The sequence below is a fragment of the Dermacentor variabilis genome, chromosome 4 (assembly GCF_050947875.1).
Source record: "Dermacentor variabilis isolate Ectoservices chromosome 4, ASM5094787v1, whole genome shotgun sequence".
NCBI classification, from domain to species: domain Eukaryota; kingdom Metazoa; phylum Arthropoda; class Arachnida; order Ixodida; family Ixodidae; genus Dermacentor; species Dermacentor variabilis.
In genome coordinates this window covers 145,533,608-145,805,029 of record NC_134571.1, presented here as the reverse complement: position 1 = coordinate 145,805,029, position 271,422 = coordinate 145,533,608, and the positions used below count along the sequence as shown (strand labels likewise).

Sequence of the window (271,422 nt, the reverse complement as noted above, 5' to 3'; positions counted from 1 at the left end):
ACAGCGAATTGTCGCGTGGTGAAAGTTCGATTTTGTTACTTCTTTTGCGGAAAGTAATGGGCCACGGGACGCTTCAGTTGCCGGGTACTATTGTAATATTGCGATAGCAGCTATATGAAGACTCCAGTCGCATTCCTGCCGTTGCCCTCATGTTCCGAATAAATAAAGGCCAAGGGCGATAACATCCTGACCGCGCGCCGCATGCTCTATGTGCGAGTGAAAGCGTGGGGGGGGGGGGGGGAGGGGGCGAGCCGACGATGGTGGCTCAGTCTTGCGTGCGCAAGGGACAAAAGCGGAGAGGAACCGCGCCGGCTTCCGTCGCGCGCGGTACATTTTGGGAGTGGAGGGAGGGGGGGTGCTATGATCTGTGAATCTGTGGTTGCGCAACCTGTTTATTTGCCTTGTTTGACGCATTATATATAGTGACTTTTTCTTAGGTACGTAGATTTATTGGAGACTTATACGTATATTTAAATATCTTGTTGCGAGGTGTTGTGTGTATGCGCAGTGAACTTTGTTTCCAGTGACAATTTTTTGCCCTTTATCAAGCTGTATCATCACATTTGTGTATTCCATTGTATCTTCGCATTTACAATGTACGAAGGCGAGTCAAATGAAAGTGAGGCAACCCGCCCCGCGAGATATGGTTCGGTTCAATATTTTTGAGGCATGCGCGTAGCACATACGCATCTCATTTACAAGTGACATGCAGAGATGAGGTTAAATGTTCTTTAATGCTCTCATACACTAGGTTGAACATGGTTACGTGACATAATGGACACTCCGAAAGTTGAATAGCTTGGTGTCGTGAGGTTTAAGACAAATGAAGATATTTCCCAAAAAGAAATTATTCGCCGCATGGCTGCCGTATGCGTTGAACATTGCGTTTCATTGGCCACTGTGAAGCGTTGTAGCAAACTGTTTAAAGAAGGACATGAAAGTTACAAAGATGATCCATGGCCGGGCCAAAGCCACCGTGCAATCACCCCCAACACAATTGAAAAGGAAGTGGTTGCTCAGTGGCTTAGGTGTTGGGATGCTGAGCACGAGGTCGCGGGATCGAATCCCAGTCGCGGCGGCTGCATTTCTATGAAGGCGAAAAGCGAAAACACCCGTGTACTGAGATTTAAGTGCACGTCAGAAAACCGCAGGTGGTACAAATTTCCGGAGTCTCCACAACAGCATCCCTCATAATCAGAAAGTGGTTTTGGCACGTACAACCCCATAAATTATATTTCTTTAAACAAATGCAAAGACTGATTAGACAAGAACTGAGGATAAGCGTCGATGGAGCGGCAGGGCCTGTGAACATCACTCACGGCTCAAGTCACACCATAATTCATGAACATCTCGCTTATCGACTCGTGGGTGCGCAATGGATGCCCAAGATTTTGAACCATCGCCAGAAGAGGGAGAAGCTCGGCGCTGCCTTGACTCATCTAATCCGTTATCACGATGAGGGTGACGACTTTTTGTCTGCAATTGTGACTGGGGATGACTCATGGTGCCGCTACTACTAGCCTGAAACACTACGGCAAATATTACTGTGGAAACATTTGAATTCACCATTCCCAAGGAAAACAAAAGCCGCCATTTCTGCCGGAAAAGTGTTGACTTCTTTTTAGATCTTCAGGGGCCATTATTGATCGAATTTTCTAAACCTGGAGAGATTCTAAATTGTTTCAGATATTGTGGAAGGTCGGATCGGCTGCGTGTCGCAATCAAGAACAGACGACGTGGAAAATTGAGCATTGGGAACATCTTGCTTCACGACATTGCCCGTCCCCACGTCGCTGATGTGGTTAATACAAAACTGGCAAAGTTCAAGTGGGAAACGCTTCAACATCCCTCATGCAGCCGAGACCTGTCGCCTTGCGTCTTTCACCATTTTGTAAAATTTGAAAAAAAGAACTGCTCAAGGGAACCAGATTCGTGTCGGAAGATGACGTGTAGTCATTTACAGATTTTGGAGGCATCAACCCAAGGAGTTTTATGAGACGGGAATCACGCGACTCGTTATTAGGACAAGTGTCTAAATACTCATGGTGACTACTTTTAGATAAAGTACCACGTTTGTCATATATTCGCAGTGGCTCACTTTCATTTGACTTTCCGTCGTATATTTTGCAGAACTCCTGCTTTTTATATGTGCTCTCTGTTGCGACTATAATTTCGGAGAAATTACTCGCAATGCACAACCGGTGACAGCTGCTCCTGCGCAATACATTCTAACAAAGGACAGCGTAATTGAGATTTTGCCCTGGTCGTTGCATATGTACGAAAGTGTAAACAAGGTTGTGGAATGACAGATATATATATATATATATATATATATATATATATATATATTTGCTCCCTCGACTAATTCTATAAGGACGAGGCCGAGCTGCAAAGTGAGCCCCCACGAACGAAATTTCTGGCTACGCCACTGGGAGGGCAGGTAGGTTAATGGCCTCGAAGTCCACGCAGAAACAGAAATATAGGGATGTCAGGGGCCGCCGCGCCTTTCTACAAACCGGTGAATGTTGAAGAGTCCGACAATGACTAACTGAAAATAATTTTAAGAAGGGAAGTGGGGTGATGGATACAAGGAGGGGAAACTTGGAGAATGCTGGACGCGCATGAAAGGCGTCACGAATGAAGTTCACGGAAAATTATGGACATAAGGAGAGCGTGTCGTCACTGCCTTATCGCTCAACCCATGACGCCCATGGCCAGTTGGCTCACCTGCCCCATCGTAACACGTGCCGCTTGCTGCTATAACTAAACATCGCGGCAACGCTCAGAATACACGGGTGTCACGAGGCACGACACTTTGAAATCTCACGGAGCTACTGGCCCTTATCTTACGGCGAGCAATGGACGCCGCGATTTTCACAAAGGCTTCTAAACTGGAAGCAGCCCTGTTTCAGACTGTTTGCCTCATCAATTCGCAAGTGGGATCAAATAACAATATGCGTCGCGTGATGACAACAATACGATGATCGCAAGTTGCTTGCAAAAACCTTTTCAAACAAGTTGGACAGGAAGTCTCCGGTAGTGAGTGAGACGTGTATCATATGACACTGTCGAAGCGCGAGCGCAAAGCGTCGTTTGTGTATTTTAAAATCTAGGTTAATGGCGCATGCCCACATGCCGAAAGCGCGATTCAGTGATAGGCAACTTGCAAAATTGTGCCCGCCCTCTGCCGTACGTAGCCGTACGTACCACTCACTAGAAGATCTGGCTGGAAAACAACGGTTACCTAAACTCCTTAGCACTCCTTAGCAATGAAACACATTTATCAGAATTAGGCAAAACGTTGTTTTGGTAGCGCAAGAACGTGAAGCCTCGTTGTCGAAGTATTCTTTTCCTGGGAGTGCTTGGAGTTTGCCTATGCGTGGTGTCCAACCTCCCTATACGCACAGGGTGTCCCACGTAACTTGAGCCAAACATTAAAGATATGCAAATGTTACGTAGCTGGACGGAACCATTGTAATCTTGTTTGCCGTGGCTTAGAGATACTAACATAATTTTCCTTTTCATTCCGCCTAATCAGATAATTAGCTCAAAAAGTAGAATTTCCCTGCATGTCGCGGACACCCTCTGACGGGCACCCAATGAACGGTACATGAGCGTTTTCGCATTCCTCCCCTAAGGATTGCTGTCCCCGCAGCCGGGATCCAGCCCTCGACCTCGAGCTCAGTGAAGCAACGCCACAGCCGCAGAGCTACCGAGGCATGTCTCATGTATATACGAAATGCACCTCTAGTTGCTTTAATTTCTTTATCTGTCGGCGTTCATTTAATTTTGTGTGCCTGCAGCCTTATAAAGTCTGTGCCTCGCTGGTAGGTGGGTCGGGTTTGTACTCTACAGTGATTTTCTTTATGCAATAGCGTCAAAAGTCCCATTGAGCGAGAAAGCCGGCGCCGTCGGTATACCAGCGAAACGGCACCTAATTTCCCATTGGCTGCGAGTCACGAGCGTGCCTCGTGCGTTCGTGACGCTGGCTCGCGTTTGCTGGCTCGGGCCTCGACAGAGCAGAGCAGGCTAAAGGGAACACCAGCTGCCGCGGTATTGCGTCAGGGGAGAGGGCGTCGCCATGACGCCACGTCACCCTTGCTCGCGCTCTCAGAAGCCCCTTTTATCCACACGTTCGTTGTCCGCGCAAGCTGCTTCGAACTACGCCTCGGCAATGCCAAAACAAAACGCGTCAAGCGTCTCAACGCATCCACTCAGTGGCGTTCTATTGGACATTAATGCTTTCGCATTCACAATTCATAAGTGCTGAGGTGCCCTCAGATTGTCTTTCTCTTTGTTTTATATTCATGAGGCATGCAGAAGAAAGCGTTGATTTCTTATCACAGTCTGAAGGTAGAAGGCCATCAAGGAGACACTCCTGTTTCCGCTTCTTTCACCCTCCCAGCCACTCACGAGGTAGCTTAGTGCATGGATGGCGTTACACTGCTGAGCACAAGGTCGCAGCTTCAAACCCGGCTACAGCGGCCGCATTTCGATTGGTCCGAAAAGAAAGGACGCTGCCGTACTTAGATTTAGGTGCACGTTAAAGAACTTCTGTAAATCAGAACAATCTGGAGTCCCCACGACGTGACTCATAATCACATCGTCGGTTTGACACGTAAAGCCACACTTTAATTCATTTTTAACTCTCCCAACTCTCTTCACACGTGTAGGACTGCAAACTGGACAAGGTCTAGTGTACCTCCTTGCATGTTTTGCCTTCCCTCGCTCTCGCAATAACAACAACATAATGGTGGCTAGAACAATGGAAATTAATTAGCAACTGTGACAGCTGAAATAATTGTCTCGAATCGTTCTTTACAAAAGCATACAGCTACGCCAATGAATCGAAAGAGACTTTAAAAAATGAAAAGAGGATAGAAAACTGGCACATTGCAATGGCAGCCCGACTGGAACGGCGGGCTTATAGTAGCTTCTCAGGAAAGGAGACGCGAAATAGTGCGCCACAGGCCGCAAGAAGGGTTTTTCCTGATTGCGGGCCTATTTACCCGCTACGTACGCATATTCTGGAAAAAGAACGTCCACGCGAAATTCATATTTACCCTTGAAAAACGCTAACAGTGCAGCGCGGGACCCTGTAGAAAACATCCTCGTGCGTCTGTTAAATGGAAAAGCAGTCACGAGTATGCGCGGCCTGGATAACAAAATTTATCGTAATAAGTCTCAAGTTGCCAATGATGACATCAAAATGCAGGCTAATAAGTCTGAAAAATTTACTGAGCACGCGTACATCAAGAGCCACGAAAAGTGCGCTTTATAACACTGTAACTATTTGAGGACAGCGGTTATCGTCGGGCGCTACTAACGAACATAATGTTTTCTTTATTAGTATAATATATTTGTGCCGTCGCTTTGTATGTTACGCGACATTGTTGTTTATTTAGTATTGTTACTTTGAGAGCTTCATCGTGCAGTCGCTGTGTTCTTTTGATTGTTGTGTTGTTGCGTGTACATTGCGTGTTCTTCTACTCATTCTTCTACCCAAAAGTGCACAGCACTATATTGTAACTGTGGCAGCAGTTCGAGAGAAAAAGAGAAACACAGCCATAAATCCAACAAGGAATGCAAAAACCAGAAAGGGTAATGGCGCCGCTCCCCCTCGCCAAATCGATATTGTGGTTTTCTTTGTCGCTGAATATACGGGCGCTTTAAGAAGTCACTGCCCCCACAGCGCGTCATCTTCCTTTGAGATCAAAGAAGCGTACAGGACGTTTGTCCTCCTTACGTAATGTTGCTCTGGTACGCTGGGGATCTCTGCCTTGCCGCGATTCTCACAGCGTTTTCTGCGTTACAATAAATTCTGAGCAAGCAGAGATAACCGTAAGAGATAAGGAGGGGACAAAGACGATTTTGAGCTCACCTTCCTTTTCTGTGTCAGCCTTGAACTGTGGTGAACCGTGGTGAGCATAGCAGGGTGGGCAGCAGGCGCTTGCATAATCTGGCAATGTATGTATGTATGTATGTATGTATGTATGTATGTATGTATGTATGTATGTATGTATGTATGTATGTATGTATGTATGTATGTATGTATGTATGTATGTTTACGTGTGTGTATTACGAGTTTCACCTCTTTTTTGGAAGGTGCTACAATCTAATGGTAATCCCTCGAAGAAGTAATTAGTCATCGGTTTTCTATCCCAAAGTGTTAATTTATTTATTTGCTGATTTATTTATTTGATGATATTCGACCCATTCGCAACTTCCGTCGTCCGCCATTACACTATTGATTGTCATGTCAAATGAACCTAAAAAATTTCGTCGAAGATTACGATACCCCCTAATGCGAAATTTGAGCGCAGCTGTTTTGAATTTGCGATATACTGAGGCAAATAATTTGAATCCGAACGGCAGGATCTTCTCTGCGGGGGCGCTGAGCCTCTGCTCGGGCAGTTCGTTTAGAAGCAGCGGTAGACGAAACACTTCTGCTGGTTGCTTCACTCAATGTTCAGAAAGAAAGCCTAAACACGCGAACAAGTGGCTCGCGTGGAGCGCATTCTCTATAGCGGTGGTGGCGCAGGCCAAGTAGCGCATGCGCTGTGGGTTCGAAGCCCACACCGGTGCTTTCTTTTGATATGTGGTATCGGTGGACGCGCTCGCCGCATGCCTTAGTATTGACGTCACCGGCGACCACGACACGGTTCATGCTACGACGGCGCCATCTCGTGGCGGGTCGCCGCCGGCGAACACGTCTAGCGCGGCACTCCGCTTTCCTTCACACCTTTTCGCCATACTCACCTCCTCCGCTTACCTCCTCGAGCTCTCTTCGCAATCTTCGTCTTCCATCCTTCGCTGCGCTGTGCGTTCGCTCTCCTTTTTTCATCCTTCGGTGGGCTCGTCCGATTTGCCGGTTACGCCGACGCCGAGGGCGACGCTAAACGCAGGAACGGGTGCCTAAGCGCTGCGCTCTAAAAACAAAACATACATTCCACCCTACCTCTTCCCTTATTCCTTTTTCACCTCCCTTTATTAAGCAATAAAGTATTTCCCCCCTTCCATACCTACCATATCTGTAGCCCCCTGCCGCGTACTGATCACGGACTGCAGCTATTAAAGCATAATGCTGCCTCATACTCAGAAAATGGTTTTGGCACGTCATTATCAGCCTGGTTAGGCCCACTCCAGGGCAAAGGCATCTCCCATACTTCTCCAACTACCACGGTCATGTACTAATTGTGGTCATGTTGTCCCTGCAAAATTCTTAATGTCATCCACCCCCCTAACTTTCTGCCGCCCCCTGCTACGCTTCCCTTCCCTTGGAATCCAGTCCGTAACCCTGAATGACCATCGGTTATCTTCCCTCCTCATTACATGTCCTGCCCATGCCCATTTCTTTTTCTTGATTTCAACTAAGATGCCATTAACTCGAGTTTGTTCCGTCACCCGATCTGCTCATTTCTTATCCCTTAACGTTACACCCATCATTCTTCTTTCCATAGCTCGTTGCGTCGCCCTCAATTTAAGCAGAACCCTTTTCGTAGGCCTCGAGGTTTCTGCCCCATACGTTAGTACTGGTAAGACACAGCTGTTATATACTTTTCTCTTGAGGGATAGTGGCAACCTGCTGTTCATGATTTGAGAATGCCTGCTAAACGCAACCCGGCCCATTCTTATTCTTTTGGTTATTTCAGTCTCATGATCGGGATCCGTGGTCACTACCTGCCCTAAGTAGATGTCTTCCCTTACCACTTCCAGTGCCTCGCTACCTATCGTAAACTACTGTTCTCTTCCGAGAATGTTAAACATTACTTTAGTTTTCTACAGATTAATTTCTAGACCCACCCTTCTGCTCTGACTCTCCAGGTCAGTGAGCATGCATTGCAATTGGTCTCCTGAGTTACTAAGCAAGGCAATAGCATCAGCGAATCGCAAGTTACTAAGGTATTCTCCACTAACTCTTATCCCCAATTCTTCCCACTCCAGGTCTCTGAATACTTCCTGTAAACACGCTGTGAATGGCATTGGAGAGATCGTATCTCCCTGCCTGACGCCTTTCTTTATTGGGATTTTGTTGCTTTCTTTATGGAGGACTACGGTGGCTGTGGAGCCGCTATAGATATCTTTCAGTATTTTTACATATGGCTCGTCTACACCCTCATTCCGTAGTGCCTCCATGACTGCTGAGGTTTCGACCGAATCAAGCGCTTTTTCGTAATCAATGAAATCTATATATAAGGGTTGGTTATATTCCGCACATTTCTCTATCACCTGATTGATAGTGTGAATATGGTCAATTGTTCAGTAGCCTTTACGGAATCCTGCCTGGTCCTTTGCTTGACAGAAGTCTAAGGTGTTCCTGATTCTATTTGCGATTACCTTAGTAAATAGTTTGTAGGCAACTGACAGTAAGCTGATCGGTCTATGATATTGAGCGCTAGGTGTAGTAATGGTGCACCAACATGCCCAAACTTACGTGGCGCTTGTCTTCGTCGGTTTTCACTCTGTCCTTGTGTTGCGCGCTATAGATGCAGTAATGGAACTCCAACATGCCCAAACTAACGTTATTTAAGGTTATATTACACTCCCAGTTTTGTTCGGAGATCGCTCTGCATAGCCGTAAGGCGTAATAAGCTATACTTCCTTTCTAAGCGCAATGAATTTAGGAAAATTTGCCTATTTGTTAGAGAGCATGCCTCTAGCTTGTCTTTCTTTTTCTCCTGTACGACTTGTTATACTTCATTCTTAAAGGCGAGGGAACATTTTTACAGCGAAGTTGTAAAGCCCTACTTACTGGTGGGTCTGTCGTCTCCGCAGGCAAACACAGCGGTAGTGTTCCTGTGTATGCTCCCGCAGGGAGCAGAGTGGCGGATAGGTCCGGTTTATGATGCACCTCTGCAGTGGAGCCACCCCTCGCGCTCGCAGGAGGCAAATGCAGCGCGGTGTTCCATTTGCTTTTTTGTCTGCTGGTCGCGAGCTACATGCGCCAATTGTACGCATGCGCTGAGCAAGATTACACTTTTTAATGCAGGCTACGCTCGAACGATTGGCGTAGCCGGAGAGGAGCCAACCCCCTCAAATTTTTAGTTTGTGTGACATACACAAACTCACGCACGAATGTACATATAAAGAATACGACCCCCTCGACCTCTCGAAATCAAATCCTGACTACGTCCGTGGCTCGAACAGCTCAAAAGTTCGCGTGCAAAGGCTCATTACCTTGCAAGAAAAAGCGGTGCAATGTTTTTCAGCATGCATATGAAGTTTCCTCGAGGAGGCGGAAGGCAAATAAATGTTTTAAAGGGTGTTTAAGGAAAACTTCACACACGTGTGGTAGACAATTATGTGAGCACATTTTGGCTGCCGAAGTGCGACGAATAATGAATGTCGCCAACAGAACTATTGTTCCTGCATTTATGCCAGTGACCGTTGACCGTCATTCATCACTGAATGTCGTTCACAGCAGCTGCACGTTTTTATATGTATGCGGTGCAGACACATAAATTTAAACGCATTTCAAATGTTCACGTGCGCGCATCTTATTCAAAGCTTACTTTTACGATTCATACCGCGAACTTAACAGCTTCTTCGTAGCAGCAAATCCGCAAGTGGAAAAAGATTCAATATGCGCGAGCTTCTATATCAAATTTATTTCGTAGAATGGATGAGCAATGGCTGGTGGCAGCAGGGGATGAGTGCTGGTTCTTGGAGCCTTGGGGGGGGGGGGGGGCAGAATTAAGAGCCACTCGAAAGGCAACAAGTTATTAAGAGTAACAACAGGTTATTTTTATTGGACTAATCACATAAGATGACAAACTGGCGAAGTAATTATTCACACATTGCAGACTGCAATATGACAGCACATTTTTCTTTTTCTCTTCATACTACTCAGGTTAATTTACTATAGCATAGCGCTTATTAAACGTACGGAAATAATTTCACGTCCCTCACGTCGACTAAGGCTGATCGAACAAGCAACATATTGCGGGCGGTAAATGCTGAAGCTATCCCAGCTGTCTCACTATAGCATGAGCGCACGGTGTTTGCGCTTACTACAAAACAATGAATGCCAGCACTTCAATCGACTTGACACGAAAAGTCTGAACGCGGACAAAAAATTAAAGGAAAAACGGAGAAGCGAAAAGCCAGGGTACAGCAGGCAAATTGTACCTGCTAGTATTTACTCTGTTCTGAACACACTTTTCTGGAGCCACATAGTAAGAACAATCGTACAAGCGACCAAAGCGAATTGAGCGAGTTGGTAAGTTAACACAGCGCGACACAGACGTGTCGTTCTTTCTTTGTACCGCGTCTGTGTCGCGCTGCATATATACACCAAAAAATGCACAAGTGAACAACCTCTCACGCCAGGCGTATGCAGTTCAGCGTGCACAGGAGTGTTATTCGAGATAAATGCCGTTTTAGTGTAAGCAAGCCGAACTCACCTTCGTAAACAGGGCGAAAGGACCTCGCATATCCTGGTCCCTGGACCTCGCATATCCTGGTGCGGACGGACGATCTCGCCCGTCCGCACGGTACCGCGTAAAAAGCTTTGCCACCTTGCGTACGATTTGCGCAGTTTGGTGCGCTGCAACCCGTCATACTGGAATATAAGTCTCAAAATGATCTGCTTCGCAGCACTTCACCAAAGTCATTAACTTGATATCCTCGAATACCGTACCTGCAACTCGGAGCCGATCGTTATTGCGCACGGTCGACGGTCCGCTGATTGCTATGTCGATGGCACTGACAGAAAAGAGTCGGCGCCGTCTCCGTAAAATTGGCTTCGGAGCGCGCAGTTGATCTTTTGACATCATTTCGCACCACGTGATCGCGCTCGGCGAATAGCGGTGCGAGCGGCGCCGGAAAGGTTATGCGCAACTCTGCTCCCTGCGGGAGCATATACAGGAACACTACACAGCGGGAGGCACGCGCGCCGCATCCCCCGCTCGGTTCCTTGCGGCATCACCAGATGGCGCTCGCATCCGCGACCACGCCGACCGTGCGGAAGGAGAAAAAAAATTAACCAGAAAGCTCGCCTTCGTGCATAGAGTCCGCCGCGAGTGTTTCCCGGTAAGTATGGTTGCATAAGCTGCACTTGCCGGGAAGCGTCAACTGTAGCATATACGAAGCAGGGAGTGACGTAAGCACACTTTCCTATGTAAAAGAAGAACCCGCTTAGCAAGTGATCTGTTTTGTGACAGTGCTATGGGAAGGCCACGAATAGTCAGGACTTCTGAAGAGCATCGTGCATACGAGGCGGGGCGAATTTCTCTTCTCTCTGGTCTACTCTTTGTGGGTGCACGAAGTAGCGGCACAAGCCAAGTCGCAGGCCGTTGAAGCGTCTTAGGCTAATAATTAGATAAAGTGTACGTGAATGCTACCGTATGAGTAATTTCAAGCTACGTCGCAACGGCTAATCGTTCTAGTTGTCATTTACTGCTTCACTGTCCTATCACCTTCGTAGCATGGATTAAGCGACCAATTCTTTTTACAGTAATACTGAGCAGATGTATTTTCTTCGTTTTTTTTTATTGGATAGCTGTTGACCACAGTAATTACGTTATGGAGCCTCAATTCCTGGGCAGCGCAACAAATAATTAATTACGTTACCGTTCAATGCAACCAACCCAAGAACGTGCGCCGGATGCAGCGCGACTTCGGATGTTCTGAGAACGGCCACGGCGGCCGCATTTCGATGGGGGCGAAATGCGCGTCTTAGATTTAGGTGCACGTTGAAGAACCCCAGGTGGTCGAAATTTCCGGAGTCCCCCAATACGGCGTGCCTCAATCAGATCGTGGTTTAGCACGTAAAACCCCATAATTTAATTAATTAATTTGATTAATATGAGAACGGTGACTATATTTTCACGCTGCTGAAAACTGGTGTCACGGTCGCGTGGTGATTGTCAGATGGGAAGAAGTCTTCGCACCCGCAGGCACCGCGTCCCAGAACCTACATGTAGTCATAAACACAACATCATTCGGTACACTGACCCCGGCATAACCCCCTTCCCCCTCCCCCCATACCCGAGTTGTCTAATTGGGGGGCTTTGGTTCGGGCCAGCGGTCTTTCCCGGGCAAGAGGGCCGCTGTGGAGCAACAGGAACTCAGTTTCTGCGCGGTACCAGACACCACTGACGCGTATGCGTCCATAAGGGCCCCTACTGCCTAAATCTAATTTAGCCCACGACAGGACAAGTGAGGACAGCGGGACCCCTGCGTTTCCAAGAGTAGCGCACAATCGCGAGGGCCACTTTGACAGCTTTCGTGGACACGGCCAATTAAAGCCCCTCCATACCACAGATCTACCGCTTCTGTCAGTTAAACGCGCCAGCTGATGGATGGGTTTTACGGTCAATGTCCGGCTTTTGACCCCCGCGTCCGGCCGACCGGCGCCCTGTTGAGTCGTTTGTGGCACCACGTGACCCCCCCCCCCCCCCCCCCTTCGCAGCCGCACAGCACTTCTCGCGCGTTTGCAACGACTCACGTAAAATGTGTTGCATATACTTATTTGTGGCTGTTTTGAGACATTCAAGGCTTTCCACCGTAATTACGGCGTCCACAGCTACCTAAAAAATATAAGCAAGGTAAGGCGAATATGCAAAATTTCGCAACAATGCTCTTTTCAACTCGGCCAGTTCAAGCGTGCAGCGCAGCTTCGTGCCGAAAGCGACAGCGGGGCAAGCGTCGCAAAGCCACCCACGCGGTCGCCGCTGAGCCCGGTGTATACATAGTGGATTCGCGCAGGCAACGGCGTCACCGTTCCTCCGAGTGCATTCGACACGGGATAAGAGGAGCCACCGAGGCGGGGGCGAACAGAATAGGCGATGAATCCCACAGAAGAGACAACACTGTACCTTCTCGAAAGTGGAAGGAGCAGAAGCGCCGACTGGTACGAAAGGACGCCATTATGGCCCCCGAGATTCCACGCGCTGGCAGGTGCCAGCGCATGCAATTTCGGTGGTCATGATGGCTCGGTGATGGCTAGGCGGCTATTCCTTACGCCCTTCTTTTGAGTACACACCTCATTTAAAATATAAGGGTACTACTAACATGACGTCTCCGACACTTTTTCTTTTTTTTTTTTTTGCTGTAAATGAAGGTCTTGGGCGTCGAAATTTTAAAACAGACACTAGCAAGCCTCGGAGTCCCGCAAGTAATTTGATATAATATTTTTTTTTCTACGACCCTGTTGCGGTGTTCTTTCGGTGTGCATGACAAGTGGGGTGAAGTTATAACGTGGAAGTTCGTCACGTGGGAGGGAGGAAGCCGCAGCAATTTGGCACTTGCTCGGGCTGGCTTCATCGTCCGCTATGCCGCTGGTCATAGCACCACCCGGTGTAACGGCAGCACAAAGCAGTCCGGAGCCAGTGCTGAGACGTCGCGATTTTCCTGCTCGGACGTCAGCACCTTCTGCGTCATGCCATCACGACATATGACATCTATCTCACGTGCGAAAGAAAACCAAAGACTGGGGTCGAATTCAGAAGGCTTTTCGTTCGTAAGTGCTCTTCGCCATTGGCCGATCGCTTTCACCAATACCATGTCCAGTGGCACGATTGGCTGGAATTGCCTCTCCCGAAGATGTCTAGCATCAAACGTTTCCGTGAATACAGGCCCTGGTTTATAGAAAAGCTATTATAGTAAATTGTTACTGGTAATATTTCACTAGAATTTCAAGGTCTAGGAGCTTCACTTACCGCATGTAGGTAAAAAGTCCGAAGAGTCATGTCACTGCTCCCACCTGTATCGAGGCGTCCTTTCACCGCTGACGCAACGTCGGTCACGGACAAGTGGAACAAGTTTAGTCCAAGGACGGAACTTTGTTGCCCAGATCGCAATTGGGCGCAACGTGCTATAGTGCTTTGGCCGTTCGCGCTACCATCTGAGGTGGTGTGCAAGGTCACAATAAATAGTGACAATACATGCACAAAAAATAAACAGTCACGATAGACTGGCAGTAATGTCATTTAAACCAAGCTAAGGTGAAAGGACACCTTGTAAAAATAAAAAAAGTTGAATAAGTTTAGAAATTTTTATGACTCTATATACGTCAATTTCCCGGTAAGAAGCCTTTATATTTCCTCTCTACTCCCCAGCGCCGTTAAGTCCGTATGACGTCATGTATTACGAGGTATTTTGTCGTATTCGGGCACATGTTGCGCGTTAAAGGTACTGAAAATTAGCTAACTTCAATATTTGGCTCGTTTAGAATACAATATAGCCCATCTTTAACGATCAAAAATTACCTAGGCTTGAGAAGATGCTGTCAGCAAGCATAACGTCACTGTGAAAGGGTTCGGTCGCATTAAGATGGCGGGATGACTAGGTGAATAATATATTCCAAGGGGCTGAATTTTTTTTTTTTCGATTACTGCCACGACACCCTAGAAAGTGAAGGGGGAAATAACTTACTCGTTTATTCGAAATATTGAAAGGATAAGGAAAACTAAAATTGTACGAAAAGATAACTTGCCGCAGGCGGAAGCAGTACCAAGATTTGGCGCATTACGCACGCAGTGTTTTGTCCATTACCACGGCGCCATTACTATACCTGGACTGCATTGCATTTCATGTGGATGTAAACCACCTTTTACAGAGATGAGCATTGTGTCGAAATTGTCATTATGAACGTTCACGACGGACGTCTAAAAGCCTTGCACATCCAGAAACGCGGCGATGCATGCGTAACCGACCCATCCATTTCACTCCTTCTAAATGAGATGTCACTTCAATCGACGAGATTTCGTCCCATCGCTTCCACAGATGCTGCTGTTTCATCTTTTTTTGTTAGGCTGACCCACTATTCGATTAAGACTGCATTACCTGAACTAGTTCCAGCCAGTTCAGCGCCAGTTCTTGCTCGTGCGGAACCGGCACGGCACCTCTGCACGAACGAGGAGTGCTGCGAATTCATCCTGCATAAGGACGCTCCAACCGCCCGCCACCGTGGTCAGCGAAAACGTGTATGGAGGCGCTCCAGTCCTGCACGATGCCTGCATTGAATAAAACGATGGGCGACGTGCAGACACCGCTATGTTGAACAGGTGAAACGAATAGCGGAGTGCAGCACTTTGTGCAGCAACTAGTGCAGAAAATACAGGTGAATCGAATGGACCTTATATTTTCTGCTTGAAGGCATAAAAATTCGCTCGTTGTTCAGAGCCGTTGTCTCTACGTTCCTTTGGTGCTGTTCTTACGAAGTGTTTATTATTCCTCTGCTCAAGTCACGGACCAACCAGTACAAATGCCTTCGCTCCTGCAGTAGTAGCAATTGGTTGTTTATTATAAGGAAAATGAAGAAAAGTAAAGTAAGGAAGGTTACTGGTGACCGCACTGTAACTGTCTGCTGACACCTCAACGGCGGTGAGCATTGGAGGTTTGGTTCAGGGGCAGGGCCAAAGGGACAGGGAGAGAGGATAGACTAAGACAAAGGAAACTATTTATGTAATGTACAATGTGGTATACATAAATAAATAAGTAAATAGATAAATAAATAAATAAATAAATAAATAAATAAAAGCTTTTTGAGGAAGATGGAGCTTCGCATTAATTAACGTTCGTCGCGCAAGGGAATGTCGCTCGAGCCTTTCAACAAGGCGATTAGGCTTTTTTAGGGTGTTTCAACTGCTTTTTAGGTGTGCCCACTGTTAATCGGTAAACAGCGCCCCGTAGTAGCATCAATGAGAGTTAACTGCCTGTTTCACGAGTCTCAAACAAACTAGCCGCCAAGTGGCAGACGTAGTTAAAACGCCAGCCCCAACAACCTCGTTGACGCGCGTTACGCCGCATAAATTTCGAGATGTGCGAGAGAGAGAGAGAGACTAAAACATCTTCATTAATAATATTTGAATGGCGAGAGCAGTGTGGGATGAACCCTCAGTCCAGGGTCCCTAAGATGATTCCGGCGATGAACGCGCGCTTCTACACGCGTGCCCACGTGTGGTTAGTGCCCGGGCTGGTCAACGGCTAAAAGCACCGCGCGCAGTCGATCGCTTCACACCTGCGGCAAGCGCCGGCTTGCCCATCCGGCCTCGAGGGGTGGGGCCGGCAGCCGTCGTACAACCGTCGGCATCCGTCACCCTCGCGCCCCCTTCGGAATTCCTTACTCCCCCTGTTCCTGCAGTGCTTCACGATCGCGCGTCAAGTTTGCTCGTTCGCGTGGCCCCAGTAGCAGCGCTGTTTGGCCTTCGACGTCTCTGTGACCTCCACGACCCCGACCCAAGCGAGAGTGGCGGAGAGTTCACCGAAACTGGCGACCGTGTCGACTTCTCCTTTTTAGCCTTTTCCTCTGTGCTGCACTCTCTTCTTCCTATTCTATACTCTCTTAATACTCTTCATTCTGACAGGCACCTCTCTGTTAGCTTTGTCGACCGTTCACTCACCTTGCGGCTATTCTCTTTTTCGTTTTTGAAACATTTCTTGTAATTCTTAGTTTTCGCCCCCTTCCCGAGCGTTCAAGCCGAAGTGACGCGACCTCCCGTTGTGCACTTTCTCTCTCTTTTCTTGTTTGCAGACTTGTCTGCGCAGGTGTTTGTGCTTCTGGATGCGCGTAAGCGTATTCGACCCTGACAGGATTATCGAGTGTTCGCGGTACGTGTGGATTCGCTAAAAGTCTTTCTCCTCGCCGTATTATTATTGGCAGAGGCAGCCGCTGCGAGCTTTCGCATTTCAGCGTGGCGTACCCTCCTGGCGCCCTCTCAACAATGGAGACGCTCCCTGACCATGTTCGCTAATGCTTCATCGAGAAACTCGAGAAAGCAGCGCGCATATTGAGTGCAGCTCGCCCGAGCACTGCCACAGCAGGCGGTTAGAAGCCTCGGCTTCCAGAGTGGTTCGGAGCGAGTAGAAAGTCAGGCACGAACGCAAGAGATTCAGGTGAGCCCTACACGTTTGTAATAGCATGGTACTGTCCAACGCCACGGTTCCCTTGATGTGATTGGTTTTCTTCCTTAGAGCCTGCGTTTAATTACATTGCCTAGTTACATTACATTATTACATTACATTACCTAATTACATTGCATTATTCTAGCGAAATTACACTACCGGGCGTTCAAACGCGGGTGCAAGTATTATCCAATCAGATCTAGCACGCTGTCCCGAAGAAAAACAACAAAACACGGCGGTTTTGCTGATAGCAAGTTAGATTTTATTTGTTTGTCTTTGCACTGCCGTCCTTGGGACAACTAGCAAGGCTGTGGAAAGCATCTCTGTTAGCGTCTGTCTACATTTGTAGAGTGAGTAGGCACTGCGTTTTTTCCCTTCGGTGCGCGGCCATTTTCTCTAAGATCGAGGGTATCTATACATTTCCCGATCAGGTCAGACATGCCTCGTGCTTCCTTCGCTATCTTTCAAAAGTTATTGGTTGTGTGTGACAGATATATGCGCCGAGACTCATTCAGGGCTAGTGGAATACAAGGGCGTTGCATTAACACGGCTATTTTTTCGTTAGTGATCTCTACTTAGCCTGCCGCCTTCGCTAATAATATGTCTGACAGCGCGATTGGTTCACAACTGCTTTTACAAACTGTTGTAGCGTATTGAAAAAAAAATTTTAATACAGGAAAAGGTTGCTTCTCGACGATAAGGCTAACGCGCTTTCGTTTTCGCTAACTTTCTTGTTAACGACAGTTTTAGTACGTGTACTCTTCATTAGAACTTTGGGAAGCCTAAAGTAGGAATCTTTTTTTTTTTTTTAGTATTACGGCTTATCTTGCTGGTTTATTACACGGCCATTATCTACGAATAAACGGCGGAATGCTGGACGCAAAAGTATCATACGATCGTAGTTCGAACAGAAACTACATACACTTTCACGGCTGACTCGCAATTCATTGCTTTCGGTGGCGCCCATATACTTTAAGCACCAGATACACGATCCGTGCTGCTACTTTGAGCTCACAGCCTTGCATTCATTTTTATAGCAATATAAATAAACAACTACGTAAGTAAATAAATAGATAGATAAATAAATAAATTAATTAATCAAATCTCGCCAGAGCAGGACCAGGAAAGTGCATCCCGCCTCAAATCTGTGGCGCATATCGCAGGACATCTTTCCTCAGTTCACATAGTGTGGTGCAATGTCGTGTTTCTCTCTCTTTCTTTTTTTTATGTGTGTGTCTACTCCTCCTTTTCATTACTGTTTTTTTGTCCTGCTGATAGTGTTGATTTGGATTTAGTAAATCTGACACTTGTCCCCTCTATGAGCTCGCGTGATAATATGTTCTTCGTTTACAGTTTTTACTGCCACATGTTAGTTGCCTGCCCTGCTACCCCCCCCCCTTTCTTTTTTACATAACACGTTATTTCTTCTGGCGAATTACTGCGCTACCCCCTGTAATGTCTCGGTGACTGAAGCTATGTAAGGAAACAAATAAATAAATACGCACGTGATCTAGAACATAATTCACCAAGAAAAAAAGACTATGGACATACTCATTTCCTTCAACATCTGCGATACTTGGAAACATGAAATCATTCCATTCAAACAAAGAAACCCCTCCTCCTTTATGCTAACCTATATTTGCATCTCATTGGGATCGCGATTGGGTGTTAAACTCTCATCAGTTAGTCGTTTATTCGTGGGCCTTTATTATCGTGCCATGTAATAAGTCAGAGCGACAGCACAATGTTTCGAGCTTCTTCTCCTAGATGGCGCTTCCGCCCTTTCAGACGGCCGTATCGGCTGTTGTTTCCTAGCGCGTGCTTCAAGCAGGCAGTTTCTGCTGTTGCCTACTTCCCCCCTTGCCCCTTTCGTTGCAGCAGCAACAGCCGCAAAATAAAAAAAAAAAAGAGCGTGTGGCAAGAATGGCAATCCCCTCGACTCACCTTCCGCAGCCCACCCGTTTCTGCGAAGAGTGTCCGAGGAAATCCAACAGTGAATGCGCCAGCCAGCACTTTCACTTTTCGCTCCTCCTCGCACGCCGAAAAGGCGAAGACAAAGGTGAGCCCCTGGAGAAAGCCGACGGGCGAGGAGGAGGGGAACTCCTTTGGTCCGGCAAGGAAGGCATCAGCGCGGCCGCGGTTCCTCACTGCCACCGCCGCGCTTGGCGTTTCGAAGGGGGGGAGCCGCGACGTCTGCACGGGCGAGGGCTGCCCTAGTTCGCCGCAGGTACCCCTCCTCCACTCGCCAAATGGGTCAAGCGACGCCATTGGCGGGCAGTATAAATACTGCCAGAAGCCTGCAGCCATCCACCGGCCCCAAGCCTGAGCGTTTCCTTCCCCCGTGGTCCTCCTCGCCGCGGGTAGCCGTCTCTCCGGAGCGGCTCACACTGGTCAGCCACTATAAAAGATAGAGTTCAATTCACAGCAGTCGTCACTGGTCTTTGGGATAACCGAGGCACACGAGGTGAGTAGCGCGGCGCCGGGCGACCGGAGAGTCGCCGCTGCCGACGAGCAGTGGCGGCGTGCAAGGGGGTGAAGCAGGCGGTGCTGTGTCCTAGAGCACATCCGAAGAAGCTGGGGGAAGGGGTGGGGGAGGAACAAGGGGGGAAGCGGGCGCTTTCCGGAAGCTAGTTCCGTCGCATGGGGGCAGCGGCCATCTCTTAATTAATGCCTGTATCTCTATAAGAACGGAATCGTGTGCCGTTTTGTTTCCGCTCCTGCTCGCAGGTTACCAGTACCGGGATGAAAGTGTTTCTCTGCGTCGCTGCCCTGCTCTTGGGCAGCGCCTTCGGAGACCCGGGTCACTTCGGGGGCTTCGGTGGCGGCGGCTACGGAGGTGGTGGCGGCGGCTACGGAGGCGGTGGCGGCTATGGAGGCGGTGGCGGCCACGGAGGTCACGGCTGGTACGAGCCGCACCTGACTCTCGTCGTCAAGAAAATCCACAAACCTGTGCCCGTTCCGCACCATGTTCCGGTTCCGGTGCCATACCCGGTGCACAAGTCCGTGCCCGTGTACAAGCAGGTGCCTGTGCCGAAGCCCTACCCAGTTCCGCACATCATTCACCAGTACTACCCCGTGCCCAAAGTGATCCACATCCCCAAGCCCGTGCCTGTGCCCCACAAGGTGACCATCCACAAGCCCTACCCAGTCCCCTACCCGGTCAAGGTGCCCAAGCCCTACGTGGTCCACGTGCCCAAGCCCTTCATTGTGCACAAGCCCTTCCCCGTGCCGGTGACCGTCCACGTGCCCAAGCCATACCCAGTGCACATCCACAAGCACGTGCCCGTTCCCTTCACCAAGCACATCCCAGTTGAGGTGCCCGTTGTCAAGGAGCATCCTGTCATCATCAAGAAGCCCGTCCCCATCATGTGAGTGCTCTTTCTTCATCACACGTATGACACTTTGGTTCGATCTAATCTAGAGTAATTCGAGCGCTAACTGCTACTTTCGAAATTATCTCCCGATTTACTTTCCATATCGCGGGTGCAGCAAAATCGATAAAAAGCGCGATAAGTTTCTCCTCGTCCTTACCGCGTCACCGAAAATTACATTTCGAAAACGCCGCGCCAAGCTAGCTCGTCGTGCCCTTCTCCAGTTCGCGCACTCCGCTGGGTGCAACGGCCGCCCGGACAAAAGAGAGCCGCTGCCCGAGTCACTGTCAAGGAGAGCCGGCCCACTTCTGTCCGGTGGCCGTCAAGCCAACTGGCCACGCGGCTACTCGCCAAGGGAACGGGGGCTGCGCTTACGCCGCAGCGAAGCACGAAAGAAACCGAGGCCAGCGTCGGGAGCAGTCACTGCGACCTTCCAAAGGCCGCGGGCAACCCCTCTCTTCGCAGACCGCGCGCTCTCGCGAAGCTCATTTTGCTTGTCCTTGATGCGTGTCTCTCGCGACCGCGTTGTCAGCGTCGCTGCCGCCGCCGTTGCGCGAGCGCTGTCTCCGCGTGTTGTGTCATCCGATTACGGTGCGTTTTGCCCTCTCTCTCACGCACCTATGACGCCTCGCGCTACGTCGTCGCGCTGTGCCCTTACACCTTGTTTTCCGTTTTGTCTGTGCAGCTTGGAGTCCAAGGGATGGCATTGAGCGATCCTCCCAAGAAGCCCGGCCGCATCTGCGACCACGCTCTGGCGTCGAAAGACCCTTCCTCGCAAAAGCGCGGCGAGGAGGAAGCGTTGAAGACGTCCACGAGACGTCCCAGAGCGGCCGGCTGAACCCCGGGAGGAGTCGACGACACGAGGAACGGACGAAAACAAGACACCAGGACAACAACGACACCACTGCGGTCGTCCAGCCGCCGGAAGCGTTCGAACCGCTTCCTGCGCGCTCGGAGCCTTTCCTACAGAGTGAGAGACCAACCACGTCACCACAATGACCACTGCTAGAGCGGCGGCGCCACGTTTACCAAGAAACCTGGAAACGGCAGAGCACGCCAGACAACACGCGCACAAACCCCTACACACAGATTACAGACACAAGCACACATACCAAGCGCTAAACACGGACACACAGACACACACACCAAGAGCCAGATTCTTCCCTCTGCCGGAGTTTGGCTGTTCGAGTTACGCGTAGGGCTTCTTCCTATCGGCTCTCGCGCACATTCCGAGAGTAGCCTAGCACTCCTCTTCCCGAGTTTCGAGCAGAGCGGAATCGCCAAGTGTCTTTGTACAGCTCAAGTCACGCGTGATCTGTATTTTTGCTTCCTCTGTAAATGCCAAGTGGCAGGAGCAGCTTTTTGTTAGTTACTTCACAGACCAACCTTATAGGATCTTCTGACGATAATCCTTCATCCTATTAGCAGCTTAGTTCTTCACATCCTGTCTAATTAATGTCTGGTTTGCCACCTTTACGTTCTTTTTTCTGAAGGAACTTGTTTGACACTTTCATCGTGTCTTGTTATTGCTTTTATATTTTTTTGACTCAGTGTGAATATTGTTGTATATAGCAAATTGGGTGCGTGGGATCATAGGCGGCTGAACGACTGGGGCGCAGCGCCGTTAAGGACGACGACACGGAAAACGACCACCAGCGAAGAAAAATATGTGAGAAAAGGACAAAAGAAGAATGAGACGCTTTCCTTGAAACTGCCTACTGTAATTATATGTTGTATAATAAATCTTGTCAAGTTTTCACTTTTTTCACATTTGTCGTTTTTTTACTTCTTCCCCCGTTCATGCAATTCCGTTTCCGATCAGCACAAGACAAGAGCGCGCAAAGACTACCAGCCAGCGTGTCTGGGTTGGAATGCGCTTTCTTTTTCAAGCAGACGAGAACACGAGGTGGAGGAAGGTCGCACTACAGATAAACAGCAGGCAACCGATACGCCGCTGAGGGCGCGACTTTCCCTTCTAACTTGACCTGCGATGTAAACATTACCTCAGTCCCTTGGAGCCTTGAGCTCGCAAAACCGCGACAGCAGGTCGCGATGAGCTAACACTGGATTGAGGACTCGGCGTTGAAAGAACGACCTCAAATGATCGGGTTGCGTCTGCAGCCGCGTTCCGGCACTTCTTGCACTGCACACCTTCCTGTATTTTCTTCCGAACAGCTGAGATTCTCGGGAATGAGGAAGCACGGAGGTTTGCATGAGCGAAAGGAGAGCCCCTTTCGGAGCTATTGTTTGCGTGGTGATCCCATGCTGGACAGCGTAGAATGGTTCGCTGGGGGCATTGTTTCGAGAAGCTATAGAGCTGCAAGGACACCTTTTGTCTGGTTCGTTTGGTCCGAGCTGCTCGCTCGCGTCCGTCATGCCTGTGCCTTGCGACGAGGAACTGCACCAGAGTTCCTCGTACTTGCTAGAGAACGAGAAAAAAAAATAACGCATATATACGGTGTCTCGAGAAAACAAAAACGAAAAGGAAGGTGTCGCGGGCGACGGGGTTGTTGCATCTGGAAATTCCATGACCGTATCGAGCAATAGGGGAAAGCAGGCCGGGCGTGGGTGCACCGGCCGAATGCGGCCGATACGCTTGGGCAATCGCAGCCGCGTTGCCGTGTAGAACAGGCGATGGCGACTGTGAAGGGAGGGGGGGGGGGAGAGGAACTTTCGTTTCGCGCCGAAAGTGCTTTTTCTTTCACGCGAGAAGAGAGAAAAGCGGGAAGTATAAGAACGAGCAGCGCTTCTTACGGCGCTGCACGAGCTACTCAAAGAGCTTCCACGCGGCCGGAGAGTGCATAACTAATTCTTTTGAGGCAGAGGCCGGCAGCGGATGCGATTCCTTTCCGCGGGCGAACGAGATCGCCCGTTGTCGCAGTGTGCGTGTGTGTGCGCGCGCCTCTGTCGCCGCTTGTAGCGGCGGGAATAGAGCGCGCGCACTCGAGGCTCTCTGTAACCGTCGTTCCGATGGCCGTGCCGCCGAGCAGCAAACACTACACGCGCGCCGTTCCAGCCGGCAGCTATAGCTCGCCGCCGGTTCCCATAGGCGCGCCAGCGCATTCGCTTGCTCGCCAGTATTCGGCGTCGGGCCCTTCCCTGTTCCTTCTACGGGGCAGATTCTAGCGGGGCTGCCGTCCGCCATGTAGGTCAGTCTCTCGCCGCCGTCGGAGCAGCTAGGTCGGTCGGCGCGATGGGACGGTGCAGCTGGCCCGGCCAGCGAGACTAAACAGCAACAGCTCGCCGAGAATCGTGAACTGTACAAAGGAGCAAACAAAGTAAGCATCGACAAAGAAAAAAACGAAGGTGCAATACGGACTTAGCTAGCTCACTCGTTGCGCGAGTGGCGGCGGCGGCAGCCAGAGCGACGGACAACCCTGCAAAATGCGCCTCTGCCAGTAGTGTGGCGAGGAAGGTGGAAGGGGGGGTCCTGAAGACAAAATCGCTCATCTGGTATTCATTTTGCGCGCAACCCTGCGCGCGTCGCTGTTCCTCGCTCTCGCGACTGCCGCTGCCGAGTTTCTCTTCGGCGGCGACGGTCTCGGCTTCGGGCTGCGTGCTAAACACACGCTCGGTGCACTCCGACCTCCCGAATGTTGCCTGCTCGCGGCTAAAGGCTGCGCGCGCCCGCGCTAGGAACGGGAAGTGTGCGTGTGTGCCCGTGGCGACGCGGCTTGGCTTCCCTCCCGCTTCTGCCTTCTTCTTCTTCTCCTGTGTCTTTTATTGTTTCGCTTTCGCTACAAACCAGCACAAGAGGCCACGGCACGCGATCGAGATGCCAAAGAGGATCGGCAAACGCAGACCGAAACTCAAAGTGGCCAATTTCGGGCGCTGGTGGCGGCGGCCCGCCGAGTCAGTTTCGCTCGCTACCTTTCATACACAGCATGTCCTACGTGAGGCTGGTGGCTTGAAAGCGGAGTGTTCCCTCTCCCACCGCCTCCATCTTTGTTGATCCGCAAGCTGTTGTCGTTTCTGTGTATCAGCCACGAGCATCTTCCAGTCCTTCACAGCACTCACGAGGAGGGGGTCTTTCCCGAGACAAGGACAGATGGGGTTGTGAATCACGCGGAATGGCCGAGCTAACGCGAGCGCGGAGGCTCTGCTGCAGACAAGGCCAGACCATGTTGCTGTTTTCTTATCTTTTCTAAATTCTACCTATCTTGCTTTTTTTTGTATTTCATTACTTTTCTTTCTGCTGTCTTTCTTTTTAGCCTGACACTTTCACCCGCGTCGCTGACCCTGTTGATACTTACTGCTATTCTCCTGCAGCTTGGAGGGAGCGCCGCCCGGTAGATTACGCATGTGTAATCATCTTCGCGTGTGAGATTCCGTTCATTGATTCCCTGCTAGGAGTACTATCCGATGAAACGTTTGTTTGTTAAAACTGCTATACTGTCAGCGAAACCTGCTTTGGCGTTTGATACACGCAAGGTGCTCCAAACAATTATGTGCCTTCTTGTTGGAGAATGGCCTCATGTCGGTAAAAGAAGGCGATGATGTACAGCTTTATGAGTAGAGGTGCGAGGGTGGTGAAAGCTCTCGGTAAATGTATAATGATGGATTACTCTACGCAGCCAGATACACGGAGAGCGAACCTTGGGATACGGGACCTGGACGTTTTCTCGTAAAGGGGTGATAGTGAGTGAACAAGCGCAGCTGTTGATTTCACGATATTTTAACGACTCTAGGGCAAACTAGACATTTTTATGCGGCAACCACGCTATGTCCACCTTTCTCCCACGCTGCGCTGGCGTTATGGCGAGTGTTGGCTTTAATATTCGCTAAACTGTTCCATTGGGTCATTAACGAACGCGGTGTTACACGTGCGAGCAAGGGATGACATTCTCGCCGCCTCGTTTCCTCCAAGCTATTATCTTATCTAAGGGCTCACAATGTGAGAAGCACGGTCACTACAATGCTCAATCACTGTAATTTCCGGGATAATTGCATACATTCGCAGAGGCGGTGCGTCCCGATTGCCCCGCGACAACCATACCTATATGGTTAACCTCCCTGCCGTTCGTTCTTGTCTCCCTCTCTGCAGTTGCTGCAGTATGCATTTGCCAGAGGTTGTCGCTATACGGCATGTACATTGCAAAGTGAAGTTAGCGCTTTGTACCAGACTGTTATTCGAGCTCGTGGGTGAATGCCGTAGAACACGGGGCACTGAAAGGAAGGACAACAAACCGAGGAAAAACGCACAGGAAAGTGCTTTGGCTAGCGATTGCGGCAAGATTTAAACTCAGATTAAAGTGAACACGATGCATGACACAAGAGAGAGTGAACCTGTCGGGACCTCGAAAAGGTGCACGTCCAGTTTGCTTTGCTACACAGAAGAAAGGGGGCAGGGGAGGGGCTATAAAAAAGCAAGACAAAATGTTTGCGCCTCGGGAGCTGCTCGTTAAGTACGTAGATATGCGGGCGGTCGCTCGGTTCAGTCTACTTCACGACTCAGGATGAGTTGCAGGACAAAATTAAAGAAAGCAGAACAACGTTGACCCCACAGTTTACTCGCAATTCACTGACAGACTTGTGCACATGGCGCCTGCGGCGCAATATTTATCAGGCGCCCACACGAAAAAAGGAAAATAGTCAAGTGAGGGGGAGGAAAACTTCGTAGTGCGCGCTAATTGCCCAAGTGATTAGTCGTCAATCTCTGCGTACACGAGGAGATTGTCGAGTCGTATAGTTGGTCTGACTGCCATCCTCCGTTGCGCGAGAGATTCACTCTCTGCGATATTCATACACGGTACGACAATTTTTCATTCCGCTTATCTTACACTGCTTCGAAGTACGTGAACGTCACACGGAGCCTTGCTCATATGTGCTAAATGTCCCATTAGCTCATGCTGATCTAATGACGCCACAGAGAGTAAACGAATAGGGATACAGGCAAAAAAAGAAAAAAGAAATCACAAGCGCTTGTATCCTATATACTTGTATGCATCCGCTTTCTCTTACCTTATGTGGCGCCACATAACTAGAATGAACCTATACCAGACAGGCCAATCTTTCAGTCCTTTCGCCCTGTATTGTCCTTTAAATGCTTTCGCCCCTTGAAGTATGGCATATGAATATGGTTTCCAGGCGTCGAGGATAACTGCTGCGAGGCTATGTCATTGGTGATGCAATAATTCATCGCGGCTATATTTCAAACTCTTGTAACGAGGCAAAGACCTAAGCAAGTCCAAGGTCCATTCGAATGAAACGCTTCACAATAGAGGAAATTCGAAAAAAAGAGCGATGATTGAAAGGAAAGAAAAAAAACACGACGGAAGTTCCAAGTAAGGTTAAATCACTCATAATCGGTATATCATTTTCTAAATGTGTTCCTCTGTACTCGGTCTATACTTATTCGATGCTAAATTCCCGTGTTCCAATGTGGCCATGACTATACTGACTTCTTAAATAGTAAACAAAGAGAGGTGATCACATTCACGGAAAGAACGTTATACACAGTGCAGCCGCCACACCACTGACGCTATACAGGGTGTCGCAGCTAACTTAAGCCAGAGTTTTAAGATATGCAAACGCCACGTAGCTGGACAGAACAAAGGCAATGTTGTTTGCCGTCGGTTGGAGATACTCAAACAATTTTTTTTCATTCCACGGAATTAGATAATTAGTCTTAATTAATTACGACTTTTCTAATATCATAATTAGATGAAGAGTGTCAATGACAAAATTGTAGAGCGACATGAAAAACTCCCGATACAGCTTTCTGTTGCTCAAGGCGTGCTACATCAAAGTGTTTTTCCGAGCGTGGAAGTAGCCCGAGAATACACGCAAAAGTGCCTCGAGCGACCAGTTGCACAGCAATATTGCGTGCATTTGTGGGCTGCTTTCACGCTCGGAAAAACACTTTTATGTAGTACGTATCGAGCAACAGAAAGCTATATCGGGAGTTTTTCATGTCGCTCTACAAGTTTTAATTACTTAAATAATAATTAATTAATACTATTTGTCTAATTCAGCGGAATGAAAAAGAAAGTTTTGAGTATTTCCAAGCGACGGCGAACAACATTACCTTTGTTCTGTCCAGCTACGTGGAATTTGCTAATTTTTTTTACTCTGGCTAAAGTTGGCTGGGACTACCTGTATACTGTGTGACTACATATGCGAAGCGCTTCCCGGAACAAAGCGAAAACAATCAAATGTCGCAGACGACAGCGTGGGGCAGCAAAAAGGTGACAGGAGTAAAATTTTTCTCTCTTTAAACGTACGCTTAAGCCAGATTTAAGGATAAATATTGAGGTGAATGCATTTTGTAGACGGAAAAAAAGAGACCATGTTTCGAGCGTCACATATACAAAAACTTCGTAATGCACGGATACATGGTCTCATTATGGACGTATCATTACTGCCAAATTCTTCTTTGGAACAAATTAGATGTTACGTTTCACCGGAACGTTGCTTAGGATCCCGCAGGCAGCACCGTGGTTAGTGTGGGAGGATCACGGCACTATATATATATATATATATATATATATATATATATATATACATATGCTCGTAAGGCAAGACACACCAAACACATTGAGCAAGAGCACATGTCTACCCGATTATTCAGTGGAAGATTATCAAATTAACAACAAAATTGATTTGTTTACTGCATAATTACAAGATAGCTATATTTCTGTGTATAGCTAGTTCTTCAAATTTGGGCGCTCTTTGCAACATTACAATCACTTACACTAAAAAGCAATAAAGCAGAGGCATTCTCCTTGATCCACATTAGCAAAAAAGAACATTGCCGTTGGACCTGAATATGCGCTTTCAAGCCGCTGACACGCATTATGCAAAACAACAAAAATTCTCAAAGCGCAAGGCTTTAAGAAATTGTGCACCAAACGTATTGACACGCATTGCCTGCAGTACGACGTTAACACAATAGTTTACTGTCGGTTGAGCTGCAGGGCGTTGGCGGGTCGCTGAACTATTTGCAGAGCACGTACGTAATCTAACACATAACTACATACATTATTGCAAACAACTCGCACGTATAGAAAAGGACAAGCGTCCAACTTAAAGTAAACGGCAACCTTATCGAACAAGACTGCGATCGCACCACCAACAAAGTGTAGCTAAACGAATGTCAACGCAGAATATTGAGCGCGTAAATCGAGATGGCGGAAACAACGAGTTGATCGGGAGGAAGAATATTACTGAAGGATAATAACGACCAAAAAAATTATTAGCTCGCAATGATAACGTATCTGCGCAGCGTACGTTCCTATTGGTTCGTGCAGCTTCTGTCTGTCTCTGTCTTCGTTTGGATTGTGCGTAGCGCAGTAAGCGTGCGCACGTAAAGTATTTGCCGCACCAATTTTTTTTCGCGTTTGTTGCGGTCTTCGTGCCAGTGAAATGTTAAAAATGACTGTATTTTAATGGATGAATGCTCTGTACAGTGACGCTACGCAGTTAGCGTGCTATATTGCAAGTGGTGCATGGATACGGTGCCATACAGTTCGAGAGGATGGTGGCCGGGGCACCTTGATGTTGAATGTGTACCAGCGCAGCAAATAGATTGGAACAAATACAAGGGCTAACTGTCATCTGCTCTTTATTTCACGCGTGCGAACAATTTACACAGTGATTTATCACGATAGTTGGCCTCACCTATATTCATGACCAAAAATAACATGAATCACGAATCGCACAAGTAACACTTGACGAAGTGGTTATAATGATTATCCTGAAGTGAAGTAATACCGCCCTATACCGGGTGTTTCAGCGAACACCTTAAAAAATGTTGTAAGATTGCCTGTGGCACATAGCATAATTCTAGTCCACGGGCTAGTCTACTAGAAGAGGCGCACATTACTTGCACAAGAGATTGGAATGCATAATCGACTAATCAACAAAAATTCACAAATTAATCTTTAACTAATTACCTTATGGTACACGTGGCAATTTAAAAATTGTAGGCGGGGAGTTCGCAAGGCGGATCCACTTGGAACGAATTATCAGGATGACACCAGTTTCGTGATATTAATTCCCGAATTCTGCGGAGAAAAGCATTGGCCTTCCAGTTACTTTTGCGCTTCAATGCATAAAACGACGTTTTCTTAAGGAAGTAAGCGGAACGACAGTGCATTTTGCCGCAAGTTTGACGGCGCATATCTCGGAAATTGCGTCATCCACACAATTATGTTCAAGTGGATATTCCTTGCAGTCTTACCCGCTTGGATTTGTAAATTTCAACGTGTTCCCTACGGCAACTAGTTAAAAACATAATTAGTGATTTTTGTTAATTAGTGGACATGTATTTCAATTTCTTCTGCAAGTAATATCCGCCTCTTCGAGCAGACCGGCCCGTGGATTGGCATTGTGCTATCTGCCCCACGTCATTTTTGAAAAACATTGAAAGTCTTCGCTGAAACACGCTGTATACGCCAAGGAGTATGTTCGGCCTAACAAGCCAGCTTGAGGCTATGCCCTGAGGTCCCGCTACTCATAAAAAAAAAATTATTTTCCTATTTCAAAATTCAAATATTACTTCTCTTTATTCTGCACCCATATCTCGACACCCATCCGGGTTTTGTGTTTTCGTTTTTGTTTTTTTCTCTCATTATACAAGGTCGACTGCTTGCTACCGGGAAAAGAACGATCGACGTCGCACTCCACACCGAGATTCCAGAACCGCTAACTCACCGCAGCCAGTGCTTGTCAGACTACTACTTAGCGATTGCGTTGCTCCTGACCTTTCCCTTCTTTTTTTGCCTTAAAAACAGAATAAACAACAGTGACAACTTGTTACCCAGCTAATCGCCAAGAAGATTAGTCTTCGTCCGGGCAACAACCTTGACGTTATTGCCCCGACGTACTACCCTGAACGTTGTGAAATTACGCCATACTGTCGAATTCACCATATTGTAATCTCCGATTGGCCCAGAGGATTGCTACAGCCTCTCTGATTGGCTGGAAATTCCGCCCCTACAGAATTCGACAACATGGCGGAAATTGTCGACGTCCACAATTGCACCACCCAGCCAATGAAGCCCCTTTCTCGAAATGTTAGCTCCAGGTTCAGGGTTCTATTGTTCATACACTGTCGATCCCTTCGCTTGCATTTCTCGTGCTAACCGCTTGCCTAAACGCCAAGAGTGATAACAACGGGTGCGTGTTTAAGCGAACAGATTCGAATGCCACAAGTATGGTGGCGGTGGATTGTCGCTTCAGGTGGATTCAAGCTGTAGCAATCGATGCCGGCAATAGATACACCTGAACGTCTCATACATTGTCACTAGCGAATGATACCGTACGCTCACAAAATTCCTGTCTCTTATAACTCTGATAAGAAAGCGCGGGAAGTCTCTTTGTGGACCATACATGCAGCGGGTCATTCTGGAAGGGCAAGTTGCTTTCTGCTTATGTTCTGAAGGCGAGCGTCCCTTTAACTGCGGTAGCTTGCGCACGACCAAAGAAAATATTAAATGTCTCCTGTCTGTTCACACGACGCACAAAGCGTAGAATATGTATGTGTCCCGCCTGGAAACACCGTGCTATATCTGCTTCTACCACAAATGTAAATGCGAAGAACAGAGCGCGTAAGCAACGTATTCTTGTTTTGGTTCCTCAAGATTCCTTACAGGTGTCACTTGGCCTCTTGAGGGCGAGCGACACCGATTCTAACATTATAATAGCCCCTTCACGGAAGATTTACAGACAGTGGCATAGCAACAGGAGGGGCCGGGGGGCCGTGGGCCCCGGGTGCAAGGGGCCAGTGGAGGGGGGGGGGGGGGGAGTGTCATATACGTCTGAAGACACCCCTCTTTCTGGTGGCTACACCCGGGGAGGGGGGGGGGGGGTGACAGAAGACCTATGGGCCCCGGGTGCCACACGGCCTAGCTACGCCACTGGACACAGATTAGGAATTCCTAGCATGCGCTGCCAAGTCGCCCATTTGTGCGCGCGCACAGATAACGACTCGGCACAGCGTGTCGTCGCGCCTGTTTACCATATACCTTGTCGGAGTTGCCTTTGAAGCTGCGCACTCTGCGGGGGGCTCGGCCACAACGAGGTGCGTAAATACAGCGCCCACAACTTCCTCGGTTTACGGCATTATAGAAACGTTCAAGAAAGTGTTCAAAAATTCTGCAGGCATTTTTTTTTTTTTTTTAGTGTGACGGCAGTCCCGATATGAATCGTAACACGTTGGCCTGATCGAGGCAGATGCCGCGGCTAATGCCGGCTTGCTTCTTTCTGGCTTACTGTTTCAAAAAAAAAATATGCTTATAAGAGAAACACATTGACTTATCCGTGTGTAAGTTCAAGATGGACACATTTCTCTTTTTTGATGTGTGGTAAAGTGAAAGTAAAGAGAAAAATAACTTAAGCTTTATGAGTAAGTTAACCTGCTACAGTACCAAAAAGAATGGGCAGCATATTTCACTCCTGGTAATTCGTGAACGCGAAAGCCTGCTGCGCACGTGGTAATGCATTAGGTTTTCCGGTCGGAAGAGTCAGACGTTTTTCACGGCATGACAAGCTGCAGTGTGAAGTAAACGTATTGCGCTGTAGTTCGATTTCGTCACCGACACGTCCGAACATCTAATACCCTCTCTAAACGTTCTTTTGTTCTTTCTTTCGCTCTTTCTTTCCTTGTGCTTTCGTTCGTCCTTTATTTTGTTCCTTCTTTCATTCTTTCTTTTTTCCTCGTTTCTTCTTTCACATTCAACCATTACATCTTTGCTTGCTTACGGGGTATGAGCCACTCGTGATGTTGATGTTTCCTTTCTTTCTTTCCTTCGTTCTCTTTTTTTCTTTCGTGTCGTCATTCATATTCAGCCATTGCTTCTTTTCTTGCTTACGGGGGTATGAGCCATTTCCGATTATGCAATTTTTTTCGGGTATGAGCCATTGATGCTGATGATATTTTTTGTACAGCTCATTCATTCATTCAAATAACTTTATTAAGTGCCCTGCGATTCCGTGGGGCGGGCCTAGGTTTCGGCCAAGGGTTGTTGGCCCTTGGCAGCTTCCTCGCGTAGCTGGGCGGCCCAGAATTGGTGCTGCAGGTCCGAGCTGAACAACGCAGACTCCCAGCGTGCGTGGAGGCGGTCGCTGTTTGAGGCAGCATCATCAATATTGTGCACTATACCCGTGCATTCCCATAGCATATGATGTAGGGTGGCTCTAGAGTTTCAATGTCTGCACTTGTGAGTCATCTATAACTCTGAGTGTGTAGTACCTGCACTCGGATAGGATCTGTTTTGCAACTGTCGCCATTCGGCGTACTGATCCTTGCCTAATTTTGGTTGCGGCGGTGGGAATGTGCGCCTCTGCAATCTATGGTGTTATGTAATATCGTGAAATCTGGTCACTAGATCCCACTCCCGATAGTCGGTAGTCGGTGAGGCGGGGCTAACCGAGGCTCGGTCCGTAAGCTCTCGAGCCATGCGGTGCGCCGCCTCGTTGATCCCACCTGGTAGTGTGCGAGTGGGTGTCCAGATGAGATGGACACCGTTATCGCGGTTATTACCTAATTTTAGGACTCGTAGTGCCTCTGCGGACATTCGACCGTTGGTGAAGTTTCGTATCGCCGTCTGGGAATCACTGATGATTATGAACGCTTGTGTTTGTGCTATGCCTGACGCGATAGCTATTTCCTCTGAGGTTTCTACGTGTGGCGTGTTGACTGTAGCGCCCGTCGTGCATTTTTCCCTCGTAATTTATTACCCCTACTGTGTAGGCCGCTTGTGTCTGTATCTAGTTGCATCTACAAAAATGGTGCTCTTGGTGCTACCGAATTCCTTCTGTATACCGCATGCTCTGCTTTCCCGCCTACCTTGATGGTAGGTGCGATGCATATACTTGGGTATTGGAAGGACGGTTATCACGTCTCTGATGTGTCTGGTATATATACTTTGACGCCGTGTTAGGTATACCTAGGCGTTCTAATATTTGCCTACCTTAGTTTTGGGCAGGCGTTCGTATTGGGCTATGCGTTGTGCCTCGATTAGCTCATCCAGTGCATTGTGTAGACCATACTGCAGTAGTCTATCGTTGCTGGTTGTGATGAAGAGTCCGATTACTCACTTGTAGATTTTTCTGATTAAGCAGTCTCATTTGTATCCATGATAGAGTGTATAAGCGCTACTGAACGAGGACGTAGAAAGAAACATATACACAGAGATGGCAGGTCTCTGTGTATCTGTTTCTTTCTACGTCCTCGTTCAGCCGCGCTTGTGCACTCCATCATGGATTCTAATCACCTAGCCCGCCAACGTGTTTTAACTAATTTGTATCTTTCTGACGAGTACTATCGTAGGTACGATGCCACGAATACTATTCTGCTTATTGTGAACGCTTGGACTAGTCTAAGCAGATCGCCTTCAGTCATTCCGCTATGTTTGTTGGCTATTCGTTTAAGTAGCCGCGCAATTTGAAAAGTTATATTGTCTAATTTGCGTATGGTCTCTCCATTGGGGCCGTTACTTTCAATGATGCGGCCCAATACTCTGATATTGTCAACCTTGGGTATGGGCGTACCATCCGCCATAGTTAGGTGAATTTCCGGATTGTTTCGTTCCTCGTAGTTGGCTGGTTTTCGGCCACGTCGCGATGATATATAAACGAGGAGCTCAAATTTCTTTGCCAACACGCTAGTGCGGTTTCTGCTAGGTATAGTTGAGCTGCCCTACTTGTGACACCTGCGGCTGCGAGGAGACGATTCAACACCTCCTATGTGACTGTCCCCGTTACGCAGTGCGAAGAAAAGTGCTCGTGACCGCTCTCGCAAAACTGGACAATCGCCCCTTTACAGAGGAAAAAGCTCTAGGACATTGGTCCAGACGGGCTTCGGCACTCAAGGCCTTAAGGGCTTTGTTGAAGTTTTTAGGGAACTGCGAATTGTGCGACCGCCTTTGAACGTTGTAGCGCGTAGTTTCGCGTTACTGTGTGAATTTTCTATTTTTTTTCCATTTTTTTTCCCTCTTCTTCTTTCTCCTTTTATTCCCTTTACCCCTTTCCCCAGCACAGGGTAGCCAGCCGGTACTTACACTGGCTAACCTCCCTGTCTTTCCTCTCCTTTGTCTCCTCCTCCTCCTTCTATTGCACGTTGTAATGTGTTTTCAACCTATCCATCGTTGCCATCGCCCACCCAGAGGGTGATATCGTCAGCGTAGATGGTATGATTGAGGCCATCGATTTCCTTTAGCTTTGCTGGTAATCCGATCAGAGCCAGATTAAACAGCGTCAGTGATATTACTGAACCTTAGGGCGTACCTGCGCTTCCGATCTGTAGTTCTTCGGAGTTAAGCTCTCCTATCTTAATGCGTGCTTTTCTGTTAGTAAGGAAGTCTCGTATATAATTGTATAGTCGCTGGCCTAGGCCTAACTGATTTATTCTGTTTAATATTGTTTCGTGGGTAACACTGTCAAAAGATTTCTTTAGGTCTAATCCTAGGATAGCTTTAGTATTCGGAATTGTGTTATCTATAATTTGATGCTTAATTTGGAGCATGGCATCCTGTTGAGACAAATTTCTCCGGAAGCCCAACATCGTAGGCGGGTGGACGTTGTCCTCTAGATAGTTGGTCAATCACGTTAGGACAACCTGCTCTATGAGTTTGTCCCCATAGAACGGGAGTGAAATGAGTCTCAGGTTTTCCAACTGTAGCCACTTGCCTGGTTTAGGTGTTAGAATAATCGGGACCGTTTTCGACTTTGCGGTATTGTACCGGATTGCCAGCATTCGTTTATATACATGGCAAGTTGTTCTAGAGAGGCACCATATAGATTTCGGATCGTCTTGTTTGTTAGTCCGTCTACTCTCGGCGCGGATGTAGTGTTAAGCTTTTGTAGAGCTGCTCTGAATTCCGCTTCGCTAATCTCCTCGTCTAATTGTTCTTTGTGTCTGTGTAATTTGTGTGAGTTGTTGGCCTAGCCCGAGATAAACACCTTGTGTCTATCTCATCGATAAAAACTTCTTCAGTTTTGTCATATGCATGTAAGATTTTCTTTATGTTTTGCCTTTACGTGACTTTACTTTCCTAAGGATTCAAAAGGTGCCTGAGGAAGGTCCACGTTCTTGATATTCCTAATTGAATATCCATTTGGTGCATGTTGCTTCTCATTGTTGGTTGCAGAGCTGCTGTGCGTATGCTTCTATATCTCTATTAAGCCGCGCTAACCTGCGTCGGAGCATCCTGTTGTGTCTCTGTATTTTCCATCTCCTCAGGAGACCTTCCTTAGGCTTCCCACATATGTAGGAGTTTACTATCTGCCTGTTCCATTTGCGCGTCCTGGGGGATTACCTGTGTGGCTTTGTTAACATCCTGCTTAAGCTGCGTGCTCCATTCCACGATGTTTGTGATAGTATTATCCTTTCTCTTGTGAAGTTGTCTGAGTTTGTTCCAGTCTACAATTTTGAGTTGTTTGCCCTTAGATATGCGTGGCCCTGCTTTGACAGTGATTTCGAGGATATTGCGATCGCTGCGTAGATTCTGTTGGGGGTTAAGTCATTTCGCATCCCTAATGTTCTTCGTAAAGGTAAGATTTGGTGAAGTGTCCGCACTAACACTAGACCCCGTCTCGTAGGTGTCGACGGGTCTGTGATAAGGGTAAGGCCTTCTTGTTGCGCGTCTAGCCATAGGTGTCTACCTTTGGGGTTTTCAAATTTGTATTCACATGCTGTGCGTTGAGCGTTGAAATGCGCCGCAATCACTAAGGCTCGGAAGAAGTGATCGGAAATTCGGAAGTTTGTTTCTTGGGTTACTATAAACATTGAGGACCAATAGCCTTTGATTATATTTTCTAGTAGGTATTCACTCGATTGATATATTGTCTACATCCGCAATGCCGGTATCATACTGAACGACCGTGACTGGAGTGGTGACAGCTCTCGTCTCCCCGTGGGCGCTACAGAATGACCTGTACCAGATAACTTGGCTTTGCAGTGCGGCTCCTGTAGCATTATGAGGTCAGGATGTTCCTTATTGATTAGACGTTGATGTAAGTTGGATCTTTTTCTACTGCACTGCTCGTCAACTTTTTAAACCACTAGACTTGATGACAATTTTTGAACCACTCGACAAGACGCCGCTTTTGATCGCGCCATTGCTACGAGCCCCTTAAGGCATGGAGTTTCATACTACTCTATATAAAGAGAAATCTGGGAATTACGGGGAGTACAAGCTACGGATTGGTAGTCTGTTGATCGGCGAACTAGTCTACATGATTTTTTTTTTTGCAATTTTGGTTTCGCTTCAAGCGCAGTTGATATGTAACCCGTAGTGGGGCAGTGTGGCGCAAAGCTCTCTGCCTTTGTTCTGTTGCTCGAAGTGGCGACAGCGCGCTACGATGGCGGCTGGGCCGACGTTTGTGTCGCGGTGTGGCGACGAAGTCCCGACGAGAAAGCGACGGCATCGTAAATGTTGAGAGGACGTGTTGTGACTGTTTTGACCTTGGTTTGTTAAGTGTGTTAGGTTGGCGCTGTAGCGGTGAAGAAGAAGAAGAATTTCATTTATTCACTCACGAAAATAAAAGCGCAGTAACAAGATATAAAGAAGGAGGCCCCGAAGCTCAAGGCTGTAATGGCACCTCCTGTTCTAGTTAGAAATAACAAAACAAATTGGGTTAGAGCAGATGCAGCAAAGTTGTAAAGTCGTCTTCAAATAATTACACTCGACAGCAAAAGAACTGAATCATTATACAATAGTATGCAGAATTGCGTTTTGAACAAATAAAAAGTAACAAAATAATTCAGGTTAAGGCAAATACAGCAAAGTGGTAGAATTGTTAACATGTATTAATGCAAGAAAACGAGTAAACTGAAGACATGGCATAACGCTGGGCAGAATTACATCTTGTACTGAATTAAAAACAAAACAAATCAGGCGAAGTGAAATGTAGCCAAGAGGCAGAGTTTTAACGAGTACTGACACAAGAAAACAAGTGGACTGATATATGGTGAAATGTTAAAGAGATATAATAGTTTACACACATGGTTAGCTGCTTTATGAAACAACAGAAGAGTAAAAAGGAGGTACTACTGATATGAGCACGATACTACGTACATCTTCTATGCTTATAACCTTTAAAGCACGCAGAAGACAAGGCGTGCCTACTAATAAGCTTAATTGGGGCTTCCATTAAGTTGCACTCCGATTCTGCTTCTACTGATGCTTTCTTGTGGCATATCTGATCGGGCCGGCGTTTACCGGTCCACCGGTTATATGTCCTACGCATTACATTTCCTGCCCAGCTTGATTATTTTCTTTTAATGTCAAATAGAATATTGGCTTTCCCCGTTTGCCCTCTGATCCGCACTGCTCTCTTCCTGTCTCTTACCTTTGCATGTAACATCTTTCGTTCAGTCGCTATTGTGTGGTCAGTATATAAATATATGTAGATGCAAGTGCCGTTTGGCTTCTTGTGCGTGCTTATATTTGCAATTTGCAACGCCTTAAAACTGTAAAGTTTAGCTACAAACATGTGCTGGGTTTTTAATAACCTGCCAGTAACTTTTTTCTATACTAGTGATGGAGAGTGCAATGGGAAGGCGGCTGACTGCTTGCGTAACGCATTTTGTGTACTACACAGAAAGTTATACTTCTAACGTGGCTTGAAAATCAAATTTGATTGAGGATTTCATTCCGCATTGCTCGTTTATGTGCTGCTCATTGAAATGTGTGTTTCAGGACATAGGAGAACACAAACTTACTTGTGGTATGAAAGCTTGCTGCTCCCTGGCTGTATAGTATGCTGTAGGTAAACGGGTAAGCGCAAAGCCACGCCATACCAGCTGCTGGCTTGTGCTTCAGAAGAAGCGATACGTCAACATAAAATATAATCAAGCGTACTCGTAGGAGGCCGCAAGCGCCGCAGGTAGTACTGCAGCGGATGGGCTTAAAAGTATTTTAAGACGCCCAGCAATCATGACAGCCGACGCAGCCCTTCGAAAGAGAGCTAAAGTTCGCAAGTGCCTATCGTCTTCGAGAAAAGTGTCGCGTTCGCAGCGAGCAGGAGGCATTGTAGCAGACGACACTTGTAGCATTTCTCTGAAGTGCGCAACACTTTTTTCGCAAAACAAAATTTTTATTTCCATAAATATTTGATGAGTATATAAGCACATGCACGGTTGTTATTGCTGTCATAAAAATAAACAAATAATTGTTCACTGGCCCTAAATCGCGAACAGAATTTCAGAACAATGCAAGGCATACCCTCGTGTGCTCTGGTGGTAAACCGTGCTTCAATCTCAAAGTCATACAAACTTTATGTAATGTATTGCGCATTATATAAAATACTGCAGAAATGAAATTAGATTTTAAGCAAGAATATTTTAATGTAGCTTCGTTTACTGGGCCGCAAGCAAGCGCCACAAGTTTAAAGATCGAACTCAGTCCGAAGCCTGTACTTCCCATCATTCCCATCATGCAGGAAATAAAAATATAGGAGGGAGCATTACGTCAAGCAGCCAGCCTTGGCAAGCGAACGCTCCGTGAAGTCACTGTGGGGGCCCAACACGTGACCTATTGCGTCGAGATCACGGAGCAAGAATCGAGACTTACTGAGACGTTTGGTTCCCAGTAGCTATGTCAGTAGATTTTATTTGGTGCGCGCTTGTTCAGCCGCCCTGCTGTGGCTCTGCCTGCAGAACGGGAACACTAAAACCAACCGTACACCCTCACATGCGATCACATGTTGGGCCACCACTAGCCCAGCAGATTGCAGCTTCAATCGCGTTGCGGTATGCTCCCTCCTCTCGTTTCCTTCCTCCATGATTCCCATGTACGTTGAAGCAACGCTCAGGAGAGCCCCCATAGACACTAGCGCCACATTTTCCTCTAGGGTAATTTGTTTAGAAAATGTATGCGCTAAAGCTTTCGTCTTAAAAAGCCACTATTATCGTCAGAAAAGCTTTGGTAAGTTGGAAAATACACAAAAGCTAAAGCTAGGTGGCTACGCCACCGTGACGTCACGCACCAACTCACCATGACGTCATGGATGTTGACGGTGTCTGCTCTGGCCTCGTTAATATGTCATTGGCGAAGATAGACAATGGGCCCTATAACGTAAAACTATTCCTGTATGTTTTTATTCCAATCTCCTGACGTCAAAATTGCGTAACCGCCGACGCAAGCATCGGGCGGTCACCTGCACGGTTGTCTGAACAGACCAATCAAACGCTCTCCTCGTTCATAGGAGGTCACTTTTGTTTGCTTGAAAAACGAATAACATTGCCTACACTGAGCGGCTTGTCTGATCTAATTGGCTCACAAGAGGCGAGGAGCACGCTCAAGTGGAGAGGGATTCGATAGGGCCGAGCCACTGCACTAAAGATCGATAAACGGATGAAGAGAGAGGTGCCGGCGTCTGCGATTGGTCCGCTTCCCCTTACTTTGCTTGCGGTCGCTCGTCGACAATCGCGGCGGCAGCAACGGAAACTTAAGAATGACGCTAAAACGGATCCTCAGCAAAGAAGAGTTGGCAGAACGAGGTCGTAAACGTGCTGAAAGTGCTCGAAAACGTTGCACGGCCACGCAAAAAGTCTTATTACACGCAAATAAATCCATGCTCACCGACAGGAGCGAGTAGCCAGTGCGTGAGCGATCGGCGGCATCTATCTTTTATTCCTTTCGGAACGGGGCAGCCAGCGGCTATTCAGAAGAAAATTCAGTTTTGTTCGGCATATTAATGCATCTTTATCGCGTATACGTCACTTTGAATCGGTGAGTTCTTGCGGTTTTGTGACGTCGCGGGAGAGGCAGGTGAAGTGGGCGCAGCCCGTGAACTTTTGACCAATAGCCGAGGGCTAATGGCGAAGAGGCGTCGAATCAGAAATAGCTATTTTTCTTTTGTTCGGTCAAATCATGCATAATCCGTGTGTGCAAGTTATATCAGATGGGGAGCTATCGCGGTTTTCGTGACGTCGCGTGACAGACAGGTGAAATGGAGGTGGTTCAAAAAAGTTTTTGACCAATGGCGAAGGGCTGAGTGCAGAATTGGAATAGAAATGTTTGGAATAGTGTTACGTTATAGCGCCTTATGTTACACTCTGGAAAGAGTCCAGTACTAGAGTTAGCAAGTTTCGAGGATTTAACTGTGCCATCAAGAGCCCAAATAAGGAAAGGGTAGTTGAAATCCGTGACGTCACACTCACGCGCTTGCAATGTGGCACATTCGCTAAATAAAAAAAAAATAAAAGGCCGAAACAAGAACAAGCAAAACAACACCATTGAACATTGAATTAATCGGCTTTTCACCAGGAAGTCAATGAAAACACAATTATGAAGCAATGCGTGGTCAGTTTACTATGGTATGGTATTTCTCGTTAGTGTATATTTGACTATACGCGTATATTCCAGCGAGTGTCGGCTTGCAGGTGTACCATCGGAGTGGCTAAACTAGGCACAATTGGAAATTATTCCACGAAAATAAGGAAAAAATTTGTGGCAGCACGTGAGAGTTATTTCTCCACTAGCGCTTGCTCTACACGGTGATCATTGTTAAGTTTTACGGAAATTTTAAAAATAACCTGTGGCAGAGAACACCATTCTCGTCCTTGAGCTGAGTTATTCGAAGAGGCTGACGTTACTAGCACGAGAAATCGAAACACACATTCAACTAATTAACAAAAGTTTATTACTTCACTTCTTAATGAATTGCTTACAGCACATACGGCATTTTACGAATGGCCGCCTGCGAGTTCGCAAAACGTATCCACTCGAATTTCTAGGATGACACCGCTTGCGACATGTTATTTCCCAAAGTGTGGGACTAAATACACGGGTGCTCCTGTTATTTTTGTGCTTCAATGCACAAAAGAACATTTTGTTAAAAAAAAAAAGAGGGACAACAGTGCAGTTTCACGGCGACTTTGATGAAGCATATCTTCAAACCAGCCTTATTCTGAGAATTCGTTCCAAGTGGATGCGCCGTGCAAACTAACCTGCTAGAATTATTAATTTGCAATCTGGTCCGTAAAGTAATTAATTAATTTGTTAATTAGCGAATTTCCTTTAGTTGGTTGAACGTGTGATTCGATTTCTCGGACAAGTGATGTCCGCCTCTTCAAGTAATACAGCTCAACGGCAAGAACTATGTTGTCTGTTTTTGCAAAATCGAGCATTTTGCATTCTGCCCCCACAAACAAATACGACAGGCGCGGCCGGGATCGAAGCCGCGACTTCGGGCACAGCAGCTCTACAGCAGCAGGAAAGCTGTACATTGTAAACAGATTAAATCAACGGGAGGGAAACTATGCAATAAAAAAAAAGATGTTGCCACGTGTCTACGTAACTTCTAGCATACATTTTCTTGGGTTTAAAGGCACGAATTTGCGCGCGCCTCGCGGAAGGCGTCGTTGCACCTAGCGGAGAATGCCCGATTCCGTGGCAAAGGCGAACAGCCGTGCACAAGGCTTCGTATACTGGTACTGCCCTTACGCCGGATGTACTTGCCCGCTGGCATGCACACAAGGAAAGAAGACGTCTTCCGGGGCAACGCCGCGGAAGAGCTACCACTGAAACACCCAGGGTGCCTAGCGCGCAAACCAGCAGCTGCATGAGCCAACCATCGGCTACTTGCTGTGGAAGTGCCCCAAGTATGCAGTCTTGCGGCGAAAGCGCGGGAGGGCAAGTGGCCGCATAGAACACATAATTGGCGCGACGCGTTAACAGCGTTCAAGCCACATCGAAGATCCTCGTGCCCTTCATATCTGCGCCACACCCCGCTCCGGCGACCTCGTTGTGCTCCGTTCCTCGCAGTAGTAGCGGCACGTGGTCATGCCCATGGCGCATGCTCGTGCGCGCCTACCCCCCCCCCCCCCCCGTCTCCATCTGCTTTTCGTTATTTCCCCTTTTCTCGCATGGTTCCGTGTTTACGCTTCCTGGTTGTTTATTGCTGCCCTCCAGAAAAGAAGCAACTTGGCCGTCACGTCCGCGATTAGATACCGCGGCCCGCGGTGTAGGGTCGGACCGCGCTTGGCCTTGCTATGCATCGCAGGTCATGTGGTTTTTCCGCCATTTCTCTTTCTTTTCTATATTTGCATTCCAGATAAAATGCCGCACCTAAAGTTGTAGCCCTATGGAGAAATCAGTGGACACTTAGCTATGCTACGCGCAGAGGCTGTCTTGATCAACAGCCTCGTATAGCTCCCGCTTGGGTTCCTGGCCGAGTGTACTTTTCCCAAGCGTAAGAGCCATTAACAAACGGTCTTGACAGATGGGAACAATAAATTATTCAATCAAGTTGTAGATGTTCTGCTCTGACGTCATCGGGGCCGCCACTTTGGGCGTACTAGCATGTCAAGAAGCTGTGCGAACAAGAAACGTGACAACACTACAGGCTTGTCTTGCAGAGAGCGACACGTGTTGATCCGGTGAAAGACGGTCACCGTTCTAAAGCAAAGCAATGTGTGCGTGATAATGCGGCACGCTGGCGTCCTCGTGGCTGCCATGTTCGGGTTCTGGCTCGGTGAGAAGCTGCGTCCATGAGGTCACGTGAAAACTATATTTTAGCCTTTGAAGCAATACGCATTCGGAACAATGTTCAGTTTCGATGGAAATCATTACGTGACCAGCAGTTATACACACTTAACGTCGGCGTGCAACGCGCCTCACTAATACGCGCACTCTGCGTGCTGCACCGCTGCAATAATAATAATAATAATAATATTTGGGGTTTTACGTGCCAAAACCACTTTCTGATTATGAGGCACGCCGTAGTGGAGGACTCCGGAAATTTTGACCACCTGGGGTTCTTTAACGTGCACCTAAATCTAAGCACACGGGTGTTTTCGCATTTCGCCCCCATCGAGAGAGAGAGATAAAACTTTGTTATGTCCTTGATGGGGTTCAGGGGTGGCGGGGGTCGGGAGACTAACCCCCAATCCCCCCTTCCTCAGACGGCGGCCAGTCCTTGCTTTCTGGCGGCGTCTTCGGCCATCCGGACGGCCCAGAGCTGCTCCTCTGGGTCCAAGCTGAGCAGCAATGTCTCCCACTGCTCGGCCGTAGTTATGCGTGTGTTAGTGTGGGAGGTGTTGGTGGGTGAGGCTTTGGGGCATTGCCAGATAATATGATCGAGGTCAGCGCGGGCCTCGCACGCTTTGCAGAGTGGGGAGTATGCATCGGGGTACATGCGGTTATAAAGCACGGGGTTCGGAAAGGTTCGTGTCTGAAGGAGTCGCCAAGTGGTAGATTGAGACTTATTCAGTGTTTTGTGTGCTGGGGGGTAGCGTAACCGCTCCCTGCGGTAGTGAAGGAGAATTTCTCTCAACGTGACCATTCGGTCCCGCGCGTGACCGCGATGCAGAACAGAGGGCTGGTCGGGATCGGAAGACGCAGGAGAAGGATGATGCGCCCGGTGTGCGAGAGCTCGGGCGGCATCGTGGGCGGCTTCGTTTCCAGCCAGACCCGAGTGACCAGGGGCCCAGATGATCTGCACGCGGCGTTGCCTTGAGGGAGGAGTGCCAGAGAGAATGTTCTGTGCTTGGGGTGCTATCAGTCCTCTTGTGTAGTTACGAATGGCCGTTTTTGAATCGCTTATGATGCAGTGTGCATTGGTAGCCGCGTAAGCCAAAGCGATGGCCGTTTCTTCTCCTACTTCGGGTTGCGTGGTGAATATTGATGCGGCCGCGGCGAGGCGGTACTGCGAACCCGCTACTGCGACGACCGCCATGGCATTTTGGTTGGGGTATTCTGCTGCGTCGACGTAGGTTACGTCAGCGGCTTGGTCGTAGCGCTTTTGTAGTCGTTTAGCTCGTTCTGCACGTCGCTCCGGATTGTGTTCAGGGTGCATATTGCGAGGTATGGGTGGGATAACTAGTTGAGCACGAATGTTTGGAGGGATGGGTACTTTTGGTCCGAATTGGGTGGTGTAGGTTATGCCTAGGGTGCCTAGAATGTGCCTGCCCGTGGTGGAATTGGCGAGTCGTTCGTATTGGCTAATACGCTGCGCTTCAATAAGCTCGTCTATGGTGTTATGGATGCCGAGGGCGTCCAGTTTCTCGTTAGAAGTGGTGATGGGAAGATGTAGGGCTTGTTTATAGGCCCTCTTGATCATGGTGTTGAGTTTGAGCTTGTCAGTTGCATTGAGGCTAAGGTACGGGGCGACATAGGTGATCCTGCTCAGGGCGTAGGCGGTTACCAGGCGTATAAGGTTGCTTTCTTTCATCCCGTGATGTCGATTTCCGATGCGTGCAATGAGGCGAGTGGTTTGGTGTACATGATTATCTAATTGCTTGAGTATCTCCGTGTTTCTTCCGTTATGTTGGATGCGTAAGCCAAGGATACGAATGCTAGGTACAGTAGGTATGCGTTGCTGGTGCACGTGGAGTTCTATCTCGGGCGGGTGAGGGTCTGGGCGTCGACCTCCCCAAGTAGGCTTGTACAGAAGGAGCTCCGATTTCTGTGGGGAGCACGCCAGGCCGCGCGGTTCTACGTATGCAACGACCTCGTTGATGGCTTGCTGCAGCGTGTTTTGGATGTCCCCGTCGCTGCCCCCGGTGACCCACAGGGTAATATCGTCTGCGTAGAGGCTATGCTTGAGGTTGGGGATGCTAGCTAATGCAGGCGGTAGTCCGAGCAAGGCCACGTTGAACAGAAAAGGGGATAGAACCGATCCTTGCGGCGTGCCTTTGCTGCCGAAGTGAATAATTGGCGACTGCAACCCTCCGATGGTAATGGTGGCCGTGCGACCTGTAAGAAAATTCTTCACGTAGTTATATGCTCGATGACCAACCTGAAGTTGTGCTAGTTGGTTCAGTATGGCCTCATGCGTGACGTTATCGAATGCCTTGGTTAGGTCTAGTCCCAAGATGGCTTTGGTGTCCAGCCTGGAGCTTTTGTCGCCATCGATAATTTGGTGCTTGAGCTGAATCATGATATCTTGAGGAGAAAGTTTCGAGCGGAAGCCAATCATGGTATTGGGGAAGAGGTCGTTGTCGTTCATATGTCTGTGTAAGCGTGTGAGGATGACGTGTTCGAGGACCTTTCCGACACATGAAGTGAGGGAGATAGGGCGGAGGTTTTCGAGTAGGAGGCGCTTCCCGGGTTTGGGAATCATAATAATTTTGGCTTCTTTCCATTGTGAGGGGAGGTTTCCAGTTTCCCAGTATGCGTTGAAATAAGCTGTGAGGGCTAGTATAGAATCCTCATCTAGGTTGCGAAGCATTTTATTAGTAATGCCATCAGGTCCCGGGGCCGAGTTAGGGCGGAGTGCGAGGATGGCTTCCCGCACTTCTGCTGCTTGTATGGGCGCGTCCAGGTGGTCGTTAGCGGTGCCTGTGTATGCTGGAGCGGGTGTAGTAGGTTGAGGTCCTATGTATCGGTCTATCAGCTCTTGAAGAACTTGTGCGTCCGTGCCCGGATGGGTGTGAATAATTTTTTGCAAGTTGTGCTGTTGTGTGTTCTTGCTGTTGGCCGGATCGAGGAGGTAACGGAGGATATTCCACGTTTTGGGCAGGTTTGGTTGCCGCTCCATGCTGTCGCATGTGCTGTGCCAATTTTGACGAGTAAGTTGTCGTGCGTAGTCTTCGATGTGAAGGGTGAGAGTACTAATATGTTTCCTGAGCGTTCGGTTGAGCTTGTTGTGTTTGTATCTGCGTTGCAGACTGGCGAGGGCTTCCCACATATGCAGTAACTTGCTATCTGCCTCCTGCAGATTAGCTTCCTCAGGCACCAATTTAGTGGCTTCGCTCGCGTCTTGCAGCAAGGATGCGACCCAATCTTCGAAAGGGGGTTGGGTACCCGAGAAAGAGGTGAGGGCTCTGGCCTGCCGGAAAGCGTCCCAGTTCGTTATGCGGAGTTGACGGCCCTTTGGCTTTCGCGGGCCCGCTGGAACTTTTGTTTGGATTAAATAGTGATCGCTGCCCAAGTTGTCTTGTGTGTTGATCCAGTCTGCTTGTGGAATTCGTTTTGCGAATGTTAAGTCCGGAGTAGTGTCTCTGCTAACGCTGTTTCCCATACGGGTGGGACAAGTTGGATCCGTGACAAGAGTAAGACCTAGATTCTGTCCGTCAAGCCATAGTTGTCTTCCCTTTCGGCGGTCCATTGGGTATCCCCATGCAACCGCAGGGGCGTTTAGGTCCCCTACGATGAGCAGGGGGGCTCCCCTAGCTACTTGATCTGCTTTGGTGAAAAGTCGTAGAAACCTATGTTGTTGTTTGGGGCTGCTGTACACATTGAGGATGAAGAGACTCTGCTGCTTGCGCCTTGCAGACGGGATGATCTCCAGGAAAATGTGGGCTGCTGTATCAATGCCTGTGTGATGCTGTATAACCGGAATGTTTCGCTTAACTAGTGTGGTTACTTGGGGCCTGCGGTTGTCATCGCAAACTGCGGTGTATGCCGCGTATCCCGACAGCTTAGCCGCTACTCCGGTCTCTTGTAATGCGATAACATCGGGGGAAGTATGTGGTGCGAGAGAGGTAATATATTGCTCTAAGTGTGCTCGTTTTCGCCGGAAGCCCCGGCAGTTCCACTGCCAAATGCAGTAGGTAGCACGTTCTGGATTACTCGCAGCCATCTTTGTCGGGACGCGAGTACGGCTTCTTTAGGGGACCTGCTCTGGGACGGAGTAGGGTGTTTTCCAATTCTGTCAAACGGGTGTTGTGATTTTGAGCCAGAGTCGCGACCATGTCTTGAAACACTTTGCGCGTGTCGTCCATGTTTTCCTGTCGCTGTTGTTCTCTTGCCGCAAAGGCTTGCTCAATTCTGGGCAGTAGTAGCGTTTCTAGTTTCGCAGTAAGGAGGTTGTCCATTGCGCGTTCGAGAGCATTTGCAATGGAGGCGTCGAGCAACGTGGCAAGCTTACAGTCTATTGCTTCGTTCAGGTTGCGTTCTATCCGCTGTTGCAGCTCAGTGAGGGCCTCACAGTTGACATTTCCTTCTGAAGTGTATGCTGGTGGTGCCGCTGTTGAGATTGGTTCGAGAGCTTTGCGCTTGTGCGGGGTTGGTTGTTGGGTGGTGTGCGGGCAATCTATTGCAGGGACAGGAAGGATGTCTGCATTTGATGGTAAGTGTTTGGGTTGTGTGTCTGCAAGTTGTGATTTGAGCTTAGCGTTTTCTGTCTTGAGGTCTTGTATCTCAGCACGTAAGGATCGGAGCTCATGCATGAAGCTGTGCATGGTACCGTCGCTAACTGTGTTCACTGGGGTTGCTATAGGTTGTGAGGTGTGACCTGTGTGGGAGACAATGCTGGCCCAGCTTACCTTGGGGGGTGTGTCTTGCACTTTAACTGTTGTCGTTCGAAGGCTTGCGTTTCCTTGCTGCTGCGGTGGTGTTGAATCCGGTCCGCTCCGGGAGTGACTGCGTCCTTGTGACTGACTGCGACCTCGGGAGCGGCTGCGTCCACGAGACCGACTGCGTCCGCGTGAGTTGCTGCGTTCGGGAGCCTGCGGTTGTGGTGTCGGCTTCGGTGTTGGCAGAGCTGAGTCTCCATTTGCTGAAGTCGATGACCCCGTCTCCTGGTCCGCTCCTTGCTGTCCCAGTCGTAGGCGTTGCCATCGTCGTTGGAGTAGGAGGTGTGGTGTCTGGAAGCGGCGATGGCAGGACTTATCGCCAGTCGGGTGGCCTTTGCCGCAGAGCGCGCAGCAAGGGTGACAGGGGTGACCATCCGGTGGATTTACTGTGTCACAGCTCTTGCATTTCTTCTGGGTTGGAGTGGGGCATACATCGGCCCTGTGGCCGACGGTCCCGCAGATGTCGCAGACCTCGATGCGCTTCTTATGTAGATAGCATTTGTATTCTGCTCCGCGGTAGTAGACATGGTACGGTACTTGCTTTCCGTCGAATACGATGAGCACTGAATTAGTACTGCCCATTCTTCGGGCCTGCAGAATTGTAGGGTTCTTCTTGTAAACGAGACTGTTGGTAATGTCTTCTTCTGTGTCATATGCAGGGATGTTATGTATGACTCCTTTGGCTGTGTCCTCCGGCGGTGTGACGTATGCTGTGGCTGCGTAGCGGACTGCTCCGATGGGGAGGCTGCGGATGCGGCAGTATTTTTCGGCGTTAGACATGATTGGCGTGCTAACTACAATGACGTTATTATCCGTGCATGAGCGGTAAATGTCGTCCTCTGCTTCTTTGGTTGTAATGCCCGTGATCTGTAGTATTGAGTCGCGTATCTGGGCGTCTCCTAGTTTGGACACGTTGAAACCGTCTCTTGGGCGTATGACGATCTTGATATCGTTCTTCGGAAGTCGTGGTTGCCGTGGTGCGCGTGGGCGTAGTGCGGACTGCTGGGTACTCTTGGTGCGTGCGCTTGCTGTTGCACGGAGGGAGCCATGTATGGGTAGGGATGATGCCTGCGTAGTCTGTCGTTGCTTACGGTGGCTGACAAGCCACCCTGCCTCAACGGTAACTTCTTCGGGGGCTATTTCCGTGCCCTCAACCTCTACTACCTCCATAATGAGGGCAGGGGCTGCGCTTACTTGATCTCACGGGGATGCGAGTCGTTGGGCGAAGTCCTCGGGAGCCGGGACTGCGGCAGCGACGCCGCGCACCTTCGTAGCTGCGGCGCACCTGTTTCTCGGCCAGACGGAGCAGCTGAAGATCTTGTTAGGGTTAGCAATCTTGTGGTCGTAGAAACCCTTGTCCTGGGTCCCTGGCGTCGGGACTGGTCTTGATCGGTAGCGGATCACTTCCGGAAGCTGGTTCCGACGTTAGTTTGGCTCCAGCGGTGATTGTTTTGCCACAAGAGTTTGAAATATACGGAGCCCATACGAGGCGCATGCACTCCGTCAGCGTCGTCGTCGTCGTCCTCCCCTCGCCCCCATCGAAATGCGCCCGCCGTGGCCGGGATTCGATCCCGCGACCTCGTGCTCAGCAGCTGCTGCACCGCTGCAACACAAGTGAGCATGCGTGTCGACTCAATTGACCGAGGAATTGGCTATAATTTTAGCTGCGTCACAAGCATGCGGTGAAGGCCCTTAATTGCCATGTGCAGTCCACGGTTCACTGACGTGCCATCGCCGATCCCGACAGCCTGGAGTCATCGTTTTGACAAGGGGACTCGACGAAAAGAAACGCCCTTGTCAATGCTGGAAACACTTCCTTCATAACTATTACACACGACGCGCCCTAAAAACACGGACGAAGAATAGACAAACACGAGCGCTGACGCGTTCATCATTACTGTGATACATTTGTCATGAATGGACTGTGCACGTCATAAAGCGTTCTGTAGAAAACCACTTCCATTTCACTCGTGTTTTTTTTTGTTTGTTTATTCGACCGCATAGGTTTTAGGTCTTCAAAGGTACAACTTCACGCACATTGAGCTACCATTGTTGCATTTAATGACAACGCGGTCTATAGTGGCCGACATATTCTCTCGTGTCAGCTTGATGTCCCTCCTATAGATCCTGAACGGGCACTTGGACTTTAAGCAGTATTTTTGTTCTCTGTACTTCGATGGGGGCGAAATGCGAAAACACCCGTGTACTTAGGTTTAGGTGCACGTTAAAGAACCCCAGGTGGTCAAAATTTCCGGAGTCCTCCACTACGGCGGTCCTCATAATCAGAAAGTGGTTTTGGCACGTAAAACTCCATGATTTATTTTTTTTTCGTTCTCTGTACATGGTGAAACAGGTGCCAGCTTCGCTCGCATTAGGTGCGTACTCTGCCTGGTTTACCATGATATACGCGGAGTTTCTTTAGACATTTTAGTAGACCAGCGACTATAGGCACCTGGCTTTATTAATACGAATGGGGATAATCCGGCAAGTGAGAAGGAAGAAAAAGACGTTAACTAGGGATCAATAATGTGGTTGTTTAGCCGCGTTGGTACATAAGACATGACAAAAGCTTTTAAGCGCACAACCAGATGAGGATAGCGCTCGTGTGTCTTCTTTCACCGTCCTCGTCTGATTGTGCGCTGAAAAGTTTTTATTACTACAGAATGATCACGGCAGTTGGCCATAGGGGCAATAGTGCAGTGAAATGAAGAAATTATGAAGATGGTGCAATGGCCATCATGCAGTGATGTTCCAACCGGGGCCTTTGTGTTTTACGGTAATTTACGGTTTTACGGTGTAGTCAGCATCGCATTGCTGACTACACCTGATACTCAATTACTCAACGCCGGTCATTCTGCCCATAGCCAGACCGTAGTGCCAGAAGCTGGTAACTGTTAACTGGTACCATTATGTAAGAGCTCACCGTGCTTATACTTCATGCATACCGCTGTTTCGTATCGACGAACAAACTCCCAAACCTACGCTAAACTTAAATAATCGCCTTATCATTTCAACGCGATCTACGCGATGAAGCGTATATAGAACACGATGGTTATGTGAGCGACGCATTCCGTGTCGTAAAAAGACTGGCAAAAAATAATATTAAAATGACACGATACAAGTATGCATTTTAGTAGAGGGTCATTGAACGGTTTTCATCCCTCACCGAACGGACTTATTTTACAGGCTGTGTTGCCAATGCCACAAAATCAGCAGCTGTTTTAGTCTATTACTCAGAAAGAACACAGCAAGACACGACAGTGCAGTGCCATGCTGGGAAGCATGAGCTCAAAAACGGAAAGCCGAGATTAGAGGACAAGCAGGGTGTGAGGATTGCAGAATATTGGAAGTTTCAAATGCTACACACTAAATATTCCTATTCGAAAAAGAAAAAAATAAATTATGGGGTTTTACGTGCCAAAACCACTTTCTGATTATGAGGCATGTCGTATAGTGGAGGACTCCGGAAATTTAGACTACCTGGGGTTCTTTAGCGGGCACATAAATCTAAGTACATGGGTGTTTTCGCATTTCGCCCCCATCGAAATGCGGCCGCACTGCCGGGATTCGATCCTGCGACCTTGTGCTCAGCAGCCCAACACCATAGTCAAAAAAGAGCGATTCAGCATTTTAGAATATTGGAAACGAACCAAATGTTTAGCAACAGACCATCTCGTAACGTCTCCTCGTTCACTAAAGAAAGTATCGCAATTTATCAGAAGTCAGACAATGAGAAAAGTTTTTGAAACCCTTTAGAAACAAAATGAGTCACGCAAACCTTTTTTTCTGCTTTTATTGACTGATTTATTTATTTATTATACCTCACAGGCCCCGAAGAGCATTGGGTGAGGGGGCCATATCAATAGAAATATCGTACAGAAATAATACACCAGAATAACGGTACAACAGACGCGGTACAAGGCAAATATGCGCAACAGGAATACAGAGTTGGTTCATAAAGGGTGTAAAAGCACCGTATTAACACGAAAATTAAAAACAAAACAAACTCTAATATGTCAAAAAGTGATAACCAAGTAAGTACAAGTGAAACACTAGTACAAAATAAAACAACATTTAGAGCGACTGAAAAAGTAGTACAACAGAAAACAACAATTAGAACAATACTCAAGCGATAAATGCAGGCAGAGGAGGTTTTTGAACTCTACAGGGTCAGAAAAAGAGGTTAAATTATCAGGAAGATCATTTCAGAGCTTAATTGGTCTAGGTAATCCAGCTGAATTGTATGATTGAGTTTTTCCATATATGCGGTTAAAGTAGAGATGACTATGCATGTGCCGTGAAGATCGAGGAGGTGATTCCAGAGGCAATAGTCAAGTGCGGGTGTGAACGTATTTGGGAAGTAAACACAAAAGTTAAATAGAAAGACGATTTTCAGGTATGTGCACAACATCAGGGTTCTTAAGCTGGGAGACACTGGCGAGGGGACTATAACATTTGGAAATTAGCCGGGCAGCTCAGTTTTGAATGGACTCCAGCATTTAAATAAGGTATTTTCGATGGGGAGACCAAATAGATGAGACGAATTCCAACTGAGGACGAATAAATGTTAGATACGCTAGTTTTCGAACGGAGCAGGCGAGTTTCCCAGGTTTCGGCTATGAAAGCTAATGTATTCGATGTTTGGTTGCATTTTGTTGAAATGTGACAAGACCATGGAAGATTTGCTGTGGTCCGAGATATCTGCACGACATAGCTTCGGACAGGAAGGTGTTATTAATATAGTAATGGAATTTATAAATAAGCTTGCGGCTAAAAGTCATACGTTTACGATGTGTAGGGTTTAGAATCATGTGCCAGTTTTTTTACACAAATCAACAATAGTGTTAAGGTCATTCTGAAGGTCCAGGTGGTCAGTGTCTGAAGTGGTCTTTTGGTAAACAACATCATCATCTGCGAAAAGACGTAAACAGGATGAAATGTTATTGGGAAGGTCGTTAATGAAAATCAGAAAAAGTAAAGGTCCAAGCACGCTTTCCTGTGGTACATAAGAGGGGACGTCACATAGCGGTCAGGAAAAGCCGTTGACAACTGTGAATTGTTGACGGAAGGAGAGAAAGTTACGAAGCCAAGATAGTGTGGGATAATCAAGAAAGGGCTTGCCATGTGTAACTATGTGAAATGCTTTTGGGAAATCTAAGAAAAAAGAAGACAATTTGTTTGTTGGTTTTCATCCGTGCTAAAATACAGGTGGTCGTAAATTCATATAACTGGGTATCATATGAGTAGCATTTCCTAAAGCCATGTTGATTTCAAAAGAAAAAGTCATTTCGTTCCAGATGGTTGTAGATAACTAATATGTATATCATAACTTTGCCAAAGGTGTAGCTGTTCATTCTTGTTTCTTATTTTTTTTTGGGAAACTTGTAAGGTGCACAGAATCTAAACTGATTCGCGTCCCAGCGGAGATGTCTGTAGTTGTTCATTTACTTGCTTTTTGTTGTCATACTGTATCCTTGTATGTGTTTGTATCTTCCATTCCTATAATGGCTCTTCATGGGCTCACAGTATTCTTAAATAAAATAAATAAATAATAAATGTGAGAAGCGATAACATGTTCAAGTAATTTACAGCGTATGCATGTTAAAAAAGTGGGTCGGTAGTTTTCAGGTGAGTTTTTGTTACCCGTTTTGAAGACAGGAATGACCTTGGCTGTTTTGCAGTCGGTAAGAAGCTCTCCGGATGATAATGGTTGCTCAGAGGTATGACACAAAATCTGGCTGGAAATTGAAACGGTGTTTTTAAGAATTTTCGAATTTATATTGTCCACTCCGGCAGATGCGGAAGCCATCATAATGTAGGCTTCGCTTTGCAGCGGAAGCCAACATGACAACCTGTGAATTTTGCTTGTTGTCTTTCACGTAGTGTTTTTGACAGTCTTCTCATGTAGCATGTTTATATCTTACACTACAACCTGTGCTGTATTTCTTGAAACATGCCTTTTTAGATGTGCCTGCGGCACAATGCCCTTCAGTAGCTTTCCCCCTCGGAACATTTGATCTTCTTTCGATAAGCAGTTTTAGGAAAGCTGGTCATACAGCAACCATTCTCTAAACTGGTTGAGAGGCTATTTCTGCAAATTGTTTAAAATCGGTTAGTCATATTAGTAATGTTGTGTTTATAATTAATATATATATATATATATATATATATATATATATATATATATATATATATATATATATATATATATATATATATATATATATATATATACATGGCGCAATAGTAACTGAATGTCAAAGATCCAGGCATGCGCATGACCTATACAGATGCGTACTTCGGCGCCTCTTGCCCGCGTGTCACTTCTACATTATGATTATACACTTATGACGAGGACCTCCAGTGCACCGTCCTGTCTTGTGTTCTTGCGCTGCGTGGAATTAGGTGACCAGGCCGTTCACGCGGACATTGAAGTCATATCTAGGAATACAGAATACTTCTTTTTCTTTTTCATTTTTGCATTGCTCTAATGTTTGCTTATTACGTCGGGTGCATAATATTATATTGCATTTTATCATGCGTGTATATTACATGTTGCTCCGTCTCCATTTATTCTTTTACTGTGACGCCCCCTTGCTCCATGCCTCATACGAGGCCTGTAAATAAATAAATAAATAAATAAATAAATAAATAAATAAATAAATAAAGTGCCCCTAATTGATTTAGATACTGATATAAGTCCAGGCCACACATATTACTCATTTAGCGATTTCAAATTGCGGCGCACGGTCAGCCTCACGCATTGATTACTAAATCAGGCGCATATTTCGCGCCTTAGAAATGCAGGCAGTTTACGTTTAAATTCGCGCAAACTTGAGCTAGTGCGCAAAACACAGCTTTGTAAGCTCGGTGGTGGCTCAGTAGCTATGGCCTGTATGGTACAGCTATAACAGTCTGCCACGGCAACATAGTTCGTATCGGAAATTTTTTTAATGAATTTCGTTTGTGTGCGTGTGTGTGCCTGTGCGTGCGTGCGTGCGTGCGTGCGTGCGTGTGTGTGTGTGTGTGTGTGTGTGCGTGTGCGTGTGCGTGTGCGTGTGCGTGTGTGTGTGTGTGTGTGTGTGTGTGTGTGTGTGTGTGTGTGTGTGTGTGTGTGTGTGTGTGTGTGTGTGTGTGTGTGTGTGTGTGTGTGTGTGTGTGTGTGTGTGTGTGTGTGTGTGTGTGTGTGGCGCCGGGCTTTGCACTCCCCTACATGAACGCAGCATACTATGCACAAAAGGACCACGACTAATTTCACTTGGCCATGCGTGTAATCTTTCGTTGTCATAGTGATTTGACGCGCAGAAATCTGCCGGACAAGGCGTTGGGTGCCCGACACACCTGCAAAGCGCCCGCAAGATCATCGTCGACTGCGAAGCCGAAAATATTCTTTCGCTTCCGAGGTGTCACGAAACTTCGCGAATCCTCTGTGGCGCACGTGCTCTTCTTGTAGGCGCAGTCATTTGCCGTTCCACAGAGTCCTCCTTCATACTTTCTTTCTGGACCGGCAAACGCAAGTCACGGCTGCTTGAGCTAGTGAAACCGAGCCTGGGCCGCCTTGTCTGACCTACTGAAAATAAAAAACAATAACAAAAAATAAGTAAACATGCTCAATGAACAAAGCAGTTCACCAATGTGGCACCCAGTTCGGCGCACTCCGCCATACGGGAGCTCTCCGCGCTTGCCAGTGCAACGTACGCGTGAAACCAACCAAGAAAAAAAAAAAGCACCGAGACGCCAGGAGGCGGCAGAAAAAAAGAATAAACAGAAAAAAAAAACACGGCCATAGAGCGCGTCTGGCCCGATGCAGGAGGTGCGTCGAGCATCACAAGGAAGACCATTTGGAGCTCTATCCAGCGCAGCTCTGAAGACGCCGCGCCAGCCGAGGCCTTGAAAAGGAGAAAGTTCTTCCTAGACCCTGGGGCACAGTGTGGCTCGAGCACGGATCGGTTCCTTTCTTTTACGTTTTAGAGCGGGCGATCTTCCGGCCCGAATAATAAAAAAAAGCGAAAGCTAGCTGCCGGCTATGGCGCTACAAGCATTGCTTTCGCATCCTTGTAGGAGTCCTTGAAAAAACAAAGGAAAACGTCTGTCGAAAGAGCACTTCGAGGTAAGCCATAACCTAAGGCGTATTTTCTTTTCCCGTGATCCATGCGCATTCCCCTCGTTTGTTTGGGCCTTTGTATAGCGAAGAATGAGCGTAATTGCTCGTGTGTTACTAGGACATCTCGAAGCGCGAAAGAAGCCGCGTTAGTACAGGCTGCGCTTTATCTCCATTTGCCGGTGATGTAGACCACGAGAGACAGCGACGCTTACTCAGCGTCCTAGCATCGTGCGTGCCGATCATACAGAAGTGTAGCATAAGTATGTGAAGAGTGCCGCTTAAACTTTGCATTTGGAGGACAACACGCCACTAAATTGAGCACTCCCGCGTCATCGCATATATATATATATATATATATATATATATATATATATATATATATATATATATATATGACGTGGGATTGTTCCCCACCTGCGGCAAGTTGTTTTTCCATCCACTTACAGTTCCATTAATTTAAGATTTCTTTATTTGAACTAACTAGCAAGTGTAAGTAATTTCCCCTGTGTTGTCCTTGGTGTGTTAGTTTGTTGGCTTCTTATGACATGACTGACTAAGATCGGGCCCGTCGCTTAACCCCCTTTCTTCTGGTTCATTACATAACGAGGGTCTCGAATACGGGAATATTGATGTCTTCAGGTAGCCCGTATGGGTCTGTTGACCATTCTTATTCACCGTAATATATCGCGTACTAGGGACGCCTGCTGCAGAAAGGTTGTTACACATCCCCCGCCAAGGTTTGCGGGTGGAGGCGCTGGCTAACATTCCCAGGGTTAGTTCTAGTAGTAACGCATAAGTACCTCAGAAAGTGGATGGGAAGACGGTGCCGGCGGCAGCTCGATTTGTAAGAGTGTCACACGCGTATTGCGAAGACATGGGATCGTGCCCCACCTGCGGCAAGTTGTTTATTGAACCACTTTCACTTCCATTAATTTATAATTTACAATGTCTTTTTTTTTTTCAATTAGTTGGTAAGTGCAAGTCGGGGCCCCTCTGTTAGCCCCCGTTCTTCTCGTTCGCACATATATATATATATATATATATGAAGCCAACAAACTGTGACACCAAACACTGACGCTCCCAGGTTCTACTAGGACACATAAATAGCCAAGAAAGTGGACGGGAAAACGGCGCCGCGGTAGCTCACTTGGTAGAGCATCGCACGATAAATGAGAAGGTTGTGCGTTCGGTTGCCACCTGCGGCAAGTTATTTCTTCCACTTTAATTTCCCCTAATTTATCGTTGCTTTATTTCATTTATTAAGCACAAGTAATTTCCCCTATGTTGTCCTTGGTGTCAGTATTGGTTGGCTTCCTATGATATGACTAATATATATACAGTGTCCCGGAGAACTTGGACCAAGACTTTTAAAATACCCAAGTGCTCTAGAAAATCATGCCGACTGCATAGTAGTCGTAGGTAGTTACAGCCATCATTTTTTTCATTATGAGGTATTACTTACTTATATTTAATTAGCGAACTTTTTATAATGCTTGAATCGCAAACATGTCACTTACAAAGTTGTAGGGCACCTCAAATTACCTCCGAATCAAGCATTTGTTTAGTGCTCAGCTTTGCCTTGTTGGTGTGTCCGAAAAAAAAAAAAAGCGCGCGAAACATCCAAACTCCGAAAGTAGCCGCTCGCGCTCTGCTACTCAAGCGCTCCCAAGCGAATAGCCACGGATACACGGCTTTACTAGAGGCGGCAATTCGATGCAGGGCTTCACGCTATGTTATGGTCACGGCATCAAGAGAACACGCCGCTGACGCATTGATAAGCGTAGCGGACCTTTGTACGATTCGGCGATAAGAGAATACAGCCGTATATCTTTCAATGGTTGCTTGTAGGCGCTTGAGTAGCGGCGTGTGAGTGCGCATCTATTTCGTATTTCACGTACTTCGCGGGCTTTTGTTTTTCTCGTGGAAAAAACAACCAGGAGCAATTGAGCACGAGAGAAATACTTGATTCAGAGGTTATTTAAGGTGCCCTACAACTTTGTAATTGATATACTTGCGATTCAAGCAATAATTAAAAAGAGCGTAGGTTAGGGCGTGTTGGTTCATAACTCAGGTTTTTTAGCGCACGAAAAGGGACGAAGGACAGTGGCAAGACGCGGACACAGCGCTAACTTCCAACAATTGTTTTATTCCACGAAGCGATACACATATATATAATGAACAGACACCAACGTACGCATGCGCATATGTACTGATCTTTAGTAAGATGAGACAGCAACGAGACACGTTGAGATACAAAAAAAAAATTTTTTTTGGCTATGCATGGTCGTTTTTCATCTTCGATATCATCCTACACGTGTCTCGTTGCTGTCTCATCTTACTAAAAATCAGTACATATGCGCATGCGTACGGTGGTGTGTGTTCCCTATATAGATGTGTACCGCTTCGTGGAATGAAACAATTGTTGGAAGTTAGCGCTGTGTCCACGCCTTGCCACTGTCCTTCGTCCCTTTTCGTGCGCTAAAAAACGTGAATAATTAAAAGCTCACTAATTAAAAGTAATTAATTGAGCAATACTTCGTGATGAAAGAAATGAAGCCGTAAGTACATACGACTACGGCTACTATGCAGTCGGTACGATTTCTCTAGAGCTCCTGGCTATCTTTAATGTCTTGGTCCAAGTTAGCTGGGACACCCTCTATATATGAACCGCCGAAAGTAAGTGCCGCTCGAGGCACGTTCGTCCGCGCGTTCCCACCCCTTCCCCCTTTCCTTGTCCCTCCAGGAATAATTACGGGAAATGTATTTCATACTATGTATATAGAAAGAAACAACATATTTACAGAAACGCAGAGAGGTCGGCCTGAGCTATAGGTCGTTTTCGCCTGCTACTCTACTCGGGAGAAAAGGGACGTGGAGGAAAAAGACTGATGAATGACAATGATGATAAGAGAAGGGGGTGCATATGTGCAAGGACACAACGGTGCAACATCTCTAAAACCGTGCGTCTATCCCCTAACCTCAGAAGCTCGGACACAAAGCTGCGCACTGCAATTAACAGGGTTGAAACAATTAAAAAGTTGTATTCAATGTTTTCTAACTTTTCGCGTTTCTTCGCTGAATACAGCTGTACAACGTTTTACTTCGTGGGCATAACTATCATCTAGACGTTTTACTAGCATGCCACATTAATATTTACTATCGCTTCTATCGCTCTGGATGACGCTATAGTTCCGCAAGGTGGCAGAAATCAGTATCAAAGCATCCTTGAGGCTGCTAAATCAGTCCTGATGTGATGCTGCAACGGTAAATAACTTTTCAGCATCTGTTTACTTAAATGCCAACTTTAATCTTAACTGACTGTTTGCTCAAACTTGGGGAAAGCAACACTTCTCCAATCATCATCCAAACAAGGCTGATTTCGGGCGACATAGTGCGACTTCTGGCCATCGCTGACTGCACTCTTTATTCTTAAAGCTTATTAAAAATTGCAATAATTTTCACACTGACATCGGTAAAAACAACTATCTGGGGTTGGGCATCGGTCTCGTTGCTTGCCGCAACCGGAAATCAGCTTGCCTTTGACAATGCAGCAGTGCAAAAGGGAATCAAAATTCAGGGCAGCGAGCGGAAGTATGATAGGCCGCCGTTCGCTCGGCAAAACAATTTTCTTGCACGACGCAGCGAGTAAGCCGTTGTCTAATCACGAAACCGATCGAAACGAACGTCAGAAATCTCTCGCCTTCATTAGGCGAGAGGCGAACCAGGGAGACCAAGCGCCGGTGCCAGCAAAGACCAGCGAGAAAGAGCCTAAGCAAAACATAAAAACAGGGTCCTTACGTGGCCGTTCCACATAATCGGGAACAAAGAAGGGTATCGGCGCAATAAGGAGCTCGCTTCGAAAGTCGATAGCACGCCTCGATAAGGGTGTCGCCGATGTGCAGACACGGCGACGCAGCGCAGTCTCTGGCACCGAGGCGGGCCCCTGCGGGCATGCAGCTAAGTGTGCGTGTCCCGGTGGCCGGGCAAGATAGAGCGCGCTGCATACCCGGCACTCGCTTTTCTTCAGTTGCGTGCATCAAAGGATAGAGTGGAAAGCCGTTTTGCGGCTATATAGTGGCTATAGCGTCACTGCTCCACCCAGGACTGGTAGAACGCGAACGGTGTCGCTCGTGACGTCAGCAAAGGCACGCGCAAACAAGCAGCCTGGAGCGCTTTCTGAACGGGCCGCTATTCTATGTAGGCGCGCAGCTCACGAGCGGCGTGCGCCTCTTAGCGCCAGTAATGGAGGACGCCAAACTTATGCGCCTCTTACTCGGGAAAGAAACATCACGTTTGGGACAAATTCATTTCGTTCAAGTGTCGCAGCTCCACTCAAGAACCTGCTTTGGAACGTGTATTGGGGGAGGGTCTCAAGTCTCGCGCGCTTTTATTACCGCGGTTCGACAAAGATCGCACGGACGGGGCCCTTAGTACTCCGGGCACGCCGTCTTGGTGAGCAATACTGTGCCAATAATGTAGACGCGTACGGGGTTTTATACGCGCTGAGCTGCGGCTGTCCTGCACAGAACTGGGTGGTGTTAAGTGCGCGAATCAAAATTTACGATTACAGCAGGCTCGCGGCGTAAGGGTCAACTGTTATAAGCACCACCAGCGTTCAGCGCGGGGCCATTGATCGGTGGCATCTCAGCGGTGGTCGTTCACTAGGCGGTCGCTGACAATGATACAGTTCGCGAAGCTTTGTTCTATAGCTGTGTTTACTTGCTTACCTGCTTTAGGTATACCTTTTCGCTTATTAAGACGGTTTATCTCGAAGAATTCTGGCTTTGCAGCCAGCTGTCCTGAAACAAGGCAGATATGTTCCCTGTTTCACTCGCATTCTTGCTCCGTTTGCGCAGTGTCCCTAGGGTACTTCTCTCACACTGCCTACAGATAAACAGGTTTGAACCACTCGTGAATTGTGTATTATATATTGACTTGTGCAGTATGGCATGCAGTGAAGTATGTGGAACCACAAACAATGCTCGTCCCGTGCTCATTGAGTGCGTGAGCAAATATGTTTAAACAGTTTAAGTATACAGCGCTGCCGCTTATCACTATACGCGGTTATATGCAGACCAGTACACGTGCCAGCTTTATGTCTGCTATATGTTTCGCCAGCTGGCACAGCTTAGCTACTAAGTGCAAGTATTGCAGGTGCCCGAAGCAGCAATGGTAACATTATACAGTACAGCTTTAGCGCCATGCCAAAGCCCTGTTTAGAGCTTAGAATAGGACGCGCGCGCAATTCGTAAAACGTACTGTCATTTGTAAAATGCCATGATACACGAGACGTAGGCGTGAGCGGCAATCGTAGCGCCCCCTCGTGAGGTTGAGTTGAAGCACGGTGTAAAAAATAATATTTCAACGCACGGGCTATGTCATGCATTTGGTGACCTCGGTAACAGCAGGGTAATGATTCGATAATGCCCCCGCCCCCTTTTTTTTTTTCTTTCGATGAGTAGTTTGTGAAACATCAGGTGACGGCAATGCGTCATGTGGCATTCCAAAGCACCGGTTAAGTGGGGATGTCCTCGGATTGGCATGGGTTCATATTTTGTAAAATTCCCTTGTAGGTTCATTTCTTTTGCTATGGCAGAAGGCAGACTTCTGAGGCAGATTTCTGGTTACTTACACGTGCTTGTTTCGTTTCAGAGTGCCGGCAAGTTGGGAATGAACGCGGATGCTTTCAAACTGCTCCGTGAAGGCAAGCTGTGTTAGTGTGAACTCGTAAAAAAAAAAACAGGCAGGTGCGTTAGCTTCTAAAGGTGCCGGCAGCACCAGCAACAGAGAAGAGAAACAGACATTGACAGCCCAGCGTTCCCGAGTATGCGGTGTCCATCGACCGAAACGCATAAACTGGCTCGGGCGCATAACTGCATAGCGCACTCCGTCTGCTCATTAGAACGGCGCGGCCACGGCCGTTCTGCGAGAAAAGAAAATGAGCTCAAGACCGGAGTATGGCGTCTTATACGCTCATATAGCCCAGATACAGATTCGCGAGCCTCTCGCTTTACTTTCGGTTCGTTACGGCTGAACTTTTACGCGCCGCGTGTATAACGTTGCCAGGAAGTGGCGGCTTTCCTCGGCAGATCGCGGCCACGGATTACGCGACTGCATGCGAAGTTGGCGCTCCGAAACATCGACTCCCATCCACACGTGCAAGCTTTGCGCCCCCCCCCCCCCCCCCTTTGGGCATATATATATACGTATGCGTGTACGAGCAGAGCCCGTGTGTAATGACCATGACAGCCAGAGACGCTTCCTGCCGATTTCCCAAAATGGTGCGCCCGGGAAGGAAGCCGCGGTGGAAGCAACCATGACTTCTTTCTCGCCCTGGCGCGGCGCCGGAAAGAAACCGAACCAATCTTTATAGGCACGCAGACGGGGCGGAACGGCAGCGCTGCCGCAGAAATCGGACTTGTCTGCAAGGGGGATCGGCGTGGAGGAAAAAATTATCGCAACCTATAGGTGTGTTTTTCCCAACAGGCTGATTCTCGCCTTCTTTCGCTATTCGGTGTGTCTGCTTTTTCTTTTTCTTCGTTTTTAGTGTTCGCTGTGTTTGCGCAATGACGCTAGGACGTTCTTTCCGTTTCCAGGGGGTGGGGGGCGGGGGGGGGGGGGGGAGCCGAAAGCTAAGTTGTAGTCTCCGTTCTCGCTCCACCCAGGAGGCAGGAAGCTTTTGGCTCATAGGGGCGCACTTACCTTGGCTGATACAGTATGAGCCAGCCGGACACGCTTGTTTGGCGGTTGCTTAGAGTGCTGGGAAGCTGTTACATGGCACCGCTTGCGTTCTCTGTAGTCCATGCATATAAGAATAATTGCTTGAAAAATATGCGCGTAATGCTTTTGTTTAAAGTTTTCTTGCCCTAGTTTGAATTTTTTGTGTCTCTGTTTCGGGCCACCAGGAATGAGCTTCCTGTGTATAGGGCTCGTTGCTAAAGTCATGTGGGACGTCACACATTTTAAGATTTGTTATTTGCTGGTAACTATTATGGTTTGATATGAACGATACGTCAGTAATTACGCACTCCATAGTAAGACGATATTACCCCAAAGTGCATCCATCTTGGACGAGGTAACCTCATCTATGGATGTTGACAACTGCCGATTTTTATCAATTGGTAACTTCGTTCACAGTCAGTGTGCTGAAATACACGAGGAGAACCTGGAATCGCTTTGTCTACCTCTCTTAACAGTGTTAGGTATAAGGGACACGCTTGCGCCACAGTTAACAGTGCGACACATTTGCCCATGACAAGGCCAAGCGAGACGCTCTGGTGGATTAGTTGTTGGCAACCCTTTACAAGGCAAGATCCGCGCGCAGCAAGCAACACTCTTCCTCCCCCTCCTCATCCTCCGTACAATCATGCTAGTATGGATCCATACATCAGCAACACTAACTCTGCATATGTAGACAAAAAGGGCAGAATAACTTTCTACATTCTTTCTACCAAAACATGAGACGCCTCTATCGAATATTACATTTCAGCTTAAAGATACGACTTTTGAGGATTGTGTGAAACTATTATATTCATAATGTCTCAACATAAGAAGAAAGGCTTGACGGTGTTTTACCTGAACAGGAACATTGTTCAAGGAAGTGCAACCAATACTTACGTAGCCGTGTTCTCCTACATTTTTTATTCTTCTTTTTGCATAAGTGGCTGGAAGAAGTTACCAGCTTCATAGTATCGTGTTCTGGGCTGAAAAGACGTAAAAAAGAACTTAAGAGTGAAGTTGATATTCAAAAACCATAGCTGCCAGAAAATTACAAGGTAGACAATGTGCATGTTTTGATGCCATTTAAACCGCTCACTACTAAGCTGTCATCAAACTTGAGCTGTTTAAGACATGCCCGCCCACTTCAGTGACCTCCTGCTAACCATCCGATTGTTGCGCTTATGTCACTAGAGTAATCGTGAGTTCCGACATGGAACTGACGATCAGCTGACGTGCGAAATCGTGGAACTTATCCATTACTTGAGAGAAAAAGGCCATCATGTATATTTTCAATGAATACCAGGCCATCATTGCGATATCATTGGAAATGACGACGCAGATAAAGTAGCTCGGACGTCAAACCAAAAAGCCCAGTGTGTTCCCATTTCCTATCTCAAGGACCGACGCTGCAAGACAGCTTCGCCTTCTAGCACGCACACTCTCGTTAGCTGAGTGGAATATCGCACACACCAATGTGCATTATACTGCACAGACTAAATAAACCCTTCGCTGCAACTCGGACCTCTGTCCGGACTGCACCGACGCGAAGCGTCCCTTCTGTGTCGGTTGTGGTTGGGAGTTGCCTTCACGAAAGCTTACTCTGCACTAATTGGAATGGCTGACAGTCCTACATCTCATGTCTGCGGATGCGAGGAGAATATCGACCACTTATTGTGCCGCTGTCCTCAATTTCAAGCACAAAGACAATTTATGTCCGACACATAAAGAAAACTAGATGACTGATCATACGCTCAGAAGGCAGTGAAGGCACTTTTGTGCTTTCTGAGAACGTATGGTTTGTACAAGCGCTTTCGACTCTGTAGTACTGCCCGTTCACGTCTCTATAACTCCCCTCTCTCTGCCTTCTTTTTCTTCTCCTTCTCCCTTTCCCCCAGCGTAGGGTTGCCAGCCGAACTCTTGACTGGTTAACATCCCCACCCTCCTTATATCCCCCCCCCCTTTCTTTCTCTTGGAGGATGTCTTTCCAACAGCAGTCACTAAATTTTTGTTATTGAAAGAAAAATAAACAGAGGAACTGTTGTCGCCGTTTGCTGGGGACGGCTGACCCGTTTCAGTTCATTCGTCATGGGGGATAAAAAACAACGTAAATATACATGCTTGCAATAATTAGGTAATACATAAAGAAAAATAGATGTCCAACACACTAACAGTGAAAGTCTCTTTCGATAAGTTTTCATTTGCTGCGAAATCCGCGGATGTCTGGCCGGCCCACACATATTTTAAATGCACGGGTGAGACCATTTCTGATGACGCAGTAGAGTCGATATTCTTCACAAATCGCGGCGTCCTTAAAAAAGCGTTGTGCTTTCTTCACAACGTCCGTGTCTTTCGTACAGTGCATAGATCTGTGTCAAGCTACCCTGTACATATGCAAGTGAGGCTCACTTGGTCCAGCTGCAATTAAGCAGCTTTATCACGCCGCCCCCTTTCTCTTCTTGAGATGAATAGAATTACAACTCATTGATGGATAGCTTTGTGATGCACTCTTGAAGACCACACCTTGGCAAGTGAGAAAGTCCTATGTGAGTCAATTAAACGCAGTCCTTGTTCATGACGCTGTCTATGTGTGGTGTGCTTGGAACAGTTGTCTATGTGTGGTGCACTTGGTGGGTGTACAACATCCTCGCCGACGAGGATGCTGTACATCCTCGTCTTCCTGACCACACGGACATGCCGGGGAGGTCACAGGCTTTATTCGGAATAAGTGCTTGGTGTAAGCAGTTTCGGGGCGAAGTGGATGTAAGGGGGTGTCGATGCGTCGTGGAAGATTAGGGTCTACCTGGTGCTCAAGATGTGGGTCAACTGCGTATAAGAATTCCTTTGAGCTCTCTGTAAACCAGTTCGACACGCACCGCTCTCACTTGAGACCTCGTAAGATGCGCCGGCCCTCGGACTGGAATATTGGAATAAGGCGGGTTTCCGAATTTTTATGAGTCGCTTTTGTCGACACATTCGTCATTTCACGTCCTTTCATTCCGCAGCGACTTGGAACCTGCGGGAATGCCGCAGGTAAGCTAAAGTAAGTTATTTTAGGAGAGCGTAGGTTACACGCCCCATGTCTGTTCGTCCTGGAATGATATCTTCAATGAATGCAAGAACCGCCAATGAATCAGTGATGATGACCCAATTTCTTCGCATCTTTCACATTTTGGTGGAGTCGATGACTAGTAAAAAAGGCTACACGCTCCGACGTCGTTGAAGAAGGATGACCCAATCGAAAGGCATAGTTTTCTTCGTGCAGCTCTTTCAAATAAAAAAATCACTGCTGATTAGCTGGCTCGGTTTCCTTATCTATTCGTCAGGAATATCAAGAGTGCGAAGGAAAGGAAGTCATGCACAGAGTTATCTGATTATCGTATAATTGTGTGACCACTGTTTCGTCAGCAATGGGGTTGCCAAAACGGTTCCACGAAAGAAAACAGTAAAGCGCGAGACGCATATGACAAATGCTGAAACTGCAGAAGTATGCAGGACAGCCTGGACCAAGGAGACACGATTTAGGTGTGTCTTTGCGAAAAACGCAGTGATTGCGAAAGCAGATCTACGCTTCGCTTTACGCGAGGCTTGTCCTCGGTCGAATTGTCGGCGGCTAATGACGCCAGGCTCTGAGCTTGTCAGCTCGAGGCCCTCCCAAATAACGCGGGCGAATGGTAGTTGGCCATGATTTGGTTTGGATTAGGTGAAGTTTCGAAACCGCAACCCAACTTGCGTGACGGGGCCCACTGTGCTTTCGCAGAGGACGTAGCTTTTCCGCGTGGCGCAAGGACTACCCCCATGGCTACGGTACCTTCGAGGAAGGCTATTCCATCTTTGAGGTGCTTGCGGATAAGTCGTCCTTGTTTTTTCCCCACGTCTATCTAGCTGTCGAGATATTATCGCTTGTGTCGAAACCGCACTTCACAGCCGAGACGGGTTCGTTTCCTTCGACAATCAAATTTGGGTTGGTGTGTTTCTAGGCGACGTGGCTCGGCCGTCACTGCTGCTTGCGCCATATTTAATTGATTTCGGCGCGGACTGCTGTCCCCTCGCGTGCGTGCTTTACAGCTGGCCTTCCTGTAACTAGGCGCCGATACCAACTCGCGCACCTAGCAAAATCTACGTAACGTTAGCTGTAGGATTGCTGAAAGCCACCTTAAAGCAGTGATTAACCCAAATGCAATCTGGTTCGTTACAAAACGTGGCGAGGCTAGATTAAACGAAAGCTCATATGGTAATTTCGAATAATTTTTTGAGCGTCGAATGAACGTGCTGTATGCCTTGAAACCCCAGAAGTGTATTAGTAACGCTCAGAGTCTCCCAAATAATCTACCATAATAGCTTTTATGAACCACTTTCGTTGTCATCGTCGATGGCACAGAAGGCCACGAAAGGTTTGTTGAAATACCTCAAGTCGACAGGTCTTGCCAACCGTGTGTAGATTTGGCGCGAACCTTCAAATGTGCGCGAAACTGCGCTCTCTCTCTCTTCACCCCCATACCCCTTCCCCTGTGCAGGGTAGCAAACCGGACGTGCGTCTGGTTAACCTCCCTTCCTTACCTGTCGTCTATTTCTCTCTCTCCCTCTCTCTCTTTCGTTCTCATTTTCAAGGAGTTATCTGTGTCGCGATGTCATGACACTGGAAGTAGTGCAGTGTATAAACGAAAATATTGTGTGAAATTGAAGCTGTTACCTTATTCTTTTATATAATTATAAAGATTACATGAGGCTACACATCGCATAGGATTAAAGTGAGCAAAATAAATTGTACACATCTCCGTTATTTCAAAATAGGATTTAATACACACCGCTTGACGGAAGCTTCGCTTCACACGAATTCCAGCGGGTGCGTTGGACCTGTATTTCTTTTATCTTTAACTTGACAATACAAGCGTTTCTGGTATCGTGACTCTGTGCCTAGCACAATTCGTAGCCGTTTCTCCCTTTTACAGCTATATGCTCCCTGTTGACCTTTGGAGGCGTTCTTATTAACCTCTAGCTCGTTCAGTGCGTTGAAATAAATCCAGCTGGGAAGAGACGAATGAAGGTCGCTGTTAAATTGGAGCGTCTGCTCAAGATATAAGCCCCTGCTAACCTGCAACGTCCTCCGCGCACCTTTCCTCTCGGCCTGCTCCTTCGGAAAAAATTGCACGGCGATGCAATGAAAAACCTCGTTCGCGGTAAAATTATATATATATATATATATATATATATATATATATATATATATATATATATATATATATATATATATATATTGAAAAATGAAAAGCCAGGTGAAAGTGCGGTGATCGAGGAACCACGTCGAAATACGGCAGATCGGGGTCACCCGGCGGCCGGCGTGGAAGAAGCCGCTTCTGGCCGCCTCTGCTGCCCGCGCGCGAGGGCCGCAGCTATAGCCGCCGATTCCGGCGCTCTTAATTGTCGGCCAAGACAGATCGGCGCCAGGGAAGCCCAGCCGCTGCTGCTGCGGCGGCGACGACCATGTCGGCGGTGCAACGCGCCAGCCGCCGCCTTCCGCCTGCGGCTGAGCATCGCGTTCGCGCCCGCTTCCGGCTTCCTCTGCACGATCCCATGACGACCGGTCGGGTCTGCGGACGGCGGCGCGACCGAGCTTTCATTACGTGCACCGGTCTCTCTTCTTTCTTTCTTTATTTGCTTCTTTCTCTCTTCCTTTCTTTCCCGTTATTTTTTTTTTACGATCTCTCTTTCTTTTACATCAGATGTGTCGCACGTGATCTTGACTGTCTTAAATCTGTATAGGAATAGTATGAGTTGGGTGAGTTGGTCTATATACGATTGCATACTATACGGAACGAGCCCACATGCAACACACGCAGACGCAGGGTCGTGTGTTTCTTCTCTTGCTCCGTGTAGTGCGTGAGCTGATCAATTGTACTGCCGCCCGCCCAGGTTTATCAGTTTAGGAACGGCACGCTGAGGCGTTAAAATCCCGAGGAGCACTGACTGAAGCCTATAATCCAATGCCATCCTCTTGCACTTTTCGCTGTCACCTAAACGTGGGTGATTTAATGCGCTTGCACTGCACGCAAGCTGCGTTTAATGACCCCCGAAGCCTTAAGGGAAAGGCGCCCGGTATTTGAGCAGGGCCAAGAGATAAACGGGCAACTCGGCATGCTGAAAACGAACAACAGCGTGCGCAAACCTGCCCACATATTTGTTTAGTCTTCTTCGAGACCTTGTTCACTTGCTGATATTCGAAAGAAACTGTACCACTTGCGCCCACTGTTCGCTTTTCATTGACACGAGAGAGCATCATGGTATAATAAAACACCCCCGGGGCCCAGGTGACTATTCGAAAGAAAGCACAGATCGGGGCTGGTCCAATGTAACGATTCTATTTCAACGTTTCGCACTTTGTCCTTGGTTTGAGCGGCGCTCCGCGTGCGTCATCACCGAGATGGTTGTGCCGTCCGCGAATGCTGCAGATGATAAAAAAGGAGTACAAGAGATCCAAAGCAATCCTAAAATTATACACTCTTAAAAACGTTTGCGTCCTTTGGGGCTTATATCGTCCCACAACGGTAATCGTCATCTGTCTTGCCCACATTTACAGTATTTTCGCGATTCTAAGCGCCCCCCTCTCCTTTCGCGAAAGAATTTGGAAAAAAAGTTTGCATGCGAATCTAAGCACCCCCCTATTTGTTAGGAAGAGCGCGCAGCCGAGACCGCCAAGCGCGTTTGCTCGCTCTGTCATCGAGCCGGAGCCGTCGGAGTCCCGAGGTGGAACGGCGTCCGCGGCGCGATCTTGCCGCACAGCCGGACTGCAGAGCCGCGCGGACTCGTGAGTGGCAGTGATAGTGACAAAGCATCAGACACAAGCGGTGGGCTCACTGTCTGCACCGATTTTCCTTTTGGATGTTTGCAAAATGAAATGTTATTTCTCGCACCCGTCTCGTCGTGATGTCGCAGCAAAAAGGGGGAGGGGAGGGGTCATTCCAGATTTTTCGAATCTAAGCAACGCCCCTCACTTTGGGCATCGCGATCATGAAAAATAAGGAGGTGCTTAGAATCGGGTAAATACGGTACTTTCTTTAACGCTGCGAGCCCGGTACTCCCAAGTCACGAATGGCGTGCGCGTTATCAGCGTGAAATACCATTCTCGACTGGAAAGTAGCGAGCGCAGAGTTCTTAAAAAAGGAAACGGAAAGCAAATTACGATCATTAGACAGTTTTAGTTGGGCGCCCGCAGCATCTCTGCGTTCGCAGCAAACACGTGGAGGTGACAGTGCGCATGCGCGGTACGCAGGAGCACGCACGGTACCTTGCGTGCGCCCGCAGCTTTTCAAAAGCTGCGTAGCGTCCGCTGCGAGCTCAGCGGCCTTTGCGGGCCTTTCTCGCGTGTTCTCGCTTGTCTACGAGAGCGAATTTTTCGATATCGCTCTTGCCGAAGATATGGCTCCGGCTTCTGGCTCGACTACGTGGCGGCTGATATTGGCTACAATGTTTCAGAAGGTGGCGTACGGCGGCGCTGAGTAGCACACTACTGGTTTCTGCGCGTGCAAGTCCGCAATCCCCTTCTCAACTTTTGCGTCCGGCTAACTATTGGCGTATCGTGTGTGCACAGTTCATTACGCACTCACAACCTCGCACGCTAAGTACGTGGTTGGTTGCGGACGCCCAACTAAAGCTGAATGTTTTCGTGGGACAAATATGCACCACAAACAAAGGGTGCAACCGTTTTAAGAGCGCATGAGGGGCGCCCTTGCAAGATTTATCTATTGCCACACATAGACTGCCCGTCCCTTCCCCCCATCTGTATTAGGTATAGTGTCCGAACCCCCGTCCCAGCGACGGCTGTCTCTCTCGGCAGCAAAATCAGATGTCGAAGGGCCCTCGTTAGCTGAATGCATGCTCCGGAAGCGACTGCAGAACCGGAAACACGTCATTACCGCCCTGTTCTTGGACGCCACCCGTTGACCACTGAACCGCGCGAGAGCGCGGAATGTCGAGCCGTCCTCGCTTTCTCGCCCCTCTGCCCCTTATTTTGTTTTTTTCTCCCTCCGCCTCGGCCCACCGAAGCGAGCGCCGAGCGCGAGGCCTAATACACGAGTGGCTTCGCACACCTGATTGCGGGTTGAGCGTGCTTCCGAACGTGACTGACGGCACCTGCTCCTCGACGAGCCGCGCGAACGGGCCCACCGCGAGCGCCCGGTTCGTCTCGTGCATGCCGGCGACTCGGGCAAGACGCGTGCCACGATGCGCGCCACGCGTTGACCTCCCAAGTGGGGCTCCCGCCTTTCTCCGGTGCTCGTCCCGGCGGAGGTGAAAGCTGACCTGAGCGCTAGCACGCGTGTTGCGCCACATCTTTCTCTCTCAACCCAATCTCCCTCCGCGATTTATTTTTCTCGTTTCTTTTTTTCTATATCATTTGTTCGTTTCTCCGCCATCTGCATAGGCACTGAGGTGCCTCACCCCGTTCCTGATGCCAAGACACTGTTCCCCGGCGCCGCGTTTTCTTCCGGCTTATCTGCGCATTGCAGCGTCGGGTGCGCACGACCGCGTTGGAAGCGCGGAAAGACTCGACTGTACAGTGTTTCTTTTTCTCCAGAGGTCGCTAAGTGCCTGCGTTTCGAGAGTCACTTTTTTTTTTTTCGGTGCAGTCGTATTTTTGCTGAATAATATGAAAGGTCGTCGCACTTTGCATCGCCGAGAAGGACACCTTAGGACCCGTCCGTCGCGTAGCACGCGACCTCAAACTTGTGCCGCCGCGTCTCCTGCAGAGCTGAGCGTCCTTTACAAAACTGGCAGCGTGACGCAGCGCAGGCGATTTCCTGTAATATATATTCGCCGTTTCCTGGGTTGCATATTTGCTATTGAACTTCGCACCCCCGCTCCCTCGCTCGCAAGCACCATCCTTTCAACGCGGTTGCCCGGGAGACGCAAAATCGGGTCACCATTACACCCTAATCCACAGAATAAACTTCGACCTCATGTATTACTCGAGTAACTCATGTCATACTGACGAGACTTGCAGCTGACTGCCTTACGTGCAGTGTAAAGCTTGTTTTACGTTTTCCTTTTTAAGCGAAAGGCGACTCATATTGCCGATCACCATGGACTAACCCAGCAATTCGAAATGGTGGGAAAGGCGGTCCATTCGAGAACATCGTACATGTTTTATTTTGGCTCGTTAGTTAACCACATAACCACTGACACTTATCGGATTAGCGCAAGTTGAAGATTACATAATATACTCGTTCTCAGTGGCAGGTAACAAATCAGTCAACGAGCCTGCACAATGTTAGAAACAGTAATATGTTATGCCAGAAAGCAAACGTTGCAATATACATAGCGAGATGTGTTGTATCACAGTCTAAGTTTAAAACGTCAGAGCAGCGAAGCGTGTCCAGGAGATTCTATATGGTTGTACAGCTATGACAATCATTTTGTATATATACATGGACGTAAATACAGCAAGAAAATATAGACTGAGACGCTTGGACAGCATGTTCGTGTACATGCTGCTGATTGCTAGTATTTCGCATTGATTTTTATTGCCGTGTTGTCGCTCGCGGCAAAGCCGGAACGCCGGAGACAACTGAGGGCTGTGTGAAAAGGACCTCGGCGCAGTGTGCTCTGAACTCGCCTAAAGGAATTCAATGGTACGACGCTGGAATCGTAGCAGTGGAACTAAGCACGTCGTAGCATTTGCCTAAAAAAGGGCGCGTTTATTATTTTTTTTATCCAAATAGGACCATTTCTGGACGTTGCCTATAGCTGGCATACATTCTGAACTGACGGCTGAAGTACCAACACGGAAACTTTTAGCCGATTTGTGCTTTGCAAGACAGAATTTCCTTGCATGCATACGCAGGTGGTTGTTGTTCTTGGAATATTTTTTTTTGCTCGATGATTTCACTGGCCGGAGCTCTCTCTATCCCATGGATGGAGCTTGCGAAATCACGGTGGTGTCCGTGTTCTTGTATAACGGTAAGTTTGCGCCGACGAGCTCTCAGATATCTCAACGTTGAAATTCTCGCCCTTTGGAAAAAGCCGAGAAAACAAAATGGAGATGGATATGGAAGATGGCGAATGAAGCAGAATAGTTGGATAAATATGCATCAGAAAGCGAATTGAAGACCGCTGCTGAAGATGGCGAAGAACACAGGTCACGCGAAGCGCGAGAGGGAGAGAGAGAAACAATAAGGAGAAGAAAGGCAGGGATGTCAACCAGGCGAGCACATGGTTTGCTGCCTTGCACCAGGGGTAAGGATAATGGGGAATCGAAAAAGTGAAAGAGGAGGAGAGGGAACGCTGCGTGCACGCGAGAGGATGCGCGAGGGAAAGCAGTGAAACGCTACAGTGAAGTGAACGGTCGTTCAAGAGGCCCACCCATCTTCGCGGAGGCTCCGATCTGCTGATATTGAATTCGCACGAGCGCTCAGCTCAAACCACAGTCTTGCGCGCGTGCGTGCGAACGAACGGTACCCGCGTGCACCACTTAGACCGCGGCCGCGTGAAGAGGAGAGCTCCAGCCGGGATCGACGCTGCCGCGAACTCAAACATACCCGCACGCACACATCGCGTGTACGCCCCACCAGCGTCAATTCCGCGCGCAGCTTCACCATCCGTTCATCTCCGACGAGCGTCCTCCTCGAGGCGACGCGGCGTGGTCGGTGAAGCGGCGACCATCAGGCCCAGCAGTTTCGACACGATTTACCGCCTCGTACGTCGCAGGGCGCGGACTGCCGAGCGAGAGGACACTTTGGCGACGCAGTGAGGCGTGCTCGGCGGCTGATAGAATTCCCAGGGCCTCGGCGCTGCACACCTGGCAGGCAGTGCTTCACACCGCGAGGCACCCAGAACGAGGACGAGGCAGCGGGCAAGGCAGATGGTTACAGGTGCAATGGCACATCGCGTAGCGGTACGCGGCGGCAACGGCAGAGGCGTGTGCGCTTATGTACGCGCGCATGGTATGCACGTCTTTGCCCGAGTCATTCTTCCACGATGCCTGTTTCGGCGCGTTTTATCTACTGCCGAGCGTTTCGACCTCGCAGATGCACCAGTTGGACACCAAGAAAAAAAAAAATACGGGTGCAAAGAACGCGTGCGAACAGGGCACGCACACTCCCGTTTCGGGGGGTTGGGGCGGGGCGACGAAAAGACAGTTGTAGTTGTGAAGGTGGCGAAGGGTACGTGTCCGTAAAGAAAGGGAAACCTTGCTCGCGCTCATGAAGCACTGTGGGTTAGAGGCGTGGTGGGCAAGCGTTACGACGTGACGTATTAGTTTGTTGAAGGTCGCTGCGGAGGTGCGGAAAGTTATCGTATCTCCATATGGGTGTTGACACATTCTCAGCCTTAGTGCAGTCTTGGTGTACGGCCTAGCTGTCTTTTATAGTGTTAGTAGCTATAATAATGCATCAACTAAGGACGAATGAGTTTCACTTCGCACTAAGCAAAAGTCTGATAATTTCACGGTAACTTCCTGCTGAATTATAGAGGTTGGATTGTGCAAAATTTTGACGAGACACACAGAAGAGAAACACACACCACAGAGCGCTCGCGTGTCTCGTCTCGTCAAAATGTTGCGCAGTCCAACCTCTAATATGCTATATACCAACACGCCCAGTCTTCGACCTTGGCAAGCCCCTGCTGAAGCAACCAACCTAGTTACGTCAGCTTGCTGTTCGGCCCCTTCCTAATGTCTCATCTCGTAACGCTGTCGCTGTCTTACTTTATACTGCTAAGCGCGCTTGTGCTCGTAATTACATGCGCAGGCTACGGGAACGTAATGCAAGGAGTTCCTGTGATTCAAAATGCGGCCATTTGCTTCCTCGGCAGATGCGGATACGCGGCTGAAATTTCGCTAGCTGCTCACGCCCACTTCCGAGAAGAGCGTTCACATCTCACCCTGAGTCATCGCATAGCGCAAGGAGGCGGCAACGGTTAAGGTCGCTCTCTCTGCCGTCGAACCTAGATACATAATGTGTGACCTCGCGAGGTGTTTTTTCTATTCTTTTCTTTTTAGTTGATAACTTATTTACGAGTGGTCTCTGTGATAACCGCCTCTTCTGTTTTGGCAGATAAGGCACCGAATGCCAATGTCAAGGTGCCCTTTTTTGTATCACATTCGTGACAGTCCACCTTGACACAAAGCATGGCCGTAAGCCAGCCGTCACATCTAGGCACTTCAAGTGAAGCGCGAAGTTTTCTTGCTGAGTAGCGCAAGGTACGAGTACTCGATACCTTCTTAGGCGGGAGCTAAAACCGAAAGTGAGAGAAAATATGAAGAGAGGAAAATAAAGAGTAGTTGACTGGAAAAGTGTCCGGTTGCCTAACTGTCTGTTCTACACATGCTAAGGGGAAAGAGCAAATAGAAGGTGGGAGCATATATAGGTATAACGTAGCCTCAACCCTTGCGTTCAAAAGAAATGGGCCACGTCGTTGAAGGTCATAAAAAAAAAAAAACGGGCTTATTGATTGACTAGAGTGCAACAGCGCCTTCAGAGCCTTGTAGGAGTGGGAACAGCGGGCTCTGTGAGTTGTGAACGGAAACAGTTGCTAAGAGTTAAATAGCCCCTCAAAGAGGCAAAATTTTCCAATTAGCTCATTCCCATTGGTCACCTACATTTTAATTTGTTGCCGGAAGTGAACCAAACAGTCCTCTGTCATGGCGTAACCCTGCCCGCCCTCCCGAAAAGAGTGAGAGAGAGAGAGACTGTAAGGAGGGAATAGGTGAGCGGCGATTTCTTTAGAGTGTTTGTTTCTCCGCTAACACAGATAGATTATAACTCAACAAAGCCCAAGAAGTCCCGAGTATCGTGAGGGATTTCATTCTAGAAAGGTGCTCAGGCACGTTAGAGCGTGACGAGCCGCTATTAACAACGTTTTCAAAACCGCCCTAGCAGGTGGAGCTTGGCAACCGTTACAGAAACGATAACGAGAACAGGCACAGCGAACGGCAAGGAAGTGCGCCTCTGCAAGCAGGAAAGGAAAGAAAAAGAAATCAATCAAGAGAGTGACAGAACAGTCTTCGTTTTCAAAACTTCATCGGTAGTTAGAGGCGTTAATTTCAATGTCCCAGAGCAGAACTAGCTGAGCGTAACGAAACGGCCTCTACGGGTGCGTGGCGTCGCTGATAGCCCGTTACGCGGGCGCGCTACCGAAGCCATAAACGAAAACGCTCCGAAGCGGACACGAGAACTGTAAACGCCATCTAAATTTCTAGCACGGCTGCTGCTGCTTTCCACGCAAACTGTCCGTAAAACATCTGCGGAAGTACGTTGCCGCATGAGTGCATGTTTCACGTTTTGTTCGTTCCTTTTTTTTTTCCCTTCTCGTATGTTGCTGCTCGCATTTCTAGCAGAAAGCAAAAACCTCGTTGCGTTTAACGCAAAATTTCAAGTCTCGCTTTTCGAAGAAAATTAATTATAGACTATCGGTCCTACCGGTTTAAAGAGAAGCCATTTAGTTGGCCAGTGTGCTTGAACGAGCAGCATTTTACAGCCGAGGGTGCTCAATAACATTGGACTGACTACGAAAAGGCAAACACAGCTAGGTTTTCTTGGCTCTCTGCACACCTATTGTGTTGCGCGTGGTCTACCGCGGAGAGAGTGAGGTAGCCAGTACTACGGCTACTCAGTTTCTCGATGTTATGCAGCCCGCAAATGAAGAAGTAAATGATAGTTCTAAAATACCCAAGCGTACAAGAGCAGCTTCGAAGAGCAGTGTTGCATTTCTACTTCGGGCTTCAGCGGGCCCTGTAAGCACAGGCTGAAGAAAAGCAAAACTAATGACATTCGCATGTCATGGTTTGAGCATTTTTTTTATGTTGGTAATGTTAGGCTTAAAAAATTACGTTGCAGACGAATATCTTTATTACATGATTTCATTTCATTTCACTTATTTATTCACAATGCCTTTCGACGTTACGTATAGGAGTGGGTAGAAATAAAAAAAGAAAGGTAGTGGTTATAACAGATGTTCACATAGTGATGATCTGAACAATGAATAGTCTGTGATGGAGGATGGCACCTAGTTCCATTCCAGACTGTCTCCTTGCTGATTTGGTTCGTTTTACCATGATGGAAAATAATGATAACACATTCTGGTCGATGGCGCGTGGTTGACCAGAATTTCTGACCATCCACTTGCAAATCGTAATTAGACCCGCCTCTTCGTTGCACCCTTTATGTCATTGCTCTTTGTAATTGATGTGTGGCTGCTCTACAAGCCAAAATGATATTGAAAGCTTATACATGAATTTACCAAATTTCGTCCTTCTGGCTTCGAATGACCTGGCTTTTTATGCCACTATGTTCGAGGTTGATTTTTTTTATTTCTAATTTGCTCCATGGAAATGCATATGAGCTTATTTCCTTTTAGTTCTTACAATTTTTTTACTGTCTAGAACACTCTGAAATATACAATTGCTCCGTATATAAAAATAATTACCCGAAGTATTGCCAAAAATCATCATTACTAAGCGACCCACGCATTCAAGATTGCCGCGACATACTTACGGGCGGCAAACTTAATTAGGGGTTCTACACATGTGTCTTCGTAAAACTCTTAATGACTCCTTGTAAATGTTAGGAAGCTAGCACGGAAGCAAAATTATTTGCATAGAACGTTAAATGTGTTGTAATGTGCTACCTCAAACCCTCCGTGCTTGCTTAGTGCATGTGGTGCTGGGCTGCTAAGCACGATGTCGCGGGATCGAAACCCGGGCACGGCGGCCGCATTTCGATGGGGGCGAAATGCGAAAACACCCGTGTGCTTAGATTTAGGTCCATGTTAAGGAACCCCAGGTGGGTCTAAATTATTCGGTCTCCCCCACTAAGGCATGTTATGAGGTCGTGGTGCTGGCACGTAAAAGTTCATAATTTAATATGCTACCTGAAAGAGTCCATGCAACATCGTAGAAAAGTACGAATTCTCGTGGTCGCTGAACTACTCCTGCTGTAGCTGATGATGATAATAACCCTTCATCAGCAGTAGTAGCAACAGCCTATTTTTTATGTCCTCTGCAGAACGAAGGCCTCTCCCTGCGTTTTCCAATTACCCCTGTCTTGCGCTAGCTGACTCCAGCTTGTGCGTGCAAATTTCCTAATTTCATTACCCAATGCACCTAGTATTCTGCCGTCCTCTATTGTGCTCCCCTTCTTTTGGCACTCATTCTGTAACTCTGATGGTGCGCCGGTTATTTACCTTACGCATTACATGCCCTGCCCAACTCCATTCTTTCCACCTAATGTTTACTAGAATATCGGCTACCCAATTTGCTCTCTGATCCACACCGCTCTCTTCCCATCTTTTAAGTTACGCCTAACATTTTTCATTCCATCGCTGTTCGCGCGGTCCTTAACTTGTTCTCGAGCTTCTTTGTTAATCTCAAAGTTTGTGCCCCGTATGTGTGCACCGGTAGAATGCAATGATTGCGCACTATTCTTTTCAAGGAAAGTGCCAAGCTCCCCGTCACGATATGGTAATGCCTACCGTATGCACTATAACCCATTGTTATTTTTCTAGAAATTTCATTTTCATGATAAGAGATTCATGTGAGTAATTCACCTAGACCAGCGTACTCCTGTGGAGACTCTAGAGGCTGACTGGCGATGCTGAATTCTTGTTCCCCTTGCAAGGCTATTAATGTTCAACCCCACTGTTAGACTTGCATGATTAAAGTCATCAATGGTTTGTTGCAATTCATCTCCAGTGCTGCTGAACAGGACAATGTCATCTGCCAACCGAAGGTTGCTGAAATATTCGCCGTCGATCCTCACTCTTACGCCTTCCAAGTTTATCACTTAAATACTTCTTCAAGGCATGCAGAGAATACACTGAATATCATTGGAAAGATTGTGTCTCCTTGCTTGACCCTTTTCTTTATAGGTAACTTTCTACTTTTCTTGTCAAGAACCAAGGTAGCCATGGCATTTTTGTAGATATTTCCCATGATATTCACATATGCCTCCGGCACTCCTTGATTACACAATGCCTCTATGACTGCTGGTATTTCTACTGAATCAAATGCCAATTTTTATAAGCCATGAATACCATATAGAAAGGTTGATTGTACTCTGCAGATTTCTCGATTACCTGATTGATGACATGGATATGATCCATTCTAGAATATCGCTTCCTGAAGCCAGCCAGTTCTCTTGGTTTATTAAAGTCAAGTGTTGCCGTGATTCTATTGGAAATTATCTTGGTGAACATTTTACACAGTACTGAAAGCAAGCCAATGGGCCTATAGTTCTTCAATTCCTTAACGTCTCCCTTTTTATGGATTAGTATAATGCTGGCATTCTTCCAGCCCTCTGGTGCACTAGAAGTGGTGAGAGATTGCGTACAAAGGGCCGCAAGCTTATCAAGCATAATATCTCCTCCATACTTTACTAAATCGACTGTTGTTCCCTCTTATCCTGCTGATTTTCTCCGGGTCATGTCTTCCAAGGCTCTCCTAACTTCATCGTGAGTTATAGAATGAGCCCTTGCACCCTCAATTCAAAATAAGGCCGCCAGGTTTATTTCGCGTAACTACACCTACAATTCAAGCATCTCACAAATAAAACATGATATTTCACTTCAGCCACTACGTACTCGACGCGATTTTGCACTCATATCATTATTTCACAAGTACGTTCATGCGGATAAGAAATCTTCTTTACGGCTTGAAGTCGCACCTTTCACACCTCGCAGATTATATAATCACCTCAGCTTCACACGCATCTACGGGAACACACATGCATTCATTCCTCGTGCCATTCGATTGTGGAACGCTCTTCCTGATTTCATCGTCTCCGAACCTAATCCCGATAAATTCCGCCAGCTCATCAATTCATATTCCACCGCCCAACTTCAATAAAGTGCACGATGCTTTTTTTCCAATTATGTGCTCTCTTGTTTTGAGCTCATCATTTCGCTTATTATTCTTGTATTTTTTTAGTATTGTTTAGTATTTGTACTGGAGTACATTTTTTTCTCATGTGTACATTCGGGACCCTGTTATTTTGTACAATGCTTTAATACTTGTAAAAGATGTGTATACATTTTTCCACTGTCTATTAATAATGTATGTGTCGTGCTTTGTTATATGCTCTATATACTCTTTTAATCCTACTCTAACGCCTTCTTACCCAATGCCTCATACGAGGCATGCAAGTACATTGTTAAATAAATAAATAAATAAATAAATAAATAAATAAATAAATAAATAAATAAATAAATAAATAAATACTGTTCATCACTACTTAGAATGAAGGGAGGGTGGCTGCTCTGGGTACTGTAGAGGTCAGTATAGAATTCTTCTGTTGCTTTTACTATATCATCGAAATTGCTGATGACATTACCCTGCTTATCCTTCAGTGCATACATCTTGCTATGTCCCATTCAAATAGATATGTCCCTTGTACTGTCATAGATATCCTTCTCGAATTCTCAGTGCAAGCTCTAGCCTGCAGTTTTGTCGGATACGGCCTATTACTAGAATATTTCTCCTCGTGCGACATTTTGCAGCTGTCGTAAACAACAACAACAACAACAACAACAACAACAACAACAACAACAACAACAACAACCACTCGAAGTTTTAAACTCTAGCTGAGGCTGCACCCTAGTTTTGATATGTAAATACAAACAATAAAACCTTGGAGTCTATCGAAGACTGTCCCTCGGGTCAAAGACGATGCTCCGCTGTTTCCAATTGCAGAATGCCAGGAGCCACCATTTTAGTAGCAAGATGGGAGACGACAGCCTATAAGGTTTCCCAGTGGCAAGGTTTCATCTAAGGTTTCCCAGCGAAAACGAATGATGGCAGAATAAAACTTGTTTTATTTAAATCTGATAGTTTCTCTCTTTTTTTTTTTTTGAATCAGCAAGGAAAACGTGTCAGAGGAAGCTCAAGACCTCTGAACTACTCCGCATTCTTTAAATACAAACTTTCATTCAGCATTCGCGCTTCCTCTTCCGTCTGCTGGAAAAGCCCCTCCAACGGTTTCAGAGCCGTCGTTATAAATAAAGGACATCGTTTCTCTGTCCCGGCCTATAGCTAAAGCGGCGTCAACCACAAAAGACGTCATTTACTCAGGGAAATCTGTATCACTCGCCGAAAACAAACCGTGGCCCGTTTCGCTCTAATGGCTTCGCAAACACGCCGGAGACCCGACACCGCTGCTAGCGAATCCGTTTTTCCTTGCGAGTGAGCGATGCCTGCCATCTGCCGACATTGTAGCCGTAAAGCCGAGCGTGAACGAGCCTTGAACGACTTGCTTCCCAATGGTCTCACGCGCATCGTAAACGCGACCATTTCGCATTCGATAGTACTCTCCGTGGGAGCCGTTTGCGAAAGCGCGCTTTCTAAATTCCGCCACCTAACGAAAGCGCGCGCTTCGCAGCCTTGCTCGGACTTCCGAAACCACGCGCTACATCTCGAGCCGTAATCGTCACACACGCACGACGTCACATAAGGAGTGAGCGTGTCTGTGTGTGCTTGTCGTGATTTGGGCGGAAGGAGAAAAAAGAAAGGGTGAGAGAAGAGGGTAATATGGAGGGGGGGGGGGGGGAGGTCCGCGTGCCGGCTAGACGGAAACTGCGGCGGAAGCGCTCCATGCCGACGTCCGCAGGAGGGGAGGGTGGCATTTGTTCCGGCGGCCAGAGCCGAAATTGCCAATGCGAGCGCGCCTCTGTACAGCAGTCTCAGCGGTGTGACAAGGGGCCCGCGGTGGGCAGCGGGCTACACGCACACCGTCTCTGGCAGTCTCTTTCGTCGGTGTAGAAGGGAGAGGGTGCGTCGGGGGGAAGGAGTTGTGAGGAGGGCGTGAGCTCACTCCGGCGTAGATTCTGCCAAGCTGAACGCGCTACACAAGGATCTGCTCCTCTCTGCTACTTCCGGGTAGGCACTCCGCTCCTTCCGCGCTGCTCCAGAGCGGAGGAGGCACGAATTAAGGCAGCCCAGCGCCGTAACACGTGTGGTGTGGTTGCTCACCTTCTGTCTTCGTGCACGCTTTCGGTTTTGATCGTGCGGCTCCATATACTTGACGGAGAGGGGGAGGAGGGCAGCACAGGGCCCCGGGTATCGCAAGTTGAAAAAGGGGATGGAGGGTTAACTGCACTAGGCGTAGCAGAATGCAGTTCAGGCGCAGTCCTTAATTTTGTGGGCTCCATTGTTAAGCCCTTTCCGTACTTGCCTCAGACGACAAGGTGTATCGGTTGGCCCTTCTGCGACACCCACACTACTTAAATTTATGTCTCGTGTAGTGCGCGTGTAATTAACAAGCTCGGAACTATATGTCCCGTCGCGCTCAGTAGTCACAGACTCTCATAATTTTACAAGCAGCAGTTGGGTGTCACTAGAGACGACAGTTACCGCTAGTCCTTGCTTAAAGTGTTGCGACATGCTTGAAGTACATTATCGAGTAGAAACATATATAACGCTTTTGCTCGCCGATGCAAAAATGAAGGTCGATACCAGTACAATAAGTTAGTTACTTTTGCTGCACGTCTCTGTGCTGTAAAACTGCACGCCTCTCGTACCACAGTGTCACGTGCGCAATGCGAATAGAAATGAGTGAAGAGGAGCGAGGTGAGAAGTTTCCATTAAGAATTCTGGGGTTTTACGTGCCAAAACCACTTCCTGATTATGAGTAAAACAAATGGGAGTGAGTAAACATAGAGGCAATATACATGAGTAAGAGAACTTATATAAGTTGGGGAAGGAAAGAAAGGGGACAACAGGCTATGACAAGACAGCAGACCACATAAGAGAAAGTTCTTAGATGTATCGAGTGGTCCACCATCAGTTAACACCCGTGCTCGCACGTTGCCCGCTACAAATTCTTAACGCTGGAAAAATTGGGATACATTCGTACATAGCGAGACGAATGCCATCCCCTTGCCATCCCCGGCGCAGCCAGAAAAAGAATAAAGAGAAGTCAATATCAGGCTATGAGAAACAGAATAAAAAAAAAGCACTGATATAAAAGAGATTTTTGACTGACTAGTTAATTCATTTTCAACTTGCGGTCAACTTGACCGCTAGCACTTGAACGTCGTTTGCGTGCCGTCTAGTAACGGAGCAGACATGCACAAGATCGAGCTTGTGAATATTAAGCAACATTCGCAATGATCAGTGCTAATGATGAGTGCTTCTGAGGGAGAAATTTCAGGAATGCACTGAAACTTCCTGTGCAGCTTGGAAATATTACGGGTATTTGCCTTGAGCGAGAATATATGCCGGCAGGAGGTTACCCTCCGCTTAGCCAAAGCAAACAGAAATTCCTACGTCACAATGCAGGGATGCTTATTTCCTATTTACCCCTTTTATCCAGATTCCCAGCCAACTGAAATGTGCCACCGAGATTACGGCAAACCCAGTTGCAAGCAAAAAAGAAAAAGAAATAAAGAAAAGAAAAAAAAGAAAGAAAGAAAAGAACACTGAAACAAACACACGATTGAGGAAAACACCTGCACACAGGCGACCCTCACACCCCATTAACCCCGAGTATCGCGGAAGGACAGGATGTGTTTTGCAACGCGATCCACATAATAACGAACCAGGAACAGGCACGCGCGGCTGCCAACGTCAACCTTCGGGTCCGAGCTTCACGTCAGCCTCAGCACGCGTCCGAAAGGGCACGCAAGCAGGGCTCCGGCCGGCGCGTATAACGCGGGCTAGCCGTATACGCGATGGCGTGCTATCTTGTCGAGCGTGTCTCTCCTTCTCATTCCGGCATACTGCGTCGTTGTTTTTTTGCTTGACGCCAGACCGCTGTGTGCGCGGCGAATCCGAGCAAACAGCAGTCCGATGTGGTGCAATGTGTCTCCCCTCCCTCCCCTTCCTGCTCCCTCTATTCGCCCGTATGCCAGCATGTGGGTGCTCGCGTTTCAGTCCACTGACCGCATGCTCTGCCCACGAGTTGGCGTGGTCTCAGCCATATCGCGGGTTCCCCCCCTTCCACGGGCCGGACGCAATGCGCCGGCGCATTCCTGCTGGGCTCGGGAGTACCGCGTGCCTGCGCCCGCTGCCGCCTTCCAGCCTTCTTATCGGCCCGGGTCGCTGCGCCCAATTTACCTTCGCGAACGAGCAGAAACGGACGAGAGGAGAGCAAAAACAGAAAAAGAAATAATAATCATAATAAATTTGTTGCGCAACCGATTCGAGCTGCTACGTAAGAATTCGCTCATTGTTGTAGATTTCCGGCGTTGTTTTCCTACTTATTTCGTTTGGCAAACGCGTCGGGGAAAGAGCACGGAAGGTGCCGTGGCCTCCGAGTTCTCGCTTTTCGATTTGGTTTCTCTTTTTTTTTGTAAGAAACATGCACGCGTGCTTGCTTGCGCATGTGTATCAATTAAGTCAAAAGGTTGCGAGCCACGTTTTTGCATGTCCCAAGTAAGTCCGCATAGGGAAATAACAAGCGCGCTTGAATTTCCCGATGACACGACGTGGGGGCTCAGTGGGTACGGTTTTGAGCAAAAGAGCGAGAGGTCGCCGGTTCAACTCCCCCCACCCTGCACACACACACACACATTTCCCCGGGAGAAAGATGAAGTCGCCCCCCCCCCTCCACATGAAAAAAAAAAGGTGCTGGTGCGCAACGTGCTTTCAATGCGACCACATCCAGGAATTCTAGCCGTTGCCCCTGCGGCCATTTGTCAAACTTTACAATGCACCAACTTAACTCAATGGGAGGCGTTTAAAACAAAGTGATATTGCAAGAATTTTCAGTTCGTAGACGGCGGAACGTCATGAACGTGCTCGTCTTCACACACTCACTACGTGGCGCCACCTCCTCCCCATTCGCTGCGCCGTCACGTGCGGAATGACGCACGCACTAGGCACACCTTTGGTCAGCCAGAACCGTGGAGCCGCCAGTGGTGTCGCGGAAGCGTGCTTACCTCGCACCCAGGAGGCCCGGGTCCGATTGCCACCCGGAGCGAAATGTTTCAAATTTCATTTTCAAAGCCATTAATTTACTTTGTTCACAGGTACCTTACCGAGGAATGCGGCATCAATCCGAGCATTTTTCGAAGTGTTTGTACTCTTTGCACCGTCGGCTATTTTTGGTAGCATCTTTCGGTCCCGCCGACGCCGAAGGATTTTTCCGTTATGGGACGTATAATGTTTTCGCGTTAATGATGAGCATAGCAGGTAATTCATATTTGGCTCCCTCAACTATATATATATATATCCTATTGAGAACTTGCTTCAACGTATCCAATACGCTAGTATTGACTTCGCGTTAACTTTTCCTCCCTGAAATCTGATTTAAGAGGTGCGAAATTTAGGGTATAACAAATCATAGGCTGGGCTATGTCGGGTTATTAGGCGGGTGCTATTTCACGCGCGAAAATTTTGCAGGGTGTAGGAAAGTTGTAATGAAAGCTAGAAAGAATATGATCGAAGCCAACGCCTGGCGTGTTTGGCGCTGTACTTTACCAGTGACGGCTATATAGAACATCTGGCAGGTCCAGTTGACGTATGCCAAGATAAAGAAGGATTATATGTGTTAACGTACAGAAATTGACTTGGCCAGGATGAACACTGGGCTTCAGGTGCGAAGCTTCGTGGCGGCGAGAATTACTGACATTGATCTGTAAGCCTTCTAGTGCAGACGCTTGGTACCGAAGCACAATGACTGAAATGGAAAGCTCTTCGCGAAGCTATGCCGAGTCGTCCTCGACTCGGCATAGACCATAGACCATATACATGCATGCAGTCAGACCTGATTGCAGGTCTGACTACATGCATATCATAGCATGCATATCACTGCATGCATAATCATAGTATCTCTCATAAGACCTCTCTGTCTCTCTAAAGCTTCGAGCTATGGCGAGCTGACATAAGGCGAGGTAGCATGATGCTGCGGAAAGTTATGAGCAAATGTTTATAGATAGCCGCGTGGGAATAAAATAAGGACGATAGTATACTGCATAGAATTAATAAATATATATTTTGGCCGAGGACACACCACCACTTGATAGACGGGGCCCTGGAATGATATTGCGATTAACTATTAAGTCAGCACGCACCTTGATACTCGTTTCTCACAGATGCGAGCCTCGTTTATAGTTAGTTCTGCTTTCATTATCCCCGCTACGCGCGCTCGATGCCTTTGCAGCTCAAGAGTCCGATTGTTGTAACAGAATTGCAACCACAGACTCTTGGCAGAAATATTTATACTTTTCCTTTTATGGCGCTGTTAGCATACTGTGAAAGAAGCACACAGAGATTATTAAGTGGACCTGGATGCAAATAACAATCTTGTTTCGTATACGGATGACCTTACGGAATGGGAGAGCTCAGGATGCCACAGTTTTTAAAAGCGCGTGACTGTTGTTCGAGCATTGCCACGGTTATGCAGCGATGCCTTTTCTGGTGCTATTCACTTTCGAGTTTTCCATGTTCTAATCAGTGGTCAGAGCGATGCCCCGCCCTCGTTATCAGTCGGATCAGTAAGCCGTGAACGTTAAATGATAAAAGCGGCATGGAAAAGACTTCAGAATAGTTCAAGGGTGTTCATGTATGTTCAAGTATGTTCAAGTATTCAAATATGAATAGTTCAAGTAAGCACCATCTAGTCCAAATGAATGTTGTTCTGAGGCATAGAATGGAGCGGAAACAATCGCTTTAATATAGCGGCCGAAGTGTACTAGCGACGATTACGCTTTGTCTCGACCTAAAGCAGGTATGGTGTATACGCTTACTTGTGAAAGACTGAAAGGGACATGGCTTCTGTTTTTCCGTACCACTTTTAAGGGAAAAAAAGAGGCGTGAGAAGCGAATCATAGATGACTGCAGTTTTTGCTTTCTTGGGAAAACAACCTTTCCAGTAAGATACAGACGCGAACGCGTCAGCACAGCAATATGCGCAATGCATATACACACCAAACACATGAAAACAGTGCGACAGTACGACAGTCACTACTACGGTTTTCTTTTTATCGACACAGATCTCAAACCAGACACACTCTGTCTTATCAGTAGGCTTTCACATAAAGAAATGCAAATGAAACAGTGCTTCAAGCGTAAACTGCGCCAACCATATCAGCATATTCTAAACTGCCCAATTGTCGAGCCAGTTCGAAGTACACGCATCAGAGGACACTGAGTCATGCGTATGGCCACGGAATAGCCACCGAATCGGTGTGGATAACTTTGTGGGGCCGGGTATTCGATACGCACCAAAGCGCACAGCCCTCCAGTGTGCGACGTTCTTCTCATTGGAGTCGTTCCGCATGATTACAATCCTTTGCACGGTCGCAGCACCGACTAAACAGCGGTAAAAAATGCACATAAGCATCGTGATCCGTTTTGAAGAATGAAAAACAGTGTTTTGTGGGCACAGCTACCGTTTAAGTTGCGTTGAAGGCTTTCTTTCCCTCTTCATATCCTCCTTTCCCCACCATTCTAACTTTCCCCTATTGGTATCCCTGCTATGTAGCACCTATTCATCTATAGCTGCGACGTTAAAGAAGGCGGAGAGAATATTTAGAATTGGAGCAATGGATACGATTCGCTTGGCTTCACAAGCGGCGTTACACAAAATAGAATTGAGGTGACATTTTTCTTACCTTTCTTTTTCTATTAATTCTCATTGAAACAGGAAGGACCTTTAAGTGTAGGAACTGTGACTTGAAACGGGGTTTTTATTCGCGAAGAGAATACTTTCTTCATTGTTATTCCTTATTCACGTTTGACTTTCGGCATCACATTAACCCTGCTCCCTAACAAAAGAAGAAACATATACATAAATAAATATTCAAATAAAAAATAAAGAATACACTAAAATCACGAAGAAGAAAATAGGGTTCTTATTGGTGTACCTGTATTTTAAATGTTTTTCTTGCGGTGCATCTTGTCTAACTTCAGATAGCTTCTGCGTATCGCCCCCGCAGTTTCCTTAAATCAAAACTTCCCTTAAGAGTTAGCTCTTCTCAAGTATACGTTTTGCACTTCCCAACTTTCGGTATAAACGTGCACGAACTCGCTTACCTCCTATTTTATGTGCAAAAGAAACTGGCAGACCAAGTTGACTGCCCTCTCTCCACAAAGAGTAATTTCACGTCTCACTGCAAAGTTAAAAACAGGTACAGGTTTATTTGCTGCTGTGACGTGATTGTCCTCGCTTGAACTTTATTGCCAAGGGAAAAGTATCTTCTTCAGTTAATATTTTCCGAACCTATCACCTTCGAACTCTAACTGAGCCACAGGGAATTATTTGTCCATTTATGTTCGTTTGGCCGCGGTTTGAGGCATGAAAAAAAAGAGAAAGAGACACTCTGGAGTCTTACGCGCTAAAAACACGTTTTGAATATGAGACGCGCCGTAGGGGTGGGACTCCGGGTTAATTTTGACAACTTGGGGTTCCTTAACGTGCACCCAATGCACGGTACACGGGCGTTCTTGCATTTCACCCCCATCGAAATGCGGCCGCCGTGGCTGGGATTCGATCGCACGCGCATTCGATGAAGCGTAGAGCTATCACAATAAAACGGCCATTCTTCTTTTTTTTTTAGAACTTTATATCGTGGCGAGCTATGGTCAATATATCAGCAAAACAATGGGAAAGTCTCACTGCCGCTAGAAATTGCAGTTCGTAAACTGCTTAAAAAATTGGTCCTAAACAAGGGTTATAAATTTCTGCGCGCAGCGAGGCGCACTTCCTACGCCTGAGACCTCGGAAGCCTGCTGCGTACGTGAGCCGAGCAGTGTTCGCTGGGTATGACAGCAGGGCTACCCGGAGTTTTAACCAGGTAGGCAGACGCTTATTTAGCGGATGTAAGCGACATCACTAGCGACATCGTAATGAGGCTGTACCCTGAACGTGAGCCAGCACCCGCCGTCATAAGTTTGGTGACGACATTATAATGGACATCGAAGACCGACATTGAAGACCTATATGCACAATGGACGAAATGTTTAAGATATCTGTAGTTTTCAAAAAGTTTGCACCGTTCTACGAAAATTGTCGTTGTTCTCCGAAGGAGACGAGAATCCTGATGTTGCATTGGTCATCGTCCGCCGAGTTTGGCGCTAGACACTGGCGCTAACAATTGCGCTTAAAAGGTGAAAGCAGACCTCCATGCTATATAGACACCCTTACTCGGACGGCGCGTACAGTGCTGCTGGCGGTCGGGCAAAAGCAGGCCGGGAAAAGTGAAAACGCGCAATTTAGCAGAGGCCGAAAGGGACTCTGGGCCGCTTTCCGTGGCCACGTGGAGGAGTTTTTCAGGCGAGTCGGGGCCAAGCGAACCAACTGCACCCCCCCCCCTTTTCCTCCTTCCCCACGACGACCACCCAGCCACCCTTCCATTCCTACGCGCTCTGTTTCCCCCGTTCGACGCACGGGTCTGCCTGGCTGGCTGCGCTGCGGCGATGATGTCTGCCGCAAGGCCGCCCAAGTCTGGCACTCGCCGACATTCAGTTTCCGCGTGCATTCGCCGTAATAGCAAGTGCGCACCTCTGAGTCTACATCGCTAAACGAACGCACCTCGCTTGCGATGCAAGCGGCGGGGGAGGTGAGGGGGGAAGGGATACGGTGGCCAAACGTCATATTTACTCACAATTTTCTTATAAGCACCTCGATTACGCGCGCGTATACGCACTTATATGGCAGCCTTAGTGAAATCAATACCCACGCAGCGTCGCGAGAATTTACTACTCGCTGCAGGTGATTCGTGGCGACAGTGAGTACAACGTAGCCGCTTAATCAAGAAATGTAATTTCCAGTTGCCGAGCAAGTACATTCGTATCCACTGACCTCGTGTTTCATTTGCATCAACCACAAGTAAAAGAAAGCATGAACGAGCGACACCATCAAGATCTCGATGAACGAACACTATTTGCTCGCTCATTTAATGTACGCCGATGGATTTGGAGCGGGCTAGATGAATGACGCAACCTATATGAATTCAGCATCCTATATGAAATCAGCCCCTGACCACTGCCCAGGTATACAGCCATGAAAGTGCAGCAACTTGCTTGCCCACTTTTAATTCATTCTGCAGCATCTAGACACCAGCGAAAAAAAAGGAGGTTTTCGTTGTCAAGTCAAACACACGGCATACAATTATGGTTCGATGCCGCTACGCACGTACTCGCACAATTTTGGGCAACTGAAAGCTAAGAATGCAGCAGATTTGTTTGCCTGGACCCATATGGCTTCCATCTAGTTTCCATGTTTGTGGGATGGGCCTCGTGGACTACCTGTACATATTTTGCAAATAGCAATAACTACCCAGGAGTAGGAGGAAGTTTGGGTCTGGCTGTCAGGTGTACAATTTCACAGTCTTGGTTGCAGGGGCTGCTGACCATGAAATTCTGATCCCATGTACGCGCAGGGAGAAATGTCAGATAGCGAGCAAAATGCAGCCGATAGACGTGCGAAAATTGTACTATAATGCTAGCAGCATGATGGGAAGCAGTTTTCGTTTGTATATTTATGACTCAAAGACGAAAGAGCAAAAGCTGGCGGGCGCATCGCTATGAGTAACAGTTACGACGGAGCAGGAATGAAGCCAGACATTGTGAAGAGACAATCTGTAGTGCAGAGAAGCTACTAGACAAGCCCAGAGAGAAAGGTATGCGGGCTGTCGGGCCGGAAGTTGCATGACACTGACAAACTTGTACACACCGCGGTGGACCCTGACAACGATTTTCCGAGAGTTCTTGGTCTGTCTGCAGTGATTAACAGAAGTATTTTCGCGAGCACGTGGAGAAAATTTTTCGTTCACTGAGACCAGAATGCCCACCCCGAAAGATCTCCGACCAGCGGGAGACTCATAACACGGTTTCATCGTGTAGAAGTGAGATGCAAAGGGAAAGGCGGAGGGAGCGAGGGGGAGGGGGTGGCTTAGTATACGGTATGTATGTGCGTGGATAAAGGGGATGTTACGGTTACACATTCGTTCACTCGTAGATCATACTTGCGACCATTTATTCTGACCGCTATAGCGGCTTCGGAACACGCCCAATGAACTTTATTATCTGACAATCCAATTTCCTCGCCTGTTACAAACGCTTGGGGGTTCATGGGAGTGTAGCGGTAAGGGAGTGTGGTTGGACAAATACAGAATGCTGTCAAACACATAAATTGCGTTTCTAAAGGTGGAAGTTAGGCGGGGTGGCTGCCTGGGCTGGAGCGCGGGAAGTGAAATACGTGAGCAGAATGCAACATTTCCTTCAGCGCGTTGACCTTCTCGTTCGGTTCGCTGTGAGTACTGCTTAGTTTTCTTGCATGTGAACATCTCAGGTGTTTATGCCGCTTTTGCGCGGTTGACTGCATTAATTATGGGATGAAGTATTGCAACATGGAGTATTTATTGCTTTAAAAAATGTCGGGCAATAAAGCTGAGTGTTCTGCACCCGGAAGCAAGTAAGGGATTCACTGTTATTTGGTCTCCTGTATGCAGAGACAACACTGGCAATCTGCTGCCAACTTATGATTAATTATGTTAAATATGTTAATTAGGAACTGGACCAACTCGGCACCACCTCCAGAGTGCTCCCAAAAGTGGTCATTTTTAAGGTAACTAGGGAACTAAAGGCTTTCTTGCTGCTCCTGCTCGCCATACCTCGTTCAGCAGCCACGGCGCCAAACCTGAATATTAAAAACCACAACTCTCTTCAGCATTTCATTCCGGTATATTATTTGGTTGGCAAACTGTTCAGCAAGATCTTTGCCACTTGCCTCAATAACAGAAGATCAGGCCAACCATGAGACCAATACCTTTCGGTGGTCGGCGCTGTCTTAGCGTGCTCATGAATTTCTCCCAGCCTTTACCAATCAGAACTATTTCGGCTACTATGAAATCATCTTTAAATATTGCTGAGGTAGAACGCTCCCAAGACAGCTTGTTACAACCTCTAGTGTAAACAAACATTTCCGACGGCGCCCTGGTGCTGGTGACGGATTCATCAAAATTACTCCGGGTCCCGTCTAGGAAACACCTTTAAAGGGTCCCCTGGCAGTCGGGGACCCATGGCTGCAGCCCCCTTATCCCATAAGTTAGTCCGGCCCTGAGTGGAGGCATCGTCCATCGCGCAGCGACAAGAAGGTCTCTTTATGGATGCAGTGAAAAGCACTACTGCATGTTAGTTCTGCACCTACCAACACTGCAGCTCAGCTGCGCTCAGTTGAGACGACCTTACATTGTACAAGCACCATTGGTGCCACGTATGGGTTGCACGGACACCGACTGTGCACTGTTGGCAATGGCGCTGTGAACCACACAGCTCGGAAAGATCCGACCAGTTGCGTAAATATTTATTTATTTATTTATTTATTTATTTATTTATTTTGTGACAAAGATGTGTCGGCCAGTCAGGCGCATCAGCGGCACATTACGCTCGGGGCCCGAACTGCATGAGTGCTCTCAGGTTTATGACTGCCGTTCGACCTCTCGCTGCTTGCATACTTTGTGAATGAACACCTTGATGATTCGTGGAGGTACGGTTTAGGACTCTATCAACGCTGCAATTTCGAAGTCAAACCCTTCAACCAGCCAGCCCAGCCTTCTTGAACCGTGCTTGACTGACCGGCACTTCTTCCTCTCTGTGTATAGTATGCTCGAGATCCGCCTGGCTAACCGGCTCACAAAGTCGAAGCTAAACTACTCTGGTACACAAAAAAGGTATTATTTAGCCATATGCTCTTGGGCCTTACTAAATTTCGTCTTTATCTATATGGCCGCCCATTTCATGTAGTCTCGCTCTCTGGGCGCTCCGTTTGAAAGAGTACGACATCCTGGTTGGGTGCCGCTCCAGACGCAAGCACACCGATGCCGACACTCCCTCCAGTTCACCAATTGCATCTGACGTACACAGTCTTTGCCCACTCAACTTTACCCTGTCAGAACATGCCATCGATCGCATGCACTCTGAGCAGAGCAATGATCCCTAGATTTCTTCACATTTGGAGTTTCTTGCTGATCCTGCAACTGTTCCGGCATCTAGGACCTTACGGCGGCAGGCGGATCACTTTGTTATTCGCGAATAACTCCCCTACCATCACAACTATGTCTCTGACGGTCGGCAATGGCTCATAGTAATACGGCGTCATATTCGAGTTCATTTATGTGCATCGTTTCACACTGATCCCCAATATGCACATGGTGTCGTGTTAAAAGCCTACACCGGCCGTCGGTTGCGATATTATTGGCCTGGTATGTGCAAGTTTGTTCGCAAGCACGTCCGCTGCTGCCTCGACTGTCAGCGCCGAAAGTCCCTAATTCCACTACCGCACCTTTACTGCCATTTTCGTGTCCATCCCATCACTTTGATCGGGTCGGAATATACCGTTACGGTCCGCTTCCTTGTACTGTGAGATGACGACCGCTGGACTATCGTTGCAGTGGATCATCTCACACGCTATGCAGGAGCCGCTGAACCCCCATCTGCAACTGCTCAAGACTTTGCGTCATTCATACTGCGGTAATTTGTTATTCGTCACGGAGCCCCTCGAGAACTTCTTATTGATCGATGCCGCGCTTTTCTTTCTGAAGTTGTGACGTCGCTTCTGAAGGAATGTAACATCATCCACCGAACCCCTAGGGCTTACCATCCGCAGACAAACGGTTTGACGGAGCGTTTCAACCATATACTCTTGGCGAAATGCTCGTCATGCACATCGCGTCCGACCCTTCCAACTGGGACGCCCTTCGCTTCCGCTCGTCAGCTTCCCCTATTACACTGACACTCAAGCCAACACTGGTTTTTCACCGTTTTTCTTACTGTACGGCCGCGAGCCTTCTTGCACCATCGATACAATTGTATCCTAACAGCCCAGTTCATGAAAACGTGTTCTTGTATCTCAAGGTGCGCAGCATGCTGAAGAATGTAGATGACTAGTCTGTTGTCTTATCACCGCTGATCAGACACACCGGAAGCATCGTCGTAATAGCTCTGACCCCCAAGCTTCCCTTCTGATACTTTTGTTTGGCTGTGGGTCCCACCTTTAGCTCCTGGCCTTTCCTCCAAGTTGCTCCCATGATATCATGGCCCTTGCCGTGTGCTTGCACAAACTTTACCCGTGAACTATGTTGTAGAGCCTGTGTCGCCGTCTTCTGATGAGCGACACCACGGTCGCGAAACTGTTCACGTAGATCGGCTTAAGCCCTTCTACGATTACTCAATGCTACCTTGTACTTAGATCGCCAGGATGGCGTCTTTTTCTCCGGGGGACAAGCGTAACGAAGAAGAACCGCCGGTTAGCCAGGCGTATTTCGAGCATATTATATACTATGAAGAAGTGCCGGTCAGTCAGGCGCATCACTGCCGCTTTACGCACGGGGCCGGCGCTGACTGCACGCAGGGTTCTGACTGCCGTACCGAGTTCGACCTCTCACTGCTTGCATACTCTGCAAATAAACACCTTGACAGCTTATTTGTTTATTTATGTATTTATTAGCCGTAGAGAACATGTACCTAATGTGTGAAAAGCAGAGAGAGCTCGGCTGGAGGAGCTTTGTCTCGTGCCTGCTACGCTGCGCAGAGGAAAAGGACATTAAGAAGGTAACAGATAGAGAAAGTGCTGATGGCGATCGTAGCGTTCATTGAACTCTAATATACCTGCGTTGTATTTTCGCGCATAAGCCTTTATTTGCCTGGCACTGTACATGCGCGTCACCCCTTCAGCGAAGTCAAGCTCTTTTCAAGCAGGGAGAAACACTTCAGGAAGAAAAGGCATCACCGCGTTTCTCCACTGTAGGATTGCATATGCCGTATAAACAGCGCTCAACTAGTCTACTTGTTTCTTTATTTTGCTGTGTATTAAGTTCCCGCTGCAAACATGAATGCAAGGTCCAGCAACCAACTGGCTTCGTGACGCTGACGAGATAAGCCTCAGTATTGTGGAACTGCACGAACGAAGCGTACTGTGCGGAAAGAGTTTTGATTCCGTGTATATGCACAGCCTTTTTTGTAGTTACCCTGAAAGCTTTCAGGTCATTGTTTTACCGAACCCAAGTTGTCCTGACCACTCACTCAAGCGAAAAGACCCGCTTTTTGTTAGCCAATAGCGCAGGCAAAAACTGGACGTTTATTTTTACTTCAGCTCGACCTCGACCTTGTTGCTTCTGCCTCGCGTTCTGGGAAGTGACCTGGACAAACAGGTATGGCTAGCAGGGACAGGAAATGCCGACTGAAATAGGGAGAGTGCGAGAAACAAGAGGAAGAGCAGAAATCAACAATTAAAGTGGACTTTTGTTGAAGGCAAATCGAAAAATTGTGGAATCACGTTGGTCTTGCCGCCTTGGAATGCAATTTCGAATGTTCAACTCTTTAAGGGATGAGATGGTGAAAAAAGGTTGTAGGCTGTTAACTTCGTAAAAGCGTGCGAACGTCAAAGACAAAGCGTAGCAACCGACAGGACAAAGTACTGACTCACAACTTTATCGAAAAAAAAGTTGAATAAACTACTGGGTGAACCTAGAAGTTGAAAATAAGTGTTGTTCTAGTGGAGATATAAAATATGAACATAAAACACTGGTATGATATGCGGCTGCAATAAATGTCAGGAGACATAAAATTTGCATTGTTCTATTAGGTTGATGCTTTGAAAGTACTGTGCTAAAGCAAATGTTAGGCCATATCTTATCATTCAACGTTACCTTACCTTACCTTACCATCCTTCAACCTTCAGCCCGTTACATTCTCCAGTTAATAGTGTTTGTTTTATTGAGCCGTATGTTTCCACTGCAGCTGACATGCTGCCGCAATTTGGAAGCTGTTATCGCGTTTCATGCTGGAGAGAGCATTCGTTTCTAACGTTTGCTAAGAATGGCAATGCAAACTAATGGCCAAATTTAAAGGGACAATAAAGTGAGAACTAAGTTCACCTGTAATAATAAAACCCTTTAACAGCATTAAAAAGAAACAGCCACTGTTACCATAAGAAGGAGCTTGGTAAGCCAGAAAAGAGGGGAAAACAAAAGACAGGTGGCCACGCCGCCTTTAAGATCCCCTGCTCCAGTTCGCCGTGACGTCACGAATTTTTACGGTGTATGTTCTGCTCTCGAATGTTCTAGTGGTAAAAATGGACTACATTCATTGCATTGTAAAAAAAAAAAAGAAACGCGGCAAGTTTCAAGAACATTAACTGAGCCACAATGGCGCAAATATGAAGAAAAAAAAAAAGACGATAATCCGTGACGTGCCACTGACGTATCAGCGCTGGACTTTTGGACCGGAAAAGAAAAGGTGAACTTTGGATGTCATTTTGTCTCGTAATGTACACCACATTGCCGCGAGATTAATTAATGTAGAGGTATGAAATGGTGCGAGATTAATTCAAACTGATCCATAGTCGCTTTTCATGGCTCCCTTTTAGCCTGAGCTAACGATTGGGAATCGTGCCATGAAATTTGTAGGGGATGTTGGCAATGTCAAGACACAACATGTGGGAAAAATGTGAAAGGGGCAATGACTAAGAGACATGGTGGAAAATTATCAGTTTTCGGTTATCTGTGTTTCAGAGAGCTAAGTGAATTTCAGGAGTGTTTACTATAAGAAGAATGCCGTCTATGAACATCAACCTTGGTAAAGTACATTTCATCTTGGAAGTGTATATATATACACACATATATATATATATATATATATATATATATATATATATATATATATATATATATATATATATATATATATATATATATATATATGAAGCAACAATATAATGGAGAAATTTGAACGTTGTAAGACCTTTGCGGACGCCGTTTGTAATTATCCTGCCTGTGCTAATTCATGATCTCAGTACTTGCGGGTTATTACACCATGTGCAGATAGCAAGGTACTAGGCAAATAAATAAAAGACTTGGCATGAATAAAGCATCATTAGAAGGAACATAGAAAAAGGAGATGAATGTATAGCAGCTACATTAGGAGCACCATAGGAAATTTTCCTGCGCAGGAGTATCCTGCTCCTGCACGCGTTCGTGCCCCAACAGCTACGACATGCGGTCACAGCTTTGACAGCATTCGCTCAAGATTCCGAAGGCTCAGTTACATCGTCTTCTCTGTACTAAATCTACGGTTCATGCTCGCTGCATTGAAGTCGACGTAGCTAGGTTCCGCAGTTTGAGAAGCAAATTGAAATGTAGTATACCAGGCTACATTTGTATATTCCTGTATAGTTCATCACATATATAAGGATAAAAGCGTACAGAAGGTGATAGCATGTCGACCCGGAAATTTGTTGTCGGTACTGCTTCAAGCGATGCGTTACAGTACGAAATGCGATACGAAATGTGTCGGAAGCCGAAACCTTTTCCTTCTTTGTATTTGTAATGATTTATAAGAATGGGGGGTGCCAAAGAGCTTCGGGAACTCTAAAGTGGACTAAATACTGCTTAAATTTAGGAGCACAACTTGGAGGTAGTACGTTATATAGGCAAGTAATAAGCGCTCCGCACCGACTAAATACCTTTTTATTGTGACTGAAATGTGGCAGGATGTTTGTGCTCCTCTGCACTGTTAAGTTTTCTGACGCCATCACATTAATTCTTTGCCTAAGTGCCCCCACTTTGCGAGTACGACCAGGCTTGGCATCTCACAAAGGCACATAAGACAAAGGTAATGACACCAGAGATGAAGCATGACGAAGACAACGTCGATGGCGACACGATACAGAGACCTGCTGGTAGGATGGTGAATGGGTCACCGAGGTCTGTCGCCTTAGAGAACGGCCGCAATTCACATGTCACCAGTGAAAACACTTATCCTCACAATGATTGTAGCGTCTTTCAGCATTACTTTTGAAGCCTTATACTTACTTAAGTTTCACTCGGATCCCTTCACTAGCCTGGAGACATCGATATTCTACCTCATTTCAGAGATTATACATCACGCCGAACCAACAGTTCGCCGAGAACAAGGCCACAGGAAGCGCGAACGATACGCCTGGCATGGTACACCCTCTTTCACTCACTCGAGATTAAAACATGCTCATCCGCTCAACCGGCGCCTACTCCATTTCCTTCTGCCCTTCATTTTAAAATGGTCTTTGGAGTTTGTTCACCCCGTTGCCGCGCTTCTCGGCAGGTGCGCGCGCACGCGCGATTCCGTATGCAGGCAGCGGGTGCGGCTGCTGCTGCAAGGCCGGCAGAGACGCGGGAAGGTGTCGACGTCGTCGGGTTCCCTGGTGCCTCGTTTCCGCAAAGGAGGAGGCAGCCGCCTCGCCTGTGGAGGTGCGCCGGTGCTCGTCTCGAGGAAGAAGCAACGGCTGGCTGATCTTGGCGGCACGGCTCAGGCGAAGGCTATGGGCTCTGCGAGAGGATCAGAGCGAGCCCTGGTATACGGCAGACGCAGGCGTCCGGCCATCGTCGGCTTGCGGTGAAAGCGAGTTCCACTGGGACTCTCCCCACCAAGAGGAATGCGGCTGTTGTGCGCGCATACCCGTGCGGTGCGAGACGGTGCCCGTTGCTTTTTTTTTCACCCCGCTTCTTGTTTACTTCCTCGGCCAGTGAGAGTCGTGGGCACATACGGGCGTGCCTCGTGGGAATTTTTCATTGAACGAGTCGAGCGCGCGCGCGCGGCACTCCCGTTTTACCGCGGCCTTAGCCGCGTTCCTTCTTTGGGCCTGCGGCAGTCGTGCGTTGCAGTGCGCCTCGAGAATTCCGCAGCTGCCGCGGCGACGGCCATTGCCGGGTCGTACACGACGTACTACATGGGCGCGGGGAAGTGCTCGGGACCGTGAACTGCGTCTGCATATCGCGCCCCGGAGGAAAGTATATAAAGCTCGAGATGGGGATGGGTCGAGTAAGCGATGGCTCAAAGAGGTGCATTTCTGGTGTATCGAACTCGCGTTGTCATCTGATGTTTCCTGTTCCTGTTGTTGGAGTTATTGAGTAGAGTTTTGACGTGTAGCTTTTCAGGGCATCTGTTACGCTAGTTGGTACCTAAATGTTCAGCAGTGGATTGCCAGCACGCAGAAAGGGAGCTGAGCAAAAAATGGGAATACTACGTTCACAAAATCGTAGGGGTGATAATTTTTTTTCAGCTTTTTTTGCCTTTCATGATTCTTGTTCCACCTTAGAGATTTCCGCAGAACTGATTTAATCTAAATACTAATACTCCAGCGGATATAGACAAACTTGAAGCTAAGGCGCTGAGTATGCGGCCGAGTTTATTTCTGGTAACGTATACGCGTTGTGCGCAATAGGCCAGACGGCGCGCATAGCAGACCACATCCGAGGTGCAACGGTGTGCTGATGAATCGGAACTGGTTATACACAGCCTTGTACGGATGCACATTTTGGTCTGTTGGGGAGAATATGCTACAGGAAAGATGGGGACCTTTAGATTCTCCACTATCCAAGTTAGGAGGCACGCTTGGATTACAATTGTTTTATTTTCGCGCCTCCTTTTCTGTTTGCTGCAAATCCACTGCTCAAAAGCGTTTCCATCCCGCCACGTCTTTTGGCGTGCGTGATTCAGAAATAAAAGACGTTTAGAAACAGCCTGTATTATTTATTTGCCGGAACAGATGTGATCCGACCAATGTTGCCTTAGCGCATCGTACTCGCTCGTGAGTACTCTCAGACTGTGAATCTGGAGCCGTGCGTTTGGACGCAAATGTGGCATCGCTGCCACGATAATGTGATTTATGAGCATCGCCGGTAGTCGTGATCATTCATTGGTTGAAACAGTGTCACTTATCCACGCGCGAGATGCGGATGATCCCATCTGCCTCCTGCATGGCTTGATAGCACATCCACCTGTTGCCGACCGCGAGGAAGTGGACACGGAATATTGTTTCGTTACATTTTCTTTCTTGGCAGAATTTACCGTTTACGCACGTCGATCCTGCGCAAGCCTGCGACAAATGTGACAGGCAAATGTGACGCAAATGTGTGTGACAAATGGCAATTTTTTTTGCCTTCAAATTTCACATTTTAGCTTTGCGACGCTATGACTGACGTAACAATTTGCTTATGCGCAGTGATGTCGATCGAAAGGGCAGCCATTTTTACTATGTTCGAGCAGCCACTGGTGATCACGCGTAGCGAAAGCCACTTCCGCGCAAGGCACACGCAATACTTGTTGTATCGAGAATTCCAAGTCGCTATGCGGCGTGCTTTGGTGGGAGTATGTTTTTCAATGCAATAACCGAATTTCACTGATCATTTCTGACCATTTCTGACTGACCTTTCTATCACATGAACGCAAACGACAAAGCATTCGGTTTGTCTGCCGCAAGTATCACGTGCCCAATCTCCCATTGAACACCTACATGTGTCTAAAACCACTCTCACTCGAATGTAAGTTTCAAATGTGCGTGTTTGTTTGTGCCTATGTGGACTATGCGCTGCTGCTGGGGAACGATTGTGCCGTAATAATAATTATCTCAATTCTGGTGTTTTACGTGCCAAAACCAGGATATGGTTACGAGGCGCCTCGCAGTGGAGGTCTCCGGAATAATTTTGACTCTCTGGCCAGGCACTTCATGTCTACCTAAGCCCACAAGGTTTGTGCCGTACAGCCAGCGTCGTTTTTTTTTTTTCTCACCAGCTAAAGCAAGGAGCGGCACGGCTGCCTACTCCCGTTTCGCGTGTCAGCTGATGACAGATCTTTAGATTTAGTGCAGCAAACCAACCCTTGACATTGTTTAGCTAGTGGCAGGAGGCTTGGCCTTTGAGGCTCGGATATTCCAGTCTCGGCACGTGCTTTCCCACTGAGCCCTCTTGCAGCCTCTTACTAAGCAACCACTGAGCCAGCGGTAGCTTAGTAACTATGGTGTTGGGCTGCTAAGCACGATGTCGCGGGATTGAATCCCGGCCACGGCGGCCGCATTTCGATGGGGGCGAAAACACACCCGTGTACTTACATTTAGGTGCACGTCAAAAAAAAAAAAAAAAAAACATGTGGTTTAGATTATAACCGGGTCCCACACTAGGGCGTGCCTCACAATCAGAACATCGTTTTGGCACGTCAAACACCACAATTTAATTTTTAATTAATATTATAGGGTTGCCTATAAGAATTACCACGAGGAACTCAGACATTGCACTCATTGAGCTATCACAGGAACAATACGTGAATTTATGTAATCATCGTGCTTGTGTCATCAAACGTTCTTGTGGCGCTATGCATAGGTGGTGTCCAAAAGATGCCGCCTGTGACGTATTTCCGCCTCTGCGATTGCTTTCAACGCCTGCACAGAGCAAAAGTCTGGCCTTCGAGATTGGCTTCTCGAGACAGCCGTCGCTGGAGCGTGGATTTGCAAAACCTCCTATGAAGCTTTATCTTTCTAATCTTTCATGTACTCATAGACTTCAAAAAACAGCACGAAACTTAGTATCTACACACAAGCGCCATAATTGCTGATCATTGCATCTGTAAAGTAATATCTCATTAAAAGTGATCCATTTGCAAATTCTCAAAGCCGTTTCAAGCCAGAAGGACGATGTTTAGGCTAATCCACGCACTGCCCATCATCGTTACCACGCTGGCTGAACAGCAGACTTGCAGCTCATATAGAGCCAGAGTTTCCTCGGGGAATTTTCCTAGGAGACCCTACGGTTCGCAACGACAAGCGGCGAGCTCCAAAGGCACGTGCCATGTTCGCCGCTCCCGCTTCGTACGCCTCCACCCTCCGCATTACGGAGCGGCCGGAGCAGCTCGTTAGCTCGCAGCCGCTCCGTCTCCATCGCTCGCCGCGCGCTTCCCGGGTGCCTCATCACGGACCCCTCCACGCCCATCCATCTTCCTCCACGCCGGCGGCACAGCGCCAGGGTGGAGTCGATGCGCGAAGCAGCAACTCGCGAACAAGCTACTTCTGCCCGCATAATTGTTCCATTCGTGCGTCCCGCTTATCCCGCCAGAACGGTGGCCGTGAGAAGTGGCTGGCCGCGGCATGCACCAAAGTCGTGCCTGCAGTGACAAGGAAGTGAGGAGAAACCGCGTGCTCACGTGCGTGCGTTGCGCTTATCCTTTTAGAAATCACGTGCATGTTTTTTTTTTTTTGGAGTCCTTGTTTGGCATACTCGCGAAGCCCAGCTGTGCTTTCAACTCTACGTTGCGTGCAGCTCGCTCATCGTGTGTGTCTGCGCGCTTAGGACACGAATGGGATAAAATGGGCGAAGACAGCAATAATGATGCGAAACCCTGATAACGCTCGATCCGAGGTGCAACGTTTCGTCACCGCCTCACGCAACTGCATGATCAGCCGCTCTTGGAGATGACAGAAGGCTTGCGCGCTTTTGAACAGTGACGTCATGCGAGACTATATTGACATATTGCGCAGTTCAGTGGGGGAACGCGCGTATCGCGTAGTGCGGTAATAATTTTCTTTCGAAAGATATATAACCGCAATATATATCCATACGCGCGAGTACTGTTCATTTATCGTTTTACCCGCAATATGTGTGGTTTCACCACTTACATAGCGGCACAGTGGCAATAAGCTCCGACTGCTAGACAAAAGCCGCTCCCCTTACGATAACCACTTCTGGTATGTGCAAGCGCAACAGTTCTCCGACAGTATCCTTCGCGTGCGTTTTCGACGCGGCCGAAGAGAAATTCGCTCGCCCGGCTCTAGGTCCAGGCGTAAGTCGCTGCAGCCGACCGTCGAGGCGGGCGGAACATGCGCGACGAGCCAGAGATCTGCAGCAGACGCAACCAGTCGCGTGGAGGAAAAAGGGCAAACGAGAATCCGGTCAGGTTTATTATTACCGAGCGTGAGACGTGACGACGAAACCGACGTTCCAGCGCTGGGGCGGCCGAGGCAAGGAAGAAGAAGAAAACCAACCAACAAGAAAACGACGGAGATAACAAGGGTCTCGCGGCCGCAGGATACCAGAGCAGTATACGCACGACCGGAGCTTTATATATCGTTCCGCATCTCGTAAAGCGACGCTCTCGCATACACGGGTGCTCCGATAGCGGCAGTGGCGCGCGTTTCTCGGTCCTTGTTCTTGCTGTTGCGACGACCGCCGCGAGGACTGTTCCTTCCTGGTCGCGCGGCCGGTCGGACAGCGAGCCGTACCGGACCAGCCCTTTCCCGGAGAAAGGCCCGGGAAGGAGCTTTCGGTAATCTGGAGCAGTCGTCACAAAGGTGCACGCCTACATGTCCCGCACTTCCCTGCTCTAGTATGCCAGGACGTCACCACATTTTAGTCATCCCCCGTATGTCCGAAAAAAAAAAAAACGTTTTCTACTCCCGCCTCCTTCTCGAGACTTCTATACGTTCTCACTGCCCCGTACTCGCACAAGCTGCGTGTGAATTTTAACCATGAAAATTGCGATTGCGCTGTTAATTGCGCATCGCAAATGATCGCGATTGCGCATGATAAGTGACGCGACTTCGGTAGCGCTGATAGGAGGATATAAGTGCTGTTTATCGTGCTCATTGTTTGTAACCATAGCCGAGTAAACTGCTTGCGCTGTTGGTATGGTCGAACGACCCTTTTCAGTAATTTCGCCTTGCTTACAGCAAAAAACAATCAATCAATCAATCAATCAATCAATCAATCAATCAATCAATCAATCAATCAATCAATCAATCAATCAATCAATCAAGCAATCAATTATTCATTAATAAATAATTATCAACCAATTAATCAATCAATCAATATTTCATTTCAGTTTTCTTACATAAGAAACTAAGGTTGGCAAGAGAAAAAGCTGTTCAAACGACTGCTTGAGGAAAAATACTCTGTGGCATTGACTGCCATAAAACGAGCCGCGTCGAATTCCTAAAGCAAAAGAGTGTGCGCGGCGTTTGTGCATACCGAAAAAAAAAACTGAAAAAAAAAGCGAGACCGACTGTGTGAAGCAAGCTTCATGTCACACTCCAATGTGCCTTTAGTAAAAGTGCTGTGCCAACTCAGGTAATCAACAAACACAGTTGTTCGGCATTATTCTTGCGCGTTAACTTACGTGAGTTAGGCAAAATAGGTAACTGAAGGGCCGGCTATACAACAAATGTGAACGGTACACCCAAGCAAGTAAGAAGTGAAAAATAAATGCATCTTTATCGTTTCAGTTCCGCATTAAACCACAGGGCAGCACATAGAAAGAAAAAAAAAATAAGGAAACACCGGACCAAGGAAACCTCACCCAAGTGAAACAAACGATCTCCACGATTGCCAGAGAGCACGAAACCAGAATACCAAGAGCTCGGTGTGCACGTCGTGGCGGTGAATATAATGGTGATCGGCGTAAATATTACACTTAACAAGGCTTCCTGCTAAGTATGGAATTTTACGCGTTAAATATTAAAGTGCAGTTTTAGCTTCAATTGTGCGTTCTTCGTGACGATGACAGCACCGAAGACAGCATCCAGGCTTATTCGCAATACCATGCTTGGCGGCGAGCTCATACACAGCGTTAACACGTTTTCGGGACGTGATGAGACACGTCACCAGTAAGCCACTGAAGAACGGGACTTGTCTGCCGTTAAAAATTGAAGTATAATAGGATCTGTCGTACTCGGCACAAGGGAGTTGCTGCCCTTTTGTAGAAAACGCAGGACGCGCTGCGAAATTACAGCACAAGTAGTTAAAGTGGGATATCTTGTGGGGTGGAACAAAGTCGTACTCCATTTTGTAGATTACCACATTCAAGGTTCATCTGCTCATCATCACCTTGTAGTTTTCCGCGTACGTCGTTATCCTAATGGTAGTTCTTTCGATCGCTGACTCATTCGCTCAATGCGCCACGTCACAATTATAACTGAGCATTCACTTCAGCCAGCTCGATTTTCAATGTTCAGTTGAATACCCCAGTGAACACCCGATGGAATTTTGTGGAGAAGAATCGGAGGCTCATAGAACTGAATGAATTGTGATCTCGGAAAAACTGGATTACAACTGCAGTAGAATGCTCCAGTGTTGTTCAACGTTCTCCTGCGCTGAAAGGTGACGGCGGCTAGAGGACCAGGAGAATCTGGTCGTTTAGGTCTTAGCTGGCCAGCTGTGCCTCCCCCTGATCTCTATTTGGATTTGTTATGTAAGGTTCTATGTTGTGTGATGTACAGTCCGATGTTGTGTGGTACATGGTTAGTGTGGACCCGCACCATGGGCATGTATCCCTAAAGGCTGTGGGGTGTATCTTGTGCAGTTTATGTAAGCTGATGAAGGTGCCTGTCTGAGCCTACACAGATCGGTGGCCTCTCCAGTCTTTTGTTTTCTGTGGGGTGGTGAGTAGATCATACCAGCGAGAGACAGCTATTTATTACCATAGAAGAGCTGGGAGGCTGGCCTGAATCAATGTTATGACCTGCTACTCGGCGTTGGGGGAAAGGGAAAGGGTGTAGAATTGATTGAAAACATCTTTATTTGCAGGAGGCCGGCCTGAATCAATGTTATGACCTGCTACTCGGCGTTGGGGGAAGGGGAAAGGGTGTAGAAAGAACAGAGAAGATGTTGATTATGAGGATAAAAATCGTGGTGAGAATCTTGTACGCTGCTAGACTCTTCAAAGTTTCTTGTCCAGTCAGTCCAGTCCAGTCTATTGGAGTTCTGTGAATACAATCATAGGACTCCCTCAATAGTAGTTATGTATCGTAGAGTACACAGAACCGATCGACGAATGTGTTGACAGCCCGGTGGTTTGCGTAGCCTCGGGCCGCTCTATCCACATGCAGATTCCCCGTTATCCCTTCGTGTCTCAGTACCGAAGTTATCCTTTGGGTAAAATCTGTTTGGTCTTATTCTTTGAGTTTGGTCAGGATTTTGTGTCCATTCGTACCAATTCCTCTCTTTGGAAATTCCTGCAGGCTGTTTGGAATTGGATAAATTTTGTAAAGGTGCTGCAGGACGCGCGTCAGCGCGCAGCAGGCGTCTCCCACGTAGGGACCCACAGGGAGTGCCTGGCGGACGCTGCGCGGGCCTGCTGGACGGTCCATCGCTGGTCTTGGAGTAGCGGGCTTCGTAGGGTTTTCTCCCACTTGTCCCAGGTAGAGTCGGGCGGAGCGTTCCTGCACTCCCAGAGCCTGTGAGCGAGTGTTGCCGTGTCGCCGCACGAGGGGCACGCGTCGTCGGGGTAGACGTCCGGTAGATGATGGGTAACGTGGCGGGGTTGAGATAGGTACGCGTCTGTAACAATCGTAGCGTTAGCGCTAGCAGCCTGTTTAGTTTGGGGTACGGGGGTGGAAAGAGACATCGTCCCAGGTAAAAGGTAATGTACGTTATTGGGGTGTCCCTGCTCGCCTCCAACTAGCTGAGACGCGGTTGCCCGAGGGTGACGGTGCAGTCGGTAAGCGCGCGCGCAGCGTCGTGAGCTGTCTCGTTGGGGTTGGGCGGGGCGACCGGGATCCGACCCATGTGGACGGGAAACCAGATGACGGTGTGGCGCTTGAGGGTGCTCGGATCAGTGCCACAGAGCACGCGTAACGCCTGGTCGGAGAGGACTCCTCTCACGAACGCTTTGGTGGCCGGTCTGGAGTCGCTGAATATCACCTCTCGTTTATCGTCGAGCATTCATTGCCAGGGCTATGGCCACTTGCTCCGCTAACTTGGAGTCGCGTGTGAGTACCGCGACGGCGTTTAGGGTCCGCTGAGAGGATGAGACCTCGACGGCGACCACGGCGAAGGCTCGGTTGCCGCGGTAGGCGGCGGCGTCCACGAACGCGACGTCGTTCGCTTTCTTGTCTATGCGCTTCAGTAATGCGGTGGCCCGGGCTAGGCGCCGGCCTCGATTGCGTTGCGGATGTACGTTTTGCGGAATGGGTGCAATCGTGATCAGGTCGCTGAGCTCGCGGGGAACGGGCGTGAACTCCGGTGGATCCTGGGTGGTCGGCGGGAAGTAGCCGAGCTCGCGCACGATGTGGCGGCCCGTCTTAGTGGTCGTAAGTCGTATCACCTGCGCTCTCTCCTGAGCCTCAGCGATCTCTTCGAGCGTAGTGTGCACCCCGATCTCGAGGAGTTGAGGCGTCGGCGTAGTTATCGGGGGCCCGAAGGCCCGCTTCACGCCTTTCGGATGAGTGGTATTGAGCTTGTCGCGCTCAGATTGTTTCCACTTGTGCATTGCTGCGGCGTAGGTAAAGTGACCGGATGAACACGTGTGAAAAACGTAGCAGATTGTCTTCTCTGAGGCTGTGGTGATGGTTGGCCACTCAGCGTACGAGTCGTATCGCACTGCCCGTCTTTGTCGTCAGCTTGTGGACAGTTTCAATGCCTTATCCGCACGCCTCGATTATCATTCCCAGAATTCGGATCCAGCCGACCTCGGGGATGGGGCGACCGTCTCTGGTGCGGACGCTGATGTTGCGCGTGGTGGGGGTTTCCACCCCTTGAGCCTTTTGCCTTGCTGTTTTGGATAGTATAGCAGGAGCTCCGATTTGGCGGAGGGGCACTTGAGGCCTGTGTGGTCGAGGTAGGACTCGGCGGTTTCGGCTGCCTCCTTTAGAGCGGATTCGATAAAGCCGTCCAGCTCCGCGGAGCTGCAGATGGGGATGTCGTCCGCGTATACCATATGGCTGAGGTCTTAAGTTTTCGAGAGGCGTCGGAGAGTCCGAAATCACCAGGTTGAACCGCGTCGGTGTTTCAGGTTGGTGTTTCAGGTCGGTGTTTATGATCTGGTGTTTCAGGAGAAGCATCAAATCCTACGTCGAGATCCCGGGTCGAAAGTCGATCATGTGGTGTGGGAAACAGTCTTGGACTTCGAGATACCGGCCGACTCTGTTGAGTAGGACAGACGCGGCCGCCTTACTCGCGCACGACCTGAGCGAGATGGGGCGAAGGTTATCGACGCCAGGCGCCTTGCTCAGTTTCGGAATGTGACTCGTGTGGACGAGTTTCCAGGCGTCGGTTCCCTTGATTTTCTTCCCTCTTGGATAGCGAGTGCGACGGTGACTTCCTGCGCTTCCGTGATGGAGCTCGGGCATATCGACACGCTGGAAGCTTTTGTTCCTCTGCGATCGGTCACCACTGCTACTGCTTTCTTAGCGTTGCCTCTGTAGAGTGCGGCGTCGGTAAATCGGGCGGCATTCATAAACCTCAATTTCCTTTCGATCTAATTCCTTTCCTCCACTCCGGCCTGTCTCAGGCTGGATTGGATGGTGGGGCCCATATCTTCGAGGAGCAGGGTTACCCGGTACCTGCTTCTGATGGCGTGGGGTCCCTCTTTTGTTTGTTTGTGGGCTTGGAATTGGGCAGCGCAACCGAGTCTCTCGAGTACATTCCTGCCTGTGGCTGTTTGGAGGAGTTGGTTTTTCGGCGAGGTGAGTTGAACTTCGGATAGTTCTTCAATGTTGTGATGAAGTCCTAGGGCAAGAAGTTTCTCCGATAGAACAATTCTAGTCCTCGAGAAGGATTTTTCAAAGATGTTGACATTACTTGCAAGCAAACATGAACATTCATTTATGATTGCATAAAAAATGAGACTCTAAGAAATTTCCTTCCTTTCTCCATGTTCTTCCAAACACCCTCTAAAAGGTGTTTCGCTGTATAGTGACCATACATTTTTTTTTGACGTATTCATGTATAGCTGAACTTGATTATTTTTCCAGCCTTATACACTTCACTGTCTGCTTTCACTAACAAGAGCTTAGGTGGACTGTTTTCTTTTTTTTTTGCATAAGGCACCCCATGAAAGGGGTGCTAAAACGATACAAAGGAATTACTCTTGTAAAATAATCGTTCGGTACCCTACGTTCATTTACATGGCGCGAAGGGTTTACCAGTCGAGAAAATTAAGGCTAAATTTGCCTCCTTGAAATTTCTCCCGGAAACCTTGGCGTCAGTTCGTCCATATAAAGTACCAAACTTAAAACTATTTTATGGATTCTTCGTCTTGTATATTTTTATTCTTTACTGTTCTGGCACAGAAAGGAGTTCTGGAAAGCTGCTGGGCTGGGTCGTTGTTTCATTCAGATTGCAAAGTATACTGTTTCTATACCGATAACTGCACCAAAGTAGACGCCGTCAAAACCCATGACGTCGCAGAGAACTGACGTTTCTAGTTCTTGCGTCTTTTCGCATTTACACCGAGCCAACACTCACTGTAACGGTATTGCCGTTGCGGTTTCGCAGACAGTTTAGAGAGATAGACAGAGGGATACAAATTTTAATTATATACTAGCGATGTTAGCATTACTGATAGCATGGCATGCTACATCATATGCTGGGTGATAATTATGATATACACAGAGATCACTAAACACACAAATAGACATACACTGACCGACAGGCACATACACATTACATATATTCACAAAGTTTCCTTAAGGCCTGTCGATCTTCTAAACACCAGCATCGCTTTCGTAGGTCGAAACGCGTGGTTTGGCTTTACGCACCCGTCATTTTAGTGAAATTAAAGGTTAGTAAAGATACAAGATGGATTACTGCACAGCCTGGATTTCCTTTACTACACAACAGCATTAAACAACATTACTAATTCAACCTAACCTAATATTTATTTTCTTTTAGTCTCTCTTTCACAATCTCAAATAATCACGAAGTGGTCTGTGGGACATTCTAGTCGGAGTGAGCGTGAGATAAAGCGAGATTTTTCCCTCGATTCTCGTGCGTGCCAGGCGGCCATAGCCGGCAGCGGAGAAACCGGAGTGGTCTCAAAGCGAAGAGCCACGACTTCTACCCTCGCTTTCCTGAGCCGCCGCTGCTCGGGAAAGCTGCAGGGCAGTTGCTGGCCGGCCAGACTGGCCAGCCGGCAGGCCGCCCGGCCAGGTCCGCGATCCAGAAATACACCTGTGCTTTCGCCGGCGCGCAAATTATAACGGTATATGGCGCACCTCGCGCGCGCCCGCGATACCTCGACGGCGGCCCGGCAAGCCGCTAACTCTGCATGGCATGTACGGTTGGTGAAGAATGAAAGCTTTCTTTTGCACCCCGTGGTGTTGCGCTTCGCTATTCCAATATTTCGGTCATTAACTTTAATTTTTGTTGCTCCGCCTGCCCATTGTATAGTTTACGGCCGCTTTCTTGCTCTCCGTTCCTTTCAGGAGCGTTTCGTGGCGCTGTGGACCTTTATGAGAGTCGGGGAAAGGCGGCAGAGGACAGCAGAGACACTGCGAAGTTAGCCACACCACGCAAAGTAGCAACGCTATGGCTTTGGCGCTATAAAAAGGACCGCTGCTCCCGCCCTGAAGCACCCTTAAGGCCTCTGTGCAGCGGTGCCGTTAATGGGCCACTTGAGATGGACGAGTTTGGGGCGACGACACAGAAAGAAAGAGAGGGGGAGAGCGCGCCGTCGAGTACGCTCCCTGTGCGCCTCAATCTAATTGCTGAACCGCGTGGTTGCTGAAGCGTTCCGAAAGGCGACCGATGCTGAAAGCTTGTCAAGCTAGCAGCTGGGCTTGCGACAAGCTGGAGTTACGGACGTTACATCTGTTCGTTCGGCAAGCATCGCAGGTATACTCTGTCTGTGGTGTTGACGTGAGTAGCACATTTCATAAGTGGGACGCGATGATGATGTTGTTCCCAACCGGTTTCTTCAGAAAAAGAGGTGTTCTTCGCCTCCGGCCAATGTGTTATCGGTGAAATTGGCTGCAAGTAACAGATAGGTTGAATGAAGCGGGCGAGTTTTCTCGCATTGACCGAAGCAAATATAAGGTGCATGCATGAATAACTTAATGTTGGCGCATTAGTGGAGAGGATGAAGGCAGGCGTGAAATTACATGACCTGAGTCATGAGCGTGACGTCATACCGAAGCAGTCGAGCTATACCGCGACAGAGGCACAGCTGATGCTGTGTGCCCTCTGAGGATCTCTGGCGAACACGCCAATGTGGGTCGAGCGATGAGCGCATTTCGAAGCGTTTTCTTCGGTCAATCGGCCAAGCTGGCTGTTAACCACCACACCTGCCTCTCGCTGGTCCTCTCATTTTTGTTGGAACCTGCGCACACGTCGCAAACTTAATCAAACAGGTTGCGGGATTGATTCCTGTAGTCGGAGGCCGCGGTCAATCGATATCAACGTTAACGAAAAAGAAATGAAGTCGCGTGGTAATGTGCCAGCGATACCGACTGTTCCCATTTCCGCTGACTTTCTGCTCGCCTCTCTTCACAGCGACGTTTTTTCTTCTTCTCTTATTTGCTACTTGGAAACATGAAAGCGGCGATCAAGTGCCATTAAGCGCATCCTAATGTGAGGTTGCGGGCCCCTGATGTCTCCTTCGCCTAAACGTCTGTATTCTCCAAGCTCCATGAGAGAGTGTCTCAATGGCATGCTCGTATGCGCGGAGCGCCGAGAGTTGCAGGTTACTTTCGGAAGCCAGAAAGCCGTACAAAGGCGTCACGCCGGACTATACACGCGCGCACACACACGCGCGCGGAGAGAACACAAAGCAGGACAGGAAGGAGCGTAATTCCTTGTGTGGGCAAGACGGGCACGAGTTTCGGCAGTGCCGCCCTAATGCTCGCCGCAAGTGGAAGCCGAGATTGTTGCAAATCACCTTCTCTGGACCGAGCAACGACAGTGTTCTGCGTTGTCTTGGTGTTTCCTCGCTGTCTGTTTTCGTTTTCTCTTCAGTCAACCTACGCGCGAGCCCGGATTAACTGACCCCAAAAGATGCTCGATGAGATGCGGGATGACCAGCGCTGGAATGGCAGCAGTTGGCGGGGAGCGAGGGAGAGGACGTGCTTTGTTATGCGCGTGTGTATACCCAGAGTGGCGCCACTATATACGCTAGCAGGAAACACTTTTCGGAAAGCTTCCTCAACGCGAGAACCAAAATGAGCCTCAGAGCGCGCACCGGTTCTTCTCCTCGCGTCATTAGCATTTCGTTTCGTGAGATCTCGAGCACCTTGCTGGATGAATGTGCACGCATTTAGGTTCGCCAACCGGGCCTGCACACGCTCTCGCTTTTTTCATCGGTCCCCGCGTCGGGTCGGCACGTATTGTCTCCAATTCGCGCGCACACACGCGCGCACACACGCGCGCACACACGCGCGCGTGAGCCGTGCGGGATCTCCGCTCTCCCTTTCCCAAGCCTTGCTTCAACGCCGCTTGCGCAAGATCAGAACGCCGAAAGACCGGGATGCATGGCCTGTGTGAGAGTGCGATGCCATAATTGAAGGAAGGGGGAGTAGGCATTTGCGTGTAATCACGGTCGCCACATCATCTTCCGGGCCTCCTTAGGGTTTGTTTCCACTTGGGCATTCACTGCAGCGATCAGCCGTGCCCTAAATCAGAGGAAAAGAGAAGATTGAGCAGTTGGCATTGGTACTCGAAAATTTTCGTTAACCCGCTATAGCTTTAACATGGCAATGCCGGGAGGCAGGTGTCATGTGCCGTGTTTGAGAGACTCGATAATCGCCCTCAACCAAGCCTGTATACGTAAGTCCTAGGGAAGTGCTCACAAAAGAATACCGCGCAGAATCTGTGCTGCATGCTGAAATTGCCCAGGTGTACGGGCTTGCAGAAACATGCATTTGAGAACACTATACCTGGCATTATTGAATTGTGCGCGCGGTTTAAATTATCTGGGATCCTCCTCCGTTCCCTTTCTATCCCATTACCTTGAACAGCCTGCAGTCAGCACCGCGATGGCAGACAACGTAGCTTGTATACTTTTGACAAAGAGTGTATATTTTCGCCTAGTGAAAGATTTGTTTTTCTTTCGGATCCTGGAAGTTTACTTCTAGACTTGGTGACATCACCTTTAACAGATGTCCGAGCACGCGCCCACATTCACTGCCTTTCTCTCTTTCTCGCTATATTTCTTTTTAATTTCTTTCAGCGTTGGGTAGTCAAACAGGAACTTTTCTCTGTTAACATCCCTGCATTATTTATTTTTTTTTCTTCCTCTACTCAGCGAAGCCGTGGCTACCGTACACGTCATCAGAGGTACGTCGATGCACTGGTCACCTTTGCTAGCGTGGTGACGCAGCGCTTTCGGCAGAAAATGGTAGGAATGCGCAGTTCCCTCGTGAATGCCCATAAATATAACTGCGAATGCTGCGGCACAGTGACGTCCACAAGGTTGGAAAAAAGATTCGTAGTCAGACCAGCGAAAAACGTTTACAGCTCAGGGGAAACAGCACGTACAGAAATCCGCTAGGCACAACTCTGCAACAATGGACCTTGCGCGTACACCAAGAATATACCTTGTGCCTTGACCGTCTCCTACAAAGGTGGCCCAAGAGCCACCGTTCGGTGTCTTTTCTTTTTTGGTTCCTTCTTATCATTCGTATCTGCCCTTCATCGACAATGCAATAAAGGCTGCGAAGGAAATCTCTGCGCTGGCCTAATGTACTACATCGAAAAGCACGTGTGGGACCACAGCAACGCTGTCTTCTACAGCTTCCCGCATTCTGCTTTCACATACGGACGTATATCGCCACGCAAGATTCCATCAGAGACAATGAAGATTCCCCGTCACAGCGCGTGACCCCATGTTAGGGAAGTTTGCTTTCCGCTTGCCATCTGGGCAGGCCCTGGGTGCGGCATATGCGCGGGACCCGATTTGTCTCGGCCCAACACAATCAAGGAATCCAGTCCATTATCATACGGTGCGGACGATACAACCGGTGGCCTTGCGCTCTCTGTTCTGCCGCAGCGCGCATGTCAAACAAGGAAGTTGGGGGGGCGGGGGAGGCGGAGGACCTTAGCCCGTTCAAGAAGTACCATGAAGCAGTCAGTGCCTTCTATATCGGGCGGCCGTTGGGTGCATAAACGCGCCCGCCGCTTTACCGCTCCAGAAGGTTCTCTCGGCCAGCGGTCACTATTAACTCTTTCATCCCAACACGTGGGGGACACCCGAACACGCTGCACGGAGATTTCTGGCTCGCAGATTCCTATATGCGTAAGGCCGAGACTGTCCGTTGATAGAGAACGACCTGCCCGCACGTGTTCCCTTTCGAACAAGGGTGTACGCAGCGAACAGATTCGTCAAACGCTGCACCGTGCACCTACTCATCGTCTTTTCACCATTTTTCCTGGTCGGGATGCCATGCACACTCTGGCATATCGCACTGAGTACAAATGCCAGCGAGAGGGCGGCGAGAAAGATCGCGGTGATGGCAGGCCTGTATTACGAGAAGCGTGCGAAAGTGTAGTGCGGGACGGCAGCGACGTTTTCCAGCGCTCTTCTCATAATGCATCGCACGTTCCCGCAGCGTTTTATCACGATACAAAAAAGTACATGTGTGCACTGACCCGCGAGTGGCTGCCTTGTGACCTCTAGTACGATGGCTGAGGTTAGTTCCAAGTGTATAATGCATAGGAACAGAGCGGTTATCTACGCCCGTTGCCCTCTCCATGCACCACCCTTACCACCCTCGAGCAACATGCTAGCTCGTCAGCTTTGCTGATGCAGTATGGGAAACCACCGTGGGCGGAGGCATCACAATGCAAGAAGCAGTACACATTGTGGGAGGCTGGGGAACACCATTGAAGGAGGTTGGGGTAGGAAAGGGAGCTCGGATATTACCTACCTGACTGCTTCATTACCTCGCAGGCCACCGACCTCTAACGATTAGCGGGCAGCATTTCGCATTCGTGTCACTCCATGTCGAACATCGTTACTTCTGCAGGAGGCGACAATCTAAGCTCCTTCAAGCGATAAAATGCTCTCACGCTTGCTGTGCAGTCTATATTTTAATGCGAGCGCTAATGGCCTCAGGGCATACAGTGGTATGGGATGCGGGCGAATAAGGATGATTAAATGAATGAAAAACGACTTGCGGATCTTGTAAAGTCCAGGAGGGATCGATCGCTGCGTCCAAGCAGTGTAGTGGCTAGGATTGTACGGCGAAAGTCCCCGCTGCTGCGAGGTGGCGCAGCCTCATGCGTTTCAATGCAGGGCAAACCCACAGCAGGTGGTGGATGTCGGCTTCAGCATTGCGTGTCTTGCAGACTGGACCTCCAGGGCGGGGATATAAAAGTTTTCAAATGCGTTAGATACGGAGCTCCAAGAACAGAAAAAGTAGTGTAAAAAACGATAATTGATAAGGTCGCCGTTGCTATTCAGCCAATGAGCTTGCTTGCACGGCGCTTAACTTTCAGGAACAGTCTGTCACTCCCTTATCAATGTTCTGCCAAACTTTCCCCATGAGGAATGAACATGACAGCTGCATGGCTTCCCGAAAGAGAACAGTTTGGTTGAACGTTAGCACTATACGAGTGCACGTACCTTTTTATTGTACCACGCGTGCTTGTTTTGAAGAAACTCGATATGGCGCGTAGTTGAATTTATGAGCTTATGGAAAAGTTTCCATGAGTGCGCGTCACAGTTGCTCTTGAAATCCCTTGTATATGTTCCTTCTCGTGTCACAACATATGCGACTATGTTGATTCACGTGCCAGAACAGCTTGCCACAATAAAGTGAAATATTAAACAAAGCGATATGAACATCAGCACTTCCACAAAAAGGAACCCCGAAACTTGGACAGTGATGGGAAGTTCACGTAGCTTTTCTTTTATTTTCCGGACATATCAGCTGTCCAGAGTTTCAGAAGTTCGCTATTTCCGTGACCGACATCGTGCAGTCATTCGCGCCAAACTCGTGTACAGAAGCGGCAGCTACACACCTTCAGCTCCAGAAACGTTTAGCCTCTTCACGTTTCTTTAGCTTTGTCGAGTTTTTATTCTTTCTTTTTTTCCTTTTTGCCATCAAAGACCGTCAGTTGGCGAGACGAGCGCTAACTTCCTGATTTCGATAGTATACCCCGAGCGCGTCTTACGTGCTCGTAGTGTACACCTTCTTCGCACGTATCTGTACGCGCATTTGCGTACGAAGATAGAGGACGGGAGAGAGAGAGAGAGAGAGAGAGAGAGAGAGGGACCCATTGGCTCAGGTATTCGAGATTGCTATAAATATAGACGTGTCAAAGTAACGCACACACGGAAGTCGTACGTGTGCGTCCATTGCTCAAGCGTCTTTCCCTTCGGGTGACAAAAGAGGCAAACGGAGAAGCCGCCCACCTCAACAGAGGAGGACCCTCGCTGGCGATGCTTCCTCGCTAGTGCGAGTGTTTCTTTTCTTGGGCGATCATTGCACGATCGAGAGCTGATGCTGCTGTTGCTGCTGCTGCTGGAGCAGCACGCGGGTTCAACGTATCTGCGGCTTCCTCAATCGTGCACGCAACTGTTCCCACTCAACAATGCCGTCGACTGACTGCCATTGTGCTACGCGCCCGCTTTCGCTATCCGCGCAGTCCGTCGCTCTTCGCCCTTTCATTGACGCCTTTATATCGGACGTCTTTGAGAACCGTCTTCCGCGCCACTCGCGCGTTTTACTGCTTTTGATCCGTGGTCGAAAGGCGCGCTTAGCGTGACTCTATGGTCAAAGGGTTAGCGAAACCGAGAGTTTCGTTCGGGCTTTCGGCGGCTGAAGAACGGGTGCGTCCCGTTGCGGGAAGTGAGGTTGGTTCCGTCGAAGCGAGGTCTTTCCACCGCGTTTAAGCGCTTTTCATATTTGACGGTACAGAAAGAATGCGGTTTCGACGCCGCGAAGCTACTGATGTCAGAGTTAACGAGAGAGAGACTCGGGGTTCTTAGAAGGGGACGCATTCGCATTTGGATCGGCGCGAAAGTGGTTCTGTGGCCTCGGTCGAGTGACTCACGGAGGCCACCGAGACGTCACCGTTTCCAGAGACGGCGTAAGGAGCGCCGCTGTTTTGTCCCATACCATTGCAGTAATCTTGATTGGGCTACATCGACGTCATGCGGGTCCTTTCGGCAGCGTAAATACAAACCCAAAGCACTGGGAAAAGGAAGCTTGAAAGAACAGTTAGCTGTTTAAGAACGCTTTCAGAAGGAGTCAAGAAACAGTGAGAACTACTAGGCAGCAGTTATATTTTCCCTGAGATTTATTTTTACCAACTTCTTCGTGGGGTAAAGGAGGAAAGAAAAGTCTTAATTCTTTTTTTTTATTCTGGGGTCAGACAACCACGATATGGTGATGAGGTACCCCATAGTGGAGGAACCCCGGATTAATTTTCACCCCTTGGGGTTCTTTAACTTGAATTCAGTGCACGGTACACAAGTGCTTTTTTTCTTTCATTTGGCTCCCATCAAACTGCGGCCGTCGCGGCCGGGATTTCATCCCGCGCCCTCGCTACAAAGCAGGGGAACGCCGAAGGCACACTGCCACCGAGGCGGGTGTTATAATATAGACTATCGGCATGGTGCGTTACATTGCGGTGCATTACATACTCGGCGCAATGAGCACAGCGCACATTTGAACTGCCTGCGCTCGGGTTCGAAACGCCACCTCAGTTCTTTTTTATTATTCCTGCATTTGTTTTCTTAAACAGTACGCGAGGGCGTTCCGACTTGAATTGTAAATAGCACGTTATGTGCAGTGCATTTATTAAAGCACGCGAAACGAGCGTCTTCGGTGTAGCTGCTCTTTCAGTATGACCCCAAGCAAATGCTTTTCCGGGGTTACCGCGCCTCCTGAATAATATATATTTGAATTCGCACCCACGTTATCCTATTTGCTCTTCGGGAGTTGTAACTAATATCGGGTGCATAACAAGGACTCTCTCGCTGCGTGAATTAATGAGGGCTTATATTACTGCGTTATTTTAAATCATACAAGACCGAGATCACGAACTTTGAATAGACGATATGCAATACCTGCAAGTGCGAGCTTCTCCACAGACCTTGTCTGACCTAACCAAGATGGCGGACAGGACGGAATCGCGCATATGGCGTGAACGTGTGAACTGGTGCTGTCCTGCCTTATATTTCGTTCCTCACCCCCGTGGAAGCGCCCCAAACTGGAGGAGTGCTCATCAGCGTAGCAAGATCAGCCATTTGTTTAGTGCACGTTAGGTGTGTGAGAAAGCCTGCCCTGGGAGTAATGCATATATTCTAGACGGATTGGACTGCTTTTCAGGAGGCGAAGGTTAATCACATGATGAGCTGCTTGCGTGTTTCAACCATAGCCGGAGATAGATCCTATGACGCAGTCGTGCAACCTAAGCATTCGAAGAAACCAGACTCCGCCGCTACGAACACTTACAAAGAAATAAAGGAAAAAATATGCGGATCCCACGCAATGTGGGAGTCGATGTAAGCGAAACATTCTGTGCTGTTTGCGATGATTGCCGATAATTAGCGGTGATGCCTACGGTGAATGTTTAATTTCGTCAACGTTTAGTCCAACATGAGAGTGGTGAGTTGATGTTAAACGCTACCTTGCGTGCACCACTGCTGTTTGTCAGCGTAGTACACAGAACACACAGGGGGAGGTGTTTGCTTCAGGCGTTGCTGTGCGCCATACTTCGTAACCTCTTAGAGGGTTGAGCATATTCATTGCATCACATGGCACATTCATCGTGGAAGAAGTATTGAACGATAATTGAATTATGGGGCTGTATGTGCCAAAACTGCAATCGGATTATGAGGCACGCCATAGTGGCAGACTCCGGATTAATTTTGACACTGTGGTGTTCTTTAACCTGTCCGTAATTCTGCGTGAAAGAGCGTTCTTTATTTCGCCCCCGTCGAAATGCGGCTTCCATGGTCGGGATCAAAGCCGCTTCCTCGAGCAATGTCATAGCCTCAAAGCTACCGCAACGGAAACATAATTATGGATTTTATGGACATTGCTTTTATTACTTACATTACTTGTATTACTGTATTGTTAGGATTCATACTTTTGTAAAATAAGTTTTATATTCCCTTGCTAGTAGTGTGTAGAAAAGCGTATCTTTTGTACATTACTAGACATTCCTGTTTCTAAGTGTTTATTGTGATATTATTATATAGCGCTGTTTTATTGCGTATTAATTGTTTACTATTTACTATAACTTGTTCCCTACTGACTGCATTTTTGGACGCTTTGTTTGTTCGCACTGTTCTGGCTGCTCTAATACACTTATCTATAGATAAGTGTATTAGAGCAGCCAGACCAGTGCGAACAAACAAAGCGTCCAAAAATGCAATCAGTAGGGAACAAGTTATAGTAAATAGTAAACAATTAATACGCAATAAAACAGCGCTATATAATGATATCACAATAAACACTTAGAAACAGGAATGTCTAGTACGTGTAAGTTGTCCGCTTGACAAATTTGCATGGTGTTTATTTTTACGCAACAGCAGAACCGTACCGTACCGTACCTTATATTTAAGTTGATCCCGTTTGCCCGCAACCACTGTATAGTGTCTATAGAAGTAGTCTTCTTGTAGAAGTAACGCCGCCTTTTCCCTGCCCCCGTCCGTATGAGAAAACTGCGAGTGAAGAGTAGCAAAGCTGTTTCCACTTGTATCGCGCCTGCATAGGTTCTACCCATTCTATGCCTCATCTCCCCCTCCTCTCTATCGTTCTATCTAGCTTCCCTCTGGACTTTCACGTTAGCAGAAAATAAAGCCATGCAATTTCTGCAATGCTTTTGCTGGGGATCACGGATAATTACAACTGTCAAGAGGCTAATGTGGCGACGCCCAAGGAGCTACAGAGGGCATTGTGCCCATTCGACGCGATGCAAAGGTCCAAATAAGTTTCTCGCATCACCCTTCCTCTTTGCCGCGCTCCTGTCATATATACGCGCGTTCCGATCTACCCTCCGAAGCGGTGCGCCAGCAGCTGCAGTGGGAAAGTCGAAGGAAGAGGCAAAGAAAGCTTCGCTTTCAGATAATGAGGTGAACGTACTAGGCACGAATATATTGTATGCGGGCAGGAAATACACATATGCCCCATCAACTTCCGTAGAAACAGCAGCCCTTGTCATGCAGCCCGACAATCAACACTTTCTAGTATAGGCCAAAATTGGCCGCGGGGGCCGGTACAATCATATAAGCGTTAGGGCCGGCGCAATCAAATGTGTCTTTGTCGTTGCACGTTTTGACATTTCCTGCGCAACTCACCGAGCAAAATGGTTACGTCAACGGAGTGGGCGGTGGCGCTCGCGGGCAATCGCTGAACAGCGATGAGAAAGACACGTGGAATATACTTGTTATCCGCAGCCGCACACATTTAAAGGAAGCCGTCACACGCATGCGATTTGCACTTATTCTAAGAGCTACCTGCACTGCACATCTCAAAACAAATTGCCAGACAGAGAACGCCTCTGTTCCCAGTCAAGCGGGCAAGGTGCTATGCATTGGCTTTGGTCCAGGGGATCTGAAGAAGCTGGAAACAAGTTCGGTCCTTTGCCTTCACTGCAAAGCGCGCAAAATTTAATTTCTGCCGAAAACGATGGTCGGTAAAGCATCAGGACATTGCCATGCTTTCGAGGTTCTGCCCTTCTGTATATAAAAGCGATGTTTCTAATATAAAAGAAAACCGGAGACGGTCGGTCCATAGTATTCAAGTATACTCCCCATAGTTAGAAGCTTAAGCATAAATGCATGTGTCGGAGACAATGGAATTAGAAGTTGTCAGTTACTGAAAGCTGGGTTTAGTTGGTACCTATTCATATTGTCAAATATGTCAAATATGTAAATTTGTAAAATATGTAAATATTGTCAAATATGTCAAAAGTGACGAAACACGTGAATGTTGATACGTGTTTCGTACGCTTGCTAAAGAATGAACATGTCGGTTACAGCTTTTCAATTAGCCGCCCCAGCAACATAGCCTCGCTTTAAGAAATAAGGTAAGCTTTAGAAAGACAATGTATAAGGAAATAGACGGAATGGCGCTTAAGCATAGCTCATATAGGCGGGTCAACTTAATCAATTGCACACCAAAGTTTAGTTTTATTCCCCACCACCTGCGCACATAAACCTCGGAATGTGACAAAACCTACACAATAATTGCTATTATAAGTAGTTCCCATTTTTGGCACGATAAAGGATGCAGGTGTCAGTCTTATTTTCTTGCGGCGCTATTGGAAAATCACGAAAGCAAAACTTCCACCCAATGAAAGTCAGAAAGATAAGTAACTTAGGGTATACTACAAGGCTTACTTCCTTCACAGGCCCATGAACTTAAAGAGCCCTTGCAAAGTGCCGCACTGTTCAATTTAGAAACATTCGCGGGTCACGTAGACTTCTTCAGAATCCTTAAAACACACTTGACAACTCGTATGTCTACGTTGCGCGTATTGCAGCTGAGTCCTCTAATAATGTCTGGCGGATCATATAAACATATATCTTCTCAATATTCTCATATGAGTAGACTACACCTTCCTGCGCATCTATATCATGACCACTTATCAAAATGCGACCGTATGTCCCAAGAGCAACCACATCATCTGACCCCCTCTGACCCTTTTTAAGCCCTCTCCCTCCTCCTTAGTCCTCTGCGTTATAATAGGTATCGTACAACCGCACGACATTAGTGAGTAAGGAAGTGATGAAATTAAAGTGTTTCGTTTATATAGGATTACACTCGCGAACTCCAGAAGCCGGAACAGGAGAACTCTCTGAACTCTATATATTGTTACCACCTCATTAGTGTAACTATAATGCGCGGACATGTAGGGAAGAGGAAAGCTTCTCTACATTTTATATACCATAATGACTTGCAGAATGGACGGCATTCTGTGACAGCAATGTAGCCGCCAGCAAGAGTCGATAAACTTGCCAAAAACAAAAGAAAACTGCTTGGATTGCAGGCGAAATTGGAGTCACTGACGTTATAGCCATTCTCGACTGGTTGGAGTAGAATAAAATGACTGGCTTTTCGTCATTTTTGAGGGAACCTCTGACACTTGAAATTTGTCACCGGCTCTGATATAACCGTATACCGTTCGCTTCGCTTTGGAAGTTCGGTAACCAAGCGATTATGGGAAGAAAACACGGTCGGTCAGAGGAAGGGAAGCACAGGCTAACCGCAAGAGGAATCTTCGTGGAAAAAAAAAGAAATATAATTGGTGCCGGCGAACGGGAAGTATTGAAAGAAGGTCAGAAGGATAAACTTCGCTTTTAATGTCGGCGCAGGAGCGACTCTATTACGGGGCGCGCTTGAGGACGCAAATAATTACGGGCGCGTTCCATCGCGTTGTCGCTTTCCTCTTGCACGCCCTCACCGCCTCACGCTCACTCTCTTCCAACGCTCGGCGGTCTTGCGAGCATGCAAGCGAAGCCCCCCTTCCGCACATTCTTCCCATTTATCTGTTCGTCTTGGTACACGCCTGCCCGCTTTACACTCATCGTCGCGTTCCCTTTCGGGCTTATCCAACATCGCGCTGCGTTCCTGTATTTTCTTTTCGTCGGGAGGCCACAGCGTGCACGAAACGTGCGAGCACTAGACCGACGGTTTCGCAATTCATTTGTTATCGCCGGCTTAATCCTTACTGGCACCATCGTGATCGTTACACCGCGACCTGCACGGAGAGCTCCCGTGCCCGCGCGCATCCGATGCAGAGCCAGAAGGTATGCTCGTAGCAGGGCTTTTTTTTATGTTTGTTGCCTTTATTAGTACTATTTTTTTATTATTTCGCCTTCTTCGCTTGCATATACAGTATAAGAAGAGAGAAAATAGTGAGGATGATGAACGCACCGCATGGGGCAATTAGCAACAGGAAGGGCGTCGTCTATTTACCCTAATGATCTCACAGCGTTTGAGGGGACCCACGTGGTGACCAGGCCTATGCAGGGTGTTTCAGCTAACTTTAGCCAGAGTTTTAAAATATGCCGATGCACTCTAAGACAACGCCATATTTTGTTTTTTGCTTAATTAGATAATTAGTCAAGATCAATTAACCAACTTCTGAAGCAACGAAGTTAGGTAAAAAAAAATTCAAATTAGAAAGTTGTAGTGCGCTTTGCAAAACGTCCGATTAAAGTTTCTAACTTTCTATCTATTAATTATTAGTGTTTTTCAGCTTATCGTGGACGCTCACGAAATACATAAAAATACCAAGTGACATACGGGCTTGCGCGCCGTGATTGCAACGCTACCGAACTGTCCGCTTACAAACGAACATAGCATCTATATAGCAGGGCGTGCTGCCGCTTAAAAGGCGACAGGGCAGTCGCCCATCATCAGAATCACAGAACTTAGTTTCTCTAATGAAATTCTTTGGCACCTGTAACCTTCTTTTGACTAGGTAGATGAGAAATAATTGCTCAGAGAGCGAACCGCTTTTCAATAAGGAGACGAGACACAAAGGCGGTGGAAGTCGATTGTGATAACAGAATATTAACATCGAAGGAGCCGCTAACTGAAACAGAACAGAGCGTGCCTTCCTTCATGAAGGCAGCGCCAATTTGCCAGACATCCATGGCATCTGTGACAGTTTTGAGTTCCAACACTCGCAGAAAGGCGCAGCCGGCGTTAGTGTAAACGGATTTCATCATCATCATCATCATCATCATCAGCCGGGTTACGCCCACTGCAGGGCAAAGGCCTCTCCCATACTTCTCCAACAACCCCGGTCATGTACTAATTGTGGCCATGCCGTCCCTGCAAACTTCTTAATCTCATCCGCCCACCTAACTTTCTGCCGCCCCCTGCTACGCTTCCCTTCTCTTGGGATCCAGTCCGTAACCCTTAATGACCATCGGTTATCTTCCCTCCTCATTACATGTCCTGCCCATGCCCATTTCTTTTTCTTGATTTCAACTAAGATGTCATTAACTCGCGTTTGTTCCCTCACCCAATCTGCTCTTTTCTTATCCCTTAACGTTACACCCATCATTCTTCTTTCCATAGCTCGTTGTGTCGTCCTCAATTTGAGTAGAACCCTTTTCGTAAGCCTCCAGGTTTCTGCCCCGTAGGTGAGTACTGGTAAGACACAGCTATTATATACTTTTCTCTTGAGGGATAACGGCAACCTGCTGTTCATAATTTGGGAATGCCTGCCAAACGCACTCCAGCCCATTCTTATTCTTCTGATTATTTCCGTCTCATGATCCGGATCCGCCGTCACTACCTGCCCTAAGTAGATGTATTCCCTTACGACTTCCAGTGCCTCGCTGCCTATAGTAAATTGCTGTTCTCTCCCGAGACGGTTAAGCATTACTTTAGTTTTCTGCATATTAATTTTTAGACCCACTCTTCTGCTTTGCCTCTCCAGGTCAGTGAGCATGCATTGCAATTGGTCCCCTGAGTTACTAAGCAAGGCAATATCATCAGCGAATCGCAAGTTACTAAGGTATTCTCCATTAACTTTTATCCCCAATTCTTCCCAATCCAGGTCTCTGAATACCTCCTGTAAACACGCTGTGAATAGCATTGGAGATATCGTATCTCCCTGCCTGACGCCTTTCTTTATTGGGATTTTGTTGCTTGCTTTATGGAGGACTACGGTGGCTGTGGAGCCGCTATAGATATCTTCCAGTATTTTTACATATGGCTCATCTACACCCTGATTCCGTAATGCCTCCATGACTGCTGAGGTTTCGAGAGAATCAAACGCTTTCTCGTAATCAATGAAAGCTATATATAAGGGTTGGTTATATTCTGCACATTTCTCTATCACTTGATTGATAGTGTGAATATGGTCTATTGTTGAGTAGCCTTTACGGAATCCTGCCTGGTCCTTTGGTTGACAGAAGTCTAAGGTGTTCCTGATTCTATTTGCAATTACCTTAGTAAATACTTTGTAGGCAACGGACAGTAAGCTGATCGGTCTATAATTTTTCAAGTCTTTGGCGTCCCCTTTCTTATGGATTAGGATTATGTTAGCGTTCTTCCAAGATTCCGGTACGCTCGAGGTCATGAGGCATTGCGTATACAGGGTGGCCAGTTTCTCTAGAACAATCTGTCCACCATCCTTCAACAAATCTGCTGTTACCTGATCCTCCCCAGCTGCCTTCCCCCTTTGCATATCTCCTAAGGCTTTCTTTACTTCTTCCGGCGTTACCTTCGGGATTTCGAATTCCTCTAGACTATTTTCTCTTCCATTATCGTCGTGGGTGCCACTGGTACTGTATAAATCTCTATAGAACTCCTCAGCCACTTGAACTATCTCATCCATATTAGTAATGATATTGCCGGCTTTGTCTCTTAGCGCATACATCTGATTCTTGCCAATTCCTAGTTTCTTCTTCACTGTTTTTAGGCTTCCTCCGCTCCTGAGAGCATGTTCAATTCTATCCATATTATACTTCCTTATGTCAGCTGTCTTACGCTTGTTGATTAACTTCGAAAGTTCTGCCAGTTCTGTTCTAGCTGTAGGGTTAGATGCTTTCATACATTGGCGTTTCTTGATCAGATCTTTCGTCTCCTGCGATAGTTTGCTGGTATCCTGCCTAACGGAGTTACCACCGACTTCCATTGCACACTCCTTAATGATGCCCACAAGATTGTCGTTCATTGCTTCAACACTAAGGTCCTCTTCCTGAGTTAAAGCTGAATACCTGTTCTGTAGATTGATCTGGAATTCCTCTATTTTCCCTCTTACCGCTAACTCATTGATCGGCTTCTTATGTACCAGTTTCTTCCGTTCCCTCCTCAGGTCTAGGCTAATTCGAGTTCTTACCATCCTGTGGTCACTGCAGCGCACCTTGCCGAGCACGTCCACATCTTGTATGATGCCAGGGTTAGCGCAGAGTATGAAGTCTATTTCATTTCTAGTCTCGCCGTTCGGGCTCCTCCACGTCCACTTTCGGCTATCCCGCTTGCGGAAGAAGGTATTCATTATCCTCATATTATTCTGTTCCGCAAACTCTACTAATAACTCTCCCCTGCTATTCCTAGTGCCTATGCCATATTCCCCCACTGCCTTGTCTCCAGCCTGCTTCTTGCCTACCTTGGCATTAAAGTCGCCCATTAGTATAGTGTATTTGGTTTTCGCTCTCCGCACCGCCGATTCCACGTCTTCATAGAAGCTTTCGACTTCCTGGTCATCATGACTGGATGTAGGGGCGTAGACCTGTACAATCTTCATTTTGTACCTCTTATTAAGTTTCACAACAAGACCTGCCACCCTCTCGTTAAGGCTATAGAATTCCTGTATGTTACCAGCTATATTCTTATTAATCAGGAATCCGACTCCTAGTTCTCTTCTATCCGCTAAGCCCCGGTAGCACAGGACGTGCCCGCTATTTAGCACTGTATATGCTTCTTTAGGCCTCCTAACTTCACTGAGCCCTATTATATCCCATTTACTGCCCTCTAATTCCTCCAATAGCACTGCTAGACTCGCCTCACTAGATAACGTTCTAGCGTTAAACGTTGCCAGGTTCATATTCCAATGGCGGCCTGTCCGGAGCCAGTGATTCTTAGCACCCTCTGCTGCGTCGCAGGTCTGACCGCCGCCGTGGTCAGTTGCTTCGCAGCTGCTGGGGACTGAGGGCCGGGGTTTGATTGTTGTGTTCATAGGAGGTTGTGGCCAAGTACTGCACCAGGGTGGCCAATCCTGCTCTGGTGAGGGAGTGCGTTACCGGTTCTGGTCACCGGGATCAGGCCACACTCCAGGCCTGTTTGTGCAATTTTATCAACACGCGGATTTTTTTTTCTTTTTTTTTTTAATCCGGTGGAAAATTGCCGGCACCGGGATTCGAACCACGGACCTCTTGCACGCGAGGCGGGTGTTCTACCTCTACGCCACCGCTGCCAACTTGCCAAACTGCAGCGGGATAGGTCCTTGACAGGAGCTCGAATTTCACGGGATTTATTAAAAACGCCCTCATGAAAAAGAGGAGTTGCGTGGATAGTGGTATTTTTCACTTATGAAGAAGTGAGCTGACAGTTGCCTTTAAAGCGCTGGCTCCACACAAAATGCACAGATAACTTATGAAAACATCACAAGCATTTTACACATCACACACTGATCTTATTTATCTTCACAACTTGCACCATTCAAATATGCTAACACTTGCGCTGATGCTGGCAATTTGTTTCTGATACAAGAACTAAGGAAAAGGCAACTGCTGACAGAGGCTCGTCGGTTTGACTTTAGTTGGCATATTTAGGATTGTTGACATTCGAAGAACACACAAAGGCAACCACGCTGCATAAGTTGGTTTGCAATGCAACACATAAGCAATGCAGCAATATTGCGGTGCATATAGCAAGACCACTTATAAATATGAGACCATATGTCCCAAGGGCAACCACATCATCCGACACCTCTGACCCTTTTTACACTAATATACAATACGCATATAACAGATAACAAATTCGTGTACTGCGAGGATTGTCGCTAATGCTGCAAGAGCCGAATAAAAAGTGTAGCACATCCTTACGCGTGACTGTTAACGAGATGTGCTACTAGCGCCCTCGATATCTAAGCTCCGCAACGTTGAGGGCGGTTGAGACTCATTACTCGTGAAGTTAATTAGCTATGGCCACTTGAAGGGAATTTGTACGGTTACCACGGGCCACTGGTGTCGCCAAGCTTTACTACGAAAGTATGCATCGTCAACAATACTTAATAAACGCGAGTTAGTAAGCTTAACTTAATAATAATACATAACTTAATAAACGCTGACAACAGGTCAGATGTATCACTGGAAACAGATTAACTTCTTCGCTATCTCCCCCAGAGACACATATCTCGGTCGAGTAGCGTTAGAGTGGAAAACGCAAGCGCTTTGGCCTGTGGCCAAAATGGGTGGCACTTCCGCTACGTCGCGAGAATGAGACCAATGAGCCCGGAGTGGAGCCTAATTATCGTCATATATTTAGCGTCTCGCGCGAGGATATATATATAAGACCCTGGAGAATTCGTCTGTACGAAACTCTGCACGTGGCAAATTCAGCACATGGGAGTTACGGAACGCTCTTCCGGCTTGGAAAAGATACAGGTTATACACATTAGAACACACGGTAATGGGCTATTGTTGCATTTGTTCAGAAATAATTCATCATGCAACGCTACACATAATTTTGGTCCGCAATTGCGAGCTGAGCTTGATGAAAGAGATAATTGTAAAATGCATGCTGTTTACAAGCGTCTTGTAGCAATAACGATTTTTAGGAGATAGAAAGCCTGATTTGGCGTGACTTTGTACTCATGTATAATGTAACTTGCTCTCAAATTCTTTCGCATTCTCAATCTGCGGTTCGGCTTACTGCAATGGTAATAATCCTCGTTTGGCGCCCCGAGATTACAGCTTCCTAAGTCTCGCCAGGTTTCTCAGGGGGCTGAGTTATTATGATATATCTTTGAAATTTGACAAATGGGGCAGAAACTTGCAGACTGAAAAAGAAGCTTCAGAAAAAGTTAAGGAATGAAGAATGCTAAATAATAACGTTAAGAGACTGAAAGAGAGAAAGAGAGCGGTTTGGATCAGAGAGCAAACGCGTATAGCTGATATTCTAATTGACATTAAGAGAAGAAAATGGAGTGGGCAGGTCATGTAATGCGTTCGTTAGATAACCGGTGGACCATTAGGGTTACAGAGTGGGTGCCAAGAGAAAAGAAACACAGTCGAAGACGGCAGAATACTAGGTGGGGCGATGAAATTACAAAATTCTCGGGTGCTAGTTAGAATCGGTTGGCGCAGGACAGGGGTAATTGGAGATCGCAGGTTGAGGCCTTCGTCCTGCAATGGACATAAAATCGGCTGATTATTATTATTATTATTATTATTATTACTATTATTATTATTATTATTATTATTATTATTATTATTATTATTATTATTATTATTATTATTATTATTATTATTATTATTATTATTATTATTATTATTCAAACGTTGGTAGTCGAGATAAGTGAAAAGTAACCATTGCATCAGTTCACTTAGTCACAGGTAAATCGCTATGCTTATAACAGTGAGAAATAGTATGCACACTTTGGTTGTCATGTCGCAGCTTGGTTAGGTGTACAAACATAGCCTTTGTTTGGGCTGAATAGAAAAAGTGTGGAGAGTATGAGTTATCCTAGGAGGAGGTAGGTAGATCAAACAAATTTACGTAAAGTTCAACTGTGTCGTTGCCCGGCGGCGATATATCAGACCCAGCACATACTACGCCCAATACATCGATGTAACGCGCACTCATCGTCATCATAATAATCATCATAACCGTCGTCAGCCTATTGTTATGTCCACTACAGGACGAAGGCCTCTCCCGGCGATCTCCAATCACCCCTGTTTTGCGCTGGTTGATTCCAAGTTGTGCCTGAAAATTTCCTAACCTAGTCACACCACCTAATCCTATGCCGTCCTCGACTGCGCTTTCATTCTCTTGGCACCCATTCCGTAACTCTAATGGGCCACCGGTCAATCTGCTGTACTCATTGCATCGCTTGTCCAGCTGTATTTTTTCCATGTCAACTAGAATATTGGCTACCCCCGCCTGCCCTCTAATCCACGCCGCCGTCTTCCTGTCTCTCGTAGTTACTGCTAACGCATTTCGTTCCATCGCTCGTTGCATGGAACGTGAATGTCATCAGGAATTACACTCGCTGTGCGCGACTTGAGCACTCGCCCGATTCTATTCTGTAAGTAAAATGAAGTGATTTAGAGAAAGTTAAATAGATAAATTTGACTAATCGTATTGCGGATCCTTGCTGCAATAAATAGTGTAATGCCGCGGAAAAGATCTTGTTTTCTTTGTGCACTCCTTTCTTGAATTTATTAACCGCTTCATACTTGATACGGGGAAGACTCATGAAGAACACTAATATGTGACCTGCTTGATGCGGCCTTGCACCGAAGAAGAACAGGGTGCTATCAAGAACATTGTAGTGGATGTCTTCAGTATAGTTTCGGCCACTCGATGTTTTTAATGTGAATGTAAACAAATATCCAAGAAGGTTGCATTGCAGATTTGGACGATTGGAATATGTCTGTGACGACTGAAGAATGGCTTGCGGCCTTGTGAAAAGTAAAAGGGCGATTATGTATAGTCACTTAGCCATGGACTCAATTACCGCACGTATACTCGAGATTTCAAACTCATGATACTAGGCGACGTCCTGAATCCGATTCCTATTTATTTATTTATTTATTTATTTATTTATTTATTTATTTATTTATTTATTTATTTATTGAATATACTGTTAGTCCCACTTGGGACTGTTACAGGAGTGGGCTTATTTACAAGAAAACGTAACTTGCATACAACAACAAAATAAGATAGCAATCAGATGTAAAAATACAAGAAATCAAAGCATTCGTAAGTGAACATATTGAGTGTGGAATAGAAGAGACCGAAGAGAGCCGCGAACTTTGGTCATCAAAGCAACCGTTCATACACATCGCAAAACCTTCATTCATACATTCATACAAATAGTACGCATCTAGCAATGAATGGCATAAATAAATAACAGACTGAAGATGGTCATGAAGTCTGGCTTGTTGGCAGCGCTGATGCAGCCGCGAAGCCAATGAACTCTTTAAGGTATCATGCGAAGTTGTGAATATAGGTACGGCGTTCCATTCCCGCATTGCTCGGGGGAATAGAGAGAAGTAATATATGTTGTTAACACAAGAGTATTCATTTATCGTGAACTCATGCTTGTGATGCGTGTCCCTAGAACGGTTGACGCTAATGTAAGTAGCAGAATCCATGTTGAATGCATTGTGTATTAATTGATTTAAGAACTTGGCTCTATGAAGTGTTATGCGACTTGATAATGTATCTAGACATGCGCGGGAAAGCAGTTCCGTGGGGTAATCAGTGCCACGGTACCTGTTGTAGATAAAGCGAGCCGCTTTTCGTGGCACCGATTCGAGCATGTGTATATCTTTTTGCACGTACGGAAACCAGACGATGTTTGCGTATTCTAAGATTGGATAGATAAGGACCTTTATGCCAGTAACTTGGTATCTGAAGTTGTAAAACGCAAGGCACGCTTACGAATCCATAAACTGTTCATTGCTTTCTTGGCTGCCGTTTGGACTTGGGTTCTTGAGCTGAGGTCGTCAGAAATAACGACACCAAGGTATTTCTTTTCTGTTACTGTTATAAGAATGCCATTGTAAAAACCATAAGGAAAGCTAAGTTTCTATATCTTGTTTGTGACATCGCTACCGTTTTTTCTAGATTGATCCCCATTTAACAAGTATTGCAACACTGTACGATGTTGCTTAAAGCTGTATTTAGTCATTTTTGGTCTTCTTGAGTATTTATATTTTGATACAGCACGCAGTCGTACGCAAAGAGACGTATCATTACATCCACGTGATGTGTAAGATCATTGGTGTATACACCAATGATCAATGATTATATATATAATAAATAAGAATGGTGCTAGCACAGAGCCCTGTGGCCCTCCAGAAAAGACCGGCACAATATCAGAGGCATGCTCATTATATTTAACATATCGTCGGTGGTCCGATAAGTAGCTGGCTATCCATCCGGTAACGGGAGCATCGCCAAGTATCTGATCTAGTTTAGAGTCCAGTTTCGCATGTCATACAAGGTCGAAATTCTTCTAGTAATCGAGGAAAATTATATCAGTTTGACTTTGATCGTAGATTTCCTGTGCGAGGTCATGAAAAATTTCTGCAACTTGAGAAACAGTGCATGGAAAACCCTGCTCTGAAGCCCTGCTGGTTGTGATGAATGATATTGTTAGTCTCGGTATGCTCTTTGAGAAATTTTAGTAAGATATGCTCAAGAATTTTGCAACAGGTACAAGTGAGAGCTATAGGTTCGTGATTAGACGGTGACGTTACGTCATCTGATTTGTGAATGCGGACTATTGTTGCTACTTTCGATTCAGCTGGTAGACAGCTGTCCTAAAGGGACTTAGAAGATATAAGGCACAGGTATTCACTAATTGGCTCCGTATAACGCCTAAGAAAACCGTTCGGAATTTCCTCAGGACCACAACTCTTTGTGTCATCAAGGTTCCAAAACATAGAAAGAATCCCAGGTACACCTATGGCCAGAGCGCCTAAATGTGGTGCTGACTCATTACTATTGCGTGGTAATGTGCCTAAAACATTGTTGCCGGCAGTGAACATCGACTGGAAGTAAATGTTAAATGAGTCAGCTTGTTGTTTTCCGTGTATAGGCTAACTTGCAGTGACATTCTTCCTGTTGATATACCTCCAGGACTTGTGAGGTAAATCTTTAATGAAGTTGTTGAGTGTAGTGCCAGAAAATTGTTTTTTGGCATCAAGCACTTTCTTCTTTCACTGTTTTGTTAGCGAACTTACTTTAGCCCTCAGTTCTAAGTATGTACGCTGCCTATTTCTTCTCCTTAAGCTTTTAATTTTTCGTTCCTTTGACGAGGAGTACTTCTCGGGTAACCCACGGATTGTGCTCGCTTGTGGTCGTCTTTATCAAAGGGACAAAAGCTCTGATGCAGTGCATCACGTGCTCTTTAAAATGTGCCCACAAAGCGTCAACAGTAGTGCTACTTTGGACATACAAATAATAAAAACAGTTGAGTTCATGCCTAAGGTCAGTCTTAACAGCTGCATCATCTACTCTGTTGAATGCGCGCACAAATTTCGTCGGACGCCGCTGACCATTCATCGTCGGCAAGTATAGCGTACATAGTACCAAATCACAATTAGAAATTTCCTCTGACACTTCCACTTTACAGTGATCTGTTTTAAAGTGGTTACTAACACCGACCAATTCTAGTATAGCATTCGACGTTCCTTGCAGACGAGTAGGCTCATTACCAATTTGTACAAGTTCCAAATTAAACAGTGTATGAAACATAGCATTGCTTGTTGCATCTACTGAACTGAAGGTAGTTCGATTAACAACTGGGTAGTTGAAGTCACCAGCTAATATTATCCTAGACCCGTAGACGTATATATACATGTAATCAAAAAGAAGATCCAGGTATAGAGTTTCAGCATTTGGTGGCCTTCAGACCGCGCCAACGTAAACAGAATTGCTTTTTAGGTGAATTTTGCACCAAGTGGCTTCTACACCTGGAACGTCAGACAAGTTTGAAAAAGATAAATCATTTTTCAAGATCGAAGCCACCCACCAACCTCTAGTTTCTCTCTCTTTCCGAATGATAACATAGCCCGGGGGAACGATTTCGTGATCTTGAACGCCTGAATGCAGCCAAGTCTCAGTGATTACAACACTACCCGGATTCAAGGCAAGAAGGTAGCTTCCAAGTGGTCTATTTTATTTAGAAGGCTGCGCGCGCTTATATTCAGCAGGGTTATCGGCGTCTGCGTGTGATTCTTTTTCCCAGATTGCCCGCGTTTTTGTTTTTTTCCACTTGACATTTATCACGTTTTTATATTTCGACCATGTCGTCAAGTTCCCCACCCCATTTAAAAAGCTGTTCATTGATAATTACTTTATCGTATGTTAAGAAAACGTTTGCCTTCCTGTCGCTGCTTACTTTTGTTTTGACCCACAGTTTCTTTCTAATCCCCTTGAGAGGACGTGAGAAATCTATACCAATAGAATATTCTGAACTTCTTTTTCTTTAATTTGGAGCAGTATTTGAAGATTTTGACATTATCTCGACAGACCAAAAGTTTCAAAACTACTAGCATATTGGCTGTTACTTCGGCATTTCGTATTTGTCCAAGACAATGAATCCTTTCAATACCTGCTACTTAGATTTGTAATTTGTCTTGAAAGATTTTTGTTGTTATAGCTTCACGAAGACTTTCAGTGGATTGACACTCTTGTTCATCCAATCCATAGATGATGAGGTCTGACCTATGACTTCTGTTTTCGAGTTCGCCTGCCTTTCTTGCCAATAAAGACAGGTTCTGATCGATTTTGCTATTTTTTTGTTACTCTCAGTGACTTGGTTCTCAAGTATGTCGATCCATTCCTAATTTTCATTGGTTGCATGAAGCTCTTGCTTAGTTTCCGTTCTACCTTTTTTATATCCCGGATATCTTTTGCAATAGCTTTCAGCTGTTCTGCAACTCGCGCATCATCTGGGCCCGGATTTGTTTCCACATTACCACTGAGTAGCAAGAGGGTCTGAAAAAGGGCATGCAGCGAGTACACAAGTCCGACAAGGGCCGTAGGCACGGCAGCAGCAGACGGACAGTATTACTGCGATAAGTTTCTCCATAGCGCCTTCTCACCTGTAGAAGGTAAAGAAAAAAAAAGTTCGTATGCATCGTAGCACCGTTGCCGCACCCATATATATATATATATATATATATATATATATATATATATATATATATATATATATATATATATATATATATATATATATATATATATATATATATATACAGAACAAAGATCATGCTGGCTGCCGTCGCTTGGAGATACTCAAGCAATTCTTTTTCATTCCACGTAAGTGGATAACTAGTCTTAATTAGTTATTGAACTTCATTAATATAATAATTACAGGAAAAAGGTCAATGGTAAAATTGTAGAGCGACATGAAAAACTCCCGACGCAGCTTCCTGCTGCTCAATGCGTGCTACATAAAATTGTTTATCCGAGCGCGAAATTGGGAAAAAAAAGGGCTCCTATCTAAAGTATTCTCTAGGGCCTGGGCTATTCGTGTCTCCTTCCTACAACGCCGCCTACGGGCCCCTTATAGCTTGTTCAACTGTTCAAAACAACTGGTTCAAAATGTCCAACTGGTTCAAAATGTTCGACTGGTTCAGGCTCGACCTGTCAAAACACATTAATGTATATATGGGAGCATTCAACTTGCTTTTCTCTGTGTCGGAGAGTAAGGAGCAAGGTAAAAATATATGTTTTTATTAATAACATATGTGCCCCTTTGCCTATTCGCCAATATACAAAACCAAATGAGACGAAAGGGCACTGTCGTTCATATATCTGACAAAGAATATAATGCATATCTAGATCTTACGTTGTTGTATGTCAGAGGGATGGCACTAAAACATCGATTAATTAATATTATGCTAAAATAAATAAATAAATAAGTAAATAAATAAATAAATTAATACATAGAGAAAGAAAAGATAAGAATTAGCTTGATCTTCCTTTAATGCAGTGATTTGGGCTTGTTGGTAAGACATCGTGAGGCTTATAGCGCGTGAAAAGACAAGGACGAAAGGAAGACGTGACACACACAGGCGCTAACTTGCAACAATCTTTATTTCGAGCTAGGGACCCATACATATATAAACTTTTTTCGCGTACACTTGATCTTCCGTTATCATTTCAATAAAGCAAAATATTCTATAGATATTCTTTTATTATATAGAGGAGTTTTAAATGACAATTGGAGCAGAGCGATACACCTGAAAAAAAGAAAAAGAACCCGCACTAGTTAGGCACGTTCAGAACAGCAAACAAACAACAAATTTACCGTCAGTGAGTGAGAAAAACTATAAACGCGTTTCCCAATCGCGGGAGCTCTTCAAGTGTTTCAGGTTATCACTTATCGCGCGTGAGCACACGCATACGCGGAAGTGGCAAATCTATCGTAAAGGAAGGAGCCCTTCTCGTTTCACGGCTTTCTACACGTGCATATTCCCGCAACAGGTAATGTATACATACGCACAGAAAACGCACACCTGTATATCGATTGAACTGCGTAGAATGGCGTAATGTGGCGGCGCTACCGCGAGTGACAGTAATTAGAGCGCGCTGACCGAGATGGCGCTGGTTGATTCGATACGATCCGACCCACGCAAGGGAGCCGGGGGAACGTCCGGCCGCTCGCAATCACGCACTTTCATACTCTGCCATCTCGTTTCAATAAGATGCCCGAACGGCCTAGACGGAAGTGAGCCGCACAGTGGCGTGTGTTTTAGCTTTTTCTATTTTTGTTTTGTTTTCTAGTTCTTCGGCTCTCGGCTTTCGTTTACGCGCATGAATACGTGACTATTGCGAATGTATACCTTTTCAACGAGCACGCCAAGCCCAATCGGATGGAAAACAACGGGGCTAAAAGTTCATAACTTCCTGCGCGCGCTCCCACATGTTCCTGAAGTGATGCCCTATTTCGCTGTCTGTCGCCGGCAATCGATCACGTGAATGAGTATTTTGGGGGGGGGGGGAGCGAAAGAAAGGGGGAGAGTGAACGCGAGTATTGGTCGCACTTTCACATGCATTAAGCCAGGTGCATCTCACCTAAAAACGGGCACACAGGTCTGTCGCCTTCACGTACTGTAGAAGAGCTCGAATGAGTTTCTCGGCTGATGAGCTGTGAGGTCAAGCTCACAATACACTTGCTTCTGTAAATGGCCTATCGTCCAGTTTATTCAAAGCGTGCTGCAGAGTCTGGCGTTGTTTATCTAAGCGAGAACAGCCGCACAAAAGATGATCGATGGTCCCCTCACACTTGCACTTAGTGCACACGGATGAATCGCCATTCCAATGCGACAGTTGTGGGATTTAGTGAGGGCTACTCCTACCCGTAACTGGCACAGCAGTGTCGGTTCGTGTAGTCAAAGCTTTTTTGTTAATTTCAGCTTCAGTGGCGGGTCGAGGCTGTATAATGGACGATCATAGTTCTGCGGAGGATTCCAGTAACTCAACGTGATGGCACATGCGAGATTACGAAGCTCTCTTGGAGCGTCTACTCTCGATAAAGGTATAAAGTGTGTCGGTGCTCCAGCCTGAGTACGTTGGGCAGCGGCATCGGCGAGGTTATAGCCAACGATGCTACAATATCCTGGCAGCCACTTAAGATTATATCACGTCCTTGTTTAGAAATGGCCGTGTAAGAATGGGTTCGGTTAGCGTATGCACTATCTAAAAGCTGCAATGTGATCTGCTTGAGATCGACGGAGGTCAGGTTAGCATTTTTCGCAATTCCTGGAACAGCAAGATACACAGGTGGCTTTTTCAGGCACTGCCGAAGAGATGGCGTTCTTGTTGCGGACGAGTATCACAACCATAAAGAGTGCTGGGAACCGCCACTCATTTGAAAAACGCTTCCTTGAGTCTTTTCTCAGACAAGTGAACGAGATCATGGTCAGGAACCTTGGATATATGGCGAACGTGCTCGACAGCTATATAACTCGCTATTGATACGAAAACATCGTATGGCCCTTTGAGCGAAAAAGCCGTCGTCTGTAGCAGCAAAATGGCGCCTAAATTCCCGTTGCCTGCGACGCAACGTCACATGCGCGCCTAGACGGAGCAGAGCGGGCGAAAGGGCACGACTGCTGTCGGGCTGGCGCGCCAGGTGTTGCGTAAGGGATGAGGGCATCGTCGCGATGCTACGTCAGCCTCGCTCTCAGAGGCCTGTGTTATCAGCGCATTACTTGACTGCGCACGTTCTGGCCGGCGTTATAGCTTCGTCTCGGTAATCACTATAAAGAAACTAATGTATAAAAACAGAATATTATAAGATCGAGACCAACCAAGCTGCCAAGCGTTTTTGTTTATTCCATAAAAGAAACGCGCCAGCTCCGGCGCGAAGAAGCAGACCACCAGGTTTTATGATGGCTATGTGCACATGAAAGCGTAGAAATACGTTAACAGTGTGTAAATATATTCCGAAGGGACAACATTGGCGGACGTGAGTTTCGAACCGTGGACCCCACGCTCAGAATCCGAGTGTGTTACCTGCAGGGCTAAGCCAGAGCCTACTGGATAGCAGGCCAATGCACTCTGCTTTATGACATCATGCTACGTGGACCGAAATTTGCATCGCTAAGCCCGGCGGTACGTAAGCGGTGACGTCCAAATCACCGCAGCTCACTCGGGAGCGTCGCCATCAGATTCTATGGTAGTTTGTCAAGGCAGAATGACGTCACGGATCTAAGTGCACCGGCCTTGTGCTATCAATGAGGCATTGGCAAAGCATCTCAAAGGGCCCGCTGGCCCGCGAGGTGTTCATAGCTCGAAGGTTCGCTCAGCACGGACTTTTGCGTTCACAACTCATAAGAAGTGCTCAGGTGTCCCCGGATTTTCTTTTTTGGTTAAAAAATAATTTGTGTGGTTTTACGTGCGAAAATCGCGATATGATTATGAGGCATGCAATAGTGAGAGACTCCGGATTAGTTTTGACCACCTGGGGTTCTTTAACATGCCCCTAAATCTCAGTACAAGGGGGGTTTTGCATTTCGTCCCCATTGAAATGCGGTCGCCGTGCCCAGGATTTGATTCCGCGACCTCGTGTTTAGCAGTGCAACACCAAAGCCACCAGGCAACCACGGTGGGTGAGTGTACTACATTGCAAGTATCACAGGAAAAGCATAGATGCCCCAGATGTGCCCTACGTTTTACCGGCGAACAGCCTTGGTACGTTGGTGGTAGAGGTACGCCTCTTGTTCAAGTATGAGATGTGGAGGCTCTATGAAATTGTAATAAAATAACCTGTCAATAATAACGCCTAGGAATCGGTGAGATTTTGCACATGAAATTATTTGGTGGTCGATAGAAACGGGGTACCAGGTCATGGGCTTGTGGGTAAAATCGACTAAGGTGCACTTCTCGGTCGAAATGCTGAGGCACTGAGCGGGCAGATACGACGATGTCAAACTCACTGCTTTTTGGAACCGTACACGCACTCAGGGACGCGTAGCTGCCGAGGCCCAAATGTATGTCGTCATCATATGTGGAAAGGTTGACTGCATTTGGTAGAACCTCAGCAAGTCCAATGATTGCAAGGTTGGACGAAGTGGTGGTGAGAACCCCGCTCTGTGGGACGCCACGGCGAGTGCAGTGGTCAGCGGTTCGGCCATCCGCACTTTGCACAAAGAAGGATCTTTTGAATAGACAGCTCCGAATCCACCAAACCAATCGTGCACCAATTCCATTACTTTCTAGAGCATCAAGAATGGCTTCATGCGTTACGATATCATAGGCAGTTTTCTCATCGAGGAAAAGCGCTACCGATATACGTTTTGGGAGCTTTTCTTGTTGCACAGACGTCCCGTGGTCGATTATGTTGTCAACAGATGAGCGGCTTCTTCTAAATCCAGCCATAGCATCGGGGTATATTTTATGGCTCCGAAGACACCATTCGAGGCTTGTGAGAATCATTCTTTCCATGAGATTCCGAAAGTAGCTGGACAGCGCAGTGGGTCGGTAGGACGCTAGGTCAAGTGGTCACTTTCAAGGCTTCAGGAGTGTCATCAAGCGGCCGGACTTCCGCACTTCAGGAACGAAACCATAAATACATGACTGGTTGTAGCCATGACTGGTTGTAGATTCCAGAAATCTACCTCGTCCATCTCCACCTAGGTGGCATAAAGCAGCGTACAGGTACTGAGCACGTGCTGGTTGGCGAGTTGGTTACACGTGATTACAACGAAGGCGCCAAAGAAAACAACGGATGAAGGAAGGCGACACGGGACAACCACGTATAGGTGACGTCGTCCGGCCCTGGCCACGATGAGCGCCTGCATGTGGCCGGAGCAGCGTCCAATTCCTCAAGTCGACGGCGTTCTGAGTTCTACTCAGCACACGGTCGCGCTTGTCCTTGTCGTCTTTTTAGTGTCCCATGTCCACTCTTGCGCTTGTCACTTCAGCATGGAATATCCAATATAATAATAATATATCCAATTACTTGATCACCTGCGAACGCAGGAGGAGCTGAAATTTACTGCCCCTAACGAACTTGTATCCAATCATTATCGACGCTGTGACGTTTCGAACGTGAAAGTAGCTCGCTCACTTTGAAAAAAAGAAAAGAAGTGAAATGTCTAATAAACTATTCAACGAAAGTTTTTGCGCGAAGAATACAGAGAATGGGAAAACGTGATTCGTGCGCGGTTCTCTCCTTTACTTCTGTGTGTTGTGCTCACTCAAAGTTATACTCAGGGACTGTTTAGTTGCTTAGTGCATTCTCACAACAGAGCAAATCTGCTGAGGTGATCGCAATACAACCTTCATCATATATAGCTAACTGAAAGAAGAACAAGAATATATATATATATTAGGACCAATGGAGACGAGAGGCGGGAGGGCTGCCTCTGAAAAACAAAATTCTGGCTATACGTTGGCGCTCGCCGACTGCGACTCGCTTCGCATTACTGATGCATTTCACCTCCGACACAGGCGCCCAGAAACAAATGAATCCCTCCGCGCGAGACAAAGAAAGGTGGCCTCCAAGTAGCAGCGAGAGCAGCGTCGCACGAAGCACAGCAGCCCGTTCCAGTCTTGTGCGAAAAACTGCGGCCTCCAAGACGTACCGCTTTGAGCTATGACTGCCATAGTTTCTCCAGGCTGGTCGAGCCAGCCTTTCCTCCTTCCTGTAGTAGTGCAGCGTGATGCCGATATGTCAGTCAGGAGATTTATAGCGAAACCCCAGTCAGCGTTATTTCTTTCTTCCTAGCTGTCTCCACACTGTCTCTTTCTCTCGTCCAATGTGTCCGTGGCGGATACGGCTCTGCGTCGCCGACGCCACTACACAACGAACGTTGCGTGAGGGAATTTTGAATTCCCCGAGCGTATCGCTGCATTACGGTCGCATAACGGCCGACGGCAATCACTATTAGCCGTTGTTTACCGTCCCGTATCAGCTCTCGTACAAGACTACCGGTCTTATCACCGCACCCCTCCGCCTTATTTTTCAAGCGATCCCGCCTTGCAAGCGCCCACCATAATGTCGCGCGCCGGATCTTCTCAAAGTGTAACAGGATGAGAGACGCTGCGATCGCGCGGCACCTTCTCCCTCTCTCTCTCTCCGACCCGTGGCAGGACGTGAGCGACGAATTCGTCGTTGTCGTCGTCAGGAATCTATTGCGGGCAACGCGTATCAGGACATAAAAAAATAATTGATTTTTAATGCAGCGCACGCCAGCTATATTTAGGGACAGAACACCACGGGCCTCTCGTTCTTTCTGCGGAGGGCGCCCGCAGCTCTTTTCTCAGCTCGCCGTCACCACCGGAGGCTTTGTGTAACGGAGACCGAATCTGAAAATAAAATATACCTGCACGCCGCGTCGAACTTCCTCCGCTGTGCTTCTGGCGGTGATGACGCCTGTGGCCGGACGGCGCGGCGGTCCGGATATTTCCCCTTTATCTTTTTAATTTTATTTTTTTTGGGGGGTCCTCGTGGTTACGAGGAAGAGTCGTGAGACGGGCGCACGCCTGGAGATATATAGGCACGGAAGCGCCCTGAAGAGTGCGGAGGGACTTCGTGTCTAAAAGGGCCGAATTTGAATACACAGCCTCTCTTCCTCCTTTCTGCGCAGCATTGCAGCCGACGAATTTGTAGGCTTGAGCCACGAAGAAGTTTCACGCGGTGGTATTAGGCAAGTGGCGATAACGAGCGGCCGCTCAATCTTACATAGCGGAAGTGAATTTTCGAACGCGCTGCTCACGCGACGTCTCTTTCTCTCTCTCCCTTTTTTTTTTTGTCGCTTGGAGTGGGAGGGAAAGAGATTTTAACACCGGCGTAGAGCACACACACACACGTAGCTCGGCTGCGTGGCTTCGCGTTAAGTTAGGCCTTGCTTGTTGCATGCCAAGTGCAATGACCATGCACGCCAAATGTATCGTATATAACCACACGACCATGTCCGCTCAGCACGTACAGGCGCCGACAAAAGTGGTAAACTCCACGCAGATTGCTACTGCAGCGGCGTCGCTCGGCATTTGGGCGAGCTGAAGCCCGAAACATTGACACGAGTCAAGCGACATGCCTGCAGATAATAAAGGGCACCCATTGGCTGTCTCGATCCGAGATGCTGCCTGTAGATGGCGTCACGTTGCAGTTTGCCGTTGCTCCAGCGCCAGCTGCATGGAGTGTACCACTTTTGTCGGCGCCTGTACGTGCGTGCGTGCGTGCGTGCGTGCGTGCGTACATACATACATACATACATACATACATACATACATACATACATACATACATACATACATACATACATACATACATACATACATACATACATAGCAGACGCCAACACAACAAAATCAAGACATTGGGCATGGGACGTCGTTACGGGCCCCAGACCAAGTGGGCCGTCGCGGCAGCATTGTGTGGATAGCATTCTAACTGCAGCAGTTAGCACGTTTTTTCGGGCAGCACGCCATCAGCAAAAAAGTACGTTGTCATGTGCATAAAATGCGCTAGGCAATCATGAAAGCGGTAATAATAATAATAATAATAATAATAATAATAATAATAATAATAATAATAATAATAATAATAATAATAATAATAATAATAATAATAATATTATTATTATTATTATTATTATTATTATTATTATTATTATTATTATTATTATTATTATTATTATTTTACGAAGAAGAAGAAGATTTGTGATGTTAGCCCTCATGTGCCGTGTTTCGGATAGTTTTCGTACGTAAATGTCGTCCTTTGCGCAGAATGGCGATAAAGTTGTTCTGAAATGACCACTTCATTGCGGAGAGTGCAGATGCCAACATATTACGAAAAACAAATATACGCCTTCGTAAAGTATACGACCCGAATTGGTAGAACCGACAAGGCTATGTGGACCGTCCTTCGATAGCGCACCAGCCATAAGCCTTGGTCTGACTCTCGTCTCGTGACCATTGCGCTCGCGGGAGCAAATAAGCATAATTTCGAGGATACGGTGTACTGAAAGAAAGCGCTTATGGCTCCGCCGTAACGATACTCGCAGTTTGTAAGCCTCGTCACCGCCGCTGCTCTGTGCCAATTTCGGAAGCATCGTCGTTTGGTTTTGCCTTGGATGTCATTCGCTCAATGCCGTCCGACGAAAAGAACGACTTTTACACGTTGTTGCATTCGGTGTTTCCCCTTGGCTATAATAAAAAAGTGCCGTGCTCAAACCACATATCGCCAGATCAAAACAAAGCAGTCCGTGACAGCCCCACACGCGCCTTACGTTTGCAAGAGTAATATTATTGTCTGTTGAAAGAAAGAAAGAAAGAAAGAAAACAAAAGTAAGAAAGGAAGGAGTGAACATGCGAGCTTTCTCAAAGATAAACAAATGTATGCGATTTGCAATATCCTATAGGCATTATTGGGGGACCATTTTCCGACGCGATTCTCGGTTATCACGGCTGGCCAAATTATGTCGGAGACTTTCTACTAGCTTAGAAGTCCTTGCAGTGGTGTACTGTGGCAGCTAATTGTGTTTAGTGATCTGCAAGATAGATAAGTAAAGTTCTGAAACCATTCAAGCAGAACACTGTAGGGACAATTACTCTGGCCTTTAACGAAACGCCAACCTTGTCGGCGCGGGAGCGATTTACTTATTTTAATGCAGTCGCACGGGAGCAGTGGGAGGGAGGTGGCGTGAGCCAGTAGAGAGCAAGTAATCGAGGTCTACTCCTGTCGCATCAAGTATGACGTTCTTTTCGATATCAGTAGCGCTCATCTCTCACCGCGCGATACTGTGACAACACCGCAGCGAGTGAGATCTTGTCGTAGTGTATAGTTGTCGCAGTTTCTTTTCCTTTAATCTCCATGATAGGCTGCTTTATTTTTTCAATTTATCTCACTACTGATAACCCACTTTCCCTCTCCTCCTTTTTCCACTGACGCTGAGGCTAGAGAAGTCAACCTCAAGGCGGACTCTCTGCCCTTTGTCATACTCTCCCTCCCAATGTCATTCACACGCGACAGAAAGGGTGGAGAAATTTATAAATATGGCCGTTTAAGCGGAAGCTTTAGCTCCGACGCCGACATTTCAAATTCAAGTAAAACGAAGAAACGCTTTTCTCAGGTAACAAACGGGCCAACTTTAATGAAATTTGTTTAAGTTAATAGAGAAAGTTAAGTTCTAGTGATTCTTGGAATTGTTGGAATCGGCATTGTGATTTATGGCCTGAATATTTGAAAAGAAATGCTGAAAACTTGTGAAGAAATGTGAAAATTATAGAAGCACAAGATCTACAAGCTTGTAGTTGTAGCTTGCATCAAGAACAGATATCACAGTTCTGTTAATTGCGTTCGTTAGAGCAGTCCCCCAAAACGGCCAAATTTTATAAATAAATCAATATCTTACGTGAATTTCTAACAATGTTTACAGTGTGTTGGGAAATCCCTACTCACATATGAGTGCTCTATTTGAGAACCTTGTATATTATATCTATTGTATGTGTTTTATGTGTACTATTACATGCAACTTACAAAATTGTGATATTCTGAGCGCAACACATGCCTGACTTTCAACTTCATCTTCTCCACATATCATCACCCATTGTCATCTTCTTCATCTGTATATACATCACCAGCAGCACAGCTTGATCCTTGGGGTAGTAGCACGAGCTCAGCTGGAATAAAGCGGTTTCTTACAATATCATTTTTCATTCGTGAGTTACCAGTATTGTAAAGTTAATAGTTTCATTTTATGACGAATCTCATGAAACTTGTTACAGTGATTGCCAAGAAAAACATTTCATCTTTCCCGTGTATTCAGATTCAGCCCCCGAGACAAAGCTTTCTCTCAAGTGATGTGTGTTTTTCTCTGATTCAGATGTCTATGTTGACCGCGGCCATTTATTTACCATCCTACGTTAGTCCTAGTTCCAGTATACTAGCAGGTTAGAGCACGCTAGCTCAGTCCCCATCTCTCTGCCTTCCTTGAAATAAATTTTCTCTCTCTCTCTCTAGTCCTAGTTCCAGTGCCGCCTGCAATTAATCATATGAACTGTACTAAGCTTTCCGACTTAGATTTCATTCAGACATAAAAAGTTGTGTTATTTCCTCAGATCAATATCCATTTTACGAAGAAAAGAAATAGCTGTATTTGCACGTGTTTTGCGTTAAAAACATTTTATACCGTGTGGAAGGATATCCGAAAGTCCTTCACCGTGTCGCGACCTCCTGATGAAGTGACTTAGGATACTTATAATGTAGGTACATTTCTATGCGCGGAATTCTACGCAGTTGTCCGTATTGTAATCAGAGAAATAATAATTCATGATAGAAAAGTGAAATATGTATCAGTGCTGCTGCACTCTGTAACGGAATATCGTGGTCTAAAAATTTCAACCTTTCCTAAGCTAGTTCATGGCGATATTTGGAACACTCTTGCAGGCCCCAGTGCTTGGCATTTACGGTAGCTTTGAATGCAATATATACCATCAGGAAATGTTATACCAGTAGGTAACTGTTGCAGACAAACTACGAGTTTAGGTTTCTCTTTTCCGCCCCTTCGGAGTAAAGAGAGAAGAGTATGACAAACGTCCACTTTGTCTAGAACCATATAATATGGTTTATGGTATGCGGTAAGAGGAGGCGGAGGGGTATTAATTGCTAGCTGCAGGCAACACTAGCCTTGCAATATCTATCGGTAGTTTCTCCTCCCGAACGCTAATTATCAAGTGTAGTTGGGTCATAATACATACAGCATACAGCGAAGGCTAACGACAATGATGGAGCCGAACGTTGCTTAACTGACTGTATTACCGCATATATTACGGTTAACACTAGCCTAAGCACTAAGTATCGGGGCCGTCACGAGAGGGAGACAGGAAATAAGGAACAGACAAAAATCAGGGAGGTTATTCAGGAAAAAGTCCGGTTTGCTACTCTGCCTGGGGCCTGGGGAACTTAAAACAATAAAAAGTGTGAAATAGGGATAGGTAAACGAAAATGGGCGAAAAAATTCTGAGGCGGCGCACGCCACTACCATATTCCTCCATCTGTAAGATCGTCCAGCAGTTTTCAAAGAACACCGCTTAGGATTGCGCACATAAAGGTTAGAATTTTGATGCCCCGTTAAATAGCTACGAATTTCTACATTTCGCTTTTGCATTACGAGTTACCATTTCTTCGATTGCAACATGGGACGCTGTATGCAAATGCTTCGTTAAAATTACATTACGAATAACCCAAGCAATTGTTGGACTCAGACCCCGATACAGCCCATCTTTCCTGTGTATTTTGTTTGCACCTTGTAGGTGCCGTACCCTGAGAAAAGCGTTGCCGAATAGGAAAGGGGAAGTGGGTGGGAAATTCTCGCAACGTTGTCGTCCCCTCAAAACAGAATAGCAAAGCAGGGGTGCTTGAGTAAGAAGGAGAAATCGGTGACGCCGCGAGAGGCATCAACTCCCACAGGACTCGTACGCATGGACAGCTCACGCGAACGAGAGCGCAGGTCTTCCTCCGTTTAGGTCAGTTTTCGGCAAACGCGTCACGTCGCATCCCGGAGCATTTGGCGCTGTCGGCCGAAAAATTGCTTGTTGATGCCCGAGAACGCGGGCGCGTTACGGCAGTTGCCGAAGCGAACGTGTATATATAAATACTGCACGCGTCTTCAAAACGCGCGCCGCCCCAGTTTTTGCGAGGCGGCGCCTTCCTCCATCCGGGTAATTGCATCCGATCGCCAGGTTTCCATTTCTGGGGGTGATGCTTCTTCTTCTTCGGGGCTTCCGAGCGTGCTCCTAATAAGTTTGAACGAGGAGCGAGGAAAACGGAATGACCCATTCGGAGTGGACGGCCCGGTTCTCGGTTTTTCTTCCGTATTTATTTATTTCTTCCTGTCGCTTTCATCGCTTCCTGTTTTCTTTCACAGACACGTGTAAAATATACGTCCTCAGCAGCTCACGCCGTCGTCTCAGCGCGTGGCTTTTTGTTCTCTAATTTATTCAAGTTAATCCGGGCTACGGTATGTAACATCCTTGTTTATGATCAGTGCGTGATCTTGCTCGCGAGAAACTGGTGGCAAACTTAGGAGGAAGGCCGGTAAATCAAAGAAAGCAATCTAAAGAACAAAACGGTGCGCATGGTATTGCGGTGCACGGAATCGCTTCGCCCTCGAGAAGAGCCGGACGGCATGCCATGGAACCTGTGCGCACACGCCGACAGATGTAAAAGCAACACTTCTGAAATGATCATCTCCGGCTAAACATAGAAAATCAACGGAGAAGGCTCGGTTTATTCGCATTCTGTGCCGCTTTATCTGTTTATTTTGTCTGTTTACTATCTGGCCCGTCTATCGTTGCCTTGTTATCGGCTCACATTTACTGCGAACGCTTGCAGCTTGCAGTGAAAATGGCAATGCAGAGAGGGCAAGCACTGCGGGAGCGAAGAGTTAAAGAGGCGTAGGAAGGGTCTGTCGTTCAACAGAAAGTCAACCGCCAAATTCTGTCAGTATTGAGCTGTCAGTACTGAAAGCAGCTTCTTGTGCGATAAAGTGGCCGAAGAAGAAAGAACGGAGGTTTCGTGCAGCAATTTAGCCGACACAATGAGGTCAAGCCATGTCGCTTCGCCGTGGGGCGATGTTGATGGAGAAATAAGCGAGTGGCGTTTTCTTGGTAGATATGTCTGAGGATTCTGAACAGTCCGTGGAGATCGCTGACATTTCGCTGATGAACAGATTATATGTGAAAAGTCTGACGGGTTTCGACTGAGAGGGAATGCACCTATGCGCCTATCTGCAGGGCACCAAGAAACTGTCCAACTTACTTCTCATGTACTCGTCACCATATCTAGATACTTTTCAATGCACCTGTTTTAAATGAGCAACACAGCAGGCAGAACTTTAGCTTGTTTATAGATGATAACTCTGTGTATTTCCTTGACAGCTCTAGCTCCCGTAAAGTAACCACGAAAGATAATTTTCCATGTCTCAAAAATACACCTGGCTGTTATCCTTCTCTAGTTACCCTCACATGCGGCCGTTCAAAGAAAAGGTTCAGGCACGAACTAAAGGCGAACGTTCTACATTTTTTGAGAGGCTCTCTCGTTTCCAATTTTTGATGAGCCGACGTGACCAGTGAATTACGCGACACAGCAAGTAGGTTATAAGGCGTATCGGGCAAATGAGACATGGCAATTATTTTTCTGGACACAGTTTAAGCACGTTCTTATGTATATTCACAATATTACAACGTTGCAATAGAAGTTTGTTCGAAGAAACAGGCAACCTTGATTTACTGACTTAATTGTTTCCGAGCTGTATGAACACCGGAAAGAGAGAAGAAAGAAAAAGGCGGATTACCAATTTTTCACAAAAGTGACACCCGGCCCACTCGCTTGCAGAAGAGAGAAAAAGAAAAGAGAATGAGGAGAGGGATATTAAGGAAGCAAAAAGAAGATGAAGACACTACAGCACATCGAACAGTAACTCACAGAGTACGAGCAATAAAGATGAGAGTCTAGTCCCGTGGTTGACAGGAACTCCAGCACAACTTTGTGAGCCTCGTATAGAGTTGAGACAGGACCCTTCGAAAATAAGATATCGTTACGCGCTGTTCAATCAAGATTATGTTGCTGGAACTTGCTCAGCCGCACACAGCGACAGCCGTGGAAAACTGGACATTCTAACAGCAAATACTCAAGCGTTTCGCTGTAGTGTTCACAAGACAGGCACGAAGGGCTCGGCGCACGTTCTTGTCGGTGAAGGTGATGCGCGACAGTAACGCATGAATACACTTGATGCGAAACTTAAGCAGCAGGTACCTACTGCGACGAGTGAAAGCATGACCAGAGATTGGCGTGATATAGCAAAGTCGCTGAGTGGGCTAGTTGGTAATGCATAATGAGCCTGCAGAGCGCGAGAGCCAACACGGGGACAAACACGAGACGGGACAAGCGCTTGTTCCGTCTCGTTTTCATACCATTTTTTTCCATGGCGCAGTACAGACTCATCCTTGGTGTAGCGTACGATCCCTTGACCACGCGTCCATCCAGGTGTGAGTGCTGTACGAAGTGGTGCGTAACGGTATAAGGAGCCTATATCACCGCCGAACTTGCATGAATTGTCATGTGTGATTTACAAGGGTGTGCACTGACGCAGCTAGAGAATCAGCGGCCCTGTTTCCTGACATGCGAATGTGTAACGAATATCCACGGAAACATCACCGTTCCTCCCGCAGATGTTATTTGATGCGCCATCTCAAGTACTTATAACGTAAAACACGTGAGTTAGCGTTGGCACTGGACAGCCCTGCTGAGAGCTCGGAGGGAGTCGCTTAAGTTAACAGCCTTTGGCAATTTCGGGTTTTGGAAAATATACTTCAGCTCCATATCATGGTTTGATAGTTGTATAGATGTCGAAGATACCCTAGAATCTATTAGAGCAGGACACGGTGTTGCACTCGCCACGCAATAAAACGCAGCAGTTGCACTGCCGTCGTGAATAGTGGCATCTATGCAAACCTTAGTAAAGTTTGCATGTGCCTTCTGCAGAAGAAATGCTGTCAGTGGGCGCAGAGCTTAAGAGCAGCTTGGCGTTTATTTTCGAACTTATTTCGAAATGGAGCCACGCTTCACTTCTGTACTCAGTCGGAACTATCTTGAGGCCATATAGGCGGTAAATCCACAAAATCCACGTATGTGGTGTCGCCTTTATTTACGTGCAAGGCGGCGCATAGCCTGTTCTGGATTTTCAAAGCGCCTTGCGTTGCATTGAATCTTTTTTATGATGACAAGCCAACAAGTTCAAATCATAAACTTAATCCTCCAAACCATCGCCTTCCCTAACTGCCCTTCTCTTTCTCGTTTTTTGAAAGGACAAAAAAAATGTGGATCCCATACTTTGAGGGAATCGATTTAACCGAAGCTTTCATTGGTGTTTGTGAGGAACCCTGCTATTGTTTGGTGAACATTTGCAGATATAGAGCATACAACCAAGTTAGACAAATGTTTGCCGGAAAACGCCTCACCCAACATAATGTATTGTGCAGAGTGAGCGTACGCATCTCACAATTAACTGACGTATAGGGAAGGATGACTATAGAACGATGACGACTGTATGGCGAAGGCGAGGTGACTTAGGGGGAATCACGACACTGGCATAAAGACATTGGAATGACGACGACAGAATGACGACAACGGAACGATCACGACGGCACGGCGACGTCTGGACGACGAAGACGCGATGACGACATTAGGATGACGGCGACGGCATGACCCCGACGCTATGAGGACCGTGGGATGGTGGCACTAGAATCCCTACGAGTGAACGACCGCGAAGGAAAGATCACGACGGCCGAGGAAGGGTTGATTAGGACCTATATGATTTTTACTAAGTTGACGCGACTTCCCTACTCCGCTTCAATTTCTCCATTGCGAGTATTGAGGCGGCTAATTAGCACGTTTTCCGTAATTAGCGAAATTATTATTTAAAAATTTCTTGCTGCTAATATACGCCTAACCACGTGACTTATCTACGAGAACGGCAGAAGCCTAGGTGTGACAGTTTCTTTTAAAATAGTGTTTTCCGCATGAAATGAAACACCTGGTATGAAAAACGCACCCAAGGGAGGGAGGGGAGTTCCTATCTTTTTTGAATTGCCGTTAATATAATAATTTACACTTTGCCTCCGAAAGCATGTAACAACAAGTGCAGGGGAAGAACGATTTCAAGCTTATCGTTCTGGGAGGTCAAGTCCGATTTGCGATATAAGAAATTATGACCTGCTAAAACGTAACTCTCATACACACCATTATTTATGTATGTATGGCTCGACGATTTCGAGTGCTATAGCCGGTCTTGCTCTCGTTTCATGAATTCCGTGCAATCTGAACGCGGTTACAGCCACACTCTGTGCAGTGGTCGTTACAGTGTCCTGCATAATGGTTAGGTCGATGTAAGCTGTGTTCTCAGTCCCTGTCATTAAAAAAGCGACCTGTTTTCACATTATATGTGGCGCCACAACTCAATGGTATCTGATAGCAGTTCTTATGTAATGTTAATCATAACCAAGTTGTTTGTTTTTATTAACACAGTACTTTCTTTTCCTGTCATCCTTTGATGAAGCGCCAGTAGACAGCTTAACAGAAACAGAAAATGGAACGCTGACATTGTATCTTGAAACAACTTTCTCCCATTATGAGCAATTCTGTGTACGTTAGTTATCACTTGTAGTATATTTACTGCTATATGAATGATACTGTATATTATTAGTGCCAGCCCTTACTGTCATATTGTGCAACATCAAGTGAGTCAGAAAAGCGGGTCCAGTTTTGGGCAAAGCATGGTTTCTGAAACAGGAACCATGCTTTGTGCTTGCATATGTCATAAATACAATAATAAAAGGGCTTTACTGTGGGCGCTAGAACGGAAACAAAGAAGAACAGTTATATTATTTTCCTTCTCATTGCCATATATATAGTTTTTCTTGTTCATTTCATTGTTTTTGCCTGCACCAGCCCGTATGGAGACTTGTACAACCTATTAAGCAAGAATGCTTTTTTGGCAGACACTGGTTTCGCTCACACTGTGCGTCCTGTCAACGAATGCCTTAGTCATAACTCTGAGTTCAGTAACTGTAAGTGGTGTAGTTATATACGTGAATAGCGAACCAACTGCGGCGCATTATTCTGTCCAGACTACGGTATTCGAGGGCAGGACCACCAATATTGTGAGTCAGCTCGAGCGGCTGTTGTTGTTTCTTCAGCTCTGCGAATTTTTTTACAAAGCTGCAGCGCGGAAACAAGCACTGGCCGACAATCATCGTGATGCTCGCCTGTCTTGTTTCCAGGAAACGGCCACGTCTGCCTGACGGAATCGGTACAGTCTTTTGTTTTCGCTCTTGCTCTTTTGTTTACTGAGGCTCAAGCCGAGAAAAATCGCAACTTACTTTATGTATTGCCTTGAGACGTCTACCGGACACAGCATTGTACCAAAACGCCCCCCCCCCTTCTTTCCCCCCACTTAGTCCCTCCTACCCTGACATTTCCTTCACGCTTTTCTCTCGTAACGCACACGCATGGGCAAGACGCCGAGGAAACGTAATTGTGCGCCTCCTGGCTTCATCGTGAGCTTGTTGTCAGGCGCAACCTACTGCAAAATACGACAAGAAGGGCGAAATCTTTTGTTCCACCGCGTACGCCAGCCAGCGCTTATACTACGCATACAGGCCAGAGTAAATAACCTCGCGTTGTGAACAAGAATGTTTGGCACAGCGCACCTGCTCGACCACGGTGAAAATTGCAAAAAAAAAAAGAAAAATCTGAACAACCGGGACACGAGACAGGATAACTTTCTCCCTGTTCTTTTGTCACGTCCGTATACACACCACGGGTCCGTTAACCGGAGAGGGGTCTACCGTCGGCGGGCGGTGCCGGATGCTAACCTTGCTCCCATTCAGCCCTTGCCGTCGTTTTCGTTCCCACCAGAAGCGTCCTACCAAAACTCTCGCATGGCTCAAGTGAGCGCTCAATGCACTTTGGGGGGAAACAGCGGTGTCTTTCATCAGCAACGGCAGCAGCGGCAGTGGCAGCCAACTCGCAGGAGGCGGACGCAGTCACGAGCCAACGTCCTCCAGCTTCCCTTCTCATGACAGGGCTTGCCTATAATGACCACTTCGGCGCGGCGCCGTTTAGGACGAGATCGCGCGGAGCCGACGAACAATGGACATTGTCTCGTCCTCGGGACGAAATTGAACGTGGAGTACGCGAGCGGCGCGCAAAAAATGAGCATGTTTTTGTTGTTATTGGTATGGTCCTCCTCTTCCTCAACGTCGACACCTTGTGGAAAGAGTCCACTTCGCAGCGGCGGGACAGCGTCCTAAAGTAGCAGCAGCATTTTGTCACCAGCTGGGCGAAGCCGCTCTTAACGCGCAAGCTAACTTTAGCGGTGTTACCGCTTGGCTGACAGAATAAGAACAAATGGAGCAACGACGCCTGCTTGCCACGCTGGAAGTCTGGAAAAACGAAAATACTTATTCACTAGCAGCTTCGTTAGAAAATATACTGGTAGAGTCCTCACATCTAGGGGCTGGAGAATTGTAACATGTCGCGTTTCCCATGTATTTGATAACTGCTGTTCGGAAGATCGAACATTGGCAGTCGCTGACCTATGAGCATACCGGACCATTTCAGTTTGGGTGTACTGAAGGCACTATGCAGGCCGTCCGAGAAGTAAATGTACAGTGAGAAAATAAAGAAGAATGTTTTGAGCTGGAAATGGGTCTAGTTGGTTCTGCGTTAAGTATAAGAATTTCCAGCAAAGAAAACAAATTAAGACAGCAAGTGGATAGAAAGATACGGGACTATCAACTGACGGTTTGGAGTAGACAAGGCATGAAAAGAAAAAAAATTTAAAATGATATTTCAAAAAGCAAGACGATACTGCTGCTCATGCTCGTCATTGCAAAACCTCACGTAGGAACTCGACCTCCTTCTCCCTCATGGTGACGGAGTGGACGCTGATACACTTACTTCCCTCGTATTTTATGCCCGAAGGCTTTATATAATCGCCTACTTATTTTTTAAGCTTACCATGAGCACGTGTGCCTTCAAAAAGGGGGGCGCGACCGGCACCTATGGCAATGATCTGCCAAATGTTCCGGGCCTGCATTCACTTTGTTGCACCTGCGCTCCCTCAGCCTATCGTTCAAGCGCGGGCCAGTTTGACTGACGCAGCTTTTTCCACAAGAAAGAGGAATCTTATAAACCACTGGAGTTCTACAAGCAGCGAAACGCGCAGAGCAAGCGGTTTTCCTGTGCCTGTTATTTACGGCCGCGCCCATGCGTGCTAGCTTGTCCGGTGCGGACAGGATTATATGGGGACACCGCACTTCGCAGCCACCTTCTTCAGGCGATGCGAGAGGTTGCACACATCGGACGTGACCAAAAGCCACTTGTCAGGCAGCCTTGTCGCGCCTTCTTCTCCTATTTCAGCTAGCTTTACCTCCTTGAGGAGGCTTTCAACATATACCGCAACCATTTCTTCCGGGTAGCCTGCCTTTGTTTTCAGGCGTTCCTGCTGGCCCGTCACACTCGTGGCTACGTTGTGCCAGCACGATTTGCTGGGAGCGGCACGCAAGCAAGCCAGGGCGATCCCTATTTCTACCACTTTCGAATGGGCCGAATCGAATGTGAGATAACAGTCAGTACAATGTCGAATGTCAACAAGACAGTGATATATCTTAGCGACCATGATCTTGCTCTCGTTATTGCAGATAAAAAAGGACGCTTCGTAGTAATGCTCCAAACCTTGCACAAGACAAAGGCGCAGGAAGCAGCTAACAAGAACTTAGAAAAAAAACGACTGATGTTAGGTTGACAAAATTGAGACAAGCAGCCTTAGATTTAGGCGAATAGCAGAACCTGCGTGGCTTATGGAAGCTGCTCAAGGTTACTAAGACGAACAGGAAAGAACAGCGCCAACTAAGACAATCACAATAGAGAGAACGACACTGGACAAGTGCTTGTCCTGTGTCGTTCTCTCGCTCGTTATTGGTTTAGTTGGGGTTGTTCTTTTCTAGTTCAAGCATGCACCGTTTAGCCCAAATGAATGTAGTTCTGAACCATCATAAGACGGACAGTTTGCGTGTGTTCTTTACGGGGTAAGATACACACGGTTAATATACCACGTTGGGCTATTGTGACGGAAGAGATGTCTTGGTAAGGAGCGTTCTCTATGTTTTTACTCAAATGTTTAAGAGTGGTGAGATTTAACGATCCCTACTCGATCAAAAACTCGATGGAAGTCACACACTTCTCTCAACATTTTAACGTTGACAAAACCCCATTATCTTCCTTCTCTGTTGACGTGGTATATTGTTCTATTCCATTCCGAAACGCGACCCACTTCATGCTGTTAGATATTCTATTGAAGACCCTTCTCCTGTGCTTTGTCAGAATAGCACGCGGATAAGCATTAATAGTTTTTTAGGAATGCTAACTTTTTATATTTCCTCCACCTTCATTGTTCCCTCTGACGACGCTTCAGTTCGAAGAGACAGAGTCTGCATCGGCTCTTGCATCACACCCCTTTTCAGTGATATCTCTTTAGCATGTTATGACGAGCGCTTTGATTCTTGCATTTCCTCAACCACTGCAAACAAAACTTTTAGGTATTTAGGTGATTATTTACCAGTTTTTATACCTCCTAATGCCGCTGACTGCATCCCCATGGTCCAAGATGTTGTAGACTTTTTCGAAAACTGTTTGTCGGGAATCAATTTCGCACACGAGAGGCCAATAGGGGAATATTTCCAGTTTCTTCAGATCTCCCTTGTTTTAGATACCGAGCATGTATGTTGGATGCACAAACTGCGCTCCAAAAAAAAAAAAAAAGAAGGACATTCTCAGATATGATTTAACCCATTAGAAAGTGGTAAAAAGAGAGATCGTCCTCGGTTGCTTCCATGCCGCTGTCAGAAAATAGTGCTGGCACAACGTAACCACCAGTGTGACCGGCCAACTGGAACGCCTGCAAAAACGCAGGCTTCCTGCAAGAAATGGTTGTGGAATGTGCTGAAAGCATCGTTAAGGAGGTAAAACTAGCCAAAAATAGAGAAGGCGCGACAAGGCGGCCTGACAAGCGGCCTTTGGTCGCGCCCGGCGTGCAACCTCTCGCACGCGTTCTGAAAAAGGTGGCTGCGAAGTACGGTGTCCCCATAGTCCTGTCCCCACAGGACCAGCTAGCACGCATGTGCGCGGCCTTAAATAGCAGGCGCAGGAAAACCACATGCTCCAAGAAGCATGCTACGCGTTTCGTCGCTTGTAGAGCTGAAGTGGTTTATAAGATTCATTTTTCTTGTGGAAAAACTTACGTCAGTGATGCTGGCCGTTGCCAGAACGATAGGCTGAGGAAGCACAGGCGATACACAAAAGCGCTTGTAGGTCCGGGACACTTAGCATATTTATTTATTTATTTATTACAAGTTCCTATAGCGCCCGAGTTAGGCATTATTGTAGGGGAGGATTTTACAAACATATAGGTCAACTTCGCGAACAACGGCATCATATCAGCTGTGGTATCAAAAATACAATCATCGTAATTAGTAGAGAAAGGCAACACATCCAATACTAACAACATCCGATTATAAGATTTGTTACAGAATGCATAAAACGGCACACTGGAAATATTGTCTAAAACAGATTCATGTAAAGTTCTCCATGGCAGATGAAAAATTGGGTGCAGACACTACCTCATCCAGGAGCAAATTCCACTCTGCAATTGTTCGCGGAAACAATGAAAACTTAAATACATTAATACGACTTTGGTAGGCCCTTATTTTCTTGGAATTGTCTCGTCTCTTAGACTGATAATGAGGTGGTTTTAAATATACGTTCGTATAGATTTCTGTGTTACCGCTGTTAATATTATGTAAAAGCTATAACCTGATTATTTTTCTGCGTGTGGACAGCGACTTCCACCCTAGATTTTCCCTGATTTGCGAACTTCTAATATTGTAGTTATAAATGCCCGCGACGAATCTTGCAGTCCTTTTCTGAAAACGCTCTAACTTATCTTCAAGAACTTTGTGAAGGGGTTCCATGCTGCGCAAGCGTATTCTAACACCGGCCTAATATTTGTAAGATACAAAGCTTCCGTCAGTGGTTTGGGCGCATACTTGAAGTTCCTCTGGAAAAGGTGCAAAAGGCGGCTTTAGCGCTTGTTATGTCAATGTGGGACGTCTAGTCTAAAACCGCAGTTAAAGTGACGCCCAGGTGTTTGACTTCGTCAACGCATTAAACATTATGTAGAGACTATGAACTGGGCACCTTTTTCTTCCTGTTCGTAAATTTAACATGATAACACTTTGCTACGTTCAAATCCATTTTCCATTTAGCACACCAGGAACAAATATTTTCGAGATCAAACTGCAACACACTCGTATGTTCGGCACATGACACAGGATGGTGCACAACGCAATCATCCACATACAGTCTGATATTTGAAACACAGCCTGCACTTAAATCATTGATGAATATTAGGAACACCAACGGCCCAAAGACCGACCCTTGAGGCACACCTGATAAAACATTAACCGTTCTCGACGTCGCACCGTTCAGAACCACTTCTTGCTGCCGTATATACAAACATTCTTTAAGCCAACCATAAAGTGAATCGGGGAGGCCAAGAAATGACAGTTTGTGCAAAAGCAAATCATGCAGGACTACATCAAACGCCTTTCGAAAATCAATAAAGATAGCATCTATTTCTGTACTATTGTTAAAGCCGAGTGCAACGTCATGTATGAGTTCAGTAAGTTGAGTGGTACAGGATAATCCCATGCGAAATCCATGCTTGGTCGGGATGAAAAAAATCATTGCCATAGGTGCCGAAGGCGCCCCCTTTTCTAAGCCACACGTGTTCTCGATCAGCTTAAACAAAAGAAAGAAGTAGGCTATTATATAATATCGTATAATATATATTATTATATATTATTGTTATATAAGTGTGGATTTTTTCTGCCCAACGGCGTCGCGTCCGCCGCTCTCGTGGCCTTGATCCCAACAATGATGACGTCATGCGTAAGAAGTACCAGAATGCGATTCAGGCGCAACCGCGATCAGCGACGGCCGATTTCTAGAATATCACAGAGGTCCGCTGTTTTGGCAAAGGAGGTATTCAACAGAAATATTAGAGATGTTTTCACCGGTAAGTGCAATTTCATTTTATCGGTATGGACGTGTTGTCGACAAGAGCAGAATTCCTAATGAGTTTTTCATTGTAACATTTGCTGGGACAATTAGACCAACAGCTATTAAGGCATGGTCCCCAACCAATTGAGGTGGACCTCTATCCCCTCGTCCTGTCCAATGCGTAAAGTCTTGGTGCTACGGACAAACTATGAAAGGACGTATAGGTCTGCTCCCAAGTGCCGGTTTGTGTTAGGTATATCTCAATTCCAGCGAGTGTAAAAGCAGGGATGTGCGGCCTCTGCAATGAAGCGCACTGTGCAGATTAGTGGAATTTCTCTGGAAAGGCGCGGAAGACGCAAATTCTATAAATAGTTTAACGAAGATGTTGTTCCTGTAGAGAAGCCATAGTTCAAATTAAGGCGAGATCACAAGGATATGCAGGTGTCACAGCCCGTCATACGGCGGCAACAGACGCGTCTCTTTCAATCTCTATTGCCGATGCTGTCGAGAAGGCAATGGAGAAAGCCATGGAGCGTCTAGCTAGAAACCTTTGCGAGTCTTTGTCACAAATCATCAGATGGCACAAATATTCGAAACAACGACAGCTATCAGCATAACTTCACCATCAAACGAAGAGTGGCTCCTGATCTCACGTCCTGAGATGTTCAAATTGCAGGTCCATCTGTGGACGGCATTCAGAGTCATAGTGAAGACATCAATGATGACGAACAGCGCTCAGCTGAAAGAGAGATGAACTGCCGATCCCTAAAACGATCTGAATCCCCTTTGTCAGAAACAGGAACTACATTATTCACTCAAAGTCCAAAAAATATCTGAAAGGCAGCCTTACAAGAGAAGATTTCTTGAAAGAAAGCATTTTAAGTAAGGCAGTTACTAAGTTAATTCCTTCACAGCCATAAGATTCCTCAAAATGCTTCATTCAAATTACCGAGCAGTTGACTATGCAGTAAAAAATTTATTGCATTTGGCATCGAAATTCTGCCCCGATATTATTGCCTTGCAAGAAAATGGGCTTTCACGGCATCATTATTTTCATTTAATTAGCTACCGATCTATCAGACTGGCCCGTTCACGGAAAGGTGGAGGTTTAGCATTCTTTGTCACTAATAGAACTAGTCTCAAAGCGAAGATTTCATATAACATATGTGTCCTGAAAGTGAAATTCTTGCCTTAGGTCTTTCTCTTTACTTAATTTATACTTTTGCACTGGTGTGCAGGACACTCGATTTTTGGATCCCGCTGTGACTTCATTGTGTAAGGATCAAGCTCATGTTGGAGATCTGAACTCACATCACACGTGCTGGACTTTTCGGACTGATCAATCTGACAAACGCTTGTGGGATTGGTCAATAGATTACAATCGGACTTATCGCAATACTAGAATTTCTTCATTTACTTGCAATTGGCCCCGCTCAGCCTTGAATTTAGATTTTGCATGTTCGGCTCTCACTAGTTCATCCTGAAAAGCCTTGGAGTGTTCCACCAAAAGTGACCACCTTCAAATAATATTCAAAATTGCTTGCGCGATAACAATATCATGCTGTCAGGTCCCCTAGTGTTTGTAAACTAGAATAAATTTAAAATCATGTAAAAGAACAATTGGATTTTCATTCTGAAGAGCGTCAGGATACCAAAGCTATGAAAAATTGTGCTGTAATCAAATGATCAAACAAAATAGCTCAATTTGTTGTTGAATCTGCCAAGAGCGCATCTCATAGTCGTTGCTGGAATTCCTACTGCAAACGAGACCACCGATGACAACAGGCAGCTTGGAAGCAGCTTCTTTTTAAGTAGTCCTCGAAACATTGGTCTGATTACAAATTTCACGCCACTGTGTTTAAATACGCACTCGCTCATGCTAAAGAAGATTACAATAGGAAGCACTATGACTTGATTTGAAAGCCTAAAAATAAAAAAGCGCCGTTTTGATATATGAAATGTCGCAAAATTCTGTCACCACCGACTAATATTGACTACGTAATTCTGTGGCCAGATGAAAAGACTCTAGAATTCATTGCTAAAGGCCTGGAGTGTAGGTCCACGTCGTCTATGCCACCTAACTTGCCACAACCAGTCCTAACGTCCGACTTTACTTAAGTTACATCGCCTGAATTAGCTCAAGTGATTCGATTCTTACCCTTGCAAGCTCCAGGTCCTTATAGAACTACAGTTGATATGATCAAAATTTTATTCGAACTATTTCCTTGTGACCTTCTAAACATTATAAGGTATTCATTAAACAATGCTTGAATATCATACGATTGGAAAGTAGTTAAAGTAATCCCGATAACTAAAGAACAAGGAGTAGGTTATAAAATGGAAAATATCAGACCTATTTCTCTTTCTTCTAAAATGGTCAAGCACAAAGAGAGGGTGCTACATTGCAGAATTAATGTCTGGGTGACGGATATTTTAATAATGAATACAAATGACGTAGGCTTGAGAGTTGATTGCTCAATATGGTCTGCCCATGCTGATTTAGAGAAGCGCATACAACTTGCTAGAAAAAGAAGAAAATATGTTGGTATAGTTAAACTAGATGTAGCTAAAGCTTATGACACCGTTGAACATTAAGTTTTACTGACTATCCTACCGAGTCATACAAAAGAAAAAAACAAGGGGCCAAATGACATTTGGCTGATGAATTGATAACACCGTCAGAATACAAATTTCTTAAAACAAGCAACAAAACTGCCGGACGCTTCAGCCTTCTTCCGAAAATTCATAAAATTCCATGCACTAAACTATACACCGCTAATACCCCAGGCCGCCCGATAGTATCAAATAACAACACCCCGACAGAGAGTATCTCCACATTCCTTAACCACTACTTCCTTGGTGACTTGCCGAAAGCACTTTCGTCATTTGTGCAAGACACGCTTTTCCTGCTGAGAATTATGGAGGACATTAATACTAAAGGAGCACTATCCCAAAACATAATTCTCGCAGCAATAGACGTCACGGCCCTGTACACCAACATTACAATCCCCGCTGGTTTATCTTCGATAAAACAAACGCTGTCTAAACACAACGCACAACACTCTATTGAAGTCTACTTGTCTCTCCTTGAATTAGTTTTAACACATAACTACTTCGAAGTTGAGGAGAGTTACTACATACAAATACATGGGACAAGTATGAGTATGCCTTTCGCACCAACCTACGGGAACATATTTATGGAGATTCTAGAAACAGATCTCCTATTGGGGGGGGGGGGGGGCGCTACACTGACAAGCCACGCACATACCTACGATACATAGACGACATATTCATGATATAGGGACATGGTGAAGGCAGTCTAGATAAATATGTAGCATTTCTAAATTCTTTTCACCCAATACTAAAATTCCCATCCGAATCTTCAACAGGGCGCATAAACTTTCTGGACACAACAATATACATTGACAATGGGACACTAAAGACAACGCTGTATGGGAAACGTTTCGACAAACAACAGTACCTAGAATATACAAGCCACCATCCTAGACACTGCAAACAAGGCATCTTTAAAGGCCAAGCCACACGACTACGTCACATTTGGGTTGAAAACACAGACTACATAGATTGGCTCGATCACTTTAATGAAACCCTATAAAACAGAAACCACCCCAACAGTGCCCTTCAAAAAGCCTACACAGATGTAACAAACTTGATCGAGCCGAGGTCCTCAAGCCCCGCCCTAGGATCACAAGAACAACACCTCTTCTTACTACTATATTCTCAAGCGCACTCACAAACGTGAACAACATCCTCAGTAAATACCACCCAATTCTCACCAGCAACCATAAACTTAACAAGATTTTTCCCGATCCTCCCAGAGAAGCTTACAGACGCAACATTAATTTTAAAGATATTCTTGTGCATGCTAAACTAAGGGCAAAGACGAAGTTAGGAGCCGGTCCCCGTGGCCGCTCCAGGTGCTCTACATGCACGACATATTCAATCTACTACTACAGTAAAAAGTACAGCGTCGAGGAGGAGGAGAAACAATTAATAAAGAAAAGGAAAGGACAAGCAGGTGTCTTTCTGCTTGTGCGGGAGGCGCCCTTAGTCCAGGGCTCCTGCGGCTCTTGCTGTCTGCCGGGCCCACCGCACCAGTTGCTGCTGGTTACGAGGGTCCGAACTAGTCAGCGCGGCCTCCCGCTGCTCGCGTGTGGGGTTGGCTATTTGCCGGGCTGCCTTCACGTTGGGGCACGCCCATGTGGTGTGTTATAGGGAGGCGTAGTCGTTACAATGGGGACATTTGTGTGAGTATAGTGTGAGGTGTATTGCGTGTAGTCTGCCTAAATGGAGGTAGGTATTGGTTTGTTGTTCTCGCCATGTTACAGCATCTTCACTTGAGAGGGTCTTGTGTGGAGGTGGGTATTGTCGTCTGTTCAATCTGTGGTGTTGTAGTATGGCGTTGTATTGTAAAGGTACGGGCACCATAGATGCGGACATATCCCTCTCTTGTGGAGCCTGGGAGGCATGAGCTCGGGCTACAGCGTGCGCACGCTGATTTCCACGGAGGGACTCGTGTCCTGGAGTCCACACTATTTCAACGTCCGGGAATTGGGAGGCTTGTTTGAGGAGTCGGTGGGCGATTGAAGGTATTCTGCCTCTTGTGTAGCTACGGCAAGCTGCCTGTTAGTCTAATAATTGTGACGTACTCGTTGGTCAGACTAGAGGTGATGGTTGTCTCCTCCACTACGAGGGCGCTGGCAGTGCGGAACGTCGCCGAGACCACCTCTTGAAGGTTATAGTCGACAGCGCTGGCCGTCATGGCTGCTTTTTGGGGTACTGCGTGGCATCTGTGTAAAGTGTAATGAGGAGCCTGCCATAATTTGTCTGTAGAGTTTTTGAGCGAGCTGGGCGATGATCGGCATGATGTTCCAGGTGCATGCTTCTGGGGACAAGGGCTACTTTGATGCGCTCCCGGAAGCTGTGGGCCAGATGGATTGCTTGTTCGTGCCCTTTGCCATGTGTGGGGTAGCCTAGACGCGCCAGGACTGTTTTTCTGTCAAGGTGAGGGCTAGGCGTTTGCGTTGACTTGCGAGGTGGGCGTCTATAGTTTATCTTATAGTATTATCGAATCCTAGGGCTTCAAGCTTGAGTGTCGCTGTTCCCGGTGGTGGGGCGAGCGCTTACTTGTAGGCTTTCCGAAGAAGTACGTCGAATTACTCACACAAGGTAACTTCGAGTTTCCCTTGCACATCAAGCAACGTAGTCTACTGCGTAGAATGTGCCACTTGTAGCAAACAACACATAAGTGAGACTCGCGAACAAATTCATACAAGACTCAACGGTCACCGCGCAGATACAAAACACAATTTACCTAAAGCAGTAGCCTGCCACTTTAATGAACATGGTCATATATTCGACAAAGCAAGGCTCTATATACTACAAACAAATTTACGTTCACCTCGCGAGAGGGAATATATGGAATCATACCTCATACACAAGTTTAAATGTCTACACTCAACGGGAATTAATTTGGCACGTGGCAACATAGAATCTTTAAAAGCGGTAACTTAAATCTTAAATTATCATATCATCAACCAAGGCACAAAACACATCGTACCACCAGCCTTAATCCCCCCCCCCCCCTATAATCACACCTATTCCTCCATTTCCATTTTTTTCTGCCTACTACACAGTTTATTATACTCTTTCATGTTTATACGTTTATATCAATTGTACGACCCATTTTCCCATTTACATCTGCCCCCGCCCGCTCCTATTCATGTCACCCTGCTATTACGGTTTCGCGGCCCCGCCTTTATGTCTGTTTCTTATTGTACACATATTTTTTTGAAACGCCCTCGCCAACACATTCCGATGTCCCAGACGCCAGGATACCTTTTCAGCGCTTCAGCGACACAGGGTATCGCCATTTCTGCTTACCACCGTAACGACGCCTACGTTGAGCTACTGGGGCTAACGTCCCTTCAAAGACCATGCCGCTGCCTTCCAGTTACCCCATGCATTTCACCCCAGACTCCTTGTCACCATCTTAACTCCTTCAAAATTACCCTACGCATTACTGCTACGCTAGTAAAGTCATTCTCAACTGATGTCTTTTTGAGTCTCTTTTGTTACTCGCGCACTGATCGCCTGACCGGCTCTTGTAAAGCCACAAAAAGATGCCGCCAACGACACCTCTGAATGCTCCATAGCCTCTCGCATCCCCAACACCCTCCCATGCCCTTCTTTTTCTTTTCTAGATATTTTTTCCCTCTTGGTGTCTTTTTTCCTTCTTTCTTCCTTGTTCTTTCTTTCCCCTCTTCTTTCTTTTTCCCCACCTTCCCACTCTCCCACTCTTGTCCCCTCGTCTTAGGAACCACGCTTACAGACGTCAGGCAACAGCGCTCATTCTCTTTGAAGTCTCTCCCTTTACAACCAGCCGCCACACACAACAACCGCACAAGACGTCACCCTACTAAACTTTAAAGCTAACATGGCGAGGATGACGAGGCCGCCTTTGACGAAGATTAAGTCCTTCTATCGAAATGTTGGCCAGCCTTTCTGAGGCACCTTATCCTTGTCTATAAACTGTATACCACGGTCTACGGAGTCATAATGTCTCAAAATATATTATTGCGTGATTGGCAGGATTGCTGCGATCAAAAGAATGTTATTGCTTGAAGGATGGCTGTTCCTCGTCTAAGTTCAAACAGACTCGCGGTGTTCCCCAAGGAGCAGTCCTCTCTCCAATATTCTTTAACATTTTGTGAGTTCAATCCCGGCTAGTCAGGACGTGAAACATTACGGTTATGCATATGACATAGCATTCTTCGCGGCTCACAGTGCCTGTTCCTCTTTATGGCAAAAATTGCAAAGGTACATGAGTATGCTTGAGGTATGACTTCAGACAATTTGCATGTAAAAACGCAGTCTTGGTCTTTCTTCTAAGGGATCCGATTTCAATAGCTTATGTTTTATAAACAAAAGCCCAATCCCCAGGCTGAGCCTCTTAAATATTTGGCAATCATTTGTGATGGGAAACTCAACTGGAGTCCATCCGTGGAAAATGTAGCATCTAAGGCAGAATGTGCTTCAGGTTTACTGCACGGACTTATCAACCGACAATATTGGCTACGCAGAGGCTGTCTGAATGGTATACCGAATGTACATGTGCCCAATATTGGAATTCAGGTGTGGATTGTTCTCAGGCGACCGTGCTTATAAAATTAAGCATCTGGTTCTTTTCGAGCGTGAAGCCCTGCGTCCGTGTGTTGGACCCCCTAGGTTTGTGGCAAGTAATCTTCTCTATCAGGAAGCTCGCCTGCCAACATTGCCCTGCAGATACCGCATCGTAACGATACACACGTTTTTAAAATTTTATAGTTTTCCTCTTAGACGATCTGAACATGTCTTTATCCATGTTCCAAACTCTGTCTTCCTTGCTCATTAGCCACGATTTCACGCTCCCCAGAATATTTTTGTACAAAAACAATTCGACAGTCTAAATGTGAACATTGGAGACGTAATTCCATCATATGACTCAAATCAGAACACCAAGGTTGAATTTGATGACATGTCCCTCCAAAACTACAAGTGTCGATTAGTCAGGTTCTCAAATAACCGATTGCAAGACTACCTTGCACATGTACCCACAAATAACAAGAAACCCACACACGCTTCCGTGAGCGATGATAAGGCCAACGGGGGCATTTTCTCGCTTTAGCTTGGCTGGTCATTCCTTTTGAGACTGCCAGATTTCATTCCTGTCTTGAAGTTGAGCTCTCAGCAATGACTCTAGCGCTGCGAAAACTCCCTTTGAATACAGCCAGTGCAGTTATTACAGCAGATTCTCTTTCCATCTATACTTCGCTTACAACTTCATCCAATTCACCAGTCCTAAAGACGTTCCCAACATTAGTGCCTCCACAGCTGAATCTTGTGAAAATATTACGGGTATCAGGTCACTGCGGATCAAACTTAATTCTTTAGCGCAAGCACCCCTAAGTGGACCGACAATATCGGTTTTTCCTATAGTCACACACACAACTGCGATCAGATAGCGAAACTCTTCAATTTGTAGAGAGATCATTGAATCAATAACATCATGCACTGAATTTCAGCACCTAAAATTTCAGTGGAAAATACTGTGGTGTCCATCAAGACAATCGGAAGATTACACTGCCGTGTCCCCCCATTAAAGCTATATTTACAAACGGCTGGTCGGGCCTAAGAATAGAATCCAGAGTACACTATATTTTAATATGTCGCAGGGGTAAATTACTGAGGAAAAGACTTGTTGAAATTTCACTTGCTAAACTATGGGTAAGCTTAACATCAGAAATGGCACTAACTTTCGGTGGTGGGTTTTAGCCACAGGAGCGTCTTTGATGCCGTTTGTGGTTTCATGCAGTAAACAAAACGAATTCGGTTTTTAAATTTCTACTTTTAGAAATTATCTTAGTGCTTTTGTGTGTTAAATCTTAGCATTACAATCATAAATTGTACTGTTCAGGAAAATCAGTTAATCTGTCTGTTTTCCTAGCTAAATTGCGCATTGCTTGCATTTTCTTGAAATACTATATAAACGTTCAGGGGCCCAATTCTTGGCATATCCCCCAGGGCTGGTACGAGTCATATTATAGCGGTATCATAATCATCGTTATTGTGACGCCTTCTGCATAATGAAAGAGGGATGTAATTGCGCCAGCGTCCCTTCATTTGCAATGATATAGAAGGAGGTGGAGTTGCTACGTCAGTCATTCCGATGACAAGCTCTCTCTTTTCCAGAGATATTTTCTCATTTTCATTTGTGCTGTTCGTACCTTGGTCACGTTCAAAACGTCAGTTGGGAGTTATTCTGGTTAACCTCCCTGCCTTCTGCTTTTCTCTTTCCTCCCCCCTACCCACTTGGCAACCGTATTTTGGAGTGCTGACTAGTCTCGTGTTTGGATAACTACTCCACCCCATATAGTCTTCCTCCATTTTTTTTTACAGCACGTAGTAGTGGCATAATTAACCCAGTGATCACGGAGGTAGGAAGGAAGTTTGGTAGGGCTGAGCGTTGTTATGTTTGGAAGAATGAAAACTTTCTAGAGCGGAAGGCTTACAGCTGTGAAGTCGCTCGAAGTGAAAGGCAATTTGGATGAGCCGTTATCGTTGATTCAGGAGTCTTGTATCCTTCTTGCTATATTTATAACACGTTTGCAGCCCGAGGCATGCGCAACTACTCCTGCACAGGAGGTGACGCTTCACTTAGCTCGAGCGAGTGCTTCTGGAGCAAGCAAATGTAAAAAAAAAATAGCAGAAAGAAGAGAGAAACATAGATAAAAGCGTTACTTTTGTAGACAGTGAAAAACAAGCACTGGAAAACCAACAATGAAACACAGAAAGCCTGCAGTTGGAACGGAAGTGGGCTGCCCTGGATCTACCAAAATAAGAAAAAAAAACGGAGACCACGTCTCAAGAAAGGCGAAGTCCACAAGCACACTTTTATATTACCTGAAGTACTTCTTTTTCCTCTTTCCAGCTCCATAACAGCGATATTACTCTTTTGTGTATGTGTGTTTGTATATGCGAGCTACAGAGTCTGCACAAGAAATAATATTTTTTATCTTATTTCGCTCTCTCTGCAGCGTTTCACTGAAATCCCGTTTCAGAGGACGCTTCAGCCGTGCCAGAAATATTAATTCTAATATTTGAACCGATACCATACCTTTCATTCTTTCGGCGAGTTTTCTCTGTCTTGATACGCGGTACATGTAAGACTTATCGAACACCGGAAGTTATACACCGATATCTTCGGATTGGGGAACCCCTGGCTTTCTTCTGCGGGTCAACGTGACACCGGAATTCACTCGATCCCAAGAGCGCACAGCCCGAGTGGCGACCCAAAATGCTCGATCTCTCTTATTCTGCACAAAGTGTCCTTCTTTTATTTCTTTATTTCTTAAAAACGGCAGCATGCGTATTGCATGGTTGTCTCAAAGAACATTAAAATCGCCCCGGTAGCCTGCCGACCTTCGCGCTGGTTATCTTTTGCGGAACTGCCTGCACGACATCCTTTAAGAGCACTATCGCTCTTTCCAGGGGAGGTATTCTGTAAGGGTCCACCTAGTGCAAATGTCTATTTCGTCTGCAGTGGAAGTTCTGATTGGCTGTGGTTCCTGGCTTCTTTGGGCACGTAGCCCAGCCTAGCCAATCAGAACAGGAGCAGACGAAGTGAACATGTCCCCTAGATAGACTCTTACATAATACCTCACCAGGGTTTTGATAGTGCCTTAGGCACTAGCTGCTTTCGAATAATAATCACTGGCGATGGACCTTTCTATATGCGCTATATTTACTTTCAATATGAAGTCGAAATTACAAAATTAGCTGCAAGAAATTCCGCCAGATTTTACGGAGTAGTATACGGCCTAAAGATTATTAAAAGTTATAGGCAAATAGCCAAGCACGAATAGAGGCCAACAAAAGTTGTAGTGAAAGCAGCCATTATTATTATTTACAGACGGACGACTAGCCTGACCAATAGGAGGGTGGGGGGGGGGGGGCTACTGCGGTTGAGACATTTTGGAAATGTGGTGCGTACATCGCGTTCGGCGCTTTAGGCGCAGAAATTAGTTACTTTCATAGCTGAAGAACATCATAGCTCCCTCATTCTTGAAGTATCAAATTTCTGCTTGTTCTATATTAATCCGGGTCCGACCTCCTGTGATACATCAGTGGGACATTTCGAACCTCAAAGATTCAGGTCAGTTCGATATTTATTGCTACACAATAACCCCAACGTTATAACATGGAAGGGTCACTTCTTAAGCATGCAACGTCATCACATCTGAGCTTCTTTCTTTAGTTTTTTTTTTCGAATACAAATCCGCAAGGAGACAGTAAAATAACAATGTCAAATAGCACACAGCGGTTATTGCAGTTTGTTCTTGTCTGCAGAAGGTGGGCTGACTGCTTTCCCTTCTTTATCTATCGTTATCCATTCTACAACCTGCTCGAGATTTTTTTTTTCAGGAACTAGCACAGTGCTGGATGAAACAAACAAGCGAGTCATTTCTTGCAACGTTACTCTGGAGCACTGAAAGTAAACTTCAAATAAATTTAATCTGCTTAAATCACACAATACAAACAGTACATATGTTTAGCATTAAAAGTTTTAGTTGCAGTCAAGTAGTCTCTCACAATTTATAGCCTCATTCAACATAAGTGCGACATAGTTCAGTGATGCCTCTGTGAACCACGGTGAACGGAGATGCTCTTTTGTTCTGAAAACAATGGCCCATTTCAAGACCGGTAGTTTGGGCAGGTTATGATGCAAAACAATAAACGAACACTCTTGTTGTTTAACAAAGGGAAATATAAAAGACAAGAAAGGAAAGGAGGGAACGCATAATGAGAACAGAGTGATTAAAAATTTTAATAAGATAAGCGTCACTATAAACTTGAACGAAAAGACAATAGCGGGAATTGAAATATAACACGCAAGCTTACTGGTTGAAAGAACGTTGTCATTGGGGCACATGCATTTTTATTCCCCGTGGTGACCACTGCTCGTAATTCTTTCTTTGTTATTTCTTTGTTATTATTTATTTGTTATTTCTTTGCTTTAATTGCCTCGCGCATCGAGAGGCGCCGTTGAAACACTGCACTGCGTTAGTACGCCTTCACGCTCCTCTCCATTTTGGACTTTTCATGGATGCGGTCTTCTTGATCCTTTCACATGGCCCAACGAAAATGTCGGCAATGGTTTCTGCCAACATGTACTCACCTGTAACAATCAATATCTGTGACGACATCCTGTCTGGCGTGTTTTTTTTACACAATGCGAGCAACCTGCAGCTGCGGTGCGAGTTGACTCATGGTGAATTGTAGTCCACCAATTGTTGCGCACCCCTGGCGCCGAATTTCTTAGTTTTCTTTTTGTACTTAAAGCAACTCATTTCACGCCCTATCTTGGCTAGATCGATATCGCGTCACCCTAAACCCTGCATAATGGCCCTCTTACAGCTGTGGCTGTAGACAACCAAAGCAAAAATATTGTTCCAAACGTAGCTAAAATTTAGTTCTTGTGGAACAATGTGTCTATAAGGAGCCCATGTAGGCCACATTGGCTGCGAGTATTCTTGTACCGGGGTGCTTGGCAACAGGTTTTGGGCGCCACCCGCAGTTAACTCCATTCGTCTGTTGCATCCTTGGAAGTCTTATGTTCTGGGGTCTATTTTACTTTCAATAAAATAGGAGCACTTATTCGGAACACGTAAAGAACACATATGTCTTATATTCTTGCCCATCTCTGGCCGTCCCCTTTATGCACGTTGAGCCAATGTAAACAGAGTGAACAATCATTGAGAGATTTGTCAATTTTACGATGTCGAAATCAATACAAGCGAATCATTCGAATTCCCGTGAAAATTTGACCCTTGTCTCTGCCTAAAGTTGTTCAAACAGTCGCGGTGACTCAGTGGCGACGGAGTTCTACTGCGTAGCTCGAGGTGGCGGGTTCAAATCCTGGCCGCGGCCGCGGCGATGGCCGCATTGTAATGAGGCAGAATGCAAGAACGTTCGCGTGCGTAGATCTAGGTGCACATTGAACAAACCCATGTTGTGAAAGATTTCTGAACATCACCCGCCGCGGTTGTTTAGTGGCTATGGTGTTGGGTCTGGTAAGCACGAGGTCGCGGGATTGAATCCCGGCCACGGCGCCGCATTTCTACGGGAGCGAAATGCGAAAACACCCGCTTACTTATATTTAAGTGCACGTCAAAGAAACACAGGTGGTCCAAATTTCCAGAGTCCCCCATTACGGTGTGCCTCATATCAGGTCGTGGTTTTGGCACGTAAAAGCCCATAATTTAATTTTATTCTAATTCTCAACATTAGAATACGACGTGCTTGTATTTTGAAGTTGTTCAGTGCGATAGTACCATCGAGCCAGCGCTGCAGTTACTCATCCAGTGAGCCATTAAAGGGTTGTGCCGCATTCAGTTATTATCGCTCGGTCAAAAAAAAAAAAACTTATAATAACATATCTGGCATCCTGAACACTATAAGCATACCGTGATGCTTCTACTCAGCCTGGTTAACCTCCCTGCCGTTCCTTCTTCCCTTCTCTCTCTCTTTCTGATGCTTCCCACACGTGAGAGATTTTCTCCACAGAAAATAAGCTGGCTGTGAGAGGCAAGAACTCCCGTTTGTGCCTGCCTATCTGCACTGCCTCGAAGTAGTTATTTCCTGAAAGGCTTTTCATTTTCGAAGCTCTCAAAGGGTTGAAAAAGAAATGAAGAGATTTAATGGTAAACAGGAAGTTTTGAACAGGCAAAGTGCTTACTAAAACAGTCGACACAAGCAGTTTCCCTGTGGTCTGAAAGCGCCAACAATTATAATTAGCGCCGCATATACAAAAACAGCCACGCATTTCGCGTACCAGTCTCGCCCGCGCCGCCGTGCATTCTGACTGAGTGGGTCAGTATATCAACGACTTACTTTTTTTTCTCTTTAGTGGGTGTCGCTCGTGATACGGGCGCTACTCACTATCTAGGTTATGGCTACGAATGATATATACTTAGAGCTGCAGTTTAAACAAAATTTAAAAGAAAGCATGTATAAAGGAACGTGCCGTTTTTTTTTCCTACGTCAACTTTGTTTTACGCTGTCTACCTGCCGCGTACATACTAAGCGGGCGCCGCCGGAGCGACGTCTCGTTCTTGTCTTTCGTAGGCACCTTGATCGTGACTTCGAAGAAACACCGACATCGTGACCCACCGATGCGGAGACTCATGACATCTGCATCCGGGCCCGGTGGCTCTCCGGTCGTTCCGGTTCCGCCGCAGGCAGGAACAGAGCAATATTTTTTTTTTCTTTTCCTTGCTCGCTTTCTTTATTTTTTTCCCCGTTCAGAGGTGGACAAACTCACTGCTCCGCCAGCGAGCTCTCTATTACTGGCTGCTCGCGTTTTCACTACTAAGCGTTCCAGCTACGCAACTGGATCGCCGGAAGAACGCGTCGTTCCTCGTATAAATGCGCGTGGATAGACCCACGGCCGCTGCGCACTACATAGTCTCGCGGAGGCATCGCAAGCGGTTCTGTATTTAGTTTACAATTGCATCCGGGTCCACAATTCACAGCGGGAGGGTGCACACACAACGACGATCTCGGCGCGGCGTCTGGCTGCATTTCTAATGTTAGACCGAATATAGAAATCGTGAGAACACGAGCTGTACGGCGACACAAATGGCCTTTCAAAGACGAAAAAAGAAAAGAAGAAAAGCCTAATGTATGCAAGCGGTGGTAACTTTAAAAAGACTGAGAGGCCGCAACGAGTGCAGTCGATGCTTTAATTTCCATCATTTTTACTGTTCAGAGACTGTGATGGTTACATCTGGTGCCAGCTTGTTATGACTCAGGAGCTTGAAAATGCAAGCAGAGAGAGAAAGAAAAGAGAGGGGGGGGGAGCTTTGAAGAAACTTTGTTTTGTGAAGGTTGTTTGATCAGCCAGCCGCTATCATACTTGAACGTTAGTTCGATTCAACGGCATCGGCCTGTTTTCAGAAAGCAAGGAACTTATTGGAAGAGCTATCAAGATGGTTTAATGTAAACAAGCTCCAGAAAAATGTGCACAGAACAATATTTATTGAATTTAAACTGCAAAACAACATTAAAACTGATGAACCGAATGTGACATTTTTAAGCTACACATTATTGCGCTTTTCGCTATCACCTGGGTTATAAAACTTACATTTGACGCCCATCCAACCGATATTACAACTGGGATAGAAAATTTACATTTTACCCCCATCCAGTTGATCTTACAGTACTACCTACTCCTCTGGGAACAGTGCATACAAACCTGCATTTGTTTAGAAAAATGCAGTTCTTGTAAATTTAGCACGTGAGAAATGTGGGTGACATTCTTTTCTAAAAATATACCGTGCATAACTAGAACCATTGGTAGCAACGTTATAAATGTATGCATAATACGGATAGTGCATGCAATTCTCGGTCTATCTTATCAGCGATAGATAAACAAGGCACATAGAGCAGACGCCGACACCACAAACGCGGGACTACAACTGAAGTTTATTGAGAACAAGACGACACAAGCAAGAACCATAAGGCGTACATTAACAAAATCACAAGGGGCTAGGAAAGCAACCTATGTAGGCTGTGTTCACAAACAGGGACAGTCACACACATAATGTGGGAATGCACATCGCTCCCGTTCTCTCATCCCCCCGTCAGCAGAGAGACTGACTGGACAGCCTGGCTCAGGTCCGGGGACTTCAACCGACAGCTTGAACTGGTGGACTGGGCGGAGAAGGCCAAGCAGGCCTAGGGCCTTAGTTGAGCCCGATCCCTCAGCCACCTCCCTCTTTCCCCTTCCTGCTTTCAATAAAGTTTACCACCACCACCAAGACGCACAGCATTATAATCGCGCATGCGGGTCACTCACCCTCTGAATTAGGTTCCCCATTTCTCTCCTTGTCGTGCGAACAAAAGCAAACGTGTCTTACATAAGTTTACTCTGAACCAAACAGATTGGTCCTTCAGACACTTAGCATTCTTCTGGTATGACTAATAAAAATCGGGCCCCTCGGTTAACCCCCTTTCTTCTCGTTGATTACCATAAAAATGAAGGTTATGAATGCATTAGCACCACTTCTGTCGTCAACAGAAAGAAGAAAAAAAATGGAGCATCTTAATCAGAGGATGAGTGGCACGCATGCGCGGCAGTAATGCGGTACGTTAGATGGTCCTTGCTTGTGCAATTGTGCTAAGCAACGTTCGGTTGCAAGTTCGCCATGTAACACTGATACACGCATGCCACTAATGCCATGGAAGTACTTGGCGCGCTGTGTTAAAGACAGGTAGGATGCGTAAGATAAAGTATGGCTATTGTTTGGGCACAAACCTAAACACATGTAAGCTCTTTTACAGCTAAGCTGTATATGCCTAGCCGATTCGTCCGTCCATCCATCCGTCCGTCTATCGGCCTCCTGTATGCCGAAAACCCCTCCGGCCCAATCCTAAGTGCATGCGCGAAAAAATAAAGGAAGAGAGAAGAAACACGCGATTAGCCAACAGCCCTAGATAGCACAAGGTCTGTTTACTTCGATCCATGACGTCATGCTGCCTGACCCGAAATTTCCGTTGACAAGGTTGACGTGATGAAAGTAGTGACGTCAAAATCACTGCTACCTTCTCGGGAGCATCCCCATAAGATTTTATGGCGGTCGGGCCAGGTAACATTATGTCATGGATCCGAGTGAAAAGGCCTTGTGATATGTAGGTGGCGTTGGATTAGCTGCGGCAGTAGTGACGTCGATGCACTCCATCACAGCCGAGCGCGCAGGCAGCAGTTTCTCTCCCGCTCCGAAATGGGTAGGACACGCGTCATACATACTCCTTAGGAGCAGGCAGCTTTCGATCAACAACGCCGCGAGTAAAACCGGGAGCGAGCTCATCTACGCCGTGCTGATGCTGCAGCTCGGGCACAAGAACAGGCTCGTGCAGCCGAGCGCAAGCCGCAACTGCGTACGGAGGATTCGGCAGCCTACCAAGCCTTCGTTTAATGAACCGTCGGGATTAACCCAGTGATACACACCGGGGCCGCACGTTTCAGCTTCACTAGTTAACCAGCTGTAGGGAGTGCTGGGCGGTGATTTTTACTTAGTGTGAAGAGCTGCTTAGTGAGGACGGACAACAGAACTTCGCGTGTTCCGCAGTCGACAGTCCCCCGGAAGTTTTTTTCCTGAGCTATTCTATAGTTGTGTAAGCGAAGTAGGCTCAGGAGGTCTAACTCCTCATCTCATCTTCAATGCCTCACACTTGCAATTTTAATTCATGACAGTTTAAGAGAAAGAGAGAGAAAGAGAGGAAAGTCAAGGTGGTCAACCAGAAGCAAGTCTCCGGTTCACTACCCTGCACGTGGGTAGGGAAAAAGGGGGTTAGAGAGTATTTATTATTATTATTATTATTATTATTATTATTATTATTATTATTATTATTATTATTATTATTATTATTATTATTATTATTATTATTATTATTATTATTATTATTTGTTTTGAACACATGCATACAATAAACGGGAAAAGGAAAGCGAGGAGCAGGCTGGCAACTGCCACCGGAAGTGGCACCACGCCTGTCTATTCTTCAGAATGGAGGTGACAGCAACACAAAAATGGAAGATAGGAAGGAGGAGAGGAAAGAGGAAAGGAAGAGCAACAGGACAAATATAAACAATGAAGAATACAGAGAGTAGAGGAGAGACGAAAACAGAAACTCGTTAATCACGGCGCTGCGAATGTGAATGTCCAGCGCAACTGTTGAATAGCATCACTACAACTGCTGAGGGGGGCTTGCAATTATTTATTGCTTTAGCGCAATAGTAGTAGTTATATTTTAGAGTAATCGTAGGGAATGGGACTAATGGTAATTTTGACAGCATACCGCCGCTTATAGTGGTGTTGCAAAAAAATTGAAATCAGTTGCCAGGCGGGTAATTTTTTGCATAATAGGCTAGGGACGTCACACCTCATGTCTAGGCTGGCGTCACCGCGGCAGATTGCGCAACAGTAATCTTTACCGGGAAATGCTTGCAGAGAGCGCTACGTGCTTCGTATTGCTATCCCGAACGCCTTATACCATCAATTATGTGGCTCGGGTGCTTGCTTTGAGATTGTTCTTTATTGAAAGGTATGGTGTTATGTATGTTGCATGAGTGATTCCAAAGAATGTATGCACTGTTCGCTTCAATTTGCTGAGTGCTTGCAGCATTGGCTTTACGGGGGTATGAGCCATTGCATTTTTTTCTTCCTTATGGGGTATGAGCCATTCCTTACGGGGGTATGAGCCATTGATGATGATAGTTTTCCGCATGATGTTCTGTATGTTGTATACGTGATTCCAAAGAATGTACGCACTGTTCACTTCACTTTGCTGAGTGCTTGTATAGCCTCTGCCTCACAGCGCTATGAGCCATTGCGTGTTTTGCTTGCTTACAGGGGCACGAGTGCATAGTGCTTAAGGGGGTATGAGTGACGATGGTTGTTTTGGTCGAGGGACGCGAAAGAATCCCAGGATCCTAGCCATATACAGCTTCGCTGTTAAACACATGAAATAGTAAAGGTGCTTACAGAGTACGGTGGATCGCAAAAGGCGCCCCAATGCTTTAACAGTCTTTACACAGCGTATAAAGTCAAGTCTATGTTGGAGTATTATATCTTCCGGCAGGGGTCGGTAATCGAACTTGTTAACACAGCTGTAAGTGAGCATCTATCTGCACGATACTGTGGAAACTGGCACAGAATATGACTGATGGCTTGATTTTCCCCGCAGTGGTCACAGGCTGTCGTCTCGGCCATTCCTACGCGGAGGGCGCACGTGTTGGTGGGCGCAACGCCCAACCAGGGCCTGCATAAAAGGTTCGCGTCTTTTCAGGCAGTCATGATGGTGCCCGGATACTCAAGTAAGGGTCCAGGAAATGCCTGAAGTTGGGTCCGTTTTATTTAGATATTATTCGTTGGCGTGCAAATATGCTAAATTTTCCTGTAGCATTCGTCCTAGAAAACGGCATCGACAAATACTCGGCTTCTTCGAGCACTAAATAAGCCGCTTCATCCACACGTTCGTTACCGATAATGACACAATAACTCGGTCACCGCCGAAAAATGATGCGGTGTCGCTTCTATGCAATTTCAAATATCAGTTGATCGTGGGGATACCTACCAAAAGCTGACAGTAAGTTCGGCTGTGCCGCCTTCGAGTCGCAGAAAATTGTCCACTTGCGTGGTTGTTCACCACCACTGGAATGAGGTGTGACGCGAAGCGCGGCAAGTTCAGCAGTTGTCGGTGGTGTCCAGTGAGAGGTTTTGAAACTGATGACGGTGGCTTTCGTTGCGATAACAATAGCGGCGATTGAGCAATTCGTCAACATTGAGGCATCGGTGTGTATGGCGCCCTCATGTGTCGTGCATGAACAAGCGGTCGACAGCTATCTGTCATCTTTTCATGTTTTTTGTTGTCGGAAAGAAATGGCAAATGTATGTGAGAGCTGTGCTGCAGTTATATGGAGCGTATCTTTTAAGCTTTCTGCGATACAGTTTGCCTACTCTGACCAACGTAAGCAAAACAAGCCTATACGTGTGATCCAAGAAATTCAGGCTTAGCTTCTTCATGTTTGTCTAGTTCTTCCTCGGAGTGAATCAACGGCCGGGACTATCGCGATCGTTCGACACAACCTTATCGCGAAGCACATTGCAGTCGAAACGCTAAGGGCACACGTAAGACATTTTTCCCGGACAGCTCGTCGCAATTTCGCTTTTCTACCTACGGAAAGACCACGTCCTAGGTTCTGCAAAAAACAAAAAAAGGAAAGCCGGCAATATATGAGTGCGTGTACATACTGTCTGGTTTCACGCATGCAGTGAAACTACAGGCGTGATACTCGAAGCATGCAGTGAAAAAGGAGGCATGCAGTGAAACTGCATGCCTCGTTTGTGTCTTATTCGATCTCAAGTCCACCTGAGTATATATGGTGCCCATGAGAAATCAGAATCTTCGTCGCCAGCTCTCAAGCAGCTTACCACGCTCATCTTACATGAAGGATACAGCAAGCCCACGTACATATACCTGACACTTTAAGCTTGAACTGTTGTTGTTACGACTCTGGGATGTTTCATTGACTGGCACAGGTCGAAAAACACTTTGCACTCATTGCTTCTGGCTCGTATATCACAAAGATGTCGTGGATCGCAATATAAATCAGCGTGCTCGTTTACAACAATGAAGCAACGGCTCGAAAATCGACTTAATACGCCCCTGGGTACTGGACCAGAGCGGCATCATCTCATACTGCCGTTATTTGACGCTGCAGTAAAACGAGTGTGGCTTGCATTTAATTTGCTCGCTACTTCTGTGGCACGAATGCTTCGCGTCAGTTTCACTCGTTCGGTGTCAAAAAACTCGAAGTATATAGCGCCTCATTGCGCCAACAGACTGACTTTTCTGCTGACAGAAACAGGGGGGGAGGCCGTGCCTCACTCAAGTCAGTTCCGGGGTAAACTTCCGGTTTCTCTGGGCGGAGCGTGAAACCACCGCTGTCATTGTCCGAACGCGGAGCTATTAAAGCTGCCGGCGGGGGGGGGGGGGGGGGGGGGGGGGGGGAGGCGTGAGAGCCTTCAATACAGCACGCAGGAAACAGCGGCCAAGTAGCCCGCTGTAGACCCGCGATGCTGTGAGCGCCCGTGGCGCCATTGTCCGCTCACTTGAAAATAAGGAAGGGCGAACGCCCTCACGATTTCCCTTGATTGTCTCCGTCACCTGTCTGAGCTCTCTTTTCTTTCTGAATTTACTTTCAGTTCGTCTCTAGGTCAACAAACGTGCGCACGCTTGACTTACTTCGAGGGTACACTGGTGCAATAGCAATCACAAATTGAAGTCTCGTTTGCCTTCGCTCCCCTCTCCCTCGCCACACAATTTCTGAGCTGCCTATTTACGAAACCCGTAATGGAAAAAGAATAACTGAGGCTTACGCGTCTGCAATGAGAAACTGGCACCCTTATCTGGGCGGCAGCCGGACTGCGTAGCCGCAGACTTTGTAGGTGTCGCGTACATTGCATCGAAAGTACAATTACGGCGACGCCATTACAGCGTGACTGTCGCTGAGGAACTCGCTCTAATTCGTCACTGAATTGCGCAGCTTTTGTATACTCTCTTTCTTTCTCGGGCATTCAGCTTCTGTCTCAGGTGGTTTGAACCTATTACGAAGGAAAACTTGATTGCAAATTATCTCGGCGCACTGTCTACTACTGCTTCTTTTTTGTTTGCAGAGGCTGAAGTGTGCACGTGACATAACGGGATAGACCACGTAAGAGCTTGCTCTAATTTCGCTAGGGCCTGTCTCCGCAGAGAAGGTGGAACTCATTATCCCCAGGGTTCGAACAAGAACGAGGAGAATATAGCAGAGCAAGGAGGAATCGGGATGAATGAACTTCACGACACCCATTTCTAAAACTCTGCTTTGTTCGTACACCAGGGCCAGTAGAATGACGTTCATATGCGTCGAGAAACGCTCAAAAGAACTTCCTAAATTTACCATCTGCTCTTCGCAGCATTTTGCCACAATATTTGTTTACTTCAGTCATCAGTTTGCGCGTGTACCTTTTACGAGGTGCTGTAAGTAATTACGGCTCCTTTCTTTGCTACCTCAGCCGCAGCCTGGAACCACAGCCTTCTTAAGGATACACATTGATACAGCTCTGGTGCTGTCGGTGAAGCAAACCTTGGACGCCTGTTCTATCAGGTGTCCTTAAAGTACCCCCCCCCCCCCCCCCCCCCCGCGCGCGCGCGTTTGTGACCTTAATATTTTCTACTGTCTTGCTTTGCGCTAAATAAAAGGCCAGAACCTCTAAACCCTAAAAAAAGATATGCTTGCAGGCCACAAAGCTCCCAAAATAATTTATTATGGTAGCTGCTCTCCTACAGCCAGTTCCGGCTTCGTTTCCCGGGAGGCAAATGTGTCACGACGCAGAAAGTGGCCTCGCGGGAGCACGACGTTCTGACGTTTTGTCGCTTTTTCTAGCTCGCTCGGTCACCTGTATGCATGCTACATGGGGCCTCACAACGAGTAGCAGTATCGAGTGGCAACGAGTAGAGCTATTCGCAGTAGCTCATGTCTTTTAGCTGAGCCTCCGAATTTCGTTATCGAAAGCAAAACCGTTCGATTTACGTCTTTCAATAATGACCATGACGCATCCCTCTCACACAATCAACCAAAATCAGAATCTTACACAGAGTGCGGTTCACAACACAATAAGATTAGGCAGGAATTTGTAGCCTAGAAAACGCACTGCGTGTCGGTTCACCGACGGCTGCAATGGTGTGTTTCGCTTCAGTGATTTTTTACCTGTTTTTCGAGGCTCATTGATGAAGCACTCGACTGGTCAAAGAGAGAAAATAGCTACCGCAACGGTTTGCTTCACTTCTACCCATTTAGACAGCAGTCCTCACGACTAGTTTGATCCATGAAGCATTAAAAAGCGCATACATTGGAAGGAGCTTAGTGGAAATGAAGAAAAACCTACGAATGGTGAGACGTCAATTGGGACTTAGACTTCAGTTGCTTATTCAAGATTCAGACTTTGCAATTTCTTTTCCGCGATATTCAAGCCTCGCACAGAAGACAATGACTTAATCGATAAAGAAAACCCCCGCTCTGATGATTCCGTAGGCACGTCTTCTATGCAATTTGGCCCAGCGTTTAGCTTTATTGGGCACCCAAAACTCATGGAGAAGTACAGCTCAACCTCTAACCTTATGAACCACTGCGATTGTGAAATTGTTAACTTTGCGTGGAAATTAAGGACATACTTTCTGACGTTAATAGATTACATCTTTAAGAACTTAGTTTCCATAGCCAGAGGGACTGTTTACGTTTGATGATATAGGCCTTGTGTTTCAACGAATGCTTTTCAGTTTCATTTCCGTATTTCTTAACATACAGAGAATGAGTTAAAAATATACACACGAGCGTCTCGAAGTCAAAGACGGCATCGGAACCCATAACTAATAATAGAGCTGTAGAGCCATGTGAGAAGACCTAGAAAACGAGCTAACAAGCTAGGAAGTAATATTTAGCAATATGATTATTGAAATAAAGAGATATGTCCATCAAAGCTACAGTGCCAATGTTGCGGACGTCATGTAGCGGGTGACGTGTGAGAATTATTACAATTAAAATTTCCTAATTAACTTATTAACATTTATCAAGTTGTGCATACATTCTATATTAGCTTTTAGATTTGAAATGGTGGGATTTACTTCAGAACTGTTGCTCGACGAATTGAAGCTGTCCGGGCATACGAAGGCAAAACGCGGAAGCTGGATATTTGCACCTAGAGGTGCTCTCAGGGGAATTTCACCGCAAAACGTAACTGAGCGGTGGGGCAGCCAGCGCAGCTTGCTATGCAGCTTATTTTATTACTTGGCAGCTCAACGTAGCAGGAAGGAAAAAACAAACTTGTCTGTTGAGTGCGAGAAACATTCGCAGCTGCGGCAGCCCAATGTCTGTTCTGTCTTGTTATAAACGTGTTGCTTTGCAGATATCGATGTAATATATGAAAACCGAGGCTTGAGATTTCGACTACATATCCTGCTGGAACACCAGCGCGAGTCTTGGATTCTGAAAAGAAATTTCGCGAGACGTGGCCTTTTTTTTTTTTTGCGCAGTAGGATAGATTACCATGCGATACATGGATAGGTAGTTTGCGGAGCGACCCACTGAGTTTGAGAAATTTAGGCGTGTACTGCCAGCTTACATCACATGGTTCGCACACATCGTTCAGTTGGCGGAAGTACGTTGCTTTGAATTCGGCCATGCATGTGGGCTATCTTGGCAGTGCGGATTGTGCCACGGAGTTGGCCCTTTCAATAAAATCGATGGTGTAAGGGCTTGCGTAACTAGCCGAGACTACAGCCCAGGTTATTTTATTATTCTTTTTTTGTCGCTCTTTTCATAACTTTTGTTTTCTTGAACAGAAACAACGATCGGGGTCGAGATTGCAGCCAGCAGAGCTTTGCAGCGGACCCGCGTAATCAGCGGCGCTTGTGCTGGAACCAGGTTAGATAGATTTTGGTCACGCACGCTGCGTCGCCGTCTTCACCTTTTTTTTTCAGCACTGTTTTTTATTTGCGTTACACAAAAACCATGCGTAATACGGTGAATATGGCTAAGCCCTAACAACTTGGCCAGCTTATCTGCAACCGTCACTGACGCATCTGCGCGTTTTGTCCCCGATAAATAGAGAGGAGATTCCAGAACTGATAGTTGTAATCAGTGCGAAGATCGCAAGACGCCCAGCCAATGCAGACACCTCACAAACTATTTTATAACTCCTGGTATTTCGTGTGATCAACTATCACAACAGAGTGTAAGCGAATCGTGATAAATTTGAGCTCTGGCGGCTCTGCAAGGAACAGCTGAACAGCTGACTTTGCGCATTAGTAAAGAGCCGGTACTGCGGTGTATTCATTGCTTTTCTGCAACACTTCCCATATGGGTGAACAAATATGTGCAGTGAACTGATGTTAACTTAAAATTAAATTAACGTGCCAAAACCACTTTCTGGTTATGAGGCACACCGTAGTGGAGGACTCCGGAAAGTTCGACCCCCTATAGTGTTCTTTAACGTGCACCTTAATCTAAGAACACCGGTCTTTTCGCATTGAATTCGCCCCCATCTAAATGCGGCCGCCGTGGCCTGGATTCGATCCGGTGACCTTGTGCTCAGCAGCCCAACGCCATAACCACTGAGCAACCACGGCGGGCGTGAAATGATGTGATGACATGGGCAATGAATTTCTCTATACAACTCAAAATTAATGTAAAACTGCGGCGTACTAGGTCTGTCTCAACAGTTGCCGCAGTACCTTTAATGAACTTGGCAAACTTTCCCATACATCAATGCGGTCTCCCCCGAATTCCTCCCAACTGAACACAATATTACTGATTCAACTCTTTTTGCAGTGCTGTAAGAACCCTTGGAAGTCTCCTTCAGTTAAGCGCTTCTACGGCAATGTCGTTTCCTTTTGAATTGTCATCACAACTCGAAAATGGCTAACGAGGAGCACTAGAGTGCATTCGCTGTGAGGAAAAAAAAGTCACAGGGGCGAAATCCAGCTAGTAGGGAGGATGTTCTTGCACTGTGATCGAATTGCGTGTAAGAAATCTCCCTAATTAGCATCACAGAGTACGCTGGGCAAAATTCGCGGTGCAAAATCCGGCGCCATTTTTTTGGCAGCCTTTGGCAGCACACGGCGCACACGAACTCCCAGATTCTTGAGGACCTCCAAGTAGTAAGCTGCACTGACAGTTCGACCATCAGGTGCAAATTCATGGTGCATGATTACAGGGCAGTCAAAAAAGCGAGATAAACATGAGTTCGCTCGCCTTTTCTTTTTTTGCTCCTTTTTGCACAATTTCAGCTCGATGTCGCATTCGTAAATACAAGTCCCATTATCGCTGACCACTCTTTGCAAGAATTCATGACTCTAAGCTGAAATTTACCAATCAACGAAGCATTATTTTCGTCACAACTTTGCTACGAGTCAGCATTTTAGGCAATATCTTGGCGAAAGTTTTCGTCATTAACAAGCCTTCTGTCGAAATTCGGTGAACGGATAGCTTTCCCAAACCATGTGCTGCTGCTGTTATTCTAACAGTCATTCGGCGCAAAAGCCTGAGCACAAAAAAAAAAAAAAACGCACATGACCATTGTTTTCATCGTCGCGCAAACGGGGCGGGGTGTAGGGGCGTCCTGATTTGGCATCGTTCTTGTGGCCTTCACCGCCTTCCCGAGAACGGTGGACCCCACTTGAACACATTTCTCTACTTTAAGACATCCTTTCCTTTGGTATTTTGCAACGTTGGTGAATTTTCGCACCATTCTTGCCCAGTTTCATAAGAAACTTGATATTGATCATCTGTTCCGTCTGTTCGTGGATCTCCGTTTCGACAAAGAGTAAAAGTAGGCTGCACAAGAAGTGCGCGCTTTAAGTTACGCCCATCGTACAAAGTCGGTCTCGTATTGGAGGTCGACTCCTTTCGAGTAAAGAGGAGGAGAGAGTGGCGCCGCTGCATCCTATCCCGCTTTTTTTTGGTGACTCACGGCATGACCTCTTGGCAGACTTTGTATGTGACAAAGTTAAGAGAAAGGTTTAACTAGGGGGATCCTATATAAGCACATCGATAAGAAGAAATATTCTTCTCGGCAACGACTGCACCGAATTTGATGACGTGTGTAGCATCTCAAAGAAAAAGCTAAAATCTAGTCACTGTAGGAAGCCTACGTGCCATTTAGACCCGCAATTTCTTTGTAAACATTGTTGAAAGTTGAAAATTTTCGGAAAACGGAGCTAGCACGTGTACATCTCTATATCCTTGCATCGAAAAACGACAACACAGTTCTGAAAACTACCTTTATTTGTACGTATAAAGTAAGAAAATTGGTCTAATATACGTAGTTCTAATATACATAACCTCACATATGACACTAATATGTGAGTAACACTTTTGCAAAACCATCCTAAGCATTGTAGGAAATTCCCATAAGTTACACATTGTTACATCGAATTTGTCCACTTTATATGTAACTGCAGAACTGCGATATTTGTTCTTGGTGAAGAGCTACGGATTAGTGAAGATAGCGCTTCTCTTTCTTTCTGACTTACCAATTTCTGGAAAGCTTCTGTAAGAAAATCCAATACCTGAATGAAAATTCCGCCTCCAACACTCACAGGAATTCCACATTTTCTCTTAAATAAAAAAAAAAGTCATTCAAATCGGTGCAGAGGTTCCCTCATAAAATCACTTCTCCATTTTACATGTACCTGATGACGTGAAGCGGGCTTGAAAGAATCCCCGTATTTAAGGGAGACAGACTAAGTTTACTGCACCTTACGAATTTTTCGCAAGGTCTAAGTTTCACGGAGGTCAAGTTAAGTCAAGTAACGACAATTCGCGTGAACTCCATCGGATATTAAGTTTTCGAGCAGCGGACATAACTTTGTTTTGTTTTTTGTGCCTTATTTCGTGGTGCCTCTGCCCCGGCATGAGGTCGAGCGTGAACCTCTCGGGACAGCACTGAAACGGCTGGAGTATAGACAATTCAAGGAGATGAAGGTCCTTGGACCATGGAAGCTTAGAAATATTTATTGCAGTACCTCAAGTCAACAAGTCTTAGCGACCGTTTATAGACTCAGTGCGCACCTTCAAATGCTCGCGACACTGTGTCATCTCTCCCCCTCCCTCCGCTCTCTATTTCTCTTTCCACATGGAACGGCACGTGCGTCTGTTTAACCCCGTGCCAATTTCCTGTCTTCTGTTTATCGTTCTCTCTCTCACTGCCTCTCTCTCCTTTTTTCCTTTTTATAAATCGTGTCTGATGTAAGCGAGTACTAAAGGCATGCGCTACATAACATTGTCAAAATGTTGCACCGACAGACACACAAAAGCGGAGCGTGTTCCTTTTAATCATTGCGTCGGCTGGTGCAGTGACCAAGAAGGCGACTATGCAATGTGATCTATCCTTATGACCTGCGTGGCTGGCGTTTGCTAGAGCATTCCCGGAGGATCACGGGAAGTTGCGACAGTGCAAGGTTCGCACCCAGAGAATGACAGGGCGTGATCACTAAATGGCTACGCGTGATTAGATGTAGGTGCCCGTTAAAGAATTCCAGGTGGTTAAAATTAATCTGGAGTCCAACATTATGGCATGACTCACAATCAGATAGATCATGAATAAAATTCGAAAACTTAAATAATTAACTTAGCATATCTTCCCATATAAGCGAAGACCTACAGTGTAATTTGCTGGTCTAGACGCCATATTCAGGAAGTTATGTTTGGACGTTGTTCATGGTGTCAACCCCATGCTTTTAACATTGTGCAAACGTACCTGCAGGTTCTCTTCTAGCACGTTGTCAAACTCTAACATTAACTTAATGCATTCTTGATGGAGAACACCCTTCAGATCGGTGTTTCCAAGCGTCATGGTGATCCCAAATTTTCAATAATATTGAGCGAGCGTCGACCACACAGCGCCTTATAACGGCGAGAACTGGCGAGATTGGCAACAGCAAGCTTAAGAGGAAGCTTTAGCTGGGTTGCTCCTATCTAATTACATGTAAAAAGAGAATTTGTTTTTCTCGGCAACCACTGCATCAAATTTGACAGGGTTTGTTGCATTTAAAAGAAAAGCTTAAAGTCTAGTGACTGTTGGTTTCGTATTTTTGATTTAGGTCGTCAATTTTTTATTAAAAATTGGCAAAAATCAAACATTTTCCAAGAACGAAACTATCAAGTTTACAACTCAGTAACTCAACAACGAAAATTGATAATACAATTCCGTGAATTGAATCTAATAGTAAATCCACAGCGGACAAAATTGATATGTTACACATGAATGTCAAAAAATTTAATAATATGGAAATACAGCTTTTGCACAACCCTTGAAAACAACGTAACAAATTCATGCAAGATATAAGATGACCTATCGAATTTGTCCGCTTTCAATGATCTAATGGGTTCCGTTTACAGAACCGCGATATCTGTTTTTTACGCAGAGCTAGTAATCTGTAAACTTCGTGCTCCTACTTTCTTCAAACATTCAAAATTTTTGAAAAATTTTTATAACGAAATTCAGGACCTAAATCCACATTCCACTACCAACCGTCACTAGAATTTAACTTTCTCTCTCAAATGCAACAAATTTCAGAAATATCGGTCGAGTGGTTATCTCAGAAAAACGTTTTTGCGTTTTACATGTATTTGAATAGGCCGCGTCGGAGTTGGGCCCGAGCTAAAGCTTCCTCTTAAGCGCACAAAGTACTCTCAATTGCAGGCGTCGTCTGCGATAGTGTTCGCTTCAGCCGTTCACACTCACTGTCTTTGTTATTTATGAGGTACCATCCTTAACAGACTGATTGCTGATAATTTTTTTTTCGTATTAATTCGTGTAGCATGCGTGGGTTTGATAGCTCAAGAAAGAATAAAAGTAAAGGCAAATCGCAGATGACACATCTTCATCATGCACGTGTTCTGACTCACGCCATTTTTTGTTTTTGTTTTTGTTGTCTTTGTTGTTGTAAACAGGACAGCGTCGATGACCCTGGCAGGGCATGCGTCTTCCTGGAGTGAACAGCGCGTAGCAGACGACGCTCGCACTGGAGTGCGCTTAGCCCGAATGCGCGTAATATCGCCGAAACCACCACATCTCGCCGTTGTAAGGCACTAATGTGCTGTGCAGTAGACGCTCGCTTGATATTATTAAATGTGTGGGAGGCTGTACAATCTGGAAAACAAAATATGTGCCCCTTGTTGTTTTCAAATGCCACTCGTCCGGCGATCTCATGATATCGGTCGCCTATGCTGTTAGCAAACACACGTCGCTTTATATCAGAACTGTTATGCGTAGTCTGACTTCAACGTATGCAAAATAGGGCGTCATACACGTGTACGCGAATGGATACAAACAGTAAGAAAATTATTGCATCAAAAACTTGGCACGCAATACTAGTGAATCTTCATGCTAGAAGTAACTAATATAGGCTGTCTTGTATTTGGTTTCCTTTTTATTGTTTATCATGTTCCTCTTGTTTTTGCCAACATTAAGATACGTAAGGGGGCTTTTGATCCCATAGAAAGAGAGAGAGAGAGAGAAAGCTCTTCATTGAAGATGCAGAGTGTCTAGCCAGCGCATTTTCGCTTGCACACTACACTGCAGGGAATGGGACGCATGAGAAGAAAGGGCCTAAGAGAAAGTGGGCAGAAGAAACAAAGGACAAAATGCAGGTCGTGTGATGTTATTTTTGTTATGACAGTAATTTTCAGTCATATGATTTTTTTTTGTAGCAGCAACGCTGTTCAAAAAGCAATTTGATAGTGCATAAGCTAGAACAGGAAGACACTGATTTTTTTGTCTAATTTCTACTTTGAGTCGTTCGGATTTTTTCAACTTTTTTTTCCTTTTAAATATGTGGTGTGCGAAGGTAATATTGATGGCCGTTTGTGCAAAAGCATGACAGGCGTGGGAGCGGCCCGAATCAGTCCCAGACTGATCCCTCAGGACCTCAATAAAGTTATTCATACCATACCATACACAGCATGATAGACATTATGAAGGCGGCTGTACGAACAATCGTATTACATTAACAGAACCCCACCACGCGGAAACCTTCTTGGACAGCGTCTTGTACATCGATTCTTGGACATCACAGGACAGCGGAATGAAAACGCGGAATGAAATTGCCTTAAAGCAGTGGCAGGAACTACTCGCAACGGTGTCACCTCGCCAGGGTAAGAGTTTCTGCAGTGGCCCTATTCTGAAGAAGCCCTCAGCCGAGTCATCGGCGTCACGCCCTGATAGCCAAAACAAGCCCTGTGTCGCTAATAGAAAACATCGCCCGCAGCTGTCACCGGTATAGGTTTGCAAGGCTTTCGACGGACAACAGTCTGTGTTCTAGAGATGAGAACGGAGTTTTGCGAGTGGCCCTCGTGGGTGCAGTCCTCCAAGAAAATGGAAGCCTTACACTTCGACTGGTATCGTTCCCAGTGATCATTCAAACGACGAAGTTCTATCCTCAAGGAAATATGTGTTAATGTGGGACAGTGCCTTTTAAAAAATGGGCGCAATCATTTTTTATGCCGGAAGGCAAATTGCGGTGATAAAGAACCGAAGACATGCGCACCCCGTGTCTCGGCAGCCTGTGCGTGCATGCGCATCGTGTCAGATGGTTAGATGGCAGTGCGGCTGGCACTCACATAAAGTTGCAAAATTACAGTTTTCAATTCCCATCTTGAGACGAGAGAACGCGACAGCACATGGCAAGATATTGCAAAGGTGGCATCAAAAGACAGACAAGATAGACGACATGGTGCAAGCCTTTGTCTCATATTTCATTTTAACATCACGCTGACAAGCACGGCATTCTGAACGGAAAAAGTCCAACTGTACCAGAACAGAAGTGGTATATTCGTAAGGCAATCTAATATAAACAAAATATTTCAGAAATAGAAAGATCGCCATAAATTTGGACCATTCAATATATATATATATATATATATATATATATATATATATATATAGTTATTCGTGAATTTATTTATTTATTTATTCCTGTATAGAGACTGAAACAACATTTTCATACCTATAACTTTCAGTTCAAAAGCCAACACTGATAGTACAACGCATTAGGTTGAAATTAATTAACTGGGTTACACCACTGGGGTATTGACTGGGGTAGTCACGCTTATCAAAAGATTATTTTCGCCTTACATGCTGATATGATTGCTTAGTCGCCGCCCACTTCCGATGTTATTAAAGCTTTGTTTGGTAATACATCGTGGATGCACTAACAGGCCAAGAGATACGGAAGAAAACCGGGAAAACACCACTGTTCACTTTTCTTCTATTTATTGCATTCACATCCATTGTCACAGGAAAACACTGCGAAATATGCCACGTGAAATCAGCCTACAAAGCAAAACGAAAAGATGACGGAAACGGGCAAGCTTTATACGTCAAGACGAAACATATTCGCCATTCCTGCCGCACGTCATCGACAACATGTGAACACAGAGAGGCTGTGCTCACGCGCTTTTCTTTCCTTCATTCTTATCACAAGTCTTATCCTTGAATCACGTCGTAGAGGACGTGAAGTTTTCTTTTCTGACTCAGAGTTCGCCAACATTATGTGATTCTGGAGGGGTGAAACAGAACTGCAGTCGGTGTCCAGAGACGTGGCTGCCCGATAGGGTCGCGCCGTGACAACGAAAATGCAGAAGTATTACCGCTTTTTCTCTCGCTTATTCCTACGCAATGGCATTCATGTACAGTCGCCGTCAGACTGAACCCGAATAACGAAGATACACCTTGGCAGCTTAACTTTAGCAAATAAATATTGTGAGAAGCAGACACTGAATGCATTGGACGATACATGGCTAGTGCATTCAAGCTCCATAACCAGAAATCTCCTTCGCGCTTCGTAGGACAAGGAAGCAGGCGCTTAAGTCTTGTTCGGGCTACGTATGGCGGTGGCTATACATCCACAACCAACCGAAGACAGCTCTGTGCCGTGCTCGCCAGTTTTGTACTTGCACAGCTGCTGCACGTATGCACACTTCCCGTTTCCTGCTGCCGAAACATAAACGCAAAACAGGGAGACGCCATTTCTGGCGACCGGACGACCGTGGGCTCCAAATTCTCTGGTTATTATAACCGTAACCGACGAGCTCAGCCTCTCCGAGACCCGTCTCGGACCTGACACCTTGGCAAGTCATTTCTGCGCAGTAATGACACGTTTCTGGGCCGACTCGCGGGCTCCGAGTCGTGGTGGAAAGTGCTTTCTGCGGCGTTAGCTAACAGGCCATAGATAGGGACGACGGCGTCAAGGAAACAGAAAGGTGGCGTGGAGGCACGACTTGACAGAATTGTTATTCTTGCGTTCAAGTCGGCATTCTTTTTGCACCGACGTCCTTCCGCACCCCATCCGTGCAGACTTCCTCGCACAGCTCGCAGCAAAAAGAAGGAGCAAAAGAAAAAAAGAAAATGAGAGAAAAAAAGGGGGGGCTTTTGTGATCGGCGCGAACAAACATTCGGACGCGCGCGTTTCCCAGCGCGCTTTTCTCTGGCATGTACACAATGGGCGCCACTGTTTAAAGCAGCCCAACCCTTTGGCGCCACATCAACGGTCCGATGCTGGAGTACGGTGCGAACGTAGGCGCTACCCCCGAAGCTTAAGCGAACCCACTCTGGTTGAGCTTGCCGACGTGGACCTTACAAAGACAGTGAGGCATTCTCCCACTGGAGGCGAACCCCGTTATTTCGACCGGGAAAGAATGGCGACCGCCGGTTGCCAGCACGCTTCTCTGCAGTGAGGCGGTCGGGACTCGTCAGGAGTTTGGGCGTTAGCGTACACGCATGCGTTATACGAGGCCGGTATGCTGCGCTTTGTGGCCGCGCTTGAGCGCACGGGTATGCAATCGAAGTGAGCGAGCGAGCAATGCCTCTTCATGGCACTGAGAGCCAATTCTGCATTTTCTCCCTTTCTCTCCCTCCCTCCTCTCTCTCTCCCTCTCTCTCGTTTCCATAGTCTTGGAAGGTCCCTGTCGATGCGGAAATAGAAGACGCATTCCTTAGTATCGGTCGCACGGATAAGAACTTACATGCACGCTACGCTCCGTGCTTAGTTTAAGCAGAGCCCTTTGACACCTTTAAACCGCATCGAAGGATTGTGGTTTTTAAGCTACCCCTATTGGGCTTTAAGAAATTAAAAGATTCAACGGCAGCACGAATATTATGGCACTCTTCCCGCAGGTGATCCGTCAATTCTCTTTGCAATTTATAAACTGTGCTTTCTTTTACAGAGAAACTGCTAAGGGGACTTCGGCTACCGTTTTCGTCCAATGTGCTGCGGCATGCTTCAAATGTCAGTCAAAGCACTGCCAGCCGGGCAAACTTCGTTGCAGTCCGGAACTTTCCCTTTCACACGTAATTTACTGTGATTATAAAATAAATGTCAGCTTGCGTAACCTCACTCGAATAGACAACTTCTTTGAGCAGTTCTTTTGAAGCTGTAATACGTAACTTTTATTTCTCCCGTCGGATTTTACCGCCTCCAAGTTGGAGGTGAGCTGCGAAATTGTAGCGTATGCTGTGGTGAAAATATTCTACGCGTGGTTAAACAAAACAGCTTGCGTGGGCGCCCCAAAGTGCCGTATGATCTACCCGTCGGTAATGAATTATTACTAAGAGCAGCCGCCCAACAGACCCCTAGTGCTTAACAAGCGTGTGAGAAGCTTCGCTGTCGTTGATGTATCGGTTGCTCAGATTGCGGCATTGATTGAAGTAACAAAGTTACATTTTGGGTACCTCACTGAGAGAATGAATGGAAAAATAAAATAAATAGAATATAGTTCAGAGGAAGCTTCTTGCGGTATCATAACCACCCATGAGGGTAGCAGAAAGCAGTGCGTATTTTCTTTCTACTGAATCACTATATATACCGGGCGCTTCAGCGAACACTTGAAAAAATGATTAAAGTTCGCCTCTGGCAGATAGCACAATTCTAGTTCATGAGCTGGTCTACTTGAAGGGGTGGACATTACTTGCACTGAGCCACGGCGGCCGCATTTCGATGGGGGCGAAATGCGAAAAACACCCGTGTGCTTAGATTTAGGTGCACGTTAAAGAACCCCAGGTGGTCAAAATTTCCGGAGTCCTCCACTACGGCGTGCCTCATAATCAGAAAGTGGTTTTGGCACGTAAAACCCCAAATATTATTATTATTATTACTTGCACTGAAAATTGAAATGCATAATGGAGTAATTAACAACAATTGGCTAATTATTTTTTACTGTTTAACTTATGACCCATATTGCAATTTACAAATTCTAGCCGTGAAGTTCGCAACACGAATCCACTTGGAACGAATTCTCAGGATGACACCAGTTTCGAGATATTAATACCTGAACATTGCGGAGAAAGCATTCGCATTCCAGTTTCTTTCTTAAAACGTCGTTTTATGCATTTAAGCACAAAAGTAACTGAAAGGCCAATGAACTTCTCGGCTTAGTTCAGGAATTAATAGGCCATTTCGCCATTAAACCTCAAGCATCAATCAATCAATCAATCAGGAATTAATATCTCGAAACTGGTGTCATCCTGAGAACTCGTTCCTTGCGGATCCGCCTTGCGAACACTACGGCTACAATTTATAAATTGAAATACGTGCCATAAGTTAAATAGTTAAAAAAACTTAATGAGTGAAGTTTGTACTTTGAGTTAGTTAGTCAAAGTTTGCACTTTGACGAGAAGTAAATCCAGATGGTTGTAAATGAGTAATGCAGACACCACTTATGTGCCGAACGGGCTACGATAAAAAGCTATTTACACAAGCCTTCATGTACCAGCCACAACAACGTAACGAATTCGCACAAATTTCAAGCCCGATGTTCTCTGATAAACTTCTCGCGGTGTCCGACAGATGGCCACACCGGACGGCACTTGCTGAGAACGAGCCTCCTGCTTCTTTTTGTACGGGGAAGCGCTTCAAACGAGGAGAGATGGGGGAGAGAAGCCCCGTATAATGAAAAAAGAACGTATAAAATGAGGCACCAAACCGGCATCGTCGAAAGAGCACAACACACACAAAAAGAGAGCAGGTAAGGGAAAGCCCACTGGCGAGGAGTAAACGAGGGAAAGGCGTTTTGGAAAGGGCTACGGATGAAACAGAAAGTCGAGTGCCTCGTTGGCCGCATTCGCGAAACTTGGGATTGCGTCGGATACGCGACACCGGGCAGAGAAGGGCCACCGTTTCCACACGTCGCACAGACTCTTCTCGTTCGGATGCTGCCTCTCGAACTTTCTCACAATGCCGACTCTCCCTGGTCCGCGACACGAGGTAGCTGTTGCTTGGGGCGACCACGATTTAAGAGCTTGTACGAAGGACTGAGCAGGGCGCTGCGCGCCCCACTGAAGCCCGTAGCCTTCCCAAAAAGCCAACGGATTCTGAAGCTGATTGAAGGGGATTATCTCGAAGACGACGCGAAGAAACGATCGGTGACGTTTGCGAGAATGGATGTATTTTTTTCTTTTTTTGGCTAGGGAGTATTAAAACTATCTAGTACCATGTCGTTATCGTGGCACTGACTTTGCAAGTCAGTGGCAAGTCTTTACAGTCAGCCTTCCTTACGCTGCAATTTATGACGCCCTAAGCAAATTCCATTCGTTAACAAAGCGTCTTTTCAATTTCGTTTATTAGTTTTCGTATTCACGATACATATACCGTTCTAATTAAGTAATGTGTTCAAGATGACGGGACACGTGCCTCGTAAATTGAACGCTAGAGATAACGCAGGGTTGAAATATCGGTCTACTCTCGAAAACAGGAGATTGACACAGCGGCGAAGGCAGTCGCAGCTTTAAGATTGATTTTAAACAGTGCTACGAGTGAACAATCTGCTACGGTACGCACATTTGGCGGAGCTAAAGGCCAGGCATACGGGGGCGTAAATACGGAAGGGCACTAGTATCATCAGCGTGAATAGTTTGGTCTTCCGAGAAACATCACCAGCTTCATGAGTGATCAATGATCACTCATGAGTAGCGAAGCAACAACGCATTGAACATACGCGAATTACACTGTCACAGTAAATTCGAACGGACGGTGTTACTGCAGCAAAGTAAACCGTTCAGAACAAGAAAAGTACCCAAAATAAAAGTGTTGTCTCTACATCCAATAAAGATCTGATTACTTATAAGCTTGCCACTATAGTCTTTTACATATTATCTAACCTTAATCTATGGTTTATTATTAATCGGAATCACTTAGTGGATCCAATTAATATATTAGCTTTAAATGATAGTGTTATTGCCTGCAACTCATACTAAGGTTTAAAGCTGTGCAATTCCCTCCCTGTTGATATCAGACGTGCTTTCAAATGTGATTCTTTCTTGCGGCCTTCTCTTTACAGACATATAGAATTAGATTAAAAGGTCATGCATGTCTTATTTTTGTTAGCTTTATCGCTTCCCTTTTCTTTTACTTGTTTTGCTCCAAATACTCTTACAGCAACAGCTCGCATGCTCTTAGTACTCATGTGTTTGATGGATTTATTAACACGAGATCCCACTTTCGTATTAAGCTCTGGGGCCACTTTTTGCATGCTGCCCTATCAGGCAAGTATGTTCAAAAGAGATACAAAGAACATCACGACTACTTAGGAAAATGTCTAACCACGAACCGTTGCCACTAGTATAATCAGCGCACGTATACATGTCATTCTCCATTTCCTCTCGGAACCATGCCCTGATTGATTGCTTGGCAGGCTATTTATGTCATAATATTCTGTACTTCAACAGTACTCGCTCTTCTATTGCAAGAATTTCGGTACCTGAACAAGGATTATCAGTTCTTATCCTAATGTGACCAAATATTCGCCGCCATCACCCGGGTTTCATCTGGCTCACTGGCTATTGTATTCAGGGTGAATTTATGACGACTCTATATTTGATTAAGCATTTCCTTGTATTTCAGATGCCTCTTCGCCTCGTAAACCGGAATGCCGATGGAGCGCATGCCGGAGCTTCACTGACTTGGTCTATGAGACGATGTGCTCAAAACTGAGAAGTCAGGCTTCAATGCCCAGCCCGACGACTTTGCATAACATTACTACCAGAGTGGCTGCATGGTTCACGCTCCCTATACTTTGTTGACGCTTGGCGCAAATCGTCATTCACGGGGTGCATAGCTGACTTGGCTTATGCATCTTGCGCTTATGAGCGTTTGCCGGAGGAAAAAAAAGAAAGAAGAAAAGCCAGCGAATTCTGTATTTTTGCGACCTTTTTGTTTCCTCCACTTTGCGGACAAAAAATTTTTGTCCTGCTGAATATGTCCACTTAACAAAGATGCAATTTTACGGAATGCGATTTAGTTAAGACGATCCATATAGGAACGCTGTCTACGCCTATCTTTGTCTACGCAGCAGTCAATATAACACGAGCATGTAGCAGTGCTTTCCTCTCTCTCTCTCTCTCTCTTTCTCTCTCTCTCTCTCTCTCTCTCTCTCTCTCTCTCTATATATATATATATATATATATATATATATATATATATATATATATATATATATATATATATATATATATATATATATATATATATATATATATATATATATATACACTACGAAATTTTAGCTCGGTCGCCGCAGATGCTCTCATGCACTTTCGCAAGCACGAGTGAAGCTATCGCACTCTCAGCGATACTTGCTAGCTTGTTTGGTATAGTTGTAGTGTGTCTCAGCTAAAATGGACCCCGTGTACACCGGTATATATTGCGCTACTTAGTTTGAGCCTTCGGTTAGTGCTGAAATATGAGTGTCCTTGCCTTCCCGGCAGTCTTGCTTTTAAATCGAAGCTTTCGTTGCCAGTGTACTTGCCTTTCCGGCAGTCTTGCTTTTAAATCGAAGTTTTCGTTGCCAGTGTCCTTGCCTTTCCGGCAGTCTTGCTTTTAAATCGAAGCTTTCGTTGCCAGTGTCCTTGCCTTCCCGGCAGTACTGCTTTTAAATCGAAGCTTTTTGTTGCCAGTGTCCTTGCCTTCCCAGCAGTATTGATTTTACATCGAAGCTTTCGTTGCGAGTGTCCTTGCCTTTCCGGCAGTCTTGCTTTTAAATCGAAGATTTTCGTTGCCAGTGTCCTTGCCTTCACGGCAGTCTTGCTTTTAAATTGAAGCTTTCGTTGCCAGTGTACTTGCCTTTCCGGCAGTCTTGCTTTTAACTCGAAGCTTTCGTTGCCAGTGTCCTTGCCTACCCGGCAGTCTTGCAATTTTAAATCGAAGCTTTCGTTGCCAGTGTCCTTGCCTTCTCGGCAGTCTTGCTTTTAAATCGAAGCTTTTTGTTGCCAGTCTCCTTGCCTTCACGGCAGTTGTGCTTTTAAATTGAAGCTTTCGTTGCCAGTGTACTAGCCTTTCCGGCAGTCTTGCTTTTAAATCGAAGCTTTCGTTGCGAGTGTCCTTGCCTTCCCGGCAGTCTTGCTTTTAAATGGCAGCTTTCGTTGCCAGTGTCCTTGCCTTCCCGCCATTCTTGCTTTTAAATCGAAGCTTTCGTGGCCTCGTGAAGGGGGTTACGCGCGTGGTCATTTTCTCGCCGGATGTATTTGTGGATGTATACAGACAACTTCCGCCAGTGGATGCGTACTGTCTGCTTTGTTATCGAATAGGCGACTGTGTCATTGGGCACGTTCCGGAGGAAACGAATTCAGCACCGCGTATGTGCAAGTGAGTTTTTCCATATGGTTCTGTGTCCATTCTCGGCCAACGACCCAGAATCAAAATTAAATTAAATTCTGGTGTTTTGCGTGCCAAGACCACAACTTCATAATGAGACACGCTGCAGCGTGAGACTCGTAATTCATTTTGTCCAACTGGGATATTTTTTAACTTGCACTCAATGCAACGTGCACGAGGGTTTTATGCATTCCGCAGTCGCCGCTATGCGGTCAACGCGGCCGGGATCGCATCCACGACATCGAGCTCAGCAGTGCAAACCCAGACCCATTGAGCTACCGCAGAATGGATGTGCATTTTTGACGCACGGCGTACGAAGCTTTAAATGCATTTATATACGTGTCGAACTGCGCATGCGTATCTTATCAAAAGCCTTACCTCGATAAGCACGACACATGGGTTTCGTCCTCGCGATGCGTACAACTAACAGCTACAAGTGGCGAGGCTGTGTCCCTGTCGTCCACTATCCTGCTGCTACCCAGTTCCGTAACGCAAGCAAGCTTCGCGTGATTCAGATTCCAATTCTTCACGAAACCTGAGTTTTTTTCAGGTAGGGCTCTGTAAATATAGAAAAAAAAACAGCATCATGAGCCATTCCACTCTGTGATGGTGGATGAGCAACGAATCTCTGTAGCACACGACAAAGAGGTGGCAGATAAGTTTGAACAAAGATATGATCACATCGATTATCTTGACCGGTGGTGATCGTTACGAAAGGTTCTCACACACACTTATTTTTGTACATTCGCGTTCGTTCGTGTCATAGGCTCGTTGAACTCATTCCTTATATACATTCGTATCTTCATTGAGGCAAAGAATTTGAGACCGAAATCACCGCACCGACTGGCAGTGGGCCAGTGCCGTCAGCGCTTTCGCAGAGGGAGGGGCAGTACGGGAATGCTGACATGATACGCGCCACCTTAGCCAACTATGGAAGACGACGACGATGACGAACGCGCCAGGAGTGGACCGAGCGCGTTCCGAGGGGCGCCAACGAGCCAGTCGTGGAAGGAGACGCCGGCGAACGCGCGAGCAGTGGTGGTACGAGCATAGAGCCATTACTGATGACGATAGCTATCGCTCGCGCATGAAAATTTCGCAGACCCTGAGCCATCAACAGCGTCGCTGTGAAAGGAAAGCACAGATTTAGCGAGTCCTTTTCTTCATCTTCTCCCAACACTGTGCTCTCCAATTAAGAGCCCCCTTCATATGCGTTTTCCTACTACTGTTCGCAGACTTCATTTGTGTCTCTCCCATTGGTTCGCGGGAATCCTTTCTCTTTTTTTTCTCTTTTCTTTATATAAAGGAGCTACTCTTTGCTCGTGAAGAAAGACTCACCGTCGTCGTGGGCAGCGCATACAAAACGCTGCACTTCCGAATTCCGAGGTAACTTAAAAAGAAGAGCGGAATGCAGGAAACTCGTTTCTCACCCGAATCGTTCTTGCGTTTACGGCAGGCTGTGCAACGGCAGTGCCAGCGACACCTTGCATGCGCTATACTTCAGTAATTTAGGAGCTTTGACTGCTGGGTCAGTTATTCTCGTATCTTGAAAAGCAGCAAATAAAGAGTAAAAGAAAGAGCAGAAGAACCATTCCTAAAAATTAACTTATTCCATGTTTTCAGAATCTGTTGTTCCTTGTGTACGTCCGTGTATTCCGTAAGTTCCTGTGTACAAGAGTGATAGCAGGTCTATTTAGAGACCGAGGTGAAGTTCACTACGGCAATGTGTGAATCATCGAGCGAAAGACCTGAGAACCGTTTGCACTGATTGCAGGAGCAGAAGCGCTTTCTTTTCTTTTTTTTATTCTTCTTCCTTTTCTTCTAAGCTCGCGGCACGAGGCTCGAGACCCACGCGCCGGTGCGCACCATATATTAACGGTAATCGAGGAAAGTGACAATAACTGCTAGAAGTTCGTTGAATTTTAACAGGATCTAAAATTTAGGCAAATGAGCGGAGTAAGATTCCGGGATCATTGATGAGTTTGGGAAATGCTGTTTCATTGGGGAGTCAAAGCGTTGCAGCTACAATAAACTTACATAGGAGAACTACATTATTATCGGTGTTTGCTGTGCAGGCGTAACAAACTGAATGTCGCCTCTGTTTGTACCACGATGCGATTCAACAATAAAAATGTGCAGCAATCCTTTGGTGTAGCATCCACCTTGTACAAATGGGATTGACAAGGAACTGGCTAAGCTCAACGCTTGAGGTGTGTTTTGTGCTTCGTATGTCACTTATATAAGAGAATAGCTCATTCCTCGACATATAAGTAATGCATGTGTTGCATTGTAGCTAGCTTATGCAAATACTGCGGAAGAAGGGGGATGAGGAAGTTGATGGAAATACGCCGCACTACTTTTACGTGCCCCGTAGGCAAAGAAGATACAGAAGACATGCGCAAGCACTGAACTAATAGCTAAATTATCTTTGAGAACGTAACGCGACCTATATAATGATGAATTGTCACTGTACAAGAGTAAAAAAATCCATGCGCTCAACACAAAATATAATCTGTTTGCAAATGGCACACCGTTGCGCGTGCACTGTCAATCAACGCTTTTCCGACTTGTCAAAACATTGTATTTCCGCGTAAAGTTGCACGTTCTTATTTTCGTCATGTATCAGTACGAACTCGTCCAAATATCTGCTCTTATGAAAAGGTATGAGGAAGAACTTGTGCTCTATGCCAAATTTCGTTACTTGAAAACGGCACGACTTAGGGCCCGGAGCTGAACATCACGCTATTGGCTCACGGTATGAGTGCGCCTGACGCGTGTACTTGCTTACCTTTCTCCGGGGAGCGCTTCTCACCGGCTAACAAATATTCACCTGTAAGTGGCGGGAACAATATGGTCACAACCAGCTGCTACCAGAGAAAATGGGGAAACCTGTAGCGGGCGCCTCAGAACAGTTCACATGTGTCCTGTGTCGCGGCTAACGTTAGCCAAGCTGCTGAACGAAAAGAAATTCGCCGACAATTACAATACTCCCTAACGCGTAATTTGAGCGCAGCTCGATACATGTTTTCATTTCGCGATAGATTGGCTGGCGCTGACAATCTGTCTCGTGCGGCACGTTGCAAACGGAGCGGAGTGTGGCGCGACTGCTTCGCTAATCGGGAGATAACGGGAGGCAACGCGTGTGTAACGGGTGGGCGTGGATTCACAGCGGCCGCCGCAGACAGACTTCCGCTCATGTAGCGCTTTGTTTCCATAGAGACGACGCGCGGTACTCTGGCGCCATTCCATACAAAAATACATCCCTGCCGTCGTTAGAATTATTTCCAACTTTCTATCAATTTTATATACATCCTATGTACTTTCACTTCCTATTAACGCACGTTACAAGAAAGTTGGTAGGCTCCATATTTACTTTCCTTTGAAGAATGTTTGTTAAAAGAAAGTTTTAAGAAAGTTGGTAGGCTCTGTTCTTACTTTAATTTAACGATAGTTTGTTAGAATAAAGCTTTAGAACAGTTGGTAGGCTTTGTTTTCACTTAAGTTTGAAGAAAGTTCGTTTAAAGAAAGTTGTTTGGTGATGTTTTTTTTTATCTAAAGAAAATTATAACAGTTGTATCAAATTGATTCATTTGCTCATTTAACGTAAAGATGAAGAAGCATAACATGCGAAATTGCTAATACAAGAATTAATACAAATACCACAATGTCACCGTTATAATTCCTTCGTGCAGTTTAAAAGAAAGCGAGAAGACAGAATAACTTTTTCCTTCGCATGCACATGCAATCAGCAGAAGCAAAGGTAAAATATATTTTTCCCACCCAGTGAAATTGTCTATTTATAATGTTTCTTCTACTCTAAAGAAGGAAGACTTTTATACATTGGGAATCGGACCATTTACTTTTCCGTGTCAAGCAAAGACGCTACCGCTGCTCCATCTAAAATAGTCGCACTATTGTATTTTTTGACATATTATAAGGCTGTTTATATTTGTTCGCGACGCTTCTTTTTGAGCTCGGCTTGTTGCTAAACCTTTCTTATACTATTATATTCAAATTATACACAACATTTGGTTGTCTCACAAATGCAGTACCTGCGGTCGCTGTTAGACGTGCTTTTCCTTTCATAACTGTGGGTGATTGCAGTGTTGAGATTGGAGGTCGAAGAGAAGTACCACAGCACGAATCCCGTAAATGCTTGCTTGGGTGCACAAATAAATAATTTATGATTGTCTGGCTGAGGAATGAAAGTAGCGAAAGTGAACCTAGCACGGCTGCACCTGTTTGTTTACGCGTGCGTGCAAACAGTACGCTTGTTGCACTTCAGCCGAAGCTCCCGCTGCTGTAGCACACCAGCCATCACCACGTTTCGTCGTCTGTATTCTTGACGCTAAGAGGAAATACGGTCTCGCAAATTCAAGATGAGGGCACATATTCTCGAAAAGACGACACTTGGCGCCATAGCAAGAATGTATATGGGCGGTGATCATAAATTTGTGCTCGGTAGCTGTCAAAGGAGCCCCTAGGCCGCGCGCCATTCCAAGCAGACGGAGCTGCACGGGCAGCGCGTTCATTGACTTGTGTTGGCCAACTAAAGTGCGCTCATGGTTCTGCTTAAATCCCTCTATATGTTTTATAAATGAGGACGCTTACCTTGGGACTGTTAGCACAACCAATGGGGCGTAAATACCGGCCCTCCTCCCAGCTAAGACTTCCTTTGAGCAACAAAATTGAATCTCGAAGGCCGTGCTTTTGCAAACTACATGCGCCTGACGCGGATGCGAATCTTGGAGGCGAGATCCGCCTGGTTAACCGCAGTGTGGCGTTGCTGCAGTGTTTGTAAAAATTTGGTTGGGGGAGTTCATAGTGCTTTTTTCTCTTTTTTTTCTTTTTTAACCTAAGTAGGACATTAGGCACTATAATCCATCCATCCATCCATCCATCCATCCATTCATCCACGTACAAACACAAAGTTCACAATAGGGGGTCAGAAAATTTGGTTATAACAATTCATCGTGCATTTTCTCTTTTTTTTCTGCTTTAACCTAGGTAGCACATAAGGCAATGTAATAGCAAGAGCTTCGTGGCGCAACCCCCTGTCCCATTCCAGAGGGGACGCTCATAACATCCATCCATCCATCCATCCATCCATTTGAACCACCGACGACGTTGGCGGGGAGTCAGTGTCATTTGGAGTAAGGTGGTAGATTAATTATATTTTCTAAGTACCTAGACGAAATGTGCTCCTTATCCTGTGCATTAACCATCGCAGAACCTCCGAACTCGTGTAACGCTAATAGTTCACTGTGTGTTTCGTGCGATTCACTAGTGTCAAAAGTGTCCTACTACCGCGGCCGTCCGAGCTGCCTTTGTTCTGCGGAGCTGTCTGCCCGCATCTCGTGATAAGCCTGGTTCTGGGGCTTCGAATCGTAGTGTATGGAAGAATTTGTTCAAGGTTGTGCTTTCGCGGAGCTGGAGTTCATCGAAAGTTCTACGGTGCTTGCGCCAGAAAAGCGTTGGCTCCACGGTACCTGTGCAACGAAGGAGCGTTTGCCGACTACATCTTGAAAGGTACGCCAGCTTGGCGCTTCCGCGCATTCTTGTAGTTTGTGGTTCATGTGATGAGGTCTTTGTGACTAGAGCAGAGCGCTTCCTGAGCGTAGGTTGTTCATGTTGCTGTGCACATTTAGCGAGCAATTTCAGGAAAGCTTCCTCTGATGTTACCGCGCACTTGCATTCACTGCGTAGTAAGCTACCCGTCGATATATCATATGCTTCGCGCGTTGGTACACGACTGCTGTGCTTGACGCTTGAGTAGACATCAGCTTGTATGAAGATTTTTTATGTACACAGCTTCGCTTGAAGGCGCGCGTCGCGAGAACCTGTGTGTATTGTTTATGCGCTTGGGTGCCTCCTCGTATTGGTCTTCCATATTGCAGGGCAGATACAGGCCGATATTGCAATAACGAGGTTTCTTTTTAATTAATCGAGACATTTCAGTCAGGCGCTGGCTTTTATTGTACAGGCTGTCCCACATAATTTGAGCCAATGTTTTAAAAATGAAAGGCACTCTAGACACTAGTTGAACCGAATGCATAATGTTGGCACTGGCCTCGAGTTACTCAGGCTATATTTTATTTTCCCCTTAACTAACAGATTAGTTACGTTTAAATAATCAACTTTTTAAGTCGTACCTGCAGACACCAAGTGGGATAGGCAAAGCTGTAGAGCACCTTAAGAAATCTCTCGATAAATTGTTTCCAACACTATATATCTCACGTCGTCCTTTTTTCTGCGTTCGAAACAAAGCCCGCGAAATATGAAAAAATACCACGTGACGGGGCGCTTGCGCACTGTTATTGTGCTGCGCTCAAGCGTGCGATGAATGAACAAGGTTTGGAGATGGAGAACAGTATATATATATATATATATATATATATATATATATATATATATATATATATATATATATATATATATATCTTATTTTCAGAACAGAATGTTAGCTCTTGCAATGATAGGTTAGGGCACTGCGTAATAAATAAGGACTGAGATTTCTTAGCGATACTTCCCGCTCGAGTCTATGCCACTCATCGCCCACCGTTTACGACCGGCTATACCAGTACGTAAAGCAATGGTCGCGGCGTCGGTCAAACCAGTAACGAAGAGCAAGGAGCATCGCTACGAAATAGCGGCCTAGGTTTCAGATTGTTTTTCATGTGCGCAATATTCATTTCTTAATCCAATGCTCCATGTTTTACTGCATATTTGAGTTTGGGGGTAGATGGTCCTGGTAGTCTGATGTTTGCTGCTGATTTCATTCCTTCCTGGTATTTTACTTGTTACAATATAGCACTGTAAGTTCCTGAGATATAACGAAGAACCATTTGCATGACCAGACGCAGATTTACGTGGCTGCCTGTGTGAGGGTTATTTTTAGAATTCCACGTGACACTGGTAAATCGCAAATTTCCACCCTTCTCAGTGCAATAAATAAACACATGTTAAAGTTGAAGGCTAAGCGGATTATGGAGGCATCCCTACACCCCGCAGGAACCTGCTGCACTGCTGGAAGCTGGACAGCACAACGACAAAGCACCTGATCTGCGTGCTTTCACAAAGGTGCGTACAAAACTGTCGCTACTTTCTGAGTTGTAGGATACGTTGGTGTAATATGCAATCATTTTAATGTATGTCCCATTTTCATGATTTCTAGTGGCAAATCACTTGAATTTTAACTTTTGGTAATCTGGAGTGCCCTCAATTTAATCAACTCTCCAAAGTAGCCACCTCTGAGTTAAATATAATCGGGAGGCTTGAGTAGTTACGCATGATACACTCCATACAGGCTCTATATTAATCTAGCCAAATTGCCTTTCTAAGAACCTCTTTCAGGTGCACGAGGTGTCCAGACGTGTATCATTTTTGTGTTTTCATTATGCAGTCTTATGGAGTTAACTTCCCACACTATGGCCTTGGTGCCTATATTCTTCCCTCCAATCAATCACACTTATGTATTGCAGACCATACTTCATCTCCTAAAAACATTTGCATAAAACAATGTATTTGTTAATTTATTAGGTAGCTGCTGAATTCCTAGTCACAGTATGAGAGTTTAATTCCTCAAGCTTATAGCAAATCATCAACCTTTTAATGTTAGAAGTTTACTATGAGGGCCAAGTACAGGTTCGCTTCAGGCTGGAAGCTGGTCTCCTTCGCACGTTACAGAAATTTGAGTTGGCAACGTGGTATAGGAAACTGCTGAATCATATAACAATCAGCCCAGTGCAGTAGTTTAAAGCCATACCATGAAAACACAGCCGAATGCTGAGCATTCACTGTTGCATTGCCATATTTTTTTCTCCATTTCCGTGCCTTTTTCAGTTGGCGTGGGATAAAGCTTGCTCTTTGCAGTCACTTATGCGAATAATTCATTTTACTTTCCCTCGGATTTACCAACATGTCACAAACAGGCTTGCTTCAAGTTCAAGCTGCCCTGCACATAATTTTTGAAATATTCACTTTTTAATATGGTGTAAGTATTCGTTGCACTCTTGGCGAATTGAGGTTTCGTACCTTGAATAATGCGCTCTAGAGCGCATAGAAAAATGTGTTATTTCACCTAAATACTTAGTTTCAGCAAAAAGTGCCTTAATGCTTTCGCACAAACGTTCTATCATGAGAATTTTATGGAAGCTTGTCTGGTCGGGATGAAACATGACAAAGAAAGACATAGACTAACAGAATAAAAATTCAAAAGCTAGACATTTTGGCTTCCATACGAAGGCCATTGGGGCAAAAAAGTAGAAGTGCCTATTTAAGTAGCTTTTAGCATGTGACGCAAGCACCGCGCAGAGGACGGGAAGAGGGTACCTTCGTTTCGATAAGCGTGTGTCCTGTTGATTGTATTTCTAGGGGCTACACAGGTACAGGCGTGGCTTCCAGTTTCCTTCCTGGTCAATTATACTAGAGTTCATCCAGTCACTGTTGTACTTAATTATTGATGCGTGCTCTGCCAAAGCATTTGACGCCACGAGTTGTCATTTGCTTCCTGTCTGCTACCTGTCTGCATAGTTCAAGCTGCCTGAGGAAAATACAAATTTACTTACACATTGTACTTTTGATTGCGGGGCAAGTAATTGTGGAAGATCGCTGTAGAAGTACATACAGATTTCCCTCATGGTGCATTCTGTGCATTTAATTTTTTTTCAGCCTACAAGGATGAAGATATAGAATTTGGCAATTACTGTTTTTGAAGTTTGTTCATAACACTATACTCAATATGGAGCATTTCTTCTATATACTTCTTCAGAAGTCATCTTTCAAATACAATGTAGAATACTGTTTGTAAGACACCATGGTTATGGATATATTATGGCTGAGCACTCCAGACTGCGTTTATTACTGATGAGCTTACTGTTGCTAAATACAAGAAAATTGTAGTTCGAACAAGGACTGTTCGAAGGACCTTTCAAGTTGGTAAAGTTGTATACTGCATAAGAAATGTCATCGCATTTATTGACATTTATACATGTCTTGCTGAAGCCGTTCTAAGAAGTTTGAATGTCCTTGCTGCAACTGATTTATGACTACTTTACACAATTGTATGATTCATACATGTAACAGGTGCATATTCTGTGCAGCTGTAGCACTTCATTCGCATTTGGGTGGCGTTCCAATGCCCACAAGGACGTTGCCAAAAAAGAGGCCTTAGGCCCCAGATGTGTGAATTACATTCTAAGCATGTGTGTCAAGGCAGTCAGTTAAAATATTGTAGTTAAATATTGTGATCTCATTGTACACCATTTAAATTTCTTGTGCATGACTGCTACCCAGCAGGCCTGCGAGGCGGCGAAGAGGCAACACCTCGACGTCCCCACCTGGGAGGCCTAGGCCCATTTACTACCTGTTGCTGGTTTCAATAAAGTTTATTCAGTCATGACTGCTACATGCTGTCCCGCCTGCATACACTGACACAACGCAACAGGCTATTCTAACAATTTTTGCATTTTTCCTCCCTTAGGCTCACAGCAAGGCATCTTAATTTCACCGCGGAGTTAGGAAGAATGAATTATCGTTGCTGCTTGCTTGTGGCTTCGAAGAACATGTATGAAAGGGTTGTAAAATAAATATGAGTGTTTGAAAAAATTGTGTTTTCCTAACAGATGAATTTATATAACACTCGTGTGCAAGGTTACATCAGAACAGTATCAGAATACTTAAAAAAATTCTGGAAAAAGCGGGGAATGTCACCAGGGTTTTTCTGAAACGTACAAGAAAGTTCCAAGGATGTTTCTAAGGTGAGCAACAGAAAGTTGAAAATATGTTTCAAGGACGTTTCTAGGTGGAGAATTAAAACGTTGGTAGAATGTTGCTATAACCCCTTCACTTACGAATTACGATGAACGGTTGATAAATGTCCGATGTTTACATAATTTTATGCCAAAGTGCTGGAGACCCCATAGAAAACAAGTAAAGTGGGGATGAGAATGAATGTGCATTTTGTAGAGGTCGGTCATAATTAATTAGTAATTCAATATTCAGTAATGTGAAGACGAAGTAATTTCCGCTATGTTGTCCTTGGTGTCTTGGTTTGTTGGCTTCTAATGATTAATGAAATCGGGCCCATCGGTTAACCCCTTTCTTCTCGTTCATAGTGTCACGTGGTAGTGATGGTGAAGAAGGCAGTAAAATTTTGATTAACGAAACTACCGTTTTATTGGGCGAACCTGTGCCCACAAAAAGAGGCTACAGTTATAGCACGACGATAGCGGCAAATAGGGTCGGAGATCGTCGAAAATCTGATGAGCGGGTCAAGCGCGCCGGCTTTTATACATCAGTCGTCGAATGTTCCAGAGTAGTCGCTGGGACCCGTGTGCCTTCCACAAAGTTCTACATTATTCGCGTAGCGCACACATGCAATCAGATTACAGACTACAGTTAGATTACAGATAACAGAATCAGATTACAGATCAGGTCACAGACAGCGGATGGAACCATCGCTAACACTCCAGAAACTTCCGATACATGCAGGCGCCTCCTGCGCTGTGCGATAACATTTGTTAGGCGGTGGAACGTGTCGCCCGATAAAGGCAAGTACACGTGTCAATATATATATATATATATATATATATACGAGAAGAAAGTGGGTTAACCGAGGGGCCCAATTTTTATTGGTTATATCGTAAGAACCCAAGAAACACTGACACCAAGGACAACAAAGGGGAAATTACTTGGGAAACGATAAATAATTGGAAATAAAAGTGGATGACAGAACAAATTTATATATATATATATATATATATATATATATATATATATATATATATATATATATATATATATATAGCAGTAAATAGATATTCCAAGGGCTACGCATTTTAAAAAGATGAGAAACACATTCGCGATTACCTTTGGTTTCTTTACGCAAGAGTTTTGATCTGGTGTGTAAGGAAACGAAACTGCGAAGTTGTACTACTCACGGCTCTCTCTCTCTCTCTCTCTCTCTCTCCCTCCCTATATATATATATATATATATATATATATATATATATATATATATATATATATATATATATATATATATATATATATATATATATATATATATATAGATAGATAGATAGATAGATAGATAGATAGATCTGTATATAGATAAGTGTGTGTGTGTGAGGGTGGGTATGCGTATGCGTGTGTGTGAGAGACAGAGAGACTTATTCGGATTTCTGGCGTGCTATCGGAGGATTTAGTAAAGTGAGCATCCGTATTTGAGTCTTATGAAGTCCGCGATGCCCTGAGCCTGACTGATTCCGTTATTTCGTGAACCTGAGTGAGCCCAAGTGCTCATCTGTTTTCGATTACATAAGCCGAAGCGAGCCTGCCTCAGCCTGATTTCGGTGCTTCTATGTGCGGCTCAGCGCCTGATATTGCTGAGTATGAGTCAGAGATAGGACTAAATCATGCATGATGTTCTTTTTTTGAGTGAGCCCAAGTTTTGAGTGGTTAGCGCTTAACGTGCGAGCTAGTTGCTTTGTGTCAATGTCAAGTAGCGTAGCATAAACTGAACCGTCAGTATTGAATATTCCTGCTTGAGGTGTTGTTTGCAATATTTGTTGACGGCCTAAGGCTTCGCCTTGCAGCTTTGCGGAACATTAGATCAGAAAAGGCTACGCCATTCTACGCATTCGCTTGCGCTTCCGTTAACAGAGTACATCGCGTCGAAGCCGCCTGCCTGGAAAAGTCGTTCCAAGTTGACAGTCGTTTTTTATCGAGGACACAGTCACGCTTGCGTGGCGCGCGCGTCTACGGCCCTGCGACGACCACGACGACGCGGGCTTCGCGATGCGCTGCCACGCGGCCTTTCCTCGTTATCGGCCACCGGTGACCCCGTCACCTGTTCGCCGACACTGGCTGGTCTCGACCGCGGATGTGTTGGCGTTAGGCTTTATGCTAACGATCGCGCTCTTGGTGCATATGCAAACCAGGCGGACAAAGGCACCACTGGAGCCAGAAGTGATCGCACCATTACATAACTGCCAGGAGAGAAAGACCTTGAGGTGAGCGGGCAGCGACGTCCAGTCTGTCGAGACCGAGACGCGCGAAAACAGAAACATTTGCAATAATATTCTTTAACATTCTTTAATAAGATATTCGTTCATTTGTCTTTTCTCAGTAACATGGCGGTTATCGCGTGAATATAAAAAGAAAAAAACGCGGCTCAGAGTTTTATTGTCTGTATTTCACACGGCGTGTTACGGGTCCGCAGGACCACATGCGCGCGACTGTTTCCTTTGCGAGAGTGACATGCAAACCAAATGGGCAAACTTATGGCATTTCCTAATTCGCGGCAGGAAAACTTCCACGCCACGTAGATTCCAACACCTGAATCGATCGGACCTGCATGGAATTGGTTTTTTGTGTAAAAGGGCTATTGTCCATATTTACGGATAAAGAATTAGCTGGGCCCATACTGACACCCTCAAAGTCAGCGACGTTTAGGCGAGTTGCTTTGGTAACTTCTAAAACAACGCAGCCACCCGTCTTATTGCGTCTCTTTTTTAAATTTTTTTGGTTGACCAAGACTCTCGTAATGGCAAGAGTGGCTTTTTATTCAAAGTATCGTAGGAATATAAGCTACTAATATAGCGTTAGTTTCTTTTTGTCTTTCCTGTCCCTTTAATTTTTTTAGTGTACATAGCAAGCCCGGGTATGATGATTACTAGGCGCGCCCAGTGTTGCACGGGAGAACGTTGGCTCACAGAGTAACTAACCCTTTATGAAGGAATATTGTGAGGTATGTGACTGATTTATGCGATTTATTTATTTTAAGTGTCGCTACGGTGGATCAATTGCCGGCAGCAACTGCAAGGCTAATCCCACCAGTAAACTTCAACCACTCAACTGAACTCAACAAGAGTGGCGCAGGGACAGAACGTAATTTTCGGATATGGAGTCGAAAGAAGGATATGAGAAAGCGAGACCAGTTAACTGACCAACCAGTGGCTCGGCACTTGCACTTTCGAGTCAGTTACCGTGCTCCCATTCTACTGCCAGGCGAGGGTCACCAGCACACGAGGCCAGCCATTTACTTCTACCGGAGGTCATTACGGACGCCACTACACAGGGAAGGCCTTCATTAATCCATGCGCGTGACGCTGTAAAGGAAGACAGTTGCCGAGCGGTAGCAAAGAGCAAGTCTTCGAAGGCATGCAGCGGCTGAGGTGCGCCGGTCTCTATTGCAGTGACCAGGATAGTCGGGAAGCCTCGCGTCTTCTGCTCGCTTCCTTCCTCGACAGCTTATTGTCGGACACGTGTTGGCCCGCGGCTGTGTCGTCTGAAGGGTCAACGCGCTGAGAAAATCACTGTGGGTCCTTGATTATTGATATATTGGCGCCCGTTATACCAAAACTATACGCATACGGCCAGGATGATGTTTCTCTTTTCCCCAATAACTTCAGGTTCCTTCATCGTGCTCGACGTGTTAAGTTCGCAGCAGGAGAGCTTGATCGACTTGCTTGCTGTAGGGCTAACCAGCCCGCTGAAAACACGGTTACCGTTTGCAAGCGCACTTTGACTAAATATGCTTCAGAATGCAGCAGCGATTCCCCCACTGTAGCCTACAAAGAAAGATGTCTTGTGAGTGTGAGGTCTAATATGTCTCACACCGTGGCTGAGACATATTAGGCACCTTTGTTGAGTTTCCTCGATGCTTCTTCAGTAAGTTTTTCTGGTTTTACCACAACTGTATCATCCACAGAAACATTCAACTGATATATATATATATATATATATATATATATATATATATATATATATATATATATATATATATATATATATATATATATATATATATATATATACACACACAAGGTGTTCCGACTATCGTGCATTAAGATTTAAAAATATACAAATGCTACGTAGCTGTAATAACCAAGGTAATGTTGGTTGCCGTCGCATGGAGATAAACAGATTATTTTTTTGCATTTCACCTAGTTACATAATTGATTGATAAGCTTCTCAAATACTATAATTAGATAAAAAGTGTCAATGAAGAAAATTGTTGAGCAACATGAAAATCTCGCGATACAGCTTTCTGACGTGCTACATAAAGGTGTTTTTCCGAGCGTGAAAGAAGCCCGCGAAGACACTCAAAACTGCCGCGCCACTGGCCCCTCAAGGCATTTTTCGCAAAGTACCTCATATAACCGAGTACTTTGCGAATACACGCAGAGGGCCTTGAGAGGCCAGTCGCGCGGCACTTTTGCGTGTATTCGCGGGCTTCTTTCACGCTCGGAAAAACACTTTTATGTAGCACGTCAGAAAGCTGTATCACGAGATTTTCATGTTGCTCAACAATTGTAAACACACAGCCGACATCGTCAACAGATCCTTTCGTATTATTACGCGAGAAGACACTGGAGGTCATACCATAGCGTGCTTCCCGGCGCACGTGAACGATGTAACTAACCAAGCGGGTTGCAACCCTAACGAGCGGGCCAACTGCCTGGCGCGTGAATTCACGAACCGCGCCCGAGCAAACCGCAGGATTGCCCCTTCAATGATAATCTTACGACATTTCACTAAATTACGTCTCACTACCGACACAACAGGAGCAAATTCCCTTCCCCCAGTCCGAAACTGAACAGGGATCAGACTGTTACTTTCAGGCTTTTACAGACGATATCATACCTCACCCCGAGAGCGCTTAATGGGACAGAACCCAACTTCCTGCAATCGTGCTCCAAATGCGGTCACGCGTGCTGCTCCTTCGACCACATGCTCTGGCTGTGCCCGTACAACGCAGGCTCCGACTTTCATAACAAGTCCGAGTGGGACGCCTTGCTGAAGAGCTCGGATTTCACAAACCAACTACAGGCCGTCCAGAGGGCCCGCGACGTCGCGGAGAGTCACCACCTCCCTGTCCCGTCGTGGGCGGAGCCACCAACTTGATCGGGGAGCCTTCGGTTCCCCCGAATCGAGTTCCTCAGGACACTCTAATAAAGTTCTTGTCACTGTCACTGTCCTAGAAACAATGACACGTTCTTTCATTCAATGTGTTAATGACATGTTGATTTATTGTGAGATATTCATTGGAGGCTATACAGAAGTCCATGCTCATGACTGGGCCCAGGTGGCACGTACTGCCGACTACCCGATTGCCATGCAATAAATAAGTCTGAAAAGTAAAAATTATCTTTGCCATCGACAGATCTGGTTTTTAATCGTACGTTATGCACCATTACAGTCTAGTGTTGAAAGTATGTTCTGAAGCGTGTACTGAAGCGAGACGAAAGAGTCACTAAAAGTCTAGCTGTAACTGTGAAGTGGATTTTAAGAACGTAGGTGTTAACATTCTAATATAAGCTAACGAAAAGGGAACAATTCACCCAGACGTTTCATGTAGGTCTAATGTCCGTGCAGCTGAATTTACAAGCAACAGGGAACTGACGAGCGGGCCTTAGCTTTAATGATGTACTTACGATAGGGTGGGCGAATATTCAAAGTTTCGAATATGAATAGTTGATGTGCAATATTTCATTCGTATTCGAAAATGAACTACTCGGTATTTTCGAATATGAAAACTACCCAAATATTTCGCAAGACCCGACTCTTAAAATCGGTCTACTGTTCTCCAGCTGCTGAACAGAGTATCGCAATTATAATTATCAGAAGTAAAACGGCGACAATTTTTTTTAGGCAATGCAGAAACAAAATGGGTAATGCAGACTTTGTTTTCGGTTTTGCCGCGATTGGTTGGCACTCCTTGGGTTAGAGCTTGTGTACTCATACATAGGTAAATATCCAAGAATGCATGGAGGTGGGGACTGCCGTCGCCGTAGCACAATTGGTAGTGCAACGTGTGCGTAATGCGGAGGTTGTGGGTTCGGAGCTGACGGTCAGCAAAACGTTTTTGTTTTTTTCGTTTCTCTTTAGCTTCTCATTTTTACACTTCAATCAAGAACTACAAATAATTTGTCCTATGCTTTCCATTTCATCAATATCTGTTTGTTTCATATGGTTCTAACAAATATGTGCTAGCTTTCTTTAAAGAAAACGGCGCCCTTGCAAAACCAGGCCCCTCGGTTCTGCTTCTTTTTTTGTCCAATACATGACAACCAGCTATTCTTGCTTCTGGCCTGAAAATTAGTCTTCCTTGCAGTCTAGTCATGCAGCAGTTTTATCTTTTACGTTACAACCAGTGATGCTTTCATTTAGTGTATACGCCCTGTATTGTGTCTAGGGCACACAAATATCTCATTAGCTTTTTCTTTTGATTTTCCATAACTTCTGAGATTTTTGCAACAGCTATTTATTTTGCGTTTTTGGAAACTTTGTCACACAGCCACTACCAGCCTCTAAAGTTGTCTACCTTAATGTAGCTGAAAGCCGCCGTGAAGTTATGATTGATCCGAAGGCCGTGAGAAGCGGAAGTGATTTGTTAAGTCACGTGTGAATGAGCTCTGCCTCTCAGATATTTATGCCTTTTTTACACAGTCGATATGTCTTATCCACCTGCTGTGTACTAAATGTGAGCGCAAAATTTATTCCATTTGGTTTTGGCAAAATAGCTCTCTGACACGCTTGCGTACTTCTTCTAATCGAATAGATTTAGTCAGACCGCTCGACCCGCAGCGTTTACACGCATTGAAATAGTTTTTTTTAAGTATAAAGAAACTTCAGTTTTGTGAGCACAATGTGAAGACCACTGCGCTGTGAAGCACAATCGCAATGTGAAGGCTATCAATGTGGAGGAAAACGTTGGTTCATCATGGTCACGGAGCCTATGCATCGTACCACGAGTTTCGGCCACTGATATTTAGCTTTTGATTATTAAATTTTGTTCCAGAAAGCCATTTTTCAAGCAACATTTCTAACTTATATGTAGTTAAAATATCGCCTGTTGTTCCATTCAAGTCACTGCGTTCCTAATTACTAAATGGAAAACTTTGCTGTAAGCTGAAAAAAAGTAACTAAATCTAGCAGAATATTTATTTATTTATTTATTTATTTGTTGCAGATACTGTCAATCCCAGTGGGATTTTTACAGGTTGGGCATATAATTTATACTCACAAATAGCGATAAAAACAGGTTTACATGATTTCAACAATGATATTTGCAATCGACACGAAGCATATATACACATATGGTAGGAAATAAAACAAGAATGGTACATTTCATTTGGCAAAAAGGGGTGACATCGCATAGGCAAATACAATACTCATACATCGAATATCGCTAAAATGGCAACACTGATTAAATACCGGTAAGTTATAAGAAGCAAATTTTCGTGTTTTCAAGGATGGTTAGGTTAGGCTTCCCCCACAAACACGGTATAGTGCAAGGGGTGGTAGATTAAACTTGTTTTGGACTGCCCAGCGACAGCTTTCTCAGCAATTCAGGCTTGCAAGGAACGCTTGCAAGGCTTGCAAGGCTTGCGGGTGTCTAGCGCAGCAAAGTACGGTAATCCTTAACTGCTTCGTGCTGCTGGCTGAGCGTCATCTCCTATAGCACGTGGCGGCGACGCCCGCAAGGCAATCCTAGCTGCCCAAGCAGGGGATACGTAATAAAGAAATCGTACCTATGTAAGCGCAGTTCTGAGAGAAAACTTGACATCAGCTGTTGTTTTGCTGGATTAATCAGTGTACAGCTGGCATTGCCGGCTCTTTTTGCCGGCTGTGTGTAGGAGAGCCCGGTGTCACGCACGCAAAGGCAAATATAAACACATCTCACTCGATTACCGCGAACACTCGCTGTCACAAGGCTGGCGTGATCAAGAGCGCTGGCAGCGAGACTCGAGCGCTTCGTGCTGCCTCAAGTTTCATCGCGAGAACACTTTTCACGGCCCAGTAAATGAAAACAGTCTCGAGAGTTCTGCAGCCTCAATTGCACTATCTAAGTTCCTAGCATGACCGACCAAGTAGCCCGAATAAAGGCCTAGATCGAGTACTGAGAGACTACTGCAGACTAGTAGAGGTGGGGAAAATTACCAGCTGGAACCGAGTAGAACGTGCGCGCCATATAATACCGGGGATGAGGGCACTGAAGTAGCACTGCGGGCCGATATTCTGCGTGCAGCAGGCGGAGAGGCCAGACGCCTATTATAAGGGCTTCGAGCGGCTTTCTGCAGACGCGAGTGATCTTGGTCGGGACACCAGGCGCTGTATTCCCGGCTGTCAAAAATGAACGGGCAAATTGACTATACTCTACCCCCTCCTCCCGATTCTGAGCTTGGGAGGCAATTGAACCCCACCCCCCTCACCCGGTAGATACATCTATGCCGAAAACAGTCAAGATTCTCGTCTTCAGCTTACCTGGAGAGCAGGCGATCTTGAACCTTTCTAATGGTTTCACTGCACCAGTCTGATTTATGCCGGAGATTTAAATCTCCGCTACATAGTTTTATGACTGTTACAAGCTATGGACATTCTTTCAGCATGTTGTTCTCACTGGCAAGATCTTTGAACTTATCGTACGTAAATCCGCGAAATGGCCAAATATTTCTCAAGTCTCCGATGAACCAGAAGAACTATTAGGAAAGGGGAACAATTCGTCAGGCATTTTCTACATAAAATAAGAAATACCAGAACATAATAGGCACTGAAGTTCTTTTGGGGCGATAATTGTTTATCACGGCTTCAAATCAACGCTAAACTTTACTTCCTTTAGTTATAATAACACCAGAGCTTCACTAACGTATCGAAGCAAACGAACTTGTTTTTGATATTACAGTACAGTCTGGGAACCGTTTGAAGTCAGAAGTGCCGAATGCGCGTATGCGTACAGGGACGGGGTACACAGGGTGTCCCACGTAGCTTCAGCCAAACATTAAAACATATGCAAATGCCATGTAGCTGGACAGAACCAAGGTAATCTTGTTTGCCGTCGCTTGGAGATACTCAGATTTTTCTTTTACGTTCTGCCTAACTAGATAATTAGTCTTAATTAATTAATTAGCTCAAATATTATATTTAAATAAAAAATGTCAATCAGTAAATTGTAGAGCAATATGAAAAAACTCCCGATCCAGCTTTCTGTTGCTCAATACATGCTACATGAAAGTGTTTTTCCCGAACGTGAAAGAAGCCCGTGAGCATACTCGAAATTGTCGCGCGACTGGCCGCTACAGGCACTTGGTTGGAGTTTGTCATGTGGCTGTACAATTTTCTCGCTCACACTTTTCATCTAATTAAAATGTCTGAGAAGCTGAATAGTTAATTAAGAATAATTCTCTAATTCGGCGGAATGAAAATGATAATCTGAGTATCTCCAACAGACGACAAAGAAAATTACCTTAGTTCTGTCGAGCTACTTGGCATTTGGATATTTTTAATGTTTGGCTCAAGTTACATGGGACACCCTGTATAGGCCGACATGCACTTTTCTTCTGTGACGTAAGTTTGTCATTTTCCATTTTTATTTTAGCGGAGAAGTGACTGTCATAAAGCCGGTTCGGACACTTAACCCGTGAATTCAATTATAATTTTACAATTTCACTACTTTCTTTGCACTATCTGCTCTTTCACTGACTGTCGCCCGAAAGCACAATAAGGCAATAGTTTGAAAGCGGTTCGTGAGAAAGTACTCAGTCGCTAGACCTTACAGAAGAAAAATATGCCGCGCTCCAGTGCAGAATAGAACAAATATTAGTTACGGCCTGCGGCGTGATTCGTGCAAGCGAGGAGAGAGCGAAGTGTAGCGAAAAGTGAACTCGAGAACGAGGAGGAAGTATGGCGCAAATAAGAAAGAAAAAAAAAGAAAGAAAAAGTCTCAGAGCGCAGGTATACGCATTATGATTCCACGCATGCCTTCCTCGGTCGGAAAGCTCTTCCCGGTCTTTTTCTTGATGACGATAATTCTTTTGCTTGTCTCACCGCGGCTCGCGGGCGGCGGAGACGCGGCGGCGGCGGCTTTCACTTTCCGAGCCGTTTCTGGATCAGCACGGCATCCCGCGAGGCATCGCGACCGATTCATGCGAGGGCCCCGCTGGGGAGAAAATTGGCGCATATTCTGTCCACCGCGTCGTGCTAATGCTGGCTCCGAGAGAGGGCGTGTGGCGGTGCATCGATCACGACTCCGGGTGATTACTCGGTGAGAAGATTATGCGGGCCGGCTATAAACGGCCTCCCGGCTGCGCCGTCTGTCGCGTCTGCGTGTCTCCTTGCGGAAAAAAAAATGAGAGGAAGGGGAGGTGGGAAGCGACGACGTGGTGTCCGCCTGAGCCGGTGTCCGACATGGCTACAATGTTGCGTCTAGCACGTGACCACGGAGGAAGTGAGGCTCAATTTGGGACGCGACGGTTGCGCACATTTCAGGATGCAGCTGTACAGAAACTTCGAGGAAGGTGCAGTGCAAGAACCTGATTCTCTCTCGCTCATTGTAAAGTTGAGCTTTTGCTTGATGCATAGTGAGCAGTGCCATTGCTTCGAAAACAAAAACAAGTGAAGGAAGTTGGCCGTACGAAGAAGGTCGGTATTCTGCAAAACTCGAAATTTTAAGTTCGAACGTTGTCTTGGGCGGTGATGTTTGCGGACGTACCGCATAGCTCATCATCAGATCTAATGAAGTTTGCCTTGGTCCTTGATTGTTCCGATATATCAACTACATCATTTCTGACCGTTCTCACAGTTTGGTGAGACAAAAGCATCGCAGAATTTTGCGTAGTCCTCACTGAAATGAGTAACACAATGAAAAGAAATGAATAAATATAATCTAACTGAAATTGCAGTTATGAAATAACGCCAGCCACATGCGCCAGTCCTTAGGAATGATTTTAAATTGTAAGAACGTGATTTTGTTTTTGTTTTCTTCAATCCACACAAAAAATACAGCACGCCTCAAGAAGAGTGACAATATGGCGTAGCAAACCCTGGCACTAGGAGCGTAGTGAAATATTGCATAGCGACATCTGTAGAAGAGGCCGTCATCTTGTAAGGAATGAAGTGTCTGGAAAAGCCTGTAGTCAAGGAGTCGTGTTTGGAAACTGACTTAGGCAGGATTTGATGTATCCATTTGATCATGCACGAGGTCGTCAAAATTTTGCCCGAAAACTAAGCGCGGCTGAATGTGCCACTTTTGTCGTTAAAACTTCCATCGGTAATGAAGGATCAAACACGAATATCTATCATTACAGTTTATCTTCACTGTTGCCACTGCAAACGCGCGATTATGAGATTCCTTATGTTTTTCTCATTACCTAGCTGCATATGGAATACAAAATACCTAAAAGGACAGAGCGCAACGGTTCAGCGCGCTTTTCGTTGAAAGTAAATGGGCAACCTTCCCTTCAAATCAAGCGATTCTGCGAAACAGTGATGATCCAGAGGCTGATCTCTAACATTTGTAATACCTCAAGTGCAATATTAACGTTCTGAAGAAATGCTAACGTACGCATTCTGAACATTTAATTTGGGTTTTCCACAAATTAGGATGATAGGGAAGTCAGTAGAATGTACAAACACTCCTTGTCGCTAATGATGAAAATCATATGCTACAGAGCTCGGTACACAACTGTTTCGTTGAGAATCTCCTAAATGACATCTCTCAAGCCCCCCTTGCATATATGACAATAGAACTTCGCGAAATCATGTCAAGTAATTTCACATTTTTTGCATAGTAGACAAGGAAGTATGTTATGGAAGGACTCACGCTATCCCACGAGCCACCGGTCTGCGGGCACGTTATTAACCTTTAGTGTAAAAGGAAAAGATTTAATTGCTGATTTCATTAGAAGTATTCTGAGAATAGTCAAAAGCAGTTTTACATCGCAGCCGCAATGGTATTTAGCCCGAATAAGAGCGCATACGCTGGACGGCATTACAGCAACCGCTCTATGTCCTCATAAGACAGTGCAGCCATTACATCCTCCACAAAAAAAAAAAAGAAGGAATGGGAGCTTACGTAACATCTGTGATGGAATGACTTATCGCATTTTCTAACTTTAATGGGCCACGCACTCTTCACTGGAACACACAATTTTGGAAATCTGATAAGGTGCACATTTAGCCCATATGACCACTTAAGATGCGATTTTTGATCACGAATGCAAAAACTTTAAGTCAACTCTTGTGCAAAAACGAAATAACACGGCCTCAGCGCCCACATCTTGTAAACAAATTAGCGCAGCTCATCCTTTCGTGGCCGGTAGACCAAATGCAAACGGTGAATGCGCGTTAATATGAAAAAGGAAAAAAAAAGAATTGGCAATGCCATGCTGAATTCGCTTGTTCTTATTAGATAACAGGAGATAGCTAGGTTTGCATCTGGCTTGTATATGTAGGGGAGAAAGTCCGCGAAGGCCGTGCGCTCATGACGTTTACCTTCTGCGGCCAATACTTAGGCGTCGGCCTTGAGCTTGACAGTATGCTTTCTCCATCGCCCTCAACATCTCTTCTTCTTGCTTCTGCTCCGCGTCTCGGTAGCGATAAAGAGGTATGCCTCAGCATTTTGTCAGCAGATAAGCGAAGCTCGTTAGGGTTAGCGAGGTGCCAGCGGGAGTGAATCGCTTCGAACACAGCCTCGTCCTCCGTAGCTATCAGTTGTCTCCGTCACGAGGACGAATTCGATGCACTGATTCTTGTCCCAGGGAACATCGTTGACGAGAGGCGTATGGGGGCACGCAGAAGTACGACACATATGTAAATACAATGAAGGCTTCATACCTCTGTGTCACAGTGGAACATCCATTCTGGAGGACTGGCCACGAATTGGGACATACCCAGTGCCACATACGTAGTCGTACATACACATAGCCGAAGTCCTCTGTTCAGGTACTTACCTAGCGACACCTACCCTGTGACCCAAGTTATCGATTTGTCTAACACAAAAACAGTACAAGAGAGCAGTAGGCAGCGTGTCTCAACCAGAGCAGCTCAGGCAAATCTCGAGCTCGCGCCTCCCGGATGAATGGCGATGTGGCTGCAGCGCCGGACATTCCTCTGCACTAATATATATATATATATATATATATATATATATATATATATATATATATATATATATATATATATATATATTTATATATATATATATATATATATATATATATATATATATATATATATATATATATATATATATATATATATATATATATATATATCCACAATACAAATCCGGCGATGAGACGACGACGGACTCCAAACCCCGGGGGCAAGGCAATGAAAGCTTCTCTTGAAGAAGACAATGTTTTGTTGCCAGTGCTAGATATTCGTGCAAAGGCATGAAGATGTTCGCCCAAATGCTGGTGGTAATATTCTAGTCGAATATAAAGCAGCTCTACAAGTTTGCCTGCGATTGTCCATCCCGTAGCCTATACTTATCCCGATAGCCCACCCCATATAATCTTAACCAACAATAGTAGGTATTGCTCCAATGTTTGATCCAGCGTATCAGTTCATTTATCTGTACTTAATTAGCGTAAGTGAATATTCGGAAGAATAACTTCATCTGCAGTTAGGCGCGAATAAAACTGCAGTTTACTGCAGTAAGCTTATAAGACTGTTTTATTTGATACACCTTAAAACTAGCAATATAATTGCGTCGTGCTTTGGACGTTTACACTCTTGCGCACTAAATAAAATACACCTCTGGATAATCCTGCGGGAAGGAACGATGCAAAGTTCGTCGCTCTGGAAAAGTATTCTTAGGCTGATCAGAGGAACGTTCGACTTCATTTCGAATTAAATTTGGTTTAAAAGAAGAACGCAATGCTCGACCACTCGACCGGCTCAAAGGACATTTATTTACATTTACGTTTAAGTTGCGATTATTTCGATCCACAATTTATGCCTCACGGACTCCTCACTAAAACCAGTGTTACGAAGTGGTTGTGTAGTTTTCCGGAGGCAAATAACAACCCCAGTTTCCGTATCACGACTGAAACCCGAAACCTATTAGGCAGAACTGTGAATGAAAGTAATCACGAATAAAAGCTGGCATGCCTGACTGACGTCAAAATTGCAAACCATTGCATCATTAGTGAGGGCTCCCAAGACAGGACTTGATAATCTAAATCACCCCTGTTCGTCTCGAAAGCTTCAGCTCAGTAATTACGCGGCAGCATATAAATTTTTACATGGTTTAATAGGAGCGTAATTTGCCTACTTATAACCTCACTGCTCACACGCGTTCGAACGAGAAAGTTCTCTTCGCCGAGGCTAAATTGACATGCCCGGCGGTGCGCCATCCGCTCTTATTCTGGAACTGCGGACACGTTTAAACTCGTTGCTGGAAGGCGTGTACTGAAAGCTACGATTACTCGCAGTTTGCCCAAGTGCATACACGCGCATTTCGCCCGCCTCTTTGTACTCTAACCGGATCATTCGTGACCGCGTCCCGCGAAGAAGCATGCTGGTAGCTAGAGATTACAGCCTGCACCTTTCACCTCTGAAAGCAATAGCGCGGGTCCTCGGCGAACGAAATTCTTTGTAGAGCGGGGCTCGAGGTGGGCCGTGCCAGAGAGTTTCCGGATTCGTGCGTCTATCTATCTGTTCGGCAGATCGAAAAGCGCGTGCTGCGCTTTTGCTCACCTCGCGCCTTGTCAGAGACGTATGCCGATGTAGTTAGTTCGCATTTACACCTGGCTATGTAGAGGCGTGTGTTAGAGGACCTACAAAAGGAGGAAGGCAGATGCTGCGATTACTGGCCGGATGGCGCTCTTCTAAACGAACTGCAGCTGAGACGGTGTATACATATGTATAGGGAGATACTAGTATACGTGCGCGTGCGGAACGGTCTGTACCGCTCAGTGCCCAATAGCCAGGAAAGTGCAGGCCATACAGCTATGGAATTGGTTTGCAACATTATGGACGTGTATATATGGTAACTCGATGAGCGCGATAAAAATGTCGCGCCCGAGTAGTGTACCGAATACGTGCACACGCATTTCTCGAGCCGAGTTGTGCAGGAAGCGGGCGAAATCAATACTTCTGGGCTGCGCTCTAGTGAGAATGTGTACAGATCGATAGAGCCGGCACTGGGACGAAGGTTTTTTTTTTTCCCCGCATACAAATGTGAGGGTACAGAACGAGTCTCTATACCAAGTACTGAGGTTTCACAATCTGAAAACGATACGTTAATGATATCAACGCTTCCTCCTTAACAAGCTCATCGTGCTTGCGCCAACTTGAACGTAAATCACGTTGACCTAAATTTGTTTCTTAGGTGACACTCACATAGGGCCTTCTTCTCCAATGGGTTTCCTTATATTTCGGAAGGCATTTAGAACCTGCGTAGCTTTCAATCGTGGTTTAGCTATCGATTTATACATAGTTCGTTATCGCATACTCTATTTTGGTTTAGGCGGTAGTTTGCAACGAAGTAATGATCAAGCAATGAATTTGCATGTCGAGCCTTTATATTATGTTTCTTTACTACATCCTTGCAGGCGCATTTTTTTAATGCCAGCGCGCCTGATTCGTTTATTATACATCTGCACTATGCATCATCGCTCTGTAAGGGCATGGGTGCGTCGAGGACCTATTTTCAAATATACTTTTGAGGCGAGTGCGCAGAGGTAGCAAATTATAGCTTTGAAGATGGTGCAATGCGCTTGTGCTGACAACGGTAAGCTATTAAGTGGGTCTGGGAATACAGAGAAGAGCGTAATTACAGAATTATTTGAGTAGCAGCTAACCTCGAACACGCGAACGAGCGCAGTTGTGGACACGAAACTTTCGGTGATGCCCCACTCCAGACATCACCAGAAGTCGTTTGTAAACATATCTGCTAGTTAAACTTTGCAGATAGTATGTAGACCCAGTGTAGATACTAGTGCGTCTCTTGAAGGGTGGGTAGTAAAATACCACACTCTGCAAATTAGCATGTTTTCAATTAACGTTAATAGATAGCGCGCATAACGGACTCAGGTGGTGGCGACGGCTGCTACTGCTACTGCAGACGCACACAAATTATGACGACGACGATGATGATGATGATATCTGGAAGCCACTACCTCGCGCGGAGGGGTGTCTCGGTTTCTCACAGGGTTCGTAAAGGCAGGCATGAATAACTTTTCCTGGAGAGGGTTGCCTTGTTTCATGAGAGATGTAACCAAACTATTGATAACGTTTGTCTTGTTGATATTTTGTAACCTTTAAGCAGTACGGAGAAACAATAGCCAAGTAGCCTGAAAGTTGGGGCAATGGTGGCTTCGATTTGTATGTGCTATAATGCAATGAAATAAATAGGATATAAGTTTTCCAACGTACGGCATGCAGTGAACAATGCGGTGAGAGGCATATCTATAAATAATGATAAGGTGAAGCTTAAGCGATGTACGTCTTGTCGAATAAGATCGAGACAAAGACAGTATAATCATATAACGATCACTGGTGTGTAAAAGTGTAGGTTTGCAGCTATACTCCGCGAAACAGATTGATTAATTTTATTGATGGGCTTACTTTTAAACTGTAAGTTGACGGATCCACATACATGTTTAATCATTGCAATGCCATATAGCACGCATGAATTTTGAAGCGCAATTCAAACAGCACCACAACGTCACAGATTGAAAATTTAATTGAGGTGACCATTTGGCTGCGCTGGCAGAAAGACTAGAGACTGGTCTGGACGCTTGAAGTGTACACAGCACTTTCATCCGCGCAGTAGAAAAAGTTACCAACTGCCAAGGCTGTCAGGAAGCTCAATAACACAAAAATGACGTCAAAGTGACGCAATATCTGCGTGCCAGGGCACGCTCTAATGTGTAGGCATGTAAGTTAATCGCACAGCTTGCTCAATATGTGCTTCTTACTGCTGAATATATCATAGACTTTAGGGAATGGCTAAAATAGAGACTCACTTGAACCTCCGACGTTATTTGGCAGTTCAGATTTAACTAAATCTGACGCCATTAGTTTACCAATTAACCTGTATCATACTACCTTACAATTATTCAGTGTTTTAATTATTCCACCATATTATAAAGAAGACATAGCCAACAGCTGAAGAAATAATACCGCACCGCTTTCTCAAGCTGCTTCCTATCACCTGCCAGCTGAGGCGTAGCATTAGGCAGGATGTATAAGACGGATAGCTCGCCCACTTAATCAGCTTTTCAGACTGTAAAACGCACACGGAATTCGGCAACCCATCCTTTCTAGAGCAAGATCTATCTCGACCGTGACTGGAATAGTAACAATAAATCATGAGTGTTCTATGGCGCAGAACTCCACAAACCCGTATTTGCGTAGTATCGGCCCTCTTAGCCGGGAATACGAAGTGGAAGAATCGGCATTCATGTCATGATCACCGACTGAGGAAGACGCCGTAAGCCTGTCATCAGAAGTCGCAGAGGCGGGGCAGCTTCCACCGAAGCCCTCTTCGTATCTTCAGTGCAGTGCCGCAAGCTAAATTATGCCGGAAGATCTTCCACCGACGTGAAGGATAGTCATCTTGAAGTGAAGTACGACAGTTATTTTACGGAAATGGCCGCGACGTTTACACGGAAGTGAGTGTTCACCTAAATCGTAGAACAGCTTGTAACTGTGATGCGCACTTCGCGGGACAGCTATATTAAGAGAATATTCATAGCAAGCGTGCATTGACCGTGCGACTTATGGAAAAATTGGCCGCGCGTCCATCCTATGGAGATGTTTGGCGATGCTAACGCTATTATGATCTTGCGATGGGTGCGTAATTGTTGATTGTATGTTTTATTTGTTACGATGATTATTATTAACAGTGACGAAGAACCAGTGACACGTGCCCAACGACCCAAGTTAACGTCAAAGAGGTTTGTTGGGGAGCGGCACGGACGCAGTAGCACATACATACTCAGGAACCTAATCTGATCCGACAAATGGTTTCGAACCTCGTTCCATCAGCACATAAGCCCGATGCTCTACCCATTCGACCATGGGCCACCCAGTGACCAAGCCGTCGTGAAAGAAATTGGAGAGTTTTAGGTAAGCGGATGCAAGCGACTAGCGTACGCAAGAACGATGGGCGACGGTACTGTGCATGCGCACATTCAGACGTGGAGGTCTGCGCATGCTCTGCACATACGCAGTACCGTGGCCCCTAGTTCTTAAGTACGCATGCCGCTTGCGACCCCTAATCTAAAGCTCTCTATTAGCTCAGAACGGACACATGTACTAGGAAGTGCGTGAAGTATTCGAGGAATGCTAATCGCTATAAAAGCACTTTTTTACAGTGAAAGCGGTATATGACTAACTTTCCGTAGTTTTTTCGGCATCCGGCAACAGAAACGGACTTAGCGATTTCTAAAGAAACCCATACGCAATGGGTTTCATTGTTTGCTTTGTGTGGGATCACGTACGGGCGCAGTGCGGGGGCTGCTACGTTCGACCTGCAGAGGATGGCGATCTTCGGGGAAGCGACCGTCGGAAATGCGCTACCATGTTTGCTGTGACGACTCGCTTTGAAAGGACGGAATCTGCCTGGCCCGCTGCGATGACTCACTTTATGAAAACAACGATGCACCGAGTCAACAGGACATCGCCGCCACCATGGCTGCGGCGGCGACTCGTTGTGAAAGGAAAACAATACATCAGTCTCCAGCTCGACGGCGCCACTATGTCTAAGGGCGGGCGGCGGAGCAAATATTGTTAGTGTGTACACCATCCCAGGCACGGTCTGTTTGGAGCAGGGGAGCTCCTGGAAGATATCTTGCGGTGCTGCCTCACGCAGCTTAGAATTCGTCAGTCAATGGACAGACGCGGCGGCCCCTGACTGCGGAATCGACTCTGGGATAAAGAGGCGCCTGCTCCGGGCAGCACCGTGTCTGCGAGAAACCACTACGCTCGGTGTTGTTATTGAAACCTTTGCGGAAGTGAGTGTGTAAACCCTCCACCTCAAAGGCGGGTCGGCTACGACGACTTTGGACGCTCCGAAGTGGTCGACGGTGAACTGCCGTTTTCCCTCACCTAGGGATCTAGGGAGGACAGAGTGTTTTTAAGGAGCCGTTGGCGGCTCCTCAGTGTGCATTCTCTTTCAGTCATGCTAGACTGATGAACTGTAATGTTCTTATGCAGCTACTGTAAATAAATCCCATATTCCTCGTTCTCGATCAGAACAAGTCTCTCCCTTCAATAACATCCTCAGCGTGGATAAGTTGGACGACGGCATGGGCACGCTGCCATCTGTTTCATGCCCGACTCCAAACATTACAGAGGCCAGATGTCAAAATGCGAAACTGATTAGACCGCTCGTCGTGTAAAATAGCGTGACGTGAAGGTTACCACAATATATAAGCATGAGGGTATGGGCACTAAAAACACCTGTGTCACCGATGGGGCGGACACGTATAGTTTGTACACCCGAAGAACAACACGTGTATGAGGAGCGCCGGAGGGTACAGCAACCAGAATGTAAACGGCCCCGGCGCGAAACGACCACTGATGAAGAACGTCCCCGCGGTGCTGAACGAACAAATGACAACCATTTCAGTCTGTGAAGATGGAGTGACAGCGAAAGCACTTTGCTTTTCGTTTGAGAACTTTGGCTGTCGTCGGCTTTCGCTGCCGTTCTATCTTCCCAGTGTGGAACCGTTGTCATTATTTTTTGTTAGCTTACTTGTTATGTTTAACTTGCGTGTAAGGCACGGACCTGCCCAGCAGACAGGGAAGGGCTATTACTGCTTTCTGCTTGTCCTGTTCATTGCGCAGTTATTCTTACGCTACGTATTTGGGCTGGCCATACTAGAAAAAAAACCACGTATGTTCCGAAGCTGCACAAAAACCGAAACCGTACAACAATGAAGAACAAGTCAAGAAAATTAATAAGCCTTCACCAAAACGTGGTACAACAAAAGCGCATGCTGACGGGAAGCATGACACGGCAAGGCGTTATTTTTTTAACTACTTAATTTTCGTAGAAACCAGGCACGATACCCCATGTGGCCTGTAACACATATTTAAAACTATGTAATCCGAGATAAAGATTGTAATTTTAACAGGCCAAGCCTTATAGCAGCTGTGCACATCGACATTTGCACGATAATCACGAGAATGTTTATTAAAATACTTTTCAGAATCTCACTAAGTAAATTCCAAACTATTAACCTATAAATTATGATTTAACCACACATTTCACCCAGTACTCAAAGCAATACATTTGCTTATAAAGTCTGGTTTGCACGTGCTTTCGAGATGTAAGCACTCAAGATGCCATGCAAAATGTATTGCTGTTCCAATCGACATGTATCGGCATAGTGAAACAACGCAGTACGGAAGATTGGAACAGTAATGCATTTAAGGGCACGTACTGAGATCGTGTTCCTCAAAACTGGTGTTCTGCATTTAGTTTCAAGCAAACCGCTTATGCTTTAACCACTAGTTAGCTTCAATATTTTGGAAATTAAATATTCCGCGTATATTTAATTTTCGAGAACTGAACCTACCACGCAATTTCAGACATCCGTCCGTCGCTACCATGAAGCTTGAAAGGGAAAATTGTCATTCGCCCGAGAGTAACGCGAGGCTTCTAAGAAATCCCAAGCGGGTTTTCCAGAAAGCTTGACAGTTGAATAAAAATTCGTCTGGCTCCGTGTATTGTGCCTGAGACGGACGTCATTCCGCTGCGCTCACTCTATCTACTATACACGACTTGGCATAAGCAGGGGAACCCCGGCACGTACACACACACACACACTTATACTCCCATATGAAAGTACATTAATATATATATATCTCTAAGAAATGAAGCTTTAGGACAAACACAATTGAATCACACAACCATGGGGGATTCATTCCGCCAGCAGGAATCGTATCTGTAGAATGGATGGCAACACAAATATCTGACGCTCCCCCCTCTCATGGGTATCAAGGTTTCTCGCATGCTTGTCGCCGAAAGAACCTCTATATTGAGTGTTAGCTCTTCCGATTACAAGTTAGGTGCCGATCAACGTGAGGTCGAAGACTCACTGCAACGAGTGTTGTCGACTCGCCTCTGAACCAGCCATCCTGCCAGCATGTTAGATTTTTTTTTCGTAGCAACCCCTCAGTTGATTTACTACAGTAACTGTTTGGCATGTTCGAATAGCCCAAAGCCGGACAAGAGCATGAAATACTTGAATGGTTCATAATCACCGATTTATTGCCACTGACAACCACGAGATATATAGAACAGAGAGAGAGAGAGAGAGAGATGAAAAGATTACAGAGAAAGGCAGGAAGGTTAACCAGAGGTAGTTTCGGTTTTCTACCCTGCACGGGGGAAGGGTGAAGGGAGATAAAAAGAGAAAGAGAGTAGAATTTGGAGCTGAAGAGAAAGATAGACGAGCACGAACAAAGCACGTACACTATAGAGCTACACCCAGCACTAGGGGACGGTGTTCTTAAAATCTATCGTGAAGCCCCTAGACTGCAGGAACCTCAATAACGCGAGTAAGGCTTTCAACGCGGATGTTCTTGCGGAGCACTGACCTAACGCTTTGAGTTCTGGTAGTGGAACAGAGTTGCAAATGTTAACTAACGGACTATATTTCATGCTTGATTTGCTCAGTCTTGCATGACAAGTGATTATATGTTAAGCATCGAGAAAGACAAGTTATTAAGGATGAGATGGGTTTATATGCAAGATCAACAAGGGGGAGTAGATACGAAATCTGAGGTACTCAGGTTTTTTCTACTCCACCACGCAGTTCTTCAATTTACTCTTCTTTGGATACGCCACCTAGCGTAACAATATGTTGCTGCGAGAAAGTGTGAATAAATATTTCGAAAACATGACTTGCAGCTCTTACACTTCTTTCAGGGCGAGGATAATTTCCCGAAAAATGTATTTCTGACCATTACAAAGAAGATCCGCAGGACAAGTTACAGTTTAAGTCACTTTGTGTAGAAACATAGTGATTCAAATTTATGTGCATGAATTCGCTTCTATTTGTAGGAAGTTCAATAAATTAGATACCTGAACATGAAATAAATATGAACACGCTGTGTATAGGCATCAGCACGTAGAAGGACGCAGGAGAGCTTTAAGAAAATCTATCTTTATTTTTATTTCTTTTCTTCTGCTTTCTTTTCTTCGATGCCGAACCATCATTAGAACGAAGAAGTGCTGCCCAAATTTTTTAACGTGTGTTGTTAAAGGGAGACAAAATAGTGGTGAAATTTCCGCTAAATTTTGCGGAAAAGTCGCCAGAATTGTCCGTAATACTTTTGAGTCCATTTTATTTAGCATAGGTGATTTGGAACCCCGTAATATGCGCTAGCATGGTGTAAACGGTTCACCGAAACATGTCACGTTTGTCCAGCGTCCATGTGAGGGAGGAATAAACAGTGAATTTACCAGCAGCGCGCAGTGAGGTTTCACTTTACTGCTGTACTTACATAACAATGGACCATGACAGCGGAAATTCAGCGCTTACCCTGGCATTGTGAGGCTTCAAATGCAGCACAGTTCAAAAGAACACAGGGAATATCATTAGCCTTGAACGCAAAAACACTCGGTTTACATTATCGCCAAGAGTTCTCTAGTTCTTGGTGCTCTTAAAAGGAGACCGAAATTCTACAAGTTGCACGAGGTCGCACCATAACATGCCGATGAAGATTACGTGACTTTTATGTGGGTCAACTACTATACTTCCACCCGTAGGCCTACCTGGAGGTTCTTAGAATTATCGACTTGCCCAAAGCACATGCGATAAGGCAGCAGTGTGACGAGGCACGCGTGAACGAACCCAGCCGCTCCTATGTTTACGCCCTTCTACAGTAGATGTACCTGATTACTGACCTCCTGCATGCTAAAATGCAAAGATATATCCCCCAAACGAACGTACTTAGTTAAAGTACATAACCGGGAGCTTTAAGATGCATTGAACTCAATTTTGTAAATAATATTCCACAAACTAGAAATATAAGACGCATTTGGGAGCGCACTCTGAATGCTGTGAAAGTAACCATTGCTTCACCATACACTCTAAGAAGAATTCCGGGGAAAACGGGAGTAACTGCGCAGTTAGTCCCAAAAAGGGCGCTTTCGTCCCTCAAGGGAGTAACTGCATGGATGTGAGTGCCGTGTGCAAATTTTGGAGAGTAAGTGTTTAGTCCCTGGTCGGAAAGAGAGCAACGGGAGGACGAACGACAACAGTTACTCCCCCTGCGCTCTGCTGTTTTCGTCCATGTCGTGCAGTGATGCGGCAAAAACTGTATTGTCTATAAATCGTGAATAGTTCGAAGTTCGTGCACTGTCTATTGAACTACATGCAAAGCAGCACTTTGCCTCTTCGTGAGAAAATTGCGTGAAATTTAAAGTTGGAATGTGAAGAGCCATGCCCTTCGTGCGCACACCATAAGTGAGCGATACACAATAAACGCGCAAGTCATTGACAGACTGTCAGGTTTTGCTGGTCAATAGTACCAAAATTGCTTCCGTTCCAAGGAGATTACGCACTTAACTGAAGCGATGTGTAGCTCAAACGGGAGACACTAAGCGACAGAGCAATTGTCCGTCTCTGTTGTCTTAGGTGCCCCGTTTGAGCTCGCTACACGTTTACATCGCCTCAGTTTAAAGCACCCTAAGAATACTCGGGCAGGATTCTTTTCACTCTCGCTTATGGTTGCAAGTACACTCAACGTTACACTCTCTCCGCACAGCATACACAAAATGCCGAGTCGCTTTTACATTGCAACATCTGCGTTCTGATGCTTAACTTGTCTCAATTTCCTGATCCCGCTAACCGATTCGCCGTGGTGCAGTGGTTAGAGTACCTGACTTGGGAGCGCAAGGACGTGAGTTCGAATCCTAGTTTCGGGCACCTTCTTTTTTCTTTTTTTTCAGCTCAGTAATCTTATTTATTAGGGTATAAATGCCTAATTTCGTTAATTCCACCTTTGCGGAGCATCGGAAATAATGACCGTTACTCCCTTGAGGCGCATCGGAAAAGAGCAACTGTTAGTCCTCGGAGGAGTAACTGCATGGGGAGCAACAGTTCATCCCCTCGCACTTACCCCCTAAAGGGAGGAATGGTTGTGGCAGATCAGTTGCTCCCCTAAAGGAGTAACCTCAGTACCCCATTTCCTCCTTTTCTTCTTAAAGTGTAGTCGCAAAGCCTACGCTTCCCACAGCCAGCTTTGAATGCTCACTTACAGATTTTGAATAATAAAGTGCATTTTAGACGGCGAAGCAACTTTCCTAACTTCGAAGCCAAAGGATGCGTTCATTTAGGGACAGACTAAGGGGGGTCCCGACAATTCGTAGTTTTCAGCTAAGCCTTTATATGAGGTCGCGAAATGTGTCTGTTGAAAGAAATCAATCTTCGTCTTTCAAAACCTAGCTCAACATTCTTGAAAAAATCGTTATTTAACTAAAAGTGAAAAAATAACCTTTAACTGCTTGCAGGTTTCTCAAATTGGCAGGACAATCACTCTAAACTTTACACATTGTACCTCGCCAAAGTTTTTCTCAGTTGATTTACACCACTAGTAATATTGTCCCACGGGAAGTTAATTTTACGTTACCCAGAGTATGTTTCTGAAATATTGCCAAACTGGTTTTTGAGCAACTGCCTCTGACTGACGCCAAAATTAAGTATATTTTTTTTCTTTTATTTCTTTATATTGGGGGGGGGGGGGTTGTTTGATGAAGCTGAAGAAAATTTGTGACAAATTTTCGAAGGCTTTCTCGCAATCTCCTAATAGAAGTATGCCACTGCACCATGTATTTATTTCGTTATAAAATCCCTAACATGGCAGAATCTACATGACGTCCTTTTAATGGTTGCAACGTTTTGCGGTTGGATAAAGAGATTCGGGCACTTTGTCTCAGTTAGGATGTATCGTCTGGGAAAAAATGTATTTTGAAAAACTAGTCGCAGTTCTGCGGTGCGGACGAATTTTTATGCCTAGTACAAACATTTGTGTGAAAAAAAAATTTTAGTCGTTTTACGACTGTCCTCAACTGGACATCCCCAGCTGTCTCATCCACAGCAGTGGTGTTATCGCGCTTTTTAACTAGGCTGGCGCATCATTCATGTACACGAGGAGACGTTCAGGCGGCAGACTTGATCAGAGATCAATACCAGAAATAAGTTCCGCCGACTAGTCCTTAAAAAAAATTGCTGCGTGCGCTCTCGCGTGCTTGTTACCTCAACGTATTGTAGTACGAATACAGACGCAGGAGACCGGAAAACTCACGCTCATTTCATGTCGAAAATGAGGCGAAAAAAAAAAATTCTGAGTCAATCTTCATTACCACAACAAAAAGAATGAGTTCAGAATGCAAGATGACCGTGATTTTGATTTTATTCTTAGAACGAGACACATCGTTGGGATGATCGTACATGGGACTTAAAGTGGGCTCAATGTTCTTGCAGTACTAGATTTACCAGTCCTGGGTGTGTGTTCTATAACATTTTCAGAAGAATTTTTTCCGGAGGTTATTTTTTTAACACGTCTCTAAAATGTTACAATCTTGGCATTTTTTTTTGTAATTCTGGTATTTCTGGGATTTTATAATGAGATAAATACGTGGTATAGCTGCATACTTCTTTTCTTAGCTAGCGAAAAAATCTTTCGCAGGTTTGTCAAAATTATTTTTCAGCTTCATCGTCTTAACTGTAATGGCCCAAAAATCCTGCAATTTAAGCGTCAGTTAGAGGCCGTTGCTCGCAAACCAGAGTTTGGCACTTTTTCAATAACATACTCTGGGTGAAATAAATTTAATTTCTCGTACAGCATTGCTAGTGGGGTAGATTTACCGAAAAAAGTGTTGGCGGGATAGAACGCGTTAATTTTAGAGTTATGGCCCTCCGAATCTGTAAAATTTGTAAATCGTTAAACCCCTCTTTTCCACCTTTAGTGAAATAACTTTCTTCAAGAAATCCGAGCTAAGCTTCGCAAAAAGGAAGGTCGATTTCTTTCTAAAGAAACATCTTCCCGCATCCCTTAAAAATTTCGATGAAAGCTATGAATAGTCGGGACCCCTTTAGTCTGTCCATAAACACCCTAAAATGGTGCCAATTGTTCCGTCACGTCGCTCAAATGTCGCCGGTTGCTAAATTGAAAACATTGTATCGCTAACTAGGCAAGTTGCTTATTCTAGCGACAAAGTCGTTAAAATGTCAACGTTGGAAAGAACGCTCAAGATTAATAATACGCGGTGATAACAGAGAGTCGATCTCTTGTTTCATAACGGAAGAATGAAGTCCTCGGACAGCGAAAGTTAAGGATTCCACATTTCGAGTTGAGCCCACTGCTCCATTTGCACGAGGCCCAACGGTTCCCAAATCAAACTTTAGACAGATTCTCGTTTCTTTATTTCATTCATTAAGCACAAGTAATTTCACCTATGTTATCCTTGGTGTCAATGTTTGTTGGCTTCTTATGATTAGACAGATTTAGATTATTGGACTAAAGCGGCTTGGGTAGTCTGAAACTGTACGGAAGGGGGTTTGTGTGCTGTAATATAAACCTCTTTTTATGAAATGCTCAAATGATGTTTAGCTTATCAGCAAATTGCAGCCACTAGAATGCTGTGGGGAGGCTCGGCTGAACCTTTCCGTTGGTTGGATTTCAAATCTTACGACATTTCGCCAACCTTCAGTTTGCAGAGGCCGGTGGCGCAGGTTACTTCCTCACTTGACCGCTACTTCCTCTCGCCTCTTGTAGATGGCGCAACAAGCGCAGCGACGCGTTCAATATGCAGCGGCACGGTCTCCTGGTCGCGACCTGTTGCGTCGCGCTGGCGTGCATGGGCGAGGGCGGGAGTGCTGTATTCACAGTAGTCGGGGCACCGTTTAGGTACACCGCGACGAAATGCTGCGCGCGCTGCCGTTACGACAGCGCACGCAGTAACTCGCACGGGCGTCCTGCAGCGGTGATACTCACGCACAATCGTTCGCCTTCGGCCATTTGTGAGTGTGCCTAGAAACCGCTGCGTACGGTGGCTTCCATCCAACGGACCAAGGAGTCCCGACTTGGGCGACCACGAGAAATCTGGTGGTAGAGAAACAGGGTGGGTAACTCCTGGTTTCTTTTTTACTTCTTTTTTTTTTACCTTTCAGGCGACGAGCCCGGTCGATCGTGCCATGAAGATAGCCCGAAGTCTGCGGCCTTCTGTTTTCTTGCTTTTTGCGCCAGAAGCAAACGTGTTACCACTGCAGTAAAGTACGTAATTCCTTGTAGTAGAAAGAGCGGTGTTCTGCCTAATAAACTGTGCCATTCATCAAACAACAACAAGCACTGTTTTTATTGCAGGACGTAGCCTGCACGGACGCTGTGTATACTATATTGGTAACATTAATTAGGAGAAGAATAGCTTTACTTATTTATTTCTGTTTTTTTTTTATTATTCAACGTCCGCTCTTGTGGATGCGCACATTTGTTTCTAGATGCTCTATTCAAGGGTGCTTCCTAATTAGCCTAGTCGTGCAGCATGCCTTAAAACCTACGAAAAAGAAAGAATGAACTTATATGTAAACATTGCAGATCACGAATAGATCACAGGTCACTACACAGGGAACAGGAAAGATTACTGCGAGCCCTACAGGTTAACACATTTCTCCACCCCTCCAGAAATCACTTCACAGCCCCTGCACGATTCTCCCCGCAATTCCGCTTCTGCGGAGAACCTTGGTCCCACGGACATGTCGTAGGAGGCTGTGAACAAACACCACTAGAATCCGTAGCCCTTACCCCACCACTGAGCTTTGGGAGCGATCTTTGGCCCGATCCGATTTCGAAGAACAGCTACGGCTGCCTGCGAGGGTCCACGGCGCGGGCCGTGCTCGAGGCACCTTGGAATAGGAACGCCTCTCCGAAGCCTCTATCGGGCAATAAATATGTTTATTCTCTCTCTTTCTCACCAATATATATCGGAAAGTATTGAAATGAAATGTAGATCGCGTTCTTGGCAGTGCACGAAACCGCTACACCGTGGCCGACTAAATTTGAACGTGAGAGCGAAGAGAAAATTTACTCCTAAATTGAGAAATGCCTTTCAATGGTTCGGCCAGCCGTCATCCGTGGCATTTTAACAGGAACATTTGGCTCACCCGTTGTAAGCCCAGATACGAGGCCAGCGCTTCTAATTAATTTTTTTTTCTACAAGAAAGCATAAGAGCTCGCGGGCGCAAATAGTCTGTGTCCGCGGCTATTAAATAAAATTTCTGGAGTTTAAAACGGCTTTCATCAGACAAAACCAGTGCAGCTTTAGCACACCGCTATGCGCTGTGAGCTTAGTAAACTCGATTTATCAGCTCTCAGAACGCTGTACACTAGCAAAACATCCCCCAGACTACGTTCGCGCTCTGGCTGGTGGCGCTACTGCGGCGTTGGGCAGAACTAGGCGCCTCTCACCATGGCCTCCGAGATCGGGCTGCACGGGCTGTCATTATCGGGCCGTTCCCCTCGACGCGCTTCCCATCAGTACGAGCATATAGTAGGCGTTTCTTTTAAAGCGAGTCTCTGTAGGTGCGCTGTCCACCGAAGCAGTTCTTCTTGATGGTGGAAATTGCGTCCGCGCGGCAAATAAGATATTTTGCGCACAAATAATACAGATGCTGTATTGATGCGACATCTGAGCTTGTTGCGGGCCACCACACTGAATTCTCGCCCAAAATAGAAGTCTCAGAACACCATTTTTTTCTTTTAGCGACCGTCTTGGTTCTGTCAAAGAAGCTTTGGCGCGCAAGAACCCCACATATATCGCAGAGACACGGTGTATGAACATTGTGAAAGCAGCCACAACGAATTCTTGCACAAAAAATTTTGACGGCGTCTGATGTCTTATTTATTTTTTTCGTTCCTTTCCTTCCTGTTGTTTCTTCTTTTCTTTATGGAGCGCCTCGGTTTTGGTAAATGTGTTTCTTACGCGTGCAAATTCCAATACCGCCTTGATAATATCTATGGGAATTAATTTTGCCCACCACGGTTGTTTAGTGACTATGGTGTTCGGCTGCTAAGCAGGAAGTCGCGGGATCGAATCCCGGCCACGGCGGCCGCATTTCAATGGGCGCGAAAACATCCGTGTACTTATATTTAAGGGCACGTTCACAACGTTGTGTCTCATAATCAGATAGTGGTTTTGGCAAGTGAAAACCCATAACCCATTGTGGGAATTAATTTTGCCGATATCCACAGGGAATTCTCGGACAATAAATTTTTTGACAAAGCAGGTGCTGTGTCTTCTTTTTGTTTTCTTGACGTTTCGTTCAAATCCTACAGGTATTACATTACGGATGGAGAGCGTTGTGTGCTTATTAGCAGTGAATTCCTGTGTAACAAACGTTCGATAGCGCAAGGCTTTCTTTTTTTTCCTTTTTTAAGAAGCGCGCAGATTTCGACAAATTTAATTGTGTATTTATTTACACCGAGACCATACTCTGGCCCAAGCAGAAATGGATTCGTGAAAAAAAGCATCACTAAAATAACAAGAATGCATGCGCTGATGCAAACAAGCAGAAAGAACAAATTTTCTGGGACAACTTGATTCTCGGAGGCGACCGATCCCGATGCACGCAACAAGCCGCACCTTGTGCGTATTCCTCGAAACGACTGTGGCAGCGGCCGTTCGATAACGCGGTTTTGATAGGGCTGATATTCTGTACTTTGCTGCTCCGTGTCAACTTGCAGTTGCTTGCATTCGCCATTTAATACCTTTGTCTTCGGTACGAATAACTCTATGAAAATTTAAGTCATGACCCAACGCTCAGCGGTAACATTCATCAGAAGAGTAGTTAAGCATACAAGTACAGAGAGCACTAATCAACATTCCCAAGCCAGAGTGCAAAGTCTTTGGGCGCGTGTCCCTGTAGCATGTCAAAAATATTTAGAATTGCATGAATTTGCGTGTATTTCAAGGAGGCTGTCCATCTGATCGGTATGGAGAAATACAACTGCTCTAGAAAGAACTAATATAGAGGGAAGCAACCTTTTGGACCTGTTATATAGTTGCTAGGCTTTGGCGGTTATTATTTTGACTTTTATTTTAGAGGATACAAGCACTGTTGCCCTACATTATTTTACAGTGACCTTACCGATCGCAAGAACTTGCGTATCAGTGGCTTCACGAGGGAGTGCTGAGCCCACGCAACAGCGCATTTTGAAGTGATATGCCTAAGTCGTGTCCCTAGTCCTGGAAAGCCCAAAACGGTGTACCGGGGTGTACAATGTACATTGCGTATATTGCGGCACCATGCGCAGAAGTTTTATTGCTTTCACACGCCTTCGCAAATACCACAGCCCTCATTTCACTTCCCCGCAGTGAACGTTATGTGCTCACTTTTGTTCTCGACTTCTCGTCAGAATGAGTTCGCGTTCAATATTAAATGATATCAGTGTACGAACTAGCGAAAAAAAAACTAGATAAAATGGCTGGATTTGCTTTAAAAGAAAGAAAATGAAACGGAGTTATACAGGTATGCCATGTTCAGTTTTATTTCACCTACTAGTACAGACAGCAGCGATACTACATTATTTGAACATAAATGTTTTCGTAAACTGGTTCATTTTTTCCAAGGGCAACCCACGGCTATAGCTGAGAAACCTGTGTTTTCCCTTCGATATGCAAACATTCCACAGTATCCTTAATTTTCTAGTCTTTGTAACAATAGAACAGTGCAACTCTCTTGGTTATATAAGCGGAGAGTGCAGGGGGGAGGGGGGAGGGTTCATATATAGACAACTGCATGTTTGCTAAAGAAAGACACTCGCGCATTAAGCAACACGTTCACAGAAACCAAACTCCAGTTTGGATTACTTGCTGTACGCAGACCGACTGGAACGTCTAAACTTGTAAACAATGCATGCTCTGCAACTAAGATGACCTTTACTAACCTCTCGGAATACTGAGTTCAACCTGAAACATATCAATGTAGCTTTATCTGAGTGAGAGGGCATGCATCTTCAGAAGCGGAAATAACCATATGCATGCTACACCATTTTGCAACTTTCCCCAGCCAGTACGAGATTGTCTGCACACATATCGCAAGGCTGTGGGTTTCTTGTGGCTAAGTGACTCAGTCAATCTTTTTTTGTTGATGGCTCCCATTAGCACAGCTAATTAGATTACGACACAAATTCTAATATATCGGAATGAGGGTAGCGCTTTTACTCTAATCTGAATTTGTCGAAAAAAAAATACCCTCGATTTGAGTGCTCAACATGCGCAATAACTCTTGAACTGCCCACCGATTGTGAGCTTCACTACTTATAGACACACCTGACTGAGATTTGAGGTTAGAATTTTGTGCTGACCCTAAAAGCCTCGCTCTCTGAAGAAATTTAAATTTATCTTCTGGCCAATCCAAGATTGAGTAAACTGGTCTCATTTACGCGGCACTGCGTTATCTGTTAACGTGCGCACAATCGCTAACGAAAAGTGTTTTGAGTCAGATTAAGATACTGAAGTCAGCCGATAACAATAATTCTGGATTTTTCGAGGGGGATGGAGCGAGGTGTAGAACACTATTCCAAGCGCTTCAATGAAGGAAGCAATTACTGAGATTTACGGACCCCGGCCTAATGACTAAAATACGCAGTTTTGCCATTGCTATAAATTCTAGCGCTACCTATGAATGCGGCAAAAATAAAATGTATCCCCCAAATCCTGGTGCTACTTGAGCTGCCGTTTTAGCAAGGCAGTATCGCAAGTCCTAGTTCAGGCTTCAATGCGTGTTCCGATAGCTTATCTAAACCATTATGTTCATTCCAAAACGGGTGTTTCTTACAGACTTCAGTTCCGAAAAAAAAAAGAAAACAGCCCGGTAACAGGAACGACGGAACACAGAACAACATAGCACCTGTGTTGTGTTGTCTTTCTTTTCTGTCGCTCCACTGTTTTTCTCAGAATGATAGTCAACCAACTAGCCCAATTTCGCACTATAGTACACGCTTCTGTAGTTGTCTACGTAGCCTTACTGGTCATGATGGGAATGGGTGGCTAAAAGAGCTCGTGTATTTTATGAATGTTTAGTATTCTACACCTGGCCGACAACTTGCGTGTGAATTACACTCTAACTTGGTAAACTGGTGAGTTATGTTTCGACATAAGAAGTCGAGAAGAACCTCGCACCAGCTTTAGGTTTTGCAAATAGACAAGCGCAGAGCATAAATCACGCGGTGGCAATCGTGCCTTTAAAGTATCAAGCGACCTCAGATCGCGAAAGCAGCCGAAATTTCAAGTATAAGCCTGCGCACCCTTCTTCTCGTGGGAGCCTAGGAGCTGCTGTGGAGCCCCGCTTCCAGTAGGAGAGTCAAGGTCACACGCAAAAAGCGTGTGCCCACTGCCGCTAACGCCACATATTATGGAACGTCGCCAGGGCAAATCATCGAATGCGGAACGCGCAATACCAGCACTGGGATTACGCCGAGAAGTGGGAAGGGGGCGGCGGGGCGGGGGGGCGGTGCGGAGAATGGCGCGAGCGGAGAAGCTGGAGGTCAGTGCGCGTGCGTAATGTTGACTAGACGAGCAGGCATGGTCCTTGGCTGGTCTACGCAAATAATGTGACTGCTGATTTCGAAGTATTGTATGTTTTACTGAAAGCAAGAGCAACAACTGCACGGCACACCACGCTGTCGTATCTTGATCTCGCCAGCCAAGAGGGGAAGGGGAACAATTACCATCTTTGCCTATGCCTCTGCCCTGTTGTCAGACTAAACGCCGCACTCAACAGACGCGTCGCATCAGGACGGAGCGTTGCGCAGATCCTCTCTCTCTTGCATGCGTAATCATGGCAAACTACAATTAAAATTTGCAGTCGGATATCTCGGAACACAGAGAAGCTATAAGAATTCTTTCAAGTGAAATTGTGTAGATACACGACTGCCTCTAACTTTTGAATACAAACATATACATTTATTCCAGTCAATAAGAAGTTAATTATTCAATTTTATTTAATCCAGCTGCTGACAGCAATAATTATCATTTCACTTTGTGTCCCCCTGGCCACATAACTTATTTGCACAGGAGGTCTTCGCGTGCCTCCCAGTGCCTAAATTTAAGAAATTCATAAAGCTTAATTTTGTACACCCGGTATACGAGAGGCTAGGACGTCCGTCCCCACATCGCAAGCTGCCGTCGCCGTGGCAGCTTGCACAACAGTAATCTTTACCGGGAAACGAATGCGGGGAGCGCGACGTGCTTTATATTGTTATCAGGAATGCCTTATAATCAAGCATGTGGTTTGGATAATTGTGTTGTGCTTGTTCTTTACTGAAAAGTATGCCGTTCTGTATGTTTTATGCGTGACTTCAAAGAATATGTGCACTGTTTAATTGTCTTGAAGCTCCTCTCTGAAGGGGGGGGGGGGGGTACGAGCCACTGCTCTTGGCTCTGCACTGTACTGCCGCCGGGATCGACCCGCAGTTTTGCTGACGGACGCGGACACGTAAAATGCCGACCAACTGGAGCCTGATAGCTTCGCTGTAATAATGTCGCAAGCGCACGCTAGTCGTAGCAGGAGGTGCGAGGGCCTACGCTGGCAGTGAATCCCGCCTTGCAGCATGACAACGCGACATTCCCAGTAACATCTCCTGTAGCAAGGAACACATTAAAAATTTACTGTAGTAAAACGCTCCCTAGACGTCACCCTACAACTTCAAGTTTATAACCCCATTTTGTCATAGGGCCTAATCAGTTGCTCTTTAAGGGAGTACTGACGTGATATATTCGGCCTTTCAAGTGATATACACGGCCTTTCTTTTTTTTTTTCGCTAGATGAAGCTCCTGGAGCTCGAAACCCAAGAAAAATAGTGGCAAGCCTCAAAGCGTCCTAAATAATTTACTAGAGGAGACTTGCATAAGGCCGACAATCCTGTACTGTATTCAGGCTACGTTGCTTTTCGACGGCCATAGTGAAGGATAGAGGTGGGAAGGCTAGAGTAGGCGGTTGCTTGCTCTACCGCGTGCTTGCATGTTTTGTGCTGCTTCGAATACATTTCGGCCTACATCTGCGCACCGATTTGGAAGCAGCACGTTGTCATGGAGATTTTCAGCCGTAAGGTGTACATAATATAAGAGCGCAAAATTGAATACGGCATTCAATGCGCTTAACTTCACCTGTAAACTTGGCAACTTTGTGGCCGCGCGCGCCTTCGTCTCTGTTTTACACGAATTATAAAGTTTAAGCGCCACAGCTTTGATTTGTCAGTCACACAGTAAATTTAAAGCGATACGCACAGCGCACACCAGCGCACCAAACCCACGCAACCAAGTGATGGCGTCATGTTTCCAGTGCTAGACCTGCAGTGCTGCGGTTCGCACTGCGAAATCCCACGGCGAAGTAAACTTAATGAAGGTGACTTAATGTAGATAAGGTAGATTAAAATTGATTAAGGTGGATTAAAGTGGATTAATGTTGGTATAGACTACAGCCAGGTGTATTAAGGTGGAATAAAGTGGAATAAGGTGGATAAACGTGAATTGAGGTTGATATAAATTAGAGCAAGGTGGAATAATGTTGGTACAGATTACAGCCTGGTGTATTAAGGTGGAATAAAGTGGAATAAGGTGGATAAACGTGAATTGAGGTTGCTATAAATTAGAGCCAGGTGGATTAACGTGGAGCTTCAATTTTAGGTAATAACCTAAACAAGTCCTCATGCTTTCACCTTCAGTTCATGTAAGGATACTTAAGTGAGCCAACGTTTTTTGATGTAGCTGTTATCTTGAGCTCTCGCCGTATTTCTGCGTTCGTGCTAAGCTTCGGCACGGCACTCCTGCACCACTCGACTCCGACAAGGTGAGAAATTTTGACAGGCTCCGCTGCTATTCATGCAATTTAGGCTTAGTGCACGGAACCCTGCATTGTGACGATGTTAGCGAAAGAGAGCTTGGCAGTTGTGGCGCAGTTAGTTAGGGGTGTACTCAAGCTTACTGGAATATTTTTGCGATGCTTTATGCAGGCCCCAACATTACTGTAACTTATTTCGTAACTTTTTCGGTTTCTTTATGGGCACGCTGGGGGCCGCACAGAGCGTTGTGACGCAGTTAGCGAAAGACAACTCGGCCGTTGTGACACAGTTAATTCGGCGTGTACTGAATCTTACTGGGACATGTTTGTGACACTTCATATGGGCCCAACCATTATTTTTACTTATTTCTGGTATTTTTGGGCACGCTAGTCGCACAGGGCGTTGTGACGCAGTTAGCGAAACACACATGTCGGGTCGAAAAAGAGACCGGCCGCTGTGGCGCATCAGTTTAACGTTTGTTAGTTTCGCGTTGACTTAATCCTACGGGACGAAGCTTGTGACGCTCTTTTGTGCCCCCAGCAACATATACCTTCTTTCAGTACTCACGCTTGTCGAATACGCGAAGAGCGATTGCCAAGATTCATAACACCGGAGTGCGTTGGTTGAGCGGGCAGAACGCGTAAAAGGCCGAGGCGCTCTAAAACCAGGAACTTGTAACTCGAAAATTCCTCCTTCCAAATGACGGAAAACAAACTTTGCACCCACGCATGGGCGATCAAAACCGAAACCACAAGTATGCTTTCATGCAGGTTTCGACATCAGTCGCTCGGTGCGCTACAGTCAGTTCGGCCGCAGGGCTCAGTGGGAGTGTCCGCTCTTGTTGAACGTCAGCTACCAGGCGTGTCACAACACTGGCGCAAATGGGGAGCGTCACCCACGGCGTTGCAAGCGCCGCGTCGCAATAGTGCGCGACATAAGACCGACAGAAAACCGCCGGCATTAGACAGCGCGCAGGGCAATATCGATAAACCACCGAGCCCAGTGAGCATAGAGTGTACGGTGCGTCTTCTTCGGTTTGTCGCTTTCGCAGCCAAACGCGTCTCTGGTAACCCTCTAACTTCCCGCGCGCGAAGCGCGCGTGCGCCGTCGAGCGGTACAGGACGACAACGGCGCCGCCGAGACCGTCTTTTCTTATTTTCGTGCGTCGTGTGTATTGCTAATACGACAACGATGAAAGTCGTAACGAATTGGAACGGGAACGCACCACTCCCTCCACAGCGAGTATCGCGCGAGCTGCCTTTGCAGGTTCCTCGCAAGGCAATCCGCCGCTGGCAACTGCGGTTGTCTCTACTATAGCATCCCCACATTGCGACCGCCCGTGGCGCGTCACGAAGGGCCGTTTACCCATGCGAGCGGTCGCGAATGCTGTCGGTCAGGCAAAAAAAAAAAGAACTTGGACTCCCGGTGTCCATAAAGAGAAGGCCGATTCGAGACTTTCTCGAGAAAAAAAAAAAACCGGGTGAGAGCGGCAGCAGAAGGCGAAGTGGTGCCTTATTCAACGGCCACCATGAACGAGATATGTGCTCTTGGGGGCTGTAAGGCTGACGAGAGAGGGAAGGCACTCGGAGCGGCCGCCGTTTGATTCCTCCAAGCGCGTTACACATTCCCGAGGCACGCGTCTCACATCAGCATCATTCAACGAGCTTCGCGATACAATGGGGCTTCTCCCGCCGCGAGTCAATGAACAGGTTGTTCTAGATCGGACGGGCACGGCGCTTAATCGTCGCTGACCTTGAAAAGGCATGTGCCCTCTCGCCGCTCTACATACAGAAGGAGAGAGTTTTGTGAAATCGTCTGCTGGCAGAGAGGGCCCCGCTACGACAGGTCCTTTCTGACCCTCTGACATCGGAAAGCTTCACAGTGTAGAACCTTCCATGCAGCACATTCAGAGGTGCGTAGTCCATGTGCTGCGCATCTTTGAACGTTCATATTGTTCATACTTTGTACTGACTACGGCTGCGAAATATGTGTAATAATTTTTCAAGATCGTGTCCTACAGTACAACTACGGACTTTTCTATCCCAAAAGAAGATACAATTTTAGTTGTGGCAGTATTGACAAAACCTAAAGTCAAGAGCCTTGAATACTTACTATATGACATACCACAGAGGGAAAAGGTCTCCTCAACGATTTTGATTTACCATACCTAAACCAATGGTATTAACGAAACTATTTCACCATAATCTCTTCGATATGATTTCCATCTACACCCACTCCCTTCCGGAAGTTGTGTGATCACACAAACTAAATACACTACTGTGGCACCTTTGGCCATTTTACCGGCCCTTTTCTCGCAAACAGAAACCAATAAAGAAGGCGCCAAACATCGCTATGTTACATCTAGCTGCTCTGGGGACGAAGCCCCCCTTTGGTTACCTCATTCCACTCCCCATCCTCGCCTCGATAGTTCTTTCTGCGCTAAGGGCCTTATGCACTGTCACGGACATAATTTCAGTAAAGAAATACGCATTGCTCTGAAAAAGGAGGGCTCAAACGTTTCCACGAGCCAGCAGGACGTAAGTACACGACAAGGTTAGGGACGTGGGCTTCTCCGTACATCTTGCCTAAAAGTTGTTTAACGCAAGAAAACACGAGTACAAAAGAAGGCAGATTGCACACACAGGCACACAGACACATTGAAGGCTTGTGCCTTCAATAAACGGTTTTAACTGTAGTACAACTGGCGAAGTTGAATGCATTATATAAGCTTTTCGAGTGGTTCGGCATTTTTGTTTTTGTTTTTTGTGCTGATGGCATGAGAACGCAAGCGACAGCAACGGCGGCGAAGTTACGAAGTGTGCCGTTTGAGCCCAGTCGGGGTACAGAAGGTCGCTACCCTCTACACGGCCTTTCGCGTGGCCGCAATATTAGGACGAAAGTTTTGACAAGGAGTTCGATGCCCCCTTAGACAATCGCTGCATAGCTGCAGACAATTATTGGCTACAGCAGGAGCAAAAAGGGCAACCCGCCCCTTAATGGAATTGACCTTTCTCCTACCTGGTGATTTGGAGTCTCTTTGTTTGCACTACAAATATTACTTCATCACAGCGCAATCTTATTCGAGCGTTCAACCGTTCCTTTCTCGGGTGTATTACAGTATCACTGTAGTTACGTTCCGCATCAACAGCTCGTTTTGTTTGGATATTACTTGTTTGCGGTCAGACGATGGACAGCACTAAAAACAAATGTTTCATTGTGAGAACAAGCAGAACCGATTATTGATCTGTACTTGAACAAAACTGCCGCAACAAGGAAACCATTGTACACCTTGGGAAAAAGACCTTGTAGTACAATCGTTGACAGCTTCAGGAAGAATGTATGATCGATGCTTGGCTCATGCAAATGCAAAACCTCCCGAAGTGTCATCTTCATAGGCTGGATCCATCCGTAAAGCTACAAGTACCATCAAATGCTTCCCGCTCTGAGGCGACAGTATTGTGCCGCCTCTGGTTCGGGGGGGGGGGGGGGGGGCGTTAATTTACGAAGGCCTACTCGTTCCGCAATAATATGGGCGATACGCCCACGTGCGACTCTTGCGGAACAACAGAAACTATTGAATTCGAGACGATCGAATTGAAACGATCGATATCGTATATATCCGTCCCAAATACGACGTCGTGCGCGAAGTTCTCCGGGCAGCACTGAACCAGCTAGGCTCTAGACCATTTTACGTAATAAAAATCCGTGGACCCTTGCCGTGCGCTTCGATGGCACAGAAAGCCATTGTCTTGGGCTGGGAACCGTGTGTAGACGCGGTGCATACCTTCCACTGCGCGCGAAACTGTGCTCTCTCTCTCTCTCTTCATCCCCATACACCCTTCCCCCAGTGCAGGGTAGCAAACCGGACGTGCGTCTAGTTAACATCCCTGTCTTTCCTGTCTTCTATTTTTCTCTCTCTTTCTCTTTTCAAGTGACGCACTGGCACGTACGGACTATATGGTAGCGTCCTCGAGAGAAAGTTGGAGACAGAGCTAAAAAAGAAATGATAGGAAGCTGAATCCTGCCAGCGTCAGGTTCGCCACCATACGTGGGGAAAGGGTGAACCAGAATTATTGTTTTGCGAAAAAGTGAGGACACTTCACGTACAAGCGATGATGCGATGAACTGTAAATCAGTAAAGTAAAACAAGTGGTGCTCAAGAACAGTAGCAGTCGTCGAATTGGCTCTCTGTGACATCGACTGATCTAGCCCTGAACTTTCCAACAATTCTCTGTGTCGATAGAGATTGACTAGAAATCTTGTCATGGCCAGAAGGAAAGAAGGTAAGGGTAGAAGTTCGAAAAAGGAAGTTGGTTGGGCACATATCTCGCCTGCCTCTCCGAACGCATAGGTACCTGGAACGACGTATCCCTGCAACGTCTTCTACCAGCAGAGCCTTTGTTGGGCGCGTTGTTTTCGGCTACATTCTGTCAATCAGCCCAAAGTGTGCAGCTCGGAAGCTTGGTAACGAATCCTGAAGCATTCCGACCCTCTACAGTCATCAGTCTGTGCCGAGCAGTCGTGCTGCAATTGCTTCTTCACAGCTATGAGAACAGTGTGATTGAAGTGGCGTTTGTCTCTCAAAAACTGACAACGATCAACAGCACATGTTGACACATATGATAAGGTTTAACCTTCTCAATCTATCGAAAACAGTGAATGACGTAACTAGATTTGTGTAAATGAAAGGTTTGTGTAAATTGTGCATCTCACAGACACAATCCCCCGAGTATGCGACATTATAGACTTCTCGTTACACTGCGCAGGTGCAGAACTGAAACCACTGTTCTGCTTTTGAAACTCTCGATCTGCATGTAGCATAAGCCAAGCATGCATCGTAATGATAGTTGTGAACGTTTGAGCTTCTTTGCAGGGAATCACTACGTCTTTCAATGTAGACGGATTATAATCTCAGTCAATAAACATGTCCACTTTAGACCAAGTGTCTGCTTCCCATGCATTGCGGCCACTTAGGAGGAAGCCGCGAAGGACTAGTAAATAACGTATAAGGGAATTTCCGAATGTTTGCACAGCAACAGCGAGAACCAAGTCTCGAAATGTTAGTTCCCGAATTGAGAAAGAGATCGGTGAAAGGAGTAACGTTCCTTGCGTATTCTACTCCTTCCTATGAGACACAGAGTTGATGAACGCTTACTAATACATCCACGGTAATAGGGTAAGAAGTGGCCCTGGTAAACAACTGCCGGTATGCAGTCCAAGCTAACATGCCCTAATGCACTACCACAACCAAAGTCACAAAGGAAGGAGCATCAGGATATACATGCTGTAACCAGCCGGGTCTATATGCTATTGGTTGTGGTGCCACAGAAATTTGGAGGACGCTTAAGCTTCGCCTTTAAGAGTGGAACGTGATAGCATTCAAAGATCCCTGACTGCTTCTCATGCTTCCTGGCAACTGCAGCTTATGTAAACTTAATGTTTACGAAAAACGCTGGCGTAAAACTCTATACACGAAGGGGAGCTTTCTGGTAGGGACGCTGTCCCTTGCGTGGGCTGCTGACAGAGGTCGTGCAGAGCCGCGCAGAAACGCAACCCTCTACGTAGGCCAACCGCGGAGGTAGTGCACAGCTGTGCCAGAAAAATTACAACATTTTGAGGTATCTGTTATTGTTTCGCACATTTAATATTTCAGCCTGATATTATTTAACATAAAAGGCATGCGCCGCCGGTCTTTTGTTTGATGTCATTTGTTTGTGGGCAGTCATTGTCAAAATTCCGAGGAATAACTTTGTCAAGAATGTGAGACAAGATATACGAGCCACCCGCCGTGGTTGCTCAGTGGCTATGGTGTTGGGCTGCTGAGCACGAGGTCGCGGGATCGAATCCCGGCCAGGGCGGTCGCATTTCGATGGGGGCGAAAACACTCGTGTACTTAGATTTAGGTGCACGTTAAAGAACCCCAGGTGGTCAAAATTTCCGGAGTCCTCCACTACGGCATGCCTCATTATCAGAAAGTGGTTTTGGCACGTAAAACCTCATTATTTAATTTTTTTTAAAAATACGAGCCGCTTTAGAGATAGAACGGTCTGTCAATATAATCCACATGTACCGCATATCATATAGAAAGGCGTGGCATATACATATACCTAAATATATACGGGAATTTTCGTTCACGGGGACGCCGGCTCAGGACGCCGACACCGGATTTTCTGCGACACGGAGCCCTTAACGCTATCGTGTTAAAACTTTCTTGGGCGCAGCCTGTTCCTCGGTGATAAAATCATAAGTTTTTATCCGGCCTGCATAATTTAGCACACCTGCAGTGACGTTCTGGACGTTCTCGGGTTATCACTTTCGAAGATACTTTCAATGTCGTGCGATTTCGCAAGACCAGAGGTTGGTGCGTCAGCGTCTATGGGCTGGCGATTGCGTTCCCTGCAAAATGCCAAGCTCGCTGTCTAAGCGGATTGGCAGGAAGGCTGTAACACGCGGAAGCCTACGCGCACGGCACTTTTTACGTGAAATCTCGCCAAAGTGAGGCTCATTTGTGGACAAGCAAGGAGGCTGCACCGCCGCCATTATCCGCCTTGTTGGCTCTCTAAATGGCTCTCGAGAATTCAAGTGTTTTAAAATTTAAGCTCAGAAGCGGAAGTATTTTCGAAACGCAATATTGTGTTTCTCATCAAGTAGATGAAACGTGGCGTGGAGAGGCGAATTTTTCCGAATAAAACCATTTTAATGTTCTTGGCAGCTATATTGGATAGTTAGGGCTTTAAAAGATTAAATTATGGGGTTTTACGTGCCAGAACCACTTTCTGATTATGAGGCACGCCGTGGCGGAGGACTCCGGATATTTCAACCACCTGGGGTTCTTCAACGTGCACCTAAATCTAAGCACACGGGTGTTTTCGTGTATCGCCCCCATAGAAATGCGGCCGCCGTTGCCGGGATTCAATCCCGCCACCTCATGCTCACCAGCCCAACACCATAGCCACTGCGCAACCACGGCGGGTTACGGCTTAAAAAAAAAGAAAGTGAACGGTAGTGAGCGGAAGCCCGTGCAAAGCATCTGTCATTTCGCGAATACCTGGTGGCGTTATAAGTTAGCCGCCATGTCAGCTTGTTGATTGACTGGAGAAATACCATCCGATTTCACATGAAGGGATGTCTTGTAAGCGGCAATATTACGCTGAGGGACGCAGCGCTGGGTCGCCATTGCAGATATTTTCCGGCATAATTTGTGGCGCCAGAAGTCGCGCGAAATATGCTGATGAGCTGCCATTGAAAATGGTGGCTGAGAGGCGTATGTATCGCCGCATTTTCCGCGTCGTATGCGACCATGAAATGTTTTGTCCATAATTCATTCTCATAGCGTACAAATGCTACCTGCGGCACGCGCATTGCTATCGATAATATTTGACTGTTTATCAGACAGCCGAGTGGGGCTGAGTCCCTTGCGTTTCACGAGGTAACGATAATGCGGCCTAAAACGCGAGCTCATCACCACTGGTTGGTCGCGTAAAGCTGTTTCAAGGTAGAAAACAAACGAGTTGGCCCCATTAAACGATTACTCATTCCGCCTGTCAGAGACAGGCATCCTAGCTAATCAAAAAGACGACAGAAGCGATAAGTGTTATCGACAGAATAATTGTATGTCTTGAGCTAGCTGCATTGTTTTAATGAGGAGGAAAGTGTTGCGCTTCATCAAGAAGGTTAGAGTCATTGCCTATTTTTCAGTTTCTAGGGGAAACGTCAAGGTTGCGTCGCGTTACGAAAGCAAATCGAGGCCATCAGCGCCATTTCTAACGCGTTTCGCTGACGTCATGCCATGAACAAGGCGGAATGTCCAGATTAAAGCCTTATCTCCGAAAGCGATCGCCCAAGAGTGATGCCACCGTTGAATCACTACCTTGAAATGTGGCGCTACCAACAAGAATAATGACTCCTGGAAGAGCACAGAATTAGCGATTCCAGCCAGAAAACATGTAACCGTCAAGTCTGTGGTCTCTCAAGCCAGCAATGTGCTATTTTGTTTACTCATGCTTGTCACAATCAAACTACAAGGCTTGCGCACTGACCTTTTACACAGTACACATACCCGAACCACAGCTTTCTTTTTAAAAAAAATATTTTTACAGTCTTTAATAAGACAGTCGCCTTCATACCGACGCCACATATCACTCAAGACTAGAAGTTTCATGGAAGCCATTCAGCACATTATTTATTAGAAACATTGCCCGCCCCTCATCAGAAACCGATGATAGGTAGGGACGTCTTTAAAGCAGTACTGACATTAAATTTTTAGTTTGTCATATTGAAGCAAAGGCTTGTCTGCCATACCATTGGATGTATCCCCATTCTTGGGCAACCCTGCAGAATGACTCTGACAGAAGAGGCTTACAATAATTTAATTTAGTTAGACATACTCATAGGGAATTTCAGTACGGTCTTGTAGGCCTACGGAGAAACTCCTTGCCTTGGGGCTGCAAAATACCTTCCAAGCACATCGGGAAGCTCAGCTCCGGGCACAAAAAGAAAGAAAGAGAGAGACACACATGCAAACACTAACAGGCCTAGCAGTTCTCGAACGCCTTGGCTATACAAAGCAAACTAAGACAATGGCAGCAAGAGCTAACATGCCGGATGAAATCCGCAGTCAAGTCAGAGTGAACCTGATATCAAAGAACATGGACCCGATACTACACGAAGGCATGCGGGCCAGCACGTGTAGATTACATACAATACACGTACTCCCCCCAAAACTACGTAGTTTATGTACCGTGGACACAGCCATACAATATCCCAAACAAAGATGCAGAGGGGCCACGTTCATCAACACAAACCATCGCGAAATCACAAGCGGCTCGATAACCCAAAGCACCGTGACTGAAGCTGCTGAGCTAGCTGTGGCTCTAGCAGCGGCAAAGAGCTTCGGAACCGGCACATCGCTAACCATTCAAGCTTATTCTCGAGAGGCCTATCAGCACTTCCTGAACAGTAGAATAAGCCACTGCGCACTCCATGCACTCCTCAAGACTACAGATGGCTTAACAGACCACACATCACAACCAGAGCCGATCTAAGACAGATCCTGTGAATGGCGGGGCATGCAGGAATAGCAGGAAACTAAGCGACGGACAGGGTAGCCCGAGGGTATACAATCCGAGCATCCGAAGAATTCACACTCGAAAGTTCACCATCTGTTCCAAATGAATACTTGGATTTATTGGCACCCTACAGAAGAACCAGGACACGATATTCCGACTAGATACACTTCCTACTAGACACGGGCCTGCGTCTGTCACTAACAAAGTCCGAACTTCTATTGTATAGGCCCACCCGACGGGGGGTTAGGTGCTCCACACCCTTAGATCAAATTCCCATAGCCCTCTATACGAGAGACGGACAACAAATACACGGAGTGGATACCATCAGGGTCCTTGGACTCTTGCTAGAATCTTGCGGGGGCAACTCACAGACTATAGCCCGCATTACCTCCAAGACGGAGAATATGCTTCGGCTTATCCTCAGAATCTCGAACCGCAGGGGGGGGGGGGGGGGGTAGGTTAAGCGAGAGCAATCTCATCAGACTCTACCACCCGTTTCTGATGAGCCACGTTAACTATGTAGCCTCCGCGTTGCGCTGGTCTAAACGGGATGAGGCCAAAATCGACGCCCTCATGCGCAAGAGCATCAAGCGCGTGCTGGGTTTACCACTCACTACCAGCACCGCGCGTCTTATGCAACTAGGCATTCACAACACACTGTAAGAGGTGATCGAGGCCCAACGAGTGGCCCAAATAATGCGACTCTCATCATCTCGAGCAGGGAGACGCATCCTCGAATCCGCTGGATGTGGTCACCAGGAAATCACGGAGCGCAACGTGACCCTATCACCCATGGTTCGAGATACGTTCAAGGTGGATCCCATGCCACGTAACGTCCACCCTCGATACAATGTAGGGCGCCGGGTAGCCCGGGCTCGTTCCCTGTTAAAAGTGGCTGCGGCCACTCCGGATCTGGCATGTTTCGTTGACGCCGCCCAGTATGGGCGCTCTGCATGATCACTATGCCGTAGTTTCGGTTGACTCGAATGGCACTCTCATTAACTCAGCATCCGTGTGGAAGGTTTCTGCAACAGTAGCCGAGCAGGTTGCTATAGCTATAGCACTGAAGGACCCTCTACGTCCCAATATCTTTACAGACTCCAGGTCTGCAGCCCGAGCGTTCGCCTCCGGCTCGATCTCAAAGGAGGCGGCGGCCATCCTCGGCAGCGACGGGGCGGCTGGTTTTCATATCATAAAATGATTCCCGGCCCTCATGGGAATCAATGTGCACTCTGAGGTTATTAACGCCAACGAGTTGGCCCATGACCGTGGGCGAGGTCTTACACACCGCGGCGGTTCCGGTGGGCTCACGGGCGGCGACTTAGGACTGTACAGGGATTCGCTTCACACCTTCCATGAAATCTTGGCACATTATCAACTTGCTTGGCGGGCGTGTCCACTACCACATCCTAAACTTACTAGACCACAATCGTCGGCCTTTCGCATGCTCCAAACTGGGTCATTCCCCTCCAGGGGCCGATTCAGTCACTTCGGGCCTAATGTAGAACCCCACTGTTCAGACGGTGGAGAGGCGTACTGCTCGTTATCTCATATGCTCTGGCAATGCCCTGCGTTACGCAGCTCATCGCTTACCACTTTAACCGACTGGGAGGCAGCCCTTAAGAGCGGCGACCTCTCAGAGCAACGGGCTGTCCAGAGGGCCTGCGACAGGGCGGAGGATCACGATCTTCCGACCCCGACGTGGGTGAAGCCCGCGACGGCTACGGATACTCCCTGAAAAGGGAGGTACTCTAACGCGGTTCCTCAAGACCATTAGTAATGTTCTTTGTCCGTTTGTCTGTGCCTGTCTGTCTGTCTGTCTGTCTGTCTGTCTGTCTGTCTGTCTGTCTGTCTGTCTGTCTGTCTGTCTGTCTGTCTGTCTGTCTGTCTGTCTGTCTGTCTGTCTGTTCTCTCACAGATAAATCACTGACGAGGGCGGAGGCCACTGATTGGAGACAGCTTCAGACAGTAACCTTCCCCAACTTAAACCTACTCAGTAAGATGTACCCCACCAAATATGTAGCTAACCTCCAGGGGTGCGGTCAAAATCCCACCTTGTATTACACCACATAGGAATGCTAGCTTATAAGAGCAGTGCCCAAACTCATAAATTCAAGTGTGGAGCAATGGTAACAAGTGCGGAGCAATGGGCCAGCGACCGCTGCGAGGACCAAATTGGTCTCGTCCACCGAGCAGGCGGGGCAACTGAACGCGTTGGAGCCTTGGACAAAGGGTCTCACCCCTGCTAAACCGAGTCAAGAACATCCACGAAGACTTTGACGGAATACAACAAAAGACCCTGTAAACAGAGGCCATTAAATGTTTTTGAAGATGATGCTAATTTTCTTAGATACGTGTTATACTTCTCTGTGCGTGCACGCCTGTTGCGCCCGTTCTTCCCTAGACAACAACATACATCGCCTATGTCCTGCTCACATCGCTGCGTTGATGCCTCGATGCATAAGCATAAACAATATATGAACATGCACAACGCATAGGATGAAATAAACTCAAATTAATCAATCGCCGTTAGTTGAACTACATTTAGTTAACCACTACGCGTAAACATAGGTTCCAACGTCTGCGTTGGAAATCTATATTTTTAAATGCGTAAGCATTCTATGATTATCCAAAGAGCAAACCCGTCCATCAGCCTGTTCTCCCGTCCATCCTCACGTAAGACGCTCGTCTTCAATATGGGGTCCGCAGCAGCGCGCATATCTACTTTTGTGCTGCCTCTCGCTTCAGCGTGAACAGAGCCGCGAGAACACAATGCACACAACGCTATCAGCACTCGGCGGACTCGGTCCCGATCGTACACAGCTATCAAGATAGGGCCCGCTATACGCCCCCGCCGCCGCCGAAGTAAGCTTGGTCACGGTTGATATAGTGATGTTCAAGCAGCGCACTTACATCTGACGCATACACGTACACATAGAAAGGACATACACAGACGCTGAACTGCAACTACTGCTTAAATTGCTCGAAGACCCAGTCTTCTGTAGTGTCCCTAGAGAAGTTCACGCGGTCTGATGGCAGTGAGGCGTGAACAAGATCCAGAGTAAAGCAAACACAAAAACAAAGATGACATTTTTTTGGGTACCCACTCTACGAATAATCAAAGCCCAAGATATCGGCGCGCCTATTCAGAGAATGATACCGAGTGGCAACTGATACATCTATTTTTACATTTGTCAATTTCCTAAGCTTCAAGGATTTCCGTTGTTTGTTTTTTATGTTCCCTGCGCACAACTTCTGTATCTTTCAGGACAGCTTTGCAGTCACATTCCCTGCAATGAAAGGCTAAATGACCTGAATCTTTAGCCGTGCAGCGATAATTGTGCTCAATTAGCCTCGTATTCAAGCACTTGTCTGTCTCCCCAATGTATGCCTTGTTACAGGACAGAAGCAGCTTATAAACCCCTCTCTCTGTACAAGTGACGTAGGGCTTTCGGTGGTTGATTGTACAGGGACTCGTTCCTTTTTTTATTTTTGTGCCATTCACTCTTTTGCACAGGCTCGACAATCGCACAGGTGCCGAAAACACCCTATCAACGCCGGCCCTTTGACATATCTTTCGCAGATTGTGGGAAATTGTGTCCACATACGTATGACCACCTTGCCTTGACAGTCCTTTTGACTGCGCGTGAATCCGCTCGCCTTTTTTTTTGTCTTGTCTAGTAACCTTTCTGCAAGTGATATCAAGAGCTTCGATGGGTACCGAAGCTGCTGAGGCGGGTTACCAGGTTTGTGAAGCTGGTTTCACATTTGGGACCGCATGATTTTTGCGGAGGGTTAAGAAAGCAACTGCGGACAATCGCCCTCTTCACAAGCTTTGAATGTACCGATTGGTAGGGAAGGACAGGCTTGTTGCTCCTTTGTTCATAAGACCAACATACGTATCAGAAGATATATACACAGCAAGGTCTGAAAACCTAATAAAACCGCTGATAGATAGCCCATGTGTTTGGCGGGTCCCCTGCCAGCTTCATATACGGGACCCCAGCGCTGCGTCTTGCCGAGCGCAAACGGTACTGTTGTGTTTGGGTCTTTGCACGCCCCTAACACCAAATTCCAAGAATAGCGTGAGTGCCCCAAACGCCCTAAACATGCTTTGCGTCGTCTCACCGTCGCCGCGAACATCACGAAAACGCGTCAACGATCGAGGAGGCGTCAATGAAGAAACAAACTCGCAGGCATACGTTTCACCTTTAGGACATTACAGATTGCATTATATTATGCTTTTTCTTCTTTTGTACTATATTTACATTTTACTCCCGCGTGCAGGATGGATGAGGCCATCGCGTGACGCTAACGCAAGCAGGGAACCCTATTTTGAAGCACCTTACTGGCGGAGTAGACCGAGAACGCAAAGCAGCCGTTTGTTGAGGCACCCTAAGCTCCAAACCCCTATTCAAAGCTCCATAGTTTTGTCATAAGACATCAGAGTGAATACCCGTAAGAACGTCCTAGCGCTTGACGCAGAACACGCGGCTGCGTTGGATTCTTTGCGCAATGTCGCGGAACTTGACGGGATGAAAGTCCACCCTCATATTCCGCTGGGCAAACAAGTCAGTATTGGCGTTATTTACGATGTTGACGAGACCATTTTCGACTCCGATATGTCGATCTTAATCAAGCCAGCTACAGAAAACACCATCATCACAAACGCGTTTCGTCTCGGCACGTCACGGTGTGTCAAAATCATATTTAAAGGTGAATCCCTACCACCGCATGTAAAAGTGGGCCACTTCCGACACGCAGTTCGCCCCTTCATACCAAAACCGCTGCAGTGCTGGAAGTGCATGAAGTTTGGGCATGTGAGTAGTGTGTGCAAGAACACTACAGTCTGTTCTTGCTGCATTGGGCCTCACACCACTAACACGTGCGAGGCCAGTGCGCTGAAGTGCACAAACTACAGCGGCCCTCACGATACATCCCCGAAGGAATGCCCTTTAATTCGCAAGGAAATGGCAAATTGAAGAAAATGGTTAGAGACCACTCGTCTCACCGAGAAGCAGCAACATTTATTAGGCGGCGACGATTGCGTCGCCGACGTCGATAGCGAACATCCAAAGCCTCTGCAGAGCGCCAGCCGCGTACATTACCACCCACTCTTCCACCCAGGCCAAACGCAGTCAGCTCAAAGGACAAAGGTGCAACAAACAGCCCGGCTGCTAACGCTTGGCCTGCACTCCCGAGGCTACATGCTCCTACTGAGCGAAATCAGACTTCTACAGCAAGGGACCCTTCGACTGTTCCTGATAAACTGACGGACAAAGATCAACAAATTGTTGTCATGATCAGCTCTCTGGTGAGTGCTATTCGTGTTCTTCTGGACAAGCTACAGACGCCAACAGCTAGAAGTGCGTTGCAAGTGCTGGATGCCATCATTCGGGTTCTAGCGAGCCTTCAGAAGTCCAGTGCTTGAGAACTTCTACAGCAGAACCATGGCTCATCGACAGCAACAGCGATCGTTCTGGGATGATGTCAGAAGTGCCTCCATAATCCAATGGAATGCGAGAGGCCTGATGTCACGTATTTCGGATTCTCGACAGTTCGTGTTTGACTACCATTTTCCTATACTGGTGATCTGTGAACCGAACTTATCAGCTTCCACAAGACTATCAGGATATTAACCTTTTGTTTCCACCATGTGTGTCCGTAGTAGTAAGGTTATGGTTTACATTTGCAAGGACCTAACGCATTTTTCGCAACCCGTAGCGCTACACGACGGTAACCAATACGTCTGTGTTAGTGTGAAAAAGAAGACGCTGTCTTTTACTATTATTGGCGTCTACCTATCCCCAACAAGTCAGTTTGACAGCAAAAGACTAGAAGATATTATGGCTGCTACTCCCGGTCCTTGGATAATAACAGGGGACTTCAACGCTCACCACCATATATGGGGAAGCTCCAGGATAAATTCGAGGGGCAGGTCATTAATATCATTTGCATCAGGCCACAACCAGTGTCTTCCAAATGACGGAAGTCCGACATTTCTGCGAGGAACAACATACGTCAGCTGCCTTGACTTGACTTTGGTGTCATGTTGCCTGACTTCGAGCGTGCAATGGTTCACTGATATTGAAACCCATGGAAGTGATCATATTCCGACCTTTGTGAGAATCGATAGACTAGACGCCGCATTACCGGATGTGTCTCGCCAAATCGACTGGTCAGTCTTTCAAGATCGAGTAGAAGACACCTGCAAGAAACATATCGCATGCAGATTAGAAGACATAATTGCAGACGCAATGCAAGATTGCACGCGTTTCTTCACACATTCGTCAAAGCGTACAGAGAATGACATTGAATTGGAAAGGCTTCGTACAATACGTCGCCGTGCTGAAAGGATGTACAGGCGCACAAAGTCAGTTTTTGACCTTAGAGAAGCTCGGCGCATGCAAAAGAAGATAAAACGCCGAATGGATAAGCCAGCGGATCAAAGAGGGAAATGCTTTTGCGAGTCGCTAGACCCCCGAAAGCCATTGTCCCGTGTGTGGCGTACCCTACGGGGTCTTTGCTCAAGACGCCACAACGACACCCTTTTAACGCCCTCGCTCTCTATCAAAACCGCCGTGAGATAGACGTTGTAGAGGAATTTTGAGCGAAAATTGCCGGCGGCGCAGTTTTAGTCCCTGAGATGGCTTTAAGCGACATCCCCGATCCACGAGATACAAATATGGAGGCTCCTTTCTCTATGGAAGAGTTAGAAGCTGCTATGGCTCTCTATAGGTGTTCGTCTTCAGCAGTGCCCGATGGTATAACATATGCTGCTTTGCGCCACCTAGGCCGAGAAGCAGGAAGAGAGCTCCTCAGCCTTTTTAATAGTTCATGGCAAGATGGTGTCGTCCCACAGGAATGGAAACCCAGACGCCTGGTACCGCTACTCAAAGCAGGAAAGCCGCCGCTCGAACTGGCGTCATATCAGCCTATAGCACTTGCCAGCTGCGTCGGGAAGCCCATGGAACGCATGATCCTCATGCGTCTCAAATGGTACCTAGAACACCACAAGGAAGGAAGGAAAAAGTGGAGAAGGAAGGCAGGGAGGTTAACCAGTGTAGCGTAACCGGTTTGCTACCCTACACATGGGAGCGGGATGGGGGGGATGAAAGATGGGAGAAGGAGAGAGAGAGAGAGAGCACATAACACAGCAAACACATCGTCAGTTATAGTCCGTCACTCTTGCGCGGTACGCGACATCACTGTCACAGCCGCTTGTCCAAGCCCGTATCCTTCATAAACCGAAGTAGTCCCTGCGTCGCCTTCAGCTGCGATGTCTTCTGTCGGCGATATGTGAAAATGGTTGCAACTGACAATGGTCTATTGTCCAGGTGCGCTAGAACGGACGCCATGGACTGTCTCTGAACATTATATTCAGGACAGTCGCACAGAATGTGTTCCAGCGTCTCCTCGCAAAGACAGGCATTGCAGAGAGCGTTGTCGGCCATTCCAATGCGAAACGAGTAGAATTTCGTGAAGGCCACCCCTAGCCATAAGCGATAAAGCAGGGTGGCCTCACTTCGGCGGAGTCCTGTTGGCATACACAGATGCATCAATGAGGGTAGGTCGTGTTGATGATTGCTGCGGTTGGTCTGGCTGCTGGGTGTGCACCATAGAGAGAGCGTGATCTCCCGTGCAAGCACTTGAAGGCTTCTGGCTGCGTCGGACCGTAAAAGTGGTATGGCCTCTTCCTGTGTGTCTTCAAGAGCTGTCCTAGCGGCTTTATCGGCGTCTTCATTTCCTATGACGCCGCAGTGACTTGGCAGCCACTGAAACGTCACGTGATGTCCTTTCTCATGTGATATATGAAGGAGGCATCTAATATCGAGCACGAGCTGTTCGAATGGCCCGCGACGCAGAGCTGATAGCATAGATTGTAGGGCTGCCTTTGAGTCACTGAAAATTGACCATTGTCGAGGTGGTTCCCGATTGACGAAACAAAGTGCAGCGCGAAGAGCAGCTAGTTCCGCAGATGTAGATGTCGTTGGGTGGTCAGTGCTAAAGCTGATGGTAATACCTCTTGCTGGGACGACCACAGCACCGGACGAACACTGGATGTTTGTGGAACCATCTGTATAAATATGTTCACTGTCCGCGTACCTGATTTACCCTGATTCTATGGCAGGATTTCGACGAGGCCGTTCATCGATTGACAGTGTCATCGATCTAGTGTTATCTGTAGAACAGCAAAACTCTTGGAAACAATTATCAGTAGCGCTCTTTCTGGACGTGGAAGGCACATACGACAAGGTTTCCCATCAACCCATTCTAGACGCACTTTTGACAATTACTTGACACAAAGGTCCTTGGTCGTACGTACGGAAGATGGTCCGACTACTGACCACTACATATGCTGAGGAGTTCCCCAAGGTGGTGTTCTAAGCCCTATTCTTTTCAACCTCGCGCTCCTTGGGCTGGCCGAATCCCTACCAGAAACAGTGAGTGTCTCAATCTACGCCGACGAATTCTGCATCTGGTCATCAGCGGTCACTCGCCTGCAGGTTTGCGCAAGGCTACAGAAAGCAGCAACATAGGCATCTCACTATCTTCACAGACAAGGCCTTACCATCTCAAAAGAAAAATGTGCATTAGTCGCTTTTAAACGAAAAGCGATGTCTTTTTATCCAGTATGCATCAATGGCCAGCCTGTCTCCTACAAGAGAAATCATCGGTTTTGGGGTGTCATTGTGGACCGGGACCTCTCTTGGAGCCCTCACGCTGCCCACTTGAAGAACAAGCTCACATTCATTGTTCATGTCTTCAAGTTCATCGCCGGTAAAACATGGGGATCGCCAGTGGGCTCTATGCAACAGTTATATCGAGCACTTTTTATCGGATTGCTACGTTATAGTTCTCCTGTGCTTGCTAAAACATGCAAGTCAAATCTTCGAGAACCTCAGAGCATGCAGGCACAGGCACTACGTGTTTGCCTAGGCCTTCCGCGGAGCGCCTCAACAGCAGGAACCAAAATGGCTCAAGACCATCCGATCCCGACTTACATTAGCACCGACACGCTTAGGGCCCAGGTTCGTCATGTTTCACGCATGCAATCAAGCTCTCTTGCCTGCCTGCCAGAACGACGACCACAGGTGTCCTTCTCTAACGAGGTCAGCATCCATCGTGCCGGCCTACCATCGCGCTTCACACCCTCAGCACGTTCAACCTCAGCTTTGTGGTGTTTAAAACAACCTCAAGTGCGTCTTACGGTTCCAGGGATAAGAAAGGAGACCGACCTGCCTACCTTGGCCCTGAAGGAAGTAGGTCTAGATTGTTTGAACACTTTCTACTTTGACCGAGTCCACATATATACGGATGCCTCTTCCACTCAGACCACCTCCACCGGCGCAGTCGTTATACCATCAAGATCAATTAGCATCCGATACAAGATTTCTCACTTGACAACATCGAGCGGGTTGGAGCTTGTTTCCCTCCGAGGTGCCGTTGATTACACTAACAACCAACCCGCTAATCGATGGGCAATATTCTGCGATTCGAAGGCAGCCTTACAATGTCTTCTGTCATCTCTTCGTCGCGGGTCCTGTGAACAATTAGTGTCGGAGATACGAGAAATGCACCATCGTATGATAGGGAAAGGACACGACGTCGTGTTTCAGTGGCTGCCTGGCCATTGCGGTATCTCCGGCAACGACGTCGCTGTCGAAGCTGCTAGGAATGCACACGAAGGGCAACCCATGTTTCTGTACCTTTATCGCTGACCGACGCAGCCCAACACCTAAGCAAGCTGGCACACCGTAGGACATTAGAGAGTGGCACATACCTGAATTCACCCAAGATCGATTGCATTCCCTCGACCCCTCTATGCAACGGTGGCTGTTACCAGGGCTTCTGCGAAATGAGGAAACAATGATGTGCCGCTTACGCTTGGACGTCGCATTCACCAATGCATATACGTTTTTGAGTGGAATGGCTGATAGCGCCGACTGCAATGCCTGCGGTGTCGAGGAAACTATAGAACATCTACTGTGCTACTGCCCCTCTTTTGAAAACGAAAGACATGACCTCTGCACAGCTCTCAATCAGCTAGATAGAACACCGTTCACCTTGAACAAGATCTTGGGACCATGGCCTCGCATATCGCGGCTACAAAAGGCCACAAAAGCGCTGCTGCGATATTTGAAAGCAAATGGATTGAGTCAGCGTCTGTGATCCGGACTGAGTGACCAAACGATATCCCCAGTACACTTTCTCTTCTTTTAATCTTTCCGTCCCCTTTTCCTTTTCCCTTTCCCCAGTGTAGGGTAGACAACCGGGCTCAGTACTGGTTAACCTCCCTACCTTTCCCTGCGCCTAACCTCCGAAATGAATTGCACGCCAGTGCGTGCGAGCGCTGAGAAACACGTCACGTGATAACAGTTCCTCTCTCGCGCTTCTTTCTGGAAACGCTGCGCCGTCTAGTAGCAGTGCCGAGAAGTGTACGCGTGGCCTCCGAGACAAAAAATATAATGGTCTCCAATCCACCCTTTGAAACTGGTTCGACAGCGAAGCTGCAAATTTACAACTGGAATTATTACCCATAACGACATAGCTTTGAAATTATGCACATATTGACAGCCACGTGCACTTTACCTAATTTTCAGCCGAACACGTTTCAACAGCCTGCGACCTAGGCTTGCGTCGGTACTTCGTGCACCTGCCAAGAGTGGACCGGAGAAAACAGAAATGCACTTAATGACACTTTCGGCGCCGCTCTTATGCACGCGGCTCTTCAGGAGTCCCCACTATACATGACCTTCCCATAGCACTGTCAGAACACAAATGAATTGCCAGGCGGGTTCTTCTCGTACATACGAAAGTGTAGTTACGTCACTCCAGGCTTCTTATGCTACAGTTGCCGCTTCGTGGCAACTGCAGCTTATACAACCGTAATCTTAACCAGGAAATGCTTGTGGCAAACATTAGGGGTGAAGGCGGGCTTTCGGTTATTTTGTTCTGTTTCCCCAGCACGGCCGGCGCCACGGATGCGCGTAGGCGAGCGCCGTCCGCTGGTGCTGCAAGGAACCCAGCGGCACAAGCGGCACGCGCCTCCCGAGTGTTGGCGTGTGGAGACGACAGACCCGTTGAGAGGTAGAGCTATACAGCTTCTCTGTAAAATCGCGGCGCTCCGGTGCCTGCGAACGTTGTGAATTGTTCCCTCGCTTACCGTGCACTCAGTGACAGATACTCAGTGACCCAAGTTGGCGAGTATGTATCGAAGAGCGGCACATACCCAGAGAATTCATGGTGCAACTGGCTAAAGCAGTCGCGTGAAAGGCGTTCATTGAAAACAGCACATACCCAGTTCAATTGCGCGGAAGCCTACTAATACATCAGGCTGCTGCTCCGGAGGAACCCTCTGTGACGTGTGTTCGATTCGGCCACGTGAAAAAAGTCACAGTTTCGCCTGAAAGCTGAAGCATCGATTGCGATAGCAAATTAGTAGAACGATATACGAAGCAGAGATAGTAGCTTTATGAGCCGCATAAGCTTGGAAACATTCGCCTACTGACTAAATTAAACATGCATAGTGTCAGCGTGCACAAACGAACATGAGCACACGCTCGATGACAGCGGACACTCGCTGTCAAAACGATGGCGTGAGCAAGCGAGGCAGCAGCAGTGAGCGAAGTGACCTTCTTGCTGTCGATCGCTTCAACGCAAACTGTGCGGCGAAAATACCGTACTCACTAAGGTATGAGCCGTCCGCAGATGGCCTTCAAGATACGGCGCGAGTGACAGCATGCGGCCGCGCGAAGTACGCAGTTGCTGGTGGAGTAGAAGACGCTTCTCACTGACACGCTGGCTCCCCGCTTTCCTCCCTTGAGCTGTGATCGTCAGTTCCCCTTGCACCCGGTCGCGAAGTACGCCGTTGCCGTCGGAGCACAACGCCGTCCTCCCTCCCTCCCTCCCATTCCTCCACGCCCTTTCGCGCGACAGAAGACGGCGAGTTTGCTCTCCGTGTTCTTCCCTCGCGCGCGCCAGATTGAGCCGCGACCGTCAGCACTCTTCGAGTGCTTTCACTCGCACATACCAAATGCGCGCGGCGGCGATGTCATACGGAACTTCACGGCGACGGCAAAAACGTGCCTGGGGTGTCCACATAATTTCTATCGCAATAAAGGTAGTCGCCGGGCCTCTGCGTACTCCCCTGCAAATGACGTCTAAGCGCTAAAATCTGGTGGTGCAATGTATGATGCTAATTTCATACGTATCCTTCTGATCACGATCGGGACCGAACCGGATCCATGTGCTGCTACGCGGTCACTGTCGGATAGTGATCGCGATCCGACGTTCGCAATCCGCGAATTGCGATCATGTTTTTTGATCGCGGTCGCAGGATGACGTCTGCGCCCTCTGGCGCAGTATTATGAAAATGCTAAAGACAAGTGAATGCAGCTTAATAAAACATCTAACCACTGTTTAATTAGCGATATTAAAGCGTAAAATTAAAATATTGTCCATGCTTAACAATATTTTGCAAACCTGCATTTGTAGCCAAGGCATTATGCAGCTCTGAGACTTGCAGATGATCTGCAGACGATAATAATTTGATCCGGACTACACCAGCGAGATACCAAAATGCCTTTTGCTCCAACCATGACGTCATGCTACTGACCTGAAATGTCCATTCACAAGGCTGGCCTGATGAAACCGGTGACGTCGAGATCACTGTTGCCTATCTCCGGATCATCCGCATTAGATTCAATGGCAAAAGAAAATTAAATTGTGGGGTTTTACGTGCCAAAACCACTTCCTGATTATGAGGCACACCGTAGTGGAGGACTCCGGAAATTTCGACTACCTGGGGTTCGTTAACGTGCACCTAAATCCAAGCACACGGGTGTTTTCGCCCCCATCGAAATGCGGCCGCGGCGGCCGGGATTCGATCCCGCGACCTCGTGCTCAGCAGCCTAACACCATAGTCACTGAGCAACCACTTCGCCCCGATCGAAGTGCGGCCGCCGTAGCCGGGATTCGATCCCGCGACTTCCTTGGTTAGCAGCCCAACACCATAGCCACTAAGCAGCCATGGCGGGCAATCGACGATGATTAGCGATATAAGCAAATATCCGCAAGGAGCAACAGATCGAACAAGCGAGTGGGCAACAGCACCCCCCTTAATTCCATTGCCCGATAACCCGCGTCTATTTCTTTAGCGCCTCCCCTCGCCTTCGCGCGCTTCCTTCGTGGCAGACGTGGAGAGCGAACGAGTCCACTTCTTGCTCTCCTTTGTGTGTCAGCGTCAACGCCGTCAGATTTCGACAGAACGCTCACCTGCGTCTGTTGTGTACTTTCCGTGGGCGAGAAACCGCTGTGGATTCTCGTCCACTGCCTTGGACACGAGGGCTGGCCAGAGCTAGGCGGCCAGCGAGACGTGCGACGAACAAGTGAGCGAGCGAACGAGCGAGTGGCACCCTCGTGTCCTCCTCCTTCCGGTTCCTCCCCGCTGCTTGCTTTCTTCGTGATTTGGGAGAGGGAAAATACGCTCAGTTCTGCAGCCCATATGGGAGCACGGCGCAGCGTAATGGGGAATGGGGGCGGGGAAAGAAAGATGAGCCCGAGGCCATGCCCCCTTTTCCTCGCCTTCTCGCGACGAACGAGCGAGCGCTGCGATAGACTAAAGGCGGTCATTTCAGGAATCTCCCGACGTTTGTGCGCAGGCGCGAGTGAAAGCGGGACAAGCGCATACTAAACGAGCAAAGAAACTTCTCCGTAGTACCTTGGCAAAGTCGGATGTTCGAGAGAGAGAGAGAGAGAGAGAGAGAGAGAGAGAGAAATTGTGAAGAGGAAGAGGCGCTATTTTCTGCAGAGATGTTCAAGGAGCATAAGCCCACTGATTTTCTTTCTCGAGCAAAAGCCCCCAGATTTTCTTTCTCGCAGCCGCTTTTACTCACGCCTGCGCACAAAAGTCTGCCGACTCCTGAAATGACTGTCTCGTCGATTATAAAATATAATAGACAAACTCACGTCAAGTTTCTCCACCGACGCTAGCGCTTGTCTTTCTCCTATCGGATCAAAGCGAACTCACTCACACGGGGGCTCACGCCTGTTCACTCCGCATATCGCTGCATTAGCTGAACGCCGCTCGCTCTGAACGTTTTCACTTCTTTATTCAATCCACGTGAAAACATCAACTGGGACTAACGAAGAGACATCTCTCGGAGCCAGCTTTTAAACAATGTAACTTCTCTTTGTCAAGACAACTTTCACGGATGTTCGATGGAAACACGCAGCAGTGAAATTACCTAGTGCGTGTGTTCATTAGGATGACAAAAATCGAAATGCTCAAAAACGAGGTTGTTTAGTTGTGTTGGAACAGAAGGGAAGGGGGATGCATCCGATTCTTTCAAGTGGTGGTAAAAATAGAAAACAGACAAGAATCTTCAAATGTAAGCAGGCTCTGACAATTCCAGGAATCTAATTTTTTGGTGAGAACAAGAGATATCCTCTTTTGACATTTAAAAAAATGAACAGTAATAAATAGACGAAAAAACAGTTAGCAGAAATTGAGTTTCATCAATAAATCCGAATTCGAACTCCTTGCTTTCATTTCACATTTGGTCTACTTAATACGCGCTGTTTAGCACAAGGCCATGGGTTCGGTCCCCAGCCACGGCGGCGGCATTCTGACAACGATTTAATGCTTAACAATCTTAACAGTGCTTAATCTTAACAGTGCTTTGGGTGCACTGTTAAGAACCCCGGATGGTCAAAATAAATCTAGAGGCTTTCACTACGGTGTCCCTCGTAGTCCACTTTTCAGCTTCTTGACGTGAAACCTCGCAATTTAATATGGCCAAATACTTTTCACATTGCTATGCACGGGAAGAACAGCAGAGCTTTATGCCTGTTTATCACATGCACGATAACAGAGTGATAATGATGTGTTCATTTTGTGTTGACACACACATATCGTCAAACAAACGCCGTGTACACAGCGACAATAATGAAATTACAGCCTTCTGGTATTAAAAGTTTGAAATGAAAAGTTCAACAGCACTCACATGACATCAATAAATATCCACAGTCGCTGCCGTCTGCCGAGACTTCCTGCTGACTTAAGGGGCAATGACAACAAAATTGCACATGGTCTAAATTGGCTATACATGCATAACGTACACTATCCGAGTAATCTTGGATTAGCCGCAAATCCGCTAATTGTCGAATATTATTACGTCCGCTGGTGTCTGGAGTTTATTTTTATATTATCTAGTATTATTATATTATTATATCATTAAGTCCGCTGGTTTCTGGTGTTTGCGATAGCAGAGTCATACACAATTTTTTTTTCAACATCGGTGTGAAAAACATCGATCTTTGCGATCGTTTTCTGACGCACCCACTTTCCCATTTCAAGCATAAAATTTTCTAGAGAAGCTACCGCATGTCTAAATTATCTGAAACTTCGCTTTTTTACGCGGTCAAAAATTGCGCTGCATTTGCCCTTGAACGAATCTTATATTCAAGCATTAAATTACCATAACTGTGCATGATCGCCTTCATTTAAACCATAGTTACAATTCCTTCATTACCTTAATAAAAGAAAAAGAAATAGCTGCTGTGATGCTTAGGACTATTTAAGTGGTAAATTGCTGTGTCAGAACACACTTATTTGGCCTTCTGGATATTTAAAATGGGCTGAGATAATGCGGGCAAGAAAACCACCGTGCGGCACATGCGCACTTCCTGCGCACAGACATTCACTTTAAAGCGGAGAGTTGGCCTCTTTCGACGGTTTTGGTGGTAGTTCGGTGGTGCGAAGGTGGTCGCACTCCTCACGGGGTGGGGGGCGAGCAAACACGACAAGGGAAAGGGCACGTACTCTCGAGTGACCGAGTGGCGAGGAGGGACGGGAAACAAACAGGAGGAGGGGGGGGGGGTGGCACACTGTTGCTCATAGACAACCGCAGCACCGCGCGAAGGCGCTGCGGAGCAGGCCGCCCTAGAGTCACTGGAAAAAAATTCAGAGTACCGCAAAGGTCGGGATTTGACTGGCAACACTGAGCGGCCACCGCTATATACCTTCCAAGCCGAATGCGTCGCGGGAAGGCCGCCGTGTTGGAAGAGCTTGATATTCGGTGACAAATCGGGTTGAGAGTTTACTGAAGTACAAATACTTTGTGCCCGGAGATAATAGTTGCTAAGAACGAAAATAAAATGTTATTTTGTGCGAAGTAATGCAGACGGTGGTTGTTTTGCCCGCCGATCGTGTTTACTGCTGGAACTGTGCTACGATTGTTGGCAGCAGCTTAGCGCTGCTATCGGGAGCTTATGCACGCGTTTTTTTCCCTTTCCGCGTAGCGAGCTACGAAGGAAACATTTCGTCACTTCGAGCCGAAATGAGGCAAGCTTGTGCTTTTGGGCATGAACATCGTGGACCACCGTCGGCTTCTATTGAATGTTTCCAAGCAGGACGAAACTAAAACCTGACAGTGTCACAGGCACGTACGTTCATTGTATAATTTCACAAGCTAAATCGGATACATTTAATTTAGTTTGTTCTCCCGGCCGATTCTGTGTAACCACGCAGAACGACGCTCTCGGTCATTTTTCCCGGTCGGAATCTAGAAAAAAGTATTTGCAGACTCAGTTCGGTTGCTGCATCCGAAGGCGCAGCAGCCAGGCATGATTTCCTTGCAGTAAAAAAAAAAATTAAACGCGAGCGCGGAAATCGGAACAAAAAAAAAAGAAAACGTAGAGAACCTGCGCTGCCTGCGCTCTAACTCAGCCGGCCCGCCCGGCGCTTGGAAGGTACATGGCACTCCAAAGTCACGTGGTACGGTTGGGCCAATGAACGCGTCGGCGGCGCGGGGAAAACGAATGCGTTACTCTGAATTTTTTTCCAGTGACTCTAGGCCGCCCTGCTAGCGGTCTAAAACGCTACTAACGGACAATGTAAGGAATTCGCAGAGAATTGCGAATACAGGTAGCAGTGCAGCGAAGAATCTAGGGCTTAAGTTTATCACAGAAAAATCGGGAATTATGATCTTTTCGAGAAGAGACGAGTAATGGCGTCGTATCAACTCAACAGGAAGCCATACCCATTGTCAAGCAATGGAAATTATCTTTATGGCGGAGGTTTTTGCAGGAAAAATCACCGATCTTGCAGACCCATTAACCGTGGTTGAAGTGTCAGTATATAGATGATGGTGCTCGTTGTATGTCTCGTACAGCAAGAGCAGTGAAAGCTGCTTAAGTGCTGGAGACGAGAGTTGTGCTTTTGTTCGTATTCCTGGTACCATTAGTCGAACGTTTGCTTGAGCCAAAAGCCATGGGGGAAACGGAACTCTCGCTGGAGCTGTATAGCCTGATGGAAAGTATGCACAATGGGGCAGGATTGTCTTACAAAAGGAGGCAGGAAGTCGATCCTCTGGCAGTGAGGCTAGATGATAGGTAGGGGTTCTAGCATTGTGTCTTACGTGTGCTCTGAGCGCTTCCACGACTATATGGGTCTTGGCTCGTAAATCTGGCGCAATCGCAATTGTTTCAGCTGTTGACCAGCACCATAACAATCCGAGACTTAAGTGCCGGGGCCTGGACGCTTTCGAGTGTACGGTACAGCTCTGCAGGTGTTGGTCAGCACAGGCAAGCTGTACCGCAAACACCAAAAAAAGAGCGTCCTGTATAGTTCCATCATTGCATGTACTGACGTACCCCAGACTTTTCATCCAAGAAACTTGAACACATTAGCAACATCCATCAGGCGCTTCTTTAGGTAGGCCACATGAGGACTCCAGCAGAGGTCACGATCAATGATTACGCCTAAGAATCTGTGCGTCCTGACATAAGGTATGCTTTGACCGTCGGTAGAGACATCGTATGATCTCATTGGCTTTCGGCTAAACGCGAACAATACGCATTTTTCTGGTGAGATCTTCAGAGCTTGGTCCATTTAGGTACGTCGATGTAGACGCCGCAGCTTTTTGAAGCCTCGCGCGCACTTGCGGCCGTGTCACACCAGATGCCCAGACGCAGATGTCGTTGGCATACATTGATATTTTAACTTTGTTCGGAAGTCATTCCAAGAGACCGATGAGTACAAGGTTGAAAAGCGTGGGACTCAAGACTCAAGATTTGTGCGAAAAGCTTTTCTTTTTTGCCTGCATTAAGGCAGGGCTACATGAAGCGGGTTTAGACGGCGAACTTCGCACGGCAGAAATAGACGCAGAGGAACGATGACGATTCTTCAATGACATCGCTATATGGATCGAAAAAGAGGCATGCGTCGCTACTCGATCGCTGTGTCGATATTAGTTTTGACAACTCGATGAACATGTTTTTCAAAAAAGTCGCGGTTTCGCCCGAACGGAGAAACAACGATTGCGATAGCAAATTTTTAGGCAGCTATACGAAGTAAGGATAGTACTTTTATCGGCCGTATAGACTTGTGAGCATTCGCTTACCAGCTGTATTAACAAGCATGGTGTCGCGCACACACAGGTAAACATAAACACACCTCACTTGATGACCACGGAAAGTCGCTGTCAAAACGCTGAAGTGAGGAGGTATTCAGAGGCCTGGAGTGGGAAGAATTGGGGATAAAAGTTGATGGAGAATACCTTAGCAACTTGCGATTCGCTGATGATATTGCCTTGCTTAGTAACTCAGGAGACCAATTGCAATGCATGCTCACTGACCTGGAGAGGCAAAGCAGAAGGGTGGGTCTGAAAATTAATTTGCAGAAAACTAAAGTATTGTTTAACAGTCTCGGAAGAGAACAGCAGTTTACGATAGGTAGCGAAGCACTGGAAGTGGTAAGGGAATACATCTACTTAGGGCAGGTAGTGACCACGGATCCGGATCATGAGACTGAAATAACCAGAAGAATAAGAATGGGCTGTGGTGCGTTTGGCAGGCATTCTCAAATCATGAACAGCAGGTTGCCACTATCCCTCAAAAGGAAAGTGTATAACAGCTGTGTGTTACCAGTACTCACATATGGGGCAGAAACCTGGAGGCTTACAAAAAGGGTTCTGCTGAAATTGAGGACGACGCAACGAGCTATGGAAAGAAGAATGATGGGTGTAACGTTAAGGGATAAGAAAAGAGCAGATTGGGTGAGGCAACAAACGCGGGTAAACGACATCTTAGTTGAAATCAAGAAAAAGAAATGGGCATGGGCAGGACATGTAATGAGGAGGGAAGATAACCGATGGTCATTAAGGGTTACGGACTGGATTCCAAGGGAAGGGAAGCGTAGCAGGGGGCGGCAGAAAGTTAGGTGGGCGGATGAAATTAAGATGTTTGCAGGGACAACATGGCCACAATTAGTCCATGACCGGGGTAGTTGGAGAAGTATGGGAGAGGCCTTTGCCCTGCAGTAGGCGTAACTAGGCTGATGATGATGATGATGATGATGATGAGGAAGCGCGGCAGCAGCTACGACCGAATTGACATTCGTGCCACCTCTCGCTTCATCGCGAACTAGGCGTCGAAAGCACAGCGCATACGAGGCTACCAGCACATGGCGCACTTTGTCCGCATGGCAGATAGCCTTGAGATGAGGCCCGCGCGACAGCGCACTTTGTTCACATCGCAGATCACTTTCAAGATGGGGCACCTGCGCGGCCGTGCCATATGCATCAGCCGCCGGGGTAGAACGCCCCCACCGTCCTCATCCCTCCGCTCTCCCCGGTGCCTAGCCCGTGACGGAAGGCGGCCCGCTTCCTACCCGATTTTCTCCCTTGCGCGCGCGACCTTCAACCGCGATCAACGTGTGACCTCCGAAAGTTTCACTTGCACATACAGCATACGGCGCGCGGCGACGAAGTTATCGTGCCTAGACTTTATGCTGCACATCCCGGTGACGGAGACGACGGCAGAAATACGCATCGCGAGTTCATAAAATTACTTATCGAAATAAACGAAGAATAGGATAAAAAGAGTTTTCGTTGTATTATCTGTTGTTAATGGCTAAGAAATTAAAAAAAAAGTTTCATAGGTGCATTTGCAAATGATTTCCGCACGTTCTACTGAGCTGTAAGCATTTTAGCGGGCTAGCATTGAGCCGTTTGGCTACTTTGAGCTGTAGCACGAGCTTGCTGGGTGTACAGTGTACTGTAGTGCGTGTGCATCCTGTATATTGCGTGTATGAGATCTGTGCCACACATTTCACATGTAAGCCTGTAAGCGACTGCGCGGCAGCGGACGCGGCGTCTAGTAATACAGCCAGAGAGGATAACATTATCGAAATCTGGCAGCGGTTCTCGTTCTCGATGCCGCCAACCATTCCGTGCGCCGCCTGGGCCACACAGATGCAAACAGTCTGGAAACCAGGCACAGTCTTCTTCTGCCTATAATCTCTCGTTCCTTTTTTTTTCTGCTTAAATGCCCTTGAGCACTCAAGACACTCGGCCGCACGACGGACGCCCGGCTGGCAGCACTGGTAAAAAGTTTCCTGTATGCGATAGCATAAGCTAAACAGTATCAAGGTGAAAGCCTGCGCACCCACGACACCTTCATTAAATTACTTTACATTCTCATTCAAGTGCGTTGTTACTTCCAGTTACTACCTGTTTTCTCCCACCAAATGTCGTCGACTCGAACGCCTTTATTAACTACATATTAATTAACAGTGCCCTAATTAACTTCGCCTTAATTGACACCAAATGTCGTCAGTTGTACTCCCACCTATGGTCGTTGGTTCGAGCATCAATGGTGGCACCGTCAATTTTGGTACGTTTGAATTTTGGTCCCACCAAAAGTCCAGGGTTAGAGTGCCTTAATCAACATTGCCTTAACACCAAAGGTCGAAGGTTCGACTCCCCCTGAAAGTCGTGTGTTCGAGCACCTTGATTCACTTTGCCTCAATTAAAACCAAAGGCCGTGGGTGCGACTCTTACCCATGGTCAAGCGTTCCACTATCAATTTTGGTGCCATTGAATTTTAGTCCCACCAAAGGCCAAGGGCACGACTCCCACTGAAGGTGGTGAGTTCGGGTGCCTTAATTAATTTTGCTTTAATTAAAACCAAAGATAGTGGGCTCAACTACCACCAATGGTCGTAGGTTCGAATATCAATGATGGCACCCTCAGTGTCGCTACTATCCCATTTTGGTCTCGCCAAAGATCGTGTGTTCGATTGCTTCATTGACCTTTGCCTTAATTACCACCGAAGGACGTTGGTTCGACACCCACCTATGGTTGAAGGTTCGACACCCACCAAAGTTCGAGGGTTCCACTTCCACCAGAGGTCGAGGGTGTGACTTCCTATGAATTTCGGTACCATAACGCCGGACGGACGGACATCGACGGACATCGGATTTTTCGTTTCATTCGCTGCTTTTGCTTTAATAAACAAACAAACACTCAGGGCGACTTGCGACCAGTCGTCGCAAGTAGGAGGGAGATCGCTCGTCGCGACGCCTGGTGAGTACACGAGGCGCGCTCGCCGCTTCCGGAGGCGCAGCTTTCCTCATCGAGCACGGGTCGCCGGTGGGTGTTTAATCTTCGGACGCCGAGGGTCGAGCGTTCGCCGCCGGGGGAATTTCGTCACTTTCACGCTTGTTTTTCGTTCCATGTTGCCTTACTCTGAACATATTTAAAACGTCTGTAAGGCGAAATATGTTCTGATACATCTAATCTCCCCTTAAACAATCCTGAGCATCAAGACAGTTATCTTTTTTTTCAGTTAATGCAATAATTATAATTGTGGCTTAAATGAAGGCGAACGTGTACAGTTACGGTAACTTAATGCTTCAAAATAAATTTCTTTAAGTCTGTAGGAGGTTATGTTCACTCTCAGGAGTCTGCAGTGACTGTGGATATTTATTTGTCTTAAGTGCCTTCTGTTGAATTTAGATTCTGCGTTTTCAATGCCGGGAAGCTGTGAATTAATTATTCTCCCTCCGTATAGTGAATTTCTTTTCATTATATGTATGTGTCAACACAAAATGAACACATGATTCACACCAGTTTTCTCCCTAATCCTGCGTTTGATAAATATGCATAAAGCTGCAGTGCTTTTCTTTCAGTGCACATCAGTGGGGAAAATGTTCAGTTCTAAAAAATTGCAGGATTTAACGTCTAGGAAGTGAAACGTGGACTATGATGAGGGGCAACGTAGTAGAGGCCTCTGGAATTATTTTGGTCACTTAGAGCATGATCGTTGAGTCAGGAAGTACAAATGGCAAGACTATAGGCAAGCTTATTGTTAAAACTGAAAATGCCGTTGGTTTAGTTCGGAGGGTATCAAATTGGCATCATAGACTCAAGGTGGGTAACCTCATTCCACCAATGCATGCTTTCGTTCTGTGTCACTTTACATACGTGGCAGCCATGCATCGGCGGAAACTGGCAGAGCGGGATAAATTGAATGCACAGCTTAGGAAGATTACTAAAAGGGTTCTCCGGTTACCCGTGTACACTTGTACAGATCGCTTAATGCAGCTTGGCATTCACAATACTCTGGACGAGATTGCAGAGGCCCAGGAGCGCGCACAGCTAACTTGCATCACTGCAACTAAGGCAGGGAGATCCATCTTTCAGGAACTCGGATATCACCCCGATAGAGTAGCGGAGGAGTTCTCTGTGACGTTCCGCCGTCGATTCGTGAGAACATTATGGTCGCGCCCATATCTAGGAACATACACCCCATTCATAATCTCGGTAGAAGGAGGGCAAGGGCGGTCAACCTCCTCATGCAAATACACAGTGATCAGCGACAAGTCAGCTTTGTGGATGCCGCCTCTTGTAAGGGACGTCGGGCGTTCACCATTGTCGCTGTCGATGGTCGGCCAGGAACCACCAATGCTGCCTCAGTTCGGACCAGCGACTCGGAAATTGCTGAACAAGTGGCTATTGCACTAGCCATGCTGTATAGGTCAAGGAATGTTATCTATAGCGATTGAAGTTCTGCCGTTAGAGCATTTGAAAAAGGCACCTTTTCCTAAACAGGCCTTCAGGATTCTTGTAGGCAAACAAATCACGCACCACTTCATTTATTGGTTTCCTGCACACCAGAGCCAGATAGAGGGTGCTCCTCCCAACCCCAACGATTCGGCTCACGGGGCTGCGCGTGAACTAGCCCAACGCGCGACCTCCTACCAATCGGAAACCGACTCCCCAGAGAGCAGGGACACGCCCTCCACCTATAACGAGATTACTAAACACTACTATATCAGCCGTAGAACCTACTTCGTTCCTCATCCGCGGCTCAATAGAGGTCGACCACTAATGCTTCGTCTGCTACAAACGAATACGTATCCCGATCCGTCGCTCTTACGTACAGTCTAACCAGATAGTTACACCGACGGTACTCGCCGCGATTGAGAAGAAATAGCCACGTTAGAACACATGCTCTGACGGTGTGCCTGGTCACAGCCCTCCTATGGCTGACCAACTCTCGGCTGTCCAACAGGCCCACGATGCGGCCGAGAGCCTTGGTCTTCCGGTTCCCCCGTGGGAGCGGCCTGCTACGTGATGACTCACGATCTGCAGGACCTCAACAATGTTTTAGCATATCGTACCATACCTGGAGTTCTTGACTGTTTACTCAAAGCATTGGTACACAAGCGTTCTTGCATTAAAT

General features: G+C 46.5%; 2 protein-coding genes and 1 long non-coding RNA gene across 4 annotated transcripts; 2 read left to right on the top strand and 1 right to left on the bottom strand.

Annotated features, from left to right (window-relative positions):
* Positions 1-16,546: 16,546 nt before the first annotated feature.
* Positions 16,547-21,983, top strand: LOC142579880 (uncharacterized). Of its 2 annotated transcripts, none has more exons than XM_075690518.1 (3): positions 16,547-16,839; positions 19,576-20,216; positions 20,905-21,983. In XM_075690518.1, the coding sequence occupies exons 2-3, from the start codon at positions 19,591-19,593 to the stop codon at positions 20,927-20,929; spliced, it is 651 nt and encodes a 216-aa protein (XP_075546633.1). In that variant the 5' UTR covers positions 16,547-16,839; positions 19,576-19,590; the 3' UTR covers positions 20,930-21,983. The 2 variants fall into 2 exon arrangements, with proteins under 2 accessions (XP_075546633.1, XP_075546632.1); XM_075690517.1 differs by lacking the exon at positions 16,547-16,839 and adding an exon at positions 19,066-19,312.
* A 9,198-nt stretch (positions 21,984-31,181) lies between these two features.
* LOC142579881 (uncharacterized) lies at positions 31,182-179,501 on the top strand. The gene is made up of 3 exons (XR_012827485.1): positions 31,182-31,242; positions 174,221-174,350; positions 179,420-179,501. It is a non-coding gene; the product is annotated as an uncharacterized LOC142579881 (long non-coding RNA).
* On the bottom strand, positions 46,281-48,579 carry LOC142579878 (uncharacterized). The gene has a single exon (XM_075690515.1). The coding sequence runs from the start codon at positions 48,577-48,579 to the stop codon at positions 46,681-46,683; it is 1,899 nt and encodes a 632-aa protein (XP_075546630.1). The 3' UTR covers positions 46,281-46,680.
* Positions 179,502-271,422: the final 91,921 nt, after the last annotated feature.

What these genes read in the sequence shown, in the direction of transcription:
- LOC142579878 (XM_075690515.1), bottom strand. Translation starts at nt 48,579, where the DNA reads ATGGAGGTAGTAGAGGTTGAGGGCACGGAAATAGCCCCCGAAGAAGTT.
- LOC142579880 (XM_075690518.1), top strand. Translation starts at nt 19,591, where the DNA reads ATGAAAGTGTTTCTCTGCGTCGCTGCCCTGCTCTTGGGCAGCGCCTTC. An exon ending in AAGAAGCCCGTCCCCATCAT is followed by an intron (nt 20,217 to 20,904) that starts GTGAGTGCTCTT and finishes TTGTCTGTGCAG; the next exon opens with CTTGGAGTCCAAGGGATGGC.